Consider the following 288,358-nt stretch of genomic DNA (forward strand, 5'->3'; position numbering starts at 1 on the left):
AATATCGCTGATGCAGAGTCTGTGCTTGGAAAATGAAGAGGTAGGAGAGTAGATACTACTGTACCAAATGCCAATCTCAGTCTAGCCTGTTTGCCAACGTGCTTCTCTTGTACCACACAAAAATGATGTTCTGGGAAACTGACTGAGTAGAGCACATTGATTAGGAGTTACTCTCTGTCCCTACTGACTGCTTGTGGATACATACCCTTCCATGGGCCATTACATTACATGAGTAGGTGTGTAGCCTTGGAAATTAGTAAATCTAATTTTGAAAGAACTCTATGTTTATTTCCTTTTCAATTAGATTTGAGCCACCATGTATTTAGTGACACCAGTAAAGAGGGACACATTGGTCCTGCTTTTGGCTGCTTGTCACCTTCATTTCTCATCAAAAATATGCCAGACGTTCGGTCCACTGTATTACAAGTGTATTTCAGTGAGTTCCATGCACATAATGGTCAGCAGGACATGCACCATGTTTGCACTGTGTGTTCTGTTCACCATACCCTAAGGCCCCTAGTCTATCCAGAAGTGCTCTTTAGGGAATTTAGTAGAGTCTGCTTCAGAATCATTAGACCAATTTTCAACTGTAAATTTGCTGACACTGCCAGAGCAATGGGCCAAAAATGTGTCCTCAAACACACCCAACTTACTTGCACACACTGGAAGGAATTGAATTCAGAGCATTTTGTGAGGTGGAGGTACATGAAAGAAAAGTAATTCTGAGCCTTATTAGGCTTCCATGATGAAGCTTTAGTAAAGGTGCACCTGGCACCCTTGAGTATTAAGACTGTGGGTGAGATGGACATGAACAGGAAGTCAAACCATAACCTAGGTTTAGTTTCACAGGGATCTTGTGTAGGTAGAAGCAGATGTTCATGGTGGAATTTAAACCGTTCAAGGCACTAACCCAACCACAGCTGGGAGAATATATGTAGCGGCAATTGTGTGAATGTTAACTGGCAGATTGTATGGCTGTTGGCTGGCGATATGCGTATATTGGCTTACTAGAGGTGCCTTTCTATAATATTGACTGATGGGTTGTTGACTGGCAGTGTGACTGGTGTTTCAGTCCTATATGAATGTGATGGGCCCTTGAATGCCAAATGTTTGTTGATGTATGTGTTGTGTCCATGGCAGGTGGTACAAATGGCTTTCCTTGGAGTGCATGAAAGACGTGCAAAAGGATCTTAAAGAACTGAAGGAATTGGGCACCTTGACACTGCCTAAGCTTAACACTAAGCGATGGGCTCAATATTCCAATCTGGTATTAGTACTGACGTTTTGACCCTATTACTACTGGTATGAATTTGTACTTCAGTTGTGGATAGACTCAGAAGGAAATTTATATGCCTTCACATTTTTTTTTAAAAAGAACACCTAGAGGTGTCTAGGTTGGTGCAACATGCATTAATCCCATCCACAATGCCCTCCACATTTCCAGCTTTCCTAATGGTTAAAATCCCACATTACTCAATTTTTGTTACTTTCAGAATCGAAGGTCTGTCTATCCACAAAATTCCTACTACACAGTGCTTCCACCCTTGTCCTTATAAAAATGCAAACTTCCTTGTGAGGCTTGACTAGTGCCTGTGACATAAACTGTCTTAAAATGCATTTTGGGCCCTTTCCTGTCCAAGGTGCTATGCCCACCCACACAAATGAAGTGCCATTTTTATTGGGAGACTTCGGGGAACACTGGGTGAAAGAAATGTGTGGGTTCCCACAGATTTTATACGTTTTCCTGACAGAAATATTGAGAAAATGAGTGTTTTTAGTCAAAGTTTAAGGTTTTTGAAAGGGCTTATGGGTAAGAAAGGCTGAGGATAGCTACACAAGTCACCCCACCCTAGACTCCACCAAGTGTCTAGTTTTCACAAATATTCAAGTTTGCTAGGTTTCCCTAGGTGCCACCTAAGCTAGCCCCCAAAATACACAGGTAACTACATTGCAAAACAAAAGGTCTGGTAGGCACCCAGGCAAAGACTGGTGGCAGGTTAGACAAATGAAACAGAATATTGGGCACAAAGCTGCCCAAGATCACACAGGGAGTAAGAAGAGAGAGAGATCTAAAGGGGAAGCTTTGCACAAAAAAGTTAAAGCTCAGAAGGAACAGTCACTCAATGTGGCATCCACACTAACACCCCAGATGGACATGCAAGAAATATATGTATATAGCAATATTAAAAATAATGGGAATGTGGGAAAAGTAAGTTCCTCTCCCACAATTGCGGTCAGAACTCCTTTCAGAGTGCCACTGGGCCCAACCACAGGGGTTGAGGGCTTTCACTTTAAAAGATCTGGGGCCTGACCTACTATGGATTCTGAGCAACTGAGCCAAGTACCCTTTCTGAACTTGACTCTCAGGGTATTGTGGTCCGAGCAGTCCAAGGCTGCAAGGGGAGGGGGGCAGGGGTGGGGGGGGGAGGTTCGTACAGACTAGTGACCACAGGTTCACAACTCAAAATACATGCAGCAGCAATAAATAAATACGCAGCAAAATAGTCTTTCTGACTATTCCCTGTCTCTCTCTCCTAGCCCCTCCTGGCACATTAGGTTGCTGCACCCCTACTGTCCAAGGCTTCAGCTCTGAAAGCATAGCAGTCTTTACCACGTCAATCTTCACGGCAGCCCTCACCTGGCATACGAGGGTTGCCGACACAGCCCTGCACACTGGCAAGGACCTGATCAGTGCTGCACCTGTTACCTCACACCTCGCACTGGGAGTCCACTCAACAGGGCTCCCCACTGGACCTTTCTCCCTCCAACACTCTCCTCTTCCTCACAGCGCACATTGGTCTTGGTAACTAGGCATGCCCTGGTACTCCAGGCAGGTGGTCTTGGATTTCCTGAGTGATATCCCCTCACTCAGCAGAAAGACTAGCGAGCCTTGACCCCCAGTCCTGGTCACAAGAAGAAGTCTTGCAGAGCTTACCCTACTCACATAACCTGCATGAATGCCTGGCAGATGACAATTTTTGGGCTCTCAACCTCTCTTTCTTATAGTCCATTTTCAGACACCAAATGTAAGTTAGGGTCTGTATCTTTGAAGTGTTATGCTGGGATTCTGCTTCTTTTGAAGTGCATACTCTTCTGTTCCCTCTTGAAAAACTGTCTGTTACAGCAGGGATGCTCCAAAGCTGACAGTCCACAACACAGCCACGGTGATATGTGCATCAAATGGTTAGCCCAGGTCCGTGTCCTACTCTTTATGACTCTCTAACCAGCTCCATCTCCTTCCAGAGATGGACCCAGGCCCCTTCCTTGTGACCGCTCACTGAATCAAAGAGAACTTTTTGAAGTGTACAGGGTGGCCAGGTCCTCCCCACATAAGTATGGGTCCCACCCAGCTTACAGGAATGCAGCAATCCACAAACCTGCCTGGGGGATCTCACCGCCTCCACACCATTGCATGCCTGGTTCTCCCAAAATGGAACCCAGGGCCTTCCATGTATTGTACCATCCATATTCAAAGACACAAAAATCACACATGGGCATGTATACAGCATAGGCACACTGCACAGCAGTGTATCCTTCATGTTCTTTATCATTCATAGGAAGACATACAGTTAGCACTTGCCTTCAACATGCTTGCACTGCCCAGCACTGTATTCTTCTCACACAGCATCTACATCTTCCACCACCATGAAGGTAGCACCCAGGGAGCTCTTCCCGGTCCAACAAGACCACATTCCGGGAGGCAGGACTATGTCATGGTGCAAATGCAAGATCAGTGTTTGCCAATGACAACAAAAATCATCATTAGGGATCCAGATTTCCGTATAGTTGGGCATGTTCATTACCATGCAGCGGACTTTTCCATCCCAACAAGCAAGGTCTGTGAAGTTGATACCTATGGTGATGTTATGAAGGTAATTCAAAGACAATACTCATAGTGGGCAAGAAACACCACCTAAGTTGGTAGCTGAGCCCAAGAATCCTGATCAAACAGGAACAGCGAATGCTGCAGCAACAAGGGTGTAGGACTAAAATACACAGCCACAATAGAAAAGGAGCTAGTGAGGAGGAGTGCTTAACAAGAAAGAAGGAAAAAGATGGGTACACTTGGCAGAAGACAAGTAACAAACCACACAAGGGAACTGAAAGCTAAGACAGTAGGAACAAGCAGGTAGCAAACTAGAACTTGGGCTAAAGTAAATAGAAAGAAAGGCAGGGAATGGAAAAAAGGTAACTAGAAAAATAGGAAAAGTGCTAGCATCAAGGATGCACTATAATAGTGCAGGCGCAGGAATCAAGGTAGCGCTGCAGTCAGTAATGGTTCAAGAAACAAGACATTAGCTACATCTTTGGAATCAGGATTAATTACATTTCAGGAACTCAGGAAACAAGGTGTCAGTCAAAAAGGAACAATGCTGAACTGAAGGGAAATGGGGCTTAAAAGAGCCCATTATACTTGCATGCATCAAGTGATAAGCAGACAAGCACCTGACAGTCACAGGTGTGCAGAATTCCTCCACCCATCCTTGGCCTACAGGTGTGGAGATAAAACATTGAGATGGGAATTCTAGGTATTGAGTTTCATTTAGAAAAGAATTACATAAGCAGACTGGCTTCCACAAACCTGGCATCAATCTAGCATGTACAGGAATTTCTGAATAGCATACTTGAGCCTGGAAGTCACTATGTGGGTATAGTAGAAGGTCCAAAAGCTTATATGAACATTGGAAAGTTCTCATGTCCCCCTGGTGGGGGACATGAGAGCACTGGAAGGGAATTGTGACACCGTCATTTTTATGTGAAAAAATGTGAAATACCCTTGCAGCGTTTTAGGCCATTTCCTGTCGTGTGCATTAGGCCTACCAACATAAGTGAACACTGGATCCTCTTTTACAAGTGATCAGAGCACGACTGCAGCCAATGCTCACATATGGGAGTGAACTAATGCAAGGGAAAGATGTGACAGTTTTAGATAAAATAATCAGTAGAACATACAGAGCAATTTTCCAGCTGCCCAACTACGTGTCGCCTGCCCAAATACGTCTTGAATTTGGCCTTCAGAGACAAACAGTGTAGAGAAGAGGCGCTTATATGAAAAGCTGGTGTAAAATCAGAGGTGCAGAGCAAGGATCCTTAAATGTCAACCTCTGGACTGAGCTGGCAACCCGAGAAAAATCATCAGCCAGGAAGTAAGTGTTGGAATCATTGGAATATCTCAAACTGACAAACCTCTGGGAGCCATCCACAGACAATAAAAGTTTCAAAAAGGTATTAACAAAAGCAACAAAATTAACATCAATTATAGAAGATAAGGAAATCCTGACCAAGAGGGCTCATGGAAGGACAGTGCTGAATGACTACAAAGCTCTTAAGCCACAAGCATACCTGGAAATGGGACTTACACAGAAGACAAAATAATTTTTTTTTAAAACTGCGCTTCAGCATTCTACCAATTCTTCCTCATTTGACACCCCAGAAGAGGAAAGAAGAACCGTCTTTGTGAAAAAGGAAAAGAGGACCTAACACACACAATCTGTATCTGCCCATGCTTGATGGACATAAGGCGCGCCTTACTCCAAGTAATATGGAACCAAAAGGGCACAAGAAGCTGCAGGCAGGCTGTGCTTTAACCCAGAGGAGACCCAACTAAACTGCCAACGAACAAAGTACTTCGACATAGTACTTTGTGGCTAGAAGACTTAAGACCTAGCAAAAGGCGCAAGGAAGAACAGCAAGCAGTTATAGCATTGCACTGATACAGCCTGTCTAGAACCAGGCCTAGTTAAAACTGTGTCCTGTACTCTGAAGCACAAGCTTTTTATCACCCTGGAAAAGGACAGCATAGATAATGCAACTGAGATTAATATGATCTTTATTTGAGAGTAAAATTTTAAATGTAAAAGTACTACGATAATGCCAAACATAATTTTATCGTTGAATGTGTTTATATTGTGAGTTTTATTTAACTGTACAATAAAATTATATATATATATATATATATATATATATTTATTTTTTTTCAAACACCACGTTGCTCCTTCCGGAATTATTAGCCCATGGGGAGTGGTACGCACGCCGGCGGAACACACCGGCTGCCATAAGCGATCCAATACAACCTCCAATAAGCGTACTCTCAGAAAAAAGGAAACTTGGCGATAGTAAAGTGTTTCACCTCCAGGTTTAATCATGAAGCGTTTCGCTTCTGAGCGTGACCAAGGTTTTTCTGAGAGTACGCTTATTGGAGCTTGTATTGGAGATATATATATATATATATATATATATATATATATATTTTTTTTTTAAATAGAAAGTTGCCGCTTCTGTGGGACGCACTCACTGAGGGTGGAGGCCAAAGCAAAAAGGCAACACGCTCGAAACAAATCCCCACGCTCTTTCTGCCAACGCGTTTTGGGATACTCCCTTCATCTGGGCAGCTTGTAGGCAAAAGAGGCAAACAACAGCCTACCAGTACATTCCCTCTTTTATTTTGCAACATGGATGCAGCTCAGGTGAGTTCACCCTTGCATTATGGGTCTGGTAGTCTATTCATTCCCAAGTGGGCGTTGCCTCGCAAAAGTCGCTAATCATGGTGGGCCAAACAATATTCCAAAGTTGCACCTTTGTAGTGACTGGCCCCCCCAGCTCCGCAACAGCTATGCCAGTGCGATTGCCTCGAACCCGCTCTTATATCACGGTGGTGCTTGTCCTGTGACCTGGGCTTGGCCACACATATTTGAAAAAAGAAAGTTGCCGCTTCTGTGGGACGCACTCACTGAGAGTGGAGGCCAAAGCAAATAGGCAGCACGCTTGAAGCAAAACCCCATGCTCTTTCTGCCAAGGCGTTTCGGGATACTCCCTTCATCTGGGCAACTTGTAGGCAAAAGAGAGGCAAACAACAGCCTACCAGTACATTCCCTCTTTTATTTTGCAACATGGATGCAGCTCAGGTGAGTTCACACTTGCGTTATGGGTTTGGTAGCCTATTCATTCCCAAGTGGGCGTTGCCTAACAAAAGTCTTCTAATCATGGTGGGCCAAACAATGTTCCAAAGTTGCACCTTTGTAGTGACTGGACCCCCAGCTCCGCAACAGCAATGCCAGTGCAATTGCGGCGAACCTGCGCTGATATCGCGGTGGTGCTTGTCCCGTGACCTGGGCTTGGCCACACATATTTGAAAAAAGAAAGTTGCCGCTTCTGTGGGACGCACTCACTGAGGGCGGAGGCCAAAGCAAATAGGCAGCACGCTCGAAGCAAATCCGCACGCTCTTTCTGCCAACGCGTTTCGGGATACTCCCTTCATCTGGGCAGCTTAGAGGCAAAAGAGGCAAATAACAGCCTACCAGTACATTCCCTCTTTTATTTTGCAACATGGATGCAGCTCAGGTGAGCTTGAGGGGTATTTCGCATTGCCAGGGCTACGCTCGCCACATTGGTGGTCCCATGAGAGAATTTTAAAAAACAGTTGCAAGGCAGCGTCCACTTGGATATGCAAATTTTTTAACTACGAGTTCCATCATAAAAAGCTCACTACCCACCTGATTTTGATCGAGGGAGTGCATCATGCAAAATAAAGAAGGGACTTTGTTTTGAATTGCTTGCCTGCAATTTTGGTTTTACCTACCCAGAGGAAGGGAGCCATCCAGAAACGCATTGGCAGCATGAGTATGGGGAGATGCTGCTAGTGCTTAACCTTTTTCATGACCTACCTCAAGCGAGTTCGATCCACCGGAGCGGCAACCTCTTCAATTTGAATTGTGTGGCCAAGCCCAGGCCACGGTTCACACCCCTACAAGACCCGTGTGGGTCCGCCGCTGTGCACTGTCATCGCGACGCGGATCTGGAGGGGTCTTTCGCATTGCCAGGGCTACGCTCGACACATTGTTGGTCCCATGAGAGAATTTTAAAAAACAGTTGCAAGGCAGCGTCCACTTGGATATGCAAATTTTTGAACTACGAGTTCCATCAGGCAAAGCTCACTACCCTGGGTCCCTGGGGGCCAACTAGCCCACCAGGAACCTCCGGTGTTCGCCAGGGGGCTGCGTTGCAGAGAGGTGTAAAGAGGCCATGCCCCTTTTTACACCTCTATGGAACGCATTGACACAGAAGAAGGGAATTACCTAAACGTGTCTGTCAGTGAAATAAAGAACACCGCTTTGTTGAATATTCCCGTGAGTGCTGCCTCTTTTTCCTGTCAAGTGGGAGAAATTTCGGAGCTTTATGACCTGCCAAACCACATTTGCAGTTTATTGCTTGAAATGCCCATGTGGGAAGAAGTATATAGGAAGTACCATCAATTGTGTGAAGTTGAGAATTTTGGAGCCCATCGTGCCATTGCGAACAAGGATTTTACTTATCCGGTGGCTCGTCACTTTTTTAATCAAACACAAGAGTGATAGGAAACAGTTACAATATTTCTGCTTAGATTGTGTACCTGATTGTGCCAGAGGAGGGGATAGGGTGCAAAGGTTGCGCAGACTAGAGTCTAGATACATCGTGGATTTGCAGACCAAGAGCCCAGGGGGCCTAAACAGTGGGGAAGAACTGGCAGTACATTTGGGCTCATAGGGAAACTATAAACTTTATTAGCAATGGCATCTGCAATCCACAAGTATCGCATGATAAAATGTATCTTGATATGTGTACTATTCCGCTCTCTAAATGTGATTTCATTTCGCACTTTGGTTCTTTAAGCACTTAACTATTTCCTTTTTGTGATGGATAAATTGTTCACCAATATGCTTTGACAAATTGAGGGGCCTACTCATTTATTTGCACACAAATTCAGTGTTGACATGTGATATCAATTACATTGAATTTGGACATTAGATAACGAGATATGGACAGTTAAAGGGTTCTTTGTTTTCTCATGTTTCTGGATGTTCAGACGATTTGCACTTGATAAATTGAGGTGGCGTTTATATATTTTTTTCAATGTAACCCATATATCAGTGTCAACAAGATTAATGTATAGAATGAATGGGACATCGTTCCAAGATGGCGCTCACGATTTTGTGAGACGCGTGAAGTCCTGTTTTTGTTTCCATAATGTAAGAACTACAAATGGCGCCGCACTGTGCGTTACGCATTGACACAGAAGGGAATTACCGAAACTCGTCTGTCAGTGAAATAAAGAACACCGCTTTGTTGAATATTCCAGTGAGTGCTGACTCTTTTTCCTGTCAAGTGGGAGAAATTTCGGAGCTTTAATATTACGCGGCACACCAACGCGTGGCAGCACCCATCTGCAGAGTGACTTGCTGTTCAGGTGTACCAGGAGCGGATATATATACATATATATATATCCAAAAGCCCAGGAGCATTTTAAGGACGCACTCGACAACCACTGTAAAATCATCCGGTTTATTTAAAACGGCAAACCCAGTTAATATTACCCAAAGTGGGTTCCGCTCGTCGTTCACTCTCTGCAGCAATTATTGTACCCTATAGTAGGGTTCGAGATGAAGTGCTGGGTATTGGTCACCACAGTGGCTGTGCTGCAAACCGGCGCAGAAATGTTCCCACCTGCAGCCTTTGTCAAGTTCAAGATGGTGCAGTCCTCCATGGCAGGGCTGCCGTGTACGAATAGATTCCACCAAAGGCCCAAGAGCATTTTAAGGAAGCCCTCTACAACCACTGTAAAACCATCCGGTTTATTTATAATGGCAAATCCAGCTTCCTCATTCCAGCTTTTAAAATATCTCATGCCTGACGCATTTCAAGGCGCTCTGCCTCTTAGTCACAGGCAGCTTGTAGTATGGACCTTAGTTGAAGACTCCATTAGCCGTGCTAATTAGTTGCATGCTTTTGTACTGGCACCCTGGTGGGCCTCTCTATGTACTTTTCTCACGCTTAGTGTGTTTGTTTTACTTTGTTGAAGTCATGCATGATGGGCTTTGTAGTCGGTCAGGAGTTAATATTACTATATATATTGCAGTATATGTCCTAACGTGCACCTGCGGCCTCAATTATATTGGTAGTACCAAGCAGCAGGTGCACGTTAGGATTCTGCAACATCTCCGTGCAATTTTGCACAGTGACCCCAGTTACCCAGTGGCACGCCACTTTGAAATCAAACACAATAAAGATATTAATTGCTTGACATACTTTGTTGTAGGGGCAGTGCCTAAACTACGAAGAGGCGGAAACAGAGAGTTGAGGCTCAGACAGTTTGAATCGAACATGATCTTGGAATTCGATAGCAAGTGGCCGAACGGCCTCAACAACACTGAGGATTTACACACTTTTCTGTAGGCTGGTCCTTGAGTGACATTTCTTGATCTTGATTTTGTTCTCCTGTAAATTAACATGATTTATGTCGCCCTTGGTAGTCAGGTTCCCTGTTACCAAGGGATGTGTAATGCCAGTTGTTAAGGTTTAACATTTTAATATATGTTTGTTCTGTGAGCCTTGGCTAGTCAGGATCCCTGTTAGCCAGGGATCATATTCTATGCAAGTATCAACCCCTTTGTGTAAAAATATTTAATCTATAATAATCTTTTGATATATCCAATTTTAACACTATTTTACACACATGGTGTTGTTAGTATCACCTTTTATCACTTTTTTTATGATGAACCCTGTTAATAATATTAAATGTTTTTATCAAGCTTTTATCATACAGAATGAGACTTTTGTCCGTCTGTGTAGCTAGCATGGAATAATCATTTCTAAATGCAGGTAGTTTTATCAGGTATTATGCACTTTTTTCCTTCTCTTGGTAATATATTGTAATATTTTTGTGATTCTTTGCACTATTGGACATGCACTGTTTGGAACTATGAAGCACTGTACACTTTATTCACTGAACTATGCCCACCCCTAAATAAGTTATTGACATACAATGAATAAGGGTCCGCATCACCCATGAAATCTAGGGTGTTTGTATGTGATAATACTGAAAGAACTTGAGCAATTAACGGATTTATCCGGTAATAGTTTTTATTGCTCTAAAATCAAAATGATTACATGTCTAATACAAGTATTTATATTATTTATATAGCGTGTTTGCACATGTCGCGGTAAGAAGTATGTCTACCATGTATGTCTATGATCACATGGTGTGTGGGAGGGGCCTGTATCAGTAATCACTTGGCATTATAAAAGTAAAGATGTAACAAACAGTTTTGTGCATGTGAACAAGGGCTTGCAGCCCGAAACGCGTTATGCATTTTCTGCAACAAACATCTAACCTGGATTAAAGAACTGTTCTCTAATCTGGTGGTCCGTCTCCTGCTTGGCGCTTCGCTGATCTGTGTGGTTGGAAGTGGCGTTTTGGAGTTCCTCGTGAATATATATATATATATATATATATATATATATATATATATATATATATATATATATATATATATATATATATATATATTCACCTTCCGGTGACCGTCCGGACCATCTCCTAAGCGGTCGCTCCCCACGCTTCCCATCTCCAGAGCCCCCATCGTGCTGCTCCTCTGCCCTGAGCTGAACTCACATTGCCCGGAGTTTCTCCTTAGCGATTGGTATCGTAGCCTGCTTTGCTATTAGTTTTCAAGCGCATTCAACAGGTCATAGCGCTTAGAATCGAAACGCCCCATTTTGCACATTTAATTTATTTGATTTATTTATGCGACGCCGCTGTAACATTGTGCTAGCCTGCTTAGAGATTCACTGCATTTCACCGGTTTCTGCTGGCTGTGCCCGTCTCGCTCTGTGATTGTCCACCATCTTGTGTTGTTGTTTCCCTTGACCCGCCTCTCCTCCCCGCTACCGCCTCCCAGCTGACCCTCCCACCCACGGATAGTAGACTCACCTCCTCCTGATCACCTCTGTGACCGTCCGGACCTTCTCCTAAGCGGTCGCTCCCCACGCTTCCAATCTCCAGAGCCCCCATCGTGCTGCTCCTCTGCCCTGAGCTGAACTCACATTGCCCGGAGTTTCTCCTTAGCGATTGGTATCGTAGCCTGCTTTGCTATTAGTTTTCAAGCGCATTCAACAGGTCATAGCGCTTAGAATCGAAACGCCCCATTTTGCACATTTAATTTATTTGATTTATTTACGCGACACCGCTGTAACATTGTGCTAGCCTGCTTAGAGATTCACTGCATTTCACCGGTTTCTGCTGGCTGTGCCCGTCTCGCTCTGTGTTGTTGTCCACCATCTTGTGTTGTTGTTTCCCTTGACCCGCCTCTCCTCCCCGCTACCGCCTCCCAGCTGACCCTCGCACGCTCCGCCCCCTCCACTATCCATTTATGACAGATGCCCCAACGCGCAGCGTCCACGCGCTGCGGCCGCGCCGAAGGTGCGCCAAAGGTAAGCCCGTCTACGCCCGTCCGCGCCTGTACCGCGCCCAGCGCCAGACCCCCTGGTCCCCGCATCACCCACCCCTCCCGCATTACATACGACGCCTCCACCCTCTTAGCACTTAACCCCGGCCAACTCCCTAACTGCGCCCTAGCAGCGCCAGGACACATCCATGGACCCTTCACCTGCCACTCCTGCAAATTCACCTGCATCAAGACCCACACCAAACCCACAAACACCAAACAGAGATCCAACACCAACCACCTTAAATGCATCCTTCTCAACACCCGCTCGGTTCACAAACACGCCATCGACCTCTGGAATCTACTCGACACCATTTCTCCGGACATCGCCTTCCTAACAGGAACCTGGATGAATGCCTCCTCAGCTCCAGACATCACCATAGCCATCCCGGACGGCTACAAGATCATCCGTAAGGACCGCACCATCCAAACAGGTGGAGGCATCGCCATAGTCCACAAGAACACCATCCGCGTCTCAACCAGCTCAGAAGACAACCTCGCTATCGCCGAACACCTTCACTTCCAGATCCACACCGACCCCAAGACCACACTCAGAGGCACCCTCCTCTACAGGCCACCAGGACCCCGTACAAAATTCAGCGAAAACATCACTGACTTCATCACCCCACACGCCCTCCCCTCGGAAGAATACATTCTACTGGGAGACCTCAATTTCCATCTGGAAAAGAGCAATGACAGTAACACTACCACCCTTCTGGACAATCTCGCCAATCTCGGACTCAAACAACATTGTTAACACCCCCACACACTATGCAGGACACACACTCGACCCTATCTTCACTTCCAGCAAGCATATCTCCTTCACTCACACCACACTCCTCCACTGGACGGACCACAGTTGCATCCACTTCATTTACAATAAGACCACGATCCACAACCACCCTCAACCAATTCTGCGAAGAAATTGAAACAAAATCACCATCGACCAGATCTCCACATCGCTTCTTCAAAAACCCCCTGCCTATTCAACGAACCCTAACCAAGCCGCCATCAACCTCACACAATGGTTAACCCAAACCGCCGACAAACTAGCACCCTTGAAAAAACATCAAATCAAGCAAGGAAGCAAGAACGCCCCCTGGTTCAACGATGACCTTAAGAAATCCAAGAAGCTCTGTCGTTCCCTTGAGAAAACTTGGAAAAAAGACCCAAACACTATCACCCAAGCCGCCTTCAAAAACGCCACCCGCAAACACCACCAACTAATCCGGACAGCCAAGAAATCAGCACTCAAAGACCGACTAGACAACAACACCCACAACAGCAAGGAACTTTTCAACATCATCAAAGAATTCACCAACCCCACCGTAAGCTCAAACGACATCACCCCCTCTCAAGTCCTCTGCGACTCCCTCGCCTCATTTTTCCATGACAAAATCGCCGACTTTCATAACAGCTTTGACAACCAACCCGCAAACCAGTCCACCCCACTCACCTCCGAACCTGCACCTCCTCCGAATAACCTTTTCGACTGGAACCCAATCACCACAGAAGACACAATTCGCCTGATGAACTCCATCCACTCAGGATCCCCTACTGACCCATGCCCCCATCACATCTTCAACAAAGCAGACTCCATCATCGCACCCCATCTCCGAGACGTCATCAACTGCTCCCTCAACTCCGCCACATTCCCAGAAAGCTGGAAACACGCCAAACTCAGCGCCCTTCTGAAGAAACCCACAGCTGACCCCACCGAACTCAAAAACTACCGCCCCATCTCGCTCCTCCCATTCCCTGCCAAAGTCATTGAGAAAGCCATCAACAATCAGCTCGCCGCCTTCCTCGAAACCAACAAATCACTCGACTCCTCACAGTCTGGCTTCCGAGCCAAACACAGCACCGAGACCGCCCTCATCGCAGCAACAGACGACATTCGAACACTACTAGACAACGGAGACACAGTCGCCCGCATCCTCCTTGACCTCTCTGCAGCCTTCGACACAGTCTGCCATAGCACCCTGATACAACGTCTCAGAAACATCGGAATTCAAGGAAAAGCATTGGACTGGATCATCTCGTTCCTCGCTGGAAGAACTCAGAGAGTTCGCCTCCCCCTTTTAAGTCAGAAGCCACCGAAGTCATCTGCGGCGTCCCGCAAGGATCATCACTCAGCCCCACCCTCTTCAACGTCTACATGAGCCCCCTCGCAACCATCGCACGTCAACACAACCTCAACATCATCTCCTACGCTGATGACACTCAGCTGATCCTCTCACTCACCAAAGACCCAATTACCGCCAAAACCAACCTACATGAAGGGATGAAAGAAGTAGCCGAGTGGATGAAGCAGAGCCGTCTGAAACTGAACTCAGACAAAACGGAAGTCCTCATCTTAGGCTCATCCCCTTCCGCCTGGGACGACTCTTGGTGGCCACCGGCCCTGGGAAAAGCCCCCATACCAACGGACCACGCACGGAACCTGGGCATCATCCTGGACTCCTCACTCTCGATGACCAGACAAGTCAACGCCGTCTCATCATCATGCTTCAACATCCTACGCATGCTCAAAAAAACATTTAGCTGGATCCCCACCAAAACAAGAAAAACGGTCACCCACGCACTGGTTACAAGCCGTCTGGACTACGGAAACACCCTTTACGCAGGTACCACCGCAAAACTGCAGAAAAAACTCCAACGCATCCAAAATGCTTCAGCCAGACTCATACTAGACATCCCCGGCACAGACCACATTTCCGACCACCTGAAAGACCTCCACTGGCTCCCCGTCAACAAGAGGATAACATTCCGTCTCCTCACCCACGCACACAAAGCTCTATACGAACTTGGACCTGATTGTCTCAACACGCGCCTTTTCCTTTTACTCCCCCACCCGCCAGCTGCGTTCGTCCAACCAAGCCCTCGCCGCTGTTCCGCGCATCCACAAAGCCACCATGGGAGGAAGATCCTTCTCCTACTTAGCGACCAAAACCTGGAATTCTCTTCCCATCCACCTCCGCCTTACTCAAAACCACCTAGCCTTCAGAAAACAGCTTAAAACCTGGATATTCGATAAGTAAACCTCCCCCCCCCCTTCCTCAAGCGCCTTGAGACCCTCTGGGTATGTAGAGCGCTATATAAATTTTTTGACTTGACTTGACTATATATATATACAAATATAAATAACATATTCACTGATACCAACATAAGTGAGGTATCATTTTTAATCGGGAGACTTGAGGGAACACTGACTGGTAGGAAAGGAGTGGCTCCCAATAGATTCCTGAAATTTTCCTTTAAGTACTCGAAAATGCCTCTGAGAATAGGCCCCTGTGTATTTAGAATGTGTTTCTGCTTTAGAACTGCAGTGTGAATGTGGAGAGAGACAATGCACATACATCCTTTTACACATAACTCCCAACTCTACAGTTGAGCTCTACTATTTAAAGTAATGCAATGGGAATCCAAAATGACAAAATCAAATTAGCCGCAGCACTCAAGTGAACTATCTACTCATGTTATCCCTCATGTCTTTAAAACTCAAAACAAGACCAGTTTTAATTTCCTTTGAAAAGAAGTGGGGTCCAACATTTGTCCTTGCCTTTATCCAAAATATCCAAGTCTAGAATAAAAAAATATTTGGTAAATTGACTTTCACATCCCCGCCCCATGCTTATAAAGAGGTATGGGGATGAGAGATATAGAAGGTCTAATATACCAAGGAGAAGGAAAGGAATTAAGGCCCGACCCAGCTGCTACTCTAAAAAGTACCAGGATCACAGGGGGGGGGAAACGCCAATATATAAGTCAATAAATAAGATAGCAAGGCAAGGATCTAAAAAGTTAGATATCGTAGAGAAAGGGGCAAATAGCAGCCGACATGAGGTACAACGCAAGGGGATAATGAGGAGGGATATGGGAGAGAACAAAAAGGCTAATAGGAGAAATCCCCCAGGGGTGAAAAAGAGTGTAAGAGTAGAGCGGGAGAGGGAGATGTCCCCAAGTGCGGAGGGACCCCACCCAAGTAACTGGAAAGGGGTCAAAAAAGGGGGAGGAGAAGAAGCTAGTTGGCACTCAAGGGGAGTAACAATAGGAGGGAATCGCCAACATCAACAGACAGTATTACCCACTGACACTTGGATATTTGTAGAGTCAATAGGACAGGCGAAAGGGGGGAAAAGAACTAAGAAATTAAACCCCTTGAATCGCTCCCAGCTACTATCCTCATTTGGGAAGTGCCCCAGTCTAAGAAATGTTAGCACTAAAGATCTAAAAGAAGTGGGGTTCACAGTAAACAGTAAGGGGGAGGAAATAACTAAGGTTTTACTCCACTCAGCCCTAATAAAGGATGCTATAGAAAAGGCAGAGTCCGAGATGCTAAGGGAAGGCATTAGAATACTAAAAAGGAAGGATGTATTCTCGGATAAGTTAGGGACTCCTTTCCTTAGAAATCACGCAGCTCTAGGGGACAGACAAATAAAAATGATCAATCTGGGGAGAGGTACCAACGACGCCCTAGAAATCACGATAAGACCCAACGACCAAAGGTGGGACATGGAAGAAGTACTTGCTGGGAACAGATACAGAGAGCTGGCATATATGAGTAGTGAGGAAGATGGTTTTATGAGTGAGATCGACTAGGAAGCAGGAGCGCCGCACAGCCTATCAATAATGACCTGGAACATAAATGGGTACAATAGAATAGCGATACAGGAAAATTTTAAAAATATCTTGAGGAAAAACGATATCGTTTGCCTCCAGGAAACTTGGCTGTGTGGCGAAATCCCAGCTACGGTAGGTTTCACTCATTATGTAAAAGCCGCTAAAAGGAACACGGTGGGCAGACCCTCAGGGGGTTTGATGACTCTGATTTCTACAAGGATTGCCAAGGACATTGAACCCCTGGAACTACAGTGTAACTGGGCACTGGGCAATAGAGTGCGAACAACAAACAACATGTTGGGGGGTGAAAGCCTATGCATTATAAATGTATATATTCAGAAAGGGAAAGTAAATGAATATAAGGCAGACTTGGAACACTTAAAAACTGACCTAGAGGGGTGTGTAACCGGTTTCCAAAGGATGTGCTCGTAATATTGGGAGACTTCAACCATAAATTGAATCCTAAATCAATGGATTCTTGGTTGAAGGACTTGTTGGATGCATATAAAATAGAGCAGGCACAATTCCCCAGCTGTGAAACCTCAAGTAAAGATGATAAGCTCGGGCAACTGTTGGGGGTTATGGGATTTGTATGTACCAACGGTAGAAAGGAAGCAGACAGGCCTGCGAAGCGCACCTTTAAGGTAGGGCAACAAATGTGCCCCATAGACTATGTATTCATACAGGCCTGGCATTTCCACCTTATCAAGCAGTTCGAAATTTTGGGGGTGGAGGGTAGTGATCACCATCCACTGCAGGTTGAACTTCAGGTAAATAGCCACCCGCAAAGACAAAAAGTGTTATCAGTAGATGTAGAATACCCCAAGCGGTTAACAACACGAATCACAGAGGAATATATACAGAAACTAAGTGCATATCAGCTAACTGTGAATTTGGGTAACCTTGTACCAGAAGGAAGTATAGCCTGGTACGAGGGCATAATAAGGCAATTGGTGGAATGCCTCCGGATTAAGTTAAAGTGCAATATCCAAAAACCAGTAAATAATGCGACATTATACCCTAATAATAACAAACACTGGTTTGATGCCGAATGCCGGAAATTAAAGGCCGGTATTAGGAAACAAGAAAGACAACTCAGAGGTAACTATAGTGAGGAAGTGGTATCAGATCTCAAAAAAATGAAGCTAAAATATAAGTCAGTTATTAGAGATAAAAAAAGGTGTTTTAAGGACAAATGTTGGGATAATTTACTCGTGACAATTGAAGACAAAAATGTGAAAGGCTTCTGGAGGCTAATACAGGACTGTATGGGGAAAGCACAAGGGACCATGCAGTGCGCAGTACCAGAGGACAAGTGGCTGGCCTATCTAGAGGAAATTTATGGGAAATGGCCAATGAGGGAGGGAATAATGGTAAATGCCTGGCCAGGAATAAGTGAAGAATTAAAGACCCATTTTCTCCCAGATCAAATTAGAACCATAATATCTAGACTAAACCTAACACGGGCAGCCGGCCCTGACAACCTGCCAGCTGTCATAATAAAAACAAACATAGAATGGTGGGCAGAGTTCCTTTCAAATATGTTTTTATGGATCCTAAATTCAGGTGAATTCCCTGCAAATTGGAAAGGGGCTATTGTTAGGCCAATCCATAAAAAAGGTGATGTAAACACCCCTAAAAATTACCGCTTAATAAACCTCTTGGATATAGGCGAAAAGGTTTTTTCTAAGGTAATCCTAGGGATTCTAAAGGAGTGGGTGGAAGACAAACAGATAATACCCCCAGAGCAGGGGGGGTTCAAAGAAGGCCACTCAACGATTGACCATTGTTTTGCCCTGTGGTCCATCGCACGGAAGTCAATTGATCAGAGGAGTAACCTATTCTGCTGTTTCGTTGACTTCCGTGCAGCCTTTGATCTTGTGGACAGGGACCAGCTGTGGTCAACACTAACAGGGTATGAACTACAGGATGACCTGCTGGCCCTTTTCCAAGCATTACATACAGAAAATTGGGCACAGATAATATTGGACACGGATGGAGGACTGACCAGGAGAATCCCTATTGGAAACGGCTTAAGACAGGGGTGCGTCCTAGCCCCCCTGCTGTTTTCCCTGTTTTTAGCTGACCTACCCCAAGTATTAAGAGATGTCAGAGGGGCGAACCCGAAGTTGGGAGGAAGGCACATATCGTGCCTCCTTTATGCCGATGACCTAGTAATAATGGATCAAACAGAGATAGGCCTCCAGAGAAAACTCAATAGGTTTAAAGATTACTGTACGAGTAAAAAACTAGTGGTAAATATGGATAAAACCAAAATAGTATGTTTTGGGAGAAGGAAAGTGAAGTTCTCGTGGTATCTTGGCACAACCTTGCTTGAGAGGGTGACCAACTATAGATATTTGGGAATGTGGTTCTCAGGTAACCTGAAATGGCATACACACCTGCAAGCACTAAAAATAAGGGCATTGGCATCGGTCAAAGGCCTAAAAAGCTTTAATAACACCTATGGTGAAAGGTCAGATAGACCGGTCTTAAAAGCTTATCAAGCAATGGTCCCCCCCACAATTTCTGTATGGAGCCGAGGTTATTTATCTCAGTGGCAAGACCTCCTGGGATAGTGAAGAGGGAAATATATTAAAAAGCTTATTCGCTCTGCCAAAATCCTCTATGGTGCAGGCAGCACGACTGGAGCTGGGAATAACCTCCTGGGCTATTACAGTTTGTATGAGCCTTGTACGCTTCTGGCAGCGGTTGGGAGTAGGGGAAATTGCTAAAATCTCCCAATGGGCTAAGGAGGAAATTATCAATAGTGAGCTCCCCTGGGCAAAAGAGGTAAGAGCCTCAATAAGCAAGGCTTATGGGGTGCTAGATTTGAGGGTATGTTTGCCACAAGACCCCATAATATTTGGGAAAAAAGAATTAAAGACTCAGGGGGTCAATATGTCCCGTAGTTATGACCAGGAATACCTTGCTCAAAAGACCTCGGTAGCACACATGAAAGTGGCTTGGGAGAGCAGTCAACACTTCCCTTACGTGGACCGGTTACCCAGCCATAGTCTGAGGCGAGAAGTCCTGAAAATGCGAATTGGCATAAACCCATGCTATGCAAATAACGGGGTTCGAAATTCAATGAAAGGAAGTAATGGGAAATGCACTTGCACTTTAGGAACCACTTGTGATATGTCACATATTTTATTAGATTGTACGAGATTTTTAGACTTTCGAAAGGAGTTTTTATGTCCGATTTTTTAAAAATATAAGATTACGCACAGAATGCAAGCTGCCACTCTTTTGGTGGAAATGGAGACTTTAGACATAGCCTGCGCGTTGGGGAAATATATGAATAACGTTAGGTGGTTCCTCAAATGCGCAGAAGAACATGTATAGTGTAGCCCTTATCCCTGAATAAAGGTAGAGATACTAAGGGACAATAGTAGTAAAAACTGCATTCTGAAGAAGGTATATATAGGAAATTTTAGCGATTTTAACAAATAATGTTATAGTACTCCGTTTTAAAAGGAATAAGAGAAGTTAATTTTAAGTATCTTGAGGTGTAATTGTGGTTTTAATATTATCTTGTTATGCTGCTGCTCTTTTTCTTGTTGAATATTACCATGTTTTCTGTTGTCCTTTCTCTTATCACGGAAAGTGGAATGTACTTTTAAGGTTTTAACAAATCAAATAAAGTTTTGTTTGACTGACTGACTGACTGACTTTCACATCTTTATTTTTTGTATCAAAATGACAGCAATCAAATACAAGCTTTGTAGCATTTGTACAAAGGAAAACCCCCAAAATATGTCAACAAACATTTACATGAAACAATTCACAGTGAAAAATACTTTACAGTGCATTTTAAACAGACCTTTGTACAAGCGACAAAATTATAACTATGTGTAATGATGGGTCTAATCGAATAAGCTCTTGCTATGATGCGTTTATTAGACTTTACTACTGAATACACAAATTCCTTCATAAGTAGGAGCCCTTCAAGCACATCAGTCATCTTATCTTCTTACAGTTGGTTTCCCTAAGTTATGGCAACTAGTCTAAAAGGAAACAGAATGTTCTTTATGTACATTTTCTTGAAGACAGCTTTAAGGTGAAGAAGTATTTAATAATATCGACAAAATAATACAGTTAACAATAAATATGCAGAATTAACTTGTAGAATTTACTGAAGAAAAAAAGCATTTAAAGGCAAAAATTTACTCATACTAGGCCTCAAATGGTTGAAGCAAGAGCTTGACAAGCTTACATGACTAAAAATGCTTAAATGTAAATACACGGTTTACTTCTTGACCTTCTCATGGACATGTTTTTCATAATGAGTAATAGTTTAATAAATGTTTTCATCTAACTCTGCAAAATGTTTCTACTTACACAAAGATCACTGTTACCTAATAATTAGAGATGTGTTATTTAGTGAGGTAATGAAGAAGTTAACCTATGAAGATGCAGAATTTCGAAAGGGAATGATGTGAAAGTTCAAGAGTTAACACTGTATTTGATAACAAATATTTCACTTGATATTGCGGTTTGTGGACTATTGTATTACTGTGAGAAGCTGGGGAGTGAATGCGTTCCCATGAGTACATCAGAAGCGGACTAGTCGATAGAAGACACAACATGAAGATTGCAAGAGTATTTTTGTTTGTCCATAATAATGCGTGTTCCTGGAGTAGGTCAACCTTATTTACTCAGAGATCTCTATGATACACTGTCCGACGCTCAGACTTATCCACTCTACCTAGTCCATGCTGTTTTGAGACTCTACTCAGTTTCTTGAACCTTTTTTTATGGGAAGCTCTGGTTTGATCGATTATTGATTTCTTGACCTTACTGAATGCTGAAGCTTCATGCTCACTATCTTGTCAAAGTAAAAATCTTTATGGGGTTTGAAAGACACCCTTTATTCCCACTATTAGAATAGAAATGTTCTTTCCTTTATAGAGCACTCTTAATGCGATTTATTGATTACTTATTGATTAAGTGATTTCTAATTAGATTCTGATGACTAAGATTGATCAATTTAACTTGTTACTTAATAAAGAAGACTTACTAACAATGTTGAATAATAAAACACTTTAATTCATACCAAACTCTCATTACGGTCTACTACAGATAGAGATTGTAATAATGTCATGTGATGTACAGTTCCTGATTAATCTCACTCAACGTTAAAGGTCCATCAACCCAGGGACAGCAGGGGATAGCCCTGATGCTCATAGACCACAATTGTAATTGAAACAAATTCCTGCTCCAGTAGAATTGGTTGCAGATTAATGGTTTATATTATAAGAATAGGAGCTGTACATAATTACCCAAAGTTTCAGTAATGCCGGAGTCCTATAGATCAAATTTTCAAGATTGGCGAGGTGCAGTTTAGAAGGCAGTTGCTCTATTGAAGGTTTGAGTATCAATAGGGTTATGAGGTTGTTGATTTTTGCTCACATGTTGAAGAAGAGTGTTGACTGAATTAGTGATGTATACGTGCTATTGTTGTGAAGTTGAAGAGGTTATCGGACTCCGAAGTAGACTAAGATCCCAGGATAGATAAATAAGAGTTCAGTTATGGTTTTCTTGTCTGCTAAATAATTGTGGTGTAGGTCATTAGGTACTATAGACTGCAAAATCGACACAGGGATTATAACAAATTGTGGTGAATGAACTAATAGTGATTGGTGTTGACAGAACCTATTGCACAAAGGTGAAGCTACATTGACGAGTGATTTCCGACATGCGAGATTTCATTTGCATGTATGAAAAACCTTTGTGTGTGTATAAGTCAGTGGGCGTCAAAACATACATATTCTGATTGTTGAATTGGTTCTGTTTTCTTTAGAGGAGCAGACACAGATTGTGTATTTATGTTCACTTAGAGTTGTAGAATTGTGTGTACAAGAAAATTGTAAACGAGAGTGAACTGCTGCGAGGAGTGTAATCATTCCCCATTTTGCTCGAACTAGGTCTCAAATGGCTGAAGCAAAAGTGCCTGACAAGCTGCCATGATTAGAAAATGCTTAAATGTGCATAAAGTGTGAATTTCTTGAATTTCTCATGGACAAGTTTTGCATAATGAATAATTGCTGCAATAAATGTTTTCATCTAACTGCAAAATGTTTCTACTTACACAAAGATTACTGTTAACAAATGATTAGAGATTTGTCATTTTGTGAGGGAATGAAGAAGCTCACATATGAAGATGCAGCATTTCTAAAGGGAATGAATGCTGTGAAAGTCAAAGAGAGATAACATTGTATTCGATAAGAAATATTTCATTTAACATTGCTGTTTGTGGACTATTGTATCCCAGTGAGTAGATTGGGAGAAAATGCATTCCCATAAGTGCATTGGGAGCAGATTGGTCGACAGAAGAGAGAAGAAACAACATGTAGACTGAGACAACATTTTATTTGTCTATATTAGTGTGTGTTCCTAGAGTAGGATACATTCTTTACAACACTACCCCTGAGTCTACCACTCTTTAACCCAGTCAACAATGCTTTGAAATTCAGTTTCTTGAACCTCTCCTTATGGGAAATTCTGCTTGGATCGATTATTGATTTACTGATCTGATCATTAATGCTAAAGCTTTATGCTTGTAATCTCACTCTCTCAAATGGGCTTTGACTGACACCTTACTGTCTTCTCACTTTTAGACTGGGGATTTTCTTTCCTTTATGAAACATGCTTAACAGACATTAATGCGATTATCGATTGCTTATTGATTTCTAATGAGATTCAAATGACTTAGATTGATGGATTTATTCTACTTGTGACCTAATAAAGTTAAATAATAAAACCTTTTAGCTCATACCAGACTCTCCTTATTGTCTAATATAGATAGAGGCTGTGATAATTATGATGTAAAGCTCCTGATTAATCTCATTTAACGTCAAGGTCCATTGAACCAGAGACAGTGGGGATTAGCCCCGTTGATCGTAAACCGCAATTGTAATTGAAACAAATTCCTACACAAGCAATAGTTTATTATGGCAAGAGTACCACTGAAGCTTGGTAGAATGTGATATTTATCCCTTGATATGTGCAAACTGAGGACATAGCGGCACATGTTTTACGTAGTTCATCTCTGCCATAGCCCTGCAAAGGTAGCTTTAAGATAGATTTATAGCCTACTGTAGCGACCTATACCGGCCAGCTCCAGCATTAGGCGAGGGCCTTTAATGGCAGGTATAGCCCATCTAAGGCAGTATATAAAGCTATTAGAAAATTCCACCCCATGAAGGCAGAATGTTCTAATTAGAAAACAAAGGCTTCTCGAAGACTGAGGGGACTGAAATCCCCCTTGGCTCCCAAGCATTTGTTCACAGATCTTGCTGTGAATGTTCTACAATTAACATTCGCAGGCAGGGCTGTAGATGTTGAACATTCATACCAAGAGCAGTGAAAGGGGCCTGAAGTCAGCCCCTGGTTCTTCCCGGCTGAGCTGAACTGCTTTTTGTAGTTCAGCCAAGCCAGGCAGATCCAGGAGCTGAGCAACATTAACCTCTCCCTCCTTCTGAAGCCCTAGTAACACTGACCATCAGGAGGAGGGAAGGGTAAATGCTGCGTGTGTCCTCCACAGCTTCTGCCTTTTGGTTTCCTCTGCCTAATTAATATATTTTCGAGAGGTAAGGGAAAGAGAAAGGCAGAGGCTGTGCATTAGGACATTGAAATATTGAGAGCCGTAGGCCAATACCAGTTTTTCTAGGCCGCTGCTGCTTTATTGGCTGCAATGGAGCTCTCAACATTCCAATGTTCTAATATCTTCTCATCTCTAAATTAAGAGGACACTCACTTCATTTTTACTCGTCCACTTATTTTTAGACCTTTCTGTTCTCAACGCTGTTTAATGTAATCTTTTATTGTGTGCTTTACACCAATCACTTATCACAGCTCACAAGAAAATAGTATTTAATTGCACGTATTTTAGCCTGTACAGATATTTCTGTAAAATATTTGGACTTACACGGACCAGTATTACTAAGGCATCTTTCTGCACCTAACACAAAAGTACTGATCATTCCTCCAGTAACTCTACTTTGCACCAAACCTGGCGGGCAGCTTTGGAATTCAGCTTTTAGAAACCCCAATTCCATCTGCAATTACGTAGAGAACCCACAGCCTTCTGAGATTCACACATTTCTGAGTTCTTCTTTGCCGGATGTAGGTACAGTTCAGGAATGCAGGTCTGATGCCTCAGATTTATTTTTCCCAAACTCAATTACTAGAGGTTTTCCGAGGAGATTGTATCCATTTACCAGCAACCGGGCTTTCTCTGCCACAGCCACACCTAGAAAAGACATAACACAAACTCAGCTTTTGACTACCATTTAACCTGTTTAACCCTTTATTTGGAATAATTTACCAAACATCATCAAGGTTGCTTGCTTGAGCACATCCAGCATTTCGATCTCCAATTCCCCTTTCTGTGAAATCCCAGAAATTATACCTCCGGATAAAAGGAACTCCGAGTAAAATTTAAAATCTTACTATTTTGGCAGATGGGGGAGGCGATCATAGACTCAACTTGCGCAGGTCATGAATATAATATCTTATGCCCTCATTCCGAGTGTCTTGTATTTCTCCTATTAAATCCACTCCCCATCATGGAATTACTGATACCAGGTGTACTGAAAAGTCTGTGGTGGGGGAAGTTAACAGGGTTTAGAGGTGTAATTGGAAGTTCCCACAGAAATGAAAGTAAACAGACCTGTGGATTAACTAATTCTGGTGGGGCCAGTAAGTGCTGCCTACTCAAGTGGAATTAAGTGGTCACTCATAATGAAAGCTTTTGTGACACTGTAGTCTACTAAAATAGTACCTTGACTCTGTGAGACAAGGGTAAATTAGTGACATATGGGAAAAAGTACCCACTGCCATACATTATAAGGATAGTGCAAGTGACCAAGGGGTTCCATGACAGTATAAAGTAATGGAACTTCAAAGTAACTTAAAATACCCTTATGATGTGTGGTAGGGTTACTTTATTCCTTACAATACATGGTTCCGCCATAACCTTTCCCACAAATTAATAAAATCCTTGGCGTGTAGCTCTTTTGTATTAAAGAGTGATCATGTTTGTAAACATGAAGAATACAATAGAATTTCTAATACAAAAATAAACAAATCAAAAAAGCTGTAGACATTTGTTGCAAAAAGATATGATATCAGTTTAACAGTTTAATTCAAGTCAGTTTTAAAAAGGAGGTGCAGTAGCTCAGAATGCGTAGAAACATGCAGAAATGTTCCAACTTTTCTATAATTACCTAGGAAGTGCAAATGTTGCCATAAACATTTATTTTTTTGCGTATCACTGTCAACCATCGAATTGTGAGGATTGTATGGATTTTAATAAACAGTGCATTGATAAACGTGTCCACTAGTCTCATAAACTAACCCAAGTTTAAAGAGATCATGAATGCAGTAACACAATTTATTAGAATTTATAAAAAACTGCTGTGATGATGATGGTCATTGAATTCTTTGTCCATAAACGGAATTAACCCAGTTGTAATATGATAATAAACATGAATACTTTGTAGCGCAGTTTTATAAAAAAACAACTAAGATCCAAACGTTTATTGAGACTTTTGGGGTACGAGGAATTGAGATGATTTATCCAAAATACCTCCCTTCTCAGTAAATGTTGTGAGCTGTCTCTTCCCAGAAAAATTGGTACACATTCCAATATACAGAAACAAAGTTGACTGGGATTGTGATTGTGAGAGTTAAAGTGTGTTGCCACTGTGTACTTAGTGTTCTTCAACCGAATGTTACTTTTGTGTTCTATAACACGTGTTTTGATTTTCCGTTGAGTTTTGCCGACATAAGCTTGTCCGCATGGACATTTCAACATGTATACAAGATTATGGCTGTCACATGTACCTGTGACCTTCAATTTGATTGGTGTTCCCTAGGTTGGATGAAGTATCTGTTTTCCCTTAATTATTGCGTTGCAATTCCAGCAATTGTAAAACGGGAGAGTCCCCGGTGCCTGGTTGTTGTACTGTGTTCTTTCTGTTGTAACACTTCCTTAGAGTTGCGTGTGCGTAGATACGCAAACCTTGGTTGATGAGAAAAAATGCATTTAAAATCGTTTTCTAGTGTGAGTAACGGCCAGTGTCTGATTATCGATTTCTTAATTCTGTGGCTCCTAGTTGAGAATTTGGAAACAAATACAGATGGTTGTTCTTCACTCTTTTGTTTATGTGTGAGTAGCTCCTGCGTTCTATATTTTGAACTCTCATCGTGGCTTCATTTAAGACATTGTCAGGGTATCCTCTTTGCTGAAATTTCTTGACTGTTGTGGTCATGTGCTCTGTGTAAAATTCTTCTGTAGATACTATTCTTCTGATGCGTAGCAATTGAGAAAATGGTAAATGTTTTTTTCAATGAAAGCTGATGGAAAATGGTATAGTCTAGAAGATTGTTTCAGTCAGTTATTTTTGTGTGGACTTTGGTTGTTATTATTCCGTCGTGATTTAATATTCATACATCCAAGAAAGCAATTTCATTCTTGTTAATAGTAGATGTGAAACTTATTCTCTCATTCACCTCATTCACCTTGCCGATAGCCTGTGATAAAGCTGTTTCTGTTCCTTTCCAAAGAATGAAAATATTGTCTATGTACCTTTTGTACATGATTAGATTGTGAGTCCAATCAGGGTGATTCAATACATGATCCAGTTCGAATCGGTACATGAAGATGTTAGCATATGCAGTAGTGGCACAATTTCTCATGGAAGTTCCAGAGGAGTGGATAAAAAATTGCTGTTGTCACTTAAAATAACTGTGAAATAACGCAAAGCGGAGCAGTTCCATTAAAAAAACTTTAAGATCTTCATCTTTGTTGGTGTGTATTAGAAAAGATTCCACTGCTGATAAGCCCAAGTTGTGGAAGATGGAAGTATAAAGTGACTAGACGTCAATTGTACATAGAATCATATCTTTCATATAATGGGGTTTGAAGTTGTCAAAGACGTTTAAAAAATCAGTACTGTCCTTGATGTAAGTGGACATATTACAGTCAATTGGCTGAAGATGTTTGTCGATGAATTTTCCTACTGGTTCATGGATGGAGTTGATGGTGGAAACTATTGTTTGAAATGGAAGTGTAGTAATGTTTTTATGGATCTTTGGAATTATATATATATATATATATATATATATATTCATTGAAAAAACCATAGGTTATAGACCATATATAGTTAGGAATTAGCATTTACAAAACCTTGAAAATTCACTGAAAAAACCATAGGTTATAGACCATATATAGTTAGGAATTAGCATTTAAAAAACCTTATTTTACTCACACAAAACCATTGAAATTCCATATATAGTTAGTTGCACTAACTATATATCGCGCACCCGCAATCCACTGCTGATCATGTCACATATTACATCATTCATGACATGGTCAGTGACATCACTGATGACATCACTGATGACATCTCAAATGACATCACTGATGACATCACTGATGACGTCATCCAGTGACTGTATAATTCTGTAAAGTTAAAATATGTCTTACATATTGAAGAATGAATGGATGTATAAGTGTCTTGATGAAGGATTTAGTAGGGGCATGGCTGACTGTATGAGTGACTGATTAAATGTGTCTCACTGAGTGCATGGGTTAGTGACTAAACTGTCTTAATTTGTGCATCATTATGTCTGTTGTTCTGTAAACTGCTGCATGTGTTGATCAGTAGCTATATGATTAACTGTATGGGTTATTGATTGGTTGCCCAAGCATTTGTATGGGAGACTGAGTGTGTGTGTGGGTGGCTGGGAGGTGTATGACTCTCTGCATAGATGTGTGAGCAGTTGATTGACTAGATGTATGGGTTCAAAAGTGCATGTGGAAACAGCTGTATGGGCGGTTGACTGTGTGCATGAGTGTATTGGTGAGTGAATGGATATCTCAGTGCTACATGTCAAAGTAAGTACATATGTAAAACACAGTACATGTGAGAGTTGACATATATAAATAACTGTGCATAAGAGCCAGTGAATGTGTGAGTGGCTGTATGGATCATTGTGAACTTGTATCCAGGATTGTATAAGTGAGTAAATATGTTTTAGTATATGTTTGAATAAGTAAGGTGTGTATAACTGTATAGTTGAGGAAATGGAGGTGTGATTGATTCTTTGCATGACTGACTAAGTGTCTGAGTAACTCCATGGATGAGTGACAGTCTATGAGTGTCTGTTTACACTGAGTGTATCTAAGGTTATATTAGAGTCTGAAGAGGTTCATCGTATTATCACATGAATGATGTCATCAGTGATGTGATCAGTAATGTCAAATGAGATGTCATCAGTGATGTCATCAGTGATGTCATTTGAGATGTCATCAGTGATGTCATCAGTGATGTCATTTGAGATGTCATCAGTGATGTCATCAGTGATGTCACTGACCATGTCATGAATGATGTAATATGTGACATGATCAGCAGTGGATTGCGGGTGCGCGATATATAGTTAGTGCAACTAACTATATATGGAATTTCAATGGTTTTGTGTGAGTAAAATAAGGTTTTTTAAATGCTAATTCCTAACTATATATGGTCTATAACCTATGGTTTTTTCAGTGAATTTTCAAGGTTTTGTAAATGCTAATTCCTAACTATATATGGTCTATAACCTATGGTTTTTTCAATGAATTTCATTGGTTTTTTAAAAGCTAATATCTATAGCTGTAAAATGTATTCTTCTTTAAATCCAAAAATATATTTTATATGTTTATTAATAATTTTTTTAAATATTTTTTTTGTTTCGCTCCCGGTCCGCGAACCGGGAAGCTTCCCGTTAGCTCAATTTGATTCCGCGATCCGGTCCGCGAACCGGTAAGAAATCAACATAGTGACGGTATCGCGTTGCCGCGTAATGCGTCTTATGACGTACTGCGTTAGCGCACCCGGAAGTGCCCCGGGGCGCGGACCGAGGCGCGAAACGCAACTCCCCGGACGCGATCCGCGGCGCGAAAGCGCGACGTATCGCGTTGCCGCGAAATACGTCTTGTGACGTATCGCGTTAGCGCACCCGGAAGTGTCCCGGGGCGCGGACCGAGGCGCGAAGCGCAGCGAACCGGAAGCTAACCGGGGAGCGTTCCGCAGCGCGTAACATGAGCGTTAGAGGTCATGTGACTTGTTAATAAAACTTTTCATTGGTTCATTTCACTTTTAGTTTCATAATTATGGAAGGCTAGGTCAGGTGACCTAAAAATAACACTTTTCATTGGTTGAGAAGTATTGTTTTTTCCAAATGATGAAAACCCCTCCTTCTTTCCTCACTCTGACTTTCATTATTGTGAGAGGAAGACCTATTTTGCTTCTTGGAAGACCTATTTTGGTTGTGTGAAAATGGCTTCATTGATTGCTGCAGCTGGTGCACCCCCACCACCACCTCCACCTCCTCATGGGAAGAGAGGACCACCTCCCCAGGTGGTTACCAACACTGAGGAGGAAGATGAAGAAATGGATGAGGAGGGAGAACAACCACAATTCCTGGAAGAGTTGCCCCGGGTTTCAAGAAAGAAAGCCAGTTTCATCTGGCAGTTTTTTTCCATCCCTCCTGGCCAAAAAAAGGTCAATGCCAGGTACGCAACATGCCTCATATGCAAGGAACAATTGTCCAGAGGGACGGACAAAAAATACAGTTATGGTAATCACACCATGCATAGGCACATGACGAGGAAACATCCCCTAAATTACAGCCGGGCGGAATTAAGGGATATGATGGACAATCCTAGAGCAACTCCTGTGGCGAGATCAACAACATCGGTTTCTTTAACACCAGAGGAGGCACGGGAAACTGTGCCAAATATCCAACCAAATTTTGGGAATATGATACATTTATGTATGCGCTGTCGTGCATTATTAGCTTGTGGCAACATGAGCATCAATGCACTCAACCTTGCATATGAACACCATGATTGCCCTAACCGCCCCCAGTAATTTTTTTTTGCTCCTGTTGAGCCCTTTTCAACGCCTGTTTTTTGTTGTTTCCCCCCCCCCCAAAAAAACCAAAAAAAATATAAAATCGTTCAAAAAATACAAAAAAAACAAAAAATGTTCAAAAAATACAAAAAAAATATAAAACAACAAAAATATAAAAAAAAAAGTTCTTTTCAGAACTACCTTCCCTTTCAAAAAAAATTGCTACAATGTTTAGCACTCTGGCAAGCTCTATTTCTTTTGGTTCGCTCCCGGGTTAGCTTCCCGGTACGCGGACCGGGAGCTAACCAAAAAAATTTTTTTTTTTTAAAAAAAAGTGTAAGTATAAGGAAAGTAAACAGAGAGTGATGTTAAAAGAAAGACAGCTATAGGGAGTAAAGAAGAGATACTGTTTAATAGATCTATTTACCGAAGAAAAGACAGAAGAGGGATTAATTGTGAAAAACAAAATAGATAACGAAGTGAAAGAAAAACAAGCATTGGCATAGCCAATAGATCTCGCCTTTGGGACCTTCTAAGTATTTAGTTATGCAGCATAATATCCTTGGTGCAGCAACATCAACTGTTGCATGTCTAAACACGTATAAGGTCCCAAAAGCGAGACCTATTGTCTATGCCAATGCTTGTTTCTTAAGTAGAATTGCAATATGTCTGACTCTTCCATGTGAAAAGATCTTATCTTGTGCTCTAAAGATTGCTAAAGTCTCGACAGAGAACAGGCTAGGCTGTAAGTAGGGTAAATTGCGCTTGGTGATCTGTTTGAGGGAGCGTCTGCTTTGCCTGGTGTCTTTGGAGAGCAATTTTGATTGTTATACTGGACAATATAGCCCTAATGTAAATAACATAGGGGCATATTATCAACATAGGCAATAAAAGTTTTGCAGCTTTTATCAGCAGAAATGTGTCGCTAAAGCTGCTTTTGCGGCAGAAAACTGCCGCTAAAGCCGCTTTTGCACCAGTTTTCTGCCAATAAAAAGAGCAATAATTTTATTGGCTGTATTCATAATATGTCACTTAGTGTGCTTCAACTACACAGAGAAAGCATTATGAACAAATAGTGATACAGTGATCAGTCAAAGACACTAAGAGTAATAGAGATGGAGTGAGTGAACAAGAGTGAGGAACTATGAGAAGAGAGGGACTGAGAAAAAGAGTGGAAGGAATTGAGTAAGTATGTAATAGAGAAAGGAATGAGGGAAGTAGCAAAGGCAGGAAACTGAGGATTAAAGAAATGAAGCAGTGGAACTAATAGTAGTTCAATGTGATAGAAATGTAACGAAAAGAGTACAAAATATTTACCTTATAATTGTCGTTAAATTACTCACTTTTTGTTTTTATACTTTCAATCTGTGAAAGAGAGAACAAACATTAGAAAAATATAAAAACATGTATTAAAAAATTACAAAAGACAAGGGCAAAGATTGAAGGACAAACAGTTTTTCAACAACTTTGACACTTACAGAAGCTACACAGTCCTAAAGATATACATTTTAAACTAACACTATCTTGATGCAGATGAAGTGAGGCCTATATTAAAACATGGTGCATATTTTGCATTGCTGTTGTTTCAGAAAAGTGTTGCAAGACACTAAAATTTTAAATAATTGCTTCAGGATGCCAATAAGATGTCTACTATCCAGAGTTTTGTTTCAGGTGAGGCCTACTCAGGATTGCAGATGAAATTTCGAGTTGTTGAAGAGAATAGAGGACATAATACATGTGAAGGTCTACCAATGAAGTGAGTCATGTCCACTGCAATCTTCAACAAAGTCCAAACCTCCTATGTTTCCCTGGACAGACCTAAACTTGATCTGCACAATGTGATTCGTAATGATAGGAAACACAGGTGATGTAATTGAAATACATGCAATTTATTTTGCTCATTTCACAATCACATCACTTGTGTTTCCTTTGCTTAGGTATCTCATTGTGCAGATGTAGTCTAGCATATGAAAGAATACGCAGAAGTGCAGCACTGCATGCAACAACTTTGACACTTACAGAAGCCTCACCTTCTCCATGCCTCCTACACAGTTCTACATATACATCATAAATGCAAACAGTACAGAATTAATTATACATGTTAAATGGTTTATTTTTGCTGTTCTCAGAATGTATCAAAATTCACTAAAAACAGTGACTTGAAGGTATTCATCATGTAACAGCGGGGAAAAAAACACAATCAAAATGATTGTGTTTAAAAAACCCATACAACATCAGAAATCAAAAATCAGAACTCCTTAAAGTTAACTTACTTTCCATGACGTCCAAGGATGTCCTATGAACAGCTTACACTCTTTTGTGCTGTTATTACTTTCAGCCCGCCACTTTCTGAAAGAAAATCTCCATCGTTTTTAAAAACATGTTACATACAATAAATGACTTCTTGCACTCTACCACAAGATTCCACAAGGCCAAATCTTGTCAGAGCCATGTATAACTCTTGGATTTCTTGTTAGCCAATCCCGTCTTTTCACATTTCCGCAACTTTCAGAATTAAAATGTTGAAGATCATTTTCACAATCCTGGAATAGTAATATCTTCCCCTTCTTGCTCAGTCATGTTCTACTTTTCCTATGACACTGCTACAAGCAGACTTACACTACCTCTATGACTACTACAATTATTTAATTCTCTACATCACTTTTAATCACAAAGCAATGTAAAACAGTAGACAGCATTGCAGACTTACATTCCCTCTACTCCATGTTTTGATTGGCTGCTTCAATTAGCTTATAAAAAGAAACAGTTTTTCTGAACTCATTCAAAGTGCACTTATTTCTCCATGATGTCCAGTCTTGTGGTTAGAATTTATGTCTCTGAACTACACTTATCCTCAAGGCCAAATAGTGTAGAAGCCATTAGAACTTCTTGAAATTCCACAGAACACATCCCGAAATTATCTCCCTAAAATTTTGGTTTTAAAAACACCAGGTAAGAGTTTTTAAGGTCATACGGCAATTTTTTTTTGAAAATTAAAACAGAATCATTGCAGAATGACCAGCCATTTCTAGACTTTAAATAAGCTGTGTAATGTCCTGATGTTATTGAAGGGCCGTCATGATATATAATTGCTGTAGTTACAAAAGTCCTTCCTGATATTGACAACTGCGAAGCTACAAAATTTTTTATTAAAGTTGTCAATTTTGTTCCATCAGGCCTACACCGTTGGAACATTAAAATGACGTACTGGCCATATGTTCGTATAAATAATGTGGACGTCATTTCAGATTTACATTGGCTACACTCCATGTTGTGATTAGCAGCTTTTACTAGCTTATTAAAGGAGACTGATTTACTGTCTGGCAAAGTTAAATATATAAATCTTTCTGAGTCTACACTAGTAGTACTTGATACCATACAGTTCTCGCAGTCATGCTGCCATTTTTAAAAAAAAGTGTAAGTATAAGGAAAGTAAACAGAGAGTGATGTTAAAAGAAAGACAGCTATAGGGAGTAAAGAAGAGATACTGTTTAATAGATCTATTTACCGAAGAAAAGACAGAAGAGGGATTAATTGTGAAAAACAAAATAGATAACGAAGTGAAAGAAAAACAAGCATTGGCATAGCCAATAGATCTCGCCTTTGGGACCTTCTAAGTATTTAGTTATGCAGCATAATATCCTTGGTGCAGCAACATCAACTGTTGCATGTCTAAACACGTATAAGGTCCCAAAAGCGAGACCTATTGTCTATGCCAATGCTTGTTTCTTAAGTAGAATTGCAATATGTCTGACTCTTCCATGTGAAAAGATCTTATCTTGTGCTCTAAAGATTGCTAAAGTCTCGACAGAGAACAGGCTAGGCTGTAAGTAGGGTAAATTGCGCTTGGTGATCTGTTTGAGGGAGCGTCTGCTTTGCCTGGTGTCTTTGGAGAGCAATTTTGATTGTTATACTGGACAATATAGCCCTAATGTAAATAACATAGGGGCATATTATCAACATAGGCAATAAAAGTTTTGCAGCTTTTATCAGCAGAAATGTGTCGCTAAAGCTGCTTTTGCGGCAGAAAACTGCCGCTAAAGCCGCTTTTGCACCAGTTTTCTGCCAATAAAAAGAGCAATAATTTTATTGGCTGTATTCATAATATGTCACTTAGTGTGCTTCAACTACACAGAGAAAGCATTATGAACAAATAGTGATACAGTGATCAGTCAAAGACACTAAGAGTAATAGAGATGGAGTGAGTGAACAAGAGTGAGGAACTATGAGAAGAGAGGGACTGAGAAAAAGAGTGGAAGGAATTGAGTAAGTATGTAATAGAGAAAGGAATGAGGGAAGTAGCAAAGGCAGGAAACTGAGGATTAAAGAAATGAAGCAGTGGAACTAATAGTAGTTCAATGTGATAGAAATGTAACGAAAAGAGTACAAAATATTTACCTTATAATTGTCGTTAAATTACTCACTTTTTGTTTTTATACTTTCAATCTGTGAAAGAGAGAACAAACATTAGAAAAATATAAAAACATGTATTAAAAAATTACAAAAGACAAGGGCAAAGATTGAAGGACAAACAGTTTTTCAACAACTTTGACACTTACAGAAGCTACACAGTCCTAAAGATATACATTTTAAACTAACACTATCTTGATGCAGATGAAGTGAGGCCTATATTAAAACATGGTGCATATTTTGCATTGCTGTTGTTTCAGAAAAGTGTTGCAAGACACTAAAATTTTAAATAATTGCTTCAGGATGCCAATAAGATGTCTACTATCCAGAGTTTTGTTTCAGGTGAGGCCTACTCAGGATTGCAGATGAAATTTCGAGTTGTTGAAGAGAATAGAGGACATAATACATGTGAAGGTCTACCAATGAAGTGAGTCATGTCCACTGCAATCTTCAACAAAGTCCAAACCTCCTATGTTTCCCTGGACAGACCTAAACTTGATCTGCACAATGTGATTCGTAATGATAGGAAACACAGGTGATGTAATTGAAATACATGCAATTTATTTTGCTCATTTCACAATCACATCACTTGTGTTTCCTTTGCTTAGGTATCTCATTGTGCAGATGTAGTCTAGCATATGAAAGAATACGCAGAAGTGCAGCACTGCATGCAACAACTTTGACACTTACAGAAGCCTCACCTTCTCCATGCCTCCTACACAGTTCTACATATACATCATAAATGCAAACAGTACAGAATTAATTATACATGTTAAATGGTTTATTTTTGCTGTTCTCAGAATGTATCAAAATTCACTAAAAACAGTGACTTGAAGGTATTCATCATGTAACAGCGGGGAAAAAAACACAATCAAAATGATTGTGTTTAAAAAACCCATACAACATCAGAAATCAAAAATCAGAACTCCTTAAAGTTAACTTACTTTCCATGACGTCCAAGGATGTCCTATGAACAGCTTACACTCTTTTGTGCTGTTATTACTTTCAGCCCGCCACTTTCTGAAAGAAAATCTCCATCGTTTTTAAAAACATGTTACATACAATAAATGACTTCTTGCACTCTACCACAAGATTCCACAAGGCCAAATCTTGTCAGAGCCATGTATAACTCTTGGATTTCTTGTTAGCCAATCCCGTCTTTTCACATTTCCGCAACTTTCAGAATTAAAATGTTGAAGATCATTTTCACAATCCTGGAATAGTAATATCTTCCCCTTCTTGCTCAGTCATGTTCTACTTTTCCTATGACACTGCTACAAGCAGACTTACACTACCTCTATGACTACTACAATTATTTAATTCTCTACATCACTTTTAATCACAAAGCAATGTAAAACAGTAGACAGCATTGCAGACTTACATTCCCTCTACTCCATGTTTTGATTGGCTGCTTCAATTAGCTTATAAAAAGAAACAGTTTTTCTGAACTCATTCAAAGTGCACTTATTTCTCCATGATGTCCAGTCTTGTGGTTAGAATTTATGTCTCTGAACTACACTTATCCTCAAGGCCAAATAGTGTAGAAGCCATTAGAACTTCTTGAAATTCCACAGAACACATCCCGAAATTATCTCCCTAAAATTTTGGTTTTAAAAACACCAGGTAAGAGTTTTTAAGGTCATACGGCAATTTTTTTTTGAAAATTAAAACAGAATCATTGCAGAATGACCAGCCATTTCTAGACTTTAAATAAGCTGTGTAATGTCCTGATGTTATTGAAGGGCCGTCATGATATATAATTGCTGTAGTTACAAAAGTCCTTCCTGATATTGACAACTGCGAAGCTACAAAATTTTTTATTAAAGTTGTCAATTTTGTTCCATCAGGCCTACACCGTTGGAACATTAAAATGACGTACTGGCCATATGTTCGTATAAATAATGTGGACGTCATTTCAGATTTACATTGGCTACACTCCATGTTGTGATTAGCAGCTTTTACTAGCTTATTAAAGGAGACTGATTTACTGTCTGGCAAAGTTAAATATATAAATCTTTCTGAGTCTACACTAGTAGTACTTGATACCATACAGTTCTCGCAGTCATGCTGCCATTGATAAGAAAGCCCAAACAGCTGATCTACATCTACACCTTCAGCATGTAATACATCAAGCATATACATTAAAAACTCCTGACAATCTTGCTGAATATTTTGAGAGAATTGTGTTTGGCCTGAACATCTGTCTAACAGATTTCGAATTTCAGACACACTTTCTATGTTTCTTCTATCAGTGGTACATTTCTCTAACACAGAATTTAACAAACTGCAAAATCTTTGATCAGAATTGACCACAATCTCTTCTTTTACATTTTTTAGAGAAAACAAAACATTAATTACTACATTAGCATAGCAGTTGACACCAGAACTGTTTTCAAACTGAAAACCAACAACATCTTCAACAGAATCCTTTTTGTTTCTGCTTGTAATTTTAGGTTCATTGACTTTTTGTCTTTTTGCTACAACCTCCCCAGTATTGTTCTCATTTCTTCGTTTCCGGCCTACCACACGTTTCTCAAACAAAGGAAACTGAGGCAAATGTGGCGCATACTCTCTTCTTAACCTATTGTATTCCTTAACACAATCTAGATCTGCACAAATGTTTGTGACATCACACTCAATCAAGTACAATCCCGATAAAGTTCTAACTCGTGACAATGCCACATATGCCATACCCTCCTTGAACACAGAACTGCCAATATTCACCAATGCACTGTCTACACTTAAACCTTGCGATTTATGGATTGTCACCGCATATGCCAAGCAAACAGGAAACTGCTTACGGCGAACATATAAGTCTTTTACAAGCAAAAATCTAGCAGAACAACGAGCAATTAGCTGTACTTCCTCAATGCCATCAAATTTAATTTTTAAAAATTCAATTCCATCTCTATTTCTGTATTTCACAAAATCAACAACATTACCCATTGATCCATTTACCAGACCTCTTTCAACATGTAAATTCCTTCTTAAAATTATACGGCAGTTCAAGCACACATTCAGAGTCTTTTCAAAACCTGCAGTTTTAGATATACTCTTCTCTAATGAATCCAATTTTGTTTTCAGATTCTCAGACAAAATAATTGTTGATCCCATATGCTCTACTCTATCAATAGCTTCCAGTTTCACAATCTCTTGCTTTTCTAAATGCAACATTTTGTTGTTAAATTTGGCACATTCTGCAAGAGTTGGCATCAAACATATTCCAGATTTCTTTTCAGTAATTTTCTGAAAAATATTCTCAGGCACAACATCTTGTTCTGGATATAAATTTGACAGTAATCGTGCATGTAAAACTTCTTTGCCATGCTCGGTCACTTTTCCAATTCTAACATCTTGTAGAATAGTCTTGTAAACTTCATCCTTCGCCTGACGCATATTTTCATGCAGTTCAGCATAATTGAAGTTTAACCATATATTGACGTTGCCAATGCTGCCTAGGCACTTCCTGGTATCTTCATGCGTGAGCATTTTGAACACAGGTTGCCCTTTCACTGGTGTCAGCTGCAGAAGATCTCCGAAAACAATGATGTGTTTGCCACCAAATAACACATCATACTCTGTTTTGAGAACTTCTTGCATCCTCAAATGCACAAAGGCAAGCATGACATTGGAAACCATGCTTACTTCGTCAATGATAAGAAGTTTCATTTTCCTCAAGATTCTTGAAACTTCAAAACAAGCATCTCCAGATAGCTTGTGATATTCTAATTTGTTGTCATGCTCCACTGGCAGCATCAGTAAACGATGTAAAGTAATCCCTTTAATATTATGTGCTGCCAGTCCAGTTGGAGCAGTGACAACACAAGACAGCGATGACTCTGTCCTTTCCTGCAAATAGCATGAAATTGCTTTAATGAGGAAACTTTTTCCAGTTCCCGCTTCTCCACTCACGTACAGTCGGACAGGCTTCAACGACGTACATGAGCACTCTTTCTTATCATGACTTAATCCATGATCAATTTGCATGGTAACTTCGTCATATATTTTCCTCTGCTCAACGTTGAGTTGCCTTTCCAACTCTTCTAAGTTAACCGCATCCTCTTGAGCATGTGCCATGGCTCTTTCCACTTCATTCATAGCAGTGGCAGCTTCATTTTCGATAACAGGTCCTCCTAGTGGATCCTGACTCAATGAAGCAGAACTCTGACTGTCCTGAGAACTGTCTCTGGCAATCTCGGCTGCAATCGTTGCTTCCTGCTCAATTTCCGCATTCAACATTTCTACATATTTGGGAAAAGCAGGACATTCTATGGTCTCCTTGGCGGCATTGAAAGAGTCTTCGTAACAGAGAAAATCTCCAAGCAGTTCCTCTTCTGCACGCCAAGGCTTGAAAAGTTGCAAAAGTGCTAAATAGAAAAACTCCTTTTTTTCAGGAGATTCGCCACTCAATTTTCGATGGTTTACCAAGTGGCATTTTCTTTGCTTGACCAGACATCCCTCACTTCCTATTACAGCATACACTCCTTTCTCAGTATCTTCTTTGATGTTCCTCTTGAATATGTAATTTTGCAGAACCTCATACAGACAAACATTCTCGAGGTGACTGCTTCGATTTGGATAATATGTATCCAACATGTTTGTCTTCAAAATGTCGGTACTGTTTGGCTCCTTTTCCGCCAAATACTCAATTTCCCGCACAGGTTTGAGAACTCGATTACGCGTTGCAGCAAGACCAAGACTCGCCCAAACGATACTCCTGGACTTGGCATAGAGACTTGCTGAAGACAACCGGTCAGAACATTCGTACGCTCCGATTTCTCGATGCGACAACATCTTCAGACTGAAACTGTACAACTTCTTGCTGAGGCTCTTTTCATGGGAAATGTCCTCCCACATATCCTTCAATTCTGTCTTCTCTTTTTTGGTGATGTAAGACGTCACATACCGAGCCACAGCCATACAGTTATCAGCCACAAACTGTATATCCATGTTAGCATTCCACATGGACAAAATCACCGGGTTGTAGTCGTTGATGTACTTGGACTCTTCGTTCCTCTTCAAATTGTAAGTGTTTTTAGGTGATTTCTTCATGACATTGTGTCGCAGCGAAGACATCAAACTGTTTACTCTTCCTTTAGAAATCACCGGTCGTGGAAAGCCGAAACGACATTTAGTGTAGAACTTGTCTTTGTTTCGGAATTTACGACGGCAGTACTTTCCACATCGATGGCTTTGGAAACGCAGAACTTTTTCTCTTAGGCTTTTCTTCTCCTTTGCGTTTGGAACAGCACACGTAGAATACTGTTGGATGAAACTCATCACTGAGTCTTCTGGATCCGTTCCAAATTTAGGTGCATCCTTGATCCACAGCAACATATGTATATGAGGAGCACCTCTTGCTTGGTACTCCTTTCTCCAGAAGAAATCCAACACCTCTCCAAGAGGTGGATTCTTCTTATTCATGATGAAAGACATCATAGCTTCAAATCTATGATTGAAGTACCTACATACATTGACTGGATCCAAAGAGCACAGTTCTCCGGGTGTCTTGAATTCGATGTTATCTACGTTAGCATTTGCCTCTAGAAGAAGAAATTGAAGTAAGTCTTCCCAGCCATACTCGGCACAGCTCAGAGTGAGGAACCATGACGACGGTACCAGTACTCATTAGTACCACGCTGACACGCCATGAGATTAATCAGGTGAGAATCCAAAATACTATCTTGGACATTGACTTTATCCATAAAATCACTTGCCGAGATGTTTTGCATGTGTATACCACTTTTCAAGATGTGGTTCACTGCATATGACAGTCCAGACAGATCGCTTTCAAACAGGAGATGAAACAAATAAGGAATGCATTGTCGAAACCTAGCATCTCCTGCATACAATCGCAAAGTCCGGTATTCAGAAGCAGGAATTTGATGAGGTCGCTCATCATATCTTCCTCCCTGACCTGTTGGAAAAAGCTGTGGGAAACACCGAGCTTCCAAACTTTCCTCCCAAACACTAATGGGACTCCCTTTGGCTTGTTTCATTTGAAACAACTCAATAGCATTCCCCATGACTTCCTTGGAATGCAAAGGATGAACACTATAATGTTCATATATTTCTTCACTAGTAGAGGGTTCTACTTTCTCAATTTGACCAGCACACAAATCGCTATCCTCTTCCTCACTTACTTCCTCTTCTGCAACATATACATTCTTATAGTATTTATTATTTTTTTTCAAATACAATGTTGCCTTTTTAACTTTCCTAACATCTACTAAATCTTGCCATATTTTCTTATTCTTTGTCGGAACCCCATTAACTAAGATAACCAGAGGTTCCTCTTCCACTTTTTCTACTCCAATTGTGTTAATGTTTTTCTTGAAATCTAGAGGCAAATAAACAACTCTTCCCTTTAATCCTCTCTGTAAATCTGATGGAGGCAATTTCCCTGTCTTTGGCTCCATTCTTACAATAGCCTGAAAGGGATGGATACTTTGAATCAAAATAGATTCATAAGTATTTAAGTCCTTCAATTCAGAAGGAATCTCAACCAATTCCAGATTATTATGAACTGCTCTAGCAGGCATCTGGTTTTGTTTTAATTTGTTACAACAATAAGTACACACACGTTGATCCAATCCCAAATCAAAACAATTTTCTACCATCAAGTATGTTGCAAAATCCTTCCATTCACTATTATTTTCCCTTTCACTTTTTGCATATAAATCCACTAACTTAGTCTGATTCTTATAATAAGTGCGTCGACAACACACACAAGTGAAATTAGGCCTCTCACTTGATTTCACGTCAAACGTCGCAATTTCCCTCTGGAAATTATCTGTACTGGAAACCTGTACACTATCTTCCACATGACCCTCTACTTCTTGCTCAATTTCAACATTCTCCCTTTTGTCTTCCAAAGTAACAAAACTCAATTTCTTCACATATATTCTTCACATCTATTTCAGAACCATGCAAAAGAGCAGCGCATATTTGTTTCAGCATAATTGCTGGACTCTTAGCATAATACAACATTCTAACTAATTTCCTCACTTTGTTATGATGCACTGCTAGCATCCTGAAATGATGAAAAACACTCTGGCATACTCTCCTGGAAAGACAAGCCAGTGAATGACCATGCAAACCTGTCACTTCTCTTACTCTGCAAGGATCTAATTCTTGCAACAACATCATTTTCTGCTTCAAACTTTTTTGTTAAATGACCGTACAAAATCACAAAGCAAATTGATGGAATCCTGTCGCACACTGCAAATACTACTACACTTCCAGGTGTACACAGGACCCTTAGCACGTCTTCCTAAAACCTCATTACCTAACACCTCTTCTGCCTCTGTTGTCACAAGTTTTTCTTTTTCAACTGGACAACCATCTTTCACTTCATAAGCACGACCACTGGTGTCAACTGCATGCACCAAATCATTATCCTGGAAATAACTCTCCTCATTAAAAAATGCCTCACAGCTTGAACTATGCATCCATTCTCCGGAAAAAACTTCACAAAAATTACTACGATTAACTATTCTCTTCCATCTACTATTTCTTTTGAAATCAAAAATTGCCTTGTTTAGCTTCCTAATTCTATTGATTATCAAAATAAATAACTTACGTTTAATTTCAAATGCCTGATCAAAAACTTTCTCAACTTTTTTTTTTCTCTTATAAAAAACTAGTTTCTGTTGACCTTTCTTAATATTTTTTAACAAATTGCCAATTATCCTGTTGCGGAACATTCGTTTACGAATCTCCCTAAACTGTTGTTTCCTTCTACTATCATGCACAGATTTATCTCTTGCTCTAGCAGTAACATTTTTCATTGTCCTTTTCTTTCCATTTGATTTCCTTCTCGTTTTATGGACTGAAACATTTTCTGTAGTAATATTTTTTTTAATACAAATATTTCTTATGAAATATTTAGAGCTCTTACCCGGTGCTTTCTTCGTGGCTTGAGAAATCTTTTTGTTAGAGGACTGCTGCGTTTTTTTTTTCACCTGCTGTCTTTGACGTTTTGCAGCCTTTATCTGTCTTTGTATTGTAGGCATGGTGAAATCTTGAAATGATCTGCAGTTGAATCTGTGGAAAAATATAATAAAAAATGTTATTAAACATTATTACCAAACAGTAAATCAGTAACAGTGATCAAAAACTTAACACACTACTTGACATTTTAATTTGAAGATTTTTTAGTCATTGGCAATTTTACAATACAGAAATACCAGAAAAGAAATGACATTTATATTTATGTTACCTATGCTATTTTATATGTGAATCTGATCTAATTTTATGAGCATATTTTAATATTTTATTGAAGACACTACACATAACCTGTTTTTGAAGGTGTCTTTATTTTTAAATTAAACGGTTTACCTTTTTACTTTTTATTGATTATAAATTTTAAAAATAAATGTTTATAGTTCCATAGGCTCAAGCAGGTCAGCTTCCCATCCTATATCATATAATTCGGACAAATCTGCATCCTCATCACGCTCTTCTTCATCCTCAGGATTTAAATCATCCAAAGGATCAACATCCACTGATGTTTCAATTACAAGTTCAATGATGAGGTCAAAATCAACTGATTGCAGATTGTCGCTCATGTTGAGGTTGTCTTTATCTTTAAAGAAAGATAACAACAATGAGATGTTGCAGAGTAAGAGACAAATCTCACAGATTATAATAGTAAAATTGTTTAACAAGATTAACATTTTGCAGCTATTATTTAGCCATGTCCAGCAATGCTGAGCAGGTGAAGCCTATGTCTAATTTTCCACTGAACAGGACTCATCTCTTATTAACCTTGGATAAGCCTCACCGACTCTGTGTCCCCTGCACATACTTAAATGTTAAAGGGCAGATTTATATTAAATGGCACATCCCCAGGCATGCACCAGTTAACGTGCACCACTGCTCTGCCACCCATGGTGTGCCGCATTTACAATCAGATAGGAGAAAGCTGCGTCAAAACCCTGCGCCTGCTTGAAGCTGGCATAGGTCTTGACGCAGCATTGTGGAGATGGGGCACCCCTGAGCCTTGCTGGAGCTGCATCGCACTTGCGATACAACTCCAGCAATGCGCCACCTTTACGGCACAGATGCGTCACGCATCTGTGCCGTTTTTGCCCCATGCTGCGCCGCATTGTAAATGCAGCACACCATGGGTGGCGGAACAGCGGCGCAGGATGACTGTCACATCCCTGGTGATGCGCCAGTCATCATAAATCTATCCCTAAGCTTCTTATCTTGTTACAGATGAACTGCCATATGTATCATCAAAATATTTTACATTTTCTAAATAGCGAATTTTAAGGAATAAATAGCGATTCTTTACCATTCCTAATTTGCGATGAGCAAATTGCTAATTGCAAGTTACCCATTCATTTCCATGGGCTAGGAGGCTCATAGGAATGAAGGTTTAATTTGCGATTAGCAATTTGCTCATCACAAATTAGGAATTTTTCCAAGGGTGCAGGGGTGTCTCAAGAACACCCTGCTGCACCCCTGAAAAACAAATTTGGGGGCATATGGCACACATACATGCCCTAAGGGCATGTGTTGGCGTCATATGGCACCTTTTGTTTTTTTGAAAGAAAGCTTTTTGAAAAGAATTCACAAATTACCACCAATTTACCACAATAGTTTCCAAATCCTTAATGTCATTTTTTACATAGTTTTTGTTTGATACATTGCATTTAAGTAGTCACAAAATTTGCAAATCCTTCAGTGCAATTGCAAAATAAGGAATAGCAAATTTTGCTACTCCTTATTTTGCATCAAACTTGTTTGATACATACCATTTGTCTAATTAACATTCGCAAAGGCCGAAATTCGTAGAATTTTGATATTTGCAAATGCTAATTAGCTTGATACATATGGCCCCAAGTGAGGCCTGTCTTGCGACATGGTGCATCTTTTGCATCACTGCTGCTTGGGTTTTATGTGGTACGTTTTTTTTACACCATGACATATCTGCCTAAATGCATCAATTTGTAATGTTGTCGCCTCATAGCAAATCTTTTGCACCACCGCTGCATCATAAAAGTGACGCACAGTGGCACAAAAGAGGCATACACCTATCATAAATCTGTCCCTAGCATTTTAAATGATTAATCCAGGATGACAATAAAGTGTGTCCTATCCAGAGGTTTGTTTAAGGTGAGGCCTACTCAGGATTGCAGATTAAAGTTACGCTTGATGAAGAATACAGAGGAGATAATACATGTAAAGCTCTACCAATGAAGTAAGTGATGTCTACTTCATTGCGCCAGTCACCATAAATGAATCCATAAGCTTCTTATCTTGTTAGACATCAACCGCCATATGTATCATATAACTATTTTGCATTTCCAAAAAAGCGAATTTTAAGGAATAAATAGCGATTCTTTACCATTCCAAATTTGCGATGAGAAAATTGCTAATTGCAAATTACCCATTCATTTCCATGGGCTAGGAGGCTCATATAAATGAAGTTGCAATTTGCGATTAACAATTTGCTCATCACAAATTAGGAATTTATTCCAAAGGTGCAGGGGTGTCTCAAGAACACCCTGCTGCACCCCTAAAAAAGAAATTTGGGGGCATATGGCGCACATAAATTTTAACAACATTCCTTTACCTCAACAACGATTTTCAAATCATAACTTCAAAACACTACACATGGGAAAATTACTTAAATTGTCCTTAAGACACATAAAAGCGTTTTTTGATTGGCTTTCCTGCATGGTAGGGTCACTCTTAACATGGCTATGTAACACAAACATTCAAAATCTAAATTTTCCATGCACATGTGGGAGCATATTTACAAGCAATTTGCGCCACAGAGAAATGTCTTACACTAAAATGAGAAAAATAACATCAGGGACAGTCAATTGCCTTATAAAGAACCGTACACCATTATGTCCTTGTCATGAATTTAAAAACAATTCCTTTTCCCCAAAAACGATTTTCAAATCATAATTTCAAAACACTGCACATGAGAAAATGACTTAAAATGTCATTAAAACACATGAAAGCGTTTTTTGATTGCCTTTCGAGCATGGTTGGGTCACTTTTAACATGGCTATGTAACACAAACATTCAAAATCAAAATTTTCCATGCACATGTGGAAGCATATTTACAAGCAATTTGCGCCACAGAGAAAGGTCTTACACTAAAATGAGAAAAATAACATCAGGGACAGTCAATTGCCTTATAAAGAAGCATACACCATTATATCCTTGTCATGAATTTAAAAACAATTCCTTTTCCCCAAAAACGATTTTCAAATCATAATTTCTAAACACTGCACATGGGAAAATGACTTAAAATGTCATTAAAACACATGAAAGCGTTTTTTGATTGGCTTTCCTGCATGGTAGGGTCACTCTTAACATGGCTATGTAACACAAACATTCAAAATCAAAATTTTCCATACACATGTGAGAGCATATTTACAAGCAATTTGCGCCACATAAATCATAATTTTCTCCTTAAAGCACACTATTCTCTATCTAAATTAAAGAAATATTTTCTCACCTTAGCAAATACTTTGAGTTTGAAAACAGTCTCAGAAACACACCAATTTGTCTTCAGCAGAGCAAAAGGTATGCACTCCAGAGTCTGCAGCTATCAAAAGCACAGAAATGCTGTAATTCTTCACACATATTTCTCATGTCACCCAATCAAAACTCTTCCCTCACTTTTTTTCAAATGAAAACCCTTCCCCCTCTGCCCTTTCTGCCTATTTTCCATAGCAACCACCTCCTGGAATACCTCTGGTGTTTGCAAGTTCACACAACAATGTTGCAATTGAACTCTGAACTCTCAGTGCACCTGCATATCCAGTGCATTCTTTCATTTAATGATTTTTTATTGACCACTCAAAATACATCTTTCAAAGAACACATCTGTGCACCCTAACTTTCTGTTTTCATCAATCAAAATCCACCAATCACTGTTACTGCTTCATGAACACAGAAACTCCACAGTTTTTTTTTCATTTTACACTCTCATTTTTTCAACTGCCATTTCATTGCCACACTTCATCTGACTGCAGGAGAACCTTCTCTCACCATGTTTTCTGTCTGGATTGTTGGTCATAGTTATATTCACTGGGCTCAAAGGTACGTTGAAAGCAGGAATTTACCTAACCTCAATTTACAAGATGTGGAAATTAAGTGGTTTGGCCACAGAGGATTAAAATGTCACCAATTGATACCATTGGTGAAAACCTTTATGCATTTGCCAAAACCTGACCTGTTAATTGTGCACTGTGGAGGTAATGATTTGGGCACTTTGACTGGGGTAGGTCTGGAAATGCTTTTAAAGGACACCTTTGAGCAATTAATGGCACTTTTTCCTCAGACTGCCTTGGTATATTCAAATATATGCCAAAGACAGAAATGGAGGTGGTCAAACCAATTTTGTCCACAAATTGAGAAGTCGAGGAAGCATGTAAACAAATCTGTTTCAGCTTACATGAGAGACCATGGAATGGGCTCCCTGTACAACAATAACTTGCGTTACTACATGCAAGATATCTACAGAGGAGATGGAGTTCACTTCTCAGATGAGGGCAACAGAGTTTTCACTCTGAATTTAAGAATGTGCATTGGTACCTACTTATAAGTACCTAAATGTACCATAAACCCAAAAGCTCTTCTCAGAGCTACCCTACATCTAATCACTCACAATTATTATTTAACTCTAACATTTTCACTAATTTTCAACAAAATACGCTCCCTGGGGCGCTACCCGGTACGCGTACCGGGAGCTAACCTCGCGAATTTTTTTTTAAAAAATTGGTTTTTTTCGCACATATAAGCCTCCTCAGCCACCCTCAGAAAACCTAGGGGGTCAAGATAACTCTACCGTGCCCCCTTCTACCCATTCTGAACATTATTTGCCCTCCATCTTGTATCTTAATTCGACTGAAACACAAAATGGTGGACTCCCGGAACGCTTAAGGTCCGCGAACCGAGGCGCTCAACGGTTCGCGTACCGGGTCGCTCCCTGGGAAGATAAAGAAAATAAAAAATAATCAACAAATCCAACAATCAATTAACATACAGCATTTGAAAAGTCTATCATTCATTTTTCATTGTAGTACGCTCCCCAGAACGCTTCCCGGTTCGCGTACCGGGCGCTACCCACGCAAAAAAACGTTTTGCGCGGGGCCCTTTTAAAACCTCCACATTAAACCTAGGGGGTCAGCGAGGATCTACTATGCCCCCTTATGGTTATTTCCCCCTTTGTTTTGGCCTCCTCTTGTCTCTCGATCCTACCGAGAGACAAGATGGCGGCCGCTCCGGACTGTTTAGAATGTTGACAGACACCGGAGAGCCAATCAGCTTCGCTACGCGAAGTTTTGGTACGCTTAAGGTCCGCGAACCGGGGCGCTGCCCGGTCCGCGCTTACAGATATATATCTTTTTTTGAACGTTAATTTCTCAAAATCCACTGCAGCACATATATTGAGACCTACAAAAGGCACATCGGGCTACCAGTCCCTACAATTTAGCCAAGTTTCGTGCAAATCCATTCAGCCGTTCGGGCTAAAAGTGAGGCTAACCGCCCTATGGAAAACTCAATGTTAAAAACACGTTTTGGGACCCCCCATTTTTCTCGGCCCCCCCTAGACGAACCCCCCCCAAATTTTCAGGGGCTGCTCAGAAACAAAATGTTCCATTTTCCAGAAAATTTCAGCCAATTCCGTCCACAAACGCCAAAGTTATTAGACATAGAATTTTCAAAAATCCCATAGGGAAAAAATCCTAACTATATATACCTACTGGCGACCGCCAGTAGGTAATATATATATATATATATATATATACACACACACACACACATATATATATATATATATATATATATATATATATATATATATATATATATATATTGTACAGCAGGATTGGTTTTGATGAGGTATTCTTTTTCTTTTCTTCCAATGGTGCCATGATCTATAGCGTTATCTATTATCCAGGCCAGAATCTTTAAAAATTAATTTGTGGGATCAAATCCGATTCTCGTATATGTATCGCTGTCATTCACATGTTCGTTGATGTTTTTGAGGTAAAAATCGGTATCCATGATCACCAGGGTGCCGCCCTTGTCCGCTTGGTGAATGGTTGTGTTGCTGTTGGAAGCCAGTTGTTCTAAAACCTGCTTTTCTTTTTGCGTGGTGTTGGTAACTTTTGACCTCAGTTGTTTGAATATTTTCTCCACGTCCTTCAATAGAACTTTTTCAAATGCATCTGGCACGTTGTGACTGAGCGGAGGTATATATCTACTTTTGTTTCATAATCCCAATAAGGTGTCTTGCTTCAACTCGTCAGTTTTTTTCACTACATTGGTGAAAAAATGTTTAATTGTAGTGACCGCAAACATTTGTATACACACTTGTGTTTCCAAGATGTTGGAAAGGTACATCGGGACCTTTCTGTAACGTTTGAATTTAAAACTCGGTCAGCTGTTCTTTAGAAATAATTATCACTAGGGTTTCTGACTTCTTGTGTTTTTGGCCACTGTATCTTGTATGGATTTTCTTCATTGATCTCCCCCTCCGGGCTCTTCTTCTTGTCTGATACCCATCTCTAAAAAAGGTACGCCGGTAGTTTCTTGTGCTACAATGTTGCTGGGTGTTGAGGGTCTGGTATCTTTGGTTCTCAAATTAGCTGTATCCAAAAGGTATTTGTCTCCTATGTTGAGAGTCATCATCAGACGATAATGTATCGTCAGTTCATCTTGCTGTAGTCTGTTTCTGTTGCCAGCGGTGGACGTACATGTCAGCCCAATTGTAAACCTCTCCGAGCTTGTAATCCGTTGTATCTCGTTTAAATGTTCTTATTTTTCACTCATTGATTTCCTTTGTGTAACTATTGAGTTGTTTATTGATGTCAACTAAAACTGTAAACATATTACGGTCATTACTACTAATACTAAACTAATTTAAAACGTCATCTTTTCCCACTCTTTCACTTTGTAACTCTGGCGCGACTATTATTTCCACATGTTCATCATTCGTGAGCACATTGTTATTGACCCTCATCTTGTGATGAGTGAGATTTGTACGATTTAATAGATACCATTAAGTGAATTGTGTTTCACCTACTGACCATGTTTTCCTTCACCTGGGTCAACGGGCTTGTTAATTTTGACAACTACTGTTTTTTTTCCCCATAATTGTTCCTTTTACACAAATTCTGAAAAATGTATTTGTATTCACAGCAGTTTCTCCTGTACCTAATTGAATGTTCTAATTCATGTTTTTAGATAAAAAATCCCCTGAAGAAGGGTTAAGCCCGAAATGCATTGGACAGAAATGACAACACAATCATCTAAGAAATGTATACTATGAAAACAATAGTACCAAGTTGAAATAGATCAAATTTATTGAAAACCTCACAAACAGTCTATATGGAAATTTATGTAATTCCTTTTTGGTGTACAACTTCGGGACGCTTCTCTCACAAGAGACAGCGCTTGTTCTCTTGATGTAGCGTAAAGGCCAGAGCTACTAACTTCGGAGCTGGGTAACCAGGTTCGAGCCTCGGCATCAGCTCAACATCCTGTGATTCGGGGCAAATTACTTAACATCCCCATGCCCACCATAAATTACTGTGTCCTTAACGGGTGCTCATAAAAAGCGTTGGTGTTGATAAATAAGTGCAAAGCAGTGCTGAGCACCGGAAACCACCGGCTCAAATTAAGCCCTGCTTTGCAGACATTCCCCAATGTAGGTGCCTAAGATGTGTTACAAGTGCATTCTCAACCCCCATGTTTTCCATTAGAGTCCACAGTTTTGAACAATTTAAAGTGTTGGGAGCACAGAGAGGTCCAAAAAAGCTATTATATATGGCACTTCTCCTGCCCTTTATGTACTTCCCTATTAAGAGTACGACTCCCAGCTTTACGTTATTTTTTATTTTTATTTTTTTAACATTTACATCTGTAATTATCCATATTTATGTTTGGACCAACTTATTGGTATTCATCCATATTTATTTTGTGTTTTGGATATAAATGGAGCCGTAAAATGGAATATTCCCACATTTATTTAATTGTAAAATGTGCACTAATAAGCGGATGTCTGCTGCATTTGAGCAAATTAAGAAGCCACATATATCTATAAACACTACACCCAGAGGTGCATATTAGCGTTATACCACAAATGTATGTTAACATATGCCTGTTTTTAATGAATTTTCATCCTGTTCTTTAACTCCTTGTGCTGTCTATCTGTGTAGCTGTTGCCATGAATTCATGGAAGATGGTACTGAGAGTCTCTCACAAGAATGCAGATCTAAAGCGCGGTGGCAGCCGGCGTTAAAACCAAAGGGCCTTGCATGTATGGAGTCAATTTTACCAAGTCGCAATTCTGCTGCTCAGCCAGGGGTCATCTTACCTCGCTGTTAGTTACTCCGGGAGGACCAAATTGGAAATACAAAGCACGATGCCAGCGTGCAAAAGAGAGGTGGCGCGTGACTTCAGGAAGAATGTCACGTTCTTCAGCTCGCCCTGACTAAGCTAAGCTCACTTCAGCCAATCTGAGCAGCTGGTATGGGTGAGGGCGGGCAAGGGCTGATTGCCCTAAAGGAGAATGATGGAATACAAAATAAAATGCGAAATCACGTCTGAATAATTAGTTAGGAGGCACGAGCTACTCCCAGAGGGATGACGAGCTACCGGTTAAACACCCCTGTCCTAAATGAATGAAAAGGGCAAATATGACAGATAATTGAGCAGAAAATGGAAGTGTATAAGAACCGGAAGAGAGTGAAAATAAGTACATAAATCAGGAGAAAATATGAATTTAAAAATGGGTATCAGTAAAGATAAAGGTGCTTGCTTGCCCCAAGAAAGGACTGTCTGGTTATTCTATGTCAGGACTGGAGGCGAGGATTATGCCTCCTCTCTTCACTTTATTAACAGCAGACAACTTTAACAAACAAAACTACATTTCCCATGAAACCTTGGGAAAATAAAATCGGGGACATTCCAGCACCAACATAGTCGGGAGACATCCTTTACCAGGGAACCATTACAACGCTGTACGGTTACATCGCGGTTTTGACAACGCAAGTCGTCCTATCGACTTGCACTGGAGGGCGCTCTAGACTAAGGAATAGTGTGAATTAATATTCCAACACCTTACCTACTGTACATAGACTGGAGTTGGAATAGTAATTCACACTATTTCTAAGTCCAGCGCGTAACGACTTGCGTTGTCAAGACCGCGATGTAACATACTTCGTTGTGATGGTACGCGTTGTATCATCAAACATCCACATAGTCTGTCCTAACTGGCCCGTCATCCTCTTTCTTCACTGCTGAGCATCCAAGATAAGTCCCATTCGTGCTCTGTGGGAATTCTAGTCTCATTTCAATTGTATTGTATACTGTTGGATTTAACTGTGTGATTATATGCTTTCCCTAGATTGCTATGTTCATTTGTGTGGAATTGTTTCTGGAAAATGCACGTTTATATGCATAATTAATTTTCCATTGTTGAGATCATTGTGTTCAGCGCGTGGTTTTCCGCTGTGACTAACTGCTTATTATCTCAGCTGGGTTCTCAGTGGGTGACGGAGGTTTTATTCCTCTGAGCGGATTTGTCTCTCGCTCCAGACGCGCTGCCGATGTGTTTTTCTGATACCTTCTTTAAAGCTGGTCAGCGCGTCTGAGTGCTTTTTTTCTTTTCCATAATTAGAAAGTAACGCCGCAGGAATGTTTCTCAGCTCCTACGTGGTGGCTTGCCTTGGTGCGCTCGTGCCTGTCCTCCAGCCGCCAGGGGGCGCGATAGACAGCGGGACAAAGCGCGCGCATTTCAAATCCCTGAGGGGATTAAATGTCGCACCGTAATTTAACGAGCTCTGGCCTGAGGGGGACGCCATATGGTGTAGCGATTGTGCTGTTAGGAGGTTTTCCAGCCGATTGGTGTATTCTTTAACGCTCAGCTGCCATGACACATTTTTTGCTATCAAGCAGGCAGCATAGTTAGTATTACTTATAAGATGCCCTTGTGGGTCTCTATTTCTGGCGCCCGACGTCAGTTTGGGCACATTCCCAGGTCAGTTAAAGCACAAGCGCGCACACACACACGCATTCACACAAGCACGCACACACACACACATTCAAGATTAGGTTGCTTTCCCTTCTAAATTTCTGTCGTTTCTACTGCTAGCAAGTGTTTCTGGTGAGCAAAGTGTTTAAATGCAAAGTGTGTTTAACACAGCAGTACCACCTCCTGTCTACAGGGGCAGAGCGAGCAAAAATATAAACACACTTTGTGAAACACAGGTCCCCACAAGGCAAATTTTTCAAAAGTTGTAAAAATCGACACAGATGTTCCTTAAGTGATTTTATATCATATATCTCTCACACACACACACACTCACACACACACACACACACACACACACACACACACACACACACACACACACACACACACACACACACACACACACACACACACACACACACACACACACACACACACACACACACACACACACACACACACACACACACACACACACACACACACACACACACACACACACACACACACACACACACACACACACACACACACACACACACACACACACACACACACACACACACACACACACACACACACACGTGTTACCATCCTTGTGGGGACTATGTGTGAATACCTGCCTTGTGGGGACTTACCTTTCCCAATGTTTTTAAAATACACTAATAACAGAAAAATGTTAAGAAAAAATTCATGATACAGGATCCTGCTTCAAATTTGCAAATATATTGTTATTTAACTGTGCGCACAGCACCATCCTTGTGGGGACTTGAACACGTGCTACCATCCTTGTGGGGACCTAGTCTGTAACACTATTTGTGATTGAATACAGTCAAAGGCACATGGCTAAATGTTTATTTTATCAACAATATACACAAACAACATTTTAATCTATTCATATATGAATTGCTGCATATATACTAGGGGTATACATTAAACACAGATTATGTTAATGTGCCAGAAAATATCATATCATGCTTAAAGAAAGACACTTAACACTGTATTCAACCTATTTATTATTGCTTAAAATCTTAGGAGATAAGGGAACTAACACAAATAAATTAACATACGGAACCAAGGAATTAGCTGCTTACATTTTTGCCAAAATAGATGTTCAAGTCCCCACAGAGATAGTGGGTGAAGATCATTGTGTTTAAGTCTCCATAGAAATAGTGTGCACATTCAAAGCTTAAATCCCATTATAAAAAGAGTGTGAAGCTAAGGATGTTCAAGTCCACACAGAGGTTGTGTGAATTTATAGGAATTCTCAAGTCCCCACAGAAATGGCATGGAGAGTACAGTGATGTGTAAGTCCCCACAGAGATAGTGTGTTATCATAGAGATGTTCAAGTCCCCACAGGGATGGTGTGTTATTACAGTGTAGTTCAAGTCCCCACAAAGAGAGTGTGTTATTATAGCGATGTTTAAGTCCCCACAGAGATAGTGCATGAAGGTGATTGTGTTTAAGTCCTCATTGAAATAGGGCCCAATTTACAAAGGTAAACTTAGACAAAAAGTTTAACTTTACTACTTTTCAATAGTCACAAAGCCCCATACAGAGAATGTGAAGCTGATGATGTTCAAGTAGAAGCAAACACAAAGAAATGATGGGCGGAGTGCTGAAACTTTTCAATCACTCACCCCCGGTCACCGATCTGGGTTGAATCCATCGTTGTTCTTTAGCTCACTTTGCCACCGCAGTTCGAACCCATCGATATGCAAATTAGTCTAGACCCTGTGCCTCATGGGAACAGGCCAGCCCAAACTGCCAGGCGAGGTCTTCCCTTGTAACAAGCATCCTGGGACTGGTATCGGAGGAACGCCCCCTCATCAGCCAGGCTAGCTTGAATTCAGTGGCAAAGTGAGCAAGGGGCCACGTCTGGGCACACCCTGCTAACGTAGGGTGAACAAAGCAAATGCAAGGAGTTGATGGATGGAGTGCTGAAACTTTTCAGTCACTCACCCCCAGTCACAGATCTGAGTTGAGTCCATCATCGTTCTTTAGCTCACTTCGCCACCTCAGTTCAGACCCAGCTACATGCATATCAGTCTTGACCCTGTGCCTCGTGGCACTACCTGGTGCTTCAAGTCCAAACAGAGCTTGCGTTTAATTACGGGTATGCTCAAGACTCCACAGAGATGGTATGTTTTTATAGTGATGCTCAAGTCCCCACAAAGATAGTGTTTAATTATAGTTTATTTCCAGCACCCACAAAGATAGTGTGTTATTATAGTGATGTTTAAGTACCCACAGATATAGCGTATGAAGATCATTTTGTTTAAGTCCTCATTAAAATAGGGACCCATTCATAATGCTAAACTTAAAGAAAAATCTAACTTTTGTACTTTTCAGTTTCACAAATGTAAATTTAGACTAAAAGTCTAACTTTACTACTTTTCAGTATTCACAAAGCCCCATACAGAGAATGCAAAGCTGATGATGCTCGAGCGAAAGCAGAGCTTGTGTGTAATTACAGAAATGCTCAGGTCCCCACAGAGATGGTGTGTGACTGTAGTATTACCAAGGTCGCCAAAGAGACTGCGTGTGATAATAGACATGCCCAGGTCCCCACAGAGATAGTGTGTGATTATAGACATGCCCAGGTCCCCACAGAGATTGTGTGTGATTACAGACATGCCCAGGTCCCCACAGAGATAGTGTGTGATTATAGACATGCCCAGGTCCCCACAGAGATTGTGTGTGATTACAGACATGCCCAGGTCCCCACAGAGATAGTGTGGGATTATAGAGATGTTGAGGTCCCCACAGAGATAGTGTGTGATTATCGACATGCCCAGGTCCCCATAGAGATAGTGTGTGATTATAGAGATGTTGAGGTCCCCACAGAGATAGTGTGTGATTATCGACATGCCCAGGTCCCCACAGAGATAGTGTGTGATTATAGAGATGTTGAGGTCCCCACAGAGATAGTGTGTGATTATAGAGATGTCGAGGTCCCCACAGAGATAGTGTGTGATTATCGACATGCCCAGGTCCCCACAGAGATAGTGTGTGATTATAGAGATGTCGAGGTCCCCACAGAGATAGTGTGTGATTATTGACATGACCAGGTCCCCACAGAGATAGTGTGTGATTATAGAGATGTTGAGGTCCCCACAGAGATAGTGTGTGATTATAGAGATGTTGAGGTCCCCACAGAGACAGTGTGTGATTTTAGACATGCATGGGTCCCCACAGATAGTGTGATTTTAGAGATGCAAAGGTCCCCACAGAGATAGTGTGTGATTATAGAGATGTCGAGGTCCTCCCCAGTGATGGTGTGTGACTATAGTATTACCACAGTTGCCAAAGAGGATGAGTGATTATAGACATGCCCAGGTGCCCACAGAGATAGTGTGTGGTTAATGGAATGCACAGGGATAGCACACAGAGATAGTGCATGATTATAGTCATGTACAAGTCCTCACATAGATGTTGTGCGAGTACAGTGATGTTTAAGTGCCCACAGCGATAATGTGTGATTACAGTCATATTCAAGTCTCCACAGTGATGTGTGTATTGAAAGGTATGTTGAAGAGCCCATGTAGATCATATTAGTCTGGTGGCTTATTACATTAATTAATCCACTTGAGGAATATATGTGTGACCACTCTCTCCCATGTTTGAATCCTGGTGCTACCACTCAGCCTTTATTCCTTCCAAGGTCTATAAAATAAGTACTATTTACTTGGATAAGAAAAACATATGGTATTCAGCAACAAGATACCCTCAGGTGTGAATGTGCACTTCATATATGCACATGAGATGATGTGATGTGATAATAGAGGTACTCAAGCCACCACTAGAGATAGACTGGAATTATCCCATATCTATGAATTCCACTTCAAATGCAACTTTAACTGATTTAAACTGTGTTCATCCAGTAAAGTTCACACTTCCTTGAGTTCTCATTTTCTTTTCCAGCCCCAATCTTTTCAACTCTAGTCTCAATCAAGAAGATAAAACTGTATTTTTGATTGCAATGAACTACCCATACTGATTTGTTCTGACACCTTAGGATTATTACAATAGAGAAATAGATTTAAGAACTGGCCCATCTTTATAATTTTTGTCTTTATAATTCAAGAATGAATTATACCGCGGTGCATGACGGATGGGGGCCGTCATCAGCACCGAAGGGGTTAAAAAAGAATCTACAAATATCTGCATAGGGGATGTAATCAGCAAAAAATCAATGAATCTCCCCTTCCCGTGGCCCTTAACAGTGGGTATCCCAAATCTCGTATAAGGGTCCGTCAGAGCCATGGTAGGTGTCATATCGAGATCATTCATTATATCGTTAAGCAACTCCCCCTCAACCGAGTGCTCAAAATGAAATCCATGAATTCGAGAACAACTCAGCTCAGAAATACATGTAAGTAGGGGGTCACCACAAGGATGTATAATGAAATCACCCATAACCATAAGGTTGTGTAGGCTATGACTCATAGACTTATTAATAAAAGCATTCAGAGCAAACATGTGACTGTGATCCGGACATGAAGAAAGTGAGTTATAAAAATTCACCAGACCTACGATACAATTCTCCCCTTTTAAAGTTAAAGCAAGAATACCCGGATTAGAGGTAGGGACTGTACGTACTTTGCATACCAGAGCTACAGAGACCTAAATAACCAATCCCCCCTTTGATCTTCCCCTGTTGGAGACAGTTGCTGGAACAAAATATGCCTTGTATCCTTCCAGAAGGAGATCACATTCAACCGACCACGTTTCTTGCAGACAAATTATTATAAATTGCTTAATATAAGCAATCCAGCTAGGGTTCCCTATCTTGGCAGCTAACCCTGCAATGTTGCAAGACATAAAATTATTTGAACTCCCCCTGTGTGACCTGTCCTCTACGGCTCCTATATCATTCTTCTGCCCTCCTCCCAGATCACCAGACTCCCTGAGTCAATCGCAGGCTTCCAAGCCAGACAATATTTCATACCTGTTATGGACTGGGAGTCCGCGCCTGGTAGTATCTAGATTACTGTGTGTGATCTGTGGTAACAAGGGGGGAACATAGTCGGAAAGGGATCTCGCCCTGGACCGATCTCCCATCCGCCAGTTTTCCTCCATATTAGATCTTACCAGGCCCCTCCATAGTAGTGGCCTGTAGAAGAACCCTAAGGGTAATAATTTAATTGCAGTACCCCTCATCAGCTGTTGGCATAGGCCTCTTGATAATAAGCGACTAGCAATGTGAGGATTATCAAAATTAACAATAATACAATCCCCACTTCCTGTCTTATTAGATCTGCCAATCCAGTTGACCCTGTGTACCATTATTATATTGTTAATGATATTCACTCCATCAGGGGTATTCTGGCTAAGCCAAAACATTGTCTTGTTCAGCAGTTGTTCATAGCTTTCAATCGCTCCTGATGGGAGGGCATGGCTCAATATGACAACATATGGGGTGGCTTCTGGCGGGAGATCAATAACCATGGGTCTTTGAGCCACACTAGGTCCCTCGTCTGGCCTCTGAATTAAATCGGGAGTAGGTGATTTCCTCCTGGTGCATAAGGGTTGTATTAGGGGTGTTTTTTCTCTCGGGTTTCCAGTTAATTTACTAGCACCACCTGTAACCATGGGCCTCGTACTGGTTGGCACTGATTCAGCCACCTTGTCATTGTTACTAGCTATTCTGTCCGTCATGCTTAGAGGTGTAATATTACTATTCTGTGTATCTGCTGTGCCTGTTACATTCAAGAAGTCGGCCAGTGAAGACTCCAGAAGCAATAGCCTGGATTCTACCCCACATCATTTTGATATGATAGGTTCCAACAAGGTTTTTACCATACCCTCTAATTTCCCCCAGAAATCTCCCTCACCATGCCCAGTGTTCGATATTCCTCCATCACTCTGAGCATTGTTAATTAGATCTCTCTGGTCCTCCCTTCCCATGTCATGTATTTCCACCGTTGTCACCCCTTTACTTCCTATACCTGTATGTCCCTGCTTGGTTACCCTGATTTATTTTGGGATGACACTGGTTTTTTTTGGACGGGTAGAAACTAACTTTTGTTTCTGTGCTCTACCCCGTAGTCTGTACTTGACCGAACTAGGTATCAATTCTAGCGCCCCAGAGAGTATACTGCCGCTTAGTAAGGATATGTCATCCTCTATCTGAGGGACCCTTTCTTGGCCAGGGGGAGGGATGATTTGATTCTGTGTGTTTGTGAGGGCTGGAGTAACAGATAACCTGCCAAAAGTGGGGTCCAGGGATAGCCTGTGCTCTGTCAATATAATTTCCTTGTTGATGACTGACTCTGCCCTAGTCAGATATGCATCTAGAGTCCCAGCCATCCCCGGGCCACCTCCAGCTTTCCGTCTGGCCATTGCAGGACACTAACAGTTCAAAAATGACCCAGTGCTTAATTGCTTATAACAGTAAACTAACCTAATTCAAGGAAGAATAAAAGCCTAAGGAATATTATAAATCACAACAGCATCCACTGATCAATACATCACCTCAATCTTAATATGAGTTATAAATACACAGAATTATACCTTGACAACAAATGAATATTGTTGCTGTCTTTAAAAATAAAATACTAATTGAAAAAAACGCTGTTACAGCTACAGTAAAATCCTTACATATAAGATATTGACTTTTAGTTCGTGCATTAAGTCATCCGAGGATTAATCTGTGTTGTACTGGGTAACCACGTATATCAAGTTCCAAAGGTGTCTTTAGAAAATGCCTTTCGGATATTTACACTGTTCAATATACCATGTAATTACTCATAGATATGAAGACTTGGCCGTAGTACAGGATTTTAGGGGGGTGGCCCAGCCCGGCCTCTTATGGCCCCTGATGGCTACAGACGGCCCGCCCTTTGCCCGTGCTTAGCCCGGCCCCGCGCGCGTCCTGCGTGGCGGAAAACGCCAGTTGATTATATCCGTCCCCGATGATCAGCTCCAGGGGAGGGGCAGCAGTCCGCTCTCTGCCCCGTGGCAGGATGGTCACTGTAGGCGTCGTTAGTCGTTGGCCCCCCGCGCTGGCTCTGCCCTCCTGACACCAGCGATACATCTCCCGCGAAGCGGGAGGCGCAAGTTTTGAAAGCCCACGATGATCAGCTCCAGGTGAGAGGGGGAGGGGCGGCAGTCCACTCTTGTCCCCGCGGCAGGATGGTCACTGTAGGGGCCGTTAGTCGTTGGCCCCCCGCGCTGGCTCTGCCCTCCTGACACAAGCGATGCGTCTCCCGCGAAGCAGGAGGCACAAGAAGTTTTGAAAGCCCCCGATGATCAGCTCCAGTTGAGAAGGGGAGGGGCGCCAGTCGGCTCTCGGCCCCACGGCAGGATGGTCAATGTAGGTGCCGTTAGTCGTTAGCCCCCTGCGCTGGCACTGCCCTCCTGACACCAGCGATGCGTCTCCCGCGAAGTGGGAGGCGCGAGAAGTTTCGAAAGACCCCGATGATCAGCTCCAGGTGAGAGGGGGAGGGGCGGCAGTCCGCTCTCTGCCCCACGGTAGGATGCTCCCTGTAGGTGCCGTTAGTCGTTGGCCCCCCGCGCTGGCTCTGTCCTCCTGACAGCAGCGATGCGTCTATATCAAGTTATTGAGAGTCCGGGATGTGTTCATCATAGACGAACGAAACGCTTGATCTACAAACATGCCAGAGACGTTTCTCGAAATTTGAGCACACTTACTCAAATTTTGACACTACTTAGAAGGATTGATGCCGAAAAAATACCGTAACTTATTTACTAATTCACCAGAAAAGATTTCAATATACAAATTCGAGCCCTGAAGAAGTCCATGTAGGACAAAACACATTGGATACTATATTTAGTACATAATGGCATTTTTTAAATTAACAAAGAATACTTTTTTGCTGAGATATTGTCATCAGATGTAGTGATTTACAAGGGGTATCACATTCTTGGATATGCTTCCAGTAGAAATCTTTGATGAACACATGCTGGTCTCTCAATAACTTGATATATTGCTAATAGAATTGTGGGTGCTGGATCACCAGTGAAATACATAAAATACTTACTTGTAGGGGCTTACAAACATCTCTCTTCGTCTGTTGTTTCATTCTCATTTCTTCCGCTCACTATAGCATAGAGCAGTGATACTCAAAGTACTGCCCGGGGGGCCACACGAGGCCCTCCTGACCTTTACATGTGGCCCGTGGGAAGCAGCAGCACTGGGCTGCTGTTTACTTGACTCCACAGTAACAGTAACTAGGTCCTTAACTTTAGGAACACCCTCATTTTTAACAGCAGCAAACGTGTAAAAATACAGTCGTCTTTTCAGAATTCAAAAAGTGTATTTCATTGACCTGTAGAACTATTTCACTTTAGTAAATCAAATTATAGAAGTGCATTCAGAAGTATTTTTAGTAAAGTCATGGTTTTCAAACATGAAGTTAGAAGCGTTCATGCTTCCCCCTTCCATCCTGACAACAATGCCTTTAGTGATTACATCCAACAGAGGAGATGGTTTTGAACAGTATGCATCTTGAAGTTGTGTATTGTGACTTTCTCCTATATGTGAAAATGAAATAAATTGAACTAAATATTTGCCTAGGGTTACACAATTTGGTCACGTTTTCTGGTTTCACATTGCGCAGCTTTGCTTCCACTATACTGACTTTACACCCCCCACTGGCATCAGTGCAGCCCTCGGTCACACCAAAGACCAAACTTTGTGGCCCCCAGGAAAATGTTTGTGAGTACCCATGGCATAGAGCATGAACAATGGGTCAGCCTACATTAACCATTTGCTAACTTCACTGTGTGCATCAGCATTGTGCTCTTTCACATGTGTTCCATTCAGTGCCAGGAATTGCTATGGCGATGTGTGGTTTTGAGACCCATAAAGATTAGCTGCTAACCAATTTTGGGAATATGTGTTGATGATAGTCCAGCAACTACCCCAACAAAAGGTTTCATAAAAAAAAGTGACAAAACAAGCATTTACAAAGTCAAAAGGCTGGCCAATGCCAGACTTATTCGCTTTGCCACTGGTTGTTATGTCTCGTACTTTGCTCCTGTTAAAATCTCAACATTCAAAGACTCTTGTTTGTTTGTTGCACAATTATGGTGATTTGTGCTTTATGTAGTACTTGTTTCAGCAAATTTCTGCCATCCAATCATTGATACACATTTCATGAATTTAAGAAAGAAGATAGACTACGAATCCCCTGCTGAAATTAATAATTGTGCGGTATAGGGTAGACACAGATTTCGGCAAAGGTCACTAGTGGAACATATATCCATATTAGAACTTGGCAAACTTTGTGTTACATAGGTCAACTCTTATGAAATTCACAAATTTTGTGTTTTAGCAAACTATGCAAAATTTCTTGCCATTTCATAAGTGCGTATTTGTTTTTAATTTGTGCCCACAGGACACTAGTCTGAGCATAAAATGTCTTACAGGGAGAGCAAAACCACAGTAGAGGTACATTTTTCTTCAAATTACCTCCTACTGGTTTCTCGTGGGGCTCTTGCACACAAGGCATGCCGTCACATCCAATTTTTACTCAGGATACAGGCCATATATAGGCAAACGGGCCACCTAAATGCACACATTACTTGCATTTTGAAATAAAAATGCAATTGTGGCCACTCCTCACCCATATGTAACATCATACTATGTGTACTATATACATCCCAATGCCAGAATGTAAAATATATTTTGTACAGTTCAAGTCAAAATAGTGCTGCAAGTTATGATTCTTCTTGCATTACTAAAAAAACACATACAGACTACTACTATTACGATTTTTTTTCTAATGTGACAGGCACTTTTCTGTGTCTTTGGAAAGCAAAACTCTTTCCAAAATATCACCATCGCTCGGTTTGCCATTTCATGTCATGCCATGTCATACAGGGCCGGCTCTAGGGCGGTGCGACCAGTTCCACCGCAGCGGGTGCTGACTTCCAGGGGGCGCCATGTTTTCAAGTTTATTGTTATTTTAAAGCACCTGCTGCTCCCGCGCTCGTTTCCTCCAGCAATATCCTGGCAACAAAAATATGTCAGGATAAATCTTGAGATTAATGTTCTTCCTGAAGAGAGATCGGAGTTTTGTTTAGTTGGGGTTTTGACTCACTAAAGTAGCACATAGGGTTAATATGCCTATTGTAGACAACAAGTACCGAGTAGATTACAAAGTGCATAGAATGTAAATAGGTCATTGGGTTACTCATTTTAAAAGAGACATCATTTTGTTACTTGCAGTTTATAGGTTAAAATCCTAATATAGGATTTGAAATTATAAATTGCAAGAAACAAAATGATGTCTCTTTTAAAAGCAGTAACTCATTGACTTATTTACATTCTATGCACTTTGTAATTGTACTGAACTTTTATCAAAGAACTGCAAGCACCCTGCAAAGTATAGATTTGAGCAAAGATTAGTGTTGTAAAAAGGATTAATTTAGGCAGAAATCTATTCTCATTATTAAAGAGAACCCCCAACTATGGTGTTCCTTTTTAGGTTTCGCCTGGCGAAAGCTGCGCATCGCGCAGCTTTTCGGCGCAGGCGAAATCTAATGTTTACAATATGTGGCTTTGGAATCCGCCCTGTGTTCCATTGGCTAGCTCCATAAATGGAGGCTAGCCATTGGAACAGAGATCTGTCCGTCAATTGCAGGGCAGATTCGGGGGCGTTCCGGCCATTTTTACTCATCCTGCCCCTTTGACAACGTCATTGCGGTGGTGGGCGGTTCCTATTTTTTTTTTGGGGGGGAAGGTTTGTGTTGGTCATTGCAGGCCGACCGTCGCCGGAAGGAGTCCAGGTGAGGACTTTTTCTTGCCGTTCCCGCCCCCCCCACCCGCTGTCCGTGCCTTTCCTGCCCCCCTCCCGCTGTCCGTGCCTTTCCCGCCCCCCCTACCGCTGTCCGTGTGCCCGTCCCCCCTCCCTTCACTTGGACGTTCGCTCACATTGTTCAGGTGCTATCTGAAAACTTGACTGTTTAAACAAGCTTTCAATTCTTTATATTAACTCTACCTGAACTTGTGGGTTGTTCTCCTTCTCTTTATACAGAGAGAAAGGAGCGAGTTAGCACTCTAGTTCTTTATTAGATCTTTTTGGAGACGTCGTCAGGTCCCTCGGCAGTCCTTCTTCGCTGTTTAGTACTGGTCTGCCTGTCTCGGTTTCCAGCTGGTGTCGCCGCTGTTTCTGCTTCCTGCATCAGTTGTTGCTCAGCAGAAATGGTGTCTGAAGCGGAGGTGGATGTACCCGATGTGGACACTGCCCTGCAACAGTGTTCTGCGCGTGAGGTTGCCACAGTATGTGAGGGGGGGAGGGGTAGTGCAGAGAACACTGACGGATATGTATTATGATGCTTTCAGTGAGCGCTGTATTGTGCAGAGAGCACATGGGTGCTGTGTATTGTGAAGGCGTGCACTGAGCGATGTGTAGTGCAGATACAAGGGTGTTATGTCCCGTGCTGCGTATGGCAGGGACCACGGGTGTTATGTCCCGTTGGGAGGCGGCAGCGCGCGCTGTACAGTGCAGAGAGCACGGGGTGCTGTACAGTTGGGATGCGTGAGGTGGGCGCTGTATAGTGCAGAGTCCATGTGTAATGTCCCGTGGGGAGGCTGCAGTGTAGAGATTAGTGGGTGATGTGTAGTGAGCGCGGCACAGTGCAGAGAGCACCGGGTGTTGCACGGGCATTGTGTCCCGCGTAGAGGGTGCAACGAGCACAGGAGTGTTTGGTCTTTGGGGAGGTGTGCCGTGAGCGCTGAGTAGGGTAGGGACCCCCCCTCCCGGGTGTTATGCCGGCAGGGGGGGGCTGATGCGTGCAATGAGCGCTGTACAGTGCAGAGAGCACTGAGTGACATGTATTCTGATGCGTGCAGTGAGCGCTGTATTGTGCAGAGAGCACAGGGGTGTTGTACCTTGGGGAGGTGTGCAGTGAGCGCTGCGTAGGGTAGGGACCGTGGGTGTTATATCCGGGGGTTGGGGGGGGAGGGGAGGGCCTGATGCGTGCAAAGAGCGCTGTACAGTGCAGAGAGCACTGAGTGATATGTATTCTGTGCAGAGAGTTGTGTAATATATAAATTCTTAAATATCAGAAAAAAACTCTTTTTGTGTGTTCACCCCTTTTTTAAGTTTGCTGTTGAAATAGCCTTGGTTGTCCTTACAATTCTGTGCAGAGAGCACACGGGTGCTGTGTATTGGGAAGGCGTGCACTGAGCAATGTGTAGTGCAGATACAAGGGTGTTATGTACCGTGCTGCGTAGGGCAGGGACCACGGGTGTTATGTCCCGTGGGGAGGCTGCAGCGCGCGCTGTACAGTGTAGAGAGCACGGGGTGTTGTACAGTTGGGATGCGTGCAGTGGGCGCTGTACAGTGCAGAGAGCATGGGGTGTTGTACAGTTGGGATGCGTGCAGGGGGCGCTGTACAGTGCAGAGAGCACGGGGTGTGGTACAGTTGGGATTCGTGCAGTGGGTGCTGTGTGTAATAAGAATGAGGTCACAGGTGAGTGAGACGTCCATTGCCCCCCCCCACAATGGAGTCTTTTAAATACTCCACGGAGTCCTACTGGGTTACGTTACCTTGCTTAGGGCTCTTGCACTATTATTATGCCTCTGGGTGGCTGTATGTGTGTGAATATGCATGGTTATGTATGCATGTGTATCCAGCAGGGAGACTAATCATGTTGGGAGCTCAGGCAGTATATAGGGTATTTCTCTGAATGCATGTGTGTGTGTCGTGCAGGATGAATGTGTGGCTGTTGTGGGTATGCTATTGACATTGTAAATGACAATGCCATTTATTTATCTGTTTTCAAAACCAACACATAAATTTTGTTATTTACAATGCCAATAGCTCTAACTTTTGTAAAGGCGAAACCGTTGCATTGTAAATGCTTGTTAAATTATGAGTTTGTGTTTCTCCAAGCACTATTAAACTATTCTGCCCACCAGTCTGGATGCCATGTGGCCCCTACACCTTATAGTCCTCTGTCTTATGTAACATTTCCTATATGCTAATTTACACGTATGATTGATTGTCTTTGTGTAATGTGTGTGTGATGCAAAGTGCTCTGAGACCCTACCCTGGTATGAGTGGCGATATATATGTATCTGAGAGAGTATGCTCTATATGCATCAGAGAGAGAGTGGTTATGGAGATTGGGGCACTGTTAAAGGGTGGTGCTGAGGGAATCCGTGGTGGAGGTGGTCATTGGGTTGCACTAACAAACATTGTCACACCCAGCGCCACCAGCTCTAAAGCCAGCCCTGATGTCATACCGTTAGTAACTTCCCTTTTCTCCTTTTGTTTTAATGGGAGCATGCAAGGCACCAAAACTCTGGTCAGACCCTGGATGGCTACCACTGCTGTTTGTTCTACGTTTGTGGTCTCTTCTATTTTAAACCAATACGCCAACAGGGGCGGATTGGCACTGCGGGCACTCGGGCATGGGCCGAAGGGCCGGTGTCTCAGTGCACTTTGTGGGCGGTTTTCCCCCACCCTTTACCAGTCCAAAGAGAGCACTGACAGGGAGAGGAAAGCAGCTTCGCTGTGCAGCCGGCCGTTCAGCGATGTTCAGCTGTGGCCTCTCCTTGACCCCCTGCCCTGCCAAGCAATCATGCTGATGGTGGGCTGGGGAGGGGTGATTGTGTGCCAGAATCGGCCTCCCACCTTTTAGGTGCTCATGCACTGGAGGAGTGGGGAATAAATTTTTAAGAGAAAGGGGCCTCGCTGTTTTCAGGTGCTCCTGCGCTGGAGGGCTGGGGAATCATTTTTTAAGAGAAAGGGGCCTCGCTGTTTTCAGGTGCTCCTGCGCTGGAGGGCTGGGGAATCATTTTGTAATAGAAAGGGGGGCTTACTGTTTTCAGATGCTCCTGCGCTGGAGGGCTGGGGTATAATTGTTTAAGAGAAATGGGCCTCTCTGTTTTCAGGTGCTCCTGCGCTGGAGGGCTGGGGAATAATTTTTTAAGAGAAAGGGGCCTCGCTGTTTTCAGGTGCTCCTGCGCTGGAGGGCTGGGGAATCATTTTTTAAGAGAAAGGGGCCTCGCTGTTTTCAGGTGCTCCTGCGATGGAGGGCTGGGGAATCATTTTTTAAGAGAAAGGGGCCTCGCTGTTTTCAGGTGCTCCTGCGCTGGAGGGCTGGGGAATAATTTTTTAAGAGAAAGGGGGCCTCGCTGTTTTCAGGTGCTCCTGCGCTGGAGGGCTGGGGAATAATTTTTTAAGAGAAAGGGGCCTCGCTGTTTTCAGGTGCTCCTGCGCTGGAGGGCTGGGGAATAATTTTTTAAGAGAAAGGGGGCCTCGCTGTTTTCAGGTGCTCCTGCGCTGGAGGGCTGGGGAATAATTTTTTAAGAGAAAGGGGCCTCGCTGTTTTCAGCCGCTCCTGCGCTGGAGGGCTGGGGAATAATTTTTTAAGAGAAAGGGGCCTCGCTGTTTTCAGGTGCTCCTGCGCTGGAGGGCTGGGGAACATTTTTTTAGGAGAAAGGGGGCCTCGCTGTTTTCAGGTGCTCCTGCGCTGGAGGGCTGGGGAATAATTTTTTAAGAGAAAGGGGCCTCGCTGTTTTCAGGTGCTCCTGCGCTGGAGGGCTGGGGAATAATTTTTTAAGAGAAAGGGGGCCCGCTGTTTTCAGGTGCTCCTGCGCTGGAGGGCTGGGGAATAATTTTTTAAGAGAAAGGGGCCTCGCTGTTTTCAGCCGCTCCTGCGCTGGAGGGCTGGGGAATAATTTTTTAAGAGAAAGGGGCCTCGCTGTTTTCAGGTGCTCCTGCGCTGGAGGGCTGGGGAATAATTTTTTAAGAGAAAGGGGGCCCGCTGTTTTCAGGTGCTCCTGCGCAGGAGGGCTGGGGAATAATTTTTTAAGAGAAAGGGGCCTCGCTGTTTTCAGGTGCTCCTGCGCTGGAGGGCTGGGGAATACTTTTTTAAGAGAAAGGGGCCTCACTGTTTTCAGGTGCTCCTGCGCTGGAGGGCTGGGGAATAATTGTTTAAGAGAAAGGGGCCTCGCTGTTTTCAGGTGCTCCTGCGCTGGAGGGCTGGGGAATAATTTTTTAAGAGAAAGGGGGCCCGCTGTTTTCAGGTGCTCCTGCACAGGAGGGCTGGGGAATCATTTTGTAATAGAAAGGGGGGCTTACTGTTTTCAGATGCTCCTGCGCTGGAGGGCTGGGGAATAATTGTTTAAGAGAAAGGGGCCTCTCTGTTTTCAGGTGCTCCTGCGCTGGAGGGCTGGGGAATAATTTTTTAAGAGAAAGGGGCCTCGCTGTTTTCAGGTGCTCCTGCGCTGGAGGGCTGGGGAATAATTTTTTAAGAGAAAGGGGCCTCGCTGTTTTCAGCCGCTCCTGCGTTGGAGGGCTGGAGAATAATTTTTTAAGAGAAAGGGGCCTCGCTGTTTTCAGGTGCTCCTGCGCTGGAGGGCTGGTGAATAATTTTTTAAGAGAAAGGGAGCCCGCTGTTTTCAGGTGCTCCTGCACAGGAGGGCTGGGGAATCATTTTTTAAGAGAAAGGGGCCTCGCTGTTTTCAGGTTCTCCTGCGCTGGAGGGCTGGTGAATAATTTTTTAAGAGAAAGGGGGCCCGCTGTTTTCAGGTGCTCCTGCGCTGGAGGGCTGGGGAATAATTTTTTAAGAGAAATGGGCCTCTCTGTTTTCAGGTGCTCCTGCGCAGGAGGGCTGGGGAATAATTTTTTAAGAGAAAGGGGGCCTCGCTGTTTTCAGGTGCTCCTGCGCTGGAGGGCTGGGGAATACTTTTTTAAGAGAAAGGGGCCTCACTGTTTTCAGGTGCTCCTGCGCTGGAGGGCTGGGGAATAATTTTTTAAGAGAAAGGGGCCTCGCTGTTTTCAGGTGCTCCTGCGCTGGAGGGCTGGTGAATAATTTTTTAAGAGAAAGGGGGCCCGCTGTTTTCAGGTGCTCCTGCACAGGAGGGCTGGGGAATCATTTTGTAATAGAAAGGGGGGCTTACTGTTTTCAGATGCTCCTGCGCTGGAGGGCTGGGGAATAATTGTTTAAGAGAAATGGGCCTCTCTGTTTTCAGGTGCTCCTGCGCTGGAGGGCTGGGGAATAATTTTTTAAGAGAAAGGGGCCTCGCTGTTTTCAGGTGCTCCTGCGCTGGAGGGCTGGGGAATAATTGTTTAAGAGAAAGGGGCCTCTCTGTTTTCAGGTGCTCCTGCGCTGGAGGGCTGGGGAATAATTTTTTAAGAGAAAGGGGCCTCGCTGTTTTCAGGTGCTCCTGCGCTGGAGGGCTGGGGAATAATTTTTTAAGAGAAAGGGGCCTCGCTGTTTTCAGCCGCTCCTGCGTTGGAGGGCTGGAGAATAATTTTTTAAGAGAAAGGGGCCTCGCTGTTTTCAGGTGCTCCTGCGCTGGAGGGCTGGTGAATAATTTTTTAAGAGAAAGGGAGCCCGCTGTTTTCAGGTGCTCCTGCACAGGAGGGCTGGGGAATCATTTTTTAAGAGAAAGGGGCCTCGCTGTTTTCAGGTGCTCCTGCGCTGGAGGGCTGGTGAATAATTTTTTAAGAGAAAGGGGGCCCGCTGTTTTCAGGTGCTCCTGCGCTGGAGGGCTGGGGAATAATTTTTTAAGAGAAATGGGCCTCTCTGTTTTCAGGTGCTCCTGCACAGGAGGGCTGGGGAATAATTTTTTAAGAGAAAGGGGGCCTCGCTGTTTTCAGGTGCTCCTGCGCTGGAGGGCTGGGGAATACTTTTTTAAGAGAAAGGGGCCTCACTGTTTTCAGGTGCTCCTGCGCTGGAGGGCTGGGGAATAATTTTTTAAGAGAAAGGGGCCTCGCTGTTTTCAGGTGCTCCTGCGCTGGAGGGCTGGTGAATAATTTTTTAAGAGAAAGGGGGCCCGCTGTTTTCAGGTGCTCCTGCACAGGAGGGCTGGGGAATCATTTTGTAATAGAAAGGGGGGCTTACTGTTTTCAGATGCTCCTGCGCTGGAGGGCTGGGGAATAATTGTTTAAGAGAAATGGGCCTCTCTGTTTTCAGGTGCTCCTGCGCTGGAGGGCTGGGGAATAATTTTTTAAGAGAAAGGGGCCTCGCTGTTTTCAGGTGCTCCTGCGCTGGAGGGCTGGGGAATAATTTTTTAAGAGAAAGGGGCCTCGCTGTTTTCAGGTGCTCCTGCACTGGAGGGCTGGGGAATAATTTTTTAAGAGAAAGGGGCCTCGCTGTTTTCAGATGCTCCTGCGCTGGAGGGCTGGGGAATCATTTTTTAAGAGAAAGGGGCCTCGCTGTTTTCAGGTGCTCCTGCGCTGGAGGGCTGGGGAATAATTTTTTAAGAGAAAGGGGCCTCGCTGTTTTCAGGTGCTCCTGCGCTGGAGGGCTGGTGAATAATTTTTTAAGAGAAAGGGGCCTCGCTGTTTTCAGCCGCTCCTGCGCTGGAGGGCTGGGGAATACTTTTTTAAGAGAAAGGGGCCTCGCTGTGTTCAGGTGCTCCTGCACAGGAGGGCTGGGGAATAATTTTTTAAGAGAAAGGGGCCTCGCTGTTTTCAGCCGCTCCTGCGCTGGAGGGCTGGGGAATACTTTTTTAAGAGGAAGGGGCCTCGCTGTTTTCAGATGCTCCTGCGCTGGAGGGCTGGGGAATACTTTTTTAAGAGAAAGGGGCCTCGCTGTTTTCAGGTGCTCCTGCGCTGGAGGGCTGGGGAATAATTTTTTAAGAGAAAGGGGCCTCGCTGTTTTCAGCCGCTCCTGTGCAGGAGGGCTGGGGAATAATTTTTTAAGAGAAAGGGGGCCTCGCTGTTTTCAGGTGCTCCTGCACAGGAGGGCTGGTGAATAATTTTTTAAGGGAAAGGGGCCTCGCTGTTTTCAGATGCTCCTGCGCTGGAGGGCTGGGGAATAATTTTTTAAGAGAAAGGGGCCTCGCTGTTTTCAGATGCTCCTGCGCTGGAGGGCTGGGGAATAATTTGGTAATAGAAAGGGGCCTGGCTGTTTTTCAGGTGCTCAGCTTGTAGGACATTGTCTCCTTGGCCCTGTGTCCTTCCCAAGAACAATATCCTCCCACTTACATTCCTTGTGTGTTTCGTGAAAGGGCACGCCTGCGAATGTGGGCCACGCCGTGCAAATGTGGGCCACGCCCCGCAAATGTTGAACATTTTTTTTGACAGTGCCTGGGCCAAATTGTGATCCCAATCCGACCCTAGACGCCAGGACACATTATGTAGCCCACATGGCTGTTTATTATTTTGAAAGTAAAAGTATGTGAAGCAAAGAACAAAAAAAAACGTACCAATAGGAGGCTAGTAAAATTATAAGTGGCTTTCCGAGTTCAAGCACGAGTGACCTTTGGTCCGTCTGCTGCAGTCCAGTTGAGTTGACCCCTCTTACAGCAGCTGACAGGGGCTGGAGCCCTTTCAGCATACATGCCAACCCTCCCGATTCAGGCGTGAGACTACCGATTTGATGGCTAGTCTCCCGCCTCCCGATTCTTGTATTTAAAAACCCGATTCCATGCGGATTGCCGAATGATCGGCTCGAGATAACTTAAGAGCTAAATTCAGTTCGGAAATAACCTCTGCTCTCTGCCCTTTCTCCCCCGCCACCTGAAGTTGCCAATACATTATGACCGGAGCCCGTCCTAAAGCTATTGGCAGAAATGTGACCTTGGGCAGGCCCAGGGGTGATGACTCCGAAAGTAATTTTGCCTGGCTACGTCCAGCATAAAAGTATTCCTCGGTGGGCTTCAGCAGGCCCTAGAGATTCGTTTCCTGTGACTCGAAGTAGGCACTGTCAGAAACCTGCTCCTGCAATATTGTCACACTCCCAATTTGCCAGCCATAGTGTTTTTCTGTGCTCCTGACACACGTGAAGATAAGAAAAAATTCAAAACAAGTGAAACCCATGAATTGCCCCTGGGAGAAAAAAATATGTTTCAACCAAGGTTATTAACCCTGTGTTTCTTTGAACTTTGTAAAACGATGAAAATTAAAATGTTGATGCCAATCTCATTCACACTAGTCTCCCTCTCCAAAAATTACCTCTTACATTAAAGCTTAACTCTTTGTCCTCAAATTTTTTGGGGGGGGAAGTAACTTTTTTTTGAGTCCGTTTCACATAGTGCTTACAAAAACATAGTTTAGAACTCAGTTTTTGTTAGCGCCAACAATGAAATGCTCATTCTCCCTATACTCCAGATGTGGTGTTAGGGCCAGAGTTGCATTCTTTGGAACTGGGGAACCAGTTTCAAGTCCCAGCATTGGCTCAACATCCTGTGATTCTGGGCAAATCACTTAATCTCCCCATGCCTATAAACAATAAATGGCGACATTGTGTAATACAGCTGGTGCTTATGTAAGGCGCTCTAGTACCTTTGGGTCAGTTCATGCTACATGAAAAATGAACAAAGGTTAAAACCAAAGCATTAGCATAAGTAAAGACAAATAAATACCTATTTAGTGGCTGATTTGTAAATTGTGGGTTCGCCGTTTAAATTGTCTGATCTGAGGCAAATACTTTATTTCACCAAAACTAATTTTTCTTCAAGATCGCATATGATAGCATTTTCAAATATGTGAGTTCAGAATATAAATTAATCTGGGCAGTTGACAGGTTTTACATGACACATGACTTGCCTCTTATTTCACTAATGGTTTGTGCCTCAAAACTATCACTTGTAAGTATTTCTTTAGTACAGTGCTGTAATATGACGTTTTAATGTTAAAGCTTCTACATGTTAGAGAAATTCACTTTTTTGAATTTTGAAGAGATTTTGTCATATTTTACATGATGTTTGTTGTATGATGTACATAGCAAACATTCTCACTGCTCAGCTCGTGCACAAGCCCTAAAAGCCAAGCCACACTCTTGGCTCAGCTCTCCCTGTTCATTTTCTGGTTCTCCCCTCTAAGAAAGCAATATCCTTTAATATCAGAGGCAGGTACTCATCTACTGGCTGGCTGAACTGCACGGCATGCAACTAGCAAATCAGGGATCATTGCTTTCTCCTTAATTCTTGGAGGTGGAGATTATAGTCTGGGACATATATCAACATGTTATTTTTGGCAGTTTTACACAGCACAAACCAAAAATAGGAGTTTGGGACTGATTTTGTTGCACTAGCACTATCTATTGTGCAGCTGCTAAAAATAAAATGCCGATTGCCTGTTGCACAGGCTCTAATCTCCCCTTCCAAGAATTAAGGACAAAGCATTAACCTTTGATGTTAAAGATAGTACCCATCTGGTAGCTGAATTGCACAGTGTGAACCTCGAAAAGTTATAGATTAATCCCAACTTCTCTGCTCGACCAAAATGTCAGAGCCATCGCTAGTGCGTGGAATAAAAAGCATGTCCCTTTATTAGTGGCCCTGCCATCTTCCTGTATAGCTTCAGTGATTCATCTGAGCAGATACACCGCAAAGAGGGTGTGGGGTATGCTGACAGGCTTTTTAGTGGAAATCTTAATTCTATACTGAATATTTTGTTTGTCTTCCTACATTTTTAAATTGAAGCATAATTCTTCGAACTTGCCATCTCACCTGGAACGCGAACACTTTGTCTGGCCATTTTGTGCTGACACGCCTGAAGATTAGCGCTCTAGTTTATTGGTCTTAGAGCAGCGCTCTAGTTGTTTGGCCCTCCCTCCCTCGGCATAAATACCCGGATGCAGCCACCGCGCCAGCAATAACCAAGCAGATACACCGCAAAGAGGGTGTGGGTATTCTGACAGGCTTTTTAGTGGAAATCTTAATTCTATACTGAATATTTTGTTTGTCTTCCTGCATTTTTAAATTGAAGCATAATTCTTCGAACTTGCCATCTCACCTGGAATGCTAACGCGTTGTCTGGCCATTTTGTGCTGACACGCCTGAAGATTAGCGCTCTAGTTTATTGGTGTTGTCTGGCCATTTTGTGCTGACACGCCTGAAGATTAGCGCTCTAGTGTATTGGTCATAGAGCAGCGCTCTAGTTGTTTGGCCCTCCCTCCCTCGACATAAATACCCGGATGCAGCGACTACTCAGCGGGCGCGCCAGCGGCGCACGGAAGGCGTGCCAAAGGCAAGCCCGTCTGTGCCCAAAATCTGCCCGGTGTCAGGACCCCTGCCCGTTTCGCACGGGATCAACTATTGCAGCTTAACCCTGGTACGTGTTCTTTTCATGAGGTTCTGCTTAGTTCCATCCCTCCTTTGTCTCTGTGATGCAATCGATGCGGCCGGAGGGCTGAGGAGTCGACCTCCAATAGGAAAGACGTTGAAATAACCACCACAAGTAACAGTAACAACAACCGTCTTGAAAGGACTGGTAAGCCTAGAGTTTATGTAGAAAGAGCTTTCTCTACCTCAAATAGATCTATGGTGAAACATAAACCCTATCTAGAATGTCTCATCCAAGTAGAGGACCCTGATATTGTCTTTCTTACCGAAACCTGGGCCAATGAAAGCAGTGATCCTGACTGGCAACTCGCGGTACCTACTGGTTATGTTATTGCCAACGTTGACAGGAAAGGGGGGGAATAGCGATTATTTATCGCACCCTCTTCTCAGTTATGATCACTGCGGAGTCCTTAGTGGGCGCGGAGGCAATGTCATTCCTATTAAAATCTAATAATTTGTAAACCTTTGCTGGTCTATAGGCCCCCTGACCTCAGATCCCCGTTTTTCCTCTCCCTCCAGACTTACCTAGAATCCTGCTCGGATACGGATAGTTTCACCATCCTCGGAGACTTCAATCTCCACTTGGAGGGTAACAATAATGCAGACACTGTTCATTTTTTAGATATCCTCGCTAGCTTTGGACTAAAACAATTCATATGCGATCCTACGCATACAGCAGGTCACACGCTGGAAGGACTTTACGATAGAAATGTTTCTGACGCTAGGCCCTGCTGTCACGCAGCGTATATATTGCTCAGACGTACGTGGCACTGGCAGGGCCTAGCTTCAGAAACATTTCTATCTACATGTTGTTATATGACATCCCTTTATTAATGTATACTGCACTTTCACAATTGCTTTATTAACCTTCTTGTTTCTCAAATGTGCTTGAAAATGCACCATTTACCCACTCTCTTTTCCAAATTTTCTCAGGGGGGTGAACAACCCGAACCGTCCTTAAGGTGTTCAGGCTTGCAAGCTGTCCTTGCTCGCCGCAGTGCACTCCCACAGATGTTTACACCTCACAACTTTCAAATGTCACCAGCCACCACTGCCTGCAATCTATTTTGTGTTACGCCTGACCCGTTTCGTGTTACGCGTTATTCAGGTCTTTCCACCCGCGAATATTTCTCCCTCTTATCGAAGTTGAAATGTTGGCATGTATGCTTTCAGCCCACTGTGCGTTGCGCCCCTGTACATATTTCGATATGCCTGGCCTCTTTCAATTGAGTGCATCAATCATGCACTGCTGTCCCGTGATGCAGAGGCTTACATAGGTCTCATAAAATACCTTACACGTTTTCAAAGCTTCTAAAATTCTTCTATTACTCACAAGGTGAACTGGTATTTAATTATGTCGACGATCATACTAGCATGTCCCTCTTCAGCAATGAAATGGTATTTTTTTTTTAAAGTACCTCAAATTTGGCAATACGTGTTGCTTAGTGCAAAAAAAGCATGTCATGGGCGCATCAGGGGTTGGAATGCTATAGAGAGGGAAAAGCTTTCATGCATCTCTCTGCATATTAAACATAGCAGTTTTTTAAGAGGCGCATACAATACAAGATAAATACATACGCATTTGTATTGCTGCTCCTAAGTCTATACTGTACAGTTAAAGCGTCAACGCAGTATTTTTCCCCCTAAAAACAAAGAAAAACGGGCCTTTGGATTTACTTCTTCTAACACACAAAATGAAAGGAAAATGCATTGAGGGCTAGTCACGTTACTACTGTTCCCTCATCACCATTAAAACAAAGACGGGAACTTTGCATTTAGAGCACAATAAAAAGAAACGCCCTGCAAAAAGGTGTCTGCAAACTTTAGAAAGGACAACCTGCAGTGTTCTCAGAACAGGAGCGAAGAGAGCACTGGATTAGCAGCACAAAGGTTTCCAGGCGCCCCACCTGACGAGGTGTTAACATATGTAAATTATCCCTTTGTTTTTCACCTCCGTGGCTGGAAGCGGAGGTCAAAGTCAAAGGATGAGGCCAGCACTTTAGGAACACCTCTCCCTTCCCCCAGCCGGGAAAAACACATTGGCGCCTGCAACTTCATTTGGAAAGGCGAAGAGCTGAGCGCCGAAAGCAATGTTTAGTGTAATGCAAGCAGGGCACTTGCAAGGAAATCACTGAAGTTACTTTGCACAAAAACGTCTTTTTGTTTTCCACCGTACATCATTGAGACTCCAAAAAATAGTAAATGCCTATTATTTAATAGTGTAATGTGTTACATACCAACCTACAAACCAACACATAAACGTGATTTGCGAGTTTCAATGCTATTAATTGTAATTGTCATCTGTTAAAAAAATAAGAAATACATAACTTGTTAAACCAAATATAGTTTACGTAATGTAGGCCACAAATGTACAGAGGAAAGACTGAATTACAAACTAAGAAATAATTTTAAAAGTGCGTATTCGATTTAAAGTATGTCATTCAGCAGGCTGCATCAAATGGTGTGATAAGGAGGAATAAAGATTAATAGTACTGTTTGTGTGTATTATTACCTATTTAATTGCAAAGAAACATTAATCAGCTGTCAATAAAAAAAAGCACTGGCAAATATAATTCTATGGCAGGACAGGAGGCTCAGATTATGCTTTCTCGATTTCTTTACTACCAACAGCAGCCAATAGGAAAATAGTAAAGAAAAAACAGCAAACTACAAATCCCATGAGCCCTTAGGCAACCATAGAGACTACATGCTATAAAAGTCACCATAGAGGACAACACTTCCTCTTTCTTTGCTGCTTCGCAGCCAGTTAAGTGTTTTTCTACATTTATGGTGTATTACTTGCATGTTTATTGCCAGTTGAATTGTTGTTCTGTTACCTTTACTGTACGTCGCTGTTCGCGGTATGCTTGCCTTGTAGCCGCTTTGCGTGTGCTTGTGCTGCCGCTGGCGTTTTTTCTCCGGTTTTCAGAACTTTGTTTATTCTGTTTTTTCACGAGAGCGCGTGTCGCCTCTCTGGACTTTCGGGCGCTTTGTGCCCGTGTCTTGTTTTTGTGGAGTGGGACCGGGGCTCGGGGACTCGCGCGCTCGTGTCGCGCGTTGCTCCTCTTCCGGAGTTCAGGCACGCCACCGCGCATGCGCGCTGGCATTTGTTGACGCTCCGTCTGCCAGGAGCCCGGACACGCTGCGAGGCGGCGTTTTTCTTCTTGCCTCTGCCCACCTGCCTGCCGGAGAGCCCCTCCTGACGCCCTCTACCTCGCGCAAGGGTTTTGGGCTGTATAATCTATAGAGGCGGTGCCTAGGGTGTCTTTATACGCAAGCTGGTCCCTCCACATTCTATTCTTGTTACTTTTGGTCGAGTTCTTGCTCTGCCTCTCTAGCTTGCGTGGGGCTGTCACCCCCCCTGACAGGGTCGCTTGGTTTTTCCACCTGACCTTTGCTTTAGTATTCTGTGGGCATTTAAATATATACCTATATATTTATATATTTCCTTTTTCCTCAGTGGTGTGCTTTGTTTTCTACGCCATGGCTGCCTATGTCGATGCTGAGGAGTATTATTATGAGGAGGAGCCAGAGGAATCGTTTGAGTACGATTTGGTCGATGCCCTTGACCAGGGGGTCCAACATTCGGTCAATACCGCGCTAGTCCGAGCAATTGGGCCGCTAAAGCGCCATTTGACCGACTATGCCCAGCAACAAGGCTGGATTCCGTCCTCTGCTTCAAAACACTCCTCTAAGTCACCTAAAAATCCTCACAGGTCTGATTTTGTGAACTTGGCAAAGTCTTTGTCTGCTCCTACTAAAGTTGGTCTCTCCCAGCTTCCGCCTCCGGACACGGAGGATACCTCCTCTTCGTCTTCTTCAGGTCCCTCTGGTCCCCCTCCTGCTAAGAAATCCCGCAAAGAACATTTTGTTGACGCCTCATCCCATCCACCGGTCTTGACCTTTGAGCCTACTGAAATCATTCACCCTAACTCCAAAATTTGGTGCCCTGCTCCAGAGGTCGCGGATTACATCCAAGCCCATATCCGTGATTCTTTCGATCAAGAGGTGCGTTCTCGGTTACGTTCCGAGTGCCCTCGCCCGGAGTTGGCGGATAAATTGGCTGACACTCCGGAGGTCGACCCAACGATTTTGACCTACCTTAAGAAATTTAATAAAGATCCAAAAAAGGGGATTGACCGTTCTTGGCGCCTGTGCCAGGACAAGTTGCTGGATCTTCTTGGACCCCTGACGAAAATCCTGGATCTGGGGTATCAAGCCCAGGGGTCGGCGTCTGGCATTGACCCCAAAGATCTTATTGGTTGGGCCCAACGGGCTATCTGTCTTCTGGGGAACGCAAACTGTGCCCTTTCCACCGAACGTAGGCGTTCCATATTGCTGAAAATGGATCCACGTTTGTCTGAACTTGCTACGTCTGAGTCAGGTGCTCTGGCTCAAGCTCTCCTGTTTGGTCAACCATTTTTTAAAGGAGTTGACGAGGTTCGTGGCGACTTTTAGTGGCCTCGACAAGGCGCAATCTTCTTTGCGCAGGGCGTTCGGCCCGGTTTTTGCCAAGGCCGGACGATCTGGGGGACGTTCGTTCGGCCGAGGTTCTGGTCAGCAACGAGGCCAACAGTCCCACCAGGGTGGAGGCGGTCAACGTCAGCAACACCAACAATCCTATTCCGGATCTAAGACGACCTTCTACCCCTCCCGTAAAGGTCGTGGTCAAGGCAACAAAGGAGGCTACGGTGGCAACCAAGGAGGTCGACAAGATTTCTCCTCTACAGGTGAGCTTGATTCCTTACGACAGTGTTGTTCTGGGGGGCAGGGTACAGTTTTTTCTAGAGAATTGGCGCTCGATCTCCAACGATGCTTGGATATTACAGACAGTTCAAGGGTTCCACATCGAGTTCTATCACCCCCCCCTTCAGGGTCCCGTCCCTTCTCCCCTTGTTTTTTCCCAACGAGATCAAGAGGTGATCTCCAAGGAAATCGATTCTCTTCTTCTCAAAGGGGCCATTGTGCGAACGACCCTACATCCACAGGGGTTCGTCAGCAATGTGTTTCTGGTGGAGAAGAAAGGGGGAGGATCTCGCCTTGTGCTCAGTCTCAAGGAGTTCAACAACGGGGTGGTCTATCGACATTTCAAGATGGAGGGCATCCATCTTCTCAGGGATCTTCTTCGCAAGGGCGACTGGATGGCTCGCCTGGATTTGAAGGACGCTTACTTGTCCGTTCCCATCTTTCCGCCTCATCGCCGTTTTCTGCAGTTCCAATGGTCAGGGGAGTGGTTCGAGTACACGGTTCTCCCGTTCGGTCTCTCGTCCGCCCCGTGGTGCTTCACGAAGCTCCTGAGACCGGTTATGGAATCGCTGCGTGCACGGGGGGTGCGACTGATAGTGTATCTGGACGACATTCTTTTGATGGCTCAGTGCCCGCTGCAACTACGTTCCCATTTATCTTGGACGATCGATCTGCTTCAGTCTCTCGGATTTCTAGTGAATCCTCAGAAATCTCATTTGCAACCCACTCAATCGATAGAGTTTCTGGGTTTCCTTGTGGATTCGATCTCTTGCCAACTTCTTTTGCCTGCCCAGAAGATCAGGTCTATCAAGAGGGAGTTGAAGTCACTGTTGTCTGCACCGAACGTATCCTTGCGGTCGATCGCTCGAGTTGTCGGACTATTAGCCTCTTCCATTCAGGCGATTTTTCCGGGTCCCCTACATTATCGGGCCCTGCAGCGTCTCAAGATCCGTCACTTGCAGAAGGGTCTTCGTTACTCAGACCTTGTTCCTCTGTCCCAGGATGCGAAGTCGGAAATGATGTGGTGGCTCCATCACATGGAAGCCTGGAACGGGAAAGCCCTGTTCGGCTCAACTCCAGACTTGGTTTTGGAGTCGGATGCGAGTCTATGGGGCCGGGGAGCCCGTTGCGGGAATTTGACGACGGGCGGCCGTTGGTCTCAACACGAGTTAGCCCTTCACATCAATTGCCTGGAACTTCTGGCGGGGTCATTTGCGATCCGCAGCCTTGCTCCTCAGGCCACCAGCTGTTGCATTTTGCTCTGCATGGACAACATCTCAGCGGTGAGATATGTGAACAAACTGGGGGGGACACGGTCGAAATTGTTAGCAGAGATTGCGAAGGATTTCTGGCATTTCTGCCTTCAGAGGAAGATCACTCTTATTGCAGAGTATCTCCCAGGTCGCCAGAATCAGGTGGCCGACTGGAACTCTCGCCATCTGCTGGACTTCAGCGACTGGCGCCTTCACCCTCGGGTCTTTCGAACCCTGTCTCGCCTTTGGGGTCGCCCTTGGCTCGATCTATTCGCCTCTCGCCTCAATGCTCAACTGCCCAAGTTTTACAGCTGGCGTCCGGATCCGGAGGCTCTGGCCACGGATGCCTTTCTCCAGACTTGGCCTCCTCAGCTTTGTTATGCTTTTCCCCCGTTCGCGATGATTCCGCGAGTCTTGGCCAGAACGAAGCAGTTTCTATCGGAGATCATTCTGATCACTCCTCTTTGGAGAGCTCAAGCGTGGTTTCCGGACCTTCTGGAAATGAGTTGCTCGACTCCATTCCTGCTTCCAACGAAGTGGAACTTGCTGTTGGATCCTCTACTCCATCCACATCCTCTAATTCTGTCGGGCCAGCTCCGTCTGGTGGCGTGGCGTCTTTTGGGGAACGCTGGAAAGTCCCTGGCTTATCTGGAGACGCTGAGATATTTCTCAGTGAAGCTTGGGCCCCCAACACGCGCAAGCGTTATGCGTCAGCTTGGCGTCGGTGGTGTGATTGGTGTTCTGAACGGAACCTGGATCCCGCTTCAGCAGATGTCTCTCTAGTTGTTAATTTTCTTGCTTCCATCGCTTCTTCTGGTTCTGCTTACAGGACTGTCAATTCTTTTCGCTCCGCTCTCTCTGCGGGCCATGCTTTAGTCGATGGCAAGCCCATTGGGGAACATCCTCTCATCTCTACATTATTGCGTGGAGTTCGGATGGCTACGCCGCCATGTCCAAAATATGTCGCTCTATGGGATGTCTCCATTGTGTTACGTTTTCTGGAAGCTTGGCCTCCCAACGCTTCTCTGTCTCGTAAGCAGTTCTCTGCGAAATTGACAATGCTTTTATGCTTAGTGTCTTGTAAGCGTGTTTCGGATGTCCGCGCGTTAGATCTCGCGGGTCGTTCTTTTTCCCCCGAAGGCGTTACTTTTACGGTTTCCAGACGTACCAAGACTAATCTGTCTACTGTCACTTACCCAGCGTTTCCTCACAATCCACAATTGTGTGTGGTCCGCTGCATAAAGGCTTATGAGGTGAGTACTGCTCCTTTTCGTCAGGATTTGTCTGGACAGTTGTTGATTGCTTTGCAAAAGCCTTTTAAGCCTGTGGCGCCAGCTACTCTGGCTCGTTGGGTGCGCTGGCTTATGTCCGAGGCAGGAATTGATGTCTCCATTTTTGGAGCTCATTCCGCGAGGGGTGCCATGGCCTCTAAGGCTTTTCATGTTGGTGTAAGTTTGCAAGATATTGTGAAGACGGCTGATTGGTCTTCTGATACTGTGTTTAAGACGTATTATTTCAAACCCATAGTGAATGTTGCCTCTGTTGTGGTGGAACAGCTTTGAACAAGCATAATCTGAGCCTCCTGTCCTGCCATAGAATTAAAAATTTGCAAACATTCGTGACAAGAATTTTCAATTCTATTAAGGACACGGAGGCGAGGATTATCCCACCCATTTGTATTATACTGCATTGTTATATTGCATCTTTGCTTTGCTATGATCCGCAATGTTTCTTGCATTGATTTTTTCCCCACCCTATGTGATGTTACCTTTCCAAGGTTTTGGGGATCTATGTTACGGCTCTGTTTTTCTTTCAGGTTCGGACCAGAAGTAATCCTTCATCTTGGTCTGCTGCACTGTTTTCCGCTCCTTGGAGGCTGGATCTGCTGTGTTTTCCTGATGCAACTTCTTCGCTGTTGGATGGTTGCCTGTTTCCTGTTGCCCTCTTGTGCGGTTTGCCTTCAGACTTTTCCTTCCGGATGGTCGGCGGTACTTTCTTCAATGACTTTTGACTGTTATAATTTCCTGGACAAAGAAAGAGGAAGTGTTGTCCTCTATGGTGACTTTTATAGCATGTAGTCTCTATGGTTGCCTAAGGGCTCATGGGATTTGTAGTTTGCTGTTTTTTCTTTACTATTTTCCTATTGGCTGCTGTTGGTAGTAAAGAAATCGAGAAAGCATAATCCTCGCCTCCGTGTCCTTAATAGAATTGAAAATTCTTGTCACGAATGTTTGCAAATTTTTAATTGGTCCCTCCTTTGGGACCTGTTGGATTTTATCCATGCTGCACACTGTCCTTCATGCTGTGCAGCATGCACTAAAGTTTTTGTTTTAAAGAACCTCTTGACGTGAACCTGTTCATCATTTTGTAGTCACGTGCATCGCACATGCCTGACTATAAAATGGCGCTGGCTTTTAATATTAGTTATGGTTAGTGATCCAAGTCAGATCAGTAACTAAAAAGAAAGATGCCAGGGAGGAGCACTAAACCAAAACAGGGATGAGAGTGGACTGGGTAGCCAAACGGGGGATGCTGGTCATGGGAAATCAAAACGGGGGACAGAAACAACACTTGAGGGACAGAGAAGCACAAGTGCAGATGAACCAGCATGGGGCGAGCACAGAAGCACAGGGAAGCACATGACAAGACAGAGCAACACAGAGTTGTGGAAAGCAACAAGGGGAATGAAAGCAACATGGCAGGGGTGGACAAGCACATGAATCATATGGGGAGTAGGAGCTCCAAAACAGTCACTATGGATCTTTGCTATGCAGCCACCTCTTCCCTTGTCTTTGTTTTTCATCAGGATTTTGTATTTAGGGGGGAAGAAGTTGGCCATATCTGGGGAGGAGAAGTATCTGACCCAGATAGTGGTGATGACTGAAAGATAGATATGTTAATCGAGGTCACAGGTCAACTGCTCCATAAAGTATCAATAAAAAACACACAGTATGGCATTAGATGGGAAAGGGGATAATACGTAGTCCTCGGTGTGGGGGGGGGGGGTAAAGAGAAGGAGGAACATGCAATGAAGGCACAGTAGCAGGGTGGTAGGATAATCCATCACATGTTTGTGAGCAGGTGGGCTTGAGAGCCTAGTTATGGAAAAGCCACTTGAGGGTGCTTTGATGTTGTTAAAGATATTATTATTAAGATATTATCATGCCATTGCAAATAGATGTTGATGGTGGTTGTTGAATTATGAGAGTTAGAGGAAGGTATAAGCTTCTGCCCATCAGCATGAGGGGAGGCAGATCACAGGGAAAGACCTTATTGTTCCAAGCACTGGTGTCTGTGATGCAGAACAGGAGGTTGGTAGTGATAATCTCATTTTAGGGCCTGATTATGAGTTACACAGAGTGCTAAAATTGAGCTGATTGTTGCCAGTGGGAGTCACCGGTACTCATTTTTGGGGACTGGCACTTATTTTTCAGCATCAGACATCAATTTATAGCAAGAGGAGCAAAAACAAACAAAGCCGAAAGACGGAGGAAGAGAAGGACAAACAAACCATGATAAGAGAGTTTCTAGTGTTGGATTAACCCCTTCGATGCGGATGACAAAGCCAGCTCGTCATGGGCGTTACCTGCGCTACACGGATGACGAGCTGGCTTTGTCACAAACCGCGCATTTTTGAAATTCCAGCGCACAGCGGGAAAACGCGGTAGCGGTTAAAGAGACATGATGTAGATTTAAGAACACATGGCCTTGGTATTTGTGCAGACATTTAATTGCTACATTCGCAGGTTCATGAGCAGAGCTCTGGACGCTAGCACGTATTCTTTTACAAAGGAAGCACTCATTACACAGTAATGATGGGGTGTTAAATCCACATGTAACACCCCCCCAGTATTGCGCAATTACTAGTTTGAATCCATGGATTGGGAAATATCATGTGGAACCAAATGTACCATTGCAAACCCACATGGAAACCCTATTTCTGGAGGGTTTATTGCTTACATTTACCACCTGCTCTGAGTAGGACGTAAATATATGCAGGGGCTTCTGTATGGGGTGAGGCTGGAGCAAGGAGGGTGTAGAGAGTAGAGGGAGGTTAAGACAAGCTCTGATGGGTGAGCATTTAGTACTGGCCCTGAATGAAAAATAATCAAGGCATGTAGCTAGGTTGCTGCAGCCAAAGCCTTGAGTGATTTTTTCTTGTGGAATTACCACTCACTAAAATCGGGTTCTATGTAGTAAATTTGGCCCACTCATGAATAGGTGGATGAGAATTCCATACTGAAATTTCTCTCCACTTGACTCATAATCAGGGTCTTAGTGGGCTGACGTCAGAATTGTGGCTGAAGTTGTTGGGTGTGCTGTTTTCCATAAATCCCATCATTCCAGTAGTTGCTGTAGCAAGAGTTACTGCTCAAACAGAAATTTACTGGGCCACTCATAATAAGGGTGTGAAAGTATTCCAAAGACCACTTACTCTGTTCTAAAACATTCACCAAGGTATAGTTTTTGGGTCAAGTGTACCCATTGTTTCAATGAAAGCCAGAGATTATTACCCTTGTTAGGGGAGCACGGCACTCCATTCACATGACCCAGGGACAGGAGGTCTTTCTTGATGTGCAGGGTTGCTCAGCACTCAGCTGCCACTCCAGTCTGGCAATTTACTTCACTCTACACTACACCACCCCACTATACAACACTCTATGCCACTCTATGAAATCCATTGTATGACACTCTACTCCACTTCATGCCACTCTAAAACACTCCATTCTACGCCACCCTATGCCACTCTACAACACTTTATGCTGCTCCACTGTTACGTTAATCCACTCCACTCCACACCACACCATTCCACTCCACTCCACTACACTCTATGCCACTCTACTCTACTCCATGCTACGACACTTCACTCTACTATACTCTACTCCTAGCACACTCCACTCCATGGTACTCCACTCTTCAACATTCCACTCTATGTCACAGTATGATACTCCACTTTATAACACTATGCTACTGCATGCCACTCTATGCCACTCCACTCTACTACACTCCAGAACACTGTATTATACACAGCAACACTCCATGCTATGCCACTCATATCTATGACATTCTACTCCACTCTATGCTATGTCACTCCACTACACTCTACTCCATTGCACACTACAACACTTTACTCCACTTTGCAACACTTTACTCCACTCTGCAACACTTTACTCCAATCTGCAACACTTTACTCCAATCTGCAACACTTTACTCCAATCTGCAACACTTTACTCCAATCTGCAACACTTTACTCCAATCTACAACACTTTACTCCAATCTACAACACTTTACTCCAATCTACAACACTTTACTCCAATCTACAACACTTTACTCCAATCTACAACACTTTACTCCAATCTGCAACCCTTTACTCCAATCTGCAACACTTTACTCCAATCTGCACTTTACTCCAATCTGCAACACTTTACTCCAATCTGCAACACTTTACTCCAGTCTGCAACATTTTACTCTAATGTATACTGCTCTACGACACTCCTTTGAGCCCCTCCATTTCTCTCCACTCTATGACACTCCACTCAACTCTATTCCACTCTACACTACACCACTTTACGCCACTTAACTCTAGGCCTTTCTGTTCCACTCTATGTCACTCTGCTCTAATCCACTGTATGACTCTACTTCACTCTACGACACTCCACTCTATGACACTCCATTCTATGACACTCTATGCTACTCTCCGACACTCTATGCCACTCCATACCACTTTACTCCACTCTACGGCCCTCCACTCAAGGACACTTTACTCAATTCTAATCCCCTCCAGTATTCACCCCTCCACTCTAAGTCCCTCTGCTCAACAACCCTCCACTCAATGTCACTCCACACCACTCTATGACACTCTAATCCACTCTGCGCTCCTCCACTCTGCGACCTTCCACTGTACACTAGGGGTGGGCGGTGAACTCTGCTCCGCTGGCAGAGCTTGCAAAGATTTCACACTCCGCTTGGAGCATGAAGTTCGGTAAAAGAATGTGCTTCCCATGTAGCGGAGTTTACCAGAACCGCCGCCAGCCCACACCTGCTCATTAGTCAACTCTATGCCACTCTACTCCACTCTATGACTATTTACTCCACCCTACGACAGTATACTCTATGATACTCCTCCCTGCACCACTCCATTCCACTCTACAACACTCCACCCTATCCCACTCTACTCTATTCCTCTGTTACACTGCACTCTATGACACGCCACAACACTGTACACCTCCACTATAAGAACCTGCACTTTACACCACTAGATACCACTCTACACTACTCTATACTACTCCACTCTATGACACTGGACTCTACTCTATGCCACTCAATTCTATATTGCTCCACTCTCCTCCACTCTACAACACTCCACTTTACTCAACACAACCCCACCCTATGCCCCTCCACTCTACAACACTTTACTCCAGTATTCTCCACTCTATGCCCCTCCACTCAACAACACTTTACTCCACTCTTCTGTAAGCCCCTCCACTCTATGCACCTCCACTCTATGCCCCTCTGTGTCACCCCACTCTACACCTAACTACTGTATGCCACTTCATTCTACACCACGGTACTCAACTGTTCACCACTCTACTCAGCTCTATGCCACTCTACTCTATCATCATTATTTAATTGCAAATACGGATAAAATGGCAATAGTGAAGTATTCGGAGATTCAAAACTGACCCAATTGCTTTTAGCAATGTCATAAAAGAATGGACAATTTACAGACCCCAAAAGTCGAAATTCATTAGCTTAATGTCAATAAAGTTAATTTTAATAAATATAAAAAAGGTTATTTAAATCAAAAATATTTGGATAAACATAGTGCTATGCAGCTTTTACTTTGAAATGTCTGTCCTTTCTGCTGCTAATGTGGGTTTCTTCTAGCAAAGTGTGTATAAATGCAAAGTGCGTTAAAGACTGCAGTACCACCTCCTGTCTACAGGGGCAGAGCGAGCAAAATTATAAACACACTTTATGAAACACAGGTCCCCACAAGGCAATTTTTTAAAAAGTTGTAAAAATTGACACACATGTTCCTGAAGTCGTTTTTTATCATTTAGAAGACATTGTCTTGTGGGGACCTGGGTTCAGGTCCCCACAGTGCAATCAAGTCCCCACAGCGTGAGTGTGTTATCACACCCAAGTCCCCACAAGGATAGTAACACAAACCCACACACACACACACACACACACACACACACACACACACACACACACGTGTTACCATCCTTGTGGGGACTATGTGTGAATACCAGCCTTGTGGGGACTAACCTTTCCCAATGTTTCTAAAATACACTAATAACAGAAAAATTTTAAGAAAAAATTCATGATACAGGATCCTGCTTCAAATTTGCAAATATATTGTTATTTAATCGTGTGCACAGCACCATCCTTGTGGGGACTTGAACACGTGCTACCATCCTTGTGGGGACCTAGTCCGTAACACTATTTGTGATTGAATTCAGTCAAAGCCACATGGCTAAATGTTTATTTATCAACAATTTACACAACAACATTATAAACTATTCATATATAACTTGCTACATATATACTAGGGGTATACATTAAAGACAGATTATGTTAATGTGCAAGAAAATCTCATATCATGCTTAAAGAAAGACACTTAAAGCTGTATTTAACCTATTTATTAGTGCTCAGAATCTTAGGAGATAAGGGAACTAACACATGAAGAAATTAATATATGGTACCAAGGAATATGGTCAAGTGAAATCCAGAGCTTGATTAGATGATTACATTTTTGCCAAAATACATGTTTAAGTCCCCACAGAGATAGTGGGTGAAGATCATTGTGTTTAAGTCTCCATAGAAATAGTGTGTACATTCAAACCTCAAATCCCATTGTAAAGAGTGTGAAGCTAATGATGTTCAAGTCCACACAGAGGTTGTGTGTAAATATAGGAATGCTCAAGTCCCCACAGAGATGGTACATTATTATAGCGATGTTTAAGTCCCCACATAGATAGTGTGTTATTACAGTGTTGTTCAAGTCCCCACAAATATAGTGTGTTATCATAGAGATGTTCAAGTCCCCACAGAGATGGTGTGTTATTATAGTGATATTCAAGTCCCCACAAAGATAGTGTGTTATTACAGTGTTGTTCAAGTCCCCACAAAGATAGTGTGTTATTATAGCAATGTTTAAGTCCCCACAGAGATAGTGCATGAAGGTGATTGTGTTTAAGTCCTCATTAAAATGGGGCCTAGTGCACAAAGGTAAACTTAGACAAAATGTCTAACTTTACTACTCTTCAATATTCACAAAGCCCCATACAGAGAATGTGAAGCTGATGATATTCAAGTTGAAGTAAACATGAGATGATGTACGGAGTGCTGAAACCTTTCAGTCACAGATCTGGGTTGAATCCATCATCGTACTTTAGCTCACTTTGCCACCCCAGCTCAGACCCAGCAATATGCAAATCAGTCTTCACCCTTTGCCTCATCGGACCAGTCCAGCCCGAATTGCTAAGCCAGGTATTCCCTGGACCGGAAACCAGCAACCTCTGACCAGTTTCGGGGTAACACCCCCTCATCAGCCAGGCTAGCTTGAATCCAGTGGCAAAGTGAGCAAGGGATCCACGCCTGGGCATTCCCTGCCAACTTAGGGAGAACAAAGCAAACACAGGAGATGATGGACGGAGCGCTGAAACTTTTCAGTCGCTCACCCCCAGTCACAGATCTATGTTGAATCCATCATCGTTCTTCAGTTCACTTCACCACCCCAGTTTAGACACAGCTATATGCAAATCAGCTTACTGGTGCTTCAAGTGGAACAGAGCTTGCTTTTAATTACACGAATGCTCAAGTCCCCACAGAGATGGTATGTTTTTATAGTAATGTTTAAGTCCACACAAAGATAGTGTTTTATTATAGGTTTTTCAAGCCCTCGCAAAGATAGTGTGTTATCATAGTTTTGTTTAGGTCCCCACAGAGAAAGCGCACAAAGGTGATTGTGTGTAAGTCCTCATTGAAATAGGGCCTGATTCACAAAGGTAAACTTAGACAAAAAAATCTAACTTTTCTACTGTTCAGTTTCACAAATGTAAACTTAGACCAAAAGTCAAACTTTACTACTTTTCTTTATTCACAAAGCCCCATACAGAGAATGCGAAGCTAATGATGCTCAAGCCAAAACAGAGCTTGTGTGTAATTACAGTAATGCTCAAGTCCCCACAGAGATGGTTCGTGACTAGTATTACTAGGGTTGTCAAAGAAAATGTGTGTGATTATAGACGTGCCCGGGTCCCCACAGAGATAGTGTGCGATTATAAACATGTCCAGGTCCCCACAGAGATAGTGTGTGATTATAGAGATTTCAAAGTCCCCACAGAGATAGTGTGTGATTATAAACATGCCCAGGTCCCCACAAAGATAGTGTGTGATTAAAGAGATTTCAAAGTCCCCACAGAGATAGTGTGTGATTATAAACATGCCCAGGTCCCCACAAAGATAGTGTGTGATTATAGAGATTTCAAAGTCCCCACAAAGATAGTGTGTGATTATAGAGATGTTGAGGTCCCCACAGAGATAGTGTGTGATTATTGACATGCTCAGGTCACCACAGAGCTAGTTTGTGAATATAGAGATGTTCATGTCCCCACATAGATAGTGTGTGATTATAGTCATGCCTAGGTCCCCACAGAGATAGTGTGTGATTATAGACATGCACAGGTCCTCACATAGATAGTGTGTGATTATAGACATGCCCAGGTCCCCACAGAGATAGTGTGTGATTATAAATATGCCCAGGTCCCCACAGAGATAGTGTGTGAATATAGACATGCCCAGGTCCCCACAGAGATAGTGTAAGACTATAGAGATGTGGAAATCCCAACAAAGATTGTGTGTGCCTATAGACATGTTCAGGTCCCCACAGAGATAGTGTGTGATTATAGAGATGTTGAGGTCCCCACAAAGATGGTGTGTGACTATAAACATGCCCAGGTCCCCACAGAGATAGTGTGTGATTATAGAGATGTTGAGGTCCCCACAGAGACAGTGTGTGATTATAGACATGCCCAGGTCACCACATAGATAGACTGATTAATGGGATGCACAGGGATAGCAAACCGTGAAAGTGCATGATTATAGCCATGTACAAGTCCTCTAAGAGAGAATGTGCAATTACAGTGATGTTTAAGTCCTCACCGTGATAATGTGTGATTGTAGTCATGTTGACGTCTCCACAGTGATGTGTGTAATGATAGGTATGGTGAAGAACCCATACCGATCGTATTAGTCTGGTGGCTTATTAAATGAATGAATCCACTGAGGGATATGTGTTTGGCCCCTCTCTCACTTGTTTGAATCTTGGTGCTACCACTAGGCCTTCATTCCTTCCAAACAAGGTGAAGCATGGGAAACTTTCACAAAGTTGAAACATCTATTTGTTCAGCATTTCATATTTGGAGTGTAAAATAGAAATTCTTAAACCAGGCTTAAACAATCTCAAAAGTGCCCATGGCAGCTACAAAACACTTCTCCGTGTTGATGGTCTTGTTATTTGAAGGGCAAAGCATATACAAGAGTCTAACAAATTGTATTCCTGAACTGAACTGGTATGCTCATAATGTAAGAGTAGAGAAAGTCACTTTGGCTGACATACAGCTGTCTTTTTCATGGGAATAAAAACCTCTGAATGTGCCTACTTTAATTATAGGAATCTTTCACAATGTTAACACAAACATATTTGAGGAGTGAGCCCAAATGTTTTACTTCGGTGCGTGGGGTATAAAACTAGGCTTCCTAAAAGGAGTCGGTGAATTTTTTGTTCAGGAATAGAGAAGGACAAAATTTGATAGTTATGCACTAGCTATTTTTGTGAGAAAAGACACCTTAAAATGTGCCCATGTTAAAGAAAGGAATCCTTCAAAAAGTTAAAAAATGTGTTTTTGGCAGTGGGCATTTTGTACATACGGTCTTAACACCATCAATGCTGCAGCAATTTCCCCTGAGCGCTGGCACTCATTTATTCCCATTGTTCATGACGAGCTCAGCTCGTCATGAGCACACGAGCAGCGTACTGCATGACGAGCTGAGCTCGTCATGAGCATGGAAGGGGTTAAACACTAAAAGCCTCATTTATGAAAAGTGTTGCATCGCTGCGTGAATGCAGTGATGCAATACTTTTCATTGCGCCCTCCTTGCGACATGATGGATGTGCCGCATTTAGTATACGCACCATGTCGCAAGGAATAACAGATACATCAGGAATTCAGACGTATCAAAATGGGTATATATTAAATATGGTGAATGAAACAAATATTGATTCCAAAATATCATGTGACATAAATATGTTGTTAAAAATATCACCACTGCAAAAATATAGTGGAACAGAATATCAAAATTAAGAATGCAAGTTTTATAGTATACAATATGGTAATGAAGACAAGTGTTGTAATTAATATTGTGTACTTTAGTATATTTGTAATAAACATTGTTTTTAATTAAATATATATATATATATACTTAAAATATTAGTAACATTTTCTTTTTTTAGATATAGTCTGCAATTTTAAATATGGAATTGAATTTTCAAAAGGTAATTAGATGGGTCTGGGTGCTCAGTGAACGAATATGTCCACTGCAGGGCCCTGTGTACAATCTCATGGTCATAAGTTCAAATCCCAAATAGTATTTGGGTGGGAAGGGATTTTTGGGAGGTTTATGGTGGGGATAGGTTTTTGTGTGGTAAGAGCTTTTTTTTAGGGTTTAGGATGAGTATGATTTTTGGGTGGCAAGTGAATTTTTAGGGTTTAGGGCGGGTGTAGGTTTATTGTGTGGTAAGGGTTTTTTTAGGGTTTAGGGTGGTTATGGGTTTTTTGGGTGGCAAGGGAAATGTTATTTAAGATGGGTGTGGAATTTTTGGTGGCAAGGGATTTTGTAGGATTAATGGTGGGTTTGGGTTTTTGGGTGGCAAGGGGATTTTTAAGGTTTTGGGTGTGTGTGGGTTTTTGGGTGGCATTGCGATACTGATTTTATTAGGGTTTAGCATTTGTATGGGTTTGTGGGTGGCAGGAGAATATTTAGGGTTTGGGGATATGGGTTTATGAGTGGTAAGGTTTATTTTTAGGGTTTAGGGTGTGTATGGGTATTTGGATGATAAGGGTTTTTTTAGAGTTTAGGGTGGGCATAGGTTTTGGGTGGCAAGGGAACCTTTAGGGTTTCGGGTGGGTATGGGGTTTTGGGTGGTAATTAATCTTGTAGGGTTTAGTGTTTGTGTGGGTTTTTGAGTGGTAAGAAGTTTTCTAGAGTTTAGGATGGCTCTGGGTTTTTTGGGTGGCAAGGGTATTTTTATCGTTTAGGATGGGTGTGGGATTTTTGGCAGGAAGGAATTTTGTAAGGTTTACTGTGTGTATGGGTAATTTGGTGGCAAGAGATTTGTTAAGGTGTGGGGTGGGTGTGGGTTTTTGGGGACAAGGGCCATTTTATGGTTTAGGGTGGTTGTGGGTTTTTGGTGATAAGGAATTTTTAGACTGGTTATGAGTTTTTGGTTGTGAGGTTTGTCTTAGGGTTTATGATGGGTATGTGTTTTTGGGTGGTAAGGGATTTTCTGAGGTTTCAGGTGGGTATGGGTTTTTAGTGGTAAGGTATTCCTTAGGGTTTAGGGTGAGTATAGGTTTTTAGGTGATAAGGGCTTTTTAGGGTTTAAGGTGGGTATGGGTTTTTGGTCAGCACAGGAATATTTAGGGTTATGGGTGGGTATGGGTTTTTGGGTGGTAAGGGAATTTCTAGGGTTTCGGGTGGGTATGGGTTTTTGGGAGGTAAGGTCTTTTACAGGGTTTACGGTGAGTATGGGGTTTGAGGTGATATGGGCTTTCTTGGGGTTTATGGTGGGTATGGGTTTTTGGGTGACAAGGTACTTTTTTAGGGTTTTTGGGTGGCAAGAGACTTTTTAAGGTTTAGAGTGGTTGTGGGTTTTTGGGGGCAAGGGGAATTTTATGGTTTAGGTTGGGTATGGGTTTTTCTGTGATAAGGATTTTTTAGGGTTTAGGATGGTTATGGGTTTTTGGGTTGTGATGTTTGTCTAAGGGTTTAGGGTAGGGATGGCTTTTGGGTGGCAAGAGAAGTTCTAGGGTTCAGAGTGGGTATGGGTTTTTGGTGGTAAGGTATTTTTTAGGGTTTAGGGTGAGTATAGTTTTTTAGGTGATAAGGGCTTCTTTAGGGTTAAGGGTGGGTACCGGTTTTTGGGTGGCACGGGAATTTTTGGGGTTTAGGGTGGGTATGGTTTTTTGGGTGGCTGGTGAGTTTTTATGGAGTTAGGGTGGGTGTGGGTTTTTTGTGTGGCAAGGGACTTTTAAGGTTCAGGTGGGTATAGGTTTTTGGGTTCTTAGGGGTTTTTTGTTTTAGGGGGGCAAATAGATTTTTAGGGTTTTGGGTGGGTATGTGTTTTTGGGTGGTAATTCATCTTGTAGGGTGTAGGATTTATTTAGGGTTTAGGATGTGTATGGGTATTTGGGTGGTAAAGGTTTTTTTTGAGTTTAGGGTGGGAATAGGTTTACAAAGAGAGAGAACAGAGTTGGGGCCAAAACACAGGCCTGGCGAACCCCCCTATTCACCGCCACCCTTTCCGTTAACTGTCCTTGGTTCCCCCACCTGATTCTGGCGTAATTTCCCTCGTGGAGACGCTTGGTGAAATCAAGAATCATATGGGATCCCCAAATCAGACAGCACTTGCCAGAGCTTGGTTCGTGGGACCAGGTCGAATGCGGTCTTGAGGTCTATAAAGGCCAGGTATAGACTGCCTTTCCCGATGGTCACTACTTTCCAATGCAGCATACAAAACCTAAGCACTTGGTCCATCGTACCAACTTTCTTTCTAAACCCTGCCTGGAAATGCGAAAGGATGTTGTCTTCATCCATCCATGACCTTATCCTTGTTAGGAGGACCCTGCCAACCACTTTTTGTGGTACGTCGATTAAACTAATCGGCCTGTAGTTGGTAGGATCCTCCCTATTGCCCTTTTTATATATTGCAACTACCTCTGCACCCTTGCAAGAGTCCGGGACGGGATGGCCTCTAGCTATCAGGTTCATTATACGCAAAATAAACTCATCCCACACGTTTACTTCGTGCAGCAGTAGGTCACCGGGAAGGCCATCGGGACCCGCCGCCTTTCCTGCAGCTAGCCCAGCTATAGCAGATGAAACCTCATTGAACTCAAAAGGTTCAGCTAGTCTAGAGCCCTCTAGCGAGTCGTCTGGTATAAGCCCTCCGGCTGTTAATGGGATATTTTCGCTGTGACCTAGGGGGGTGGTTCCAGTGTCACAATATAAGCAAAGAAAATTGGCATGCCATTCGTGCTCTGTGATATGGTTAGGAATCGGATCAGAACCCTTCCGAATACCTTTATTAAGTATTTCCCAGAACACAGCGGTGTCTTTTAGTCGGGTAGCGGCTTTAAGTTCCTGCCAGTGGTGTTCTTTCCAATTACGCTTAGCTAGCTCTACAGCCCTTGCATACTCTTTCCTAGCTATTCTGACCAGAGGGGGATTGTTACTTTTTAGAGCCATAGAAAGGCTGCGCCTCTTTTCCCTGCAAACGTCTGAGTACCACAGGTTAGATGTGTAGGAAGGTGGATACCTGACTATGGTTACCCCCAACTTTTTGCCTAGTGTTTAGCTGGTTTTTGACATTAGTTGGCCTGGGATCCTGCTATTCAGGACCCCAGGCTTTCTACTCTCTCTGTAAAATGGACTCCCTGTACTGTAGGTACATACCAAATTGGATATTGGGTCACCTTTGTGAGCCCCTGTATAGTGTACCATAGGTACCCAGGGCATAGGTGCACCCAAGGCCTACCAGGGGCTGCAGCATATATTATGCCACCCCTGGCTGGCCACCTAAATTGACACAACTGGCTGGTCACTCAGCTGGGGCAAGGTCATGTAATCACCCCTTGCTTAGGTATAGTATCCCTATACCTACCTTATATATAGACACATAATAACCTATAAGTCACTCCTATGGCAGGCCTTAACAATCCTGGAGGCAGAGTGCTTGGCTATGTGTGAGATGGTGCTCTAGCATGAGCTGAGCCTGTCTGCAGCTTTCGAAACCATGTCCTTATAGCTGTTCTATGATATTGCCATACCATATACCCTTAAGTGCATTATTAACCTCGCGGTTAAATGCTAACTTTGGTTTGGCTTTATCCAAACATGTCATGTAAGGTGTCATACGCTTTGGAATACTACTCCTTGCCAATTCTGGCGATGGAGGTAGCATTCCACCCTTCTAGAGGGAGAAGACATGTTGAAACTACTGTACCCGGTTAAAGTTAACCAGAGCCCCAGCATCACAAAATGGAGGCTGCTGCCACAGACACAAGTCTGACCTCCTGCTGCTGGGAGTCCTTCCAGTCACGGAGGTTTGGACAATAGGTTTCCTGCCTGGAGAGGTGCGAGCACCACCCCAGACAGGGCTTTGTGTATTGGGACAGGGAGGGCTGAATAGATTGAGACACTGCCTGGGGCACACTAGGTGCTCCATGCATAGTCCAGTTCAAACCGGTGCTGGGGCACTCCAGTCCCCACTCTGGTGCGAAACTGGACAAAGGAAAGGGGGTGTAACCACCCCCATTCCTGGTCCCACCCATAGGAGGGACCTAGAAAGTAATCCAGCCCCTTTTAGTTGTACAAACGTAGGAGCTGAACCCCAAGACTTTAGATTTGATCCTGAACTGAAACTTGAAACGAAACTCTGGACCTGCGACGTTCTGCTGAAGACTGAAAAATATCCCTTGTGGCCAAGGAGTGACCACCCTGGGCAACCAGGCACCATCCAGCAAATCAACGGCTTGCTTTGTCGACGCTCCCGCCGGGACCCGAGCACAGAGCCTGACAAGACCCAGACTTCCAGACCTCTCTGACCCTCTCTTCACGTCTGCAGCATAGCTGAGATCTGTGGAGGCGACGAGACACGTGGGACCGGACATCTTGAAAAGTCCACGACTTGCTAACTCTGCATCTCCTGAGGTATCCTCGCAGATGTGCACTTGGGATTGAGAAGCCCCGAATCCGAGCTCCACCTGCACTGAAGATCAGCCCTCCACACTCCACGAGTTCTGCGTGGGGCCCTTCTGCTTGTGTTCTGCACAATGCTTTGTCCGGTTGGTGGCCCGTTGGCTAGTAGCCTCTGCGACGACAATCCTTTTGAACCAACTCACTGGTCTGATTGCTCCAGACTGGCCCTTGCCTCCCTGGAAAGGTGAGGCACATCAGACCTTGCTGGTCTGCATTAGAAGCCTTCTTTGAATCCTGCGTGGGTTGCCTTTGCCAAGGCTTGTTGACTCCGATCCGGCAGTCGACCCCTCCATCTGCGAGAACCTTCGTGGGACAGCTCCTCTCCAGCATATGGTCATTCTCGACGCCTCCTGGTCCGCGTGGCTGAAGAGACAAGCTTCACGACAGCACCTGATTGTGCCTCGATGTCGTCTGGTTCCTTCCTGGTTCCACCCGGTCACTGGCTAGTGACCCAGACTCTGTCCCCTCTGCTTTCAGGTCTTCTTCATCCTCGATCCACCCATGGATCCACCCGGACATCTTCCTCCTGGTCGCCTGCAGCATCTTTCCTTCAGGTCTCCATAGGCTTCAACGGCGAAACCCGACACATCTTCACACCTATGCACCCGCTTCCTGTGGGTGAGGTAACGCGAGTACTTCGGTGCTCCCAAGGGTATTGACTATCCAAGTGTCTAGGTTTTTAGTTGTTTCCTTCTAGCTAAACAAGAAGTGTCCTAAATCCTTCTTTTCCTAAACTCTAAGTTCCCATTGACTTAATATTGATTCTCGCGTGTGTGTAAAGACACTGCACGCGCCGCCTGTGGGCCTCCTATTCCTAACCTAAGGTTCAGATAGTGTAGCCCCAGCGATTCCCTAGGCCTTTCCTTTTCTCGTGACGTGGTACTTATACCACTTTCTTAGTATATGGTTTGCTTCACCCCTAGGGCCTAACTGTAAATTGTGCTACTTAACGTATTCTGACCAAGTAACTTGTTATGTGCTTTGGCCTCTGATCTCATAAAGAGTCCAGAGGAGTGTGTTAGTAAATAAATACATATATATGTTATATATATCCTGTGTTGTGTCCTTTCATTTGGTATTCAAGGGGTTACATATGGTAAAACAGCTGGCTTTACACGCCCTCTAGAGTCTTTTCGCCTAAGACTGTTCTGTCCACGCTACCACTAGGATAGCTGGTCTATAAGGTTGACTTACAACCATCACCATAGGGTTGTTTGGACTGATGCAAGGTGTTCACTAGAATAGTGAACATCATATACCAGGTCAACTTCTTACATTGGTGTGCAGCGGTTGGGATTAGAGCTTGCTGTTATTTTACCACTTGTAATCTTGAGATATAATTTGAAAGATCACATAGGTGCCTATAGGTACATATAAAAACAAGTCTTAGTATACTTAAGTTCTACTGAACTTAGCTGTTGTAGAGCCTGGGCCTAGCACACCCTGACTACAACTCCTAGAAAGGTTCTGTAGGAAAACAAATAGTATAGGTAGGTGCAACACCCCACCTCACCAGAAACCATGTCTCATCCAGAGAACCCCAGTGGTTCTTTGCCTGCAGAGGTAGATCCCTTGAGGACTGCATCGGGATATGAAGCCTTAGCCTTCCAAGAATTAAGGCAATTGTGTACTTCTAGAAGGCTAAAACATGGTTCAAACCCTACCCTCAAGTTCCTGTTAGAGATCATAGAAGAGTATGATGCTCAACAGCCACCTGAGACAGGTGACACAGATAGTGCAGTTGAAGTCTTTCCCTCCTCAGATGATAATACTGATACTCCAGTACCAGATGAGGAAAAAGAAGGGGTGGAAGAAGATGATTCTGATCTTGAAACAAACAGTCAGGTCCCAGTCAGAAGACGTAGCCAGGCTAACTTAAGCATACTTGGGAGTCAGTATGGGCAGGCCCCATACAGACCCCCAAGTGGGCTTATCCAGAGGCAGAGGAGAGGACGATCCCACTCCAGGGAATATCTCCAATCTCATGCTTCAAATAGCTCTCATGGCCTTGCTCAGAGAGGGATGACTTCCCCTCAGAGGAGGGAACATGAGGCAAGAATGAGAGAGGATGCTCTTAGGATTGAGAGGCAGGAACTTGAAGTTGCCTTGGCCAAAGAGAAGCTTGCTCGTGCTAGAGAGCATAGAGAGAGTGGGTTAGAACCCACTGGTGGCAGCAATATCCCTAAGGATAAAGATAGGTCCTATGAGAATAGACACCTAAGCAAGATTGTGCCCCCCTACAAAGAAGGGGATGACATCCACAAATGAATAACTGCTTTGGAGAGAGCCTGCAAAGTACAGCAGGTACCCCAAAGTCAATGGGCAGCGATCTTATGGCTCTCCTCTTCTGAAAAAGGCAGAGATAAGCTCCTAACAGTTAGTGATGAGGATGCTAAAAACTACTCAGCCCTGAAGAGTGCTCTGATTGATGGGTTTGGCTTAACCACTGAACAGTACAGGTTGATGTTCAGGGATACCCAGAAGACACAGACTCAGGACTGGACTGATTTTGTAGATTGTTCTACTAAGGCTCTGGAGGGCTGGTTATTGGGCAGCAAAGTACAGGACTTCACATTGTCTCTTTAAATCGCACTACCCTAGCACGCTTGTGACCAGCCGTGAGGAGACGTGGATTTTATCCACTGCTACACGCTAACAAGAGATGAGCGTTTTAGTCAGTCTTGAATAGTAATTTGTTACCACACATGTATCGTTCGGCAGTAGTGTCACACTAAGTTTCACATTGACTCGATGTTTGGCTTTTCTTTCAGATTCAGAAATTACATTCTCATACTCTGGTAAGATAGTTTGAATACTTGAAGCACAGGGTGCTTTCACTTTCAAGTTATTTTAGTGCCATATAAAATCTGACATCGACTTGACGTCTCGTTCTTCTTTCAGACACGGAGATTACTTTTTGATACTTCAGTAAGACAATTTGTATACGCAGAGCATGGGGTGATTTTACTGATTCGCTTTTTACAGCGTGCAGATAGATCGTGCTCTTCCTCGTAAGACGCGGTAAACAAGACGCGAGGATGTTTTAGTATCAAATTTTTGAGTTGTTTTTTATTTAATTTCATCCACACAGGAAGTGGGCTACGTTGTTGCTCTGGCACAATTCACTTAGAGGCATGTTATTATATTACCGTTGACGGTTTTGATACTTACTCTTTTTCTCCTCTTTTCACTATTTCGGTTACTTGTCACTAAGAAGAGCAGTAACAACAAGGCTAGCACGCTCCTGAACACAAAAGTAAACCTTGCACTCTCACTCTTGGAGCTTAAAATAGTGCTCCATTGCATTAGCTCGAGTCAAAACCTATGCAGGGGACAACAGCTCTCTCCCCAGGGCCATGCTGGCCGTAGCGCGCACCAGGTGTTTCCCAGGTGGGCCGCCAGGGTGGGGGCCGGTTTTGGGTCCCTGGAGGGCCATTTTGTATGTCTTGCCTGGGAGTGAGCAGAAAAGGCCTGGCAATGCCTATGTTGCTCCTTTCCCTTGTCGCGTTAACCACGGTGAAACTTTGGATTTCGAAATCCTGACTAATTTATGCAGACAGTATTACGGCATAGCAAAGATAGCCCGCTCTCCCTATAAACAATTTTCTTTAAAAACATCTATATTCCTTTTTGGATGCTATAGATTTCATTTTTTTCATTTGAACTTCAAAGCACCCATGATTTGCAGGTGTCATTATGCCTGTGCTGTGCAGCAACACTTGATTTATGCCCTTGAGATGATCTGTGAAGACAAACAGTTCATGTATTTAGCTCCGCCATGTTCCTTGGCATCTGCACACAGGGCTAGCAAAAGTGTGGTGTTGTTTCAATGTCTTTGTATCATGTTACTATTGCCTTAAATCAAAAACCATTTGCTATTCTATAGGTCTCACATTTGCGAAAGTTTGAGCAATTGGCATTGTAAATTACAGTACCTTTTATTTAAGTGTTGGTTTTCAAAACAGAAATAAAAGGCATTGCCATTTACAATGCTAATAGCTTAAACTCTCGCAAATGCAAGACCTATTGCATTGCAAATGCTTGTTTCACTAGTGGACATCTTGGGAGACTTATCTGTTATGTAGCTCCCTAATTTCCTCATTTACTGCAGTATCCTCAGATGAAAATGCTTTCAGTTTTCCACTTCCAATCTATTAAGATGGTGTTCAGATGTTCCACAATTTTGGCATAAATTCAAAATGTTGGCACTCTAGTTGCTCAATAGAACACTATAGTAAAGCTGCTGATCACCAGGAAGTTAACTGGCAATCTGCTGCTGGTATCGAAAGTGCATGTTTCAGTCTGCATGTCAGAATATTTGTAATGAAATAGAAGAGGAAGATATTTGAGTACTCACTCTTTCTACAGCACTAACCATAATTCACACAAAAAGATGAACCCTTCATTATGTTCCTTACTAATTTAAATGTTTTAAGTTCTACCAGTTTGATTCAATCAACATGGTTACAAGTGTGCCATGGTTTTGTCATAATTAAGACTGTTGGCGCTCTAGTTTTCTTTAGAACACTCTGGGAGGCTGCAGTAGAACACAATAGAATCAGCTGCTCCTGCATGCTTCAAATACATTACTGGTGTACAGGGATCACAATTAGGTTAAAATGATGTAAAGAATAGATTCCTGGCACCATTCATTGAATTCAAGTTATTTTTGTCACGGTTCTGGATTTGCCCACTTGATAGAAGCTAGGCAAATGATTAAAGTACTGTGGCTCTTAGTGGGCTATTCAATTCAGAACTAGTTTACAAGGATGTTTAGTTGTACGCCCAGGTGTGAATAGGTTGTTGATATTTTTTACGTGTAAGTTATGATTTGTTTTAAATGTTTTGTGGGTTATTAATGTGATTTAAAAAAATATGCTAGTATTGTTTTTCATGTATGTTGATCAACTGTCAATTTGTTTTTGATGCAAAAATGATTTATAGCATTTCTGAATATGAAAAAATAAATGGTGGTTGCAGTAATTAATTTTCGTGCCCACAAAAGAAGTGAATATATTAAAGGATTGTCAGCATTGCCAATTCAATTGCGGTTTTATTTTTAGTCACCTAGCCTTGCTGACGTGGTATTGGCCCAACTCCTGTTTCTCTTTGTTAAGCTTTAGAAAGTTGCCATTTTCTTGCCTTACGCTTTTGTGCCTTCAGACTGTGTCTGGGTCACATGACTGGGTGTAGTTGGGTTTTGTGTATTTCTCCTAGACAACCACACACCATGTACACAATGGGAGCTTAGGTGTGATTGGATGGGCCGTGACTGCTTGGCACAGCCCCACTTACACTTGAATAGGTTGTGTCCTGTCTCCACACAAAGGGCTTCGTATCCCCTGTGGTTAGTCTGGAGCCAGGGAAGGCATGGCATCTGTGCACTTCAAATGCATGCCTCTAGGGGCTTTTCCCCACTGCAAAGGCACAACGGTGTAAAAGCGAAGGACCTCAACACCACCACTTCAGTACAGTTCAGATTGTGTTGATACTCTGCCTGGAAGCACTGCTGTGCTGTTACACGTAGTGCTACTCTACAGGAACTGCTGCTCTACAGTGACTGCTGCCCTTCTGAGCTAACCTGCTGCCTGCTGCCCTCTTGCCTGGGGAAGAAGAACTGGACCTGCAACTCATCCTGAACCCAGGAGGCCACAGTGACTTAAGAGCTAATCTGCTGGCCTCCTAATCTCAGCTTCAGGGACACAAAAGGCTCCCTAACAGCTGCTGGACACATGGTCAGTTAGTTTCTTACCCTCAAGTGATGCCCCTCAGGTCCTGGATCTTTAGTGTGGCTCTAGAGCTCTTGAAATCAAGCTTTGGGCTATTCAGGACAAGTCGCACCAGAACCATGTCCCTTGCCTCGAAAGTCAGCGCACGTAGCCACCAGTCTCTCTTTTCGCACAGCTAACATCAATCGCTGTGGAGGACTGCCGATGCAAAGCTCCAGCCTGCCATCCGCGACACCCAGCCTGCTCTTCGCGCTATGTTGACCACCGCCAGCAGCACTCTCCATGCTCCCTGTGACCCTCTCTACTGCAAACAGAACTCTTAGCACAGTCTTGGGAAGGTACAACTTCAGCAGCACTAATCTGGGACTGTATCTGACCCGCACTCCATCATGGCCTGCATGAACTTTTGATGTTGACCTGGTCCAATGTGACCAGATATCCCTGTTGGTGATTTTTGCTTTTAGGTGCTATTTTACAGTTCAGTCTTAAAAATTCATACCTTCAGGTCTACCGATTGGATTTTTGTCATTTTGGTCCTGTTCATTGATTGCATTTTGCTCTATTATCCTGATCTACTGTGGTATCTTATTGTTTGACGTTTTACTCAAATACTTTACACATTACCTTTAAGTTAAGCCTTACTTTTCATTGCCAAGCTTTCAGTGGGTTGAGCACAGGTTAATTTTTGAATTACTTGTGCCTTATCCTGACTACGATTGTGGTTGCTGCTTGAATAGGGCTCACACCACAGTCAACAGGTAACCCAATTTCTAATACCTATTGACAATATTAAAATTGATTATTGGCTAGGATTCATGAAGCATATGTCTGGACATATACTGATGGCTGATTCCAGACTCCGACGGCCACACTTGCTTTTGGTGGTGACTTCTGATGGTCAGTTCACGTCTCAATCCTAGCCTCAAAATGCTGGAGGAGAACCATGACTCTACCATGAAGGAACATCTGACAATTAAAATATTGGTCAGAGTAGGACACACTAAAATATTACAGGAAGTCCCAACAAAATGCTCTAATATCACACCATGTCATGCTAGGCTTGATATGACAGAGAAGAGGTTGAATGTTTTTGGGGACCAACTGAATTCCATCTCTGGCTGCCGATCTTTGGTGCGATGTAGGATGGGAAGATTGTAACAGATGGGACAACATCTATATTTGTGACACTCCTGATAATGTCAAAGGAAAAAAACATTCTGGGCATTTTGGCGCAGACCACCTGCTTTGATGAGGGCCTAAGTGGGACAAGTAGTCAGCAAAAACGGTTCTCCCTCCTCCACTGTCAAACACTCTTCTCCCATAGAACTGTTAAGCCACACTTTTCATGAATACCTTAGCCATTAATCCTCCTAATTCTTGGATGTACTCTGAGGCGATGCACATCTTTATTAAAATCATTACCATGGACTCCAGAATTACGGTGGTCTCAGTCTCCACAAGAAATGGTACTAAAGCCATCTTTGCCTTCAGGTTATCTAGATTGTAGAATTCATCAGAAATTGTGAAGTAGTAAGCGGTGATTTGAAGTTTGTGATTGTTTTTATATAGTGCTTACTACCCTTGATGAGGTATTTAAGCACTTTTTGGTGACTAGTGCACTACTACAGAAAACGGAAAAAAGATTATTGGGGGATGCCTCTACATGCCATTCTTGACACATTTGTATATCAATAATGAGAGGGCATTACTCAAAGTTGTAGGCTTCAATCTGTTGGATATTTGGGGATTGCCTCACCTGCCCCCTTTAGGTAAGATTACACATTTGTATCCTGTGTCCATGGGATGAAGTTTAGTATTGGCTTAGCCCTGTTTTTAAATTCAATGCTACCAGTTGTATACTCAAGGAGGTATTTCAGATCATGCCTGAGTGTGCTAAAGTTACATCAAGGACATGTGGTTGTTTCAAAGTTCATGAACGGCCACCACATTTAGAATCAATGTATTTCCCATCTTGGAATGGAAAACCTATGATATTTGATATCCATAATGGTCTCCTGGTGTAGAGGAAGCGGCCAAGAGAGATGCGGTATACTGCGGATGAAAGGAGGAGCTAGTAAGTGACCCTTTAGGATCGCCTGGACGACTGTAGAAGCCTCTTAAGAAGTATTAGAATAAAAATAAGAAAAGCAAAGAAATAAAAGGGGAACAGTATGTTACAATCTAAAGGACTGACCAACCAGGCCTGACCTAATTCACCCTCATCTTCAGGTGCCTGTGCACACATGATCAGAAAAAGCTGTCATTCACAAGAGAGAGGATGACTGATGGCAACTGAACCTTTACCCCATGCACTTCACTTTCATGAATGGAAGCAGAGTGTAAATGACACTCAGACAGACCAATGCATTGACAGAAGAGAGCTGACCCAAAGGCCCTCTATGTATTTTTATGGATATAAATGTATGAATAGACTAGATCTATGGCATTGGACATAATATATCCATATCGAAACCAAGTCCTAAAGTTTTGAGCGTAAGCTTTTTGCACAAGGCGACTATCGGAAACAGCCATAAAGTTAGGAAGGGGTCAAAATTAAAGTTGGCCAATCAATATACCTACAGCCTAGCAATAATTTGGACAGGGCATACCTTCTATATCCATGGTTTGTCACACTGGGTGGCCAACATCAAAACAAATTGCCCACCATGGTAATCTGTGAGATTCCATCTAACAAAATGCCTAGCTGAAGGTTTTAAAATAGAGTAATCAAGATCCACACTTAAATGCCTAATAGTGTTCTCATCTACTTTTTACCAAAAATATGTTAGGTCTAGTGGCTTTGTCATAACATTTAATAACAAATAGATCAGGTGCATAGCCATGATCATTATCACTGGCTTGACACCATAACTAACTTCTGTAATGAGCATACATTTTGCCTCAAGCTAAAACCTGCAATTCAAGCAGTGTTTGTAGCAGAACAACACAAATTCATCCCTATCAAGTCCTGTACTAAGGAAAAGCTACATGTGAGTGGATCCTAAATTTCTTCCTCACTTTCAGTAGGACTGTTAAAGCTCTATTTTGTTGATCACAATGGGTCAGGCAATGGGTGCACTGCCAATCCAGTCCTAAGGTCAGGCAATGGGTGCACTGCCAATCCAGTCCTAAAGCTCGATCTAGGTTAGTGTAGCATTTGCCTTTTAAAAACAGAACTGCACTCTGAAATTTAAAACATCTTCTTTTGGCATAAAATGGAACAGGGTGTCATTAGCATGGATTGGATAGCCAACCTAGTCTAAGTCTATAAAGTTGGTAAAAAGTGCCATGCTGATAAAGAAAAGTGCTGTAGACAAAGTTAAGGCACAGGTTACTCTCCATGTGATGTTGGCAGTATCTGAGAGCAAATGAGGGAGATTAATTAAAAGAGTATCATTTGGAATAACTAATGCAAAGCAGAACAGTACAGTTTAAGAACACCAGCTCTTTCTGACATTGTTTTAAGAAGCACTTGATGGTCAACAGTAAAAAACTGCAGCCAAGAGATCCATTTAGAATCTGAGCACAGGGATGTTTTGAACATGACTATTCTTCCCTTGCGTTTATACGAAGTGTCATATGCCCCTTCCACAGTCTTGATAATATTTAATTCACAGTTTCACAATTTCAGAATGTAAACATTTCCGACGTTCATTATTTGTTACACATTATTGCTGGTACTCATTTATCTTAAACAACTAACAACCATTGACAAAGAAAATAGTACTGTCAGGTTTTAGGTGTATGTCAGTTGTTGTGTTATATATAAGGATACAGTACCATCTCAGAAAGATACAAAAAATGCTGGTCGAGTGACACACTATGGGAAAGAGAAATGTACTTTTCATTTCCCTTTTTAGAAAGCTCCCACTTTTTTCATCCCACTTTCAAACCTGTCTGCACATATTTCCATATGACTGATTGCAGCCAGCAGGTGTGGGTGCTTCCCGAAACCTGGTTAGAGCATTTTCTTCCAAGTCTATACTGCATGTGGTGCAAGTCGCTTGGCCTAAAGTTGTAGCGCTGTACAATTTTCACATTACAGGCACTGTTGAGCATGTTTATGCAGTAAGATACGGGGACATTTTCAATTTCTTTAATATTTTAAGACTATAATTTACCACTGCTTTACAAACTTTGCTTTCTCACTAAATTGGTTTGCGCCATTTGCTAATTGTTTTTTTTATTCTCTGGAGGAGGATCTCCCAAACTTCATGTTTGTCCATTAAGCTTGCTCACTTCGCTACCTACATAAAAATCATGACCAACGTTTACAAAATGCTACTTTTAAATGTCACCAACTGCTACTGGCCGAGTACACACAACTCATACTCTCCCTCTCAGACAAGAGGCCCAACAGAAGAGTTAAGTTCACCGCCTGCATGATCAAAGTTGCTAAATGGATGGGAGTCAACTGTTTGAAGCTTAACACTGAAAAGATAGAACTAGTAATTTTCGTCAAGAACACTTTGCCATAGGACTCCAATTGGTGACAAACTCGCACCCACAACCACACCCAGCACCTATACCAGGGACCTCACAATCATCAACAGCAAACTGGACATAAATGCACAAGTCAGCACCATCACTACACTCTGGAATGGCTAAGGAGGATCTTAAAAATGGCTCCTAATCTACACTAGAAAACCGGTCACTAGCAAGTTAGGCTACCGGAACAGCCTCTACTCTGAGATCACAAAGAAACCCACTAGAAGACTAGAAATCATTCAGAACTCAGCAGGTTTACTCATCCACAACATCCCACATAGTGCTCACATTACACCACACCTCAGGGAGCTTCACTGACTCCTGATAAACAAACGCACTCATTTCAAACACCTCACAAACTCAGTGAAGGCACTAGACAACTTAGACACTACGTATCTGAATAGTTGCATCTCCTTCCACCAACCAGACTAGACACCACTGTTCCGCAGGACGCCAATCTGCATACATTCCATGCATACGCAGATCTAGGATGATGGGCATTCTATTACATCACTCATAAAGTGCAGAACAACGTCCCACTCCACATCGGAGCTTCCTTCTTTCTATTCTTCTGGAATTCTGGCAGAAGCTGATTCTCCAATCAAACAAATTAGAGGTGTGTCAGGACACTGACATGAGTCAGGCTTCAGCCTGAATCCTGGCTCTGCCTCAGATTGAGGTTCTGTTATAACCTTGATCCAAAAAACAAGCCGATCTTTCATGCGGCTTTTTCCTGCCTTCCTCCCTCTTCCCAGGATGTGGTGTTATGGCCAGAGCTGTAGACTGTGCAACTCGGTATCCAGATTTAAGCCTTGGCACCGAACCAACAGTAATTCAGGTTAGTGATGCAGTCTCTGTTTACATTTCATGTTTTTTAGCATGAAAAAACATGTGAAATGTAAACAGGGACTGCATCACTTATACTACACTTCAAGTGTAATTTAGTTTTGCCAGATGTTATTTTTCTGTAGGTTTTTTCATGCAACATAGAATTCTTGTCTAGTGCATACTGTGAACTGAGTAACCCATAGGTGTCTGGGTGGAATTGGGTTGAGGATGTCAATTCATAAAGGGGCACAGTTGAGGGCTTCATAGTTGAAGATGAAGGCAGTGAGAGTTTCTCACATTGCATGGCCTTGGTTCATAAATGTGTGCATATTACATGCTGATCAAATGCTTGGCCTCTGTGCAGCACACAGAGCGATGGGAACAAGTGTTGCTTTGTTGGGTTGGCCTGCAGTTGCTGCTTCTGTCTATCGGCAGTGGAAAGGATGGACTTTTGCCTTGCTGTGGGATCCTACTTAAGAAGATTCTCCAAGGGCTTGAAGTAGAGTTTGCCTCCTGTTCTGAAGTTTCAGGGACACAAAGACTTTACCAGCACCTGGCTTCCTCTGCTGGACTCCTGCCAAAGGGTGCCAATTCCAGTTCCTGGGTGAGCGTTGTTGCCAGTGATGCCGTGACATGCACCGAGGCCGTAGGCACCTGTTCGTAAAGTAAATGACCCACTGCACAGACTGCACCCCAGCTCAGACAGCCACCGACACCTGCAAGTTATTGTTCTTCCCAACGCCAGAGTTTGCACTTATGCCGGACGTCACCAGCGCCTGCATCGCGTGATCGCGGAGCCAATAACCGATGAGGGTGACTTCCTGAACTCATCAACACCAACTGCTGAATGGAACTGACTCCTCACTGTCGCCTCACCTCCCCTGCCAGCCCAAACTCGATGCCTCGTGGACTCAACATCTCACCTCCCATAAGGCAGTAAGGAGCTAGCCCTCGCCTTGGCCCATCAACGCTTCCCCTCCATGATGCTGTGCACCCTCCATTGACTCTGATTTCCAAGGTACTGTTACTTAGGGATCAATGTGACTCCGTGGCCGGCCTGTACACCTTGCAGTCAGTGGTGTGCTTGGGATTTGTGCCTGTCACAATGTTGTAATAGCCCCAGTTAAAGCTGTATATAATGCTTACTACCCCTGATGAGGCATTGATGCGTGTTGAGGCAAGTAGCACTTCACCCATGGGTTTATGTTTAGAGTTAAATAGCAGATTATTAGTTGAAAGGCAGTCAATCAGTTTTGTTCATGTCTCTTTTTTCCTATACTCAGTGTCACTGTAATTATGTGATTGTGCAGCCGTTGCATAATTCGCACTATTATAGACTAGCTGTATTTTCCATATAATCCTTCATCTGCTACATAACCTGTGGATTTTAACATAAAAATATTCTACCTCAAATGGTTCAAAAGTTGCTAGAAAAACAGCGACACATGTTGCCTTACAGTAAAGGCCCTTTGCAAAGTATGACTGATTATCTTTCTGTTTCTCATGGCTAAATATAGGTGTTAAACTGTTACTAATGAAGTACAACCAATGCCCAGACCTGCGTTAACAAGTGTAAAAATGAAAAAAAATATGTAATACTATCACAAAATAGTATGTATTAGCCACATAACTTGCCTTTTCCTGCCCCATAATGTACTCAACCGTGCTGCATAATTAGGCTCTGAGTAAGCTAATAAACTTAGATTTTACCTTTGCACCGTTCCAAATTTACTTTTACGACGATGGCATGGCATTACACACAATATAACAGTGAATTGTGAGAATCAAAAAGTTAGCAAAATTTAAAAAAAGCAGAGCAGCAAATTACATTTGTTGAAAGGCCTCAGTGCTCTTATAGAAAAGAAAGCACAAACTCACAAATGTTAATGTCAGAGGCCACTCCATGCCTTAACAATGAAAAAGAACGACAGATATACTATTCAATTTGACCAGAAGGCAGTAGGTTCACACGGGGAAAATCTCCAAAGAGCGCCTGTTATGAATGTATTGAGAGACGAAAATGTTGATGTTGCGAGACAAAAAAAAAACTGAATTGACTTATGCGTATCTTGCCCTTTATCAGGGTGCTGGTTGTTTTTTTTTTAATTAAAAAATATCACATGAAAGAGATAAGTGCTCAGGACCTAGAGCTGCACCTTCAGCACCTCCCCACCGAGCTGTTAATGTGTTTCATATTCAGTGCTACGGCTTCGGCTGCCACGCCTTGAACGGAGCCTCAAGGGGTGCTTTTAGCCCCCCCAAGGCTTCCACACTGAGTGTATCAGAAGGGTCGGGGATGGGCGCAACTGAGAGCTATTAACTATCTGTACCTACACAGGGGCGATTACTCTTCCTCTACATTGCAGTCCGCTTTCAAACAGGTGCACATTTTTTGTTAAATGGTGAGAGAATGTGCGTTCGTTCTTTACTGGGGTTAAACATACGGGAGCAGGAAATAAAATACCACTCTTTCATGTTGGGAAAAGCAGCATTTGATTATAAAAGTGTTTTGTACATAGTGCTTTTATTTAATCACTTTAGCTAAAACAGTATCCTTCGTTTTTATAATTAAATCTAACATGAAATGTACACATAAAAAATGTTCTGTGCCTTTAAAATCCTACATCACTTAATGGTTGCAATTGTTTATCTGATGGTATATTGTGGCTGTGCAGAGACAGCCTGGGTTTGCACACCTCATCCACTTCATGTTGCTTCTCTGTAGAAAGGTGCGTCGTTAGAAGCACGACCCATCCCCCAGTCTGAGTTAAGAGCGGACGGGTCTTTAGCTATGCTAATGTCACCCCTTTTGTTGTGCGTAGAGGTGCATTTGCATCTCTGGCCGGGCATCCTGAAGTCCTGCCTCGGGTTTCCTCTCGAAGCAGGAAGGATTCACAGAAACAGCAGAGCATTCGATACTTTTTTCAGAAGGCCTCTCGGAGTTTAGAGAGAAGCTAGCCACGCACATCTCTCTTTTAAGGTTTTACGAGTTTAAGCATTTAATCTCCATGTGCCTAAAACTTGTTTAATGTAACTGGTGCTTATGTAAAGTGCACCAAAACCATTTGGGTCGGGTTCACCTACATAAACTGCAAAAAAAGCCATAGTGTTGCCTGATCAGAAACATCAATAATAAACATTGCACTATGAGGTTTGCCAGGCGTGTTTCCTAATGGAAAGAGCTACTCCAATATACACAATAATTTAGACACAATTGGGATGCGCAAAATAAACAGGCGTATGTTGTGTTACATCAAGCGTGGATATATATTTTTTTGTATTTTCTCTTGAGTTTAACATAGGGCTTACACAAGCTTTTCTGGTGCACTGAGCCAAGCACCTGCTTCTGTGGGCCTGTACTGAGTAAAGAAAACTCATTTACACCAGATTTCTCTGTTACTGCATTATTTTTAGTTATTATAGCTCCATAACAGTAGTCAAAGGTTACCTGTATCTGTTTCTGAGCTGTGCTGTCTGAAACTAAAGCACCTATCTAGAAAAATATAATTAAAAGCCCAGAACCTAAGCCTGGGACATATTTATCATCATATCATGCAGCGCAGAAAGTGACTTTGCTGCACTATGTAATAGGGAAAAGGCAGGATTACGCTGTATTTAACATTGTGCAGCACCCTTCTGCTTTTCCCTGTGCTGGTGCACAATGTGCTGCCTAGCACCAACGCAGGCACTCTTGCACCATGGTGCAAGGGTCACTGCATTGCTTGCATGATTGTTTTTGTGCAGAAAGGCGCCCCTATCTGAGCAAAAACAATCCCCTGAGACATTTTCCTCTTTCCATGTGTGCTGCAAAATGCAGGATAAAATGAGGGGAAATAAACGTCTTTCTCCTCATTATCCGCTATATGTATCAACAAACCATTTTGCATTTCCTAAATAGCGAATTTTAAGGAATCGCTATTTAGGAAATGCAAAACGGTATGTATGTACAAAATCGCTTTCCAATAGCGATTCCTTAGCATTCCTTAATTTGAGATTAGCAAATTGTCAATCGCAAATTACCCCTTCATTTCCATGGGCCAGGAGGCCCATAGGAATGAAAGTGCAATTTGCAATTAGCAATTTGCTGATCGCAAATTAGGGATGTTTCCAAGGGTGCAGGGGTGTCTCAAGAACACCCTGCTGCACCCCTGAAAAAGACATTTGGGGGCATATGGCGCACATACATGCCCTAAGGGCATGTATGGGCGTCATATGGCACCTTTGGTTTTTATCAAAAAAGATTTTTGATAAGAATTCGCAAATTACCACCAACTAGAAGTTGGTGGTAATTTGCTAATCCTTAATGGCATTTTTTGCATTTTATTTGTTTGATACATTGCATTTAAGGAATCGCAAAATTTGCAATTCCTTAAGTGCAATCGCAAAATAAGGATTAGCAAATTTTGCTATTCCTTATTTTGCATCAAACTAGTTTGATACATTCCATTTGTCTAATTAGCATTCGCAAAGGCCGAAATTCGCAGAATTTCGGCCTTTGCGAATGCTAAATAGCTTGATACATATAGCGGTATGTCTCACCTGCAGAGGCATAGCCGTTTTGGCGCATTCCCAGGTCTACCACTTATGGTAAATCTGGGAATGCATCAAAATCCATGGGTTTTGCATGGGAACAACTATGCACCACCCATGAAATACCTCCCTGGGGTACAGTTACTCTTGAGTTATCAAGCCACTTAGGGCCATGGAATATGGCCTTGCAGGACTTAACGAATCGCCTCGGATGCGTTGCATTGATTTAGCACCACGTTGTGCGGCCCTTGATTATTAAGTGCAGGACAGAGTATGGGAATTTGATTTGAGTACCTATTGCTTTGTTGCTGTAGCAGGTGGAGTGGTGCCATGGGATGCACCATTGTGGCACACCTGCTCCCAGTCATACATTGAGCAGCACACCACTACAATGAGCAGCACACCACTTCACTACTGCCTCTCCCGTCTACAGCGCCAAGACACCCACGGGTATTTATGCGCTCTACAAATTGCTTAAATAAATAATTAAATAAATATAAAACTTTATAAATACATAAATGGTGAAGCAACATAAGCCGCTTCTCGCATACTTCTGTAAATGCCTCATTCCCAAGAGTGCTGTGCTTGTGTCACTTCACTTTGAAGCACTTTACATGAGCACCAGTTAAGTCATGTACAATTTCTTTAGGCACAGGGAGATTAGGTGATTTGACCAGAATCACAGAATGTCAAGCTAATGTCAAGAATTGAGTTTGAAGTTTGCAGCTCTAGCATAACACCACATCCTCTCCACCCTTCCGACTTGAAGTCCATCGCACTCATAAGGAAGGCCTAGGCTACTGCAGTATGTTGTAGTTAAACTAGTATGATCTTGGTAGGCAAACTATATTTAAATACACAGGAAGGGCAAATTGAAGTGGACATCAACATGAAGGTGCCCATTTTACAGCAGAACTTTGCACCTTAGCTGAAGCACTAAGTCCAAACTGTAATACGTATGGGTGCCAATGCAGTAGGAAGGGCACTGTAAGCCCAAATGCAAGCTAGGGATTTCGTCTTCTATCCACCTCCCCTTTTTTTGGCTTTTAAAGCATACCCACTAATTAGGGTGAACCAGGAGTCTGTGCGTCTGCACCTACTTCACTACGGTTGATATATATCATAGTGTACGTTTTATAATTGAATAAGGCCAAAGAGGCTCTGACAACTTCTTTATATACTGTGATCAATAGTGGCAACGTCAGTGATTTTTCTTTTCCCCATCCCCGCTGTTGATAGTGTTGACCCCTCACACGCCCCCACCCTACTGCCAGCAAGAAAAATAAATGTCATGATGTGGTCTGTTTTGGCTGCATCATAGTGCTTTAAAAATGTTGAATTTCAATTTCATCCACGAGGCACAGCAGGCATGCTGCTGTACAACAGGGCAAAAAAACTCTGTCAAAGCCAGTAGCTGTCTCGTAGGTGACACCGGTTGGCTTTGCCAATGCTTGTTATATGACCGGTCTTCACCAATCTATGGGAATGAAGCTGATTTAATTTGTAAAGCGTTAGGAACAGTTTGAGCAATTCAATTAAATGTAATTTCAACTTATGGCAATATTTGAATATATTTTTTAGGAATGTCACTAATGTTCCAAGAACATGCTTTTTCTGTTAAAATTAAACTTCCCATTGCTGTGGGCATGACATTACTGCAGTACGTCATCTGAGAGAGCATAGCTGTTAGCACAATGCAACTCTAGGCACTCACTCATCTAGCCATCATCTTAAGAACGAATTCCAAAGTGCATAATAATATGTAATCAAATTTGTAAAAAACGATCAGATCAGTTTATATTGTATCATGTTTTAATGCACCATCATTCTTTAATTACAGATGAGGGTCATACCACAATAGTGATGTAATCTGGGATTCAAATCGTATCCAAATTGCTTGTAACAATGTTAAACAATTTTTAAACTCAAACAGTCTGAATTCAAAACTTTCATGTAAATACAGTTTTACTTTATTAAATGGGGAAAATGTTACTTTGCATGAAAAATATGTTTTAACCCCGGGTTTGCAGCTTTTCCTTTGAAATATTTGTGCTATCTGCTGCTAACTTGGGTTCCTGGTGAACAAAGTGTGTTTAAAATGCAAAGTGTGTTTAAGACTGCAGTACCGCCTCCTGTCTATGGGGGCAGAGGGAGCAAAAATATAAACACACTTTCTGAAACACAGGTCCCCACAAGACAATTTTTTAAAAAGTTGTAAAAATTGGCACAGATGTTCCTGACGCCATTTTTTATCATTTGAAGGACATTACCTTGTGGGGACCTGGGTTCAGAGGCTGGGGAATTTTTTCCGGGCCTGGACTTCCATCACGGGCAACGAATGGGTTTTGCAAATGGTTTGAGGTTTTCACAGAGTACATTAACTTTCTTGTCTTCGTAGTAGACTGCAATTCCTCCACTCTCAGTCTACCGGCCAGGAAGGTCTCGAAGATTAGTCACAAGTGGAGATGATCCTTATACAAACAGCAGGTATTGCTCAGGGATTTAGTCGGATTGTGGGCCTTCTTTCTGCCTCCAACTAGGTCATCTTCCCGGGGCCCCTCCGTTATCGAGTTAGGCAACGCCTCAAAGCGGGGTATTTGCGCAGAGGTTGCCCCCCCCCCCCCCCCTTAATAAGAAGGCGCTCCCTTCTTATTAAAGGAGCCCAAGCTTGGGGACCTCGCTGACTCAGGAGAAGTGGCACAAGGAGGTCTTGTTGGTGAGCCTTTTGTCAAGGAGCTGGGTAAATTTGCTAATACTTTTACCTTCCTTGACAAGGCACAGTCATCAATCAAGAAGATCTTTCCTCGAGTTTTCCGCGGGCCGGTCGAGGTAGAGGCTACTCGAACGGAGGTTACTTCAATCAAACCTCAAGAGGGTAAGGCTCCAGACAGGGTCAATATCAGGACCAGTCCTGTTTTGGCAACTTCTACCCTGCGAGAACCAGGCGTGGCAAGGGCAGAGGATACAGAGGAGCCGCAGACCCAGCCAATACCGGTGACTGTTCTCCCTTCTTCCAGGTTAAAGTTAAGATAGAGGCTGGGGAATTTTTTCCGGGCCTGGACTTCCATCACGGGCAACGAATGGGTTTTGCAAATGGTTTGAGGTTTTCACAGAGTACATTAACTTTCTTGTCTTCGTAGTAGACTGCAATTCCTCCACTCTCAGTCTACCGGCCAGGAAGGTCTCGAAGATTAGTCACAAGTGGAGATGATCCTTATACAAACAGCAGGTATTGCTCAGGGATTTAGTCGGATTGTGGGCCTTCTTTCTGCCTCCAACTAGGTCATCTTCCCGGGGCCCCTCCGTTATCGAGTTAGGCAACGCCTCAAAGCGGGGTATTTGCGCAGAGGTTGTCCTTACTCCCACAAGGCGGTGCTTTCTGAGGAGGCACAAGAAGAAATTCAATGATGGGTTCAGCACATGTAAGCCTGGAACGGTCGAGCAATATTTGGGTCTGCCCCGGATCTGGTGATAGAGTCAGGTGCCAGCACTGTGGGCTGGGGAGCCAGGTGCAGCTGTCTGCTGTTGGACGAGAGATTCCATCCAGTCATATGTCCTCTTAAAAATGGACAATATATCCGCGTTTCGCTATGTTAATCACTCTGGGGTCACGAGGTCCAAAGCTCTCTGGCCGCCCGATCTGGCTGCCGGTTTCTGACAAAACTGCCTGGATCACCAAGTATCGGTCGTGGTGGAGTACCTCCCGGGCCAGGAGAACCAGGTGGCGGATTTTCAATCATGCAATTTCAGGGACTCGAGCCTCTGGAAGCTGGACCCAGATGTTTTCCGGAGGTTAAATGACCTTTGGGGTCCCTTTTCAATAGGCCTTTTTGCCTCAAGGCTCGACTAACAACTCCCTCGGTTTTACAGCTGGAGGCCGGATCCGTTGGCAGTGGTCAAGGACGCCTTCCTCCAAGACTGGAGTCAGGAGAAAGGGTTTGCTTTTTCACCTTTCGCAATGATCACGAGGGTGACAGTTCGGATCAGAAGGCAGCGAGCGGAGGTGGTGATACTCACCCCCTTTTGGAGATCTCAAGTCTGGTTTCCGGTTCTTCTGGAACTTTTTGGGGATTCTCCAATCCTACTCCCCCACTTTCCGGATCTCCTCCTGAGCCCCGACCCAGCTCCTCATCCCCTGAGTCAAGGGAACTCTTTGTGGCTCATGGCGTGGAGGATTACAGGAGACAATGGGAAGTCCCGGGCCTTTCAGGAAACACAGTTAAACGTTACAGGTCCTCTTGGAGCAGGTGGTCCTGCTGGTGTGCGCAACGGAGTCTCAACCCCTTGGATAGCAATGTGGTCCACATCTTGAATTTTCTGACCCACTTAGCTTCTAGTGGCCTCGCGTACAGATCAATAAACACCTTTCGCTCAGCCATCTCAGCGTGCCATGTGCCACTTGAAAATGTAGCAGTTGGGGAACATCACCTTGTTTGCAGGCTTCCCTGAGGAATCAGACTAGCTGTGCCTCGGGAACCCAGGTATTCGGCCCTCTGGGATGTCAAGCAGGTTCTCAACTTGTTCTAATCTTGGCAACCTCTCGTTTTCTGTCACGGAAGGAGCTGTCGGCCAATTTGGCCATGTTGTTATGCCTTGTTTCCTGCCGTCGGGTTTCTGACGTACGAGCTTTGGATATCACAGCCAGGATTTTGAAGCCAAATGGAGTGACGTTCACTCTGCATAGAAGGACTAAGTGTTATACAAGGACAATCTCATATCCAGATTCCCCTAAATTGTGTATAGTACGTTGTTTGAAAGCTTATGAAGAAATGACTGAGGAGTTTCGTCTCCCTGGTGAATGACTACTCCTTATCGCCTTACGTAAACCGTTTAAGGCAGTTTCTTCACCCTCTATTGCCAGATGTGTTAGGTGGGTTATGCAAGAGGCTGGTATAAGTCTTAAGGATTTTTGAGCTCATTCAGCACGAGGTGCAATGGACTTGAAAGCATTTGGCTTGGGTGCCCATTTGTAGGATATCCTCAACACGGAGGATTGGTCTTCAGACATTAAAAATGTTCTACTTCAAGCCAGTGCTGGACATGGCTCACCTCGTGGTGAGCAAGCTTTAAACTAGCATAATCCTTGCCTCCAGTCCTGACATAGAATGAAAAATGTCCTAACTATCGTAAAGGAAAGTTTCAATTCTATTAAGGACTCGGAGGCGAGGATTATCCCACCCTAGAATTTCCATGATGGTACCCGCCCCGTATTGGAGTAAGTAATGCAGTTTGTCTTCTAGACTGTTCAGAATAATGATTATTGTCATTTCTTTTGTGGAATATCTGCCTTAATACTATTCGTATGCAGGCTTGACAATTTCTTTTTCTTCTTTAAGTGGCAATGTACCTTTGTCCTCGTAGGTTCGGATGCGAATAAACAGGACTCATGAAAGGGATCCAATGGCTGAATTCGCGTGACAAAAGATGATGAAGGGCCAGTGAGGACAGACTATGTTGGTGCTGGAGGGCCCCGATTGGAGGGCTTAGGACTATTCTTGATTGGACATTTTCTTTACTACATTTTTTTCCAAGGTTTCATGCGAAAAGTGGTTTTGTTTGTTAAAGTTGGCTGCTGTTAATGAAGTGAAGAGAGAAGGCATAATCCTCGCCTCCGAGTCCTTAATAGAATTTAAACTTTCCGTTACGATATTTATCATTCCAAACCTGTAAGGGTAGCTAAACAATGCCATTTAAGATATTTTGTATATTAAAATGAGTAGATGTTAGAAAGCCATCCATTTGCCCTGATCACCCCCATATTTTGCTGAATGATACTGGTGGTAACTTTCTCTGACTGTACCCTGGGCTTTGCTAACCAGGCCTACGGCCGGTGCTATGTTTAAAAAGGTATATGTAATAGGGTGCACTTATAATTGGCAATGACAGACCCTATAAGTCCCTAGTAGATAATAGGGCCAGGGGGTGCAATGTAAATACAAGTCTCTTGTGTATAATAGAGCATGGAGGTTTAGAGGCCCAGCAGATTTCCTGCCCCGCATGTGTGCGCCTGCTGTCCTTTTAAAGGAAGTCCTGCCTTGAAGCCTGTCTTTAAAAATGAATTCTCACAATTGGTATTGACAGGCCCTAAAAGTCCCTAGTATACAATAGGGCTGAGCGGTTTAAACTACCTATATGTCCCTTGTATATAATGTGGCATGGAAGTTTAAAGGTCTAGCAGATTTCCTGTACTTGCATGTGTGCACTGCGGAGTGCCTGCTGTCATTTTAAAGGTGTGCCCTAGGTTTCCCAGGGATAACTATACGTAGGGACCTTATAAGATGTTTTTTATGCCCCTGTGAGGAAAAAATTGCTCATTTAATTTTCTCCCCATTGAAGATACATAGCTCCATAGGCTAACATTGCAATATTTTAATTAGGTATGACTATTGCTAGGAAAGGAGTCCAGATATTGTTCAAGACTTAAAAGACTGGTATGGATAAATTCAACAACATGCCACAATTGAATTTATCACACGAGTACAGAAGAGGAGTTATAGAACTTTTTCTAATGCAAGCCAAAAGCCAGTCTTCTAGGAGAGCCTGCTGAATGGTCAGGCTTTGCTATGATTAGGTGATAAGTGGCCTGGCCGGAGCAGAGTTTATCTGATGGAGGGAGCTCTTAATATAAGGTGGATACGTCATAAAGAGGGGGCTAAGTAAATAAAACAGAGTCCAAAGAGAGAGCATAGCAATAAGGAACGCCAGGTGTACCTGCCCCCACATCCTGTGCCCCAGTCCGATTGCAGGATTAGGGCAGGAATTTGCAGAGGTCAGGGGAGGAGAGATAATGGAATGAGCCACACTGTGGGTTAATTTAGCCAGCACTTACACCTCTGGAGAGAAATCATCCAAGATGGATTTTGTAAGTGCAGTGCTTTGTGGGACAGGAAGAAGTCACACTTTAGAGGAAGCTGTCATGCTTTTGGATGGCACCCAACATTTAATGGACGGAGGTGCCCTACTGCGTGTCACCCCAGAACACTGAATAAATATGTGAGAGCTGTATAGTCTCTCAGATCTGCTGTCTGGAACTACAAAGAGCAGAAGGAATGCCCTACTGGAATCTAGATCTGCACCCAAAGGCTAGCACTCTAAATGACTGCACATGCTACACAATCTGGTACTGCAGCCCTGGGGATAGTGCCTTGCTTCAAGAAAGACTTCCTGCAAGCAACAGGTTGAGGGTCCACCTGCATCATCTTCACCAACAGTCCACATCCTGGAGTCTACAGTGGATTTATTAGGGATTGGCCATGTGCATTATGGCAATTGTAGTCCAGGCATCCCAGGGACCATGTAGGAGATTCCAGACCTTAGAACTGCTTTTTGGACACTTGGAACCTACAATGATACCTCCAGAAAGCACCTCCTGATGTTTGGAGAACTTTTGTGAAACATTTCCATGAGGTGACCGACCAGACCTCGAGAGCCAAGCCAACTACCATCAACCACGACGCAGCCTGGATTTCAGGTTCTTCCGACTAAATGTTTCGGAGCTCCAGACATCCAGAGTTGACCGTGGCCTTGCAAAAAATCAAGCTGGCGAACCCTTACTGAAACCGGACTGCTGTGAAGGGACAATCGACGTCGGAAGAAAAAGCTCCAGAAAAGTTTCCAAGTGTGAGGGTAATATTTTGACTTGGGACTCTCGCTTTGTGTATTCAACCAGGGCTCCATCATGGTCAGGCTCAAACTATTACTTTGTCCAGGTGAAGCACGACCAGATGCCCCAAAGTGGCGCTATCAGTTTTTGATCACTATAAAGTAGTTAATCTTTCAAAATTCATATCTCCGGTTCTCTACATTGGATTTTTTCGGTTTTGGTGTCTATTTGTTCATAAAAATATTTCCTATTCTTATAAATTGTGTGGGATTTTTATTATGTGCTTTGTCTTACAAATTTGATGTATTGGTGTTTTTTAAAGCTCTACACTCCCATCTCATAAGTTAGGCCTGACTGCTCGCTGTCAGCTACCAAGGTTTGAGCCAGGGGCTAATTTACCGAGACCTTTACTCGACCCTATAACGGTCACGGTTACTAGTGGTAGGTGCATACTTTCCCCTACCAATAACCCACTTTCCAACAGTAGAGGTCTTTCTTACAGCAACTATGGGTAAGGAGAAAAAAAAAGAGTGAGAAATGGGAGGCAGCGTGTAAGAAGCATCCTGAGAGATGCCTGGAGAAGTGAAATACTCTTGATTACAGGAGCCGATCTGTGAGAAGGAAGCTGTTATATCTAAAAGATTGTGGATGATTTGATTCTTAGTTCTTTGTTTTTCATTGTTTTGTGCGGAGTATAAGGAGGGAGATGTGCATTACCCTGAATTGTGGGCTAAGTGACGGGGTATGTCTGTGAAGTCATTAAACAAGTGTGGGTGGGTATGTGATATATTACGTTAATACACTGGGTAGGTTAGAGCTCATATGATTACTAAAAATATTGTGGTGTGGATGCCCATTCTGGAAATGTGTAAGGCTGAAGGATCAGTTTGTTGTTTAAGGAGATGATGTTATGTTATGTTATGTTAACACATTCTTCTATAGCGCAACAGCTGCTCCGAACGGAGTGTCCCGGCGCTTTGGCGAAGAGTTCCTCCAGGGGCAACTACATAACAGAAGTAAGGAAAGGCGAAGGCCCTATCGAGTGAAAAGCCAAGTCTTCAAAGCCTTTCTAAAAGACATAAGGCTAGGGATCTGTCTCAAAGAGAGGGGAAGCTCGTTCCAGGCACGAGGAGCCAGATAGTGAAAGGAGCGGCCGCCCAGTCTAGCGCGTTTGATGGTCGGAGCCAGCATTTTAGACAAGGAGGCAGACCTTAAAGCTCTGTTAGGTTTATAAAAAACAAGGCGTTTTCTAATGTAGCTAGGGCCAATGTCATGAAGGGCTTTGAAGGTCAACGTCAAACTTTTAAAAAGGACTCTCTTGGCTATAGGAAGCCAATGTAGTTCTTTTAACAAATCAGAGGCACCAGCACGTCTGGGGAGCCCATAAATGGCACGGGCCGCTGAATTTTGGACTACTTGAAGTCGTCTCACAAGGTATTTAGGGAGTCCTAGGTAAAGGGCATTTGCGTAGTCTAATCTGGACCCAATAAGTGATTGAACAATGACCCTTCTATGCTTGAATGAGATCAGTGGGAGAAATTTTCTGAGCATCCGAAGGATGCCGAAGCATTTCCCGGAAAGGCAAGATATTTGGGGTCCGAAAGCTAAGTCATTATCGACGATGATTCCTAAGTTTTTAGCTTTGGTACTCGCATTTGCAGGTGGGAACAGGTCTTGCGGCCACCAACTTTTCCAGTTTGGTTCAGTAGTACAGCCAAAAAAAAGCAGCTCCGACTTGTCGGAGTTGCATTTTAATCCATGCCCTCTGAACCAGCCAAAGACTGTCTCTAAACAGCTTCTGATGAGAGTCCCGTCAAACACCTCATTCTTGCCACATGTGAACAAGAGTTGGGTGTCGTCAGCGTAGGACACGATCTGAGCGCCGAAAGACTCCGCCACCTCTGCTAGGGGGGCCAAAAAGATGTTGAAAAGCAGGGGGCTAAGAATAGACCCCTGAGGGACCCCTACCTCCAGAGGTGCCATACCGGCGGAGTGAGGGGGCGCCCAGATCGTTTGTCGGCGGTCGGCTAGAAAGGATTTCAGCCAATTCCACACCGTCCCCCGAAGACCACACTCCCAGAGTCGTATTAGGAGGGTGTCATGGGGAACGGTGTCGAACGCCGCCGACAGGTCCAACATGACCAACATGGCCTTTCCTCCAGCATCCAACACCTCTCTAATAGCGACTGTGACTTCCAGTAACGCGGTCTCTGTACTATAATTAGTACGAAAACCAGATTGAGTGTTGTGTAACAGATGATTCTCCTCGATGAAATTCGAGATTGATCTGTGCACATGTCTTTCTGCCACTTTCGCCAGAGCGGGGAGGAGGGAGATTGGCCTGTAGTTGGCATGGATAGTAGGATCTAGGGCTGGTTTTTTTAGAAGTGGAAGAATGAGAGCACACTTCCATGGCCTAGGGACTACACCAGAAGACAGGGAGGAGTTGAGGATGGAGTTAATAAGACCATTTAGGGCTGGGGCTATTTTGTTGAGACATGAAGCTGGGCAAGGGTCAAGAGGTGAACCAGACTTCAATCCGGACAGATGGTCTAAAGAGGAGTCAAGACTCAGCGGGGGAAATTCCCAGAGAGTGGGGGTCAGAACAGGTTTTGAGGAAGAGTGGGCAGCTGGTGGATCAACCTTATTTTGTTTGGAATAGGCAGCAAGAGAAGCTTGGATAGACTTTATCTTATTAACAAAATAGAGAGCCAGTTCGCTCAGCCAAGGTTTTGAATGGAGCTGAACCGGGGTGCCTAAAGACGGTGACGTAAAATCTTTAACGATTCTGAAAATTTCTTTACATGTGTTTCCCGATTCATCAATGCGACGCTCGAGATAAGATTTTTTCTCTTTCCACAACAACTTATGGTAGGATCGAGTCAAATTTTTTAATTTTAATTTCTCCAAGGGATTATACTCCTTCCTCCAAGCTCTTTCAGCTCTCTTGCAGTTTTGGCGAGCTTCCCTGAGCTGAAAGGAAAACCAAGGGGCAGAGGGCCGTTTGTTCCCAGGTTTGGTTATTTTCTCGGGAACAAGAAACGCCAGTCTTCCCGTAAGCCAATCGACAAAGTGAAAGTACAAGGGTTTTCATTTGGTTGGGTCATTCACAACACAAATACCTTACACCAGGATGCGCTGACAGTGGGGGTGGTTCCTGCTTCAGGTTTTTAAGCTGTGCCATTTGCAACTCATGCACATACTTGTAGCTTTCAGAATTAGTAGCAAAGACGTAAGACATGCATCCATTTTCAGTTAAATTGTACTTCTTAAAAAGCATACACTAAATCTGAATACAGATGTCTCAATTCTTGCCTGAGCATAGGCACTGATTACAACCATGATATGGCCCAAAATCCTCTTTTTATTGTTGACAAAGTACTGCTCCACACATGTCAATGTTTAGCACCCACAATAAGAATAGAGTCACGTAATAACATACATATTTCGAAAATGGTGTACAAACATTTACCTTGTTTCCTTCATTTCATACTTACTAGGGAATGTTATAAAGGCTTGGCCTCTCATACGTCCAGTCAACACTCGGAAATGAATTTGGGGTTCATTTTTCTGCTGGAAACGAGCAAACAGGGAAAATAATTCCTTAGGTGTCACCCGAGGGCTGAGATTCTTCAAATAGAGAACCTAAAATAAGTTGACTGATTTTAGTTCCTGCAGGTAAACCATAAAAAAAACACCAAAACATGCCGGCCATTTCATGACGCTCTAATTTTACAATCAGAAGTATGGAAGGGCACAACCAAACAGATATGAAGTTGCAATTATAAAATCTGAACCATCCATGCAGCTTTTCCCTCCCTTACATTAACCCTTTGACCTGGTTTCAAAAGTGTAATGAACACCTATTGCGATCAATTTTAGTAAATTTGTCGGGATACAGTCGGCTGATTGTGAACATATTATCTGTTTAAAATAGCGAGTGCAAAATGGAGGTCAGCTGTTGCCCACAGAGAAACAGCATCCACTTAATTTTTCTTTTTTTTCCCTCTGTTCCCTTTGTTTACAAGTCCTATCTGAGAAGAATACAAAAGGTTGCCATCCAGAACAGTCCTAGAAGAGTGTGGCTGCTTGGTCACACATACGCATGGGCCAACAATGCATTCTTAGAACAGGGCAAGGCTTACCATTCTCTGAACTCCCTCTGAGAAGGAAACTCTGCTATAGGCTTTTTGGCTGTGAGTTTGAATTGTAAAGCTGCATTGGCACGGATTAGCAGTCAGTAGCAGTTCAACTCAAGAACAGTGCAAATATACTGGAGTTCTACCATCAACCTTCACCAACAAACACCTGTGTGGATCCAGCTGCGGTGGTTGCTGAACACGCAACGGTGTGGTGCACATTTCCTCAAGACTAGTACGAAACTTGATGCCCAGATAAAGCTCGGCTGGCCTGTCCTGTGGATGACTTTGCCCATGTGAAAGCTTGTAGCCAGACCAAGTAGTCTAGATACATGGAGTGCCAAATGTCCTCCATACCACTCACTAAAACCAGAGGAAGGCTGCATATGAAACCAACTACTTTCATGGACAAGGAAGCTCAGATGTACCTCTAACAGGTGAGTGCACCACCTCACTTGTACCGATGGTTGCTTTGTTACTTTTGCTCATCTTTCTAGAACCCCTCTACTTGCCCTCTGCCGCTTTGCAGTATCCACTACAGCTAATAGCTGTCCTGCTGTCATGTGAGTCTCCTGGCCTTGCACAAGTGAAGGAAAGGTTGCTACATGTAAAAGAAAGGTTGCTGTGGTCAACAAGGCAGGGAGAAAAGGGCATTAACAATGCAAAGAAGAAGTTACCGCAAGTACGCTCTTTTTGGTAGATACCTAGGGCTTTCCTGTCTTTAGTTTCTATTTTTGGTAAATTCTGGTGGTGTTTTTTCAGTATTTTCCAGTGATTTCAATACCTTAAAAAAACAGTGGTCATCAGTGGTTACCCATTTTCACGCCATTAAAAACAACAGAAACTGGTTTCCGGTGTTTATGGAACATTTTGCTTTTATTATTGCTTGCTTTCTGCACTGATAATGAATGACATATAGAAAGTGTGCGTGCAGTGTATGTGAGGTCCAAATAAATTTTTACAAATCAAACTTATTGTAGTACACCATAAAATACTTCTTCAGTGAGTCTTTGGTCATGCACACTCACTCTTTCCTCCCAATGTAAACTTTTATCTGTGAAAAGTCCCTCTCAACATTGACGGATGCACGATTAGAGCACAGGCTCCTTCGTGTGAAACAAACGATCAAACCAGGGCCGCAGCAGGCTGTGGCCAGATCATGGCTCAGACAAGGGCACATGGGAATGGTTCATCCACAGCAGAGGCAAGGAGGGGGCCTCAGTGAGCACCATATAGCTGCACTAAACTAGCGACAGCTGTTGCGTATGTTTTACCAAATGTAATTGCTCCCACATTCTCAATTCCCCTTTTGATTGCAGTAACAATAGTACTGCTGGAGGCCCTATCCCCCAAAGTTAACGCCAAACTGTAGATTAGGGCCTCAGTATGGTCTGTCTATTGCAGGCCTCTCTACCAACCCTGCAGTCATACACAAAAGAGGAGCTACTTACTCGACCAACCAGAAAGCACCTTGGGGCCTCTACAAGAGGTAGGAGAGCGCCATGGCAGCACAGTTTATTTTATTTATTTTCAAAGTTTTATATAGCGCGAACAAGATCTTCGCAGATATCAGAGCGCTTTACATAGAGGGGTACATGAGGGAACATATTCAAACAAATAAATCAGTAGATCACACAGTACCAATATGTGGCTGCAAAGCCCATCACGTGAGTAATAAGACAACTCATACAAATAAGTAAATGGGTCAAACATGTAGTACAGATCGGTGCAGGGTGTTAACAGAGTTCGAGATAATAGTTCAAGTGTATTTAGCCATGAGGATAGCTTTTACTTCTTTTTTAAAGAGTGTAGTGGAAGAGATAAGCCTGGTTTCGGGAGGGAGTGAGTTCCAAATCCTAGGCGCCATTCCTGAGAAGGAGCGCTTGTATGTTTTTTCCTTCCGGAATCTTCGAGGTTTCAGCAGAAGATTGTTTGTGCCTCTCGTGTTTCTAATTCCCCCAGAGATTGTCAGTTTCTGAGCGAGGTAGCCGGGTGAGTTTAGGTGTACCGCCTTGTGTGTCATGCAGGCGATTTTCAGATGTATTCTGGCTTCAAAAGGCAGCCAATTCAGGGATTTCAAGTCAGGGGTAATATGGGAGTGCTTTTTGACCCCGTGATGAGTCTCGCTGCAGCATTCAGAGAAGCTCTTAGTGGTGCTGTTGTAGTTAGGGGGAGTCCGCAGAGGGCGGTGCTGCCGTATTCAATTCGTGGGATGACTAGCGCTTGTACTGCGGTTTGGAAGTCTTTGGCTGGGAGGTAGGGTTTAAGTTTCCTCAGAGTATTGATCTGGAAGTTCGCTCCCTTTGTTGCCTTGCTGATATGTTGCTGCATGTTGAGATTGGTGTCGAGTGTTATGCCTAAAGATTTTGCTGAGTCCACGATGGTGGGTTGGACATTGAGTGCGGTTAGGAGTTTAAGCCAAATTTGAGTGGTGGATATCTTCGCTGGAGGTGAGATCAGAAGGAACTCTGTTTTCAGGGCATTGAGTTTGAGGTGATTATCGGCAAGCCAGGATTGGGTGCATCTGATCGTTGAGTTCAGGAGCAAGATGTCATTGGGGGATTGTAATTTGAGGTAGAGTTGGGTGTCATCCGCGTACATGTGAAAGTGTACATTGGATGCTTTTAGCAAGGTGGTGAGAGGTTCCATGACTAGGTTGAACAAAGTTGGGGATAGAGAGGATCCTTAGGGGACGCCTAGCGTTACCGGTATTGGCGAGGACATCAGGTTGTTACTCTTGAATTTCTGCGACCTGTTGTGAAGAAAGGAAGTGAACCACTTGAGAACAGTTCCAGATAAACCCATTCTTGTGTTTAGTAGTTCTAGAAGATTCTCATGTTTAACGGTGTCGAATGCTGAAGAGAGATCAAGAAGGATGAGGAGGCAGGTGTCGTTTTGGTCTAGCATTTGAAGTGCGTCGTCAATTATGTGAGTCATAGCAGTTTCTGTGCTGTGTCCTGCTCGGAAGCCTGACTGGTGAGGGTTGAGGAGATCAAATTGCTCAATGTGTTTAGTCAATTGTAGTTGTGCGCATTTTTCCAGCAGTTTGGCGAGAGTGGGAATATTGGTGATGGGACGGTAATTGTTGAGATCAGAGGGGTCGGCTGTAGGTTTCTTTAGTAGAGGTGTGACCTGACCAACTTTGAGGGAGTCAGGTATGCTTCCTTGTTGGAGAGAGCTGTTGATAATTTTAGTCCAGAGAGGGAGAAGCAAAGGGGTAAAGTCTTTTACTGCGGAGGCAGGGAGGGGGTCCGTGAGGTGATTGGATGGTTTCAGGGTGCTGAGCAGTTTGCCAATTTCTTCTTCCGAGTATGTGCCGAAGGTTGACCATGTAGCATTGTTTTTTTGGTTCAGTGGGTGCTAGGCATTGGGGTTTGGAGTAGAGGCTTGCGTCAATGAGGAGATCGCTTTTTATTTTGTCAGTTTTTTGGATAAAGAAAGCAGCGAAGTCTTCACAGGAGGGTGCCTCACGCCTAGTGCTGAGTGGTTGGGGTTGCTCCTTGGATTGTGAATTGATTAGCTCAAATAGTTTTCTCGGGTGGTTTTTTGCTTGGTCGAGTTGGAGGCTGAAGAAGTCTGATTTTGAGCGTTTTATTTTCCTGAAGTAGGCGTTTCTCTTTTTCTTCAGATCTTTTAGGTGCATTGCAGAGGGAGCTGATCTCCAGGTACGCTCTGCCATTCGCATGTCTCGTCTATCCTCATTGAGACTCCCGTCGTACCATGGTTTGGAGATTTTAGTAGAGACTCTTTTCAGCTCCATAGGTGCAGCCTCATTAATTATAGAGGTCATAGCGTTGAGATAGTGGTCAGTCACAGTTTGGACGTCCGTAGCGCCTGTCGGTGGGAGCAGGAGATTGCAACAGTTAGGGGGCAAAGAGCCTGGGTTGAGCTTTTTCGAGTCTCTTTTCCAGACTTTGGGCTTAGAGAGTTGAGCCGGGTTAACTTTGACTTTTTCATTGATAAAGAATGTGACAATATGATGATCTGACCAGTCACAGGGTTGGATGGACTCGAGTTGGATAGAGTCCTCTTTGGAGATGATCAGGTCGAGGGTAGAACCTTTCTCGTGGGTCGGGCTGTTGCATATTTGGGTGAGGTTAAGGGCATCGAGGAAATTTTTAAGACTATTTACCACTGCGTCGTTGCGATCGTTCCAGTGGAGGTTGAAGTCACCAAGGTATATTTGGGTGAGTTGCCGTCCGGAATTGGTTGAGATCAAATCCATGATTTGTTGGGAAAAGGTGAAGTTGTCCCTGGGTGGGTGGTAAATGCTGTGAAGAGAGCATATCGGTTTGCCCTCACTAATAATGTCGAGGCAGATGTATTCCCAGGATGTTGGGGATGGTAGGGAGGTGGAATTGACTTTCTGAACAGAGAGGTTGTTCCTGTAGATGCATGCGATTCCACCACCTATTTTGCCTGTTCTGTCGAGCCTGATAATGTGGTAGTTGGGAGGAACCAATATGTCCATTATAGGTGTCGAAGATTCAGTTAGCCAGGTTTCAGTCAGGATGATTAGGTCAAGGTCCCGCGATAAGAGGAGGTCAGCAATGGCGACGGAATGTTTCTTGGCTGATCTGCAGTTGAGAAGAGTGCATTTGAGATGGGGTGTGTTGAGGGTGGTAGATGGTTCTAGAGAGAGAGGGACTTTTCTAAGGTTATTGGGGATGGAGAATCTGCTGTTTAGTGTGGGTGGTCTAAGGGGATTTGAGTGTATCGTGGGAATGTTGAGGTGTGGGGTGGTTGTGTGAATTTGGGGGGCTGGGTCATAGGAGCGGAGAAGGGTGTGTGTGTCGAGGTCAGAAGAAGAGTTGTGGGTGCGACCAGGGCGGTTGTTGCGATTACGAGCTGGGATTTGCAGTAACATACTGAATTTGTAAGAGCAATATCAGCATATGCTTCTTAATGTTCACTGAAAATTGGCATTTTGTGCTCAATTTGTGACTGCAGCAACTTTGTAGAGACATATAGCTTAGCCTTGCAGTCCTGGATAGATTTCGGGAGCATCAGGCTGCACTCCTTGCGTGACCCGAAACACCTGAGTCATAACTCATGGGAATCTGTCACAAACATTTGTTTGCGACAGTCCCTACAAGGCTTGAACTCTGTAGCTTTAGAAGGGGAAATATTCCCTCACACATAGGAAACGTGTTTAAGAGAAAAACACTAAACAAAGTATGTGCTAGTTCCTAATCCACGTAAAAAGGTGTGTATAGAAAGGATGCTATGGTTTTGCCGGTAAGCGACTTCAGTCATCACTTCCAGATCAGAGTGCAGTCGAAGCAGAGTCGCGCAATGCCATCTACTGGCGCTTAGGTGCTACGCTGAAAAATCTTCTGAATACAGCCTAGGGATATTTAATAAGTGAAGAATTTGCAGTTAAATGTATCAGCCAGAAAATGGGGTTTTCTTGGTAAAGTTGTGTCAGTATTAACTTCAGAGACACACATACCATCACTGAAATACATACACATGCGTACACACTAACATATCTTTCATTTGTAATTTTGTGAATGATTAAACTGTACCTTACTTGGATTTCCAGGGCTGTAAGAAGCAAACCTAGGGATTTTCCGGATTTCATCCTCACTAAGGCGATTTTTTTGTATTTCATCTTCTGTCACAAATTCCACATGTTCGGTGACCACCACAGGCCCTTTGGTGCCTACAGATGAACCACAAGTGGTCTCAGCTGCAACGAGGCTGATAGATTCCTTCTCATATCCTGTTTCTTTCTGAAAGTGATGAGATTCGTTCAGGCCAGTGTTAAGATCTTCTCCATAATAAACTGCAGCAGATGAGTCTGGGACTGTGCAAGTAGTTGATGAGATATTGTTCTTGTCAGGCTGAGGATTCCCAACCAAGGAAGGTTTGATTATCTCGTTATAAACTGCATCAATGGAGCTTCCTTGGCGAGGATCAGTACCAGTTGGGTTTACTGCTTCATCTGAATCACAGAGAAGAAACAAAAATACGGGAGGATTAGGTCTATCAGCCTGGTATACCACTTGAGTGTCACAGCTCATTCTAAGTATAGTGTCTTGTAGTTCACTTTTAGCAATGTTATACAGATACATTCTGAGAGTGATTAAGCAAAATATGATTTTGTTTTATTTACGCAACATTAAAAACAGCTTACATCTTAAATGAGATACACTTAGGTATAGATCAACAAATTAAAAAATATATTCATTTTTTACAATCATATATATTCACAAAGCAACAATTTTCGGGTGGGGGGTATTACACATTCATCAGTTAATAGAGGAAAAAGTGATCGTATTGCAATCTTCTACAAGACCTCTTTTTTTTCCTCCCTTCCTTTAAGGTAGAGCAAATCAATGTACTTGTCATTTGAAGTATATAGTTATAGTTAAAGTCTGTTTACATGAATACCCACTGAAATCATTTCTTAAGAAAAATAGAGTGCCCCAGAGCCACATGGCTTGTTTTTTTTTTTTCCTGAAGTAGTTGTGGGCTCAAGTTCAGGCAACCAAAGGGGTGTACACGAAAGGAATACCTCAAAAGCACATACAACTCAGACAACACATGATCTGATGACTATGCTTCCTCGAGTCAATCCTTGCTAAGGTAGCTTTTCTTCCTTATCAGCAGTCTCAAATTGAGGCAACTCACATGCCCTTATGCTCACCCACAACTGAGAGTTAAACCAGGCTCACCAACTTCTAATTCCAATGTATCCTCATTCAGTTACCAGCTAGAAGTCTACATTTACAAGGGCATCCAATGCTTGGTCTGTCTGGGTCTGCTAAATGTGACCAGCTATAGCCTTTGTTCCTGACAGTTCTATCCGCTGCACTTCAACAGAAATACATTAAGCGTCTTCTAATCATAGCTATCTGTCCCATCTCTTCTATCACTGACACACGCTACCAGTCAAAACCCATACTCCACACACACAGCTCAAAAAACAATCCACATCATACTTGGCACCTCTCAAAACAAACATACTAAAAAACATTGCATGCTAATTAACCCCTTTACTGCGGCGGCTATTCCGCCGCAGTGCTAAGGGGGCGGGGCGGCCGCGCGGCGGCCGCATGCTGGTGACGGAACCGCTCCGTCACCAGCGTCGGTTGAGCTGTGCTCATGACGGAGCGGTTCCGTCACGGCCCGCCCCGCTCAATAGAACCCTCAGCGCAGGCGCGGAATTCGCGCTGCGCATGAGCGTTCTATCGAGCTGGGCGGGCCATGACGGAACCGCTCCGTCATCAGCACAGCTCAACCGCAGCTGATGACGGAGCGGTTCCGTCATCAGCATGGAACCGGTTAAAGATCACTTTGTAATCAGGCACAAATCAGTCATCGTTGACAGTTATCGCCATTAGCAAGCACAAAGACATCATAATCACAGAGCTCTGGTTCACTTCAATCAACAAAACATCCCTGATGCCCTGGTAGATACAAGACTATAACATACACTACATTAACTGCAAAAGCAATGGTGGAAAGGAAACTACAGTCATCCACCATTCGTCTTGTCCTTGCACAGTCTAGCATAAACCAGCTTTTATCAGCTTGAAGCTCCTACCCTGCTATTTCACTCCATCAGCGACAAAGGGATCACATTCCACTTTATTTACCAGCCTATGGCAGCACAACAGCGTCCAAAATGTTTGATTTCATCACTGCAGCGCACCAGTCGCCGCTAGCTTCAAGAATAAAATCTTCCTAAGAGGCTATAACCTCCAACACAGAACACCTACCAGGGAATTGAAGGATGCTACTCTCAACATCCAGACCAATTCACACATCTTCCAGGTCATCACACTGCGTACTCATACTATGGGAACATCTTGGACCTCATCTGCACTGGCTCAACAAACCTCACTTGCCACCCACCACAGTACATGAACTGGAGTGAATATGCCACACCAACTTTTGAACTGTGGAACAACTAATCAAAGTCTTTAATAACACCTTCTAGAGGAAGGCAGATTTCTCAGCAACAAGCACGTCTGGCTCCATGAAGGCCAAACACTCCACATGGTGGTACAGCTATAAGCTTACTCACAGCAAACACACGTTCAGAGGACAAAAGAGAATGCAAATTCAGGAAGGCCAGGCAAAAGTAGAGTCTCCATTTCACATGTAGGCTGCTCATGCAGGGTCTCTGGCGATTGGTACACAACCATCTTCAGTAGAAACAAAGTTTTCACCATAGGTCAGCACAGTGTAAACCGCACAACTGATCAACCACCCATCACTGTCAGAGGAGAAATGCACAGCAATCAATCACTACTTCAAGGACAAAATCCAACCACATATCTAAAGCAAAATAGCACCAGAAGTCACCAAAGCCCCCAACTATCCTTCAGTGGTTTATATCCTACCCAAAGAACATAACCAGGCCAGTCCACCTGAGATGTTTCCAAGTCTGAAGCCATCCCTGCCACCAGTGGCAATACCCAAAGCTTTATCCTCTCAACAGTCGGAGTCTGATCCAAATAGTTGGTGGACCACAGGAGGGTGGCTTCTATTCAAAAACAGTGTTTTATTTGAGTCAAAAAGCATAGGGGGTCATGCATGTCCAAACTGATTTTTTTCCGCTGACTCAGCAACAGCAGAAACTGATTTGGTTTGTTGTTGATGATGAGGCAGCAGGAATCGTGGATTGGTTCACATGAGATATCTCAAAGTCTGAAGCCATCCCTGACACTAGTGGGAATGCCCAAAGCTTTATCCTCTCACCAGTGATCTTCCATTTATTAAGAAGTCACTGAGAGTCCATCTAAAGGCAAGGACATCAGTATTTGCCAATGCATGTATGACGCACAGAATATACCATTGAACCAGCAACCCAGAGATCCTCTGAATAGTATTGTACATGGAACAGTTCGTCTAATTAAAAGCCTTTGTAAACATAATATAATTATTCTGTTACTTTGAGAACTCCCCTGGCTTCCACTACCAGCACGCATTACATTCAAGACCTGCTGCATCCTTCTCAAGGCTGTCAACCCTATTTACACACAATATCTCGTGACCATGATCGACATTGTCTGCAGAAAACACAAAACACATAGCAGAAAGATAACCAGGAAGGAAGTAAAGAAACACAAGAAGGAAAAGACAAGGGACTAAGCCTACCCCTGTTGCTACACAACACAACTTATGGAAATTCATGTCAGTTCAAATGTGGGAGGTCAATCCCTTCCTCATTACTGGAGAGAACTGAATACTCGCCTTTACATGCAACACCTTCATGCAAAAAAATCTTCAAACTGCTGATATCTCAAGGAGCCCTCACTCCCTTACATAAGTTTCTCTTGCCTCCCCTATCTGTCCCTCTTTCTGGCCTCGCTTGAACCCACCTTCCTGTTGTACTTTCTCCATTGTCCTCAATTAGCAAAAGCACCCAGTGCGGGCCTGCTGTAAACGTCTCCCTTGCACAGCTCTATATTGCTTTGTAGCTATAATTGTGCTTTATATGAGTCATACATATATACATACAACCACAATGCTGGTTTGTCTCACAATTAACTCTTCTGTCCAGTCTCTCATATTGTATTAATATTTACTTCATATTTAATCACACTATCCTCCCTTATTTAAGTTCCATAAGAACTGCTTCATTATATCTTATAAGGATTCGGTTAATTACATCATATGTACATCAAGTATGTGTCTCTCAATTGTTACACAATAAACATCTTTTTTTTAGTAAGCCACTCCAGGTGAGTAATTTTACCCAGTGACCATTTAAAAGTTAATAGACCATACATAGTATCTATAGTAGTGCCATCAGGTGAAAGAATTTATAGTTACAATAGGAGTGTAGGAGAGTAGGGTCTGCTATCCTATGGTCACCCCAAATTTTTGCTTTTTGCTTCACTGGTTTATGACTTAATGTGGCTGTGGGCCTGCTAATCAGACCCACAGCCTGCTGTTCTCTCTCTAAATTAATGCCAATGCACTTTAGGTGCATTACGAAATTGGAACTGGTTCACCTTATTGGCCCCTGTAACAGTGTACCCAGGTACCGAGGGCATAGGTGCTTCCAAGGCCTACCAGGGGCTGCAGCACGTATTGTGCCACCCCTGGCCTGGCCTCCATATTTGACACAACTGGCGGATCACTCAGCTGGGGTAAGTCGGTGTAACCACTCCTTACTTAGGTGTAGTATGCCTATACCTAACCTAAAATGGACACATATGTTCCTATTTTTATTTATTTATTTATTTATTGAAGTTTTGTATAGCGCTAGCTGGACCCGGGGGTATCAGAGCGCTTCACAGCAAATAGAGAAATGCAATCAAGGCAATAAGCAAATAATACAAGAATCGGAGACGATAGGAGGGGAATAAAGCCTGTACACCAACAAAACAACAGCAATAATAACGTAATAAGAGACGGAGTTCGGGGGAGAATCGGTTAGATTTGAGTTCCGTAGAGGATATCGGATTTCTGCTGTAGGGAGATGGGCTTCTCGTTAAGCACCGGAGCGTTCAAGGAAGAGGGCTTTGAGTAGCATTTTGAATTGTGGGAAGGAGGCGGTCGTTCTGATATGTGGGGGGATGGAGTTCCAAATCCTGGGAGCGTTCCCCGCAAAGGATTTATTAGAGGTCTTGCGTTTCTGTGATTTCAGCGGGATGAGCAGGAGTGTGTTGGAGCTTCTGAGGTTCCTGGATTGTCCAGCCCTTTTGAGTTTAGAGGCCAGGTATTCAGGTTTGCCTGTATGCAAGGCTTTATGTGTGAGGCAGGCTGTGCGGAAGTTAGCTCGTTGGTCAATCGGAAGCCATTTGAGTTCTTTGAGCGCCGGGGAGATTTGGTCAAATTTCTTTGTTCCTGTGATCATTCTTGCGGCAGCGTTGAGGGTGGAGTTGAGGGGTCCCAGGTGTGACTTGGCAGTTCCAGTCAGTACAGCAATGCCATAGTCAATTCTTGAGAGCACGAGTGCCTGGGTGGCATGTTTCAGATCTTTGGGGGGGAGGAAGGGTTTAATTTTGTAGAGAAGTTTCAAGTTCATGAACGCGCTTTTGGCGGTTTTAGAGATATGCTTCTTCATGTCGAGTTTGGGGTCGAGAGTGATTCCTAGTGATTTTGCTGAGTCCGTTGGAGTAAGAGAGACATTGAGGGCATTTAAGGCTTTGAGCCATTCCACTATTTGTGGGTTTTCATCTTTGTTCGAAATTAAGAGAACTTCCGTTTTATCTTCGTTCAGTTTGAGGTGGTTGGCTGAGAGCCAGTGTTGAACCTCCATGAGTGTGGCATTAAGTCTGTGAATGTCAGCGATCGAAGTGGTTTCCAAGTAGAGTTGAGTGTCATCCGCGTACAGGTGGAAGGGGATGTTAGAGTTCCTTAGGAGAGAGGTGAGGGGTTCCATGTAGATGTTGAAAAGTTGCGGGGAGAGTACTGATCCTTGTGGAACACCTCTGTTGATGGGGAGGGGGTCTGACTCGAAACTGTTGATCTTTATTCTTTGAGAGCGGTTGTTAAGAAAGGAGGCGAACCATTTTAGGACTGTGTTTTCGATGCCCGCTCTTTCTCGGAGGACATTAAGAAGGAGGGAGTGATCGACCGTATCAAATGCAGCCGAGAGGTCAAGGAGAATGAGGAGGCTACATTGGTTGGAGTCGAGTGACATGTGCAAGTCGTCAAGGACATTTAGGATAGCGGTTTCCGTACTGCAGCCCTTTCTGAACCCTGATTGGAGAGGATCCAGTAGGTTCGAATTCTCTAAGTGTTGGGTTAATTGTGACAGCACACATCTTTCCTATCAGCCACTCCTATGGAAGGCCTCATCAATCCTGGAGGCAGAGTGCTTGGAAATATGTGAGACGGTGCTCTGGCATGAGCTGAGCCTGTCTGCAGCTTTCGGAACCATGTCCTTTAGCGGTTTCATGATACTGCCATACCATATACTCTTAAGTGCATTATAATCCTCGCGGTTAAATGCTATCTTTGGTTTGGCTTTATCAAAACATGTCGAGTAAGGTGTCATACGAATTGGAATACTACCCCCTCGCCAGTTCTGGCGACGGGGGTAGCATTCCACCCTTCTAGAGGGACACGACATGTACATAACCTGTACCCCGGGTAAAGTTAAACAGAGCCTCACCATCACAAAATGGATGCTGCCACCACAGACACAAGTCTGACCTCCTGCTGCTGGGAGTCCTTCCAGCGAGGGCAGCTTGGACAAAGGGTTTCCTGCCTTGGGAGGTGCTAGCACCACCCCAGACAGGATTTTGTGTATTGGGTAGGACAGGGCTGAATAGAATCTGACATGCCTGGGGCACACAAGGTGTCCCCGTGCATTTGCCAGTTCAAACTGGTACCCCAGTCTTGGCGCGACGGTGCACAAAGGAAAGGGGGTGTAACCACCCCCCTTCCTGGTCCCACCCAGAGGAGGGACCTAGTAGGTGATCCGGCCCCTAGAATTCGAATAAGAGTAGGAGCTGTGTCCTGAGACTTCAGATCATCCTGAACTCGACTTAAAATAAGAAGAAGACTGGACTTCGACATTCTGCTGCACAGAAGACGGAAGAGAATCTCCCTTGTGGCCAAGGAGTGACCACCCTGTAAATACAGGCACCAACCAGCAACTCGACGTCTGCTTTGCCGCCGCCTCCCGCCGGAGCCCGAGCCCAGAGCCTGACAAGACCCAGACTCCCAGACATCTCAGAGCCCGATCCACAGTCCCTGAAAAGAAGAGACCCGTGGAGGCACCGAGAGACGTGGGACCGGACATCTTGGAAGACCCCCGAGCAGCTGACTGCGCAGCACCCGAGGCACCCTCGACGCTGTGCTTTGGGGTTTGAGAAGCCCCAACACCGAGCAGCATTTGCACCGAAGATCAGCCCCCCAGCATCTCCACGATCTGCGTGGGGCCCTTTTGCACTTTGCCACTCGATGCGCCATCCCGGCCACTTGCCACGTGGCTAGCGGCCATCTTGGCGACAAAAACTACGACTTACACCGCTGGTCTGGTTGCTCCAGACTGGCCCTTGCTCCCCTGAAAAGGAGCACCCGCTCTGACCTTGCTGGTCCGAGTGAGAAGCTGGCATCGATTCATGCGTGGCTTGCTTTAGCCAAGGCCTGTTTGCTCCAATCAAGTTGCCGATACCGCCATCAGCGAGAGCCTTCGTGGGACAGCTCGTGATCGACTCCTGGACGTCCTTGACCTCTTCGTGTCCACGTGGCTGCAGAGACAATCTTCACCTTTTCACCTGTTTGCACCCGACATTGCCTGGTTCCATCCTGGTTCCACGGTAGTCACTGGCTAGTGACTTTGAACATTGTCCCCTCTGCTTTCAGGTCTTCACCTCTTCAGATCCACCCTTGGATCCACCGGAACTCTCCTCAACGACCCACCTGCAGCATCTTCAGCTCCAAGCACCATCGACGAAACCCGACACTACTTCGCACCTGTGCACCCGCTTCCTGTGGGTGAGGTAACTCAGCAACGCCGGTGTTCCCACACTGGTATACACCTCTAGTGCCTGTGTCTAAAGTTTTGTCCTTGTAGGTTCATCGGAAGGTTCCTAAAACATTAACTTTGACGCACCATTGACATTGCATTGGTGCATGCGTGCGCTTTCCGCACTGCACCCGAGTCCCGCGGGCCTTTCCCGACTTCATCACTGCTAGTCCCGAACAGCTCCAGCGATTCCCCAGGCCCTAGGCCTCCTTCCTTTCCCCATAGTGGTCCTTATACCACTATTTTAGTATATGGTTTAGGTGGCCCCTAGGGCTCATCCATATTCGTGCAACTTTTGTATATTTAAACTGTGTTTTGTTTTAACGCCTATGCTTCTGTGCTCATAAAGAGTATAGGGGATATTTGTAGAAATAAATCTATATATATTTTCAATATATATCTGTGTGGTGTCCTTTCATTTGGTATTCAAGGGGATTGTGTATGGTAAAACAGCTTGCTTCACATGCCTTTACAGAGTTTAGCCTAAGACTGCTTAGTCCATGCTACCCCTAGGATAGCTTGTCTATAAAGTTGACTTTACAACCTATCATCATAAGGGTTGCTTGGCATGGTACAAGGTGATCACTAGAACTAGTGAGCATCATATACCAGGCCAACTTCTCACAAGGAGGTTCAAAACGGTAAATTGCAGAGAGTGTAAGTTTACTTTTGCACCCCACTTCTGCAAAAAGAAACGTCTATCACCTTGTTGTTCAAACAGAAAATGTAGGCAACGTTTCTGAATCAGAGCCCTCTGCATTTTTATCTCGTCAACTTCAGGGTGGGCTTCGAAGCTGTAATTATTCGTTTAATTGGGATTAACCTTTGTAGGGCCGTGATTCCATTAAATAATACCATTTTATCTTGGACTCCTTCTCACTCTCCATTACCTGACACTGTTACTATTCTGCTTTGTGATTTTTTCTTTTTACACTTAAGCACTCGGCTGATCATGTGGTGCTAAACTTACCATTGATAAAATAATCATCACACATCTTCAGCAGTGGATCTTTCATGAATTAACATCTCTGAATATATATTTTTTCATCAGGCTAGGGACGTTTGGTAACCAATGTTTAATAGCAGTGTACCTGTACACAACATAACATTGCAAAAAAGCTCATTTTATAACTTGCCCTTCGGCCAATCAGCGGGAGAGGCACTCACTCAACTCTACTCTGTCAGATTTGTCAATGCACATTAGCTTAGGAAGCTCTAAGGAACTCTGCTCCAATTATTTTCAAATAAGGATTGATTTATATCTGATTTCTTTATATCACTTAATATTTCAACTCTGTAAATAATGACTGACAAGACACCAAAAGAAATCCTTTTTGTAAGAAATGTGCTAAATGTGGGAGAACAATTTAAAGAAGTGAAAAGCATGTTCTCTGTATAACCTGTCTACATCCTGACCATGATGACAGGTACAGGGGCATTGAAAACAGGCCCAACCAGGAGCCGCAACCCGCCCTCCTCGGGGACGGGGTGGAGAGAAAGCAGCCGTCCACTGCAGGTAAGCCCCCAGCACCGCAAGGTCCCAGGTGCCCCGGGCCAGCCGGAGTGACCCCCCCAGACAAGAACACCGCACACCGCAGAACCCCTCCAACATGCCAGGCTGAAGCAGCTCGGGCAGCGTCTCCCCAGGCACCACCCTCCCCTTGCTGCCCCCACCCCTGCAAAGTAATGAATCCACCGGAGGAAAGGAATCGGAACGGGGAAAGGTGCAGCCCGGCCCCCAAGAGGAGAAACCACACTCCCCTTGCTGCCCCCACCCTAACGAAGAAATACATCCCATGTGAAAAAATGCATTCAAATGCGGGTGAAGGAGCAGTCCGGCTCCCAGGGAAGGAGCCCGGGGGGAGCACTCACTCGTAACTTTTGGACTGGAAACATATGTGCGCCCCGCCCTTATGGGACCGTCTCCTGTTGTCGCTCTTGTCCTTGGTCCGCCATCTTGCAAAACAGGAAACATTCTACTGCCCTCCCTTGGTGCTGTGTCTGCGTCCCCCCTCCGACCACACTTAATGGAACTCTGCTCCCCTTGTTTTCTGGGTCCTGACCTGAGAAAATCTACTATTTGTATATATATGTATATAGAGATAACTCTAACCACTAGTATATGTAGTAGACCTTTGTAATCTCTACCATTCCTATGTGACTCTTAGAGTGTATCCATTTGTATCTCTTCCTTGAGTGACTTTACAACTTGTACATTTGCAATTTTTTTCTGTTTCTATCTCTTCCTTGTGTGACTTTACAACTTGTACATTTGCATTTTTTTTCTGTTTCTATCTCTTCCTTGTGTGACATTGCAACTTGTACATTTGCAATTTTTTCGTTTGTATCTTTTATGTAACGCATGTAATCCTAAGTTATTATGTATCGCAACTGGTTCTTATGTAAAGCGCTCTGACACCTTCGGGTAATGTTGGCACTATATAAAATCGCATTAAATAAATAAATAAATAAATACAAAATAAATACATTTCGTTGGTGCTCCCTAAAAAGACTCTAAGGGACAGAGACAGGCATTTGGCACTAAACTTGCTTAAGAAACAAGATAGATATGTGCTGTCCAGTGCTTTACAGGCAATAGAAAATTAAAGATTTTTAGATTTGGTGCCTGTTTTAGAGAAGGACTCAAACAGGCTTCAACTGCCGAGTAGAAAACCTCTATCCCTGCATTGTAGAGAAGTGTGGCTCAATGGTTAGAGCGGCAGACCCTGATGCAGTAGTCTGGCCGGGACCAGGGTTCAATTCCCGCCTCGGCGGGTCTCGAGCTCAATTTCCTCGGACCTGATAATTCTCGCCTCGGTGCCTATTCTAATCATGAGTCCCACTCTGCACCTCTGGGCAATAGCTTGCTTAATCTCTACAACGGCCCCAGCAACGCTGAGGATGCCTGACTTCACCTTGGGGGCCAGGAAGGGTTCCTCGGCGGTATTCGTACAAGCGCTGAGATGCCTACGGGTAGTCGTACGCTATACAAGTGCGTAATCATTTCATTTCATTTCATTTCATTGTAGGTTCAGAATACTTGTCACCTGCTGACTGAGGAAAAGAAACAGATAAAGAAAGGAGGAAAAAGTCTGATGCACAGCCTTCCTCGTAGCACAATACTCCTCACAAGGGAGGCAGTACACAAAAGCATTAGCACAAGAGCAAACAGTTAACATTGGTATCATAAATTCCAGTCAAAAACACTGTCATTGGTAGGAACGAGGACGGCATTGACTATTTTGTTGATGAAGAAAGTGTATTCTTCATCACTGGTGGCTATCTTATCTGTCGATGAGTTCTTGGCTCCAGGCTACATAAACCATATTACAGAGCTAAGGTATCCACTTCCTTAGGATAAAGGCAGATTTCACAACCTCATAGAAAGATAATCCAACAAGTTCAGTGTACCTCTGTCAGATGTGGAGAACTCTGGTTTCCCATTTGATTTCACAGACAAAGCACAGGTATAGCTGTCAGAGCGAAACCTGTGTTGGATTACCTATTGGAGGAGGGTGGACTAGTCATGAAAATCCCAGCTACAGTTTCTGCGAGAAATTGTAGGCTAGACAAAAAGTTTAAGGCATGCTTGTTAAAGTGAAGTCAGATTCAGTAGTGTCAGCAACTGAACAAATCTGATCAAGGAATCCAAATTCGCCATGTGCAACTCCTTTTGGTAAGGAAGCAGGAAATAGGATTTGTTGAACCGAAGAGTGAATGAGTTAGCGGTCAGCTTAATAAAAGTTGTTAATGCATCTATAATTCTAGCTCAAAACGAATGCCAGTCATGGCATGATACAGCTCAATTTCTTGGAAAGTTGCTTGAAGAAGACAAAGGAAGGCTAAAGCTATATTAAAGGAGGGAGATGTGAATTCTTCTGCCCTTACTGAAGTTTCTCAATATGGATGGAAGAACCTCTTGCAATGTGACCATCTTTAATCCTTATATTTTCAAGAATTTGTTTAGTTTCCAAAAATCCAAAAATCGAAAACCAGTCACCAAACTTTTTCATTCTAAGAAAAAAACTGGATTAATATACTTTTTTCCTTTGACGCAGGGGTACATACTCTTGCTCCATTCTCAGGAAAGGTTATTATCTCTTCATATTTAAATAGATGATTGTGAACTTCCTTTTTTGGTGGATTATCTGATGTGATTCCTACAAATTCCAAAGTGGAAGCCATATTAGAACGTCCATACCCACTTTGGCGAGAATGGGATGGGTTAAGTTTAATAGGTTTGTTTACCGTAAAACAATGCACGTCAATACACTAGTAATCGGATTTACATAGAATGATCCTGTAATGATCGGTTGGGGGGGTGACTGCAATACGTTGTTTCCATTGACAGAGGTTACATTGTGTTATTCATGTACAAATATTGAGATTTTCTTCGCACTTAATTGATACAGGAGTGGGGGAAACATTGAAAATGACTGTAAATACCTCTAAATGTGTTCATGCCAAACTACAGTCGATAATAAAGTGTGTTAAAAATAAAGAACGCCCATACCCATTTGTAGTACGCAATATCCTGCAAAGCTGGATGCAAAAATGTAATCCTCCTCCCTGCTTGCATGGTCAAATAAAAGGTTGAGAAAGTTTGCAGTCTTCTGTTCCTGAAGGCATGAGACTCGCCTCCTCTTCACCTCAGGTCTGACCTATTGGACTGACCCCTCTGATGATACTATTGTTGGCTGTATTTCCGCTGGGAGTTATACAGTGTTGAGTGAAGACCATGATCGTACTAATAACATCTCTGATAGCGTTGTTATCTTTGTAAAGTGATCGGTGGTCTTGCAGTGCCTATATCGGTTTGAATCTTTTTCAAGGTGTCATCTACCCTTTTTCCAAAGGCACTGTTACCACTGAAAGGCATATCAATAATCCAGGTCTGCTCTTCTGGTCTGAATGAAGTGTACTTTAACTAACCATATAATCTCATCACAGTGGAATTATCCATCTGCTTTAAGTCAGCTGTCCCAGGGCCATAACATGTATTAGGGCACACTCTCCCTGATTGCATCTGGCGCACCTTAAAACAGGTGCGCCAGGCGCAAACACAGAAAGAGGGCCATATTACACAGAATGTGCTGCCCTCAGGGCAGCAGTGAACTTGTACTGCCCTGGGTGCAGCACATTCATGTGAAATACGGTCCGGCTTTAAAGCAGCTGCTCCATGTTTCACTGTGCAGGCGGCACACCTGCCTGCACTTTTAAAGGGGATTAGAGATCCCTTTGCAGGTGGGTGCAGTCAGTGACTGCACCTGCCTGGAAGGGGATGTCTGAGGGGGCCCATAGGACCCCTTTTTTCCCCTCCAAAGGGCTGCTCTGGTGGGGCGGGGGGGTGATCACGGACTGCACCACCTTTTAGGAGGCAATCTGTCAGTGCGCCTCCTGAGATTGTCTTTGCCTCTGCACCCGCGTCTGTTATAGGGCGCGGGCGCCAAGCAAAGGGATTCCCTCATTTGCATGGTACACACCCCCATGTAAATGAGGGAACGCCCTCTAAAGGTAGCACTGGTGCTTTAAGTATGCTAGCGCTATCGGTATTACAAAAGGGGCTGCACAATTGTCTGCGACCCCTTCTATGATACCAAAATGCCCCGAGGGGCGCAAAGTGGATGCAAAAACCTGTTATGCCCCCTGGGCACTTCTGTGATATGGCCTCCAGAATCCAAACTTCATATAAATCTCCTAGAACTCAGGGGAGTGAGATTGGGTGTCAAGGCTTTTCTCCTCCAAATGAAGAATTTATATGAACTAAGTGCTAATCTGAACAGACATCACAACGGTGTATTAACTACATCCACAGCAAGGGAGTACAAGATCTCTTTCATTACTGATAGGGGGCCGGAAACTCTGGCTTTGGATCCATAGAGAGCAAAGTGGATCTTAATGCAGAAAATGTGATACGGCTAGGGAATATTTGTGCGAATGATCTCAGCAGGCGAGGATCACACCAATGGTAGTTGAACAATAGGCCTGATCTTTGCTCAATGGGGGGGATAAGCCTTGGGACATGTTTGCTATTCACCACAAGTGCACGTCTGTTCTTCACAAGCAGATTTCCATGTACAGCATCCTAAGGAGAGGAGTTTTTGATGAAATGGAAGGGCAATACGCTTTGCCTTGGATTCCTCTGGTGCCCAGGGTAGACTGTAAAATTCAAAAAGATTCTTGCAAATGAAGGCTAATAGCTCCAGCAAGGTCAAGGTAACACTAGTTTCCAGAACTTTGGAAAATGTCTATTCAGAAAAATGTGTAATTCAAACCAGATCCACGTCTCTTGTCCTGAACAATGCTCAGATTCTGCATCATGATCCTCAATCCTTGGACCTCACAGCTTTGCTGCTCAGAAGTTAGAATTTGGTGCATTTGATTTTTCAGAGGACTATCCTCTAATATTAAAAGCAGTTGGGGCATTTTCCACCTTAAAGTACTATGGGATGAAATGAAAAAGATTTTACATTTGTGCTCAATCTAAAAATCTAGATCTGCTCTAGATGCTCACCATATTTTAGCGTAGCTTTTGCAACCTTTTCGATCAGGTCTATGTTATTCTTCGGTAACCGTGCATTTGACAGCGATGTCCTGGTAATTAAGAGGACATGACCACCCTTCACTACCTTCAATAGGAATAGTTAAGGAATTGTTTGGAGGTGCATTCAGATTTTCCTCACCATTGATGACAATTGACCAGCATGGAAGTTTAATACAGTTTAGCAGACTTTATAAAGGGTTCATTTGAGCCTATCAGCAGATCAACATTAATGTTGGAAGACAGACATTTTATTAGCTGTAACTTCTACAAGATGAGTAATTAAGAAATGTGGTCTGTCAAGTTAAAAGCCGCATGTGTGGTTTTGTAAAGATAAGGTGGATCTCAGTACTAATCCAAAATCTGTTCCTTAAGATATCATTGACTTGTCACTTAAATGAGCAGACAGTGTTACTAACTTTTTCCCTGAATCCTAACTTTTTTCCTTGAATCCTACAGCTGCCGAGAGATTACACTATATGGACATCAAGAAATGATTGCAATGTATCTTCAAGAACGGACAGCTGTAGCCAGAGGCACTAGCTCTTTGAAATTTCTGTATAAATGAATAGAGGTCAATCCAATGTCTGAGCAAGGTCTGGACAAATGGATTGTCTCATTTATTACATGTGTTCATTCGGTTATGAATTGCCAGAGTTTGAGCTCCATCTACAAGGGAAAAAGCAGCAACAGCAGACCTGTTTCATGGAATGAGGCTAAAAGACACATGTAATGATGCAAGAAGGAGGTATATGAATATGTTTGCCTAACATTACTGCACGGAGGTGAAATCTTAATTGGAAAAGGTGATGGAACAGGCTGAACTGCGGAATCTCTGCAGAAGATGAGACTCATTCCTGCCTTTGAATAATTTACACAGTGGCGTGTGCCACGGTGTAGTTATGGCTCTGTTGCAACTTCCCATTGGGCAGGCTTTATATGTATTTGCTTACAACTTTAAACCCCAATGGAATGAAGCTTGGCAATCTGTAACCTCAGTCAGATAAGTTTCTGCATGGCAAATTTAATAAATACCTGTACGAATGGGAAACGTTAAGGAGAGGGTGAAAAAGTGTATAAGTTCCCATTTTAGCTGCCATAGGAAATTCTGCTGAAAGATACAGCAAAATACACTCAACAGCTTTACCTTAAACTTGTCACAAATTTAGAATTTAATGTGCGCTTTTTTGATTTGGGGTAAATCCATTCAGTAGTTTTTGAGATATGTGAGCTTATAAAAGGTACTGGACAAAACTTGAAGGGTTAAAACTTTTTGTATATATTCCTTACAATTCTCTGTCATCATATTTAGAATGTCTTTATACAATGTGATTGGTTGGCCGCTCCAATGGAAACAACAGTGCACAAATGTGCCCCTCTCGCTCATCTAAACAGTCAGGGCCATAATCAGGGATTTGGGGGAGCGATCCAATGACTGCAAAAGTAGAGTGAGGAGAAGGGGGTCCAACAAGGGTCCAGTTTTACGCACACACCCACTCACCCAAGGCAGTACTCAGGGCAACAACCAGGGTTTTTGTGGGGCGATGCAATGGAAGAAAAAGTATGCAAAAGAACAGTGAAGGATTGAACTAATCACAGAGACTTGAGGATAACAAAGAAGAGAAAAGAAGAGCGAGAATAGTGTGTGTCTAACACATGCCGAAGAACACAAGCCCTATCGCTCATTCAGATACAAACTCAGGCCTACTGTCTGGAAAATGATCCCTTTGAAAGGTGGAATATTACTATCAGACATTGGTTGTCCAATAATGGCCCAAGAACACATACAGTGCCACTCAATCAGGTAATCACAGGGCACTGAAGACTCCAATGGGTGATTGAGTGACAGCGAGGCAGTGGGTGTCCAACACAGATCCAAGATCATAGACACTTTTGCTCAATCAGATACTCGGAGGAAAACAATAAAATTAAGTTAACAAGATGTTACATTTCCAACTAGCAGGTGCAAATTTTGGTTAAAGATTTCTAAATAATAAAAAATAAAATGAAAAAAAAGATAAACTAAATTTATTATCAATCAGGGACGAAATTGCTAGTTTTGAAACGCATGTGATCACAAGTGAACAAAATACATGTTAATCCCTATTTTGAAGCCAAATCTCTTTAAAAAAAAGACTGCAATTCACAGAAAGACTATATTGCCCTCTGTGGGGTGGGTGCATGCCACCCCCTTCTTTTGAATAAATTAATCCCTGGCATCTAGTGCACTTGTTACCCCCCTGTGGGCAGACTGGGAGCAATCTAGTGCCAGGGTGGAGGAAGAAAGGCTGTATTACCTCTTTTCCGGTGGGGGAACGGCCCTATGCCAGGGTGGGATGCCCAAACCCTTTTAAAATGAAATTCCCTGGTTTTCAGTTGGCATTCTGCCTTATGCTACTGTGGAAGCTCTTCCACAGCAGCCCTACTTGAAATGAGAAAAATAAAATCTCTCTGGTACCAGCACCAGAGAGGTTCCTTGCTGTGGGTGCTTTGACGAGATCTCCACATCAACAGTGCCTGGCCATGAGTGATCTTTCTGTGCTGGTCACTTCAATACAGCCCAACGAGTTAAATAGTCACAAAGCCCCGTTTCTTGAATTGTGGTAGGAAATGCTATTCAATTCACAGCTTACCGGTAATATAACAAATTAAATAATTGCATTTACATCCCCTATACTGTTACCCACGCTTTACATGATAAAATACGAAATGCCTAAAGCTCATCTACATTTTTTAGCATAGGTCCATTCACATTCCTCACAACTAACCTCCCAGCTTCACACCAAAAACCCCTGTTTGCTTAGAGCCAACTGAAAAATGGACCTCACACAGTGGATTCGAGAGAAGAGGGAAAATATTCTCCAGTACATCCGGGCTCTTATTTTTACTGAGCAGCTCTTCTAATAACCTGTTTCTTTGAGAATGTGGACCTTCCAAAGACAAGTCACTCTAAAACTAGCACATAAGGTAGCACAAAGAGGTGTGTGGGGAGAGGGCTTGGAGGAGGAGACTGCACTTGGTTACAGCAACTGGGGCAACATTTGCATTGTTGGAGGGAAAGGGAGATGAGCAGAGGAGAACTACGGAGATAGTCTTTGCCTAAAAGTGAACCCCTAGATATATTTTTATTACATGTTTGAGTTTTCTACTGCAAAAACTGCAGTGGTATAGCAACATATATGTCACAGAGAACCATAAGATATGGGAAATATTTCACTGTTCTATTTGAAATACAGGATTCATCGTCCTCAACCCCCCCCCCCTCCAAATCTGCAGAGCTTTGCCATTGTCAGGACCAATAGGCAAGGTTATCTGAATAATGTGGCACAGTAATGTAACAGCAAAAAATAAGGCAGCATATTATCCAGCAGGATTCTTTTCAGCAATTTGACCAAGAAACATTTCTATATGAAGTTTCACAAATTATATGTTCATCTAGATACAACCATCTGTGAAACTTGCAAAATATGCAAATTGTAACCCCCCCCCCCAATCTGCAGAGCTTTGCCATTGTCAAGACCAATAGGCAAGGTTATCTGAATAATGTGGCACAGTAATGTAACATCAAAAAATAAGACTAAAAGAATTTATAGGTGTTCCCTGGGTTTTTAATTCTTATTTAGAGAGACACTATGTGCCTACGTGCAGACAAACGGCTGTCACTCACACATTCATTATTAGTTACCCAAATATGTAGAATTAGTGTATTGCATCACATTTAGTAGTAGAACCACAAAGGCATCAATAATTTGGCATGGAACAGTTAATTAAAATTCATGAATCTTTTATTCTTAAAAAAGCAAATACGTGTGCTTGAACAATGGAGCCATACATGTTCCACTTATTAATACAGTGCCTAGTGCGCGTTAATTACACATCACAAATATACACAGTTTTAATAAAATTAAAAACAACATGTAACAACCAAATTCATAAAAAATTATTTAAAAAAACCCTTGTCAGGGGTGTTGACGCGTTTCGGTGGATAAGGCTCTAGGCCCCACCTTCTTCAGGACAATTTATATAACATAGATCTGAGTTGTCTTACAACGGTATCCTCTCAGTTTGTACGGATACACTGTTCGTCAGGCCTCATCTTAGGGTAATGTTCTTTTAGATCGATTTATTCAATTACGACCTGTATTTCCTTAGGCTTAAATATGAACCGGTGTGCTCTTAGTGCTTCCTTTTATGTTGGAGAGCAGTTTCTATTATTCTTATTTTACAGGTTCACGGATATTGGTTTCTTCTTTAGGTCTTTATATGTTTTATTCTTAATCCATGCAGGCAAATGTATTCAATATATGTGTTGCCTTTGACGATATAAATCAGACCTCGAGTTTATTATTCGGTTCCGCTACTATGGTGGGACTCTTTTCATTAACCCTCACCTTATCACCTTTTGGTGATTTCGTATTATGCTGCCACCGGTCTCTGTGCAAAAAATAAGGCAGCATATTATCCAGCAGAATTATTTTCAGCAATTTGACCAAGAAACATTTCTATATGAAGTTTCACAAATATCATTTTCATCCATTTTCAGCTAGATACAACCATCTGTGAAACTTGCAAAATATGCAAATTGTGTTGCAAATATGGAAATCTATAATTATGTGGTAAATATCACAGCCACAGAATGGCATAAACCCACAGGCTCACCACTGTGTGAGGACAGATAATCTCTCCCAGTCAGGTCATAGCGAAGCCTGAACCCACGTGATGATCCGGTGCCTCAAATCTTAAAAGTATATCATACTCAATTTGAAGCACCCACCCAGGGGACAACGATCAATCTCTACTATTATAAGGAAAATGCATTATATTAAAACAATCAACTGTCAAATGTGTAATCTATTCAACAAATGTTTGAAAGAGGTTTAACTCAATGTCCCAAAATCAGGAATTTGTTTTCCACAAAAATATGTTGAATTAAAATACCCAAATGTAACAACATTGGATAGATTTAAAAGGTAGGAAACGCAAGAATCGTATTATTTATTTTGGGTCATACCTTGATAATAGAGAGCCTTGAGGAACGAATGGCGATCAGCCCCCTGAAATAAGGCATTTTCAATCTCCATCTCCCGCCGGTTCAACTGTTTGCTTCCTGCAAATCTCTGGGGCAAAGATAATATCCGCCTATGTTCGGAGATCTTCTCCTCAATAGCACTCAACCTTTCATTAACAGCATCAGGGGCGGCCCCATGCCCCGATCCCTAAAGACAGAGGAAAAGAAAACAACTGTTTAAAAAAAACATTATTTTTTTGTAGCAATTTAAAGTTAAGAAACGAAATGTAAGAAAAGCAAACGTAGATGGAGCAGCCGTTAGTGGACAGAGATGGCATCAGTACTCTCAGGGTAATAGTGACAAAGCCTCCAGAAAGAGCCATAATTCCTGGATGCAGCGACAGAGGGACAAATTCCCAACATGTTGGCCCAGAACCGGTACCCTCCTGCACAGTTCGCCTAACAAAGAAGTTATATTTGGAGACCAGTGCCCCATCCAGTCTTTCAAGTACAAATTAAATCGGTATGGCATAGTGGTACTCGTCTTCCTTTGAGTTACTCCCTCTTGAAGGAGCTTTGATACAGAAGCTGGTGGTCTGAATGAGGGACAGGTGAACTGTTCATGTAGCAGCTAACATGGTGACAAGTTGTAGCACAGCACAAGCCAGGATACCAATCCAATATATTTACGCTGCTCCAACCTAAATGGAGCCTGAGGTCATTTAATCACTACCTTCTTGCAGCTCGACGATATACAAACGAAGGATTCAGGCACAGATCACTTCATGTGCAAGTGTCCTCATTGTGGAAGAACCTGCTATTACAGCTAAAAATCCAAAACTATTTCTTGAGGTTTCAGAGAAGGCTAAAAACCTACATCTTCTGCTCAGTCTAGGACTATAACGCTCTCTGTCTTGGGATAACCTGTACTATCCTTCGAACGTCAGTCTGGTCGGGTGAACCTGTCCAGAACCACAATGCCACTAGTCTTTCACAGGTTATTTCCAACTCAGCCTCAGTGGTTGCATGGACGACCGCTGTCTCATATGACAGAAGTCTACAGAAAATGCACAGAAGGGTACAATGCTTCCAGTTCTGTAGTTTAAGTTACTGTGAAAAAATTGGGTATGGCTACTTCTGATTTGTCTGGCTGTGTATTGTAATCTGGTAGAGGGAGCCCATCAAGTGATCATTCTAAAAAAAGATCCAAAAGGATAATGAACCAATTACATCTTTATATGTCTCTGGTTGTGCCATGTGCAGCCCATTATATTAGTGCAATATATTACAAAAGTAAAATAGAGTAAAATACATTTGAAACTCTGTCTCTTCTAATATGAGGTGATATTGAGTTTGCAACCCATGGTTGCGTTAAACAGTTTGTTGAGGTTTGGTATTTGCTTTCTAAAACTAATTAGTGTACCCATTGGTATACTGAAAATTTGTATAGGATGGTGAAATATGTAGATATCATGTAACACTTCAACTTAAGGATGACTGAAGCCGTTAATATTTTTTGTTAAAAGCACTGGGCCTGGCCTATACAAGTGGTAAATCATGTATCAAAGGCTTACAATAGTGTAAATAAAGAATGCCCAATTTATGTGTAAAATATGTCTTACCTTTCTAGCGGAGTCCTTGCTTTTCCAAAGCAAAATTTCTGAATCTGTAAGGCCAAGTTCCCTCAGAGAAGCGGTTTCCCTGTCGCTCTCTTGCATGTGCTGGAACTGAGATAGAGTCAAAGTACCTGCTGCTTCCTCGCCAAAAGGCTTGTATACTGTAGCTGGTGCAAAGCATCTTTTCTTAGACAGGCACCTATAATCAAAGTGGGGAAACTCACAGTTCTAAGAATTATAAACTGAGGAAATGCAATCCCTTTTAAGCTATGTGCTAAGCAATCCCTTAAAGGCAACAAAGTGACCAGTACTGGGCAAAGAAGTCGTGAGTAAAACTATGTAAAATAAGAAATGAGAGTGGCCTTTCTTTTACACCTCCTCAAATCCTATGTATATTATCAATGGATGTACACTGAGACATGCATGACAATGCAAAAACCATATACACTAATCAAAGTGTGTGTAGGCCATAAACGTTTGTACAGCTCCTTCGGTATTACTGATAGTGCTGGCGCACATGTAGTACGAGCTCTATTTTCAGAGGGCATTCCCACATTTGCATAGGGGTGTGGCCTCATGCAAATGAGGGGATCACTTTCACTCTGTGCCCGTGCCATAAACAACAAACAAAAAAACAAAACTGCCGGGATCACACAGGACTTCCACAGAATTGTTTTAAAAAATGCCCGCTTCGCTTAATGAATGGGAGGAGGGCACGAGGGCCCCCTCCTCTAGCTTTTACAGGCACCAGGGAGCTCACCCAATGGTGAAATTGATGTATATAGGGAGGGAAGAGGCATGGCACCACCGCTCTGTGCCATCACAGGCCCTGGGATGCCCACCCCAACGGCTCAAAATTAATGTATATGGGGAGGGGAGCCATGTAGCCCACTTCCTGAGCCAGGCCAAGCCCCGGGAGCCCACCCCAAGGGCTGAAATTACTCAAAATGGGTTGGGGGCCATGCAGCCGCACTCCCTGGGCTTTCATTTGCCCAAGGGAGCCCATTCCTCAGGGTCTGCTCGCTAGCAATGTCCTAGGGATCCCAACCCCGGGACACAGTGGCTTCCTTGCCAGCCAAGGCATGGGAAGGAAGCTTGTGTTGGCTCCTGCTTGGCCGGAGCATTTTTCAATCATCCACCACGCAGGAGCAAACACAAAGCATGCTTCCATTGGGAAGGAGCTTTGAAAATCCTCCCGCCAGCTGGGAGCATACGTTTGATCTGTTTTCCTGCCTGATTCTATGCGGGCAGGGAAACAGATAAAAATATTGCTCCCACGCAAGAGGTAATGAGAGGAAGGGGTCCCAGTATGTATGGGGAACAATTAAATGCACTTCAAGTGAATTAATCAAAAACAATTATTTCGTACCCTCGTACGGAGCTCTTAGATTCATTTCTACCGACAGACCCACCTCGGATCAATTCCTGACGGAGTCTGATTTTACCGCATCCTAAAACCAAACAGGACGCAACTATCGATGCAGCTCCATTGTTTTCCATTCCTAATCAAAGACCACACGAGGGATTCTCGACTCTGTGGTCTCTTGCCCCACCCCCTCGTCCTGATGAAGACCCCACAGCAAGGTTAAACTACCCTGCAACTACAGAGGGTCGAAACGTCGACTTTTTATTGCGGCAACCTCACGCCAATATTCTGTATATACATTGTACCATGTGTCGTATGTCTCTCTACAAATAATGTCGCCATGTTTGATGGCAGCTGTTGCTATACCAATTATAGCTTGTATAGGTCTTTGAAGTATTGATTTTACTGTCACAATAATCCCATCACTTCCCTTACCTCGTCACCATCACTTCCCTCTTCCCTCCTTGGAGCACTGTATGACATTTAATACAGTTGATTGTATTTGATGCTATGTATATTCAGTACACTGGATCCCACTGTGAATAAAACCGTGCGGATCAAAATAATTGTTTTTGATTAATTCACTTGAAGTGCATTTAATTGTTCCCCATACATACTGGGACCCCTTCCTCTCATTACCTATCGAACCCAGGTCCCAGTGACTTTATCTGGGTAAAACCCCCCTTTTATAAACCCACGCAAGAGGAGCAGACTAAGTAGCTGCAACCTGCAGGCGGGAGCAATGGCGGCTCCCGCAGAAAGCTTGGAGTCAGCCCCCAACAAGTGTATGGGGGGTGCCCTGGGTAGTCATCAGGGCATCCATCTTGAATAGTGAGGGCCCAGGAGACGGGGTTCTCGGAGCTGGAAAAGGCTTGGGGAGGAGGGGTGGCACAGTCCCCTCCCATTTAATTAACAAAAAAACTGCCCTGGGGGTGGGTTGCCCAGGGCCTTATAAGGCCAAGTGAGGATGACCATGTGGCACCCCTCAGATTTAATTTTTAAAAATGACCCTGGGAGATGTGGTCGCCAAGGCATAATAAGATTCTGGGAGAGGAGCTAAGTCCCCCCTCCCCTTTTAATAAAACAATAAAAAACAGCCCTGGGGGATGGCGTCTCCAGGGCTTAATAAGGCTCAAGGAGGGCCCATGCGCCCCTCCTCCTTTCATTAAAAAAAGGCTCTGGAGGATGTGTTCACCAGGGTCTAATAAGGCTTGGCGAGTGGGCCATGAGGGCCCCCTCCCCTTTCAATAAACAAAACGGCCCAAAAGGATGTGGTACCAGCGCCTAATAATGCTAATGAGGGGAAGGGGTGCCAAAACGTATTTTCTCCATGCAATTTGCCACAGGACCTTTCGACAATGCTACAGTTATAATGGCTGAATAGAATTACAGCACATTTGGCAGAAAACTAGAGCCTGCATGCTTTCTGATTTGGTGTAAATCTGTTCAGTAGTTTCAGAAATTAAGGTAAAAAATGTATAGATATTTCAGGGTGCAGAAGCTTTTCGATAGTATCGTAAAGGTCCGTGGCACTCCATACTCATAACAAGCAATCTGATTGGCTGGACAGAAAAATAAAGGTCATGAGTGGACAAAAAATAAAGGTCATGCGTGTTGCAGTGTTGGCTAGTAGGTATAGTTAAAACAAATATTACTTCATGTTGAAAGAAGCGTAGAAACTCACTGAAAAAAGTTAAGGTTTACGTGATGTTATAATTTGGTGAATATGTCAGTTAAAATGTACAATTTTTTAACTCAAACTTTTCACTGAAATTCACCAGTTATAGCTAACTACAGTAACTATAACTCGCTCCCGCGCCATACACTGATTTACTGTGCATGGGGGGGGGGTGCAAATTGTAGTTACTTCTGTTAATTACAACTGGTGAGTTTCGGTGTTTTTTTGTTTAATATGTTACATTTTAACTGACATTTTCACCAAAATATAACAACACTTTAACCTTTTTTTCCAGTAAGTAGATAGATAGTTATATAAATGCAAAATTTGGGGACCCCCTCTATAGAACCAATGTGGTCAGGGAAAAGAGGAGAAGGAACATACAAAAGTATCAAAATTTCCCTCATAGACCATTTTATTTACATCCAATAATTACTTTACACAATTCCTAATTCAATTCAAAAAGTACACCAATAACCGATAGATAGTTATATAGACAGTTAGACAGACACACCTGAAAGCGTATCTTCTCAGCATACAATGCATAAGTGCATCCAAGGACGATACACGTGAAACGTGATCAAAGCTTAAGAAAACCTTTTCACTTTATAAGAGTCAAAATTATTGTTTTGTGGATGTGATAAGAAGCTGAATGTGTTTAGAACGTGCTATACATTTTTGTTATCAATCCCTCTATAACACATGTGAATTAACAGCCCAGTGTATGCTGCTGGACTTTTACACTCACCGTTCCACAGAGATCGAAGTATCTAGCTGGTGCTGAAGGAGGCTCTTAAGCTGTCTTTGTCCTTCTGTCTCCAAGTCCTCCAAGATGAAGTCGTCGCTGGAAAGGCTGCTATTAACCCTAGGCAGAGAGCGAGGGAAAGAATAAAAACACACATTACTAATCACCTCGGCGCCAGTAAATAGCGATGGCTATTGCACTTTATCGCCCCGCCTGAAGCGAGGGCTTAAAAACAAGGTGGGGATTAATACCTAGCGCTGTTAAACACTCAAAAATATTATCCAATGTTTCTTTGCCTTCACTTAACTGAACGAAAATCTAAAATGCACACGGCTAAAGAATGAAAAAAATGGGCTCACTTATGTGGCATCAAAGACATTAGAATATTGGATAAAGGATAATAAGAACAGCAAATTCCCCTCCCTTCGAAGGTAATATTCCATATAGAGTGTGTAACTTGAGATAGTAGGTCTCAACTAAAATGAACTAATATTTACTTTTTTATAGTGACAATAGTACACTTTAAACCCAGCCCCTCAGTTATAATACCGTACACAACTATTTCGACCTAATGCCGTTTTTTTTAACATGTACACTTTCTCTGACACCTCTGAAGCAAAACTATAACTCTCGGGATGCGCAAATAAAAAGTACTGGCAACGCCAATAGGTCTCGCTCATGCAACATCTATTAGCTTTGTCAATGTTTTTTAGCCATGTTGCTCAGCAGTTGTACAGCACGGCTAAAAGTAAAGGGAAAAAAGCGCTGTAACGCAACCAGCAGTTACAGTATCATAGCTCTTTTCTTTTCCGCCATGCTGCACAACAGCCAGCTCTGCTGTACAACATGGCCATTGACAAACCCAATAGATCTTGCATTAGCGTGACCTTTTGGCTTTGCCAATGGTTGTTGGTTTGTGTGTGAGGCAAACTGGAATAGGAACGACCCACATGCACAAAATGAATCAGGCATCAAAGGTGAGCCTCTGTCTTTGCAATGGTTTTGCTCCCAGGTATGGTAAAGCAGAATATGGAAGATCTTTCTTATCAATCTTAATCCACTAGAAGGGATACAATTAGGAAGGAACAGAGAATGCAGAAATCTATTAACTTTAGAAATCCGCCCAGTGAGTACACAGCAGAAGTACAGGCCTAGATGTGAGTGCGGGTAGGTTTTAGGTTAAAGGATTGCCAGTGACGTATGCTAGCAGGCTTCCTTATTTAGTGGGTGCGGCAAACTTTGGGGTGACTTCATAGGTCAGCTGCACATATATATATATATATTCACTGAAAAAACCATAGGTTAGAGACCATATATAGTTAGCTGGACATTTTATTGACATAAAACCAATGAAATTCCATATGTAGTTAGTTGCACTAACTATATATCGCGCACCCGCAATCCACTGCTGATGATGTCACATATTACATCATTCATGACATGGTCAGTGACATCACTGATGACATCTCAAATGACATCACTGATGACATCACTGATGACATCTCAAATGACATCACTGATGACATCATCTAGTGTCTGTGTGTTTTTGTAAAGTTTAAATATGTTTTACATATTGAAGAATGAGTGGATGTATGGAAGACTGAGTGTGTGTGTGGCTGGCTGGGAGGTGTGTGACTGTGCATATCAATGTGTACTTGTATCAGTGATTGTATAAGAGAGTAAGTATGTGTTAGTATATGTGTGAAAAGTATGGTGTTCTGTGTTTAACTGTATAGATGAGGAAATCGAAGTGTGATTGATTCTTCACAGGACTGACTAGGTGTATGAGTGCATATGATAGTGTTGTAATAATGAGTGACTGTATGTATGAGTGATTGTATGAGTGAATGTGTGTGTAGACGTAGGAATCAGTGAGTGCGTATGTAGTAACTGGTATTGGTGTGTCATGATGTCATCAGTGATGTCATTTGAGATGTCATCAGTGATGTCATTTGAGATGTCATCAGTGATGTCATCAGTGATGTCACTGAAGTATGGTGTTCTGTGTTTAACTGTATAGATGAGGAAATGGAAGTGTGATTGATTCTTTACAGGACTGACTAGGTGTGTGAGTAACTCCATGGATGAGTGGCAGTGTGTGAGTGTCTGCATAGGTGTATGAGTGCATATGATAGTGTTGTAATAATGAGTGACTGTATGTATGAGTGATTGTATGGGTGAATGAGTGAATGTGTGTGTAGACGTAGGAATCAGTGAGTGCGTATGTAGTAACTGGTATTGGTGTGTCATGATGTCATCAGTGATGTCATTTGAGATGTCAGTGATGTCATCAGTGATGTCATTTGAGATGTCATCAGTGATGTCATCAGTGATGTCACTGACCATGTCATGAATGATGTAATATGTGACATCATCAGCAGTGGATTGCGGGTGCGCGATATATAGTTAGTGCAACTAACTATATATGGAATTTCATTGGTTTTATGTCAATAAAATGTCCAGCTAACTATATATGGTCTCTAACCTATGGTTTTTTCAGTGAATTTTCAAGGTTTTGTAAATGCAAATTCCTAACTATATATGGTCTATAACCTATAGTTTTTTCAGTGAATTTCATTGGTTTTTTAAAAGCTAATATCTATAGCTGTAAAATATATTCTTTATTACGTGACGTATCACGTAGCCACGTGAGACGCCTCATGACGCGTCGCATAACCGTGACGTATCGGCTCTGCAGCGGAAACAAAACCCGTAACGTAAGCGTGCCGGAGCACGCTTACAGATATATATATTTTTTTTAACCTTAATTAGACAAAATCCACACGTGCACATATCTTGAGGCCTTGCAAAGGCACATCAAACAAACAGTCCCTACAATTTTGCCAAGTTTGCTGGAAATCTATTCCCTTAATTTTTTTTTTACTGTTTCTCTTGGTTTTCCCCTTGTTACGCTTACCGGGACGCTACCCGGTACGCGAACCGGACGCTCCAAAAACACAAGATGGCGGACTCCCGTTACGCTGCCGGTTAGCTGCCCGGTTCGCGTACCGGGAAGTGCCTCTACCGCGAAAAATCGCGGGGGACTTTAATATCCCCCTCATCAATCCTAGGGGGTCAGGAGGGGTTTACCTTGCCCCCTTTCCTTCATTTCCCCCTTCTTTTTTCACCACATCTTGTCTCTCGAACCTTCCGAGAGACAAGATGGCGGCCGCTCCGGACTGTTTACAATGTTGACAGCTACGCTGCCGGTTAGCTGCCCGGTGAGCTGCCCGGTGAGCTGCCCGGTTCGCGTACCGGGACGCGCCTCTACGGCGTAAAATCGCAAAAAAAAAATTCTTTTTTGCCCCGCGGGGCACTTTAATATCCCCCTCATCAATCCTAGGGGGTAAGGAGTGGTCTACCTTGCCCCCTTTCCTTCATTTCCCCCTTCGTTTTTCACCACATCTTGTCTCTCGATCGTACCGAGAGACAAGATGGCGGCCGCTCCGGACTGTTTAGAATGTTGACAGACACCGGAGAGCCAATCAGCTTCGCTTCGCGAAGTTCCGTTACGCGTCAGGTACGCGAACCGGGGCGCTAACCGGAGCGCTGTCACAGATATATATATTTTTTTAAACGTTAATTTCTCAAAATCCACTGGAGCACATATATTGAGACATAGCAAAGGCACGTCGGGCAAACCATATCTACAATTTTGCCAAGTTTCATGTAAATCTATTCAGCCGTTCGAGCTAAAAGTGAGTCCAACCGCCCTATGGAAAAATGAATGGTAAAAACGCGTTTTGGGACCCCCCTTTTTTCTCGGCCCCCCCTTGACGAAACCCCCCCAAATTTTCAGGGGCTGCTCAGAAACACAATGTGCCATTTTCCTGAAAATTTCAGCCAATTCCGTCCACAAACGCCAAAGTTATTAGACATAGAATTTTCAGAAATCCCATAGAGAAAAAATCCTAACTATATATACCCACTGGCTATTGCCAGTAGGTAATATACATATATAAACATATATAATCTGCATATCTATATAAATATAAATGCATGCATACATATACATATATGCATACATATGCATGTTATTTACATGAAAGTGTTAAAAACACTAATAAAAGCAAAGCTAAAAAGCCACCTCATTACAAACAGAATGGCTTTAACTTAAACGAGGGCGAGATCTATTGCATTTTCAATGCTTGTTTACTTTGGTTCTATCAAGAAGGCATTCAGATGTGTCACACATTTGCCATCAATTCTGAATGTTAGCACTCTAGTTGCTCATTAGATCACTGTAGTAAAGCTAGTGCTCACCAGGGAAGTCTGCTGCTAATCATGGTTTGCAGCCATTTTCCCGCATTTTTTATCCCGCAGACTTTCAGTCCGCATACCATTATCCCGCAAGGTCATTGACCTCGCATACCATTATCCCGCATTTTTTCAAAACGCATGTGCATTTATCGCGCATGCCTTTACAAAGAATTACGTTTTAAAGGCATGTATGGTAAATGCATTTGCGTTGTGAAAACCACGATGACGAGAGAGGTAAGTGGGTTTGTGTTAAATTTTTCGTGGGTTAGTGATTGTGTAGTGTAGTGTAGTGTTGTGTAGTGTAGTGTTGTGTTAGTGTAGTGTAGAGTTGTGGTGGTTGTTTAGTGTAGGGTCATGCTGGGGGTAGTGTTTTAGGGTTTAGGGTTGTGTTGTAGTGTTTGCGTAGTGTAGGGTCATGCTGGGGGTAGTGTTTTAGGGTTTAGGGTAGTGTTGTAGTGTTTGCGTAGTGTAGGGTCATGCTGGGGGTAGTGTTTTAGGGTTTAGGGTTGTGTTGTAGTGTTTGCGTAGTGTAGGGTCATGCTGGGGCTAGTGTTTTAGGGTTTAGGGTAGTGTTGTAGTGTTTGCGTAGTGTAGGGTCATGCTGGGCGTAGTGTTTTAGGGTTTAGGATAGTGTTGTAGTGTTTGCGTAGTGTAGGGTCATGCTGGGGGTAGTGTTTTAGGGTTTTGGGTAGTGTTGTAGTGTTTGCGTAGTGTAGGGTCATGCTGGGGGTAGTGTTTTAGGGTTTTGGGTAGTGTTGTAGTGTTTGCGTAGGGTAGGGTCATGCTGGGGTGTAGTGTTTTAGGGTTTTGGGTAGTGTTGTAGTGTTTGCGTAGTGTAGGGTCATGCTGGGGTGTAGTGTTTTAGGGTTTTGGGTAGTGTTGTAGTGTTTGCGTAGTGTAGGGTCATGCTGGGGGTAGTGTTTTAGGGTTTTGGGTAGTGTTGTAGTGTTTGCGTAGTGTAGGGTCATGCTGGGGGTAGTGTTTTAGGGTTTTGGGTAGTGTTGTAGTGTTTGCCTAGTGTAGGGTCATGCTGGGGGGTAGTGTTTTAGGGTTTTGGGTAGTGTTGTAGTGTTTGCGTAGTGTAGGGTCATGCTGGGGGTAGTGTTTTAGGGTTTTGGGTAGTGTTGTAGTGTTTGCGTAGTGTAGGGTCATGCTGGGGGTAGTGTTTTAGGGTTTAGGGTAGTGTTGTAGTGTTTGCGTAGTGTAGGGTCATGCTGGGGGTAGTGTTTTAGGGTTTAGGGTAGTGTTGTAGTGTTTGCGTAGTGTAGGGTCATGCTGGGGGTAGTGTTTTAGGGTTTAGGGTAGTGTTGTAGTGTTTGCGTAGTGTAGGGTCATGCTGGGGGTAGTGTTTTAGGGTTTAGGGTAGTGTTGTAGTGTTTGCGTAGTGTAGGGTCATGCTGGGGTGTAGTGTTTTAGGGTTTTGGGTAGTGTTGTAGTGTTTGCGTAGTGTAGGGTCATGCTGGGGGTAGTGTTTTAGGGTTTAGGGTAGTGTTGTAGTGTTTGCGTAGTGTAGGGTCATGCTGGGGTGTAGTGTTTTAGGGTTTTGGGTAGTGTTGTAGTGTTTGCGTAGTGTAGGGTCATGCTGGGGGTAGTGTTTTAGGGTTTAGGGTAGTGTTGTAGTGTTTGCGTAGTGTAGGGTCATGCTGGGGGTAGTGTTTTAGGGTTTAGGGTTGTGTTGTAGTGTTTGCGTAGTGTAGGGTCATGCTGGGGATAGTGTTTTAGGGTTGTGTTGTAGTGTTTGTGTAGTGTAGGGTCATGCTGGGGGTAGTGTTTTAGGGTTTAGGGTAGTGTTGTAGTGTTTGCGTAGTGTAGGGTCATGCTGGGGTGTAGTGTTTTAGGGTTTTGGGTAGTGTTTGCGTAGTGTAGGGTCATGCTGGGGGTAGTGTTTTAGGGTTTAGGGTAGTGTTGTAGTGTTTGTGTAGTGTAGGGTCATGCTGGGGGTAGTGTTTTAGGGTTTAGGGTAGTGTTGTACTGTTTGTGTAGTGTAGGGTCATGCTGGGGGTAGTGTTTTAGGGTTTAGGGTAGTTTAGTTGTTTAGTGTATGCTAAAGGCATATTCGTTCTAAAAGTTTTCGTTATTTTAATTTGCGGTCTAATAGTACATGCGGGATTTTTTTTGCGGACTGATGGTATGCGGGATTTCGTCATATATTCGCTAATCATACTTTCTATGGCAAAATGAACCCCCTCATTTTGTTCCTTTTTAAATTAAATGTTTTAAGAGTTACCACTTTATTCCAATCAAGATGGCTTCAGGTGTGCCATACCTTTGTAATAAGTAGGACTGTTAGCACTCTAGTTGTTCTTTAGAACACTCTGGGACATTCTGTCATTGGGCTATAGTTGGGCTACATCTGGCTGATATTTGGGCTACATTTGTTTTTTTTGTCTCTGGTGGCCATCTTTGGGCTACATTGGGCTACATTGGGCTACATTTGGGCTCCAACATATATATAGCCCAATGTAGCCCAATATATATTTTTCAAAGTTAATTTTCGTAAAAACCACTGGAGCCTATATCTTGAGACATAGCAAAGGCACATCGGGCTACCAGTCCCTACAATTTTGCCAAGTTTGGTGTAAATCCATTCAGCCGTTCAGGCTAAAAGTGAGGCCAACCGCCCTATGGAAAATTGCATGGGAAAAACACGTTTTGGGACCCCCCTTTTTTCTCGGCCCCCCCTTGACGAAACCCCCCCAAATTTTCAGGGGCTGCTCAGAAACAAAATGTTCCATTTTCCTGAAAATTTCAGCCAATTCTGTCCTCAAACACCAAAGTTATTCGACATAGAATTTTCAAAAATCCCATAGGAAAAAAATCCTAACTATATATACCTACTGGCTATCGCCAGTAGGTAATATATATATATATATATATATATATATATATATATATATATATATATATTATAATATATATATAATATAATATAATATAATATAATATATATATATATATATATATATATATATATATATATATATATATATATATATATATATTACCTACTGGCGGTCGCCAGTAGGTATATATAGTTAGGATTTTTTCTCTATGGGATTTTTGAAAATTCTATGTCTAATAACTTTGGCGTTTGTGGACGGAATTGGCTGAAATTTTCAGGAAAATGGAACATTTTGTTTCTGAGCAGCCCCTGAAAATTTGGGGGGGGGGTCGTCAAGGGGGGGCCGCGAAAAAAGGGGGGTCCCAAAACGTGTTTTTAACATGCAATTTTCCATAGGGCGGTTGGCCTCACTTTTAGCTCGAACGGCTGAATGGATTTCCACGAAACTTGGCAAAATTGTAGATATTGTTTGCCCGATGTGCCTTTGCTAGGTCTCAAGATATGTGGTCCTGTGAATTTTGAGTAAATTAGGTTTAAAAAAAGATATATATCTAGAGCCGCGCCCGGTACGCGTACCGGGGAGCGCTCCAGGCGCGCCACGCGACTTGCGCACGGCAAGCTGATTGGTTCTCGGGTGTCTGTAAACATTCGAAACAGTCCGCAGCGGCCACCATCTTGTGTCTCGGTAGGATTGAGACACAAGAGGTGGCAAGAATCAAAGGGGGGAAATGAGCAAAAGGGGGCAGGGTACACCCCCCTGACCCCCTACTTTTGATGTGGGGGCCATAAAAGGCTCCCGCGGGTGAAATTTTTTTAAAAAAAATTTCGATTTTCGCGGGGGGAGCGCCCGGTACGCGCACCGGGGAGCGTACGGGGGAGCGTACCATGGAGATTAAAAATGACAGACTTTTTTTTTTTTTTTAAAAAAGCTTCTTTTTATAAATTGGAGGTAGTTCTGAAAAGAACTTTTTTTTTGATTTTGTTGTTTTATATATATTTTTTTTGTTTTTGTTGTTTTATATTTTTTTTAGACTTTTTAAAACAATTTTATATTTTTTGGGGATTTTTGTCAAGGGAAAAACAAAAACAAGGATTCCAAAACTGCTCATCAGGAGCAAAAAAATTTGAAAATTTAGGGACTGGAAGAGCAGCGGTGTTGCTGTTTCTTTAGGGCAATGAGTTCAACACTCTGCTCCCCATAGCAGAGCAGTTCGTCACACTCCGTGCACAAAAATTTGATGCCTGCAAACACCGGCTGAATGTTAGGGACCATTCTTCCACGGGGTGGTCCCGAAGGTGTTGCTCCACCAGTGGAGGTGCTGCCGCCATCTGTGGGTACATTCCGTGCCAGCTCTCTGACACTCTCCCTGGCAAAGTTGTTAGGGTGTCTTCTTTTCACATGCCTGATCAAATTAGCATTCCCCAAACTATATTTTTTCAGAGGATTGCCTCTGGATAAACTACTCCCACATATTTTGCAGGTTACTTTGGGAGCGTTGACTTTTTTCTGTCCTTCAGGGATGTCGTAAAATTTCCAGATGAAATGGGGTTTTTTCTTTTGCTGAGGAGGGTCCTCATCTAAAAATCCATCTGAATCACTGATGGATGACTCTCTTGCAGCCATTGCTGGAGATCAGAAAAGTAGGAGATAGAGTAGACAGAACAGCTCTTGCTCTCTCCAAGTACAAAGCAATAGTGAGAGAAATGGGTGGGTTTCACACAATTTGGAAAAAAAAAAGTTCTGAACCAATGAAAAGTGTTATTTTAAAGTCACATGGTTTGACGCACTTACGCTACGCGCCCCGGGGCGCGTCCCGGGCGTGTATCGTAAGCGCATCGGGGCGCTTACGTTGCGCGATCGTATGCGCTTCCGGGTGCGCTTACGCGGTGCGTCATAAGACACATCTCGCGGCTACGCGATACGTGTCTTATGACGCAAGGCGTGGCGGCTACGCGATACGTCACGATGTTGTTTTCGTTCGCGGCAATAGCGCTTCCGGGACGCGCATCAGTAAGCGCCCCGGGGCGCGCCGCAAGATTGCGCTTACCCGTGCGTTCACCTGTCCGCGCCCCGGGAGCGCACCAAAAATATTATTAAAAAAAAATTAAAAAATTATAAAATATAAAATTCGATTTAAAATGTATTATTTTTATAAAGATTTGCTATTAAAAAACCTATGAAATTCACTGAAAAAACCATAGGTTATAGACCATATATAGTTAGGAATTAGCATTTACAAAACCTTGAAAATTCACTGAAAAAACCATAGGTTATAGACCATATATAGTTAGGAATTAGCATTTAAAAAACCTTATTTTACTCACACAAAACCATTGAAATTCCATATATAGTTAGTTGTACTAACTATATATCGCGCACCCGCAATCCACTGCTGATGATGTCACATATTACATCATTCATGACATGGTCAGTGACATCACTGATGACATCACTGATGACATCTCAAATGACATCACTGATGACATCACTGATGACATCTCATTTGACATTACTCATGACATCATTCATGTGATGATACGATGAACCTCTTCAGACTCTAATATAACCTTAGATACACTCAGTGTAAACAGACACTCACAGACTGTCACTCATCCATGGAGTTACTCACACACCTAATCAGTCTTGCAAAGAATCAATCACACCTCCATTTCCTCAACTATATAGTTAAACACACCTTACTTATTGAAACATATAATAACACATATTTACTCTGTTACACAATCCCTGATACAAGTTCACAATAATCCATACAGCCACTCACACATTCACTGGCTCTTATGCACAGTTATTTATATATGTCAACTACCACATGTACTGTGTTTTACATATGTACTTACTTTGACATGTAGCACTGAGATATCCATTCACTCACCAATACACTCATGCACACAGTAAACCGCCCATACAGCTGTTTCCACATGCACTTTTGAACCCATACATCTAGTGAATCAACTGCTCACACATCTATGCACAGAGTCATACACCTCCCAGACACCCACACACACACTCAGTCTCCCATACAAATACTTGCCCAACTAATCAATAACCCATATAGTTAGTCATATAGCTAATGATCAACACATGCATCAGATTACAAAACAACAGACACAATGGTGCACAATTTAAAACAGTTTAGTCACTAACCCATGCACTCAGTGAGACACATTTAATCACTCACTTATACAGTCAGTCATGCACCTACTAAATACATCATCCAGACACTTATACATCCACTCATTCTTCAATATATAAGACATATTTTAACTTTACAGAAATATACAGTCACTGGATGTTGTCATCAGTGATGTCATTTGAGATGTCACAGTGATGTCATCAGTGATGTCACTGACCATGTCATGAATGATGTAATATGTGACATCATCAGCAGTGGATTGCGGGTGCGCGATATATAGTTAGTACAACTAACTATAAATGGAATTTCAATGGTTTTGTGTGAGTAAAATAAGGTTTTTTAAATGCTAATTCCTAACTATATATGGTCTATAACCTATGGTTTTTTCAGTGAATATATATATATATATATATATATATATTCACTGAAAAAACATAGGTTTTAGGGGTGTTATAGTTAGCTGGACATTTCACTCGTACAAAACCATTGAAATTCCTCCGTTATAGTTCTGCTAACTACAACTCGCGCGCCTGCAATCCACTGCTGATGATGTCACATATTACATCATTCATGACATGGTCAGTGACATCACTGATGACATCACTGGTAACATCTCATCTGAAATGACATCACTGATGACATCATCCAGTGAATGTGGTTTGGTTCGTTATTTAAATATGTATTATATATATAGCAATCTGCACTGAAGTGTGGAAAAGTAAATTTTGCCATGTTCTGTGTCCCTACGCCTCATCCATCATATGTTATGTATGCATGACCAATATGCATATGTTATTCCCCATTTCTGATTAAAGACGCAATTACAGTTGTGTCCACCTCTGGTATGCTATTTTCCAGTCCTCGTGAATACTACGAATATCAGGCCTATGTAAGTAATGTTGCCACGTTTCTCAGTGTGCACGTTATTCAATTATAAAGTCCCCGTTTCTAGGCCTCAAAAGGGCCCGGACCACAGATTCAGCTCCTGTCTCCTGAAAGCCTCGCTGAGGAGCGATACAGCCCCCACCTGTATCCTCGACCCTTCACTTACTTCCTGCCTAGCAGTGCCCGGTGCAGCCCGGCTCTGCCTCTGAGTCTGCCAAAAGTATGTTATAAGTTCCTGCTATCAGTTCAGTCCTCCTCTTCTGCATTCCTAAGCTACTGAACTGCATCAATAGTTTCCGTCATTGTCTAGCCTTCTCGGCTCCACGTTAGAGAAATACTGTATTTAATGGTCATTTAATATTCTTCACGCACTACATGTAGAATAATGCATGGTCCAGTCTTAGAATCAGGTTAGCTTTTCCCCTCATGACTTCTAGTTTATATCAACATGTTCCCTAAACATTAGATACCAGATAGGGTTTAGGTACATGTCGCTCCGACCCTCCAGACTCTAGTCTCTGCTCCTAGCACAGAGTTCGTAGCCCCAACTTCTCCTAGTAACACGTCATTGCCAGTTTTCGCGCACCATTAGGTTAGAGGTCCCGGCTCCTTAGGTAGCCCCCTCCTATGTTTCCGCCCATTCATGACATATTCTGTTACGTTTGCATCACATGTCTATGTAAACTCCCAGTTACACCCACTTTTACTGTTATCTCTCGCGACTGTTACACGTCACGCCTTCTATTCCACCCACTGTCACGCCTACTGCAATGTAATGCTATGTGTTTGCGCTATGTATATATATATCAATGTTATGTTATTGAATGTTAGCGCGCTCATCCCAGACCAAGCCCCAGCAGCTGCTGGGCATCTTTTTCCCCTACTGGGTCCCAGTTGTCCTGCTGGGCCCTGTCGTTCTGCTCATCCTATGCAGGTTGTCCTGATCCTGTCCTTATGCTGTAATAAACCTGCAAAACTCCTACTACCTCGAATCTTGACTCTTATTTATTGAGCTATCTGTTATTTATTCATTCATGCACTCAAAAATAGGGTATTATTTATTTATTTACCACATAATGGCGCCCGAATAGGGACTTGCCCTTTCCCCACGCGTCGGTGAAGCCACGCCGACCCCCTGACCCCCTGCAGTCGTGACGGAACTCTTCTGGCCAAGTGCAGATATTTCTGCTTCAAGTATCCCTCAGGCCCACGGAGGAGACGGAGGAGGCGGTCCAGCATCCGAACGAGACGGTGGAGGAACGCGGCGAGTCCCGACCAGAGCCCAAGCCGAGAGTCCAAGGTCCGAGGTATCCGGAGGTCCACCCGTAACTGAAGTCCGAAGTCCGAAGTTCGTCGTCGTAGTCCAGTCCCGTCCGAGGCCTTCCGTTCCGTGCTGCCCGGTGAGTACCATTGCTGGGGTAGTGTCTAGACAGGGTCAGTCTAAATTGACTCTGGTCCGTGGGTTGGTGGTACCCAAGCCCGCAAACGAAGTGTTCACCTAGGTGGATACGGGTCTTGATGTGTTCCTTTATGGGACCGGTATGTTCCGTACTGTTACAGCAGTGCATCCAGTAACTCTAGTCTGTTCCGTTCTCGAGAATTCTGTTCTGTTTCTGTTTTCAGTATTTTTCAGGTAGTATTCTGTTCGAACTGTTATTTATGATGTTGTTTAATGTATTTTCAATGTCGTGGTATGTCTGAATTGTTTTCCCAATTGTTATTGTTTTTCGTGTATTGTATTGTGTTCCGATTTAAGTTTAGAATGCCGCTCTTTTCAAAGTTACGTCAGTTAAAAACTAGAAAGGGTCTGCTGGAAGCAGCAGTTCCTGTTCCGCCAAGGGACAGTCCAGGTCACTTTATGTATCAGAAACATGGCATAAGCGCCATATTGTATTTAGATTTATGGGTAGAGTATACCAAACAGTTAGAAGAAAAGTATAGATGGCCCGTATCGGGTACATGGGATGCCGAATGTATCATGCGAGTAGAAGAAGCATTATGGAAAAAGAAAGCCAGACAGTCACAGAAAGATGCCATCGAGTTATGGCGTAAGGAAGCGCATAGAAGAACGGAAAAGGAAGTCAGAAAGTCAGAGTTAAGTAGAGAATCCCAAGAACGAGCCCAAGAAAGAGAATTAATCGAGATAGGTGAACAAGTCAAAGCCGAACAGTCAGACAGACAGAGGCATGCCCTTATTAAGGGTATGTATCCTCTTCTTGCCGAAGGTGTGCCAAAAGCGACCCCGGAGGCATCCAGTAATTTCCCGCCACCATTAGTTCCGACCAAGCTACGTCACAAACCGACCGCAGCTGATATTTTCATTTCGTCCTATTTGGATGACACAGTCCCAGAATATGCAAATCCAGTTCGCGCTCCACCTGTCCCTGTAAATCAGGCACTTCCCGCTCTTCCAGGCACCGGAGTACCTGTTACGGTACCCCCGGGTCAGCCCGCCATACAAGTTCAGCCCACGTTACAATTACCGACCCTGCAAGCACGAAGAATGTCAGTTGACGATTCTAGTCTAGGGGCCGCAGGAGGAGGTCCTCCTCAAACCCCGCCGCCACACAAGCGTTTATCAGCACTCGAATTACATGCTCAAGCATCACAGCGTACTCCCAAGAGTAATAAGTCTGTCGCAGAAATCAGGCAAGCCCTTAACGAATGTAGTTATGATCCAGTTCCAGGCGAAAATACTATGGTTTTATATTCCTTGCGTGTAAGAAGAGTGACCGAGTATCTAGTCACCTTGCCGAATATGAAAGAAGATCTAGACAGAATATATCGTTTCATCCGTACAGGGGATGATCCAGAAAGTATTGGCGAGATTATGTCCCAAAGGAAAGCCGAGATTCAGCTCATGATATTAAAGTTCCTGATCAATTGTCTAATAAGAGAACAAGATTACCCGACTAAAGATCCCGCCGACATGAGAATCCTAACAAGGTGGAGTGATAATATAGCCGAGGGTAAGCACAAGACCATTAGTGCCATGGAAAGTATGTACAAGAAAATTCGTAAAGAAATAATAAAGTTACACGAACAGCGTAAAGCAGCACAAGTAAGCGAGAAAGAAAGTGCCTCTGATCCTGAAGAGGAAGACGAGAATCCCGTCAGAATAGCGTATGTAGGAAAATCCAGATTTCCAGATCGCCATTTACGTCCAGAACCTAAGTCTATTTTTCATCATCCAGCACGAGAGCCGCGCTCTCTAGAACAAGTATTTCAAGCTACCGATCACATTCTGAAATCACGAGTCGGTTATAGCGAACTAAGTACTATGCACGAACAAGAACTAGCCCGATCAGCAGTCCGATGGATTACTGATTCTACCACTTTTCCAGACGAAATAGTGGCACAAATGTTTCTGAAACTGCCCCCAGCCGAGCAACGACTGGTGGGTATGTATATGATCCAGCACCTCATTACCCTGTATGAGGGTCAACATTCTGATCCAGGTCCGTTACATGATATCCTGAACGAGTTACTCCAGTATAGATGGAGAGGTCTAGGTACCGATTTAATTAGTGTCATTCTAGAACAGCGCCACAAGTATAGAACGTTCCTGAACCCGCATTTTGTTCATGTCTCACCCCCAGAAAGTAAACCGTTTTACATAGACAGACAGAATCCGTTACGAGAAGTCCACCCAGTCCAAGGGGCGGGTGGCGACATGCAACGAGTGTTTGTATACACTCCGATATCAAAGATGGAACTCCTCGAGATGAAGAAATTAATTCCCTGTCATGACAAAGATCCAGCAGGGTTCCATCGAGAATTAAAAGACATGCTCCGTATGGGAGAATACACCTACCCAGATATCATTAAAATGTTAAAGGTTCTGCTACCCGCAGGGGTGTATGAAAAGTTAAAGGAAAAAGAATGGGAGGTGGGAGAGAAAAAGATCGATTGGACAGCTCTAGAAGCTGAAGACAAGGCACGAGTACCAGGTACCGGTCTTGGAGATAAATGTAAAGAATTACCAGAATTATTGATTCAAGTTTTACCCAGATTATTGACAACTAGGAAAGAAGACTGGGATGCAATCTCAGCCTGCAAACAGAAACAAGAAGAAGATATTAGTGATTTTTATTCTAGATTCGAGAAATGTTTCAGTATTAACAGTGGTCTCAAGACAAGTAGTGAGTCATACCCTCATCTTTTCGTTACCAAATTGGTCGAGAATTCAAGTCCACAGATTAAAAATCGAGTTTTGAAAGTCGAAAGCACCTGGCAAGCAAATAGTCCGTCCCAGATGCTCCAGATGCTCCAGTACCACCAGAATAGAATCAGAGAAGAGCAAGAACACGAGAGAAAACGTATGAAAGACACGAAAATGAAAGTGCTAGTTGCACAATCTATTCCCCAAGACAGTCAGAAGAGGGGTCCGAATCAAGCCAGTCATCCTGCAGCTCCCGTTAAAGGGAACTGCAATTATTGTAAACAGCCAGGTCATTTTATAAACGAGTGTGCAGTTCTGAAGCACAACATAGCTACTGGTAAGACTAAAGAAAGACCACGTCCGCCTAGACAAGAACAAGTTTCACAGGCTCCTCAGTCACAGAATGCACCACAGACAGTTACAGTACCGCAGCCTATTGCTGCAACACAGCACGTTACATCGCAGATGTACCAGTATGCACAGTCTGAGTATCCAGAGTACCAGTCATATTCATGAAACAGCCTAGAGAGGGAGGTAGGCTTGCCTCTCATCGAGATACCTGTAGACCAAGAAGGTCCCTATGTTCATAGTCAAGTATTAGGGAAAGACAGAAAATTTCTGATCGATACAGGGGCAAGTAGGACCACAATTAGTCATGCCGAAGTTCCAGGGGCTCCGCTCTCAGGCTCAAGAAATGTTTCCCTTGGATTTTCAGGAAAACCCATAGTTAATGAAATATCTCAGCCAGTTACTCTAGAAGTAGGTCCATTGTCCCGTACTACTGATCTGTTACTTACTAAGTCATGTCCAGAAAATCTATTGGGTATTAAGACATTGAAAGAATTAGGTGCAATTATTTGTTGTTCCCCAGAGGGAATACGTCTGTTCCTACGTGACTTTAAGGGTCACTATGTATTACGAGATTTTGATTCAAGATTGTCTAATGTTCCGCAGCAGTTATGGGCGCAAGGTCCAACTGATGTAGGTTACATGCAAATCACACCCTATCGTGTGACTCTCAAACCAGGTGTAGTGTTACCCCGAATCAGACAGTACAGATTGCCACCTGAGGCTGTAGCAGCCTTATCCAAAATTATTGACGAGCTCATGGCTCAAGGGGTAGTTGTAGAAACTGACTCCAATGTATGCAATTCTCCGATCATTCCAGTCATGAAACGTACTGATCCGAATGCACCCCCAGTATATCGATTAGTGATTGATTTACGAGAGCTTAACAAATGTATTATTCCTCAGTACCCAGTTGTTCCAGACATTTCTTCTCTGTTAACTGCCATTGATTCCGAAGCCATGTTTTTCACTGTTATTGACCTCAAGAATGCATTTTTTAGTGTTCCAATTCATCCAGACAGCCAGTTTCTTTTCGGATTTTGTTTAAACGGAAGGAGCTATATGTTTACACGCGCTCCTCAAGGTTTCACAGAAAGCCCTAGTATTTACAGTCAAGCACTCAAGAGACAACTAGACAACATTCACATGCCAACTGACACTGCCCTGCTCCAGTATGTCGATGATCTACTGATCACAGCCCGTTCTGAACGTGCTTGCGAGCGAGCATCACTTACAGTTCTGTATTTTCTAGCCGAGATGGGGCACAAGGTGTCACCTTCGAAGCTTCAATTCTGTGTCCAGCAAGTGGTATACTTAGGACACTTGCTGTCCAAGAGGGGTAGGCAGTTGACACCCGACCGTATCCAGTTAATAGCGAGTCTTCCCCAGCCCAGAACCCAGAAGGAGGTACGTGCTTTTATCGGCCTTACTTCTTATTGTAGACAATGGATTCCCCAGTATGCATTTCTAGCCAAGCCATTGATACAGTTAACGACACAGGAGGCAGCCGTATCGACTGTCCTCCCTTGGACATCTGAACATACACTTAGTTTCAACGAGTTAAAGAAAGCCCTATGTCAAGCTCCAGTTCTAGCTACACCGAACTACAGTAAGCCTTTTACACTTTTCGTTACAGAACGCGAAGGTACAGCATTATCTGTTCTCACACAAGATCAAGCAGGTCAATACAAGCCCTGTGCTTATTTTTCGAGCACATTAGATCCAGTCGCCCAGGCGTTGCCTGCGTGCCTCAAGTCAGTTGCAGCCACAGCACTAGCTATCAGACAAAGTGATTCCATAGTTTTAGGACATTCCCTGACAGTACAAGTTCCACATTCAGTAGAAGTTCTTTTAAACCGAACACAGACTCAGCACTTGACGATTGCACGTTTAACCGGTTATGAATTGACACTGTTCCAGCCACACATAGAAATTAGACGCTGCAACGTCCTGAATCCTGCTACACTGTTACCATCAGTCAATTCAAATCCAGACCCACATGATTGTGTGGAAGTAGTTAACATTACGACAAAGCCCAGACAAGACCTGACAGACATTCCGTTACTAGATCCTGACCTGACACTTTATGTGGATGGTTCATGTATGAGAACTAGTACAGGAGAACTAGTCGCCGCGTATGCAGTGACTACTGACACTGAAGTTATTGAAACACACCGTATTGATACTCTGTCCGCTCAAGCAGCAGAGCTAGTTGCTCTGACACAAGCCTGTATACATGCCAAGAACCTGAAGGTTAATGTCTACACAGATTCACGTTACGCATTCGGAGTTGTACACGACTTCGGAGTGCTCTGGCAGGAGAGAGGTTTTATGACTTCTCATGGAACCAAGATTCAGCATGGTCTCCTTATTCAAGCCCTGTTAGATGCCATACATTTACCGACATCTATTGCTATCATGAAGTGCAAAGCACATACGAAAGTTACTGACATTATTTCCCAAGGTAATGATCTAGCAGACCGCACAGCCAAGCTTACAGCACAGACTCCAGACATTCCAGTTAATCAAACACATACTCCAGATCTGATTACATGCATGACAGTTAAGGACCCTACACAAGATGTCATAGATATCCAGTTACATGCTACTCCCGATGAAATCAAGAAATGGTCTGTACAAGGAGGGGTCCAGACAGATCAAGGATGGTTAACGAAGGGTAGAGCCACATGGTTTCTCCCCGATTCTATGGTTCAAGTCATTATCAATACCGCACATAGTCCAGCACATTTAGGAGAAAAAGCTATGTTAGACAGTATCCAGAACATTTGGTTCAACAAGCATTTACGAGCTGCAGCCAAGCAGAAAGTCCGTACCTGTATGATATGTTGTCAGTTCAATCCAGGTAAAAGTGTCCCGGTGGAACAAGGTGGTTTCCAGCCCCCTGACCACCCTTTTGAGGTCCTCCAGATGGATTATATTCAGATGGAGCGATGTCGAGGTTTCAAGTATGTCCTTGTAGTAGTATGCGCTTTGTCCAGGTGGACAGAAGCATATCCAGTCCCAGATTACACAGCCGCGACCACTGCCAAACAGTTGGTTCGTGAATTTTTCCCTAGATACGGACTCCCTAGAGTCGTATATTCTGATAACGGTCAGCCATTCTCATCCGAACTCATGAGACACGTTTCCCTGTTGTTAGGGTACCAGTGGAAGTTCCATTGTGTACGCCATCCAGAAGCAGCTGGACTAGTAGAAAGACATAATCAGACTCTGAAAATCCGTATAGCAAAAATCTGTAAAGACAAGGGTGTGGACTGGTTAGTAGCTTTGCCAGTCGCTCTGTTTTACATGCGTATGGTCGCACATTCCAGATCAGGTCTGTCCCCGTATGAGGTCGTTTTCGGCCGCCCCCCTAACATGTGGGGTACTCCTAGACCCCGATGTATTACCGATGTTTCATGTAATATGCTGACAGATTACCTAGCTTCCTTGATGTCTGCCCTCAACTCATGTCGTTCACAGGTTGCCGCCGCATTTCCAGACAATACCGAGGTGGCACCGCACGAGATCGTTCCAGGGTCGTTGGTGATGATCCGCAACTTTGACAGATCAAGTCCGCTGGAACCACGTTGGAAAGAGCCACGTCAAGTCCTCTTGACCACCCGAACTGCCGTCAAGTTAGAAGGCAGGAAGGGGTGGGTCCACCTTTCTCATGTAAAACTTTTTAAAGGACCAAAGCCAGTCGTCAAAGACATTGCCAAGAACATTTCCCAGGATTCGAAGGATTGCCAGAACATTGTTTTAAAGGACTGTCCCGCACCAGACTTTGTTACAACCCCTCCCTTGTTAGAGAAAACTCCGCAACAGGAGTATAAGTTAAAGCTCAGGTCTAATAAGTCAGCCAGTTTGATTGTATAAGTCCTCCCCTAGGTGAAACGGTTAGACTGTTTCTGACATGTATAAAATAGACCCCCATAGTGAGAGAGTCAGTCGCAGTTCACTACAATGCATCGTTTTTCTGAGTTTCATATTATTTCTCAGCCTAATGATTTCCTGCACCAGCTACGCATTTTTTCTGTATTTACCAGTTCCTCATGTAAATATGTCTGCTAATGCTACAGTAGAGCACACGTTTAGTGATCTGCCTCCTCACGAATATGCATACCGCCTTGCCATGCGTAATAACACATTCATCCGTATGTTACATTATTCGCACCAGACCAGCAATGCCACTAATTGTTGGGTGTGTGGTCGACTCCCCCCTTTCCAGACATCGAAGGGAGTTCTGCCACTCTTTCCTTATCCATTCTCACACAATGGTTCGTGTGGAGCATGGTCCACGTTAACGTCATCCTCAACAGATATGTCTTTTCTTAACAGTACATGTTTTCCAGACAAGCAAGGTTTTCCCCACAGAACAGGTTTAGATTTAGAAAATGAGGTATATAATTTAGGAAATTATTCGTCGAATTTCATGGTTCTGAATGTTCAGTCTGATACTACTCCAGACTTACCTGCTATTTCAGTACTACCAGTCAAAGGCGAATTATGTATCCGTAGTTATGGTTCTGTACATATAGGTCATAGTGAATGTACTACTGTTGTCAAGTATGGTGACAGTGGGAAATCTATTTTCAAAGCTTCACGTCATTCTTATTTTATTTGTGGTCAAGCCGCATATGTTCGTCTGCCCCTCGATTGGGAGGGAACCTGTTACATTGCCTTCCTACTGCCACCTGTTTTTCTAGCCCCACCTGATTATCATAGGAATTCTTTCTTAGTACACATTAGACATAGAAGGGAGTCCCCAATTGTCGATTATACTGAAACTACTCTAGAACAGTATACAGATTTCAATAAAGGTTTCTTTTTCTTTATAGGACCTGTCCAGAATAGTAAACTAATCCGTAGGTTAACAAGAACCCTTGAAGCTGTAGTAAATGAGACTGCCTCTGCTCTAGGTAACCTAACCGAAGAACAATCTGCTATGAGATTTGTCGTTTTGCAAAATCGTCTCGTCCTTGACGTCATACTGGCCGATAGGGGCGGGGCCTGTAGAATTCTCGGATCTAGTTGTTGCATTTTCATTCCAAATAACGCGCCGTCTGTTTATTCAGCTATAACCAGACTTCATAAAATTGCCCATCTGTTACATCAAGATCCAGGCACCTGGACATGGTCCGGTTGGTTCTGGAATATAATTTCCGCATGGGGATGGAAAGTCCTGTCCTTCCTAGGTATTGCAGTAGCGATCATATTTAGCTGCTGCCTCTGTATACAATGTGGCCCTGCGATTTGCAGCATGTGTGCTACCTCTTGTATTCCTAGTCCCAAGCCCCGTTCTAAATCCCGTTCCAAGACAATTCGAGACGAGCAAATGGTACTGTATGAAATGATAGACGGTATCATGAATATTGATGTTTCCTGATGGAAACGTAGTGACAAGGAGGGAATGTGGAAAAGTAAATTTTGCCATGTTCTGTGTCCCTACGCCTCATCCATCATATGTTATGTATGCATGACCAATATGCATATGTTATTCCCCATTTCTGATTAAAGACGCAATTACAGTTGTGTCCACCTCTGGTATGCTATTTTCCAGTCCTCGTGAATACTACGAATATCAGGCCTATGTAAGTAATGTTGCCACGTTTCTCAGTGTGCACGTTATTCAATTATAAAGTCCCCGTTTCTAGGCCTCAAAAGGGCCCGGACCACAGATTCAGCTCCTGTCTCCTGAAAGCCTCGCTGAGGAGCGATACAGCCCCCACCTGTATCCTCGACCCTTCACTTACTTCCTGCCTAGCAGTGCCCGGTGCAGCCCGGCTCTGCCTCTGAGTCTGCCAAAAGTATGTTATAAGTTCCTGCTATCAGTTCAGTCCTCCTCTTCTGCATTCCTAAGCTACTGAACTGCATCAATAGTTTCCGTCATTGTCTAGCCTTCTCGGCTCCACGTTAGAGAAATACTGTATTTAATGGTCATTTAATATTCTTCACGCACTACATGTAGAATAATGCATGGTCCAGTCTTAGAATCAGGTTAGCTTTTCCCCTCATGACTTCTAGTTTATATCAACATGTTCCCTAAACATTAGATACCAGATAGGGTTTAGGTACATGTCGCTCCGACCCTCCAGACTCTAGTCTCTGCTCCTAGCACAGAGTTCGTAGCCCCAACTTCTCCTAGTAACACGTCATTGCCAGTTTTCGCGCACCATTAGGTTAGAGGTCCCGGCTCCTTAGGTAGCCCCCTCCTATGTTTCCGCCCATTCATGACATATTCTGTTACGTTTGCATCACATGTCTATGTAAACTCCCAGTTACACCCACTTTTACTGTTATCTCTCGCGACTGTTACACGTCACGCCTTCTATTCCACCCACTGTCACGCCTACTGCAATGTAATGCTATGTGTTTGCGCTATGTATATATATATCAATGTTATGTTATTGAATGTTAGCGCGCTCATCCCAGACCAAGCCCCAGCAGCTGCTGGGCATCTTTTTCCCCTACTGGGTCCCAGTTGTCCTGCTGGGCCCTGTCGTTCTGCTCATCCTATGCAGGTTGTCCTGATCCTGTCCTTATGCTGTAATAAACCTGCAAAACTCCTACTACCTCGAATCTTGACTCTTATTTATTGAGCTATCTGTTATTTATTCATTCATGCACTCAAAAATAGGGTATTATTTATTTATTTACCACAGAAGAATGAGTGGATATAAAAATATAAATATCTGGATGGAGGATTTAGTAGCACTGTGTATTGACTGTTTACTTGACTAATTTATAATGTCTCACTAAATATATTGGATAGTGACTAAACTGTCTGAATATCTCTATCACTTTGTCAGTTATTGTATAAACTGCTGCACCAGTTGGTTACTAGCTATGTGAAAGTCTATATTAGTTATGGATTAGTTAACTGAGTATTTGTATGGGAGAGTGAATGTGTGTGTGGTTCAGTGGGGTGTGTGTTACTGCCCAAAGATGTGTGAATAGTTGATTCAGTAGGTATATGAGGTTAAGACTACATGTTATAACAGTTGTTTGGGTGAGTGAATATCTTTATGGGAGTGGTGATGAGCAAATATATCTCTCAATGGTACATGTCCAACAAACTACAAAAATAAAAGGCAGTGTATATGACAGTTGTTGTATATAAGTAAGCATACATAAAACTCAGTGATTGTATGAGTGACTGTATGGATAACTGTATACATGTAATAGTGATTTTATAACACACTAAGTATGAGTTACTATCTCTATGAATAAATGAAGTGGTGTTTGTATAAGTGTGTAGCTGAGTAAATGCAAGTATGATCCATTGTTTGCATAAGTGAGTAGGATGACTGCATAAGCGAATAGGATGTGTGCTGGTGTGTAATGTCGATATAGGTGTATAAGTATATTAGATAGTGTTCTATTGATCATTGACAGCATGTATGACTGAATCTATAGGTAAGTGATTAGATGTGTGTGTAGATCTGGGAATAATTGAGTGGGTTTTTAGAAACTTGTATTGGTGTGTCAATGGATTCAAATATGGTACTCTTTATTTTACAGTGAGGGATGAAAGGTTATACTAGTGTATGATGAGGTGTATCTGATTGTCAGGTGGATGATGTCATCAGTGATGTCATTTGAGATGTCATCAGTAATGTTACTGACCATGTCATGAAAGATGTAATATGTGACATCATCAGCAGTAGATTGCGGGCACCCGAGTTATAGTTAGCAGAACTAACTATAACGGAGGAATTTCAATAGTTTTGAACGAGTGAAATGTCCAGCTAACTATAACACCCTGAAAATCTATGGTTTTTGCAGTGAATTTCTAAGGTTTTTTAAACGCTAATTCCTAACTATAACATGTCTGAAACCTATGTTTTTTTGCAGTGAATTTCAAAGGTTTTTTCAAATGCTAATTCTTAACTATAACATGTTTGAAACCTATGGTTTTTTCAGTGAATTTCAAAGGTTTTGTAAATGACAATTTTTAAATGTATTAATTGTTATATTTATTTGTTTATACTGATTTACTACACTTTTTTAAACTATTTATTTTTTAGATATTTTATTTTTTAAATTACATTATAATTACATTATACATTACATTACAAAATACACTTTCTCAGAATAAATTACTTTAGTTTAAATACTTTGCAAATAGGCAATAGGCTTTAAGTACAGTAGTTATATCTGTTGCAATGGGCAACACAATTTCAAACACAATGCAACATTGAGCTCAATGGGAGTTTCTGGTAAACTGCAATTAGTTACTTTATGGATTGCTTTTCTAACCACAAGACTGGATCCTAGACTTAGTCCTGAGACATCTCCTGTAAACAGTTGAGTAAAAGCGTTTTGGTTACAGTAGTGATTTTTAAGGAATATTATTGTATTTTAAAAGTTGACACTTAGAAACTTTTTCACATAGAATCACCAATGTTATCCTATGGGAGGGAAATCACTTAGCAGGTAAGTAGTGTTATCGTTAATTTTTCTTACTCAGTGGTGGATCCTGGATCTAGCACTGGTGCATCTCCTGTAAACAGTTAAAGAATGTGTTTAAGTTTGTGAAAATCGAAGCTTGGAAAATTTTCTTGTGAAAACCAGACAATGGATTGCTAAGGAAAGAAATACAAGTTACCGGTAAGTACGCTTAGAAATACTTTTCAGGGTCAGTGCTGGGCTAAAAGATACAGCACTGGGTTCTCTCCTGAGGACAGGTGAGTAAATCGGAATTCGTTGTTCGAATGTTTTTAGGTGAATATTTCAAAGTTCGAAAACTCCACAGAATTTCCAAGTGAAACCATTCAATGTTAGCATATGGAAGGAAATTCAAGTTACTGGTAAGTATGGTTAGAATTACTTTTCAGGATCAGTACTGGGCTCAAAGATGCAGCACTGAGGTATCTCCTGATAAAAGGTGAGTAAATCGGAATTCGTAGTTCGGTTGATTTTAGAGGGTCCCTAGGGTCAAATTAGCCCACTAGGTACTTCCAATAAGCGCCACAGAGCTGTGTTGCAGAGAGGTGTTAAAAGGGGCGTGGCCTCTGAACACCTGTCGGCAACGCAGCTCCCTGGGGCATACTGGAGATACCTGTTGGGCTATTTGGCCCTCAGAGAGCCTCAATATTGAAAGAGAATTAATTCCCCAACTTAAAACCCGCAACGGGGTACAGTGGTGAAGGAAGGGGACGTGGCCTGAGGTGACATGTCTGCAAAGACGCCCTTTGGCGCGTTTTAAGTTGGAGAATTAATTCCTCCTCAATCATGTGGGTCCCTGGAGGCCAACTAGCCCACCAGGTACCTCCAGATGTTCCGAGATGTGGCAATCAACTGTGTATAAGGGAAGGAACTCTCACATCAACAATAATATATTTATTTTAATACTCAAATAAATTAAAAAAAATCGAATTGCACCTTTTTAAAAAATAAGGATAATATGGATTTTGGGTGGGGAAGTGTATTTAAATTTAAATAAAACAAAACTAAAACTGTTTAACAAGTTTCCCGTTCACAAAAACATGTGCGCAAGTTAAACAGTGGAAATGTGAGCACGTTTCAACTGAAAAACGTGTCAAAAAAATAGGAGGAGCACTAAATTGGTTCCATAGTGACTTGAATAACCAAAACGTATATAAACCACACCCGTAGGATGATTAGTTTTGTTTCTGTGAATGAATTACGGGTGACCAAACTATGAGCAAGATAAAGTTTATGATCGTAGGATTCATCTTCAGTTTATCGTCCATTTCCTCAGAGGGAACATAAAGTTTATGTATATATTGTAATATATAAAACATTATGTTCCCTCCAGAGGAGTTGGATGTATGTCGACGGAAGGAGGAAAGAATTTTAAAGAGAGGTAAATTAATGGTATAAGTTTATGCTTTATATATTTTTCTAATGCAAGTATAGTATTATGATTTCTAAATGTAGTGCGTAAAAGTATAGTTGTACTTTAGAAACAAAATGACGTAAGAACAGTTCATGTATTATCGTCGCGAATTGAAAGTACTACGAAGACGCAGAAAAAAGGTTTGTAATATGTACAAATAAAAAACAAAATTATCAAGTAATTCTCTTTTTCTTCTACAGTGAAAATGGGTTTATCAGTATGTATATTGTGTAGTACTGTGACGCATTTTCACTCATGAGGATCTGGAGGTTTATCGTTGCAAGCAGTAAACATGAAAAAAAATATTAATGTCAATTAACAAATAATAAAATAATCCTTTTTAACAGTCACAATGTTTTCATAAAGAGTAATTGAAAAGAAATGTACAAAACACAAAAAAGAAAGAGGAAGTAGTGAGGGAGTGTTTGTAGTAGCACTTCTATTCTACTTTATCTGAAAGTCAATCATGCCCTCTTATATCAATAAGAATTTGGGGCAACACTTCAAAAAAGATTTGAATAGAAAATAGTGTTTGCGGAGAAAAAAAGGGAGTGTGTGCATATTTATATAGCGCGTAGTCGACCCAAAACTATATCAGCAATTTACATGAGCACCGTATTTACAGTACATTTTCAAGCAGTCGTAGATTACGTCATTGCTCTTCAATAACAGGATGAGGACGCGACTCAGAGGCTCGAACACTGATTTCCAGCACCAAGTTCGACAGTGTACCTGAATGACCACATACGTATATATATTAGCTGCCCTCCATGTGCCACAAACTGCATCCTAAAGCTTTCATAGCCCTGTATTACTACAGCTACAAAACTCCCCTGAATGTACAACAAACATTCATATTCGCAGAAATACGTCATGTCCACCATTTTTTATGTGTGCAACTATGGATGTATATAGGGTCAGTTATACCCCGTACCTTCCATGTTGGCCATGCTGTGGTACTTTACAGATATAATGACACATTTGCGTTTAAGACCCAGGTGACGTCAGCACTACAACACGGACATCCGAATCAGTTGATTTCTCATATAGCTCACGACGGAACCACGCCCATAGCTCCGGAATCATAGTTCACAGCCTCGCGTAGCACTGGCATACGTCAGTCCAGCCCACTCCGCTTACGCTTCCAGGAAACCACAACAAATTTAATGACACTTTCCTAACGCTACAGCGTCGATAATTTTAACGCTGTCCTTGTAAATATGCCCCCAATATCACGAGAAATACAGCGGAAAATTCATGTTCGCAAGTGAAAACCTTGTTAATATAAGACTGTGCACTTAACATATCAATCCACCTCGCATATTAAACATGTTTAAGTCTACTTCAGAACAGATGTTAGGATCCGATATAAACCGCAATTAGCGAGAGTTTTGCTATCGGTCCTCAAATCCAGGGCCCCCTTGTAAATACAACGCTGTTGTCCTACCTCCCTCTTCCATGTTATATTGTCATAGGAGCACCTACCTTGCCTCTGGGAACGCCTACTTTGCAACTCATTGGAGATACGAGGAAAGCCCTTAGCAAACAGGCTAATATGCATTAATGCATTTTAGCGTTACCTAGTAAATAAGGCGATATAATTTTCACCACCGTTTTAGCTTTTTAAAAAAAACTGAGGCGTAATAGCACTTGTTAATATGCCCTCAAGTTTGCTATGACACAGCGGAGACCTCGACTCCTGCCCTGCCATAGCAAACAGCAGTGTCCAGAGGGTAAGCACCCCGAGACACAGCAGGAGCAAATCCTGGGAGGTGGTGTTCCCCACGGCTTTCAACTGCTCCTCAGGGCTTGGAGGAACCTTTGAGCTCCCTCACCCCTTTATTTTGTAGCACTGAGGAATGGCGGTCCCTGGGCTACAGGGCCGCTCTGGGCCACCATCAAATGATATTTTGTAATATTTTAGACCCTAATTTTTAAACAAGCACAGGAGCCCGCGCTTCGTTTTTCTTTTTTTACGGCGGATCCATGCATTTCTCAGTTTTTTTTAAAAAACACACATTTTTTGGGGCCCTAGAGGTCCTTGTGGGACCCCCTGAGCAGGTCTAGAGGGTAAAAATATTTCTTACCTGCCCCCTTTATACATTTTGAACACTTGTTCCACTAATTTCTAGATCCTCACTTCTACCGAGGCACAAAATGGCTGCCAACACTTCATGGTTTCGAATGTTGACCACTTGACAGCCCATCAGCAGTCAGCGCGTGATCTGTACGGTGCGCTTATAGTCTGCGCAAGATGCGCGCATCCATCGAGGACATATATATATATATGTACTACTTAATTGTCATTTTCTCAGTAACTACTGAACAAATTTACACCATATAAGCAAAAGGCACGAGTCTGAACCAAGGACTACAACTTTGCCAAATTTGGTGTAATTCCGTTCAACCGTTCGGGCTGTAGCCTCGATGAACGGTACCTATGGAACATTGCATGGGGAAAACACGTGTTGGGACCCCCCTTTTTCCCAGCCTCCGCTTCAGGAATCACCCCAAGACTTTCAGGATAGGAGCGCCCCGGAGCGCCCCACCAGTTTTGAACATTTTGCGAAGATTCGTCAACCGGCGCCTAAGTTATTCCAAATAGAATGTTGCGGATTTCCTATGAAAAATAGGTCCTAACTATAACCCTGGACAAAGCACTACGCTAGCGTAGTTTGCGCTACTTCGCACTACGGGAACTGCACGGAGCACAGTGCAAACACACGTAGCGTAGTGCAGCGGTCATTTTTTGCTTGCTCGTGGTCCTCAACGTCAAGTTGGCAACCGCGAGCAAGCAAAATGACATCCCGGCGAGGCTTTTTCCTCATTCACGATCCGCAACATCAAGTTGCCGATCGCGAGCGTGGAAAATAAACCTCTCAGCGAGATTCTCAACGCGGGGAGGTCAGGTTTCTCATTGCGAGTGGTCGCGTATGCTCGCGACCGCTCGCGATGAGAAACTACCAGTCCGCATTGAGAAAGCTGCCGCTCGAGTAAAAATCTACTCGAGCGGCAGAAAACTACAGCTCGCACTGTGCAAGAAGCTGTTTTCAATGATTGCACAGTACGGACAAGCATCCGGCACTGTGCAATCATTGAAAACGGCATCTTGCACAGTGCGAACAGGGTACTACGCAGTTCGAGTAGTGCACTTTGCGTAGCTACACGTAGGGCTACTTCGCGAACTACGCCCAGCCCTAACTATAACTACCTACTGGCGACCGCCAGCAGGATTATGATTGATTGATATATATATATATTTTTTTTTATGTAAGTCGTGTTTTTCTCATATGATACTAGAAATGTGGAACTGGGAATGCTGGGATGCATGCACGTTATCAGGGGGAAGCAAAACAACGATGCGTGAAATTCTCGGGTGTTAATATCAACCTCTCATGCACATGCAACGGAGCCATTAAAAACACACCTAAACCTATCAAGTCATTCGCAAATAACAGAGGAATTCATGGGCCAACATCCCGGAATACAGTACGACCTGCACGACTCAATAAATAATGATAGCTCAGAATCCATTCTTAACACAATATATACATCACTCTGGCAGCAGTAAAGGCCCTCACATGGCAATCGCACAAACTAGAGATACTGGTGGACTTGATACATAGGCAATAGTGGAAAAATTAGCCTCACTGCCCGACCTACTAATAACTTTAATAAAAGAATGCAGCCAAGCACGATTAAGCGAAACACAAAGCAAAATAAAGACAGAAAAAGGGAACTTACTCTCCAGACATGTCGGTGTCCGCCCGGTACAAACCCCCATAAAGCCCAGCCCAGGTCAACCTCTTGAAGCTGTGAGAGGGACCCGCAGCAAGAGACGCGTCATACAGCTTCCTCTGAGTGCTGCTGTGTGCTTGTAAATACACAGCCTCTGGGCGCTATCCAATGCTTTTAGACACTGTATTTTACAGCTAAAAAAGACCCCTCATGTTTGTCTCTAAAAAAACATCTGCACTTTTAAATTATTAGCCACAAAATGTATACTACTATTCCCTAGCCACGTCCCTCTCGCCAATTCTCCGCCTCTAGATGCTGTTTTCCTCTCTCCCCAGGCCTCTAATACCTGCTCTCTACGCTGACAATTCCATCCTTCGCCATCCGCTGTCCAGAGTCCGGAGTCCCCGGGACCGGCCCCGCGTGGACGGATGGGGCAAACAAGACTGGTACCGAGCCAGAGTGGAGGCTATTCCCGCAGAGCGAGCTCAACTGGGGGTGTCCCGGGGACGCGGCAGTGGCAGGGTGAATGAGCGGCGGAGGCGGGTACGGTGGCCTAGGGGTTCACTGGGTGGGATCGGCGGGCATACGCAGCCCCTGGTGGCATAGCGCCACCTTTTACCTGTTCTTTAAATAGCTTATTAAAGCGGTTGGGTCGCAGAACAAGGACTACCAGCCTTCTTCCAGTGTTCCTACCCGTGCAGTACAGTGTGGCTGGCTCAGTTCATAAGACACAACTCTAATACAGAACAGGGACTGTCACGAACTGATGGGAGAGACCATATCCGCCATGGCCCGCACCAAGCAGACAGCCACAAGTCCACCAGCGGCAAAGCGTCTCGCAAGCAGCTGGCCACCAAGGCTGCCCGCAAGAGCGCGTCTGCCACCGGCGCAGTCAAGAAGCCTCACCGCTACTGGCCCGGCACCGTGGCTCTCCACGAGATCCACCGCTACCAGAAGTCCACCGAGCTCCTCATCCGCAAGATGACTTCCATAGTGTCCCCTAAACGTTTTACTTCCCTGTGACAACAATTGGACATTGACCAGACCTTGAACCTATCCCCTAACCTGCCTACACCTGCGGAACTTACCCCAGACTTTGGAGACCTAGCGATTTGGCTGATGCCCTCCCTGCCGCACCTACCCAGCCGGACCTTGGGCAGATTTTCCCCTCGTCTCTATGTCCTGTCTTCCTCCTACCCCTTTACTCTATCCCCTTACCCTTCCTGCTCCATACACCTTGTCCCCTATGTTTTTTAATGCTTTTGATACTAATGTAACTTTTAACTGATGTAATTTGTAAAATGATTGTCCCTCATGTAAAGCGCTCTGATTCCATCGGGGGTAGCAAGCACTATATAATAACTCATTAATTACATTTTTTACCATTTAGTACTCTTTCTCCCTTTGGCTACCTCCTTAGCTCCTAGCTCCTATCCACCCTCCCCTGAATCTCTCACCTTGCCTGCTAGTCTGCCTAGCCCCCTGTCCTTTGTGCCCTTTGACTAAGCATTCCTTCTCCTCTTGTTGGGGAAAGATCCAATATTTAAACCCTGGAGTCTCAGCGTACCTGCTGACAGAGTCCACAGTGCCTAGGGAGCCACTTACAGTTGAGGTATGGTATGGCACCCCTTGCCAAAGCACTCCCTCTCCCCTTTTTGGGGAAGGATCCAGTATGTAGGCCTTGGAGTCTCAGAGACCCCTCTGAGAGAGTCCACTGCGTAAAAGGAGCCTCCCGCAACAGAGATAGGATGTGATACCACTTCACTTGGGATCACAGCTTACTGTACTTTGGACGTTGCTTTGACTCGTCTACCGGTTTGTGTCCCCGTCGCCCTTCCCCTGCGATGTCCTTTACCCTCCCCTCCTCTTTCCCGCCTTCATTACCTGTCTACTTCCCAAGCTCCTTCCCCCTCCCCTGAATCTTTCCCCCTGCCTGCTTTTCCCCTTACGTATTTGTGCTTATTGTTTATCTTGACCTTACAAGTAACTATGTTGCCATGCTCTCTTAACTGTGTAACCTTTGTAACGATGTAATATGTAACTATGATCTGATGCTCATGGTATGCGCTCTGAAACCTCCGGGTCTAGCCAGCGCTATATAAAACATTTAAAATAAATAAATTAAATAAAATAAATATCTATATGCTGCCTTTAACGCCACCTTCAATGATGTGGTGTTATAGCCAGATCTGCCAACTTTGGCACTGAGAAACAAGCTCGAGTCCTGACGTGGGCTCATCATCTTGTGATTCAGGGCAAATCACTTAACCTTTCTGTGCTAAAACAAAATTAATTTTACTTACCTTGTGTAATGTAACTAGTGTTCATGTGATGCGTTCCAATGCGCTACATAGAACAGCAAAAAGAAAGAAAATAACTCTTGGTTTTATTCCCAGCCTCTGTGAGACACCCCTAACTTTTGCCTCTACCCTGGAAAAGGGACTGGGGGTAGAGGGGAGTTAGGCTGCTGTGCACAAACGCGGCTCTCTAAACTCGTGTGTAAAGGAAGTAGGTGGCAAACATGCATGTCTCCCACGTGCATTGTAATCAAACGCTGCTGTGAAGTTCTAAGCAGGAGGGTAACCGGGTGCTGTTATCAGAATTGTATTTGCAGGAGGGTCAGGCTATATATAATTCATCACCTCCTACTATGCTATGCACCAGGACTAAATTGGTTAAGAGGTGGTCTCAAAACACTAGTACATATAGTTGAATTGTCTAACGCTGTGGTGAGAAGTCATTATGGGACTGTTGGCTCAATTCAGCTGTTTTCAGTGCAGAATCAAATTAAGCAGGGGACAGAGCTCCAACTATAATCTGCGACACAAAAAACACAGTGCTCTGAACTGTCAACTGCATTGTTTGTGCTGCGACGTTCTAACCAATCAGCTAGGCACCGCCGACCATGCACAGAAACCGCTCCTGTGCTAGGGTTATCAAAGTCCCATGCTAAATGATATTTTGCTGTCTGGCCACTCCTTCTAATCTTGCAACACGGACATTAGTATCCATCTGGTGAGTTTATGATAGCGCCATAAGGCAGCTGCCTACAAAGGCCCTAACAGACAGCAATCACAAACCATTCACCAGTTCTTTACCTCCCCCCACACCCCCCCTTTCGGACATGTATATGTTTATTTAACTGGCACAGCAAGCCTCAGTTGGATTACTGGCAGCTAGCGTGCCTTTCATTTGTTAGTTGTAGACACAGGCATTCCGAGGGCGCCTGTTCCGAGCACTTCCCCCTCCTCTCCCACTTGTTTCCAAGATGCAGAGGAGCGCCTGCAAGCCAAGAAAGCAGCCAAGCCTCGCCCGAAGTTACAGAAAAATGAAACATTACCCTATAACTGATGCAGCTTGTGAACACATACATCCGTATATACATTATTTGAAAGGTTGTTTCTGTAATATTAGGGACTCAACAGTGCGCCCACTCGTGGGCCATCGCTTGATCAATCAATCAAGAAATTTGTAAAGCGTGCTACATACCCACTAGGGTCTCAAGGCGCTGGAGAAGAGGGGGCTGCAGCTAGTGGTCGAAGAGCCAGGTCTTGAGCAGTCTTCTGAATGCCGGGAGGTTTGTGGTCTGTCGTAGGTGGAGGGGGAGAGTGTTCCAGCTCTTGGCGGCACAGTGGGAGAAGGATCTACCTCCGGAAGTGGTTCTGTGGATGCGTGGGATGGCGGCCAGGGATAGGTCGGCGGAGCGGAGTTTCCTGTTGGGTACATAGAAGGAGAGTCTGCTGTTGAGGTAGGCAGGGCCGGTCTTGTGGAGTGCTTTGTGTGCGTGGATCATGAGTTTGAAAGTGATTCTTTTGTCGACGGGGAGCCAGTGCAGTTCTCTGAAGTGCGGGGTAATGTGTTCTCTGCGTGGGGCGTCTACGACCAGTCGTGCGGAAGCGTTCTGGATTCTTTGGAGTCTGCTGATGTGTTTGGCTGGGGCTCCGGCGTAGAGGGCGTTTCTATAGTCGAGACGGCTGCTGATGAGGGCGTGGGTGACGGTTTTCCGAGTGTTCGTCGGGATCCATCGGTAGAACTTGCGGAGCATGCGCAGGGTGTGGAAGCAGGCGGAGGAGACTGCGTTGACTTGGCTGGTCATGCTGTGCTTGGGGTCGAGGATGACCCCCAGGTTGCCTGCGTGGTTGGTGGGTGCCGGGGGGGGGGGTCCCAGAGATGGGGGCCACCAGGAGTCGTCCCATGCTGAGGGGTTGGGCCCAAGGATGAGGATCTCCGTCTTGTCCGTGTTCAACTTGAGCCGGCTTGCTTCCATCCAATCTGTGACGGCCTTCATTCCCAGGTGCAGGTTAGATTTGGCGGTGAGGGAGTCTTTGGTGAGGGAGAGGATGAGTTGGGTGTTGTCGGCGTAGGAGATTATGTTGAGGTCGTGTAGTCTGGCGATGCGAGCGAGGGGAGCCATGCAGACGTTAAACAGCGTCGGACTGAGGGAGGATCCCTGAGGGACGCCGCAGATGTTTTTGGTGGTTCCGGATTGGAACGGGGGGAGGAGGACTCTCTGGGTTCTGTCGGTGAGGAAGGAGGTGGTCCAGTCCAGGGACTTGTCTCTGTTCCCTGCGTCGTAGAGGCGTGTGCGAAGTGTGTTGGCAGACGGTGTCGAAGGCGGCGGAGAGGTCGAGGAGGATGAGGGCTGCTGTCTCGCCGTTGTTGAGTAGGATTCTGATGTCGTCTGTGGCAGCGATGAGGGCGGTCTCGGTGCTGTGGTTGCTGCGGAAACCAGATTGGGAGGGGTCCAGGATGTTGTTGTCTTCTAGGTAGCGGGTGAGTTGGGTGTTGACGTTTTTTTCGATGACTTTAGCTGGGAACGGAAGCAGGGAGATGGGCCGGAAGTTCTTGAGGTCGCTCGGGTCCGCCTTGGGCTTCTTAAGTAGGGCGTTGATCTCGGCGTGCTTCCAGGCCTCGGGAAAGGTGGCGGTTTTGAAGGAGAGATTGACGACGTTGCGTAGGTGGGGTGCAATGAGGCTGTTGACTTTGTTGGCGATGTGGTGAGGGAGAGGGTCCGACGGGTAGCCTGAGTGGATGGTGCTCATGGTGTTGATTATGTCCTCGGTGCTTACGTTGGTCCATGTGGTCAGAGAGACGTGGTCATTGGGGTTGGGTGTGTTCGTAGTGGTAGGGTACGTTGGGTTCATTCGGGAGTTGAAGCTGTTGTGGATGTTGGTGATTTTGTGGTGGAAGAAGGTGGCGAGGGCGTCGCACAAGGCTTGCGACGGCGGGATGTCGCTGGTGCAGGAGCTGGGGCTGGAGAGTTCTTTCACGATGCTAAAGAGCTCTTTGCTGTTGTGTGCGTTGTTGTCCAGGCAGTCTTTGAATGAGGCTCTTTTGGTGGTCCTGATGAGGTGGTGGTGGTTGCGGATGGCGTCTTTGTGGGCTGCATGGTTGGCGGGCGTTCTGTCGCTGCGCCAGGAGTTTTCGAGTTTTCAGCAGGTGCGTTTGGAGGCCAGTAGCTCTGGGGTGAACCAGCTGGCTCTCAGGCTGGTGTCTCCGTCGGTGGGTTGTCGCACTGGTGCTATGGTGTTGGCACAGTTTTCCATCCAGAGTCTGAGTAAGCGGGCCCAGTCCTGAGTCGGTGGGGCAGGTCGGGGGGTCGAGAGCGAGGTGGGTTTCCAGCTGTTCTTTGGTAACTTTGCCCCAGCGTCGGCGAAGATCTGTGGGGTGCGGTGGTGGATGACGGGTTTTTGGAAGGTGAAGTGGACGCAGTGGTGGTCGGTCCAGGTGAGCTCGGAGGCGTGGCTGTAGGCAACGTGTGGGCTGGAGGAAAAGATGGCATCGAGCGTGTGGCCGGCGATGTGAGTAGGGGTAGTGACCATCTGTTTTAGTCCGAGGGTGGCGAGGTTGTCGACCAGAGTGGAGGAGTTGCTGTCGCTGTTGTTTTCCAGATGGAAGTTCAGGTCGCCGAGCAGGATGTAATTGGCGGAGGTCAGTGCGTGCGTGCTGATGAGGTCGGCGATGGAGTTGCTGAATTGGGGGCGTGGGCAGGGTGGTCTGAGGGTGGATTTAGGGTCCGTGTGGATCTTGAAGTGCATGTGTTCGGCGGCGGTGAGGGTGTCGTCGGTGTTCTAAACAGGTCTTCAGAGCAAATGCTCTCGGGTGAGGGAAGGAGCTTTTTATGGGGTCTGAGGGTGCACAACAGACCAGACCATGCTCTCAGGTGGGGGAGGAGGCTTTTCATGGGGTCTGAGGGTGCACAACAGACCAGACCATGCAAAAAACATTGCCATTTACAATACCAACAACTTTAAACTTTTAAAATGCAAGACCTATTGCATTGCAAATGCTTGTTTTCTGTGCATTTGGGATAGAAAAGGACGCCTTCCCAAACAGCTGGTCCATTGTTTCCACACACTCCTTGGTGAACACCTTCAGCTCTCTCTCAAAAAATGTCATTTTCCTTTTGCTGGGGTTCCCAGCTTCCTTTTCTTCCTCTGCAGCCATGTTGTGGTGAACTGAGGTTTTCCTGTGTCGCTCCTTGCTTTCTGTAGGTGTGTGGAGCCTCTGCCTGTGAACCACATCCTGTAATCAGCTTCTACCTGGTCTCTGACATCTTCCATTTGATCTCAGCAGCAATTTGGGCCCGATTTCATATTTAAGGAATCTCAGTTTTGCATTTACTTAAATACCAATTACAAAATAGCGATTGCGACACCGTAGGAATCGCTATTAAGGACTCGCATCTTCCATACATACCTATTTGCACCTCAGAAATAGAGATTTTTACAGAATCACTGTTTGCAAGTCTCTATTTTGGTTCTTCATACATCTGGGCTCATGTCACCAGAAAACTATGGCAACAGCCAGAGTCTGTGGTACTCGATATAATCAGTGACAGAAAAGAATAAGACTGACTTTGAGTGATGGGATGTGTGTGTTGTACAAAATAAACTGACAGAACAAATTGGAAATAGCTGCAGCAGGGATCCTTAAGGTGCAAAAGGAAGAGATTCTCTGGGTACAGGAAATGTAAAAATAACAGGCAAATAGGAGAGGTGCCGTTGTGTGTCCAGGTCTTGTGTTACTAGTTACAGAGTATGGCCAGCACTTAACAACAAGCATTGGCAAAGCCAAAAGGTTTCTCCAATGCCCGAGCTATTGACCTTATCAAATGTGAATGTCTTTTAGCCATTTTGTCTAGCATTACATCTGCTGTTCAGCATGGCTGAAAGTTACTGAAAGCCCAGAATCACAGAATGTTGAGTCTCTTCGTCCCCCATGTTGAGTTTACTGTTCTGCCCCTCCTAACATAAACACGCATTTAAAATGCAACGGTCTCGCCTTTGCCAAAGTTAGAGCTATTGGCATTGTAAATGACAACATTTTTATTTATGTGTTGGTTTTGAAAACAGATAAATAAATGGCATTGTCATTTACAATGTCAATAGCTTAATCTCTCGCAAACGCGAGACCTATTGCATTTGCACCCACACACACAGAGAATCACACACAGACTCACAGACTCACACACACACAGAGCCCCCCACACAGAGCCCCCCACACAGAGCCACACACAGCGCCCCCCCACACACACACAGCGCCACCCCACACACACACAGCGCCACCCCACACACAGCGCCCCCCACACACACAGCGCCCCCCACACACACACAGCGCCCCCCACACACACACACACAGCACCCCCCACACAAACAGCGGCCCCCACACACACAGAGAGCCCCTCACACACAGAGACCCCCCACACACACAGAGCCCCACACACACATAGAGCCCCCCACACACACACACAGTCCCCCCCACACACACACACAGTCCCCCCACACACACAGAGCCCCCCCACACACACAGAGCCCCCCCACACACACAGAGCCCCCCCACACACACAGAGCCCCCCCCACACACACACAGAACCACAAACACACAGCCACACACACACACAGCGCCCCCCAACACACACAGCGCCCCCACACACAGTGCCCCCCACACACACAGCGCCCCCACATACACACAGAGCCACCCCCACACACACACAGAGCTCCCACACACAGAGCCCCCCCACACACACACAGCCCCCACACACACAGAGCCCCACACACAGACACAGAGCCCACACACACAGAGCCCCCCCACACACACAGAGCCCCCCCAAACACAGAGAACCCCCCACACACACAGAGCCGCCCCCCCCACACACAGAGACCCACACACACAGAGAGCCCCACACACAGAGCCCCACACACACAGAGCCCCACACACACAGAGAGCCCCCCCCACACACACACAGAGCTCCACACACACAGAAAGCTTCACACACACACAGAGCCCCACACACACACAGAGCCCCACACACAGAGAGCCCCCCACACAGAGAGCCACACACACACACAGAGCCCCCCACACACACAGAGCCCCACACACACACAGAGCCCCACACACACAGAGAGCCCCCCACACACAGAGAGCCCCCCCACACACACACACAGAGCTCCACACACACAGAGAGCTTCACACACACAGAGCCCCCCACACACACAGAGAGCCCACACACACAGAGAGCCCCACACACACAGAGAGCCCCACACACACAGAGAGCCCGACACACACAGAGAGCCCCACACACACAGAGAGCCCCACACACACAGAGAGCCCCACACACACAGAGAGCCCCACACACAGAGGCACACACACACACAGAGCCCCCCACACACACAGAGCCCCCCACACACACAGAGCCCCCCACACACACAGAGCCCCCAAACACACAGAGCCCCCCCACACACAGAGCCTCCCCCACACACAGAGCCCCCCCCCACACACACAGAGCCCCCACACACAAGAGAGCCCCACACACACAAGAGAGCCCCACACACACAAGAGAGCCCCACACACACAAGAGAGCCCCCCACACACAGAAAGCCCCACACACACAGAAAGCCCCACACACACAAGAGAGCCCCACACACACACAAGAGAGCCCCCCCCCACACACAAGAGAGCCCCACACACACAGAGAGCCACACACACACAGAGAGCCACACACACAGAGAGCCACACACACAGAGAGCCACACACAGAGAGCCACACACACACAGAGAGCCACCCACACACACACAGAGCCACACACACAGAGAGCCACCCACACACACACACAAAGCCACACACACACACAGAGAGCCCCACACACACACACAGAAACCCACACAGAGAGCCCCACACAGAGAGCCCCACACAGAGAGCCCCACACAGAGAGCCCCACACAGAGAGCCCCACACAGAGAGCCCCACACAGAGAGCCCCACACAGAGAGGCCCACACAGAGAGCCCCACACAGAGAGCCACACACACAGAGCCACACACAGAGAGCCACACACAGAGAGCCACACACAGAGAGCCACACACACACACAGAGAGCCACACACACAGAGAGCCACACACAGAGAGCCACACACACACACAGAGAGCCACCCACACACACACACACACACAGAGCCACACACACAGAGAGCCCCACACACACACAGAAACCCACACAGAGAGCCCCACACAGAGAGCCCCACACAGAGAGCCCCACACAGAGAGCCCCACACACGTTTCTTCAGCCATAACTGCTTTCTAGGAGCTGCTTGTCGAGAAACAAAATATATTTTGGTGAGATCAAAAGCCCGTATTGCCACCATCCCTTTACATGACTTACTGTAATGTTTTAGTCCGAAGTGTATCTTTAGAATCCAAGCCATTCTCACATTAATCAATGATAAACATTGATCAGACAGTGGTCATGCCGGAGTGCTCTTGCGTGAGAGGGAAGCAAGTGTAGAGAAATCATGTCATCAGAGAGTTTTGTGTGGTGCTTTCTTTAGCCACAGTTCCGGAACTCATTTACAAAAAAACAAGTCTGATCAAACCCCCATTTTGTTTGGGATTTTTGCGGCGCATGCCGCAAACAAGTAGCACCAGTGGCCAAGAGTATTAGAAGATAGCCAGGCAGTGTTGTTCGAACGTGGTAGACAGAGGGGTGAAGAGAACCGGGCCTATGTAAAAGACCCCGTCCAGAGAGGCTGCTTCAGCACAGGAGTCTCTGGTACAGCGAGGAGCCTGCGTGGTTTGAGAGCTGCAAGGGATCTGTGTTGGGCTGCAGCAAGACGATCTATTAGACCTGCACCAGCCCTTCCCCTGCAACTTTTCAGTCAAAGATAACTACCCCGATGCTGGATCCTGGGGTAGTCAGGCGCTGCAGTCACGGAGTACATGGACCACGCAGCTCAGCTGGGTGCCGCGTCACCTCGGCTTAGCTCATCAGTAGCAGTTTACCCCACTATGCCTCTTGCAGCCTAGTAGTCGCGGGTGCACAGTCCACACAATCCGGCCGCACCAAGGGCCTACTGTAGTGCGATAGGCACGGGTCACATCCCAGCGGCCCCTGCATGGAACTGTTCCCAGCCATACAGCAGTCAGGGCTACAGCTGGCACGGTTCTCTGATGAATGCTGGGGCCAAGCATCTGCGGGTCAGCTGCACTGTGATGCTGAATCGCGCGGGCGGCGGGTCCCCCCCTACCCAATACTTTCCAACTCGCGCCCCCACTTGTCCAGGTGGGCGCCGCTGATGTTTGAAGACAGACCCTGAGACCGCCTGTGTTCTGGAAGCCGAGGGGCGCGAGTAGCCGACTTGGAGCTGCAAAGCGAGGCCGCTTGCTGCACAAGTAAGGTGGGGCCGGGGAGGCGGGCGAATCGAGGCGCTGCCGCTCTGCTATTGCCAGTGACTCACCGCCATCACGGGCCCGGCATTTCGTGTGCTGATGTGGCGTAGCATTGCATCCCCGGGTCAGGAAGCTGGAAAATGGCACAGGGTTTCCCCGCCGCAGGCTCCTCCCTGTGTTCGCTCCCGGAGCTGTAACTCAATCGTTGGCTCCCCTAATGGCCTCGCGTTTGTCATCCGGTACAGAATGTTCTCTGAATGTCGGCGCTGTAGTTTATTGGCCATTGTCGCGGCTGATAACGGAGGGAACGGGTGGGGGCAGAAAAGCACGCACAACGAGGAACGGGGACAGAAAAGCACGCACAATGAGGGAACGGGTGGGGCCGCTAACAGATTGCCATCGACTTTAGGGAGGGTGGATGGAGTGTGAGCCGCCCGGGACGGCTTTCACACACCGTACGTGCACGCTCCCCCTCTGCGGGACAAACCTCCACTCCACACGGCCCTACTTAGGGACGCGCTGCGGGCCTTTTCAAATAGCTCAGAGCGACGGAAAATCGCTAACCAACCAGCTTCACTTTAAGTGCGTGTGCAGGGCCAGAGCTGACGACTTTGGAACGAGACTTAACAAGCAGCAGAGGTCCGTGGCGGAGGTTGGACCACGCCATGAACAGTACTACGTTTCTCCGAGGCGAAGCAAGAATGCCTCGGAGAAACGCACGTCATTTTTGGGATTGAGGGGCGTGTTTTTCGTTCTTACCTCATCCCATTGGCTGGAATGTAAAATTCCAGCCAATGAGAAGAGGAGAGAAAGAAAAGAAAGAACGTAAAAAACACACCCCTCAATCCCAAAAAGACGGGGCTTGAACGGAGTGACGCCCCTCTCCTCCAATGGCTGGCCTCCGTTTAGGAAGCCAGCCAATGGAGAAGAGGGGCGGGTTCAAGCCCCCTTCTCTGAAACATCAGTTTTCTCCCAGAGAGAGCTGCGCAAGCGCAGCCTTCGTCAGGCGAAACCTAAAAAGCGCTATGACTTGGCCAGCACTGGCTGCATCTTAACACTTTCTTCAGTGACTTTTAGCCATGCTGAACAGCAGGTGTGCTGCTACACGACATGGCTAAAAGACATTCAAACTGACAAAGGCAAAAGCACAGGCCTTGCCGAGATCTATTGGCTTTGCCAATACCTGTTTGGTGTTGACAGGGTCTTGCTGAGCAAATGTGGAAGTGATTTTGAGAAACAGTTTCAGGACCTTTGGAGTGAAGCAAGGATGTGGCGTAATAGCCTCAGCCACCAACAGGGGAACTGGGGATCCCGGTTCGATTCTCAGGAATGCTGAACAATTTGTGATTCGGGGCAAATAACTTACGCTTCCCCCTGCCTATGACAATAAATGTGTAATGTACCTGGTGAGCACTTAATTTGCTCCAATACCATCGGCAGGTATTAGCAAGATGAAGGAAGGAACAAGGGGCTTCAATACCATTGGATCGTGCACACACAAAATCAAGCATTTGCAAGCATTTGAAATGCAATAGGTCTCGCTTTTGGGGGGTGGTAGGGTAGCAGGAGCTATTGGCGCTGTAAAGGAAATGTTTATTTACATATGTTTTGCCACCCGCAGTGGCCTACACTGGTGCGTGATCGAGAGCTTGATACCAGCCCAACCCACACAGGACGTTTCGTAGCAATGCTCTACTCTTTATAAAAGCACGTTGGCAGGCTAAGAAACAAAGCGCTGTTTTACAATGATGTGATGTGAAAGATATTTGTAAAGCGCAACGTACACTATACAGTTCCTTGGCGCTAGTGTAGAAAGAACGGTGGGCACCGCCTGGGCAGGGCAAGGGAGTGCATAGCAGCAAGAGAGAAAAGAAAAGAGAACAATAAAGAGACCAGGGAAAGAGAAAACATTTTAATTGTACGCAATGCGAAACAGGTAAGTCTTGAGGAGGGATCTGAAATGGGTATAGGGGGAAGCATGCCTTATGTCCAATGCGAGGGAATTCCAGAGAGATGGAGCAAGGAATGAGAATCTTAAACCTCCCCATTTCTTACGCTTGACTCTCGGGATTTTGAGTAGAGCCGAGTGGGCCGAGCGAAGATTACGAGAGGGGACATAGGGATGAATGAGGGAGGAGATAAAAGTGGGACCTAGGCCAGCCAGAGATTTAAAAACAAGGCAGCCCAGCTTGAATTTGCAGCGTTCAGAAACAGGGAGCCAGTGCAGAGATCTTAATAGGGGGCGGACATGGTGGTGCCTCGGTTGATGGAAGATGAGGCGTGCCGCCTGGTTCTGGACAAGCTGCAAACGTTTAAGTTGATAATCTGGGATGCCTACGTACAAGGAGTTCGCGTAGTCAATCCTAGAGACGACTAACGCCAGGAGGGCTAAGGTAAGCGCCTCGGTGGTAAGAAAGCGCACAATTTTCCGAATTTTTCGCAGTTGGAAGAAACAAGAAGAAACAGTGGCATTTATCTGGGGCTTCATCGAAAGATCTTTACTGATGATAACCCCCAGGCTTTTGGCTGAGTCAACTGGACGAGGGGGAAGGCCCAAGCTAGCATGGCTAGATGGCAGCAGAGCCTCTAACAACAACATTATCCATACGTATTTTCAAAAACTCCACTTTGCAAATGGGAAAGAGAAGGCCCCCTTAAATAATAAAACAAACGAAGAACCCAGTCTTCAAAAGCACTCGCTCTTTAAAAGCCTTCTGGGAGACAGCAGTGAAGACTTCGTCTCAGAGGCTGGGCCAGCAATGCTGTCGCTGAGATTTGTAGCGGTCTACATAAGTGGTTAGGGGATGGCTGTGGTGCTCAGGAGCAACAGAGGCCAGGGGTCTTGCTGCCTTATAAGCAGGACAGCACAATGCAGAAGCTAAAGAAGCACCAACACGAGCAGGAACAAGCAGCATCCTCGTAGGGGTGGTGGGGCAGGCATGCACGGTTGTGGGAGGGTTGAGGTGGTGTGGGGAACGGCGCACAGAGATGAAGAGATTAAGTGACAGGCCAAGCTGAAAAATTAAGCAGCCACGAAGGTTTCATGCAGGAAGTACACAAAACAAAACACTTAACATAAGCAGAGGCAGGCCAACAAAAAAAAAAAAGAGTGCTCTTGAAATTTCAAAAATAGCGTGAAGTGTAAAAGTTCATATAACAGGGGCAGTCCACATGAGAGGATACAAAAGTCCAAAAAGAGGGACTACTAAACCTATTCACAAATCAAAATTCTGCATTTACAAAGGACAGTGAGAGGAGCCAATTGAAAAGATGGGTGGTGCGTAAAGCCCATATTCTAGGAACAGCATGTTTTGAAGAGACAGAGCATATGCTGCCTAGGTGAGACCTAAAAAGAACCAGCGATGAGGGAAGTTGGGGGGGGTGAAATGGGTCAAGCAAAGAAGCAAGAGGGGATGGGGAGATGGGCAAACAACAACGGAAAAAACAACCTTAATTGAACAAACAAAGATCGGAATGCAAAGACTTCTGGACGCTACTTCTGACTATTCAAACGAAAAAAAGCTTCGCATTAACAACAGGAAGACGAAAATTTTAGCAGTGCAATCAAGGAAAGTTAAGAAACTGTCTTGGGCTTTGAACAATGAAAGCCTCGTCGAATCAAATTGCCAAAGGTACCTTGGAGTCACTTTCAACAACAATGGAAAATACAAATCCCACCTAGAAGAGCAAATAAGGAAGGGTACGGCACTTGCTTTTGCAATCGGACTAATTCAAAAGAAGCTACAAGCCCCTAATCTTGCACCCACACTACAGGTGGCTCAGGCAAAAATCAATCCTACCTTAACTTACGGCAGCGAAGCTTTAAAAGGGTTGGACAGTGACCATCTGGATAAAATAATTACTAAGATCTACAGGTCAGTGTTCAAATTACCAAACCATACATCACCGGCACAAATTAGGTTGGAACTAGGTATCTGTAAACAACAATTGGCCAAAGCCATGTCTTTTCTCGTGTGCTGTCACAAATTGAGGTCATCAAAGGAGGGAAGTTTAGGATACCATTTGTGGGCCAGCATTGATGATAACTCATGGCGAGCAGGACATGAATACTGGTCAAAAGACTTAAAAACCCTGTGCCTACACAATCTCTGGAACTTGCACGCTAGTCAGATGGAATTTAAAAGGCTAGCGAAAATCAGCACCAAACAATTATCAATAGTGGAAGATAAAGCCAGCCTTGCAAAAAGAAGTCATGGGTGGATGACCCTTCAATCCTATGCCTTGTTAATTCCACAGCCGTACCTTACTACATCGTTCAGTGCTCGCATGAAACTACGTTTTCTAAAACTGAGACTGGGAGTTATTAACCTGTTGACTCATTGGCCAAAATGGAAAAGAGAACATGGGAAAGTTCAATGCCGACTTTGTGGGACACACAAAGAAGATATCATACACATTGTTAGACCTGTCTGACTTTTTGCGTAGTCCCTCCAATTTATTATTTATTTTGTCCCCTTTTTGCCCCTCATACCTTCATTAATTTTTGTGTCCACTAGCTTTTTCAAGGTGTTGGTAAAGGGGATAGGTGTTCTTTCACCCTCATAGTGTTTCACCTCAGGCCTAGAGGCCTTTTCTGACAGGAATATAGTTGGAGTCACAAAATGGTGGCTACCAACTGTCCTAATTGCCAAACCCAGAACCTGTCCCATAGAGTAGAATAGGGCGTTCCAGAACCTTCTGGTCCCTTCTGGACTCCTGAGGGTCAGCCTATAAAAGGCGGAATGCTGGACAGCCATTTTGTCTTACCAGAGAGAGTCAGCTGGAGGACAGGCTGTAGCAGAAGGTGGGGGGAAGGCTAGTCAGAGGGTTGATCTCCTGGACTGGGATGCTGCCCTATTGACCCACCTCTTCATCCCCACTGGGTTACTTGTCTTGTCCCCGCTGTTTAGGGTTACTGGAGACCCTGGGCGCCTGACCAATCCCTAGACTGGAAGAATGGGGATGTGAAAAGGAGAAGGAGACTGCAGCACTGTGGAGTGCAGTCCTCTGCCCAGTGAAAAGACTTTAGTGAGACTGTGCTGAGAGGGTCTCAAACGGAGAGGGGTTAATCTTTGTGGTACCCCCTCACTCCGCACTTTAATTGCATTTTGCCCGATTACTGGAGACTCCCCCTCTGGTGTCAAACCCCACGGTGTCCCTCTTCCTACCAGTTGTGACGTGTGCTGAGGGAGCGGAGGCGGAGAGACGACGAACCGTTCCGCTCCTGAATTGGTAGCGTGACGAGCGGCGCCGATTTGGAGCGGTGGGTGCAAGTCCTGAGGTGAGGAGCGGACCGGGAGGAGTCCTTGTGGATGTCCTAGCGGGCGACGTAGAAAGGAAGCGCCGACCGAGAAGCGCGGACTCCGTTGGTGAGACACTCCCTCTTCACGCATGCCCGGTTGAGCACTCGGCTCGGTGGGGCGGAGCCAGTCGAGAGGAGTAGTGTTTCCCCGATCAGAGCGAGGGAGAAGTGAGAGGAAACGCCGGGAATCCTACGGCGGCTGTGGCGTGTGGTAACTTCTCTCCCCTGCTCGAGCGCTACATGGAGAAGCTAGCGGGAGGGGAGAGTTGTGGAGCCCGATCGCGGCTTGGGGAATACTGCGGTAATTGCCTTCTCCGTTCGAGCGCCACACAGAGGAGTTGGCTCAAGCGGGGTGGGGAGAGCTGAGGGGCCCTAGAGGCTGGTTAATCTTGCCAGCGCCTGGCTCCTTTGTCCTGCCGAGTAATTTCCCCCACCCTCTGGCGTATCAAGACTTCAACTGACAGATCTTCCACAAGTAAGGAGGTAATCTGAAGGGGGAAAGTGGCGCTGGAGCCCCTAAAGAAATAACTTAGACACTGGTCGTTTTCCCTCCCCTGTGTTATACAAGGTGGGGAGTAGCTTGAGGAAACCAACTGCAAAGGGAGTGCTGAAGGTGCCTGCTGTTTAAGTAGAGGCATAAGTTCCTCATAGAGGCTGCTGGTGTCTATGTAAAATTCTGGTATATTTGAAACCTCTCAGTGACTGTGTACCTGAAGGGGGGTTAGAGGTGCTGTGGGAGACAAGTTTAGAGCACTTCATAGTAGTCAGATGTAATCAATCCCGGAGTCTAATGTAATGTACTATTAATGCTGATTAATGAGATAAGTTGATAATTTTGAAAGTATTATTAATTAATTCCATGACCACTGTATGTACTGAGTTGTGACTCCCAAAGGTATAAAAGCAGAGTATATTATTTTTAGAAACAGACCTGTATTTTTCCAACATTGGTGTAGTGTCCTTTTTGTGTGTTATTACGTTGATTTACTGCTGGGTGGTTTGCAACCGTCACACATGTGCCTCTAGTGAGTGTGTCTTACCCTAGGCCAGGCTACCCTAGGTGACCTGACATCCCAGGTTCCAACAAATTGGTGTCTAGCGGTGGGATCCTGACTGTGGTTGCAACTACTCTGTAGTAATTGAGCGTAATTCACTAGACTACACCAGGAGTTTTCTCCTAGCGGCCCTCCTAATTTGTGCTTTTGTTTTTCCAAATTTGTTCCTGGTGGTGGGGCGGAGGTAGCTTCGGGTTGCCCTTGCAACTCAAATTTCCTTGTGTGTATAACTTGGTATTGCCTATTGGAAAATGGAATTTGCACTAGAAAACCTAGATACCTATCCTGTGGCTCAGCTGAAAGATTTCTGCCAGAAAATGGGGGTATTTTTTAAGCATGGTGCCAAGAAGGGGGAACTCCAGACCAATCTAAGAAGGAAAGGAGGAGGATTAAGGGGCAGACCGGGACCCGGTTGAGGAGATAGATGGATTATTCCACTCTGAGGGGGAAAACCTACTCCCAGGACCAGGGTCCTACTCCAGGAAAGGCAGTAGTGTCTCCGGGGGAGGCTTAAGCGAAGCAGAGCTCGCTGACAGGAGGGAAAAGAGGCAATTAAAATGGGAGTTGGCTAAGCTGGAGCAGGAGAAGGAAGAGAAGAGGATGGTTCATGAGTTCAGGTTGAAAGAGTTGGAACTCCAGGCCCTGCAAAGGGGGCCCTCTCCTGTAATAAATGGTGGCAGCGAATCCAAAGAAACAGCTAGGGAGTCCAGACCCTATTTGCCAAAAGACCTTATTGCTAGCTTCAGTCAGGGAGATGACATAGCCAAGTGGTTGGCTGCCTATGAGGTCTCCTTAAGAGCCCATGGGGTGCAGGAGAAGCACTGGGGGGGTGGTTTGTATAAGTACATGCCTCCTACTGGTCGGGACACCTTGCTGGCCCGGGAACCAGAGGAGCAAACCAACTACCCCATCATGAAGCTAGCATTGGTAAAGAAGTTTGGGCTTACCCCAGAAAGGTATCGCCAGAAGTTCAGGGGGAGCCACAAGTTAAGCACTCAGAACTGGGTGGACTTCCTTGATTATGCAAGAAAGGCATTAGAGGTCTGGGTAAAGAGCAGTGAGGTGAAGGACTATGAGGGGTTGTATGATCTATTTTTGAAAGAGCACCTCCTTGAGAAATGCTTTCCCGAGCTGCGCCAACACCTAGTGGACAGCAAGCTGACCAATCCCCGGAAGCTTGCAGAGGAGGCGGACATCTGGGCAAGTACCCGGGTGTCCTCAAAGGGGACTGGAGGGGATTCCCAAAAGGCCGGACAGGGCGCCCCTCAGAAGAAGGAGGGGGGAGATAAAAAGAGGGAGTTCTCTAAAGGTCCCCAAAACAGTTTCCAAGGGAAGGGAACAGGTTTCACCCCTAAGGCAAATCCGCCCAGAAACCCTAATCCTGGCCAAAGCCAGCAGCCAAGGGTTCTCCACTGTTTTGAGTGTGGTGGTGTTGGACATTATAAGGGAGATGTCAGATGCCCAAAGAGACCACCCCCTCCCACCGGAGGAAAACCACCGGGAGTAGCTAGTGTAGCGCTCGGGGAGGAGTTGCCCTTAGATAAGGGGGGTGAGTGGGCGGGTGTCACCTTAGTGTCCCTGGGAGAACGGGAGATGGTTCCAAAGATCCAGGTGCCCCCAAATACTGTTAAGTATGGGCAATGGGTCACCATCAATGGCCAGAGAGGGGAGGCTCTGAGAGATACAGGGGCCAGTATGACTATGGTGAGAAGTCAGCTGGTGTCTCCAGAGCAGGTGATTCCCAATGTACTCCACCCCGCCGCGATGGCTGACGGCAGAATGGGCCACTATCCCGTGGCTGAGGTTCCCTTTGAGTGGGAAGGGGTTGCAGGTTCACTTCGAGTTGCCGTAAGCCCTGCCGTGCCAGTTGATTGTCTGCTGGGAAATGATATGGAGCACAACACTTGGAGAGAGGTGGAATACCGGACGCACTCTGCGATGCTGGGTACACCTGGCTGGGCCTGTGTGAGCACACGGTCTGCGACTACCCGAAGAGGGAGTTCGCCCGGGTTGGAGCCTGGAACAATGGCCCAACCCGCTGCCAAAAAGGGACAGACCCGGAGACAGGAAGAGCCTGCTTCGGCTTCCACGCCCCATGTGACAGATCGGCCACCTGCGGTGGTGGACCAGGAGTCCGTGGAGGGGGAAGTAGACTCTCTGGAGGATTTACCCATCCCTGCTGAGTGGCATGTGGAGGGAGGACCTACCAGAGAGGAATTCTGTAAGGGGCAGAGGGAGTGCCCTACCCTTGAGGGACTGAGGCGTCAGGCTGAAGCCCAGGCAGCAGGTGATGCTACGGGACACTACCATATTTACTGGGAGGATGGACTCCTCTACAGTGAACCCAAGGTACCCTTACCTGGTTCATCAAGGGCCTTGGTAGTCCCGCAGCAATACCAAGCCTTTCTGCTGGAATTGGCTCATGCAATACCCTTGGCAGGACACTTAGGCCAGGACAAGACCTTTGCTCGGCTTGTCCTCCACTTTTACTGGCCTCAGATGAAAGTGGCGTCCAACACTTACTGTCGGACATGTGTATCCTACCAGGCCAGTGGGAAAACAGGGGTGAAGCTGAAAGCTCCCCTGGAACCACTTCCAGTCGTTAGCACCCCCTTTGAAAGGGTGGGCATCGACATTGTAGGGCCATTGGATCCACCAACAACAGCTGGTCACAGGTTTATCCTGGTTCTGGTGGATCATGCCACACGGTATCCAGAGGCCATTCCTCTGAGGACTGTCACTGCACCTGTGGAGGCTAGGGCCCTGATGGGGATCTTTACCCGAGTGGGATTCCCCAAGGAAGTTGTGTCCGACAGGGGGACCAACTTTATGTCAGCTTACATGCGGGCGATGTGGAAGGAGTGTGGAGTGACTTACCGGTTCACCACTCCTTATCACCCCCAGTCGAATGGACTGGTAGAGAGGTTCAATAAGACCCTGAAGGGCATGATAAGAAGTCTGCCTGAGAGCCTACGGAGAAAATGGGACGTCCTCCTGCCCTGTTTGCTGTTTTCCTACCGAGAAGTGCCGCAGAAGGGAGTGGGCTTCAGCCCTTTTGAACTGTTGTACGGGCACCCTGTGCGTGGACCTCTCAGCCTGGTGAAGGATGGATGGGAAAATTCTCCCAGAAAGCCTCCTCAGGATGTGGTGAGCTACATGCTGGCCTTTCGGAGCCAAATGGCAAAGTTGTGGAAGCAAGCTTCTGACAACTTGGAGGCCAGCCAGGCAGTAATGAAGGAATGGTACGACCACAATGCTCACCCGGTGGAGTTGGAGCCTGGCCAGAAAGTGTGGGTAATGGAACCTGGAGAGCTAAGTGCCCTTCAAGATCGTTGGACAGGCCCATTTGAAGTGTTGGAAAAGAAGGGTAAGGCCACTTACTTGGTGGATCTTAAGACCCCTCGACAGCCCCTCCGGGTGCTGCATGCCAATCGCCTCAAACCCCACCATGAGAGGCCAGAGGTCATCCTGATGATGGTGACTGATGGTGCCGAGGAAGCAGAAAGCGAGCCTCTCCCTGATCTCTTCTCGTCTCAAGAGTAGGATGGGTCGGTGGAGGGAGTGATTCTCTCCCCCTCCCTAACTCCTGAGCAGCGAGAGGATTGCCGCCAGGTATTGGAGCAGTACTCTTCGTTGTTCTCCCTTGTCCTGGGAAGAACCCACCTGTGTACCCATGATGTGGACACAGGAGACAGCCCACCAGTGAAGTCAAAGACCTACCGGCTGTCAGACAAGGTGAAGGCTAGCATCCATGGAGAGGTTGCCAAGATGCTAGAGCTAGGAGTGATAGAACCTTCCAACAGCCCTTGGTCCAGTCCGGTGGTGCTAGTGCCAAAAGCCGCTCCACCGGGCACCACGCCAGAACTGAGGTTCTGTGTGGATTACCGGGGACTGAACTCAGTTACAAAGACTGATGCTCATCCGATCCCTAGGACGGATGAATTAATTGACCGGCTAGGAGCTGCCCAATATCTAAGTACCTTTGACCTCACTTCAGGGTACTGGTAGATCTCCTTGACAGATGGAGAAAAGGAAAGGTCAGCCTTCTCCACGCCTGAGGGACACTTCCAATTTTGTGTGATGCCCTTTGGGCTCAAAAATGCCCCCGCCACATTTCAGCGGCTGGTGAATCAGGTCCTCTCTGGAATGGAGAGTTTCTCTGCTGCTTACCTGGATGACATTGCTGTCTTCAGTAGCAGTTGGGAGGACCATTTGCAACATTTGCAAGCAGTTCTCCAGGCCCTGAAACAAGCTGGATTGACCATCAAAGCCAGCAAATGCCAGATTGGGCAGGGGTCGGTTGTGTACCTTGGACACTTGGTGGGTAGGGGGTCAGTGCAGCCCCTGCAGGCAAAGATTGAGGCAATCATGGCCTGGAAACCCCCCAAGACACAGACTGAGGTCCGAGCTTTCCTGAGCCTCACAGGCTACTACCGTCGCTTTGTGAAGGGATATGGCACTATTGTAGCGTCCCTCACAGAGCTCACCTCAAAGAAACAACCTCGACGGGTAGTTTGGACGAAAGCTTGTCAGCAAGCTTTTGAGAAACTGAAGCAGGCAATGTGTGCAGCACCGGTCCTGAGGGCCCCAGACTTCTCAAGGAGTTCATTGTCCAGACAGATGCATCAGAACATGGCATTGGGGCAGTGTTATCGCAACTAAATGAAGAGGGCCTGGATCAGCCTGTGGTCTTCTTATCCAGGAGACTGCTTCCCCGGGAACAGAAGTGGAGTGCAATTGAGAGGGAAGCTTTTGCCGTGGTGTGGGCTCTGAAGAAGCTGCGGCCATACCTGTTTGGCTCGCACTTCCTGGTTCAGACTGACCACCGACCCCTTCGTTGGCTAATGCAGATGAAGGGGGAGAATCCCAAGCTGTTGAGGTGGTCCATCTCCCTACAGGGAATGGACTTCCGGGTGGAACATCGACCTGGAGTTGACCACGCCAACGCAGACGGTCTCTCCAGGTATTTCCGCCTTAGTGATGAGGACTCCCAAGGGGTTGGGTAGTTCTCCCCACTTTCAGCTGGGGGGGACGCGTATTAGACCTGTCTGACTTTTTGCGTAGTCCCTCCAATTTATTATTTATTTTGTCCCCTTTTTGCCCCTCATACCTTTATTAATTTTTGTGTCCACTAGCTTTTTCAAGGTGTTGGTAAAGGGGATAGGTGTTCTTTCACCCTCATAGTGTTTCACCTCAGGCCTAGAGGCCTTTTCTGACAGGAATATAGTTGGAGTCACAAAATGGTGGCTACCAACTGTCCTAATTACCAAACCCAGAACCTGTCCCATAGAGTAGAATAGGGCGTTCCAGAACCTTCTGGTCCCTTCTGGACTCCTGAGGGTCAGCCTATAAAAGGCGGAATGCTGGACAGCCATTTTGTCTTACCAGAGAGAGTCAGCTGGAGGACAGGCTGTAGCAGAAGGTGGGAGGAAGGCTAGTCAGAGGGTTGATCTCCTGGACTAGGATGCTGCCCTATTGACCCACCTCTTCATCCCCACTGGGTTACTTGTCTTGTCCCCGCTGTTTAGGGTTACTGGAGACCCTGGGCGCCTGACCAATCCCTAGACTGGAAGAATGGGGATGTGAAAAGGAGAAGGAAACTGCAGCACTGTGAAGTGCAGTCCTCTGCCCAGTGAAAAGACTTTAGTGAGACTGTGCTGAGAGGGTCTCAAACGGAGAGGGGTTAATCTTTGTGGTACCCCCTCACTCCGCACTTTAATTGCATTTTGCCCGATTGCTGGAGACTCCCCCTCTGGTGTCAAACCCCACGGTGTCCCTCTTCCTACCAGTTGTGACGTGTGCTGAGGGAGCGGAGGCGGAGAGACGACGAACCGTTCCGCTCCTGAATTGGTAGCGTGACGAGCGGCGCCGATTTGGAGCGGTGGGTGCAAGTCCTGAGGTGAGGAGCGGACCGGGAGGAGCCCTTGTGGATGTCCTAGCGGGCGGAGTAGAAAGGAAGCGCCGACCGAGAAGCGCGGACTCCGTTGGTGAGACACTCCCTCTTCACGCATGCCCGGTTGAGCGCTCGGCGGGGCGGAGCCAGTCGAGAGGAGTAGTGTTTCCCCGATCAGAGCGAGGGAGAAGTGAGAGGAAACGCCGGGAATCCTACGGCGGCTGTGGCGTATGGTAACTTCTCTCCCCTGCTCGAGCGCTACATGGAGAAGCTGGCGTGAGCGGGAGGGGAGAGTTGTGGAGCCCGATCGCGGCTTGGGGAATACTGCGGTAATTGCCTTCTCCATTCGAGCGCCACACAGAGGAGTTGGCTCAAGCGGGGTGGGGAGAGCTGAGGGGCCCTAGAGGCTGGTTAATCTTGCCAGCGCCTGGCTCCTTTGTCCTGCCGAGTAATTTCCCCCACCCTCTGGCATATCAAGACTTCAACTGACAGATCTTCCACAAGTAAGGAGGTAATCTGAAGGGGGAAAGTGGCGCTGGAGCCCCTAAAGAAATAACTTAGACACTGGTCGTTTTCCCTCCCCTGTGTTATACAAGGTGGGGAGTAGCTTGAGGAAACCAACTGCAAAGGGAGTGCTGAAGGTGCCTGCTGTTTAAGTAGAGGCATAAGTTCCTCATAGAGGCTGCTGGTGTCTATGTAAAATTCTGGTATATTTGAAACCTCTCAGTGACTGTGTACCTGAAGGGGGGTTAGAGGTGCTGTGGGAGACAAGTTTAGAGCACTCCATAGTAGTCAGATGTAATCAATCCCGGAGTCTAATGTAATGTACTATTAATGCTGATTAATGAGATAAGTTGATAATTTTGAAAGTATTATTAATTAATTCCATGACCACTGTATGTACTGAGTTGTGACTTCCAAAGGTATAAAAGCAGAGTATATTATTTTTATAAAGAGACCCGTATTTTTCCAACATTGGTGTAGTGTCCTTTTTGTGTGTTATTACGTTGATTTACTGCTGGGTGGTTTGCAACCTTCACACATGTGCCTCTAGTGAGTGTGTCTTACCCTAGGCCAGGCTACCCTAGGTGACCTGACATCCCAGGTTCCAACACACATCATATGCCTGTGCCCACAACTATTGACAGAGAGACGGGCCCTACTCAAGCATCATTGGAATAGAAACATGATTAGAAGCTGTAGAGCAGCAGTTTTGGCCTGTTTCGACCCTAGGAACACTAAATTAAATTGTGCCCTAGTAAGATTTATGGAGCACACTGCAAAAAAACTTATTGAGGTGCCCAGAGTTTGCGACCCCCCATTGGAATAACGCTGTCAAGTTTTACTTGCTGTTGCTATCAGTACTGGCTTTTTATGAATATGACTTTTTAAATGGAAGTTTCATTTGTTATCACCTATACATACTGTCTTTTAATGAATTTAATATTCTAAATGCAACTTTGAAACCTCTTAAATGTTTTGTATTTGCAATGGTTTATTTTTAAATCATGCAATAAAGATTATTATTATTATTAAAAACCTTAATTGAAGCAGGATCAGTGATAAAAATGAATGTGTCATTGTGTAATGTAACTGGTGAGCACTTAAAGCGCTCCAATATCAATGGCTTTTGTTTGCAGAGGATCGCGCAAAAAAAATAGAGAAACAAATGCTGTTCGTGTTTTAACAACTTTTTAAGAAATGCATTTGCTTATGTACGCACATATGCATACTGGTATGTGTACAAGGGTGACCGCCTGAAAACACACTTGAAAACAAAGAAATAGCTGCCACCACCCCACTGTCTCCCGCCAACCGGGAGCAGTGTAAGGAGACATGTACTTGGTCCATTGGATATGGGAGGGCCAAACACAAGAAGAGGGAATGACGCCTGCATACCATGACGAATGGCATCGAAGAAAATAAGAGCAACGCTGGAGTTTACCAATGGTAGAAGATGGGCAGCCTGTAAGCACACAGACAGAACACAAGACGTCTTGTTGAGACAGCGCATGCCCTGTCTAGACGAGACCTAAAAAATAAACTACTTGTGAAATAAACTGACACTTTTCCTAGCCCTTCCATAATCTTAGCAAAGAGTCTATATGCATCACAGTGCTGCCCGGGATACTCAACTGAAGAGAGTGTATGAATGTATTTCAAGTGTTATAGGGTGCGGTTAATATTTTGGGGAAAGGCTGTGTCCCATACAATCTTCTTCAAAGTGCTTTATTTGACTAATAACGAGCCATATTCGTAGAACAAGAAATAAATTACTAACATAGATTAAAATATAGATGAAAACAATAAAACTTTATACAAAATATACGCTCTAGACTTAATAGATAGTCAACTTCAATTTCATGCTCATGCGCTTTTCTGATCTTCAAATCTACTTCAACAAAATAAATTACATCATACATATACTTTCTGATGGGAGCTGCAGTAATAAGATCATTGCCACCTTGTGGCTACCGGTATTAAAAGTATTAAAACTAGGAGAATAAAATGTTTCTGTGAAGTACTGCAAAATAAGCAAAATAACAATAAATGTAAAATGCTTTGTATAGATACACTTTCACAGGGGTCTTGGGGAAACAAGAAGCCCAGATGCCTGCTACGGGGAATACAAAGAAAAAGTGAAGTATGCTCGAAAAAGGCAAAAACAACGAAATCTCCGACTGTAGCCAACAATCATGAGGAATAAAAATCTACTGATATGGTAGATTGAAAATACTTATATTTGACAAATCCCTAATCTGCGTGATCATGGCACTCTACCACAAACCAATTGCTAAAGTCAGAGAAGGAATCGCTATCTGATTCACATTTTCCCTAAAACAAGGAACCAGCAAGACTGTCCCGTCATCCTTCACCCACATTCCTACTGGATTTAGAACCATTCCTATGGCACCTAACGGAGAACAAAGATATTGCTGGGGTTCCATTTGGCAAAACCATTGAGAAAATAGCTGCTTAAGCATATGACATATTGGTTACCATTGAGAATACCCAAACATCCATACCCGCCCTAATGACCTCTATTCAGGAGTTTTCAGAAGTATCGGGATACACTCTAAATAAAGATAAATCAGAAGTTAAACACCTCAATAACTATGGAAACAAAGATATCATGGGTACTCTTGGCTGGCATTGCAGACCGATGCATTAAGTGTTTAGGGATAGAATTCACCAACAACCTCATCACTACCTTACACCACAATGAAAGGACACTACTCAAGAAGATGAATTACCTCCTTGACAGATGGTCACTTAAATTTCTGTCTCGGTGGGGCATAGCTGAATCACTTAAAATAATGATCACCTCCTTACTTATTTATCTAATTAGCATGCTGCCATTGTCCTTAACTGAAGACTTCCTGATAAGAGTTTAAAACATTTTTGTGGCAGAACAAGAAGCTGAGAATTTCACTTAAGAAACTCAAACTCTCTAAAGACAAAGGAGGAGTAGGTCTTCCAAATTTTAGGAATTACCTAACAGCCTACCTCTTCAAACAAGACACTAACTGGTTCCTTGACGGATTAGAGTACCAAACCATCTGGGTAAAACTAGAGAAATCTCTCAAAGAGGAAACTTATTAGTATTTTTCTGACAATGTACAATTTTCCTTTGCCCCATTCTAAATGCATAATGCACAACACCAAAAAAAGCTATTTCAAGAAACTCCTACTGGTCAGAAAATAAACTCAGCAACTCTAATAATAATACCAGTATTTGGCATCCATATAGCTCAACACCAAAATTAAAATTTATGGCAATGAGGACAACCTATCTCTACCCTTACCCACTTTCCAGACACGATTTGGATACGACAAGATGGACCTTTTGAAATACTTGAGACAGAGTCCAGATCTCTAAGCATCCATTACTAAATAACTAACCTACACTCACTACATTGATTAATGACCTTGTCAAAACAGGGCACATTGTGTCCAGATATATAAAATACTTCTCCCTAGTCCCCGCAAGACCCATACTCGTAATGTACTAAAATGGGAAGCAGAACCAAATCATAGCAACAATAAATACGATTGGAAGCGTACCTATAGATCCTCTTTCACAAACAAAATCCCCCTGCTATGTTCCAGACCAAGTACATGATTATCAATAGAGCATACTGGACACCACATAAACTCCATAAGCAAAAACTCATTCAAGAACCGAAATGCTAGAATCGTAGGATACATGAGTGATTTTACCTCAATTGCTCTTCCACTGCCCCATTCTTAAGGAGTACTGGAACAATATATTTAAATTCATAATGGAAGCCTTGGGAATTTCCCCTACCCGAGAATTCTCATATATAATTCTTGGCTATCTAGATCCACAACTAAAATTCAAAGTTGATGGCCTACTACTAGACCTAATGCTGACTCTAGCATGCAAATTGATTCTCAATAACTGGAAAAACTTCAAATACTCTCATTTCAAATGTGGTGGTAATGGTTCACATTGCTTAGAGATATGTCTTGCTGCCAAACTCCCTGTGGTGTCCATCACACAGACACATGAGGTACTTGCTAGATGCCACCTCTTCACACTTTGAACCTCTGTAAAACCACAAACATCTACGGTATACAATATGCATTTGCAACAATAGCTGTAACCGTACACAAACTGGTGAAGTAAATACAGAGTCAATTACCGATAGATTGTGAGCTCAAGTTAATGCATGATGACAGTTTATTCTGGTGCGCACACAAGTCATAATGAAAACTGCATACAGATCATACTTTTTTGTATTAAACAATGATAGAAAGAACGCCTATAAAAAATATTATGCACATTTAGAATGTGACTCTTATTCACAGTACTACGTTATTACTGTATTGCTTTGTATTACTAAAAGTGTGATTCAACAGATAATGAATACTCTGATATGCCAAAAACCTGTGATGACCTGAGCACACCCTCTTCTCTTCTATTCTGATTCGAATATGTTATGAAGATCTTTTTTTATTTATTTCAGTTACGATTCCCTTTGGTTTTCCTTGATTTCTTGCTTGTTTTATGAAACTCAATAAAGATATGGAGGGAAAAAATGGCCCACATTAGATAAAGGAGATTTAAAATGGAACACCAAAAATGCTCTGCCAAAGGGCTCATAGTCCCTCGCTCCGAAACAATAGTCTTCGATATCGACACATGCACAAAGTGTTTCAAGCACACGATACTTCATGCAAAGTCGGCCACCTTAGCATCAATGCATTATTTAAACCAAATTCCACTTGGCTTACTCTAGCAGTTCGTTAAAGCAGGCTTTAACTAGCAGTATATATCCTGGCCGGTACAAAACGAGGGAAATCACATAAAGCTGCTATTATTTCCTCGTCAGTACATAAGCAGTAAATGTAAGCAGATAACATTTTAAAATAATTTCTAGACATGCCTTAATGATCTATGACCGATAGCTGACGACATCAAAGTCATGTTAAAAATGAATATGGATGATTTTATGTAAAGTTTTCTATTCTTCCTCAGGGAAAGGTCGCAACCCTGGGATTAATACCCATTCGTTCGTCGGTCATTTCTTGCAACCCGCAACATGCAAAACAATGTCTGTCTACAAATCATCAAGTCGTTGGCACTTAGAATTGTTCAAAACCATGGTTAGCCATCCATTTCTGTCGTAAAACCACATGCTGCTCTAAAATTCGCCCTTTTCATTATACTTAGGCGGGTAGGTGATATTATAACTCAGACCAAATCGCTGTCTAGCTACTGTACTGGGTGAACGATGAATACAAGAGACGTGGAGGCAAATATGAACTCAAACAGAAAACACGGGGTCGTGAAATCTTTTTAAACCCAGCCACCCCGTTCGCCTAACCTCTCACCTCCGCATGTTTACAATAATGTTATGATTTTGATGGCGATGAGTGTCCCGGAAGTAATGGGAAGAAACACTAGAATACACATGGTCCGAAAATAATGGGAAGAAACACTAGAATACACGCGGAAAAATATGCTAATGAGCAGCCATGTTGGGTGAACACAATGGCCTCGCTGGCGGCCATGATTGAAAGGCATGTTTGGCGTGCTCTCGTTCTGTTCGTAGAGCGCATGCGCATTTCTGATGTAGTACCACCTCCGTCCGGATCATGGATGGCAAGTGTACTTGCGTTTTGTAGGAAGCCCTGACGAGGTCTACGCACGATCTGGTATTATCGGAGGCAATACTATTAGAAAAGTCATAACTCCTTATTAACTGTACGTTAAATTGTGGTTGAATCTACAGCTCAAGCACAATTCTGTACGAATTGCGGTCGATGTTACTGTTGATTTTCTTTACAGCAGGTCTTTATTTCTCACACGGGGACTACAATTTACGACTTACCGCTGGGCTCTCATCTTTATTCTCCCAACCTAGAATAGCACACGCCAGTTTCAGTAGGTCGGTCCTTCTCCGTAAATCGTCCTCACAGGAGATTACATTTTTTTCTGCACAGATTCTTTTGGGAGTGATGGGCGGTGCCCAGGGCAATAGGCATTTGCAATGCAATAGGTCTCGCATTATGAAAGTTTGAGTTATTTGTCCTGTACATGACACATTTGTTATTTATGTGTTATTTTTGAAAATTCTGAAATTAATAGCTTTGTCATTTACAATGGTAATACTTTTATTTTTTGACAATGTGACACCTATAGCATTTTTAATGCAACATGTTTTGTATTTACGTGACTTAGAAGTATTGATTTTACAAATAACAATGTTTTGTTTTTTAAATAATTCATACTTAAATAAAAGTTATTGTAATTTATAATGGCAATAGCTTAAACTGTTGTAAATAACTTTTGTGAAGATTATGTTCAGTGTATTTTATCGTGACTAAAATATAAGAACAGAAGTGAAATATCAACTTTTTTTGTGACATTTGTAATAAAGCTTGAAACATTGAGAGAACATATTTGAACCAGTTGTTGTTGAATGTTTGCACAGATTGATACTGTGGTGGCGCTGAGCGATGTTGTGGTGGCGACAAGTGATGCGGTGGCGTTCAGTGATGCTGTCGTAGCGCATAGTGATGTTGTGGTGCCCCTGAGTGATGCTGTTGTTGTGCGATAGATAGATGGAGTGAGGGCGATAGATAGATGGAGTGAGGGCGATAGATAGATAGAGTGAGGGCGATAGATAGATAGAGTGAGGGCGATCGATAGATAGAGTGAGGCCGATAGATAGATAGAGTGAGGGCGATAGATAGATAGATTGTGGGTGGAGGTGGAGTTGGAGTTGGAGGGTGGAGTTGGAGGGTGCAGTTGGAGTTAGAGGGTGGAGGTGGAGTTGGAGTTGGAGGGTGGAGTTGAAGGGTGGAGGGTGGAAGTTGGAGGGTGGAGTTGGAGGGTGGAGTTGAGGGTTGGAGTTGGAAGGTGGAGTTGGAGTGTGGAGTTGGAGGGTGGAGTTGGAAGTTGGAGTTGGAGGGTGGTGTTGGAGTTGGAGGGTGGAGTTGGAGGGTGGAGTTGGAGGGCGGAGTTGGAGGGTGGAATTGGAGGGTGGAGTTGGAGGGTGAATTTGTAGTTGGAGGATGGAGTTCGATGGTGGTTTTTGAGTGTTGACTTGGAGGATGGAGTTAGAGGGCAACTACTGCCATTTTACATTTAAAATGGTAACATCCATGTGAAGCACTCAAATGGGGAGAGGATGTAGCCTACCAGCTGGGGCGGTCGATCTCAAATCTGGGGAACGGGTTTGAGTCTTGGCAATGACGCTCAACACCCTGTGATTCTGGGCAAATCACTTAATCTCCGCTTGCGTAACAAAAATGAATGTGTCCATCTGTAAGGAAACTGGTGCTCATGTACAGCGCTCTGATACCAGAAACTTTCGGGTCAAAGTGCGCTATATAAAACTACGAGGGAAAAAATCTTAAATAAACTAGATGGGCTGTAAAAGCCTCTACCAAGAGAGCAGGATATATGAACCATGTCTGCCTTGCCTCTACCTATGCCTGTGCATACGTTTTAGAACACCTGTACCAGGGTGGGAGGCCAGTTGAATTAGTAAACAAAAAATCTGACTTTACAGGGTGCAACAGTTTTTCACACTAGCGCCTGACACCCTCAAGAAACTAGCAGCATTTTCACTAAGAAGAGCATCTACCTAACAGCACTACTTGTAATAAGGTATTTCCTTCAAATAGTGAAGCAAAAAAAACATATTTACAGATGTTATGAAATTTTACCTGAGTGACAAAATTGTTACATTATACAGGTTAATCAATCTGTGAGCACTTCATGGTGATTTGGAAATCTTTCACAACTGACTGGCAAGCAGGTCTGCTTTTTCTCCCAATCTAACCTGTGGTCATAGTAAGTATCACGTATCACCTGTGAAATTACTGCCCCCTTTTTTTAATCAACTCTATCACATACCAGCGAACAGAGGAACATATCACACACCTTAGAGTTGCAGGACCACGAACAATAAATGTCTTACTTAGTTTACTGCTCACGTTTAAGAAACTTTTGCTTGTCGACAGTTTCTGCTTTGTTTGCCACACTGTACTATCAGAGCACACGTCTGGAGTACGTATTGGATGTGTTTTTTTATGTTTAAACCTGACCCTGAACATTTCCCTCATTATATCTCTCCAGCATATCTGCTCAGGTACCGGTGCAAGAAAAATCAATATGTGACGAAAGCAGCAGACACAGGCAGCAGTACTGTGATTTCCGGGCTCTAGCACAAAGACAAAGTAAAGAGAAGAGAGCAGAGGGGATAGAGAATTAGATAGAGGCAGGATGAATCGGAGAGCGTAGAATGGGGGTGGGAGATGGCGGGGGTGTGGGAGGTGGGTGAAAAACCCTGAAAAAATACACTCGAGAGAGATGGGAGAAAAAAAATCTCTGCGAGGGATGGGAAGTGTACCTTTGGGAAAGGGAGGCTGTGAAAGTAACACTGAAAGGAGGAGGAGAAAACAAGTAATTGGGGGCTTGCAAAGAGATAGAGAGTGACTGGAAAGACGAGGAGACAGAAAATGGCTACTGCTGGGAGAATGAGCAGAAAGAGTGGGGCAAATATTGCAGAGAGGTGGTACAAAAAGGCACTCTAGAAGACAGGCACTGTTTAGAAATGATTAATTAGAATAAAGTGTAGAACCGAGAGAGATATGGGAGAATGAAAGAGACATTCGCACCAGGGGAAGACTCAGAGAGACTGTAGAGAGATGGACAAAAATATATAATGGAGAATGCAGTAGGAGAAAGAAACATAAGAGAAAGGAGTTGTTGAAAGAGAAGGTGAAGAGACTAATCATTGAGAGCGGCAGATGGACAAAGTACAGCGCTGGGGAAAATTCACGCTTGAATGCCTGAAGTCGGAAGGGTGGTAGGGAACCTTTGAAGTGTGAAGCTCTCTCGGCATTGCTGTGGCGGGTCTGAAGCGCGTGCACGGGCACATGAACTGCATGTAATCCGAATCCATGCTTGGTTCAAAGAGTTTGTTTCAGCTACAATAGATCGACATCTGCAATGCGCAAGCGCATTGGCAGAGGTTGACCTAAAAATCGGGAGTTAGGGTACACGCGTGTAGACTGTGTTTACCCTCGCCGCCCCCCCTGCCAAGAAGCAGGGCCCCATAAAATATGCTGAACTTGTCCCGGTGTCATTTTCAGACACTGGTACACGTTCATCAGCACCTACACGTTGTCTGTTTTCCATTCCCAATAGCAACTTGTAAGCAGGGAGGGGACTTTTTATTTACTGTTAGTGCTGGGCAAAGACTCAGGTCGAAGTTAAGGGGCCATCAGGCCTCCTTTTGTCTTCCTGGCTCGGCAAGGTCTGTAGCCTCACACTTAGGGGCTGATAACAATGGAGGTCGGAGGCTTTCTGACCCCCATCATCGGTTTCAATTTCAACTGGCTGATTATCAGCCGATGGGAATTGAAACCGGCCAGTCATTCCGGCTGGATTCTGACAAGCCGGTCGGCCGGTCGGATTCAGCTTTTAATCCCAAAGGGCAGGCCTTCCTGCCCTTGGGATTACGAAGCATGGTTTCTGACACGATTTCCATGCCGGCCTGTCCAACATAGAAATCATGTCGGAAAGCATGTTTGGGAGCCCCCAGCAGGGCCCCCTTGTGTGTGCGGCCTCCACTTGGGGGCCGAGGGGGCACACATGGTGCCCCTCGTTGATCACTGCACCAGGCACCTTGGTGCAGGGATGAACAGCACTTCCCATTTCCTTATGGAAGCATGTAATACGGCCAGTTTATAGCCATAATGCGTGCTCCCATAGGGAAATGTAAGAATGCGAATGAAAAGTGTTTGTCGCATCCTAATCAGGCAGTCGGGGGACCGCTGACTGGAGGTCCGTCGGTCCCAGTACAGAGACAGTCCACCCGACATGGTAACTAGGCCCTTAGATGCAAGTGCAACAAAAGGGAAAGGAAGGCGCTCAGCTTGTTATCAACCCACAGGTACTTGAAGGAGATATGCTCTTGACTTTGTTCAGCCTCTATATACAAGACATATGCATGTACTATAAGAATGTCCAATGTGTTGGTCTGTCTCATTATTTACACAAATAACTATTTTAATACCACAATTTTATTTCTGTTATAGCGCTACTCATCCAAATGCAGTGTGTTAGAGCGCTTTACGTAGCATACACATTATTCCCTACGATTTAATGGGCACTCAGAGATCTCTGCAAAAGTTGCCTTAACCCTATAAGAAATTTTAAAATGCAGACTTTTAAACTAATTTAGCAGAACAGATCTACTGCCATGTTTCCCCTTGTTGCTAATTTCTATCTGGCAGAATTATAAAGAAAAAAAATCTTTGTTGAGGCCCAGATGGTGCGTTGGGGTTGTGCCACTTTTTGGCACAACCCAGACGCAAAATCTAATTTGTTAAATCTTGTAATGCGCTCAAATGTAGTCATGATAGACCTCTGAACATGTGTGTGTGATGTCTTACTATCTGATGTCACTGCTTGTGATGTCCCTTCCTGTGATACCACATGCATTGTCAAGCGCCACAATTTCACTTGTATACTTCCAAACTTGGTTAGTCCCCCCCACATTTTTTTAAAGGACTTTTACCAAAGGGGTTGGGAGAGATGAAGGGGTGGGGGATAGTACCCTACACAATATATTCTTGTATAGTTGGAGATATTATGAATGAAATGCAGCAGTGTGTTGAATTTCAGGAGTACCTATGCCCACAAACTTTAGGAGTGTTTTCCTTTCGTAAAGCTGGAGCAGGAATTAGTTTAGGTTAAAATCTTAGTCAGTCAGTCAATACATTTTATTCAGCTGAAAGCCATAACAATATGAAAACGTCAACAAAAAGGATACAATCAATTGAACAGATAAAACAACCGTTTTGAATGAAAAAAGCATATTCACAAAAATAATAAAAGGCTTACAAAAATCTAAATTTATAACACATACAATGTGTCAGTTTATATCAAAACAGCTGAAAGACCAATAAATATACTGGTTCAAAATGTATACAGTAAAAACAAGGGCACAATGCCCAAAGATATGAGGCTAAAAATCATAAAATCAAAAAGATCTAGCAATGTTTTTCTCTTTTCATCCTAACTGCTTGCCGAACATAGCCAATAACAGCATTGCAAGTAAGCTGCGAGTCAAGATGCTGTATTCTAAAAGTGAGGAGTGAGTAAGGTGTCAGTCAGAACCCATCAAGCGTTTCAGATGAGAGAATGAGGGTACAAGCTTGAAACTTCAGCATTAATAATCAGATCAATAAGAGATTCAAGAAACTCAATAAATTCACAAAGAAGCGTGGATTGGGGTAAAGAGTTTTAGTCTCAGGGTTAGTATTGTAGAGAGTCTGTCCTATTCTTGAAACGCACTATTATAGACAAACAAAATATTGTTGTAATCTTCATGTTGCTTCTTCTCTCTTCTGTCGACCAGTCGGCTTCCGATGCACTTATGGGAACGCTTTCACTCCCCATCTTCTCACAGGAATGCAATACCTCTCCGGGTGCTCCGCTGCTCGTGTTCTGCGCGGGGAGCCTGGGTTTGGCGCTGTGGTGCACAGTGGCTTTCGGGCTGGCCTCTCAGCGGGCTTTAGGCCTTCAGCGGCCGTGATAGGTGGGGTTTTGTGGTTTTGGGTTGGCCACGCCCCCTCCCCGCCTCGCTTTTGGGTTGTACTCAGCTGTTTCATATGCCGGTTGATTTGGGGCGGTTTCCATCTTGTTTTTTGTATAAAAGTTGGGGGGGAGGTCACATTCAAGTCTGTTACTGCCTTTGTTGGTTGTGTACGCTGGGTCCTGTGTTTGGTGTTCATGAGGGGGAAAACATCCAAAGATGCGAAAGCATGTGTCTCCTGTTTCCTCTTCCTCTGCTGACAGTGGGGATTCTGCCCCTGCGGTGAAATGGGGCAGGTTGAAGCGCCTGATTTTGGAGACTTTGTCAGATCTGAAGTCCTGAAGTTGGGGGTCGTTCTGCTGGGGGTGTTGGTCTCTATTCGGACATTTCTTCCACGGATTCTTCTGATGCCTCTTCCTTGGGGGCGGTGGATCTGAAAGGCAAATATGTTTCCAAGGAGTTGTGGCCTGACCTTCATTCTCATGTGTGTGAGAACATGGGGTTTCCTGATGATGCTGTGGCCAGTACTTCCACGGATGCTGTTCGGCCACAATTCCGGAAGCCTGTTACTACTTCTCTACCTATCCATCCCTTTGTGATGAATGTCCTCTTGAAAGAATGGAAGGATCCGGATCACATTATGACGCCACACTTTATGTCCAAACTGTATCCTTTGCAGGACATGGAGGAGTCGTTTCCTGAGTCGGTGCATGTGGATTACATTGTTGCCAGTTTGGTGGGTCATCCTTCTATGGCAGATGATAATATTTGCGTGATGGTGTGGATAAGAAAATTGACTCTACATTGAGGAAATCTTATGCTGGCTCTCACCTTGCTATCTGTTCTGGTGTCTATGGGGCTTATGTCGCTCAATCACTGTTGACTAACTTTAAGACTTTGTTTTCCATGTTGCAGGAGGGGGCAGTTGTACAGATTTGCTGGAATCCATGGAACGTCAGGCCAAATTTCTCTCGGACATTGCCTTTGATTCTGTGCACGCTTCTTCCTTGTCCTGTGGTTCCTCTATTGCCGCTCGTCGGAACTTGTTGTTGAAGGGTTGGAATACGGATGCTGCGCAGAGGTCCATGGCTTTGCGGTTGCCCATTACTGGCCCTCCTCTTTATTGGGGACGCTCTTGAGGATAAACTTCATAAAGTGTTCAAAGAGAGGAATCATTCCTTTTCCTTCCGTCGCCAGCCTTCTCATAAGGATTTTTCTTTCTCTCATGCCAAGACCTTTCGCCAGCCTTCAATGTTTCAGCAGTCCTCTTTTAAGGGGCCGAAAGGTGCTGGTAGGGGTTTCCCCTGGAAGTTCCAGAAGAAAACCTCCTGTGATGCTGGACAGGGTCCGCAGCGTTCCTGACTATACCGCCCGAGGTTGGTCACGCTGGTGTTCCACCAGAGGTTGGTGGGAGGCTGAGTTTGTTCCTTCCTGCTTGGCGTCTGACGACCTCCGATCAGTGGGTGCTGGATGTCCTGGTCCGGGGGTATCAGATCGAGTTTCTGTTCCTTCTTTCTCTCTCTGGAGTGGTGCGGACTCCAACGCCCTTGAATCAGTCTCGACGTTGGTCTTTGATGGACGGTGTTCGCACTTTGCTCTTGAAGAAGGCAATTGTGCTTGTTCCCTGGTTGGAGTGGGGTCTGAGGACATATTCTGTTGTCTTTCTTGTTCCGAAAGTCACAGGGATTTTTTGGATAGTCATCAATCTCCGGAGTCTGAACTTGCTTGTCCGGAAGATCCCATTCAAGATGGAGACCTTGCAACGGGGGATCCCTTTGATTCAGGCAGGCTGGGTGTTGGCTACGCTGGATCTCCAGGATGCTTATCTTCATGTGCCTGTGGCTCTGGAGGATCAGATGTTCCTGCGCTTCCGTGTCCTTCCATTTGGTCTCCGGTCCGCTCCCTGCTTGTTCACCAAGGTGGTGGCTCCCTTGGTGGCCCATCTTCACCTCCTGGGTGTGTCGGTGTTTCCCTACTTGGACGATTGGCTGCTCCAGGCTCCCTCCCCTGTGGTCCTGTCTCAGCACCTGTCCTTGACCATTCGTATGCTAGAACAGCATGGGTTTCTAGTGAACTTTCCGAAATGCCATCTGGTTCCTGCCACTCGGAAGTCTTTCATAGGGGCCATCTTTGATACAATCCTGGGCAAAGTGTTCCTTCCTGATTCCCGGCTTCTGTGCCTGTTGTGGAGGTTGTTGTCCCAGGCTGTGGCTCCCCTCCTTCAGTGGCTCAAGGTTTAGGGTCATATGGCTGCAACTGTCTTCACGGTGCCCTGGGCTAGTGTTCATCTTCGGCCTCGGCTGTCGCATCTTCAATGTTGGGTGCCTTTTCCGGTTTGGGACTATGCCATCTCTGTGCCAGTATCTCTGGAGCTTGTGTCCGCTCTCCAGTGGTGGCTCAATTCCTCCAATCTTTCCAAGGGCATGTGGATTCACTGCCACCTCCATTGTTGTTGACGACGAATGCCAGTGCGTCCGGTTGGGGGGCAACTCTGGGTCAGTGGCCTTTTCAGGCTAGTTGGTTCCGATCGGAGTCCCGCCGGTCCTCCAATTGGAGGGAACTTTCTGCGGTGGACCGGGCTCTTCGTTACTTCCAGGGTCGTCTGCTGGGGTTCAATGTCCTGGTGCGGTCCGACAACTCAGTTACTGTGGCTTACATCAACCACCAGGGCAGTTCTCGCAGTCCTTCTTTGAATCTGGTGGCCTGTGCAATTGCGGGTTGAGCGGAGTGTCAACTTCTGGCCATCTCTGCTCAGCATATCAGGGGTATGGAAAATGTGGTGGTGGATGCCTTGAGTCGCAGTTTTCCGTCTTCTCTGACCCTGTGTCTCTCCCCCAGGATTTTCCGGATGCTCTGTCGTAGGTTCGGGACTTCCAAGCTGGACTTGTTTGCCTCCAGGACCAATGCGCAGCTTCCCCTCTTTTGTTCCTGGACTCCAGAGTGGGATGCTTGGGGGGTGGAGGCGTCTCTCCGTTGGCCCCCTTGGTTGCTGTATGCCTTCTCCCCTTTTCCCCTGATTCCGGCCTTCTTGCTGAAGGTCCATCGGGTGAATGCCCGGATGGTGGCTGTCTTGTCTCACTGGCCTCCGAGGTCATGGTTCCTGCTATTGTTGAGCCTGGCAGTGGGTCCTGTTTGCATTCTACCCCGCTACCCATCTCTCCTGAGGTCGCCCTCTCCATCCCTCCTGGTCCCTCTCACCCTGGCGGTCTGGATGTTGAACGGAGGTCTCTTGGGGTGCGGGGTTTGCCTGAACACCTCATCACTGTGATGCAGGGCTCCCGTCGGAAGTCCACTTTGTCCTCCTACACTAGACATTAGGATTCTTTCTCCTGGTGTTTGGGTCTTGGTCTGTCTCCTGTGTCTTGCCCTATCGCTTCTATCCTTCAGTGTTTTTCTGGATGTGTTTCAGAAGAGCTATGCCTTGTCTACTCTGAAGAGGCAGTGGGCTGCTGTTCGGGCTTTCCGTGATCCGGCTTCGCACCCATTTTCGGATTGGTTGTTGGTTTCTCGGTTGTTCCGGAGTTTCTCTCTCTCCTCTCCTACTGCTCGTTCTCCGGTTCCTCCTAGGGATCTTTCTTTAGTCCTGGGTGCTCTGCAGTCCTCTCCATTTGAGCCCTTAGTGTCATTTGACCTTAAGTTCCTCTCTTTTAAGGTGGCTTTTCTAGTTGCTGTTACTTCTGCTTGGAAGTTGGGCGAGCTCACTGCCTTGCGCTGTTCTCCTCCCTTTTTATGTTTCTTGGATGACGCAGTGGTCCTTTCTGTGGATCCTGGGTTTGTTCCGAAGATTCGTTTTAGATTTCATTCCTCTCAGGAGTTGATTCTTCCTTCTTTCTGTCCTTCTCCTGCCTCGCCTGCTGAATTGTTGCTTCGCTCTATGGATGTGAAACGTGCGTTGTCTATTTATGTTGCCCGCTCTGCAGGGTTTCGTTCTTCCTACTTTCTCTTTGTGACCTTTGGTCTGGCTGGTCGAGGTAAGGCTTCCTCCCATCTTACTCTGGGTCGCTGGATCAAGGCTGTTATCTCAATGGCGTATCAGGGCTCTGGTTTGCCTTGCCCTTCTGGGGTTCAGGCCCGTTCCACTAGAGGTGTTTCTGCTTCCTGGGCTGCTTTTCATGGGGTTTACCTTTATGAGATCTGCCGGGCTGGGACTTGGGCTTCTGATTCTACTTTTGTGAAGCACTATCGGCTGAATTGTGCTCTGTCTGACCAGACCAATTTTGGTTGTGGTGTGTTGCGTTCTGTAGGGGTTGTTCCCCCCCTGATTCTGTGTGTTAATAAGGTTTTTTCACTTGCTGCACTCCGCTTTTGTGTGCGGTCCAAGTTCTCTGTGTGGTTTGCCAAAGGCCTGCTTGTGTGGTTGCTTTGGTATGCCTCATTAGTGATGACTGGGTCGAGGATGAGGTACATAGAGGTAATGCTATGATTACTTACCGGTAATACCCATTACTATTAGTCCTACTCGTCCTCGAACCAGTCATACTTCCCACCCACCCTCCCTGTTCAGGCCTTTGTTGCTTGGTATGTCAGGAAGTGCTTTCTGTTGGTTATGTACTTATAGTCTCAGACAGAAGGGTGGGTGGAGCCTAAAAGTGTTTCCTGTTTTGTTTCCTGTCAACTGGAATACCTCATTAGTGATGACTGGGTCGAGGACGAGTAGAACTAAGAGTAATGGGGATTACCGGTAAGTAATCACAGCAATAGTCCACAAACAGCAATGTCAAGCAAAATACTTCTTATCAAATATAATGTTAACTCTCTTAAACTTTCACATCATTCTTTTTTTTTTTTTAAATGCTTCATATTCATATGTTAATGTCTTCATTACCTCACTAAATGACAAATTCCTTATCATTAGTTAAAAGTGATTTTTTTGTTAGGAAAAACATTTTGCAGAGTTAGACGAAAACATTTATGCAACTATTATTCATTATGAAAAAGATGTCCATAAGAACGTCAAGAAATAAATATTTTATGCCATTTAAGCATTTTCCTGTCATGTCAGTTTGTCGGGCACTGTTGTTTCAGCCATTTGAAGACCAGCTCGAGTAAATATGGTTTCCTACACGTTGATTTTGCAGATTTATTTGAAATTGTATTACTTTCTTGATATTATTAAATACTTCTTCAGTAAACATCACAGGGTCCAAGAAAAAAAAACCTTTAACATGTGAGTTATTAGCTATCCATTGGGGCTTAACATGGATTGTCCTTGCATGGCACGCATCTATATGGTGGCCATCTTGGAATATTTGCTATGTGGAATCAATAAACGAAAATTAAAAAATAGCACACAGAGCATATTAAAGTGAAGTCAGTGGTCATAGTACTTTGCATCTTCCAGGCCCTCGAAAAAATACATGAAAATAGGGCTGTATGTACTAACACATTTTCACATGAACATAGAATGGTTAAAGCTATTCTATACACCTGACCCCCAGCATGTGGGGAACAGAAGTTAGTGATGGGAAAAACAGGTGAGTAGGGGGGAGGAATGAAATCGAAGGATATAAGGAGACACAGGGAGTCGGAGATCCTCCCAATAAAAAAAAAACCTCAAGTATTATTGCCAGTCTACATGTGTGTGGCCAATTTCTAGTTCACATCCAAGAAATATCAGTGGATACCAGCTCTGATGGACAACCAGCACTGCCAAGTTTTCTGGGTCCAAGAGTGATGTGCTGCTCCAGTCCAGATGTTTTCTTTGAATTCTGAGACTTGTAGTCTTGTTTGTTCCTCTGTAAAACAGGAGAACAATTCCTTGCATTCAAAGGAAAAAATCCAGGACTGGAGTTGCACATCACACGTGGAAGTTTAAAACTACTCAGCTATGGACAACACTGTCATGCCTACAGCTAGCGGCACCACGGTAGGCAGTGGCTGTCCAAAAGCCCTGTCTGTATCTGTACGTCATAGCTGTCAAGTTTTCAGATTGCTTATGTGTGACATTTGCATGTTTTCAGTGTGTTATATTAGACATTTCATTGCCTTTTGAATTGCATAATGTGAGAAGGTCCAAGCAGGTATGTCCATTTCTTGTATTGACTTATAACTAACCAAAGGGCTCCTAGAGCACTTATGCAATGTCCTTAACCCAATTACTTTTTCTAACATGATCAACCTGGAAACATTTACTTATTGTAGTGCAGCAGTGCTACCTGTGATATAAGGTATAACTTTAAGGAGCTGCTTTTCCATTTAGCTTCCAAAAGTACCATCTGCCCCATTATCATCACATGCTCTCTTCAATCTGTACTGTATTTATTGCCAACATTATACCGCAGTCTGAAAGTTATAGTTTGACTTTTCATTTTGGTTGCTGGTTGGTAAAGGTTATGGTCATGGAGCAATAGTTGGAGAGTCAGGGTGGACAACAATAGCTGCCAATAGACTTTCAGTAACAACCCACAGTGATGTTCTGAGTAGTGATATTGTCTTTGTATCAACTTCAATATTCAAGCATCTGTATTTATTGCTATTACATTTAAAAGTTGTTTTCTTTTCTGGAACTAATATTTGCATGGAATTAAATTGTATTTGTTGGTGTGGGTTAGGGAGGTTAAGTGTGAGAAAATGCAAGAGGATGGGCCATGAAGATTATAGTGACTTAATGTAAGGCCGTTTGATTGCCGATTGACCTGCTACTGTTTGGCACCAAGTGAAGTGAAATTTTTGAGCACAGGTAACATATACTGATGTATAATCAGCAGTAGACGCACTATGAGTGTTACTGTTCCCACCATTCCTGTCACTGGGGCTAGAGCATCAGACATAATCAGAGACCCACATCACAACTTTAATAGTCTCTTGGATTTAATCTCTCATCTTTCTCTCCCTACATACTCCCTCTTTAAATCTCTCTCAGTCCTCTCTTTTCTCATCTTCTCCATCTCTCCTTCTCCGTCTGGCTCTTTGCCCCTCTCTTCTATTTATCGGTATGTCTACCTTCCCACCCTCTCTGTTTTTTGATGCATCTGTTTATTGCATTTTACAATACATGAAACAAGTAGAGCAAAACCAAAAGGGCCCTGTGTACAAGAAGAAAGCTGCATTGTACATAGGCACCGATCGGTTGGAACGTTATACCTTACAATGTTTACAGGAATACATCTAATCTTTTCAAATGATGGAGTCCGGTGATCTGGAGAACAATGGGCCCTACATTTTCTCATGTTTATGGGGCCAGCCTCTCCACTTTTAAATTTCCTTCTCGGCTTTACAGCAGTGACTCATGCTTCGGCCCCACTCTGACAGTGAGGGGGTGTTAGAAATGGGGGCCTTTAGTTGGCAAGGGTCCAAGTAGGCACCCTTCCTTCAAGTCAGGTCAAGGGAGTTTAGCGCTTGGACGCCCCCGGGCAACAATTCGCGCTTTATAAATTTACAAGTTTACACTCCTAAATAACCCCTGCTCACCACATTGGTAGATTGGCACGAGCAGCCAGGCTTATCTTAGGGGCAGTATGTAAAGCATTTTCACATAACCAACAGTAATACTGTGTAAGCACTGCAAAAGGACACCACACCAGTTTAGAAAAATATCCACTATTTTTATATACTTAATACAAGACCAAAAATGATTAAAAAAATCCACAATGCAGTACTTAGAAATATTCAGTAGTCAAAATAGACTTGAAATAGGTTCCTTGAAGTCGATAGCTCTGTCTGGGGCTATCACAGCGCCGTGAACAACAAATCCAAACAGTTCTGGCTGACCGCCACGTCGGGGGCCAGCTACGGTGTCGGGAAGACTCACAAAACAGTACCTTTAGAAATGCAGGGTGTTGGCGACCTCTTGTTGAGCTCCAAAGCACGGCATCCGCAGGCCTCAGTTCTGGATGTCGGTGCAGGAGTCGTCGGGCCCTTGAAGTCACACTCATTGCAGATCGAACTCCTCGCAGTTGAAGTCAGGAGCGCCAGCGTCAGGTGCTGCCATGCGAAGTGCAGTGGTGCAGCGTGTGGTGCCGCAGATTTTAGTGCAGGCAGCAACTCAGTGACGGTCGCCCAGCGGCATTGGAGAGACCAGGGCTGTGGTGCGAAGTGATGCGGTGCTCATCGCAGTGCTGGCTGGTCACGGTGCAAGCAGCGGCGTCATCGTTGATAAAGCGCAGTCGTCGGCTGACGAACTGGAGTCAATGGCGCCGGCGTTGATAGGCTAAGGCTGTGGTGCGGGATGAGAACGGTGCGTCGTGTGGCTTACGAGCAGGTCCCTCGAGCCACGGTGCAGGCAGCAGCGTCGATATCAGTGTGGAGCGTCGTCGTCGGGGATATCAAGGCAGCATTGTGAAGCGTGGCGGTGTGAAATTCGGTGTCCACAGGTCGCGGTGCAAGCAGCTGCTCGGTGACGGCGTCAGATGGTGTCGTCGGTGAGAACTGGGCTGTGGTTCTGCGGGGCCCTCTGCAGTGGCTTCAGGACATGGACTCAGCAGCAGCGTCAGTTTGCTTTTCTTCTGTTGCAACACAAAACGCACAGTCCCTAGTGCTGAGGGCAAAAGAGCTTGATGTCGTTGCTGTTCCTGAGACTTCTTGAACAGGGGGCAAGCTCTACCTCAAGCTCTTGGAGAAACTCAATAAAAAAGTTGTGGAAAGTTTGGTCCTGTCATTTCACTGCCCATGACAGAGGCAGCCACTGCAGGCCAAAACAGTTAGGCACACAGCAAAGTGGTAGTCTCCCCTCACAGCGTCTCCAGCTCTTTTTCATGGCAGTCTTCTAGGTTCCAAAAGAGTTTTAAAGTTTAGGGGTTTTGGCCCCACTTTTTATAGCCCAAAATGCTTTGTTCTCTGGGGGAAGAGAGTGTCTGTGCCCAGCCAGAACCAGTTTTGTCCTCTGTGGTGCAGCCTCCTGGCAGGAGGTGGAGACAGCATTGTCAAAGGCAGACCAAGCCCATTCAGGTGAAACAAAATCTTCTCCCCCTTCTCTAAATACAGCCCAGGTCTATTCAGCCCATTCCTGACCCATCTAGACTCCCTAGAGCCTCTGCTCCTCCCCATCCCCTGTCATTCCAAATCAAGACAGTCAATCCACAAACCCAGCAGAGGCACACTGGATGGCTGAGCAAGAAAATACATATTTTCTAAAAGTGGTATTTTCTAGCACAGAATGTAAAAATCACCTTCACTAAAAGATGCATCTTTAGATTCTGAGTTCAGGCATTCTAAACTTTATTTTCCTACCTTGCTCCCAGGGGTAGTTATGTTTATAAAATGTTATAAGCAAATTCCCCATTCTGTCCTATGGGAACAAGTAGCCTTGCAGTAGTGAAAAACTAAATTGGCAGTAATTCACTAACAGGACATGCCACATTCACCAGGGCATGTCCTACTTTTCAGAGATACTGCACCCTGCCCACAGGGGTACCTTGGGCCTACCTTAAGGGTGACTGATATGTAATTGTTAGAGGACACGGGTGCTGCAATCGCGCAGGCACGCGATGAGGCAGTATTCGACTACACGTACCGGCAGCCTCGTGAGTGCGTGTCGCGTCAGATGCCTAGTCCATGACGCGTCTCACGTGACGCGGAAACACGGACATAGCGAGGTAGCAGGAAGAGGACGCTGCCGATTATTCTTCCGTGCTCGAGGGTTCTTGGCTGCAGTATCCAGTAGTTCTGGTCGGGTAAGGGTGCCTTGCGCACCGCTTTCCTTTTGTTCTCTGCTAGATTCATTACGTACTTGACTTTGCCCTCAGAGGCTTTCTGCTCTTTTCTTACCTTCTCTACGTTGGCGAACCTTAAGCTTCCTACTAGGTTCTTGCGACGGAGAGATACGCTTACATATTTGATCTGACTGGCATTATTTCATAGTGGGTATTACGATCCTCACTTCGTTGGAGTGCCTTACTTGTTTTGGAGTTCTTGCTATAATTTACCTGTTGACCTGCTACTCTGGCATTGCTCATCTGACTGTTTTGTGCTTAGATTTCCCTACGTGGGCGAGCTTTCCTTCGCTATTTAAAGCTCATGCGGGGGAAAGTCTTTACCACACAGTAACTTATTGTGGTGCCTATATACTATTGAGTGTGTGATATTCATGCGGGGAGAGTGACGTAACTCTTCTCGTATCTGGACACCAAGTATCATTTGTGGATACTGCTGTCTATTGGAGTGCGATACCTGATGTACCTTTACTGAAGATTCATTAACTATTTTTACACTGCTGCTCAAAAGTGTTATTGTTCCTTTCTATATTCCTTCACAGGGGGTCAAAGACAGAGTGTCTTGGTTGAGCAACAGTAGTTTACCAGACTTGGGGCGATTGAGAGGTGGACCCCATAGAGCATCGGTTCGATCCTGAGGATACGTTCAGGCCTGGGACAGAAATAAAAGGGAAGGCTAAGACCAGGCAAGTGAAGGAGCCCTTGTGGATTCCAAGTTGTGGTATAGTTTGTATTATACAACATTCTACAATCATGCTGGTCAGTTCTGTTGAATGATAATTTACATATAAAGTATCAAATTGCCACTTTAACTGTATTGCAGGATTACATGAAGAACTGAGAAGAGGATAATTGAAATGAAGCAATTAAACTAACCCCCTCCCACCCTTCCCCCAACTCAGCTGGCCCTACCCTATCTCACCATCTTGACGATGCGCTCCAGCGGTGACTCCCACTATCACATAATGAATTTGAAAGTGTACACTTGATATTGTTGGATCGCAGGTCTATGTACAAAGCTATGTTTACTTTCTCTGGAGGTGGGGGGTCCTGGGTTAGTACGAACTCCTCTTGGGCCTGTGCTGGTGCCGGTGCAAGTGACATGAAGGCTTCCAAAATAATATCCCATTCCATGGAAATTACGTTTTTGCGCAGTCTGCGGGATTCTTCACGCCGAATTGTCATGCTTTCTGCACTACCCCATCTCACTACCTCCCCGTGCCATACATGGAGTGGTGGGGGTTTGGCTGATTTCCACCGAATTGTGGTGGAACGTTTAGCCATAAGTAGGGCTAGGTCTACAAAGCGGAGTTGTACTTTCTGTGTTTTGAAGCGCAGCGTCAGTCCTAACAGACAGCTACCGGCTGTACTCGGCACTCGGAAACCCATCGCCAAGGTAACAGTTACCTTCACATCTGACCAATAATCAGCAATCACCGGTCACAACCATAGCATGTGGATCAGGTCTGCTTCCTTTAATTTACATCCGGGGCAGCGGTGTTGCGTAGCTGGAAACATGCGCTGCAGGTGATGTGGAGTGAGATAGGCCCTGTGTAATACCATGTACTGGAAGAATTTAAATTTGGCGTTCCGTGGATTTTTTTGGGGCGTATTCTAAAATAGTACACCATTATTTGTCAGTTAGCTATTTATCTAGGTCCGTGGACCATCTATTTCGTAAGTCCATCAGGGGGATTCTACTGTGTTCTTTGATGCTTCTGTACAACCATTTATTTATTTATTTATTTTTATTTATTTATTTTGAAGGTTTTATATAGCGCTAGCTCCACCCGAGGGTATCAGAGCGCTTTACATCAGCAATGGTTATCAGCAAGAAAAACAACAATAGCAATGAATGAAACAAATTATACAGGCGGTCAGACAAAACAATAGGGAACCAATAAGAGTACATAGTGAGAAGGGTACATATAGGATAAACAGAACAAATTGAAATAACCAGTACGTTGTAACAAATAGTAATTTTACTGTATGCCAAGGAGGGCTCAGTGGACAAAGTAAGGAGTGGGTGGGTATAGTGAGGGGTAGGGGGTGTGGAGGGAGTCAGGAGGTGGGTGAGAGTGCGAGGGGTAGGCGGAGTTGCCTAAAGGAGGAAGGAGGAGAATAATCAGAAAGGAGATCACGGATTTAATTTCCCCTGAATTTTGTGAGCAAGTAAATTTTGAGGTTTCTTTTGAAGCTGTAATAGGAGGGGTTGCATCGGAGGTCTATGGGAAGGGCGTTCCAGATGGTTGGGGCCTTGCCAGAGAAGGAGCGGGATTTCGAGGCTTTTTTTTTAGAAGTGGGGGTATGAGGAGAAGAGTGTTGGTGCTTCTCAATGTTCGTGCACAGCCAGCTATATTAAGTTTAGTTGAGAGGTAGGATGGGCTTTGTGTGTAATACAGGCAATTTTATAGGAGGATCTGCCTTCGATGGGGAGCCATTTGAGGGTCTTGAGGGCAGGGGAGATGCGGTCACAACGTTTAGAGTTAGTTGTTAGTCTAGCTGCGAGGTTGAGGACGGATTTAATGAGGGCAAGGTGGATTTTGGGTGTACCAGAGAGAAGGGCATTTCCGTAATCGATTTTGGATAAGACCAGAGATTGGATAATGAATTTGAAGTCTTCAGCTGGAATAAAAGGTTTGATTTTTTTGAGATGCCGGAGTCTGAAAAGTGCACTTTTTGCTGAGTTCTTTACATGGGAGTTAACTGTGAGATTATTGGTAACGGTGATGCCGAGTGATTTGACAGATTCGGCCAGGGAGAGAGAGCAGTTTAGGGCGTTAAGCTCAGCGTTCCATGTTTGGATGGGTAGAGGGTTGTTTTTGGGAGAGAAGAGGATGATCTCAGTTTTGTTAGGGTTGAGTTTAAGATGGTTGTTATGGAACCAGGTTTGGATCTTGGTTAGTGCAGAGTTAAGGTGTAGGATATCGGCATGGGATTTTATTGTATAGTACAGTTGGGTGTCAGAAGCGTACAGGTGATAGTTGATTTTAGCTTGTTTAAGTATAAGGGTAAGGGGTTCCATAAAGAGGTTGAAAAGGGCGGGAGAGAGGATGGATCCTCGAGGGACACCTAGGGAGACAGAGGTTGGTCTGGATAGGCAGTTTTGAATTTTGATTTGTTGGCTTCTATGTTGCAAGTAGGAGGTGAACCAGTTTAGGACAGTGCCATTAAGACGAGGCTATCTTTGAGTGTATTGAGTAAGGTTGGGTGGTAAACTGTGTCAAATGCAGCGGTGAAGTCAAGGAAGATGAGTAGGTAGGTCTCGCCCTTGTCCAGGGCTAGGTGAATATCATCGACTATGTTGAGCAGTGCAGTTTCAGTGCTGCAACCTTTGCGGAAGCCAGATTGAGGGGGTCAAGAAGGTTGAATGTGTCGATGTGTTTGTCCAGTTGGAGAAAGGCACATTTTTTGCGGGCTTTGGAGAGGAGAGGGAGGTTGGAGGTAGGGCGGAGGTTGTTAGGGTCATTGGGGTCAGCCTTAGGAATTTTGGGGATGGTAGTGATTTGACCGAGTTGAAGGGAGATGGGAACACTCCCTGTTAAGAGGGAGACGTTAGTGATGTTGGTCCAGTAGGGGACAATGATGTGTTTGAGATCTTGTACGAGTGCGGATGGGAGAGGGTCATTAGTCTGGGAGGATGGTTTGAGTTTGGCTAGGATGTTGAAGACTTCCCGTTCGGAAACGGAGTGGAAATTATGCCATGAGGTGTTATTTTTAAGCGGTAGGATGGTGGGGAGGGGTTTAGGGGTGTGTGCGATGGGAAGAGGAGTGAGGGAGTCGGGGTGTATTTAAAGGGAGGGGTGGATAGGGTGTAGTACTCAGGGGGTGTTGAGGGCTGAGCGAGGGATGGGTATCGAGGAAGGCACGGTCAATTTTAGCGATTTTTTTCACAGAAAAAGTTGGCAATTTCTTTACATTTTTTAGTGGAGGCCATCGGGTTAAGGGGTGCAGTTGATGTTTGATTTCTTATAATGCTGAACAGTTCTTTAGGTCTGTTTATGGCACGAGCGAGTTGTAGACGAAAGAATGATGTTTTTTCCGAAAAGATGATCTTGCAATTCTAAGGAGAGCCAGATGAGATGGGGAAGGCTGTTGTCTCCAGGTTCTTTCTGCCAGTCTCAGTGAGCGTCTTTCTTTGTTAAGGTCTAGGGTGAACCATGATTTAGAGGGGGTATTTTTTAGCGTTTTACTTTTCAGAGGGGCAAGTTGGTCTAAAACTTCAGAGACAGTTTTGTTAAAGTGCTGAGTGAGTTCATTTGCATTTGAAGGGGGGAGGGGGAGGGGGTGAGACTGAGTTGGGATTGGAGTTTATGTTCCTCTTTCCAGTTTTGTAGATGGAAATGGTTATTTCACCAGGAAAAATTGAGGTAGGAGAAGTGGCAAGTTTGTAACCATGGGGGATGATAATAGTACTAGATATTGGGAGGTGTTGTAAAAAGGTGCTCTTCCATTTGGAGGGGCATATGGTATAGAAAATATAGTTAGTTTTAATGGGGGACGTGGGGCTGTGGTAGTTGTCTTCAATTAGGGTTTCAGGATGTTTGATTAGAAATTTATGCTTAAAGTTCTTTTTGGCATTTTTTGTAAGGCTGGGAGGGTATTGAATGGTCCAAGAGTTGGGTCCAAGTTTGGTGAGGGCGGGGTGTTTGTCAGTTAGGGTATGGGAGGGGCGTGGGGATAGGGTGGTATTGATGTGGGACATGATGGTGAGGTTTGGCTGGGGGAGAGTAAGGGAGCTGGCAAAGAGAGGGGGGAGAAGTTTAGAAGAAGGAGGTTTGGATAAGATCACGGAGGGCGAGGGTTTGGGGAGGGGGAGGGGAGTTCATTTTTAAGGAGTCCCGGCAGGAAATCCGGGGGGGGGGGTAGGAATAATGCGGATTGGCAGGGTTGGAGCGGGTAAGGAGAAATATTGGGAAATGTAAGGGGGGCGGGGGGGATATTAAGTATTGGAAGGTAGTCAAAAAGAGAGCGGAGAGAAGCAGAGGCTGGTGGCCAGGAAGGTCTTCGGTGCTAATGAGAAAGGGGGGGGCAGTGGGTCAGTGGGTCACAAGCTACAAGATCATAGATTGGAAATACAGTGAGTCAAAAAGTGGGAGAAAGTTAGGGTTGCAGTTACAATTTCAAAACCCATTACAGTTACAATTATGTACGACTAGATGGCTGTGGCGTAACGCAATAGTGACTCACAGGGAACATCACTTTAAGAATTAAACTCAGGTTGGCTAGAGAATAACAGCATGCAAAAAGAAGGTTAACAAGATGCACACAATTTATGTTACTATAATGGATGAATCCGAGGACCAGTTCAATAAAAGTCAAAAACAGAGACTTGGTTTAGGATTATTTGTCTGGTAGAGGTATGAAAAAGGGCCAGAAGATGGTACTAGAGCCTCATTATTTATGATGTTAAACAAATAATCAGATGACAACAGGATAGTAGTGGAAGAATAAAATGGAGGTCAGGTAAACAAAATAGTAGTGACTAAATGTTAGGAAACATCAACATTAGCTTTTTTTTTCCCAAGTAAGGTTAGGGTGGGCCTAGAATCAAACCGAGGTAGTTCAAAATCCAGGATAGGTAGGCAGTCCTACCTCAATGTCTGCAGAGGAAAACAAGAAATGTTAGTAGGGTATTAGGGTTTTCAGATGTAGGGCATGCATTTACAGAATCGGTATTTTACCGATTCTGTATTTACCGATTCGGTAAAATTACCGAATCGGTAAATACAGACTCGGTAAAATACCGATTCTGTAAATGCAGATGTAGCTGGCACATGTCAGAGTGCCACAGGCCTTCAGAATTCGGTATTTTACCACCCAATCCTATTGGGTGGTAAAATACCGAATTCAGGTGTGCATGCACATCTGTGCATGCACACCTGTGCCATGTGACACACAGACATGCCCTTAGGGCATGTCTGTGTGCCACATGGCACACATGCCTGTATTGGGGGTGCTAGAGGGTGTCAAAGTGACACCCCCTGCACCCTTGCTGAAATCGGTATTTACCGAATCCGTAAATACCGATTCGGTAATGCCCATTGATTCCTATGGCTTCAATGCCCATAGGAATCAATGGGCATTACCGATTCGGTATTTACAGAATCGGTAAATACCGAATCTTAACGATTCGGTATTTACCGAATCTGAAATACCTACATCTCCCATCCTCTTTTTTACCACTTCTTAAATACCGATTCGGTATGAATCGGTATTTAAGAAGTGGTAAAAAAGATTTACCTACATCGGGCCCAAAGTGACCTCACAAAATGGAGGGGGCAAAAAAGCAAACAACAGAGTTCGCGGAGGCGAAAAAGGAAAAGAAACCGCATTTCAGTCAGGGAAAAACAACAATGAGCCCGTGATCACAGAGCAAGGGTCAAGGCAGCTGCGGGAGAGAAAACACCCCTCACGGGGCAAAAGAGAGACGGTGATGGGAGGGGGAACAAGGAACAATGGGCTTGGAAATCGCCCATGGAGTCCCAGCCGTTCTCCCAGTGTCTCCCCCTAGTTTAAGCTGCTTACATCCAGGCAGGAAGGCAAGAGCGGCCGATCGAGGCGGCCTGCAGATCACCCATCCAGGTCAGCAGCTCCTTCCAGCATATTGGCAAAGAAACAGATTGGCAGAAGAGGATCACTGCGCGAGGAAGGGATGGGAGAAAGGGAAGGGCTCTCCTCAGCCGGGTCACCGACTGGGATGTAACGTGCGAGAAAGCACTGGAGCGAGGCCAGAGCCACGAGTCCGATCCGCCACCCTGCGACTCGCCTCAGGGACAGGAGATCAACCCCCGGCAGGGAATCAACGCGGCTGAGCTCACCAGGGCTGAGATGTGACGCAAGAGGTCAGGTTAACGGTCCTCACCAGCCACACGGAGTTTGTCGGCGGCCTGATCGTGGCGGTGGGCAGGGGGGGCTCAAAGACCAAGCAGGAGAGCCGATGCATCCTTAGAGGCCCACCAGGCAGTATTGCTGATGCATCTCGGGAAGAATTGCAGAGACCAGCGAGTCCATCCCCGTTCATCAGGGAGCTCAGCTCGAAGCCTTTTGTATCGGATGTAGGGCTGTTATGCAGTAGCTGCATCGGGAGGAGCTTCGCGGTGAGCGTGTTCAGACGTCCGACGAGAGCCAAAGAGTAGCCCGAAAGGCGCCCTAGGGCCAACTGCCATTGTCAATGGTGCCATGCTCCAGGCTGTAGGTCCCTGCTGGGAGTCACCTCGCAGCCGTGGCTAGGGATGTCCTTAAGGAGGACAGATCGGCATCTGTTATCTTTTCCACGGATCAGCGGCGGGGGTCGAGAAGGCAGAGGACCTCAGTGAACGGGAATCCGCTCTGTCCCCTCTGTGGCCGTTTCATCCTGTGGCTTGGGGATGTGCGGAGGGAGGGCACCTCGATACCGGGCATCGATCGGCGGCGCGATTGGCGAAGGTGGGCTACGTCCGTCGCAGGAGATCATTTCAGTCGTGACCAGCGAGGGGACGAGGTTCGACTATCTTGGGAAGCACCATCTTGTTGAGAGCGCCGCTGCAGACGAGTTAAGGCTCTATGGTTCCTGGGAGAGAGATTCTGCAGGTATGTGGCATGAAAATCGCCGTTTCGTCTGGGTGAATGTCGATTGAGGTAAATATATGATAGTTGATGTCGGACTTAAGCTTGTGTGAGATATAACGTGTCTGTGACCTCGTTGTGCCTGGCAAAATTACCGTGGTCAATGAGGGTGCTGCCATCGAACAATGCGCCCACTGTGGTAACCCCACCCTCAGACCAGGCAAAGATTCTTCATTTAGTGAGTAAACTGGTAGGAATGGGGATTCCTAATAGCGGCGTGTTGCCCGAATATGGAGGACAACGGCGCGTATAAGGGGGGAATTTTTTCCAATATGTGAGCGTGGTACGTAGAAGTGTCGGGGCGCCTGGGGGTATAGTAGCAGTAGTATGTGTGTAGCTAACCTCGGTCAATTTTGGAGGTTGTGTAACCAATTTCATGCAGGTTACGCCCTGCCAGCCAATACGACAGCCATTGTAGTTGGCTCACGTAGCAATAGGCGCGGAAATCTGGGGCACCCAGACTACACTTATCTGTGTCAAGTTGTAATTTAGGCAGACCCACTCTATGGCAGCATTACCCCATATCAGATCAGATAATATTGTGTCCAGTGAGTTGAGTATATGTGTTGGGATCATTACTGGCAGGTTAGTAAAAAAGTATAATAGACGAGTGTTAGAAGGTGGTTCTGACACTATGGGCCGCCCGGATTTTTTGCTTTTTGAGCACCTAATTGTTGAGCTTTTACTGTGGGGGAGCCTCATAATCTGGGACTCACCAACATCGAATTTATAATGAAGGAGACTGCATGGAGATTTTACTGGTGTACCCCGGGCTTGACTAGGGCGCTGCGCAGCAGCTGGAGTATGGGACACCATGCTGGTTACATGCAGACACGAGTGTACATGCGTGTGCACACGTGTAGGGGCTGCGCAGGGAAGATTCATAGCGTGTGCAGTCCAGGAGCAGCTACAGAGGGAATGGTGTGGCAGGACTTGGGTGGTGACATGGAAAGGAACATGCCAGGGAAAGTCAGTGTGTCTTACTGTGTTTTCACGTCATTATTTCCCTATGGGGATGTGGGGCCCATGGCTAAAATGACTTCCACAAAACCTACAGATTCCAGATACGCACTAATGTCCAGTGTAGCAGATGTGAAAATGAGTATTCTGCAGAGTCCAAAGTCATATTTGTACTGCTTTTGGGTCGTCCAGAAATGTCATATTTCTCTGAGTCCCTGGCTGGGGTCTGGCCATGGCAGGTTAGATTAATAACCTTTCTTCCCAGAGCGAAGATCTTCCCTCCAAGGAGAAAAGATAGGTGTAGCTAAAAGCCAATTCATCAACTGCTGTCGCTGGGTGCCAGGCACCAGTTTGCACCAAGGAGGGAAGGCAGCGAGGGAGGAAAGAGTTGGGTTTCAGAGGCCATGTGGCCAGAGACACTGGACATCGCCATTTTGAACAAACCCAGAGGCTGGACAAGAAGGAGGGAGCAGGGGCAGGGAAGTGATGTGTCGCTGTTTGATAGGACACACAGAGACTTCTTGCCAACCCCCTACTCAACTTTTAAAAGTACTTGCACAGGAAGAGAAGATCTCTCTGGGGTGTGGTCTGCTGAGGCGAAAGGTGCTGGAGTCTGGTGCAGTGGGCAGTTGTAAGGAGAGACCCCCTGACTGCCCCCAGGCCCCTAACAGCGCCAGAAGAAGAGCCCAGGACCGGGGAGCAGAAGAAGAGGCCTCTGCGCAGGGAGCCAGTGAAGACTGCTCCCTGCAGAATGCACCCTCTTGGAGACCTGGAGGACAAAGGAGAGTGCTCCCATTGGCTGGGGGGCACCATCAGGAGTGAGAAGATGCAAAAATAGGGCAGATCGGACCCCCAGGGGCTGAGATATGGCCCGCGGAAGGTAGGGGACCTTTGACCCCTAGGAAGAGTGACAACGAAGCGCATGGGGCTCCACGCCCGGTCTCAGAGTTGCCCCCGGGGTGGGTCAGGTCCCGGGGGCTGCCCCTCAAAGAAGTAAGCGATACAAAAGGGGATGATGGATGGAGCATCTGAACCAATCAAACAGTCCCACCCAGTCAACTGATCTGGGTTTAATCCATCACCATTCTTTAGCCCACTCAGCCACCCCATTTCAGAAATGGCTATATGCAAATCAGTCTGACCCTGTGCCTCATGGGAACAGTCCAGCTCGAACTGCCAAGCCATGTCTTCCATGGACCGGAAACAAGCATCCTGGGACCGGTTTCGGATTCAAATTCAAATTCAAAATAGTCTTTATTCGATATATTTCAATCATGAAAGACATTCTACAATTAAAAGAAAGAATAATTGTTTGTTTGTTTTTTTGATACCCCACCCACAATCCCACAAAAAAACAGGTCCATGATGAGTTATTTCACATACACACATATAAAGAAAAGAAAAGAAAAAAGAAAACAAGGTAAAATAGATAACACACTATCTCATCCTATTTACATTTTTACAAGATCATAAGTTAAGCCTATTTTAAAAAGACATTTAAAAAGACATTTATAAAAACTGGTATAAAAACAATTTCATCAGTACCAAAATACAAATTGACAGTAACTAGAGTAATGTACATAGTTAATGCCTTATTAATGTAATATGCAGAATTAGTTAGCAACAATTAAATAGCAGCACATGATAACTTTCCCATAATTACTCCAAGCTAATTTTCCGTGTACGTATAATCCATGCCCAATGCAAAAATTTTGACATAGCTATGACTACCGGCTGGGATGTATTAGTTCTTAGGACCCTAACAGCCTCAATTGCGGTTTTTAAGCCCAGCTGGGCACAGATCGGTTTTAGCCATGTCCGTCTGGGAACGCAATATTCGGGGCAAGCAAACAACACATGGGCGATATTTTCATTTTGATCAGGGCAAAAGGGACACCTTAAGGTTTGGCTCTTATTCCATTTCCCCGTTAGGGCATTTAAAGGTAAAGTCCCCACCCTCAATTGATGGTACCTTTTCCTATCCCCTGGCACAGTAATCCAGTCCCAGTAAAGTTCTAGGGCAGGTGCATGCTTAAGTTCTAGAAAATCGTTTGTAAAAGATCGATCAATACGATTTCTAAAACACTTCATTTCAATCATGCTCAAGTATATATCCCGAAGTACCTTTTTTGGTGGAAATGCATTATTAACAGGATCATCCCAGAGGTGGGATAGTCCCATCGCCCTATAGATGCTTCTTACATCTCTTAACCAGATTATTTTACGCCCTTTATCCAGGGTTCGTATCTCTGAGAAGCCTTGAGCATACTGTGATAGCTCTGGAGTTACCCAGAGCCTTCTCCAGTAGGCTACTGATCTATATCTTGCCATATCCTCAAAGCTATGAAAGCCCAAATCATATTTTAGTGGTATTAGAGGTGATGACATTGGTAGCCCAGTAATGTTGCGAAGAAATCTATTCTGTGCCACGATCAACTTCGCAAGATTACTTGGCACCCAGAGTTCGGCTCCATAGAGAACAGCCGCTCCTATCTTGGCATTGTAGATTTTCAAAACTGGTCGGATAGGTTTAGTCTGAGATGCAAAAAGTTCCTTAATAAGGGCTCCTGTTAGTTGGGCATGTCTTGTTACCAACTCATTAGTATGATGTTTCCAATCTAGGTTATGGGACAGATTAATTCCAAGATATTTGAAAACCTGGGTCTGTTCAAGCTGTACCCCATCCATAGTAACCTTCCCTCTAATGTGTCGTCGTTTGTGCAGAACCATAAATTTTGTTTTACTTGTATTAATTACAAGACCGTGATCTGCACAAAATAATTCAAAAACTCCAATTGCCCTCTGAAGTCCCTGTTGGGTCCTAGATATCAACAGGGTATCATCCGCAAACATCAGCAGGGGGATCAGCCTACCTGCCAACTTTGGGGCATCTGTTGATTGATGTTCAAAATATCTGATCACCCTGTTGATATATAGCGAGAAAAGCGTTGGAGCTAGCACGCAACCTTGGCGTACTCCCTTCTCAATAGGAAATTTATCAGTGACGCAGCCCTGTTGATTCCATCGCACTTGTGCGAAATTATTTTCATGCATTCTCATTAATAAGGACAAAATTTCATTAGGGATGCCCTGATCTCGGAGAATATTCCACAGCTTGTGGCGGGGGACGAGGTCGAAGGCCGATTTTAAATCGACAAAAGCAGCAAAGAGCATCCCCCCCCCAAGTATAACTACACGCCAGTAGATTAGGACAAATCTGAACACTTGATCTATGGTGCTTGTGTGGCTACGAAAACCTGCCTGCAGGGGAGACAAAATGTCCTGGTCATCTATCCACTCATGGATTCGGTGGAGTAGAAGTCTTGCAAGAACTTTCTGAATGCATGCGATCAGGCTAATGGGCCTATAGTTGCCTGGATCCGAGCATGCCCCCTTTTTAAAGATGGGGATGATCTCGGCTCCCTTCCAGGTCTCGGGAATAGGCGAGCCCTTTGCAATGGCGTTTACTAACAAGTGAATGTACGTAGCCCATACTTCTTTATCATGCATAAAAAGGTCTGCTGGAACAGAGTCTAGGCCTGGTGCTCTGCCTTTGGGTATATCCCTTAAAATGTTTAGGACGTCAGTCTTACTAAATATTAGGTGGCTCCCCAAGATATCTTTGGGGGCCAAACACTCCTCTCCATCTAAGGGCTCAGCAGCAAACTGAGTCGCATAATGAGTTACCCACACTTCAGGTGAAACATGGTTCATGGGCTCTCCTCTTATTGCCCCCCTTCCCCATTTTACAATGTTCCAAAAGGGTGTCATGGATCTTTCCTCACTTGCTTTGAGAAGATCCCTCCAGTAGCCTTCCTCCCAGTCCCTTTTAGCACTTATTTGGGCCTTTTTATACTCGACACGTGCATTCCTTATTTTATTAATGTCTTTTGTCTTCACAGCATCAGACAATACCTTGTATGCCCCCCTGCAGGTTTTATCGTACCACTGGTCCTCCTTTCTTACTGGCCTGCGTTTCTTCTTAGTCACTGTTTTGACAAAAAAAGATTTTAAGCTATTAAAAAAATTATCATGGATCCTGCTAACTTCTGATGTATGAGTATCCATAGCGGTTATACTCTTTAGATCTCTGATAGCCTGAGTTGTTAAATCCCTCATAGCAATTATGCTTTCCTCATTGGCTGCACATGTTGCCCATTTGATGCGTCTATTGTCATTGGAAAGTTTAATTGGGACAGCTTCCATCGGAGTATCTTTAGCCAATACTCCAAACAAATTGAATGTCAGAATTAGTGGATCATGGTCACTTTCCACTCTTGGTTCTATCCACATATCAATGACACTGGACCAATTCTCTTTATTGACTAGAATGTAGTCAATACGACTTTGTGAGTTCCCATTGGAAAAAGTGGTGGCGCCCTGTTTATCAGAAACCACTCTACCATTGGTTGCCCGTAGCCCAGATTCGACACACAAAACTTTTAACTGCAATGCAGCCTCTGACCATTTTTTAATTGGTGGTAAGGAAAGCTGAGGGATATCCCAGATGTAATCCTCCTCTATCATGAGATCTACATCATGGGTGTCTAGGGGTTCAAAGCAACAATTAAAATCACCTCCAACAATAACATTTGCGTTGAAGCAATACTGTTTTAAAAGAGAATCTAACAACTCAACCGCCTCCGTGGGTTTACCCCCTGGCATGCCCCTTGAGTAAATATTAAATATATAAAGGTCCTGACAGAATGATCGTTGTAACTTGACCACCAGTATATCAGGGCTATTGACATCTATATGTACGACTGAATAATCACTGCTTTGCTTTACCCATGTCACTAGACCACCTTTGGGTCTTCCCCTCTGGCTTGGTATGGCCGGGACAAAAAAGTGTGAATATCCTTCGACAGGATCTGGCTCAAGTTGCCAGGTTTCCTGGAGAAGGATTACATCCTTTGAATCCAGGAAAATTTGCCATGCCCGCGATGCTATCTTACTTCGCAAGCCTGCAATGTTCCAGGATGTTAGGGTAAATTGGGCAGAGGCCTTGTCGTTATTGGATTCGATGTTAGTTGACAAAACAGCCCTGTACTCTTGAGTGGGATTGTGTACACCTATATTGTGTAAATTTACAGCCAGTTTTGGGGAAAAATTAACATTTAAATCGCTTCCCATAACGTAATTAATACGACCAATAGGGTGAACATCATTACATTTCTCAGTTAAAGCACCCTGTGTTCTGTTTCCATTTATCAAAATATCAGTTACAACAGAATTTGGCTGTACTTCCACTTCCCCCTCTGAATACTCTCCATTAGGAATAGGAACATCAGTGTGAGAATTACTGCTACCCAGTCAATCACAAGCATCTAAACCTGATAACACTTCATATCTATTTCCTAGGACCATGCCCCAATCATTAAAAGGGGCCATTGGGCCTCTATTATTTCTCACAATTTCCCACATTGGGCCAGGAGTTTTTGGAAATGTTACATTCTGTTGCTCCCCATAAAAGAATTTTAAAGTGAGGGGAACAATAGACCCGGCTCTTCTTTGTGGCGGAAAGATATGATTTAAGACATTGGGTAAAACAGCTGCATGGCAAAAAGTCACAATAACACAATCACCTCTAAACCGTTTGGGCCGATTCCCAATCCAAGCCACCCTTTTCACTGACTTAATTTCGCATGCAAGCTGATGTTTGCCACCTGGTCCCATATGCATGTTAGATGTTAGCCAGTGTAGTGCCTTACTAGACAGAGATGCTGGTGTTTCAGGCTGAGTGTCCGTTGGCGAGGGGACATTAGCAAGCACCAATACCACTGGCGATGCCTCTTCAATGAATTGAAGAGGATCTGGATCCTGACGCATTGCTGCCGGGATGTTTATTGTCATTGGTACACTATCTTTTGGCACAGTCTGGATGGTGGGATTTACCCCTTCTTGCGATGGGCATTCAGGGAGTAATCGGTCAGGCTCTTTCTCTACAATACTCCTCTCCTTTATCTCTGCTGACTTTCCCATTTCTGACACCAAAGTAGATAAATTATCAACCCCATCTACAGTCTTTGATTGAAGGGCACCTATTCTTTTTAGTTCTGCATTTAGTTTGTCAATCTTAGCGACTAGCGGCTTGATGATGGTTTTAATTTTTAAATCGATGATGTCTGCTATTTTCTGCAGTAAGTCATCCTCATTGTAGCTATTGTCGTGATCACTTTTTTCTGGAATAATATTCTCTACCACTTCAGTGAATTTCGCCTTAGTTTTCCCCACAGGTGATGCTTTTTTCCTCCTGTTTCCTGATCGTAAGCCCGATCGTTTCTCCTGGACTCTTCTATGTCTTCTCGGGGGTAGAATTTCCTGTTCAGGAGATAAGGGATCATCGGATTTGTGATCCACAGTTATATTATCAGTATCAGAGAAAACCTCTAGATCTGGATTTTCTATATTCGCTTCACCATCTAATATAACGATGTTGTGTTCGTCCATATCAGGATTAGAGTGGGCCATAAGATCTATGAGATCGTTCGAGACATCTGGAGCTAAAGAGTTTGACTGATTGCTACATTGAGTCGGACTTTGAAGATTTAGGACCGGAGACTGACTTAGGCCCAATGACTGTCTTCTTTTGTCATTAATTTTACTGACGACTTGGACCATGTAATTGTCTATTGTCTTAGTACTCAGTGTAGGCTGTTTTTTGGACATGTTTTTTGACATACAGGGTCTCGGAATGTGTTTCTTCCGACAGTAGAAAGTATTACTCGTTCACCTCTCCCAGGAACTACCAAACAGGATACTATGCAGTAGCTGGTATATATCTCCACTTTACAAGTGTCTAGAATGGTAGATAGTAACAATGTTAATTCCTTACTTGTATATAGGTATAGACGTAAGGGGGGTAGCCCAGTCCAGTCCCGGCCAGTCTGGGACTGTCTAAGACTGTCCCGCCCTTGTCCCGGGCTTCTGCCGCGCGCGACTCGCGTGTGCGAGAGGCGTTCCCTGCTGATAAGGCGCCTCCTGGCGCGTGGGCGTCGTCACACCCGCCGCGTCCACCCCCGGGGCAGCTGGGTGATGTAGTTCCCCAGCTGCTGCTGCACCGGGTGGATGGCGGTGGATGTCGGTATGGGCGCTAAAGCTGTGCGCTCTGGCCGTTTCCCTCACGGCGCGGTTCTAGCAGTTAGCAGGCGCTGGGCAGGGGTGAAGAAGAACAAAGCGAGTTGGCCGTTCCCCTCACGGCAAGTACTGCAGTGTCTGGTTGTTCAAAGAGCGCTTCGGCGCTCCCTGCTGATAAGGCGCCTCCTGGCGCGTGGGCGTCGTCACACCCGCCGCGTCCACCCCCGGGGCAGCTGGGTGATGTAGTTCCCCAGCTGCTGCTGCACCGGGTGGATGGCGGTGGATGTCGGTATGGGCGCTAAAGCTGTGCGCTCTGGCCGTTTCCCTCACGGCGCGGTTCTAGCAGTTAGCAGGCGCTGGGCAGGGGTGAAGAAGAACAAAGCGAGTTGGCCGTTCCCCTCACGGCAAGTACTGCGGTGTCTGGTTGTTCAAAGAGCGCTTCGGCGCTCCCTGCTGATAAGGCGCCTCCTGGCGCGTGGGCGTCGTCACACCCGCCGCGTCCACCCCCGGGGCAGCTGGGTGATGTAGTTCCCCAGCTGCTGCTGCACCGGGTGGATGGCGGTGGATGTCGGTATGGGCGCTAAAGCTGTGCGCTCTGGCCGTTTCCCTCACGGCGCGGTTCTAGCAGTTAGCAGGCGCTGGGCAGGGGTGAAGAAGAACAAAGCGAGTTGGCCGTTCCCCTCACGGCAAGTACTGCGGTGTCTGGTTGTTCAAAGAGCGCTTCGGCGCTCCCTGCTGATAAGGCGCCTCCTGGCGCGTGGGCGTCGTCACACCCGCCGCGTCCACCCCCGGGGCAGCTGGGTGATGTAGTTCCCCAGCTGCTGCTGCACCGGGTGGATGGCGGTGGATGTCGGTATGGGCGCTAAAGCTGTGCGCTCTGGCCGTTTCCCTCACGGCGCGGTTCTAGCAGTTAGCAGGCGCTGGGCAGGGGTGAAGAAGAACAAAGCGAGTTGGCCGTTCCCCTCACGGCAAGTACTGCGGTGTCTGGTTGTTTCTCCTCATCAGCCAGGCTATCTTGAATCCAGTGGCAAAGTGAGCAAGGGACTCACGTCTAAGCATACCCTGCCACACTTAGGGCGAACAAAGCGATACAAAAGGGGATGATGGACGGAGCGTTTGAGCAAATCAAACACTCACCCCCAGTCAACTGATCTGGGTTTAATCCATCATCATTCTTTAGCCCACTCAGCCACCCCATTTCAGACATGGCTATATGCAAATCAGTCTGACCCTGTGCCTCATGGGAACAGTCCAGCCCGAACTGCCAAGCCATGTCTTCCATGGACCGGAAACAAGCATCCTGGGACCGGTTTCGGATTCATAATCCTCATCAGCAAGGCTATCTTGAATCCAGTGGCCACTGGATTCAAGCAAGCCGGGCTGAAGACGGCTGGAATGCCAGAAACCGGTCCTCGGAAGCTTGTTTCCAGTCCAGGGAAGGCATGGCTTGGCAGTTCGGGCTGGACTGTTCCCATGAGCACAGGGTCAGACTGATTTGTATATAGCCATATCTGAACTGGGGTGGCAGAGTGGGCTAAAGAACGGTGATGGATCAAACCCAGATATTTTGACTGGGTGTGAGTGTTTGATTGGTTCAGATGCTCCATCCAGCACCACCCCCTTTTGTACCGCTTTGGCCGCCTTAAGTGTGGCAGGGTATGCTCAGACATGAGTCCCTTGCTCACTTTGCCACTGGATTCAAGCAAGCCGGGCTGAAGACGGCTGGAATGCCAGAAACCGATCCTCGGAAGCTTGTTTCCGGTCCAGGGAAGGCATGGCTTGGCAGTTCGGGCTGGACTGTTCCCATGAGGCACAGGGTCAGACTGATTTGCATATAACCATGTCTGAACTGGGGTGGCAGAGTGGGCTAAAGAACGGTGATGGATCAAACCCAGATCTTTTGACTGGGTGGGACTGTTTGATTGGTTCAGATGCTCCATCCATCACCACCCCCTTTTGTACCTCAAAGAAGTAAAGTCGGGGTGTGCTGTCGCGCACCCTGTGAAGATGCCCCCGGGGGGGCCAGGAGCCCACCCTGGCCCCTGGGGAGTGCTGTTGCGCTCCCCGTGAAGAGATGCTGAGGGACGCGGAGGCGGGGGAGCATCGTCTCGTACCCCGCGAAAATGGGTCCAAGGGGCCCGGGACCCAACCCCCGGGCGCCGTCGCGCTCCCCGTGAAGATTCACCCCTACGGGGGCCAGGAGCCCACCCTGGCCCCTGTAGAAAAGGAGGCGGGGCCTGTGACCCCAACTCTGGGCCCAAATGAGAAGGCGGGGCTGGAGGCGCTGTTGCGCCCCCCGCGAAGAAGACGGGAGCTGGGGGCCCGGGACCCCATCACCGGGACCCAGTGAAGAAGAGGAGGCCAGGGGAGTGTCGCCGCACTCCCCCGAGGTCCCGCGAGGAACTGCGGGAGTCCTCGCGTCTGCCTGCCGGAGCGGGCATACCAGAAGGGATCGGCCGGCTCCCGCGGCAGCACGGAAGAGTGCTGCCCGCGCGGGGAGCTGGGGGGGCAGCTGGGGGTGGGCTGCCCTCCAACAAAGGAGGACAGCGGGGGTCCCGGGTGGGACCGGGGCCCCAACGGAAGACCGTCAGTGGTGCGAGGGGCCCGGGTGGGACCGGGCCCCAGAAAAGAGAAGCGCCGAGCCTTATGTGCTCACCTGGGGGTCCGGGTGGGACCGGGCCCCCCACCGAGGCCCTGAAAGCGGCATAGCGCCTGCGCGGCTCTCCCTGGGACAGCGGGAGAGGGCTCATCGATTATGCAGTAGCTGAAGCGCCCCATAATGCCTTGCAAGGCATGGGGAATGGATCGTTGGCGTTTTGGTGGCCCCCAGAGGAGAGGGGTCACAATGGAGTGTGAATAGGTGCTGGAGGGAGCTGCTGGAGAAGCGCAGACTCGCCCCCAGCACAAAGCTAAGTCCCACCCTAAGTTTCTTGAGGCTTTAAAAAGAATAACCCCTCAACGCTCGGCGAAGATTGCATCACCTCCTAGGCTGGAACTTTTGTTCTACAGTTGGGGGGTTCATGGAGAAGTGCATCAAAGATTAAAGGGCTGATTTGGAGATGTCACGAGGATGGCATCCCCTGGAGGTGAAATGGTGTAATGACATTTGGTGTAATGACATTGAAATGCATTTACTAATGGTTATTTCTTTTGGAGGGACTGAATTTCAAAGTTTGTAAGGTGATGTCATAAGCACAGTAGATTTAAGTGGCTATACACTCTTGCTAGAGTGTCTGACAGTATTTACAACTTAATCCTGTGATAATCTGTGATGCCTTTAGGGCTGTAATTGCAATGCATTTTTTATGATATCCAAATGTGCTGAGAACTGTCATTCTAAAGTGTGCGTAAACATGTATTCTTGCTGCTGCGCTTAGGTGAAGACCCCAGACTGTTAGCCCTTAAGATGTAGAGGTGCATACTGAATGGTCAGTAGGAGATGCTCAATCAGGGTCTTGTGTCACCATGGCCGGTGTAGCCCGTTTAATGCTTGTTGAGGTAATGGGGGGGGGTCGCCACTGGAATGGTGCCAGTACGCAGGGCCCTCGCTCCAGGTTAAGACCAATTCACTGAATTGGGGGCAAGATGATGTGCATACATGGGAGTGGTGGTACTAGATCCCACCCCCCCTGCGTGAGGGGTGGAGATGTTATGCAATGTCACAAAGTAATTCCATCAGCTTATGTATATTTGTAAATTGGTGTATAGTATTGAGTGCTGTGTGTGTTTAATATATGTACTCTTACTTTTATAAAGCAAAGTACAGACTGGACAATCAATTATTGAGTGTTATTTTTGCGCACCTGCAAATGGCGATTACTAGCCCACACCACCTCCCTTGAGTAAGCCTTAGACTGCTCTGCAACGCTACCCTCTGAGAGTCAGGCGCTGCCCTAGGGTGTTTGGCTCGAAGTGAAGGACAAATGTGTGATGTTATTTGTGCAGGCCACACAGATGCTGCCTCGTTTTCCAACAACGAGGTAGTACCACCATTTTTTAAATCGCCACTCGGCCCATCACTGAGAGGGGTAGTGAAGTCCAGAATGTAATCTGTGACCGGAGTGTCCGGATAGCCTTATTCAGGTTTCCCTCAATGAGGTCCATCACATTTCTATAAATTTGTATACCCAGGTATTTGAAAGTGTGTGGGGCGACCTTCAGGGAGGCTGCCCAAACTGAATCGCCTCTGGGCGTTCCCCGAGGTGGAAAAAAAAGACGTGTGACTTAGTCTTGTTTATGGTAAGTCTCAAGAGTTGTGCAAAGTTAGTAAAGATCGTCGGTGTTGGCGTTAGGTCCATAGTCAGGTCGTTAGCATATATTATTATGTTGTTTGTGTAAACGGACAGCCCATATGTAGCGTTACCCAGAAGTGTACTCTTCTGTTCAGCTGCGACCCAAAGCTTGAGGGCCAGGGGTTCCAGGGCTAGCAAAAATTATAAAGGAGACAAAGGGCAACCCTATCGGGTGCCCCTGCCAATCAGGTATTCACGCGAGATGTGGCTGCTGGTGCAGGCCCTCGCGGTGGGGACTGAGTACAAAAATTGGACCCTTTTCAGATAGTCTGGAGGTATGCCAAATTTTTTGAGTACCCGAATCATATAGTCCCATCTAAGGGTGTCAAATGCCTGCCTCAGGCCTAGGGTGATACATCCTGCATTGTGGTTGTCTTGAGGGGTTGATTCCATGACGTGATATAGCATCCTGATATTGAGCGAAGTGCTACGCGATAGTACAAACCTGCATTGGCCTGGGTGGATTAGTTTATGTAGATAAGGAAGTAAACAACGCAAGAGGACCTTACTCAGTATTTTATACTCAGTTGTGAACAGGGACAAGGGCCTGTATCCCGAGATGTCTGTTGCAGAACGGCCCGGTTTAGGAAGGGATACCACCAAGGCCTGCATTGTGGTGTGGGGTAATGTTCCTGTATCTATCGCAGATTTGTATAGACGCTCTAATTGTGGCTCCAAGGCGCCCAAGAATGTGGAAAAGAATATAGCCGGAAGGCCATCAAGGCCAGGGGCCTTGTTCCGTGGGAGGTCATGGATGACATTTTTGAATTCTGCCCTCGTAATGGGGCAGAAGAGGTCTTCTTGTGCTGTTTGGTTAATTTTGGGGAATGGTAAGTCAGTCAGGAATGCATGTAGAGAGTCTGGCGAGTGGTGGAGGCGACTGATAGAGTGTTTGGTAGTATTCGCAGAAGGCTTTATTGATTTCTCGCTGCATGTTCACTGTGACCCCACTCATTGTGGCTATCTTGTGTACTGGGGTGTGCGGGGGGTCGTCCCTGATTATGCATGCCAGGAGTGGAACAGCTTTATCAGCTTCAATATGCTTTGTGTGCGTGTATGCAGTGTAATCAATTTGTCTTAGTGTTTCTAGTAGCTCTGCGTCTTTTATACTGGTTTCCTGTAAGGGTACTCCCTTGGAGGGGTATTATTATGCTGCTTCCTGCTCTAGTTTGTTCATGGAGTTTTTGACATCTTTTAGGCTTTTTTGTGTGTTTCATGCTTAGCCCCCGCTGTGGTGTTAATGGCTATCCCTCAAATTACCGTCTTGAATGCATCCCATTCCACCTGAGGTGTGGAGGCGGTGCCGGTATTTTCTCTAAAGTAATTTGTAATTCCTGCAGACAATGCACTACGGAAGACCGAGTCCTCTAGCATTTGAGCCCACAACTTCCCGGTGGGAACTGGAGTGGGAATTCTGCCCCAAGCGAAGGTGACCTCCAAGGGATTTTGGTCCGAAAATGTCTTACCGAGATATGTAGCGTGCATGATCTGGGTGTTGGTGGGAACGGAGCAAAGAATCCTGTCTATTCTACTGTGTAATTGGTGTGAGTGTGAAAAGAACGAGTACTCTCTACTGGCTGGGTTCTTCAAGCACCAGGCATCCCCCAGTGGCCAGCCTTCCACCCATTTACACAGTGCCTCAGCCTGCCTGATAGAACCGGCACCTTGAAGGGGGGTGCGATCTGTCCATGCGTATATCCGTTACTGCGTTATAATCCCCACCTAGTATCCATAGATACACTACCCAGGTCGCTGGTACTGGGTTGAGACTCCGAAGAAATTGGTCCTGCTCAAAGTTAGGGGTGTAGATACTGCCCAGTACTACTTGTGTGCCATCTAAAGTGCCTCTCCTGAAAGTGTATCTCCCTAGAGGATCCGCACGTTGCTCCAGCACCTTAAAAGGGGCCCTGCTCCTGATCCAAATTTACGCACCTCGGGCAAAGGCAGAGTATGATGTGGAGAATACATGACCCCTCCATTTCTTACGCAATTTAACTGTCCCATCTGCAGTGAGGTAGGACTCCTGTAGGAAGATTAATTGCGTGTGTCAATTTAACTGTGCATGAATTCTATGCCGTTTATGTATGGACCCTAGATCCTGCACGTTCCAGGTTATTACTTTATAATTATCCTGTATGTGTGTGTGAGTTATGCAAGTGCAGGTATGCCAGTGCAGTTCACATATCAAGTGTGAGAGGGCCGGTGGCGTGTGGAATAGCATAGGGGGTGAGCCAGACTTCAAGAACTCTTGAACTATAACAGAGCATACTCGGTCCAGTGATAAAAATGTGCTGGTCCAAACCATATACACAACAGTGTGAACAATTAACACTTTACTTGTTGCTTTTGCCACAGTGGGGTGCATTCAAGCATGCTGTCTATTACCCTACCTATTGAGGTGAGTGTTTCAGGGGCTCATCCCAGCCCGGACCAGGGGTGCTTACCAATAGTTCCCAATACAAATGCTGACAATCTTAGAATACCTGATATGATGTTCTAGCTACATATTTTGGACCATCCCACCTGGTGGTTTCTCATCCCAGGAATCCATCCGCCGTTTGAGGTATCACAGTACTGAATAGTGCCAGGCTACCCTCAAAGTCGGAATGGACAGTGTTCTCATCTGAAGAGTCTGAGGTCATGTGACCGCTGCAGTCGCGAAATGTGGTTGCCGCTGCTATTGCCTCTGCGCGTCCATCCTGGACCTGTTCCAGCGTGGGGCTCCCGATCTGCTACTTCTTGGTTGGCTTGTTACGGCGCGATTGGCGACTCCGGGTGCTTCTTGGTGTTCTGGGATGCTCTGTGAAGATGGCCAGAGTCCGACGGGGGAACATGATCTCCAGCCATTCTTCTGCAGTATCAAAGAATTGGGTTTTTTGATCGTGGATGACCTTTAATCTAGCTGGGAATAGTAGGGCCAACTTAGGACCATATGTATGAAAAGCGGATTTTTCCATTCTCAAATAGCGATTTTTCGCGAATCGCATTTTGAGAATCACAAAACCCGATGTAGATAAAAGATCGCAAAAACTTTGCGATTCTCAAAAATTTGCAGAATGACAATGCAAATACCTAAATTGAGAATTCTTAATAGCGAATTCGCAATTAAGGAATCACAAAATATAGAATTGGCAATTCAGATGCAGCATGATTACATCACAACCAGGAAGTATGTCTGCCCATGCTGCACCTGATTGCCAGAAGCTGAGTAAAATCTGTGAGGAGAGGTAGAGAATTGTGGTCTGCAACTGAGAGAAGGAGAAATGGTGTCCCAGAGGGGCAGAGAAACAGCAGGAGGAAAATGTAAGAAAGAGGAAACAGAAATTCAGTGAGAGGGAGGTCCTCATCCAGGACATGGTCATCAGCCATGAGCTCCTGTTTGGGAAAAATCCCTACGTGTGCCAGAGGCACGCAAAGGTAGATATGGAATGACATACAGGAGAAGTCAATGCCATTGGCGTGACCCACCGCACTGTTGAACTCAGAAAAAGGTGGTATGACATGCGTCAAATGTCCAAGGAAAAGGTGGCAACAAGATTGGCCGAGGGAAAAAATACTATTGGTGGTGGGACGTCCACTGCAACAGATTCTACACCCCTGGAGGAGTTGGTGGAGGGCACTCTTCAGCCCGAGAGTGTGAGTGGTGTGGCTGACCTGGACAGCCCCGAACACCCAGACACCAGACAAGGTAAGATGCATGCCATAACCCCTCTGATATATCCCCAATCCACTCACACACACAGGAAACACCCGGACACAAACATGATTGCAACTCCAGTACATGTTCACAAGCACACCCAGCAATGCATTACGGGAGATGTAGTCACATGCACCAAAACCTGGACAGTAAGACACAGCAAGGAGGAATAGGGCTGAGTTATACACGAAAGGCAAAAAACAGACAGATAGTACTTGTAACTCAAAATATGTCTACTGTATTGCATTACCAATGCGAGGCAGGACACAGAATTAATGTGTGCATTTAGATTCACAGCACCACCTTCAACACAGGAATCCATTGCAGAAGGGGAGGACACATCTGGAAATGAGAATGAGGCAGGGCAGGAGGAACAGGGTGAAGTCAGACCAGCAATGCCTGTGCCATGCAGACGGCGCCTAATAGTGCCACCACAGACACAGCAGGAGAGGCACAGCCAGTGCAGAGCCAGCGTGCAGGACAGCACACATCACAGTCCCCTGTCCATCTCCATTAAAGTAGTTGGTTGAGACGCAGGGCACGGCCGTCCACCAGCACTGCTTCTGTCGGCGAAGACACAGGGTTCTCCGAGCTTGGAGGCAGTATGCTCAAAGTTCAGCGCCTGCAAGCGAAGGCATTGAAGTCAATGCAGCGCCAGTTCTCAGCACGCAATCACAACATGACTGAGATGAGGGTGGTGTAATGGGCACGACAGGTGCACTGGAAGAACTATGCAGAGAGATAAGGAGAGACCAGGTTGCCAGGCGCAGGGAGAGACAGCGTCTCCACAGCCAGCTGGACTTGTACACCACCAGAGGTGTGAACCGCCTGTCGACTGCCACGTCCCTGCTGGCACGTCGGTGTGTGAGTATGCAGCACAAAATGGCCCAATGCTGCCAGGATGTGGCCAGGGGCCTGGTGGAGGTCACACATGCTTTGGAACAGATGCAATAAACAAAACCAATTGGCCCGACAGGTTCTATTTGGACTGCTACCCCGCCTAGTTTAATGAATTACTAGGTCGGACAACTTTAGTTAAACAAATTCATACTTTATATAGAAGTTTTTGCAAAGAATTGTTCTTTTGTCATCAAAAGAAACACACAATAAGTTACATATATATACAATTTTCAAAGTGAAACATAAATAGAACAATTATGTGGAAAACACCACAAAAAAAGTTACATACACAACTGTGAAATGCCTCTTGATAAATTAGTTATGAGGCACCAGTCCTTAGTGGAAATAAAAACTGACAAGTGGACATACTAATTATTGTTCAAGCCTACTTGTCTACATCAACCTAAGACGTGAGTTTGCATTCATGGAGGGTGCTACTTATAGGGGTTATGAGCGATGGAATATGTACAAAAAAAACATTGTTTTGTCCCTATGTAGCCCCTTCTATTCTTTGTCTTAGGTGGCTCGCACCTCTTTGCAAAAAATTCTATATAAAGTATGAATTTGTTTAACTAAAGTTGTCCGACCTAGTAAATCATTAAACTAGGCGGGGTAGCAGTCCAAATAGAACCTGTCGGGCCAATTGTTTTTGTTTATTAGATTGCAGAGGTCCAGGCCAGACAGTGACAGGACCCGAGCCTCCCTTTGTTTTCCCTCTTGGAACAGATGCAGGCAGCTGCCACAAGTGGCATAGGACCACTGAGCACTTTGGATACTGATGATTAGTCCAGCAGGAGCAGCATCACTCCACCATTTCCACCGGACAGACGTCGGATTGCGTGGCAGGGGAGTCTAGCTGATAATTCCATGGAGGGCAGTGGGCACCCTGAGCGAGGGGCAACAGGCCGTGCCTGCAAGAGGTGAAGTGACTTCAGGGGCATAGGGAAATGTGTGAACCAACACATTGCATCTTGACTGATTGAATGACGGAGATCCTTGCACTAAGCCACAAACATGTGCAAGCAATTGTTATAAAGTCAGGCTGTGTGACGGATATATTCCTGCACCCAAGTAAATATATAACACAGTTTAGCACCAATCGATAGCATTGTGTCCGCATTACTCACCTAGAAATAGTTCTGTGTGATCTCATCTTGTCTCTGGTGCCCGGCACCCGCCCTAGCACCACCTGCTGGTCTGTGACATGGATCTGGTCCCTCCTCATCTGATGGCTCTGGATCTGTGAGCTCCACTGAGGTGCCTTTCTTGGTAGCGATGTTGTGTAGCATGGCATAGGTGACCACGATTTTGCAGCATGTCTCAGACTGGATCTGTGAGCTCCACTGGGGTGCATTTCTTGGTAGAAATAGTTCTCTGTGATCTCATCTTGTCTCTGGTGCCTGGCACCCACCCCAGCACCACCTGCTGGTCTGTGACGTGGAGCTGGTCCCTCCTCATCTGATGGCTCTGGATCTGTGAGTTCCACTGGGGTGCCTTTCTTGGTAGCGATGTTGTGTAGCATGGCATAGGTGACCACGATTTTGCAGCATGTCTCGGGCTGTACTGTAGCTCTCCTCCAATCTTATTGAGGCAGAGGAAGTGGCTCTTATGGATTCCGAATGTTCTCTAAATGGTACAGCGTGTGACTCTGTGGGCGCTTTTATACCTCCGCTCCCCTGCACTGGCTGGATTCAGGTACGGAGTCAGGTTGGAGTCACATACAGCATACACAATGTCTCCTGCAGGGTGACAAGAATCATGTTACACACTGTCCAGACACTCCTGGCGTTTACTGATTGTGTGTTTGGAAGCAATGCATTTACCTAGCAGGTAGCCCTCACCAAACTCACCATCTGTGAGTCAGCGGTTTATTCCATTGTGGCGGAAGATGAATGAGTTGTCTGCGCTGCCTGGGTATTTCGCTACTATGTCAGTGATATGTTTGGCATTGCACACTACCTGTATGTTCAGGGAATGATAGGACTTGCGGTTCCTGAACACATACTCATTCTGTGAGGGTGGGGATAGTGCGACATGGGTCCCATCTTTACAGTCGATTACGTGGGGGAATTGGGCTATCTACAATTCCTGTTTGGTCTGATCTAGTGCCTGGTGTGTGCTGGGGAACTGGATGTGGTGATGCAGCCTAGGACGCCTGAGGGTAGCTACCGCGCTATATAAATAGTCTTTTCATTTCATTCAGCCTCTGTACCATTGCATCAAGGAAAGCGTGGACGAAGCTCTACAGTGCACTCTGTGAAACCCCTCCTGCTGTGGCTATCACCCCCTGGAAACTCTCTGATGCCAGTATGCAGTGAGCACAGGACCTGTATATGGGTGGGAATGGAGTGTGCCCTGCATGTTCTAGTATGGGTTTGAGCGCCTCTATTAAGTCCAGGATGCTGTCTGCGTCCAGCCTGTAGTTCACATGGATCTCCTCCTCTGTGTGCTGGAACAGGGTAATGCACGCTCTGAAGATCCTTTCCTGGGGTCTCCTCTGTGCAGCAGCTCTGATTCGTAACCTCCTGGCTATCACATACAGCCCAGCTATTGTGGAACCCTCTGTAGCATTGTGGGCCTGTTTATATGGGTTGCACCTGGTTACCACCTGCTCGGAGTTGGTGGTAATTGCGATGAGCAAAATTGCGAATTTCGCAAAATCGCAATTTGCGATTTTTAATGCATTTTATTTTGCAAATTCGCAATTTGCGAGCCGTTTATTAGCGAAATCTGCAAATAACTTGCCGCAGATTGTGAGTTCACATATTTATTCGCAGAATACTTGACTTGCAAATTTGGTAATCGCTAAATTTCAGATTCCCATATTTGCGCTCAGGATCCCCTTCTTACTTGGGGAGACTCTGTTTTGCGATCGCAAACACTGTTTTTTTGTGATTCGCCGTGTTTGTGATTGCAAAACTGCTTGATATATATGGCCCCTAATGTCTAGAGCCCTGAGCCTCTTTTTGATTTCTTGGTATAGGGACCGCCTGCGTTGTACCAGCATGGTGTAATCTGGGTACAAAGATACCCGGTGGTTCTCGTAGGAGATTTGAGATTGTTCTCTGGCTTTCTGTAAGAGCATAGCTCGGTCCCTAAAGTTCAGTATTCTGGCGATCATGGGGCGTGGAGGAGCCCCAGTAGTTGACCTGCCTGTGGGGATTCTGTGTGCCCTCTCCACACAGAAGAATGGTGATAGGCCCTCTGGCGCCACAACGTCCCGGGACCATTGTTCCCTAAATTTAGTAGCATTGGGCCCTTCACAGTGCTCCGGCGGACCTATGACACGAACATTAGTCCACTGAGTCTTCCCTACCGCATCGACTCTGTCTTGGAGCCCGTACAGTTGACGGTGTAGTAGCATTATCTGCTCTGTATGCTCCTTGTGTTGCGGTATTATCTCCGCTAGGGCAAGTTTGTGGTCTTTGACGGTGTCCACCAGTTTGGCATGATCGGCCTTTAAGAGAGTGAACCCAGTTGTTAGGGTGCCAATTTCCTGCTCTAATGATTTTCTCGAGTCCCTCGCCTCTTGCAGGATTAAATCAAATTTGTCTGGAGGCGTGTCCAGGTTAGTGGGCGGGACACAGTTAGTTAATTGGGTGGGGGTGTTCATATCGTCTGACTGCTTGTGGTGTTTGCGTCAGTTACTTTACTTTTGGGGCGCCCCATCTTGTGGTGCTGTCCGGCGTCCCTCCCGTATGTGTTCCACTAGGTCGGCCTCACAGTATCGGTGCTGGGCGGGGTTTTGCGGTCACTTCCGAAGTCTCATGCCTTTCATGTGCGAGTTTGTGGGTAAAGGAGTTGCGGTTGTGTAATGAGCAACCCCCACTGATGATGCTGTATAAATGTTACTCTTGATGCTGCCGTGCGCCCACTTCATGTCATCCAGGGTCTACCTGTGTGTCAGGCACCGCTAACCGTCGGGCCAGAGAAAGGTGGTATGGGGGGGCGGAGTGACATTCCCAAGCCAGCAGTTCTTCTAGGCAACTCCAGTCAACTACGGCGGCACTAAGAGGGCTGGCACGGTGTTTTGTGTATCCGTGCTGCCCAACACACAAAGAATGCAGACATCTAAGATGGGGGGGCGTGAAGGATGTGCCAGTCCAACACTTGCTATGAGTAGATTGTCTCCTCTGAGATTCAGGCATCTTTCACAATAATATTGCACCACCAGCGGTAAGTACTGGCTCCCGGGTGCGGATTTTATCATTAACGGCGCCTCACACTTCTGCCAACTCCCTGCAGGCTTACACGTCGCTGTCCACAATTAGGGGCTCCCACCAGCTGCATCAGCATCTGTACACCACTTCTCTGCACCTTGCTCAAGAGAAGGGAAGCATGGCGGCCGGGCCAGGCCTACTAAATGACGTGCCGCCCGGCGCTGCTCGTTCCTCCCGACAATATAAAATCACAGGGGGGGAGTAGGGTCCTCACGCCGGCCTCACCAGCGGCTGCACACCACCACTCCGCAGCTCACTCAGCTGGGGGGGGAGAGGTATTTTTATGTAGGCCAGGTCTCAGGAGTCGGGGCGACCGTTGGATCAGAGCCCGGCCGGCAATGCGGTTAGCGCCCCTCGCGCACTCCCACTTCATACCGGTCCCTGAGCTCAGGATCCCAACACGGCGTGCAGGCCAGGGTGCCCCCTCCGCATACCCGGCACTCACCTCAACAGCTCAAATCAGGCGCCCTTCTGGCTACTCAGGAGTCCCTTGGCGGGCCGCTACGGAGACAGAGGGGAAGGGGTAGTCAGCGTGGTTTGTCGAGTCGCAGCCAGAGGCGAAGGCCGGAATCCGGCTTCAGGATTAATCAATCAACCAATCAATTTTAATTTGTAGGGAGCAACAGCTATCCCGAAGGGTTTCCCGGCGCCAGACAGAAAGAGCCAAAAGGAGCCAAAGGAAAGAGCCAGACAAGGGAAGGGTATTGGTTAAAAAAACAGGTTTTTAAGCAATTACGGAATTTTACATAATTGGTTTCGCTACGCAGCAATATGGAGAGAGCATTCCGCAGTAAAGGTCCCAAGCAAGCAAACAATCTACCACCCATCCGCGACAATCTGATCCTGGTAACGGAGAATTTCTCCTGGGTGGATGAGCAGAGGGGACGTGAAGGTACGTAGGAATGGACCAAGGTCTGCAGGGACTGGGGGGCCTTTCCCGCTTTGATTTTGAACATATAGCTCAGGTCTTTGAACTTAATTTGGTTCTCCATCCTGAGCCAATGAAGATCACGCAAATGGCCGGACACAGAGGCAGCTTTCGGGACCTCGCATATGAGTCTAGCAGCGGAATTCTGTACTACCTGTAGATTTCATGTTACATCCTTGTTAGACCCAAGATAGAGAATGGTACCATAGTCCAGTCTAGAGGTGACAAGAGCCTGGACTACGGTTCTCTGAGTGTAAACAGGCAGCATCCAAATGATCTTTTTCAGCCACTTCAGGCTGGTAAAGCAAATTACAGCCACCTTAACGGCTTGGTGTCGCATTGTTGATGCATCGTCTAAGATGAAGCCTAAATTGCGGACTGTCGGGAGGGTGTATGAGGGGCACCCGTTTCATTAGGCCAATGTTGTGGACCCCAGAGATCTCTATTCTTCCCTAAAATGAAGACCTCGGTCTTCTCTCCACTGAGCTTAAGGAAATTAGCTTGCATCCACCATGAAATATTTCCCAAGCCCAACTGGACGGGAGATATCTCAGACATCCTCTCAGCAGAGAGAGAGAAGATGTTCTGAGGGTCATATGCATACGAGAACAGAGACAGTCCTGCTTCCTCCGCAATGTCAGCCAGAGGTCTGACGTATACACTAAATAGTAAGGGGCTAGGAATAGAGCCCCCGGGGTACCCCGTAAGGTAAAGTGTGAATATCAGACTGGCAGTGGGAGAGAAGACCTGGAAGGTGCGATTAGTAAGGAAAGAGATTAGCCAGTTAAGCGCCACCTCGGTCACACCCAGAGATCGTAAGGCATTTAGTAACATGGTGTGAGACACTGTGTCAAAGGCTGCGCTTAAGTCGAGCAGTATAAAAGCCACTGTGTATGCAGAGTCCAAGTGGCAGCACAGTCTTTCCGTAACACCAAGGAGCGTCGTCTCATTCGAATAGCCTGCTCTGAGGCCCAACTGTGATGGATGAAAAAAATGTTGTGACTCTATAAGTTGGACTAGCGGCAAATTAACATGTTTCTCTAAAATCTTAGAGAAAGCTGGGAGCAATGAAATAGGGCGGTAGTTGGAAGGTTGAGCAGGATCCGCATTGGCCTTCTTCTGGTCCTTGTATGTCTCAGCACCTTCCACAGCGGAACGCAGTCTCGTGGGCCGATGTCGCGGTCAGCAGTTCCCAGGAGCTCGACGTTGAGGCTGCCACAAAACACCACCACACCTCGTTTCTTCCCCCACGGCGCTCGGACTCACCAATCGTCTGCGCCCAGCAGTCAGGTTTTGCCCTGAAGACGTTGGTACCCTAGGCTCCGGCCAGTGCAGGAGCAAGCGTCAAACGCCACAGGTATTCAGCGTGTGTCCCCGCAGGTACCGTCTCACATCAGGTGTAGTTAAGCAGGATTATGACAGGATTTTCTGGTCTGGGCACGTAGCTCTCCTACTTTGTGTCCGCCATGCTTGCCAGTTGTCCATGCCCTCAAACCCCAGCATCATCATCTTAAGGTTAAAGGCTATGGGTGCATGTAGTAGGTGTGTCATCATGTTGTGAACCTGCTGTCATTAGGAAGAAATTAGTGGACATAATCAAACAGTGTGATTAAAGATCGCACCAGCGTATACAGTCTTGGTGGGAGCTCCCCAATTTTTACAGCCTATTAGGACTATAGTAGATGCAATACAATTAGTTGAATTGTATCACTCTAATGCTGAATGGAAAGGCAAGAATGCTTGAGGTCATCTTGGCCTCCGCCAGTCATCATCAATATCTCCCACATCCCCTTCCAATTAGATCTCAACTTCCGGAGTATTCAGGAGAAGGGACTTGTAAGTCTAGGATATGCTCTGGCGTCCCATTGGATTCAGCACTACTTTGGCCTCTAGCAGGTAAACTTTGGTATGGCCTCTAACTCTTATAGGTGTCTAAAGCGTAGCAGATCCGGAGCCATTTGAAGAACTGGGATCTATGTAGGTCATATTCTGTCACTCGGTGGTTAGATGCCTCAATATGATTGTGGTCCCATAAGTCTCCTAATTTGGAGATTTCAATCAGGTCTCACCCATGGAATCCTGCACGGCAGGCTACATACTTCAGCCATTTTGTAGCCCACAAGGGGTCCGTCCTGTGGGCCTACTGAGCCATTTTGTTTGTGACATGGGTGTGCCCCTGCACAAGAAAGGGGCTCTTGAGATCTTAGGGAGACGCGGGGAACCTCCATATAAGAGATCTATCATGCCTCAACAGGGTAGATAACTCCAGCCTTTCCACTCTCTCTTTTTAGCTCCATCTGCCATTGCAGCAGACAGTCCTATGGGCAGTCAAAGTCAAGCCAATAGCTTATGTCATAGCTGCACCAGGCTCCTAGATTTAATCTCTTGATTCCTTTATCTGTTTCTCCATAGCCCCCCTTATATCCTCTTTCTTTGTATCAGTCTCTCTTTTGTATTCCCTATCCTTCTCTCTCTGAATTCCTCTCACCCTCCTATCTATGCTCATCTGCCCTCCCCTATCACTACCTTTCTCTCCCCAAACTATTATCTTTATTGCTTTCTCTCCTTGCTCTCCTTTCTAACTTCTTCTCTCCTTCTCTTTATTTCTCCCTCTCCATTATTTCTCTGACATTTCTTTTAATTTATCCCCCTCCTTCGTGCCTCTCATGCCTTCTTGTCCTCTCTTTTTATTTCTGCCACCCCCTCCTATTGTGGATGCATTTACATGAGCCAGAGGCTACATGTGCGCATGAGCCCTTCAGCTTCGCGTTGTGTGACATGAAAAAATTATTGTTCATGTTGTCAGCACTAGCAGCCAGAAGTACACTATCTACGCGAACCCTGGGCTGGTGATAGGCTGTGTTGTATTTCAATAATATTGAGTCTAGCAGCTTGGACCGTCAGATATCAGGAAGCAATGGAGACAAAGATGGGCAGTACCAGTATGGGCAAACTCGGAGCCTAGAGGTTATTCATGTTTGTTTCCGGTTGCAAGCTTTCATGTGGCATAAAGGAGAGGGCGTTGAGGCATTTGGGGGAGTTGGGCTGTCCATGTTGGATGTACTGCAGGTACCTAATGTTATGCTGGTCTCTATCAACTGGGCCAGGTATGGTGCCCCTGGATCACTTTCACAAGGCTTACAGTGATTTAGTTATACCCACAGAGACACACTATCTCAGAAACCTCTCCTTATTTGGGTCAGAATATCGTTCCAGGTCCCTTCATGTAGCAGCACTTCTAACATGTCACACAAGGGCCAGAGACCCAGCAGTGGGCAGGCTGTACTCCACTGCACTTTGTGTCTCTAAGGACTATCCATTCAGCAGACCTTTAGCCTTTTGGGTAACAACAGCACAGCCCAACTAAGGGTGTGCACTAAAGCTGTATTCTAATTGGCTGCACTAATCCTCTACCCTATCTTTCACCGTCAGTCGAAGTGATGCGTCTTCCCGCTGCTGGAAATGTGCCACCCCACAGTAAGAGAGCGATGATGTGAGTTAATATAATTACTTGTGATAACATGGCACACTTGTGGTAATTCAGAAAATTCCTTTAAAATGTGTTAGCCTAACCCCAGATGTGTGACACTTGGCAGGACTGGTACATATTTGTACCCATCTCAAGGTGAAGAAGTAGTATTAGACATTTCTCTGTGGAAAAACCTTATGAATACACAGATTTCCCACCAAAGAGTTGGTATCATGCCAGGAGGAATGTGAGACAATTGTGTGTGGTTGACCTTTGTTATCAACTAGTGGTACGTATACACCAGATACAAGCAGGAGGTTTGGCAGACATGCAATGTCTTACGTACAGGGTTCAGTTTTAATATCTTCATCCTTTCTTTGGCCTATAACTAGTAGAGAAATGCAAAGGCTGCTTGGATGTAACCTTTTAGCCCAAGAGTAAAGTGTGCCGAATACATTTGTCCTTTTTGTTGGTTCCTTTTGGCTTTGACTGGGATGCCTCCATAGACACCGTCGCAGTAGTTGATCTGCAACAGGGCCACAGACAGGGTGAGGGCCATGCAATTGTGAGTCATTAACGGGACAACAGTAACACAAACCCGGAAGGCCACATTCTTTGCCACATTATTTACCTGTCGATGAATGGTAGTTCAGTCAGAATTCACTCAAGGTGGTGCTCCGCACCAATTGACATCAGATGTGGACATTTTGTATGACGAGGAGCACTTAAATGGGAGCACTAGAGATCTCTCTCTTAGATCCATCGACGCACAACTGGTAATTTGCTGCTGTGATCTATGGATTAATGCCCTGTTGGCCAGCAAGGAGGAATGTCAGCTAGTCATCTTAAGGATTTCTATCAAGAACGCAAGAACTTAGCTTTGAAGGTGTTAGTGAACCTCACATTAATAACAAACATTAAATTAGGGTTATGGAAATTTGTGAAAGCAATTTTTTAAATATGAAAGTGATGGAGCGTGGTGGTAAAAACAAAATTGTGTGTACCCCTCTCAAAATTAATGTCCCATAACGTTAACACTTGCTAATGATGTATTGTGAATTAATCAACCATAGTATAAGATGCATACACTTTTTACACATGGGAGTATTAATTTTGCCTGCATGTTGCAATAAAATTAACTAATATGTATTGTTATCGTGATGTGAATTAATGCACAGCTTAAGTATAAACAAATACAGCTCAAATATGCTTATTGTATACGTTTTGTGCTAAGAAGTGGTTGGATATGTAAGTATAAAACGCATTTGTGTGGCTTATTTGCTAGGTAACAACTAATGGGAAGCATTAGTAAGGTGGGAGGTAAACAGGAAGGCTTTAGTTCTATATTTAACATAAATCTGTGTTTATTTCTATGATAGTTCTGAAAGAGGCCTCTGAGGCCTACTTTAGAAATGGCTGCCTGAGTAAACTGTGAGCAAGAGCTGGACAGCGCATGCGCGCCCAAAGCCTGCAAGAGTGAGTGTGATAGGGCAAGATTTCGCATTGCGACTTGCTCGATTCATGAACCTCGAATCTGTTGTAACCTTATAACAATTGTACGTTTTACTAATCTCTTTTATTTTGGGTATGCGTGTGTGGTAGCGAAGCTTGCCTATGTGTTTTACTAATATAAATAACCGTTGTACCTAAAATGGCCGCTGCTTGCATTTCTGTTTCTGCGCATGCGTTGGGCATAGTCACGTGACATGACGCAGTCACAGTTTGAGAGGGAAAGAGTGCGCATGCGTAATAGCCTAGAAAGGCTGCTCAAACATAACCATGTGGTAAATCTCGTGCCTTTGCTCTCGTGTCGTTATATATTGCACTAATATCTAATTGCATAGTATATATTTTATAATGATAAAACTGAAGTACGAAATCATGACATGTAATACATTCGTTTATTTTCTATGTTTTAATTTGTTTTCGCTTACTTTTCATGTATCGCGGGAAATGGGGGTCCGAATGGGTCGTGAGCCATCTTGAAGGTCCCTTCTGCGCATGCTCATGATGCGAGGCAAGAAACAACCTTGGGCAGTGGAACTCAGCCAGCTGGCAGCCACAGTCAAGATGCTCATGTGAACGTCACCTCTGACCCAGCAAGATGGAGTTAACTGTCCTCAAACCGATACAATGACATTTTCTCTATTGTATTCTATGCGGCTTCTCATGGGAACCCCAATCTTGCTAGGCGGCACCTTAAAATGCAAAATAGGTCTTGAAATAGTCTGTTCTGATTGGTGTGTTAACAAAATCCTACCTTAGGACCAATCGAAATTGGGGATTCTGACACTTTGCAACATTTGGGGGGTGGTACACTGTCCCAAAACAGTATATCTACCCTAGGTTCACCTAGGGAATTTGTCCGACTTGTCTGAATAGCTGACCTGTCACTGACCCAACGCACTCAATAGGTGACTAAAGATACAGAGCGCTGCGGAGCACTCTGTCCGAAATTGACCATAGACTAAGGTTTTACTAAACCTTAAGTGCTGGCGGAGCACTTTTGCTGGGAATTCGCTGACCCAATCGGGGTCCTGACTGATAGCTGCAGAGAGGGTGGAGCGCAGGCGTTGCTTCCAAACTGCGGGTGCTGGTCGTGTCCTGGTGGTCCTGTCCTGATCCTAATCTGGGTTTCCTGTCCTGTCATGGGGTGTCCATTCTGCACCTGCTGTCCCGTTGATGTCTGTCCTTGCTGGGGGTATTTCCTGCCCTTAACTGACCCGTGGCCAGGGTTGGTTTTCACACCAATCTAGGTAAATATCTTGCTGAAAACTCTGAAACTGCACCTTTCTAATTTCTGTCTTTTGCTTCAATAAAGACATACCCTTTGCATATGTTAATTTTTCATGCTTTCTCCGCAACCATTGCATCTCATTAAAGTCATTTTACATTTGCATTTTATAGCATGTTCCTATGTTACCCTACCTTCTAGAAATCATTTTCCCCATTGCAGTTTATAATTTGCTTATGTGGTCTATAATTTTCTCGTATAAAACTGACTAAAGTAATTCCCTTAATGCATAGCGTGTTTTGACTCTCCTATAGAGATATAGGATCTCTGAATTTACCATAGTATAAAACTTTTCCAATAGGGAATCTCTAGTACGTGCATAAGACTGTTCCTTAATGAAGGTCCATTCTTAAACTTTCTTCTGAAATCTGCATAGCATATCCCCGTTGCATCTCATATCAGAATTTCAATGGTTATCCTGACATTATTTCTCTATGGCTATGTACTTTTCGTTATCTTGATTATTGATTGTCTTCTTCTTGTAAATCTACTGATTTCTGAGAATGAACTTTAGATAAATCTTTTAAAACTTCCAGTTGTCCGTGGTCATTTCATGAAAAATAAGTACAATAAGTTGGGTTTTGTATTTTTCTGCCTTTCCTTTTACAGCTAGCTCCCTGACCCATCGTGGTCATAGGTACCCGTAACGGTGGATGGTAAGTCGGGTACACTGTAAATAATCGAAAGGGACTCAATGATTATTGGTAGTAGATTGTAAGGTCATCTGATCAATGTATATATGGTGAATTGGAGTATATGGGCCCGAAGCCAGAGTGGCGAAATTATTGGTCGGGTGACCTGCGATCTCTATCAGTATTTTTCTGGTAGCATCGAGGATGGTTAGGGAATAGTTAAAGGTTAGGTAGGACTAGTTAGTCTAGCTAAGTCGGATGCTGCTAGCGAAAGTAGGCAGTTCGGGTGGACTGATCACTCACTTGAAGTGTTTACTTTGAAAAATTATGAAATGTTTTAAAATCGTTATTCTTGTTATTATATTGTTATATGTATTAATCCATTCGTACGTAAAACGTTTTTTATGTTGTTAGGAATCCCCGGGGAATTGAATAGCGAGTGGTGAATAGAATCCATTCGTTTGAGGTCACTGGCTTTTAGGAAAGTTCGTGCAGGTTAGGCAGAACTGGAAGCACTAACTAGGGTTTTTTCTGAATGTATGTTTGAATAAATGTTAGTAACGAGGTTCATTGGCAAAATTCCTATTGTGGCATAACCTAGTGAGGGTCACACCGGAAGAGTAGCAGGTTCATCGAAGCTTGGGTGAAAGCAAAGGGGCTCGCTGGTGAAACTTTAGACTCGGATATATCCCGGAAAGGTGGATGAGTCTAGGGAAGTAGCAGGTTCTCCAATGCTTGTGTGAAGGGTAGGCAGAAGGGATCTACCTGTAGTGTGTGAAAAGTAAATGGAAGTAGTTTACTTGCAGTGAAAAATTCTTTCCTGTCTAGACACTTGAGCACAGTGGCGAATGTGTATTCGTTGTGAAATAACCAAGCACTAAGCACTTTAGAAAGTAAGAAAGTTTCCGTTACCTTGTAAGGGAGGGAGTCAGTCGCGAAGCTGCTCTGACGTCACTCTGTGCCGCGCTGGGATTGGTAGAAGCAGCGGGCGGGTAGCGGGGCTGGAATTGTAAAGGAGGGGTGAGCGCCGAAGCGTGAGAACTGTCTCGCGAAAAGGCCGCGCACCCATTGGTCGGAACTATTTGAACTTGTGCATTTCATTGGTTGCACGAAAATAAAAGACGCATTTAGATTGGGAGTGACTTGTAAACAAAGCCGCTCGCAGAAGTCGTATGTGGCACACGTATACTCCGGAGACTAGACCTGATCCAAGATACCTAGGGTTTGGAAAAGATCAGTGGAAGACTAATAGATACGACATTATGTACGGAAATAAGAGAAAATTGTCCCTTGTAAATAAAGTAAAGAATTTTTTCAAAAAGGACAAGCCGATTAAAACTAGAGAAGGTGTTGTAATTCCGCCACCAAATACTCCCGCATCTTTCATGATGTTCGATAAAGGGTACAACACATGTGTATGGTTGGAAAATTGGGCGGAATACACAAAAGATGACGGAGTATTGGCTTTTCCGTTAGACGGAACATTCAACAGCAGGATTCTATTTAATCTGAGAACCCGAATGAATGATTTACATCCCAGACCTAGATTAACGCAGTACGAAGCACTAGAGGAATGGGAGATTGAGGCTTTTGAAAGGGATAAGCCCCGAATGGATAAAGGGTTAACTAAATTTTATCCAAAGTTGAAGCAGGAAGCCCGAGCAAAAAAGATGAAACAGTGGAGACAGAATATGATTGTAGAAGGGCTGTTTCCAATGATGCCAGCATGTGACCCTCCTACAGGGGAGAAGAAAACAGAAAAATGTAAACATTGGGTGCCCATTGGAGAGTCGGATGATGAATTGTTAGATGACATATTTACAAGAAGCCCACCTCCTTATAATGAAGAACGTAGACCTTCTAGTGAAGGGGAAATTTTCCGAAGACCTCCTCCCCCGGAGGAGGCCAGATCTGCCAGTGCAGGAGGGGGATGCTTCATACCTCCCTACCCCGAAAGTCTAGGTCCTGTAGAGAAGAGGGATATTTATCCAAAGATACCCGTTAGTGGGGAGGCAAGATACTCCCGTGAAAAAGATTTTTGCTCTCGACCTCCCTACGGAGGTGAAGCAAGACCCTCAGGTTCAGGGATGCCGTTCCTACCCCCTCATTATGAGGAGGAACCAAGATCCCTAGGCACAGGAAGTTTGTTCCCAAGACCTAATTATGGCGAAGGACCAAGTGAAACACATCCCACTGCCCCGAGTTATGCTCCCACTCTGACCCCGCAGGTGTTACATGACAAAAACTTAGAGAGAATATTGGAAGAAAAAGAGCGGGAGGTTCTAGCAAAACAGAGAGCTGAGATCATTCAGAAAATCTCTCAGTTAAATACCAGTCCTGAAGCCTTGATAATCCCAGTAACTATCGGACCCGTGGTTCCGTTGTATGGGGACCGTCAAGGGAGTCCGAAAACTCCAGTCATTACTCCCGTCATAGCACAGCCAAGACCAGAGCCCTTAATTGTAGATGAACAGACAAGTGAGTGCGAATCTGAAGTCTCACTATTGGATCTGCCCATTAGGAATACAGGGAAAAGGATGCAGAAAAGACATAATCCTTTCAACACGAGGGAGATTCAAATGGAATCAACTTCGGGTACTAAAAGTGTCACGTTGGTGACTCCCGAGGAAATCGAAAGATGGAGTCAAGAATTAGAGAAACAAACTCCACAGACGAAACCTTTAGATCTCTACAAATTGAGAGTAGAAATAGAAGAACTAATGGCAGGAAATGTAGGGTTAGACAGATTAAATACCTACTCTGAAGAAGAGCTGCTGTTCATTTGCAAAAGTCTTACCCGAAATGCCCGAGTACTCCATGAAAAATTGACAGACACGGCTGCTAGCATGGGAATAGATATTTCAAAATCGAAACCTTTGCAGAAACCCTACAGAGCAGACTTTTCAGACAAAGATTTAGAAAACCTGAATGTGTCAGGAAAGAAAGTACAGGTCAAAGAGCTATTGACAGTATTGCAGAAATGGGGAGATGTAGAGAGATGGAAAGCCAGATGGGCTAGGAAAAAAGATGAGGCCAGGTCTAAGCAGGCAACTCCCGAATTCGTTCTAAAGGAAGCCGACAAACCAGAACAGTTATGCCCTATGCGCGAAGTGCCAGGTGGAAAATATGTACACGTTCCATGGTCCAGTCAGGATATTGTGTCCTTTACTAATGATTTCCCAAAATTACGAGAAAAGCCCGTGGATTGGTACAGGCAGGTAGAAAGGTTTGTAAAGGTACAGAAATGCCTGTGGAAGGACCTGGATGGGTTCTTCGACATAGTGGTCCCTGTCGATCTGTGGACCGAGTGTAAAATCGCCATAGCTTGGCCTAGTGAGGAATACCCGAGAGATTCTAAAACAGGAGAACCCTCTAAAGAAGTGATGAGAAAATATGATCAGGTAATTCAGCATCTGAAGCTAAAAGTGCCCGCAAAGGAAACTGATTGGACCAAAATAGATAGAACAACGCAGGAAAGGGACGAGACTGTGCACTCCTTTTACGAAAGGTTGTTGCAGGTATTTAAGACCTACAGTGGTATAGATAACATCGAGATGAAGGACATGACCCACTTCATTTACAGGTTTGTAAACGGTTTAAGACCCGAAATTTGTCAGTGGATAAAAGATAACAAAATTTGTTGGCAATCCAAAAAGATGGATGAGGTCCTACGGTACGCAAAGTACTGTGAGGATGAGATGGCAGAAAAGAAAAAGGCTTTAAAGGAGAAAGTGATGTGGGCACAAGTAAAGCTCGCAGAACAGCAGGAGAAGCAATTGAATAAGATAAATAAAACTACTCAGAACCAAGGCCCTGGGGGTGGGGGTGGAGGAAAGCCTCGTCCTAAAATGAGCAGAGAGGAAGCGAAAAAGAAATTTCCCTGCCACCAGTGCGGAGAAATTGGACACTGGAGAGACGAGTGTCCATATTTACAACATGATAATCCCGAAACCCCTGATTTAAATCCACAGACGCAGAATGAAAAGCCAAGAAAGACCCAGCAGCAGGTAAAAACAATTCAAGTACCCCGAGCGCCAAAGCCAACTTTTAAGGGAAAATCACCGCAGGGTGACGACATAGAGATCTGGGGAGGCAATGAGAATAGAAATACAGCAACTTCGCAGTATCTACTGAATGACACTTTCTTCTGTGACGACCAGTACTGACGGGGCCTGAGAGGGGAGGACAAGGAGTGTGTACTTGGCGCCTCCTTGCCGGTAGACCAGTCAGGGCCATACATTGAAGGAAAGGTCGACGGAAATGATGTCACCTTTCTATTGGACACTGGTGCTACCCGTTCTACTGTGAGAACAGTGGACGTTCCAAACCTACCCCTCTCGGGAGAAGCAATCCAGGTAGTAGGGGAATCTAATCAATTGATTAGTACCCCTGTTACAGAACCCATGGAGATTTCAATAGGGAACTTTAAAGAAATGCACAGATTTGTCGTCTGTGATGCTAGTCCAGTGAACTTACTGGGACGTGATTTGTTGTGCAAAATGAACTGTACCATCTTTTGCACACCAAAAGGCGTCGAAATTCAAACCCCAGACGAGGATGGAATTTACAAGTTAATGTTAATCAGACCTGACTCAGAAATCAAACGAATGACTATACAGGACTTACCTGAAGAACTCCAAAAGACCGTGAAACCAGAAGTATGGGACTTTACAGGAAAGGATGTAGGACTAATGAAAAACGTAGACCCCATACAAATAGCAATGAAAGAAAATGCAGTGTACCCCAATACCAAGCCCTACAGAATGAGTGCCGAAGTAAGAGCAGGAGTTGCCGCCGAAATACAGAAATTACTAGAAGCAAACATCATACAGGAAGTAATGAGCAGCCCCTGTAACTCACCCATTATGGGCATCAAAAAGCCTAATGGCAAGTACAGAGTAGTGCAGGACCTGAGAAAGGTAAACAAAATAGTGGTTCCTTGTTGCCCTATTGTTTCGAACCCAGCAGTGATTCTGTATCAGATTCCCTGGGATGCTGAGTGGTTCACAGTGATAGACCTATGTCACGCATTCTTTTCGATTCCATTGCATCCAGACAGCAAATTTCTTTTCTCATTTGCTTTCAACAGTCACGTGTATGTCTGGAATAGGGTCCCCCAGGGGTACACAGAAAACCCCTCTATCTTTAATCAGATCTTGAAAAAATGCCTTGAATCTTTAGTCTTACCTGGAAAATCTGTTTTGGTGCAGTACATTGACGACCTATTGGTGGCGTCCAAAAGTCATAGGGACTGCGTGATTGACACCATTGCCCTACTGAATCACCTGAGTGAAAAGGGACATAAAGTGGCCCCTGAGAAATTGCAGTTCTGTTCAAAATCAGTGAAATATCTGGGACACCAGATAGAAAAAGGCGTCAGAAAAGTCACCTCAGAGAGAGTCAGAATAATTCAAAATATGCAGTTACCCCGTACTCAGAAAGAAATCAGAATGTTCCTTGGAGTTGTAGGTAACTGCAGGCAATGGATTGTGGGATTCGCAGTCCTGGCAAAGCCTTTGATAAAAATGACAAAGAAAGAAGCTCAGGACCCAGTGGAATGGGATGATGAAAGCTTAACAGCATTTACTAAATTACGAGATTGTCTGTGTACAGCACCTGCTCTAGGGATGCCTGACTATTCTAAGGAGTTTGCCCTATTCTGTGACACTCGTGACAATTGTGCATTGTGAGTCCTAACTCAGGAGCATGGCTTAACCAGAAGGCCTGTGGCATATTTCTCTGCCACTTTGGATCCAGTGGCTGCTGGATTGCCTGGGTGCTTGAAAGCAGTAGCTGCAAACTGCACAAGTTTAGAGCAGAGTGAATCCATTGTCATGGGACATCCTGTAACTGTGTATGTTCCCCATGCAGTTGTGATCCTACTGACCCGAACTAAGACTCAGTATCTCACCCCTAGTCGGCTGACTAAATACGAGAGAATTCTCGTGGGTGCTGCAAATATAGCCATTACTCGGTGTAATGTCTTGAACCCAGCCACTCTACTCCCTGATTCAATGATTCTGGAAGATGGGGGAGACCACGAGCATGACTGCATTGATTTGACAGAGTTCAGTACCAAGCCCCGTCCAGACATTAAAGAAACACCCTTGCCTGTACATGATGAGGAATGGTTTGTGGATGGTTCATGCATGAGACACGAACAGGTGGGTCTAAGTGCTGCCTACGCTGTGGTTGCTTTAGACAGAATCACAGAAGCATCCTGTTTATTCGGAGTAAAGTCTGCACAAGTAGCCGAATTGATTGCCCTGATAAGAGCTTGTAAATTGGGAAAAGACAAAAGAATAACAGTGTATACTGACAGCCAGTACTGTTATGGGGTTGTGCATGACTTTGGCCAATTATGGCTACAAAGGGAATTCCTGACTTCATCAGGTACTCCCATTCGAAATGGGAAAATTATCCAAGACCTTCTAGAGGCAATTCAATTACCAAAGGAATTGGCAGTGGTCAAATGTGTTGCTCATAAAAAGGGCCTTGACCCTGTGTCATTGGGAAATGATTTTGCTGATCGGGTGGCAAAACAATGTGCTATGGATCGCATGTCAATGAATATCAGACTGGGTGGGACTGGAAACAGCTGCCAACTTATGATGTTTGAAGAAGTGCCGACATGGGATGAAGTGAGAGAATGGCAGCATGCTGCGCCATGGGAAGAGAAGGAGAAATGGAAGGAGCAAGGTTGTCGACCGAGACGTGAGGATGGTGTCATTGTGGGCCCAAATGGTATGCCTGTGTTACCCAGACACCTGCTTGCCCCTATGGCCCGATTGATACATGAAGGATCACACATTGGTAGGGATGCCATGGTTCTGGTGTTTCAACAGACTTGGTACAACAAGAAATTCAGGAAGGTAGCAGAGTCCCTTTGTCAGAGGTGCTTGACATGTCAGCAGTTCAACGCTGGCAAGAAGACAGAAGTCGAACTAGGGAAAATTGGGAAGTCAGGGGGTCTCTTTGTGAGAATACAAATTGACTTCATCACCATGCCTCGTTGTGAGGGGAAAAGATATGTCCTTGTAGTTGTCTGCCTATTTTCAAAATGGGTGGAAGCTTACCCTGCCACACAGAATGATGCCATAACAGTAGCCAAACTGTTACTAAAAGAGTTGATACCTAGGTTCGGGGTTCCAGTCTTTATTGAATCAGATAGAGGTGGACATTTTCAGAATGAAATATTGGCTCAACTCTGCAAAGCATTTGGGATCACACAAAAGCTGCACTGTGCACATCGCCCAGAGGCTTCTGGAGTGGTAGAGCAAATCAATGGCACCATAAAGAATAGATTGGCAAAGATGTGTGACTCTACTGGCATAAACTGGGTAAATGCCTTACCTCTTGTTCTGATGGGACTCAGGAGCATTCCAGATCGAAAAACAGGCCTGAGCCCCCATGAGATATTGATGGGAAGAGTGATGAGACAAGCATGGGTACCAGGATACAAACTGTTAAGCATTTCTGATGATTTGGTACTTGAATACTGCAAGCAACTGGGTGACCAAGTGCGTTCTATCTCTCGCCAGATTGAGGCAGACGCCGTCGCCAACCCGACAACCCCAGTTCACAAATTGGTTCCGGGTGACTGGGTTAAAATAAAGAAACACACTCGTTCGAGTTGCCTTGAACCAAGGTGGGGGAAAAAGCGCCAAGTAATCCTGGTAACCACGACAGCGGTGAAGTGTGCAGGCGTTCCCAAGTGGATCCATGCCAGCCATACCCAGAAGGTGATACCAGACGAGGAGCCTGGAGCTGAAGGTCGTCCAGCTGAGGGGTCTGCAGACGTTGGTCCTGAAGTAGCTGATGACGAACAGCCGAGCACCAGTCCAGTTGAGGGTCCTGTAGACGTTGGTCCGGAAGTAGCTGATGACGAGCAGCCGAGCACCAGCCAAGATGATTGGATACCTATAATCGATCTCATTGAAGACCCAATCAGAACAAGAGAGCGAATCTACCAAGATAGAGAGTGGAATAGAGAGGTTGAGTCAGGCACAGGCGAAGACCCTCAGATCATTGAGATTCACATCAAGTCTGAGGACGAAGAAGAAGGTCAGACAGGGACAGATCAGGTGATTGACACACCTCCACTAACTCCTGAAATCGAAAAGGGACAGACTAGAAATAGTGTAAAAGTTCGAGCAGAAGAAAATTAAGGGATCGAAGTGCTTGAACAGGATCAGTTAGAATTAGAAGAACGTGTTCAGGACGCAGAAACAGAGACATTCAAAAGCAAAAACCAAATTTCACCTGAACCAGGCCAGCTTAGTAACCAGGCAGAAGAAATAGATACAAGACCTGGGACTAGTCAGACAGGAAGGGAAGAAGCAGAAACCGAAGTGCCACAAACAAGTGAAAACAAAAGAGCGTTAGAAGAAATCCAGATCACAGTGCCAGCTAAAAGACTAAAGAAAAAGAAACACATTGAGCCAAGATATATTAAGAGACTGAGACTGAGAATAAAAACAGTACAAGAGAAACTTGCAGACAAAAGGAGAAGTCCACGGATTGCAGAACAGCCTGGGGATAGCTCCAAAAGAAGAAGTGATCGAATAACAAGACTGAATGAAAAATATCAGGATCCTGAATGGACATACCTGATTTTGGAAAATTTTGAGGAACTTGATATTTCTGACGAGAGTGACGAAGAACGGGTTGCTGATTTGTCTGCCGAAGAAGACGAGCTCACCTGAAATTGCACAGAGTAAGCTACCTGTGTAAAGTTACAAAGAGGGGTTGAAAAACCTCTTCTGAGCCAAAATGTCTGATTCAAGAATGAATGGAAGGCCTAGTCGTAGTTGTTGCAAAACATGCTGCAAAGTATGTATATGTAGTATAGTTATAGTTATATTAGTTTGGATAGGACTAACAGTTTTCATTCCCTTTATGGTAAGCAAAAATACTAATATCGACCCTACACAGACTACTGACACTGACGAACTGACAACACAAAGTGTAGAAAGACGTGAGAAGGCACTCAGACAAACAAAACGAGACTTAGAAGCATCAGATGAGGAAGGACTACATTACGATGGAGTTAAAAATCAGACTCATTTAAATGTTTTCGCAAACTTGTTAGTACACTATGTAGAGACTATGGAGATAGAGGATTGCTATGTCTGCATGAAGCTACCTACTTCTGTAGCTGAAGGCATGACTTACCATCACTTGCCCCTGACATATGGAATTTCCTGTAGTATTTTAGCAAGTTTGTTTTACAAAAGAGGACCGTTACAGTACTATTACTCTAACAATGATGTGATCTTTTCTGAACTTCCTATACGTGGAAACCTGAACCCTGTACATACTAAAAGTGACGTTACACGTTATATGGGAGAATACTTTCTGACTATAGGTACCATAGACCTAAATGACGCACACAGGGACAACTTGACCTGTTCATTACATGAACAAGAGAAAATATTTTTGAACATGGCAGAGAAGAGAAGGGAGAGTTTCCAAAGAAAGGCAAATGACAAAAGACAGAAAACTCCTAAATGGGCTGAAAACATGGAAAGCACCTCAAATGGCGGAGCAGGGCCTGCTTTGTTGCTGGATTTCGAGAAGAAAGGGAAACTCTGTCTTCACCGCGAGAAGACTAGTTATTATAATAACATTTTCATTGGTTCCAGTCAATGTGAGCACAATTACAAGGTAATTGGAGGTTGGGGTTTCAAAAATGGGTCAGAACCTGTGTTTCCAGGAATTTATTATATATGTGGAAACAAGGCTTATTTCAAATTGCCGGACCACTGGTATGGAAGCTGCTACTTTGGCATTGTTTTCCCGAAAATATACCATGTGAATGAAATTGCTGGAAGCAGTGAAAACACTAATGGCTTAGTGCGTAGCAAAAGAGAAAGCGTAGGTGAAATAATGGGTAGTATTTTTAGTGCACTGATACCTGGAGTGGGAGTGGTTCTGAACACTCATAGAATTTGCAAATTATCCACAATAGTGGATGTGTTGTCTACTGACACGGCTCATGGATTTTTGTTGGTCAATACCGAAATGGTTGCGATCAGATCAATGGTTTTGCAGAACAGACTTGCTCTTGACACCTTATTAGCAAAAGAGGTTGGAGTCTGCCGGATGTTGAAGGCGCAACATTGTTGCACTTACATTCCGGACAAAAGTGTACAACTCAAAAGATATGTGAAAAATATTACTAATTTGGAAAAAGAATTTAAACCACTCGAGGTTGACAGTGCCTGGAAGAGACTGGTTGATGGTCTCTCCAATATAGGTCATTGGTTTGCTAGCTTAGGTAGAAGCTTACTGTTTAAGGTACTGATGCCAATTGGAGTGATAGGTTTTATCCTATTTCTCATATTCGTCTGTTGCAAATGTCGCAAACACACAAAAGGGTATCAAGTGAATGCAAGAGGAGTGAAACGGAGTGCGAATGAACTTGAATTAGAAGAAATGAATAATCAGATTTACAAAAGGGTGAAAAATTCTCACCCTACCAAAAACGAGAAAGAGAAACTGAATAGGCTGTTGGAAGAAATAGAGTTGTACAAAGTGTGAAAGGAAAAGTTGGCATCTGGTTCCATTATTTTGTGATGATAGTAAATATCATCAAAGAGGGGATTGATAGGGCAAGATTTCGCATTGCGACTTGCTCGATTCATGAACCTCGAATCTGTTGTAACCTTATAACAATTGTACGTTTTACTAATCTCTTTTATTTTGGGTATGCGTGTGTGGTAGCAAAGCTTGCCTATGTGTTTTACTAATATAAATAACCGTTGTACCTAAAATGGCCGCTGCTTGCATTTCTGTTTCTGCGCATGCGTTGGGCATAGTCACGTGACATGACGCAGTCACAGTTTGAGAGGGAAAGGGTGCGCATGCGTAATAGCCTAGAAAGGCTGCTCAAACATAACCATGTGGTAAAGCTCGTGCCTTTGCTCTCGTGTCGTTATATATTGCACTAATATCTAATTGCATAGTATATATTTTATAATGATAAAACTGAAGTACGAAATCATGACATGTAATACATTCGTTTATTTTCTATGTTTTAATTTGTTTTCGCTTACTTTTCATGTATCGCGGGAAATGGGGGTCCGATTGGGTTGTGAGCCATCTTGAAGGTCCCTTCCGCGCATGCTCATGATGCGAGGCAAGAAACAACCTTGGGCAGTGGAACTCAGCCAGCTGGCAGCCACAGTCAAGATGCTCATGTGAACGTCACCTCTGACCCAGCAAGATGGAGTTAACTGTCCTCAAACCGATACAATGACATTTTCTCTATTGTATTCTATGCGGCTTCTCATGGGAACCCCAATCTTGCTAGGCGGCACCTTAAAATGCAAAATAGGTCTTGAAATAGTCTGTTCTGATTGGTGTGTTAACCAAATCCTACCTTAGGACCAATCGAAATTGGGGATTCTGACACTTTGCAACATTTGGGGGGTGGTACACTGTCCCAAAACAGTATATCTATCCTAGGTTCACCTAGGGAATTTGTCCGACTTGTCTGAATAGCTGACCTGTCACTGACCCAACGCACTCAATAGGTGACTAAAGATACAGAGCGCTGCGGAGCACTCTGTCCGAAATTGACCATAGACTAAGGTTTTACTAAACCTTAAGTGCTGGCGGAGCACTTTTGCTGCAGAGAGGGTGGAGCGCAGGCGTTGCTTCCAAACTGCGGGTGCTGGTCGTGTCCTGGTGGTCCTGTCCTGATCCTAATCTGGGTTTCCTGTCCTGTCCTGGGGTGTCCATTCTGCACCTGCTGTCCCGTTGATGTCTGTCCTTGCTGGGGGTATTTCCTGCCCTTAACTGACCCGTGGCCAGGGTTGGTTTTCACACCAATCTAGGTAAATATCTTGCTGAAAACTCTGAAACTGCACCTTTCTAATTTCTGTATTTTGCTTCAATAAAGACATACCCTTTGCATATGTTAATTTTCCATGCTTTCTCCGCAACCATTGCATCTCATTAAAGTCATTTTACATTTGCATTTCATAGCATGTTCCTATGTTACCCTACCTTCTAGAAATCATTTTCCCCATTGCAGTTTATAATTTGCTTATGTGGTCTATAATTTTCTCGTATAAAACTGACTAAAGTAATTCCCTTAATGCATAGCGTGTTTTGACTCTCCTATAGAGATATAGGATCTCTGAATTTACCATAGTATAAAACTTTTCCAATAGGGAATCTCTAGTACGTGCATAAGACTGTTCCTTAATGAAGGTCCATTCTTAAACTTTCTTCTGAAATCTGCATAGCATATCCCCGTTGCATCTCATATCAGAATTTCAATGGGTATCCTGACATTATTTCTCTATGGTTATGTACTTTTCGTTATCTTGATTATTGATTGTCTTCTTCTTGTAAATCTACTGATTTCTGAGAATGAACTTTAGATAAATCTTTTAAAACTTCCAGTTGTCCGTGGTCATTTCATGAAAAATAAGTACAATAAGTTGGGTTTTGTATTTTTCTGCCTTTCCTTTTACAGCTAGCTTCCTGACCCATCGTGGTCATAGGTACCCGTAACGGTGGATGGTAAGTCGGGTACACTGGAAATAATCGAAAGGGACTCAATGATTATTGGTAGTAGATTGTAAGGTCATCTGATCAATGTATATATGGTGAATTGGAGTATATGGGCCCGAAGCCAGAGTGGCGAAATTATTGGTTGGGTGACCTGCGATCTCTATCAAGTGAACTGCCTGTGCTCGGAGAGGTTCAAGGCTGCCTTGTCCCGAAACCTAGGATGGGTGCCAAACATGGACGCTCGAATGTTATGATCCTGGGAAAAAGTCTTCACGTTGCAAATTGGGGATATCACTAGGCCACGGTCTTAAACAAAGCCCCTTTATTTTTCTGCTGAATCGTTGTGAAAATTATGTTGTAATGGTGAGAGGATGCTCACCCACCCCGAATTTGTCCAATCAGAATCCGAATAAGTAATGGTAGATATATTTTAGATAGATTAAGTTAGGAAATTAGTGTATAAAAACCCCTGTTTTTGTCTAATGGTAGTCGCTTTTCCGATTTCTTCACGAAGTGCTGCCAGACTGAAGATCGATTCCTGGATGTAAGAACTTTTCCTTTGAAACTTTATTTGTTTGCTTTGCAGGACTGATGGATAAGATGAGGGTGTTAGTTAGGGATGTTAGGAGAGAATGAATTTGGAACTATCTGTCCCTTGCTAAACTTTTAACTGATTTCTAAATAAGTGACTTTTTCTGCGCTCTAATAAAATGATCATTCTGAAATAAAGTTTAAGATTTTAATGAATAAAGAATTAATTAATGCCTAAATGTCAGACATATTAAAGTTTTGCTGTTAATCAAATTGGGAAAATGGAATTTTAAATCTGGTTTTGTGATTTTCTTACGCCTAATTTTCTTTCTAGCAGATCCATTGCCACTATGGTGGTGCGTCTGAATAAATAAATGTTTCAATAAAAACCATGGTAAAGTGTAATAATCTGTAGGTGTAAATAATGACTGATTTAAATAGGTTTTTAGATTTCTGGAGTCCCGCTGTAGCAGTTATTTCTTGGTAGCAGAGTAGTGGTTGCTAAGGAAATTAGCTAGGGTTATGTATAAAGTACTATATAGAATTTGATGTACAGAATTATGACTAACATCTGTTGAGTTCGTATTACGTTATATGTAGTTTTGAAAAGTCTTCCAAGTGTTGCATGAAGCTAGTGCCTCTGCAGGCAGAGGAAGTGTGGCAAGTAAAGTCACACAGTACATTGGTCTGTTTCAAAAGAGGAGTATTGTCGAATACTGCGGTGATATGGTCGTATATCATTGTCTAGGGACCTATGGTATGAAAGGATAAATGTATAGTGAGGACAGTCTATGAAATCTTAGCCTTCAAACACAGGGATCATTGCGTATCCTGATTAAAACTTCCCTTACCGAAGTTGAATACTATATTTAGTGGTTAACCTGTCTTTTTATAGCATTCAAAGACTATTTTATGCCAATTTTAGTATTCAATAGTGTTCTTTTTGGGAAGGCTAGTGCATGAAGACTACTAATATGTGAGTGGTACTTCTTGAATACTAACAGAATACTAAGCACATACTTATTTGTAATCGCATAGTCTTCATTTACAATGCAGAACATTTAGTGAATACAAACAATTTGAATACTACTGGACTTTACCCAGACTACTATTAACATTCTATTCAAGCTGCATGCTGAATGGTAGATCGGTGCCTTATTTATTATACAATGTTTATGCCTTATTTATTATACTATTGTGGTGTTTGTGTACGGTAGTATTTTAGGGTTTAGGGTAGTGCTGGGGGTCGTGAAGGGTAGTGTTTGAGTGTAGGGACCGGACTGGGGGTTGGGGGAGGGTTGTGCTGGGAGTAGTGTTTTAGGGTTTAGGGTAGTGTTGTGGTGTTTGTGTAGTGAAGGATAGTGTTTTAGGGTTTAGGGTAGTGCTGGGGGGTCATGCAGGGTAGTGTTTGAGTGTGGGGACCGGACTGGGGGATTGGGGGAGGGTCGTGCTGGGGGTAGTGTTTTAGGGTTTAGGGTAGTGTTGTGGTGTTTGTGTAGTGTAGGGTAGTGGTTTAGGGTAGTGCTGGGGGGTCGTGCAGGGTAGTGTTTGAGTGTAGGGACCGGACTGGGGGTTGGGGGAGGGTTGTGCTGGGAGTAGTGTTTTAGGGTTTAGGGTAGTGTTGTGGTGTTTGTGTAGTGTAGGGTAGTGTTTTAGGGTTTAGGGTAGTGCTGGGGGGTCGTGCAGGGTAGTGTTTTAGTGTGGGGACCGGACTGGGGGTCGGGCAGGGTCATGCTGGGGGTAGTGTTTTAGGGTTTAGGGTAGTGTTGTGGTGTTTGTGTAGGGTAGTGGTTTAGGGTAGTGCTAAGGGGTCGTGCAGGTTAGTGTTTGAGTGTAGGGACCGGACAGGGGGTTGGGGGAGGGTCGTGCTGGGGGTAGTGTTTTAGGGTTTAGGGTAGTGTTGTGGTGCTTGTGTAGTGTAGGGTAGTGTTAAGGGTAGTGCTGGGGGGTCGTGCAGGGTAGTGTTTGAGTGTGGGGACGGGACTGGGGGTCAGGGGAGGGTCGTGCTGGGGGCAGTGTTTTAGGGAAGTGTTGTGGTGTTTGTGTAGTGTAGGGTAGTGTTTTTGGGTTTAGGGTAGTGGTGGGGGGGTCGTGCTGGGTAGTGTTTGAGTGTGGGTACCGGACTGGGGGTCAGGGAGGGTCGTGCTGGGGGTAGTGTTGTAGGGTTTAGGGTAGTGGTGTGGTGTTTGTGTAGTGTAGGGTAGTGTTTTAGGGTTTAGGGTAGTGCTGGGGGGTCGTGCAGGGTAGTGTTTGAGTGTGGGGACCAGCCTGGGGGGTCGGGGAGGGTCGTGCTGGGGGTAGTGTTTTAGGGTTTAGGGTAGTGTTGTGGTGTTGTGTAGTGTAGGGTAGTGTTTTAGTATTTAGGGTAGTGCTGGGGGCCGTGCAGGGTAGTGTTTGAGTATAGGGACCGGACTGGGGGTCGGGGAGGGTCGTGCTGGGGGTAGTGTTTTAGGGTTTAGGGTAGTGTTGTGGTTTTGTGTAGTGTAGGGTAGTGTTTTAGTATTTAGGTTAGTGCTGGGGGCTGTACAGGGTAGTGTTTGAGTGTAGGGACCGGACCTGGGGGTCGGGGAGGGTCGTGCTGGGGGTAGTGTTTTAGGGTTTAGGGTAGTGTTGTGGTGTTGTGTAGTGTAGGGTAGTGTTTTAGTATTTAGGGTAGTGCTAGGGGCTGTGCAGGGTAGTGTTTGAGTGTGGAGACCGGACTGGGGTTCAGGGGAGGGTCGTGCTGGCGGTAGTGTTTTAGGGTTTAGGGTAGTGGTGGGGTGTTTGTGTAGTGTAGGGTAGTGTTTTAGGGTTTAGGGTAGTGCTGGGGGGTCGTGCAGGGTAGTGTTTGAGTGTGGGGACCGGACTGGGGGGTCAGGGGAGGGTCGTCCTGGTGGTAGTGTTGTAGGGTTTAGGGTTGTGTTGCGCCATCTGGCTTTCCTCTCTCGTCATGGCACATTAAGCGCATCGCTCGCCTCTCGCCAGACGTGGATTTTAGCGCGAGGCGTGCGCACGCACGCATGCTTGCCAGACGTGCCTTTTAGTGCGAGGCGTGCGCACGCACGCGTGCTTGTTTATGCTGTTTGCATGCCCTGGCCTATGTGAACCTACACATGAAACTGCTGCTTACCTGTGTAATTGCTGTCACCAACTAGCTTATTGCATGTATGCATTGCAGCAACAAAGTAGTTATTCCTGCGGTCGAGCCTTTGTTTAGAATGATTGTGTAAATAGAAAGCAACACTTTGGTGAAATAAATATAACATGATTCACTGTTCATCTATCATGTTCACTGAATTTGCACTTGTTAGCATTGTTGTTATGAATAAACCACATTTTAGATATTATAGTGGTATGCTAGCGCAAGACAGCTGGGTAATACAAATGGACATTTACGTCTGCTCATGTGATGTGAACTTTTAAATTAAACAAGCAATATGACCTGTCTCAATATGTTTAGATATTTGTAATTCTCCATTTAATTCTGGAATATCTATATAAATTTTTCTTGAAATGTCATGGTCAATTTCAATGTAAATGTACATGTAGGTAGCCGGTGGCAGACTCGTTCTTTTAGCCCCAAGCACAAATCCAGCATTGAGGAGCGAACCCCGGGGACACGCTGTTAACCTATTGAACAGACTGATTTAGATTCAAAAGGAATTCCTCCAATCAGCGATATCACGGGGGCAGGTTAAGGATGCAGGTGACCCGGCTCGTCTTCCAATCTTGAAGGGAAGTCAGTCTAATCATTTCAAAAGCTTCCAATCAGAAGTCCTCTTTTATTATCTCGTATGCTTTCATGGCTGGCTGACTAATCCACTGCTTCAGCCCTCCCGATTTTTAGGTCGAAGCCTGCATAGGCTGCGCATGCAGTCTCGCTTGCGAGATCTTATGATCTTGAGGAGCTTTCACTAGCGGGCTTTAAACCTCGCCCCTCTTTCCTATTGGCCAATGTCACCGTTTATGCTAAACGGTGGCCAGCCATTGGGAGAGAGCATCCTCTGACATACACTTTTCTCTCTTTCTACCGTCCCACTTGGACAGACTGCCCTGACTTCCGGCTGGCGTAAAAGGTTTGTTATCTGTATGGGGCTAAACAGATGGCCCTATAAAGAAGATAGTAAACCTTTTACGCCAAGGAAAGCAGGCTGAGGCCATCCAAGTGGGACGGCAGAAAAAGAGAAACGTCTACGCAAGCGCTTGTTTATCCAGATTACCTGGTACAAGTGTTTGAGGGAATAGGCCAATCCAGTTTACCTGTCACGCATATTTTCTGGTCCATGTTAGCTTGCATCCCCTGTTTAATATATTTCTGCGTTCCTATTGGTCTCAGTTACCCATCAATGGCACTTCCTGGTTGCTACAGATTACCTGTTACAGGTGTTTCCTGGTCCGTTTAGGTGCCGTTCGCCCACCAAAGGTTTCCCCGCCCATTCTCGCACTTACCTACGTCGAAACACTTACTTTGCCTTACTTCCAGTCTGAGTCTCGCCCTCCGGGGACCACTCGGGAGCAGTAGTAACTTCGTAGTTGTACCAAAACTTAAGTTCTGACTTCTGAGGCTGGTACTTATACAGTGCGCATGCGTACTATTTTACCATTTGAAAACTATAAATCCCAAGGAGTCAAGCGCAGTTCATTACGTCCTATAGGCGTGCTGAGGTCAGTCACTGCTGGGGAGCGAAGCAATCGTTCGGCTGTCCTGTGCATTCGCCCACTGTTACGTGGGTAACAAGGTGGCCATCTTCTTATTTAGAACGTTTAATTCTTTTCGAATAGTATATGGTTAAATGCTGGATGTACGACTTATTAGCTGATTTGTTAAAATAAATATTTTTTTCTTCTGCTAGTGTCATATTTATGTCGATATGTCATGATATTCCTAAAGCAAAGTGTGCGATTTTCTACAATTCAAATCCTAAATGGAAACGTTAAAAGAGTTTCTAGTATCTTATGCGTTTGATATAGTGACCAACCAAAACCCCAAGCACTCAAAACCGCATTTCTACGGACGGGACTTCCAGTATGGCTACAACCAAGTTCTTTCCTGCCTGGTGGCCGACGTGGTGGTATTTAACTCGCTTTATAAAATGGAGTCATGACTGACCATTATCCGTGGCTTTTTGAGGCTTATGCCTGATCACAAACCCGATGACCTAGAAGGACTGATCAGGCCAAGGTGCCTGGTCCTCCACTTCCCTGTAATGTTCCCCAAAGTTAGTAAGTTCCTCTTGCCATATTGCAAGCATATCCATTTGGAGAGCAGGGTTGCAGTCAAAGGGGAACCTTTCCTGGCTCCGAGCTTGACTACTCCTCAGCAGAACACTATTGCTGGGAATTTGATGGAAAACATTGCCCAAGATCAAGAAGGTGTACCTTTTCTCGCACAACTGGAAAGACCACAAAACCTAGTGGCAACAGCCGACGAACTAGAGGTGTCCAATGTACCACAGAATGCAAAATTGGACCATAAATATGGTGAGCACTTTGTAACTCCCCATGGTAATAGCAGTGAAACTGACGAAGAGCAAAGACCCCTACACATTGTCTGGCCTCACCGTTGGGAGCACGACAAAGATCCAGAAACTTTTTTCCAAGTTTTGCTTAAGCTTGAAGGCCTCTCCCTGCGAATCAATGTGTCTGTCCTTGGAGAAACCTATACAGATGTGCCAGATGTATTTCTGAAGGCCAGGGAGGCGTTGGGCAATTCTGTGTTGCATTGGGGCTACCTTCCTAGCAAAGAGGACTATTTTCAAGCCCTGTGTATGGCTGATGTTGCTGTCTCAACAGCCAAGCATGAGTTCTTTGGTGTGGCAATGCTGGAGGCCACACATTGTGGTTGCTACCCACTGCGTCCTAAGGCTCTGGTGTATCTAGAAATCTTTCCAGCTCAATATCTGTATTCGACCCCTGAACAGCTGTTTAAGAGGCTTCAGAATTTCTGTGAAAGGTCACTACAAGGGTGACATTTTTAAGTATTCATGGGCATCCCTACGCAGCAAATACCAGGCCCTACTTGAACCAGAATCAGTTGTTAGTTTATGACAGAGGGAGGAAAGGTTACTGGTTGTACTGCATTTCTAGATTATAGAAAACATGATATCATAATTAGACACTACGTTATTACAATGCTATTAGTTTCAAATGACTCTCAGCAGTCTTAACAGAGGACTCCTATGAAAACAATGCATTTTTTTATGTTTGAGTTCACTTACCTCCTCTCCCCAAACCACTCTAAGATCTCAATTAGGAGTCCTGTGGATGAGGAGATCAATGACAAAACGTGTCAATAAAGTGGAACGTTAATGGCTTATCATTGCTGGTGTAGAACTGTCTTAAACTGAATTACAACAGAGCACATTATACATTTCCTTCCATCACTCAAATCCCAAAAGAATACAGATTTGTAAAGATCAGTCACATATAAGGCACTTCCAGATGCATCACTAAATATGTTATTTTCCTATGTTATCTTTCTTGTCCTTAAACATTTTTAAGATATAAGTGTATCTGACTTACAGATATCTTAAAAGTAACACTGAATGAATGCATTTTTTTTTAGCTTTGACTTGGAAGTGTTAACGAAGAGGGCGTGCCCAAATCAAAATGTCTGTATTAAGATGTGATGCTTGTACCTTTATTCTTAAGTGAAACATATGATAAACGCCATAAGTGTTTACATTTTGTTTCGTACGCACTTCATAACAAAGGTAGCTTTTATCACTTTATCTACAGTTTCAGTCATTTATATTTGGGGCAGAATTATAATGTTGTTGTCATTGTCATATTAAGTGATCACACCGAATCCATGTGTCCTCTGATTTTGGAAGTACACTACCTAATTGGTGACTAAAGTTTGTACGGTATTACCCCTTTGTAAGGATTCAACTTCAAAAATAAACAGGCATTATAATAACTTTTTAAATTACAAAACGCAATCATTGTAACTGTATGACTCCAATGTACCTAATTTTGTGAACACAATGTTAAAGATCGCGATTTTAGTTGGGATTTAAAACGCACCTTGCGGGAATATGTTAAGTTTCACCAAAACTCAAAAAGTTTCCTAGGAATTTGGACATCCTAGTTATCGGAAATTGTAATGCATTGCTTTGTGTTTTTTTAAATACTTTGTAGATGAAGGCAGCTTTAGAGTTATTGTCACGTATGTAATATTGGGGGTGTTAAATGATTATATTTAAAGGCACTGGTTAGCTTATATGCGGTTACTGCAGCTACGTTTGCTTGTTGACAGTGTTTTAAAGTCTGTCTTCTCGTTTGCGAAGATTCAAGACAGTGGCAATATTATTATTATACAGATTTTCGAATTTTAATTAAAGCAACAACACAGATCTAATTTTAACCACCGTGAGAATTCTGACATGGTAGCCTCTATCGAGTTCAATGCTCTCTTTCTTGTTTTGACATTACTACTGTAAATAGTTTGAGCTTTAAAAGTTGTTTCTGCGTTTTTCAGACAATTTAATTTAAATATTTTAAATTCATATTTTTTTTCATGCTGCAATACGTTATTAATTAAACTACATATAAAGCTGTTTGCTTTACAACGGATAATAAATGTTTCTCCTCGATATGCTTGTTCACTTTTGAAACCTACGTTCATCATTATGTGGAACTCCAGTTCTTTCAGGTGTTCTATAGAGCTCTGTACCCTATCGAGCTCTGTACCCCCACCCGTTTTGCGCATGCGCAAGAATGGTGCGCATGCGCACATTACGGCACATGACGTCCCACCACGCCCACCATCATTCCGTGTACCCCCTAACGTTTTGCATTTGCGCATGCTCTATTCAAACATGCCCTGGCATTGTGCGCTGCGGGTGCTGCTGCGCCGCTGTTCTGCAGAGCCAGCCTCGTGCCCGATGGAAAGTTCAAGGTGCCAGTAAGTTCAAGGTGCCACTGATGAGCTCGGCGCACTGATCCCGAGCACGTGCAGCGCGAGCTGCAGAGGCACGGTGTGCAGACCCGCCTGGGACACCCCGGGCTCCTGCATCACTTTTTGCCAAAAAATGCATTTGCGGGGGCTGTAGACGGACGTCCGAGCATTTGGAAACGCTCCAAGAAGGTTTTAAAACAGCTATACAAAACATTTTACTTTGTTATTACTGACAATGGAGGACACACATTGAGGTATCTAACTCTTGTCAGTATCACTCTTTCCTTCTGCCTGAGCATGCTCCGTGGCCAGCTCACTCATCTTCCATTCTGAACCTACGGGTTCGATCTGGCTGTTCTCCCTAGGCTCTCCTGCTCTTTTTCTCTTCACTGCTGCTGCTACAGGGGGTACAAACCTCGATGGGGGAACGGCGGCAGATAGACCGAACCTGTGGAAATCTGCACCCCCGTGACGTAGGGGGGTACAGAGCTCGATGGGGGTACAACGCTCGATGGAACACAGGCTTTCCTCCTTCTTCTTTTGGTCTTCTGTTGATGGGTGTTGGGCTTGTTCTATCGGGCAGAGATGAGTTGGGCTCTTTTTGGGCTCCATATTTGCCGACCTGGGCTGCAAAGTTTCTGTCTGCGCCTGCGTGGTTTTCAAATAAAATTAAGAGCGCCAACGTGGAACCCCGGCCCAGGAGCAGTGGCGCAGACCCGGTCACTGGTCAGGTAGCTTTTCTTTTATTTTAATATTAAATCCCCCTCGCCCCCGAGAGTATTGCAAGCCGACTGGGTTTTACCCTTATTGCTCTCCACATGCAGCGCCAGTAACAGCATTGCGCGTGAGTGTCTGAAAGCTCTGCTAAAATCGAGGGGCAGTTGAGCTCATTTCCTTCTCGCTTGTCTCCAGAGAGTCTGTTCTTTGAAATCCTGTCCATCGCTGTTCGGCAGGACGGATGCTTTGTCTGCTCGTAAACAAAGTTGGTTGCACCGTGAGGATACTGGAGAGGTTTGAAATATTGCCAAAAGAAATGTTACATTGGTTTGCTTTAAACTCGATTGCTAGGCACTGTCGTGACCAGCCAGCAGGGCAGCTGGGCACTAGAACCCACGGGGACACAGACTCTGGGGACAGACACCGGACACCACATCCGGTCAAGGGGGCAAGGGGAAGAGCACTGGGAGCAGGGGACTAGAAAGGACGCATCCACACAAGCTTGTTCATGAATAGAAATAAAGGTACCTGATCAGAAGTACGCGTGTCCTGTCATCTGTGGGGGGACCAACAAGCACACTACAACTGGCGACGAAGGCGACAAATACCACGCGTGTCGGATCGACCACATCGTGATCAAGCCAGGAGCCCACCCTGGATTTTTGCCGAAAATAAAAGTGACCTGCCGCAGTGAAGAAGAGCAGCGACGCGGTAGCCCACCCCGACCGCTGCAACAACGAAAAGCGTTAGAGAAATAAGCGCGAAATCAGAGAAATTGGCGCGAGCTCTCGCGAGAGTCTCGACGGCCATTTGCAAGTCAGGCAGAAGCGACGAATCAGAGCGCAGGGAAGAGGAGCGGCCATTTTGAGGTCAGGCGAAGCCGGATTGGTCGCGAAGTCTCGCGAGAATCTTGGTGGCCATCTTGAAGTCAGGCGAAGGCAGCCAATAGGAATACAGGAAACTCCGGCAGCCATTTTGAGGCCAGGCGAAAGTGAAAAAGATCGAAAAAGGGCCAGAAAGAGCCCCAAAGGAAAAGAAAAAGGTGGCGAAGGCAGCCAATCACTAAATAGAGAGTAAAGAAAGGCTCCAGTCAAAGGAAAACAAAGAAAAAGGGCCAGAAAGAGCCCCCCCCAAAAAAACAAGTGCCACACAGAGCATCACAAGAAAGCAACAAAAGAAAAGAGATAAACACAGACATGGCAGAACCACGACCAAGCGCCCAATATCGCAGGCCACTACCATTCAACTTATCAGAACCACAAGTGGGAATAAGATGGGAGCGATGGATCGCGAGGTTCGAGAGATACATGGAGGCTACTGACGTAGTAGAAGCAAAGAAACTAGGACTGTTTCTAAACTTAGTGGGTGACGACGTGGATGAACTACTAGTGACATTACCAGCAAGTGAGACATCAAACTACAAAAAGCTCATCAAGTGCCTGACAAACAAATTTGACCCTCAAAGAAACATAGACTTTGAAAGATAGACTTTCACCATAGCTTTCCAACATGATGACGAATCGTTGGATGACTTTGCAACGCGACTGAGGAAATTGGTGACGCACTGCGAGTTCGACAAGTATGACAACGAGCAAGCAATTCGCCTGCGGATAATTGAAGGATGTCGCGACACTGAGTTCCGCACACGAATATTGAAGGAACCAACGTCGCTAGAAAACATCCTGTCGCTAGCAAGAGCAGAAGCAAGAGCAAAACTACAATCAAAGCAGATGGAAAGGCGAATTGAACAAGCACACGGCATGACAGACAACAGTCACGCCAACAACTGGAAGAAAGGGCAACACGAACACACAACGAAGAAACAACAAGAATCACTGTGCTACCGATGTGGGTTAGAATTCCCACACAAAGGCGCATGCCCCGCGTTTGGTAAAATGTGCAGAAAATGTAACAGGAGCAACCACTTTGCCAGTGTGTGCCAAGGAATGCAATTCAGAAATTACAGAGGAAGACCAGGAAGGCAGCGGATAACGACAAGCAGGCACGTCAGGCACATCGAAACAGCAATCAAATCCACTATTGGAGCATAGAGGGAAGAAACGACAGGGTCGCCCTCCACTCAAAAGTTATAGAACCAACTAAAGACCCTATCCATGGACGTCAACAGGGGTCAGTTACTAAGGAGAAAGAACAGCCCATGTGTACTGATAACTACTCCCAAACCCCTACAAATTGTGTGGGGATAATTTCACTGCACTGCGTCCAATTTCATAAAAAACCCAG

General features: G+C 44.6%; 1 protein-coding gene and 1 pseudogene across 1 annotated transcript; one reads left to right on the top strand and one right to left on the bottom strand.

Moving 5' to 3' along the window:
• Positions 1–20,554: 20,554 nt before the first annotated feature.
• RBM41 (RNA binding motif protein 41) lies at positions 20,555–212,085 on the bottom strand. The gene is made up of 7 exons (XM_078688392.1): positions 212,012–212,085; positions 153,990–154,106; positions 150,204–150,396; positions 148,585–148,789; positions 129,117–129,535; positions 122,947–123,094; positions 20,555–25,140 (listed from the first exon to the last, which is right to left on the bottom strand). Exons 1-7 carry the CDS (start codon positions 212,017–212,019, stop codon positions 25,025–25,027), a joined length of 1,206 nt encoding a protein of 401 aa, XP_078544518.1. The 5' UTR covers positions 212,020–212,085; the 3' UTR covers positions 20,555–25,024.
• A 70,337-nt stretch (positions 212,086–282,422) lies between these two features.
• On the top strand, positions 282,423–283,545 carry LOC144828215 (tRNA-queuosine alpha-mannosyltransferase pseudogene; annotated as a pseudogene).
• Positions 283,546–288,358: the final 4,813 nt, after the last annotated feature.

Source organism: Lissotriton helveticus, chromosome 4_1, assembly GCF_964261635.1.
Source record: "Lissotriton helveticus chromosome 4_1, aLisHel1.1, whole genome shotgun sequence".
Taxonomy (NCBI): domain Eukaryota; kingdom Metazoa; phylum Chordata; class Amphibia; order Caudata; family Salamandridae; genus Lissotriton; species Lissotriton helveticus.

Coding starts and splice junctions, on each gene's coding strand:
- RBM41 (XM_078688392.1), bottom strand. Junction 123,095..129,116: donor GCCCTGGAAATCCAAGTAAG/GTACAGTTTAAT, acceptor AACTTATTTTAG/GTTCTCTATTTGAAGAATCT. Junction 25,141..122,946: donor AGCCTTTATAACATTCCCTA/GTAAGTATGAAA, acceptor TGTCTTTTCTAG/GTGTGGCTGTGGCAGAGAAA.